The sequence below is a fragment of the Lygodium microphyllum genome, chromosome 27 (assembly GCF_053477565.2).
Source record: "Lygodium microphyllum isolate KBCC chromosome 27, Lygodium_microphyllum_v1.1.10, whole genome shotgun sequence".
Classification (NCBI taxonomy): Eukaryota; Viridiplantae; Streptophyta; class Polypodiopsida; order Schizaeales; family Lygodiaceae; genus Lygodium; species Lygodium microphyllum.
Genome location: NC_141161.1, coordinates 43,063,637 through 43,351,994, shown reverse-complemented (window position 1 = coordinate 43,351,994; position 288,358 = coordinate 43,063,637). Strand labels below are relative to the sequence as shown.

Here is a 288,358-nt window from a genome sequence, read left to right as displayed (position 1 = left end):
AAAGAAAGGTTATTTCTTAATATCCCTTGAACACACATTATATATATGATTTCTTATAAGTATACCCCTAGAGAAATATTGGTTCCTTACAAGTGTCCAATGATATATCCAAAACTTATAAAGGATGTGAAGATTGATTAAGGGGCCTGCTAATTCCATATCTAGAGCATTGATATTTACAACAATGCCATCTATAGTGTAAGTGATCCCATTCTATATACATACTATTATGAAACAAGTAGATAAGTTCAAAACATTTGAGTTAGTAACTTACTAGTTAATTCCTTAATAGTGGAATTTTTTTATAGATTCTTGGGCCAACTTTGCTTACATAGAGAATGATTTCTTCAACTATGCTCTCAAGGATCTTTTACAAGTATTTGATGATCTAAGATATTAATTACTCTAGAGGTTATTGGCTAAAATTTTAAGTTTTGGTTGCCAATAGTTGCTACAGAGGACAATGAGTAAGGTGGCAACTATTGTGAACTTATTTTGGATGCATAGGATAATTGAATGTTGCACCCATCATAGGCTCCTTACTATTTATACAAGGGGTTTGGTCCCCAACATGTCACATTTAGAATAGGGATGTAAGACCCATCCTTTGATCTGGTGTTTGGAATTACAAGTGTTCTTAGGGACTAAAGGAGTCTTTCTCAACACTTTATCATTGAGTCTATGTTGTTTTGATATGTTTCATTAGGATTTTTGTTTCTTATGTGAGGAGGTGTTTAAGAGTTCTGACATAGTTTTTTAGATATCAAGTATCTCTATCACTTTGACCTTATTTTGTTTAGTATTATATTTCAATGTTAGGGGCAAGGATGTTATATATTGTGACCCATGCATATGATGAAAAGATTTTAGTTGGGCTAAGTCGTCCTCCTAGGAGAAATGATTTGTTACTTTATGTTTTCTAAGGGTGTCTCTAGGTCAATCGGGAGTGCCATCCTAGGTGGCCTTGAGAGTCAATACATATTAGTCTTTCTCATGCAAGATAGCTAGTCTAGCTTTGAGTTCCTAACCAATTCATTATCATGATTAAGTTACATCATGTTGTGAGGTGCTGGTTTTGAGAAAATTACTTAGAGGACAAATTAGAATTCCCATCTGAAGGAAATACAAATCTAGGATATCCCTATTTCCTTATGAGGGCTTGGTAGACACCTAGGCTTGAGACCAAGGCCCTCTCATCGTTGGGATGAGACCTAGCTATGGGGTTCAATAAAAAGAAGAAACAAAAGAAAAATCTATATCTATCATTACAAGGTCATGATGGGTTATTGGGTGAGAGATTGGCACATAGCTACATACTTTGGTCTTCATAGGGCATGGTAGAAAATAAAATGGCCAATAAGCCATCCCCGCCAAATAGAAATTTAAATAATTAATGATACAAAAAATAAAAATCTCAATGGTAAAATAAGATGTCTTTGGTGTCTTATATTTTTGTGCGAGGGGTCCTATATGGAAAGGAGATAGGCTAGAAATTTTCCTAGCATTAGCACATCTTATGTGGGGGCAAGATGAGTTTTAGGTACCTATCTTAACAGTCTAGGATGACTCTTAGATACTTATCCTGAGGGTCTAGGATTTCCTCTAACTTAACTTAGGTTCAAAGGATGGAAAGAAGAGTTAGAGAGTGTTATCCCCTTGGATGACTCTTACTCTTGTCTCACCCAAGCTATGCTCCAAGTGTATGGGGTTGAGTGATTTATATTTTGCATTTGTAGTGGTGGTATATATTTCTTGCAATGTTTGTCTTGACAAGTTGAGTTTGAGGATTTGACTAGGTCACCCTCTCTCATTATTGCCAATGGAGTAGCTTTTAAGGAGAAAGAGAAAATTTGAAACATTTTTTTGGAATTCTAAAGTGTGTTTCAAATATTTATGACTAAAGATGAAGTGAGACCCAAGGTTGACCCATTTTACAAGGAAAATAAGCACAACTCATGGTGTAATTAAAAGCCAAGAAGTAGGATGTAGCCTTGGGGAGTCCACCTTATAGAATATGTAAGACACCACATGAGTTCAAAAGAAAGGGTATTATATTTAGTAGAACTTTCATGATTATATTTATAAAATGGTTTTTTGAATCACAGAATTTTTAAAAATCGTAAGTTTAGTAAAGTAAAAGGGGTCTTTTTATTGCCTTATAGCATCTAAAGAAAGGGTATTTCTTAATATCCTTTGAACACATGTTATATAGATGATTTCTTAAAGGTGGACTCCCCGAGGATGTAGCATAAAGCCAATGTAGTTTCGAAGGGGTTGAGTGTCCACCCATCAAGTTCACATAAAAGTTGTGCATTTGGATGATAATTTTATGTCAAAATAACCTTAATCTAGGAGGACAAGGGTTGGGAGACACCAAACTAACCCAAATCAGCCAAGAATTGAAGGGACGTGCACAATATGAATCAATAGAAGCATTAAAATGTAATTAAAACATAAAGTCATGATAAGAAAAGCATGAATTTTTTTTTGAAAAACTACACAACATGATTACACCTTTATCTTAGATCTTCTTCTCCCTACTCTTCATTATTTTGAGCAAATGAATAGATAAGTCAGGCCTATTCTCTATGCTCTATATATTGATACCAATTTCTTGTATTATTATGAAATATTTCTTTGGTTGAATTTTCAATGTCTCTCTCTCCTCTTAGATTTATTCTTTCTATGTCATTTGTATATAGGCACAAGTTTATATTCAAGTGGGAGAGAATGGGTTGAAGACAAATGCAAAATGTGTAAAGAGCCTTATAAGAGATACCTGTTAGAGCATAAGAAAGTCTAAAGGGACAACATCAGTGGTGTCTTAGCATATCAATGGTGTTCCAATGGCTGGTCATGTTTCCATGTAGTATGAAAAATGCAAAAAATTATCAAATAAAGAAAGGAACCACATAGGAAACCAATATCAAAGTGGTATAAATATGATTCCTTTGTTGTTTATTTATCATGGTTAGGTGTGTTCTTTTGCGATTCTATATAAGTCATCAACAATAGATCTGGATGCCTTAGCTTAGTATTTGAGCACTACACTTTCATATAGTTGCATACCTTAAAAGACTAAAAGAATGCCTTTGCACATATACACTAGTTTCTTTAAAGTTGGTTAAGCATCCATCATTCATGAATGCATTATGTGTTACATCTTGCATGTATCAATGCATAATGCATAATGCATAATACACTATAGAAGTCGAGTGCATGAGAGGTGTCTTGAGCCATACGATAGGTACTTGGTTTCTTATGTGGGATTTGGTAGAGGAAAAGTAGAGTTACATGTGGTACAATTTTTAAAGAATGGGACCCAATGAATATTAACCGCAATCGAAAAGAACATCCAAGTAACAGTCCATGACATTCTGTCAATGGGGGAGAGGTGCCTAGGTCTATGTAAGTTGAGGTATATAGCTTTTTGTGTGGGATGCTCCCCTAGATGGGCGTTCTAGAATAGACAATTAGAGAAGTGGATGATATAAGTGGCATGTGTATTAAAGTGTTAGAGAGTGTGTTGGCCAAATCAGTCATAGCTATAGGACCATGGGGATTGATTTTCTGAGGCCCACTAATGCACTTGAGCATGAGAGTGCCACTATATCGAGCATAATTTAGGTCCTAACAATATCAAAATTCCTTTAATAGAGTTTGAAGCCCAATAAAGATCAGTAAGATTAGTGATAATGCATGAAACTAATACCCAAACAAAATGCAAATGATAAATTTGGAGAATCAAAGAAACAAAAGGCAATGCAAACTCCTAATAAGCCATACTATGATGAGAAAGAAGAAAAGGTGGCATGACTATAGCTACTAAACATGCAGAAGTTTTGTTGTTCATAGCACAAGCACATTATATCTTTGAGAGAAATATGCTCTTTGGAAAATTGTCAATATTAGAAATCTTTCATCATGTGGGCACAGAGAGAGAGACAGAGAGAGAGAGAGAGAGAGAGAGAGAGAGAGAGAGAGAGAGAGAGAGAGAGAGAGAGAGAGTTAGGGATACTCATAAAAGGCTAGAGAGTGTGTAGAATAACATACATGGATAATTTATCTATAGGTGAGAGATAGGGTATATAATTTTAAGGCTGGTTAGTGCTTATAGTTCATGTATGACTATGATAAGATACCCATAGTTCACCTTGATGCTAAGAAACTCTATAGTGTTGAATTATAGATAGTACTCATAGTTCAACACCACAATAGTTGTCATATTATACTAGACTAAGGCATTCACGATCATGTTTATATGAGACTACACCATAATAGTTGTTACGTTATGTGGAAGGCCTATTTGCAAAACCATAATATATGGATACATTATGGGAGGGGTTTTAGTCAAAAGATCATATTCACCAAGGATCAGAGAGAGATGAAAGTAGAGAACAAGAGATAAAAGAGAAGAAAAATGATAGGTAGGACATTCAAATGAATCTTAAGAATACTAGAAATCAAGTTCTCTTAAAGAGATATCCATATATAAAACTTTTACCGAGTCTACGGAAGCCTTTATACAAGATTAAACAAAAGCTCAATGATTCAAGTTGTAAGTATTACATGTAAACTTTGTTGTATATCCAAGACAAAGAGTCCAAACAATCCAAATCTTAATAAGTTTAGATGATTTCTTAGTAGGAGAAGCCCAAGTACTTCTCCCAAGAGCATTATGTACTGATAGAATTTGTGAAGCTAAACAAAATCCTTGTATCACTACAACAAAAAGGCTCCATAGAAGCTCTTGTAAACACAATATTTGAATTGTGTTTAAAAATGTTAGGCGCGTTTATTACCGCGTCTACTAGCACATCTAAAATTTAGCATCTACAAGCGCGCTTATAGTGAAAACTACATGCGTATATAGACGCAAAAACATACACAAATATAGACGCGCCTATTGATGCGCTCCGTAAATATATAATCATATTTATAAAAAAGTAGATATATTCATATTCTGCATCTATAGAGGCGTGTAACTGCACTTCTAAAAAGACATGTGCACATGGAACTCCTTTGTCCAATCAGGAGGCTGTAGGATGGGTGCTTTGACGAGGCAGTATTTTAGAGGATTAAAGGCTTCTTTGCAATCATCAATCCGAAGAAAATCCGCATCTTTCCTTAGGAGCTTGTGCAGAGGGGCTGCCTTAGTTGCAAAATGTGCAATAAATCTTCTGTAATAGCTCACATGGCAAAGAAATCCTCTCAATTGCTTGAGGTTTGTTGGTGCTGTCAAGGCGGCAATCTTCTCAATCTTCACCGGTCTGTGGCTATCCCTTGTGGAGAGACAATGTTGTAAAGGTTGTTTTGGATTTGTCCTCTTCTGCGATTTGGACTTGGTTATATTTGCTAAATGCGTCCAAGAGGGAATAGAGCTCATGGCTTGCCACTATGTCCAACACTTGTTCTGTGAAAGGGATGGAAAAGTGATCCTTCTTCATCTTCGAGTTCAGCTTTTGAAAGTCCACGCATATTCGAAGTTTCCTGTTCTTCTTGGGTACAACCACAATGGGCGAAACCCATTCACTGTAAGCCACGGGAAAAATGAACTGGGCTTCAAGAAGCTTCAATAATTTAGCCTTTACCAGAGTTGAATAATTAGGATTCATACGCCTTTGTCTCTGCCTCACAGGTTTGGCATCAAGCTTTAGATCGATGTGGTGTTGACAAAATGAAGGGTCAACCCCTTTTAGGCCTTTGTTAAACCAAGCAAACACATCTAAGTTCTCCTTTAGTAGGTCTCGAAAAACCACTAGTTCTTCTTCTGAAAGATTGAGACCCACTTTTAGGTGACGTTTAGTACCATCAGTGTCCAGGAACATCACTTTCTTTTCACCTTCCACTTCGCAGATAAATGTCCCATGGATTGCTTCTAGATAGAGGTCTGACTCCTTCAAAGGAGTAGTGTCATCACTTGATGTTCCACTAGAACCACTGTCCTTCTAAACACATGACTCATTTGTGTTTTGGGATTGCTAGAAGGGTATCAAAGCTTTATTTGCTTCAGTGTGAGTGGTGATTTCTTCTAGACTTAGAGATTCATCTTCAAAGGATGCGTCTAGGAATGTCACATAGCATGGACCTTCTATAAGCCTTGGCTCTAATAGCTCTGGCTTCTGTTGACAAGGGATATCATTATCATTTTTTCTCTAGAATGAATGGTCAGGGCGACAGGAGCCAGTAGTCAACTTAATTTTTATACCTTTGATCCATTGCTTATGCAGATTCTGCATACTTTGTGGTCCATTAGTCAACCCAAATGGAACCATAGTTTAATGATTTTTCTCTCTTTTTCTCTCTCCTCTCTCATTTCTTTTTCTCTCTCCCTCTCCCTCTCTCATTTCCTCTCCCTCTCCCTCCCTCGCCCTCACCCTCACCCTCACCCACACCCTCTCTTTCTCTCTTTTCCTATTATGTTTAATATCTTCTCTCTTTTTCTCTCTCCTCTCATTCTCTCATTTTTTTTCTCTCTCCTCTCCCTCTCTCATTTGCTTTTGCTCTCTTCCTCTCCTTCTCTCATTTCTTCTCCCTTCCTCTCCCTCTCTCATTTCCCTATTATGTTTTCTTCGCCCCTCCTCTCCCTCTCCCTCTCCCTCTCTCATTTTCCTATTATGTTTAATGTCTCCCTCCCTCTCTGTCTCCCTCTCCCTCTCTCATTTCCTCTCCCTCCCTCTCCCTCTCCCTCCCCCACTCCTTCTTTCTCTCTCCCTCCCTCTCCCTCTCCCTCTCCTTCCCTCTTCCTTTCCCATTTCCTCCCCCTCTCCCTCTCCCTCTCCCTCTCTTTCTCTCTCTCTCTCCCTCCCTCTCCCTCTCTCATTTCCTCCCTCTCTCTCTCTCTCTTCCTCTCAGATTTCCTCTCCCTCCCTCTCCCTTTCCCATTTCCTCCGCTTCTCCCTCTCCCTCTATTTCTCTCTCTCTCCCTCCCCCTCCCTCCCTCTCCCTCTCTCATTTCCTCCCCCTACCTCTCCCATTTCCTCCCTCTCCCTCTCTTTCCCTCTCTTTCTCCCTCTCTCTCCCTCCTTCGCCCTCTCTCATTTCCTCCCTCTCCCTCTCCCTGTCCCTCTCCTTCTCTCACATTTCCTCTCCCTCTCTCAATATACACAAATTATATTAAAAAAATAAAAAAGAGAGACAATACACACTCTCTCCCTCTCGTTCTCTCATTCCATCCCCCTCCCTCTTCCATTTCCTCCCTCTCTCTCTCCCTCTCCCTCTCTTTCTCTCTCTCCCTCCCTCCCCCTCCCTCTCCGATTTCCTCCCTCTCCCTCTCCCTCTCTCAATATACACAAATTATATTTAAAAAAAGTAAAAGAGAGAGAATGCACTCTCCCTCCCTCTCCCTCTCTCATTTCCTCCCCCTCCCCCTCCCCCTCCATCTCCCTCTCCCTCTCTTTCTCTTTCTCTCCCTCCCTCTCCGTCTCTCATTTCCTCCCCCTCCTTCTCCCTCTCTTTCCCTTTCTCTCCCCCTCTCTTTCTCTTTCTCTCCCTCCCTCTCCCTCTCCCTTTCCTCCCTCTCCCTCTCCATCTCCCTCTCTCTCTCCCTCTTCCTCTCTTTCTCTCTCATTTCCTCTCCCTCTCTCAATATACAGAAATTAAACCCTAAACAAGTAAAAGAGAGAAAGAATGGACTCACCGTAAAGATTTGCAGGAGGGTTTGGCAACTACTCTTTGCAATGGTGGCTCCTCCTCTCCTTCACGAAATGACGACGGTGGCGGCGACGGTGGCAGTGATAAGCCTTCTTCCTCTCCCTCTCTCACCCTCTATGCAAAATGGTCACTCTCTCTCTCTCTTGCTCTCCCTCTCAAAAATTTTCACGAATGCGAGAAATGAAACGCGATCGGGTTTCGGCTTGCTTTTTTTCTCTGTGGGGCGTCGCTATTTGTGTCGCATTTGCGACGCAAACAACAATGCCGCTATGATGTGTCGCTATAACCGGCGTCGCTATTGCTTTGTTTCCTTGTAGTGTATGTTGCGTCTTCACCATTAAACAAAACCTCATTTTTCTTATTGAGCAGGATGCAGTACCACATCTTGAAATGGTCCCTCTAGGGCGGCGAGAGGCTGCGAAGAGTCGACGTGAGGAGGCAGACTCCTCAAGAAGAGTAGAGACTAATGACAACAATAGTAGCCCTCTTCAAATGCCCCATCAAGTTTTGGAGGAAGAGATTTTGGACAACATGGTGCACGATTTATTTTCCCATGAGGTTCAGGGGGAGGGCACCACTAGAGAGACAGATGACCCACTACACATAGCGTCGAAAACTCCATTGTACGAAGGTTGCACATACTCCATTCTACGTGCATCTCTCGAGATATTGAGCTTAAAAACCATTTATGGATGGAGTAATGCTAGCTTGAATACATTATTGAAGTATGTATCATTTGATATTAATTCATAAATGCTTCTAGACAATATTCGCGGTTTATTAACTCTGTTTGCACAATATATGCAAGTTATTGTCACAAATATTTCCAAATGGAAATAAATTACAAACTAGAAGAGAGTAAGCAAGGCGTTTCTTGACATCTCTTATAGCTCTTGATTACGTTAAAATCCGTACATGTGTCAATGATTGTATCTTGTTTCGTGGGGAACATGCATTTGCACGACAGTGTCCTATTTGTGGTGAACCAAGATACAACCAGGAGATGAAATCAATGGATGTGCCTTGTAAGGTTTTGCGACATTTTCCTATTATTCCACGTATTCAACATATTTCTAAGTGTGAATCTATTGCGAGACTCATGTCATGGCATGCTAGTCACCATTCAAGTGATAGAAAGTGGAGAATTCCTTCAGACACACCAGCTTGGCAACACATAGACAATTTATGGCCTACTTTCAAAGAAGAGCCCAGAAATTTAAGATTTGGCCTAGGATTAGATGGAATAAATCCATTTGGCATCAAAAGCACCTCATATAGTGTATGGCCAGTGGTATTGGTGAACTATAATATCCCTCCGTCCATGGTAATAAAAAAAGGACACATAATGTTGTCCCTTTTGATTTCTGGAAAACACAAAGTAAAAAACATGGACGTTTACTTAGAGCCTTTGATCGAGGAGCTAGAAATGCTATGGAGAGGTATTGAGGTGCAAGATGTAAGTGCATCGTTGTCTTTTAGAGATTTTACTTTAAAGGGTATGTTGTTGTCGACCATGCATGACTTTTTAAGCTATGGAGAGTATTCAGGTAGTTGTGTACTCTATTTTATTCATTCTTACCCTTAATCAAATATATTGCATCATTAACCCACTTGTTTCTATAGGTTTAACTATATCAGGATATCATGCATGCTCAATTTGCGGTCCCTCTCTGGTTTCTTCTAGATTGACACGCTTGAAGAAAGTTATCTATGACAATCATCATCGTTTTCTTCCTATTGACCACCCCAAATATGCACCCCCCACTAATGGAAGAACTCCACAATATCTGACCATTCAAGATTAGAAGGACACTTGGACACACGCCAATGATCATCCTCCACTCGGTATGAGTCGGTAACTAGTTTACTTATTTTGTTTGTCTTTAAAGTACACTGCGTTATGAGAACAAGAAATAATATATTGTTTGTGTCTTAGATTCTCTATATTGTTTTGTCTCCCATATTGGACTAAACTCAAGATCAATCACCTGTTGGAACCCATGCATATATTCAAGAATGTTGCCTCTACATTATGGGATCACTTAAGCGGGGCTCGTGATTTTGTCAATGTAAGGGAGGATTTACGTAGCATTGGACGTATGAGACGAGCTTGGCTACACATCGGACCTAGAGGAAAGATCGAGTTACTGCGTACACCTTGGATGTTGTGGAAGTCTCAAGAAAAGATGGTAAAGAAGTAGATACGTAGCTTTCGAACTCCCACAGGATATATGAGATGCCTCAAGGGAGCCTTCATAAAGAAAAGAAAAGATGTGTGGAGTAACTATCCGGTTTGAAGTCTCACGATTGGCACAAAATGATTCAAGTAAGGATTTTCATAGCCATAAACATATTAATTAGTGGAGTAACTATGTAGACTAATTAACAATGTATGAATATTTACATACACTTCATCCTTCCTACTAGCATATCTCATTGTGTTTCGAAAGATGTGCGTGATATCATTTACAAGATGGGTGAGCTCGCGAGGTATGTATACATTATACTTATTTTTTAGTTTACATATTACGTACATCACGTAGTAAACCTGCTTGAATTTAAGGACAAAACTAATCATCGTTCTCAATTGCATGTTGGTAAATTTGTGAGTTTAAAGGAAATCGATCCAAATATATTGCAAGAGGCTTGAAAATTGTCCATTGAGGTGGTTTGTTTGGTGGAAGAAACTTTTCCTCACTCTATTTTGACTACTCAAGTACGCTTACTCATACATCTGATTGATGAGATCGTAATTTGTGGGGTAGTTCATGCAAGGTGGATGTTTTTTCTAGAGCACTTTATGAAAATCCTAAAATATTTTGTAAGAAAAAATGCACAGCCCAAGGGAAGCATGGCTAAGGGTTGGTTAGTGCAATCATCCCTTGTACAAATCTTTGAATATCTTAGTAAAGTTGACCCCTCTTTACCACGACTATGGAAAGATGATGAAGATTTGAGGATGACCTCTATAATACCTCAAGGAAATGGAAGGAGGAAAGTGCTAATGAAAGAGAAACTTTGTAAGTTAAATGTATTTTGTGTGCTTAACAGTGAAGTAATGAGAAAATGGGTGACACTATATAAAGAAGCAAGGGCAATAAGAGTAAGCAAAAGGCAAGAATTTTGTACTAGACATGGATGTAATGTCCCATATCCAGAACATTTAAGTGTGTTTCCACGTCATATTAAGATAGATTGGCTACATGAAGAAATTGAGAAGATGGAAAAATAGGAGGCGATGGATATATCGCAAGAGCAGTGGGAATACGCATGAGGTTGCTTATCAAAGGTGAGACATACTTATAATTAAATTATCTTTAGTTATATATGATATAATAATTTTACATGTTTCATCTTTAACTAAATCATTAATATAATCTCAATAATGTACTACTAGTGCACATTGTTCAATGCTATTTGGTGTGAAGGCAAACATTTTTTAACTCAAGGTATAGATGATAAGAGAAATACCCAAGATTATGGTATCCTTGCAAACTTCCAGGATACCAATGGCACCATGGAAGGTTATTGTGACTTGATCCAAGATATTTTGAAGCTTAACTTTACGCGATTTTTTATATATGTACTAGATGTGAAGTGGTTTAAAGAAGTAGTAACAACGGGTGAGCATTGCACAATTAGACGTCATCCAAGTGGTTTTATAGTGATTGACTCTACAAAATTTCACCAAGGAAAGAATGACACATTCGTACTACCTCAACAATGCAAGCAGGTACATTAGAAGCTATTTATTTTCATATATATTACTTCTTGATACATTCTCAAAGTACAATAAATATCTAAGTTGCTTACTTTTTATTTTTTAAATGCAGATTGTGTATCACCCAATGGTAAACAATAACCGATGGTGGCCCGTTATCCCCATATCTAATCGTTCAAAACCAATATATGGCAATTCTACCAACATAGAGATAGTTGATGACAATCCAATAATCAATGATGATGCCATGATCTATGATATACATGATGCAGTGCAAGATAATCCTTGCGAGGATGTTCAAGGAAGCGCAGAAGAGGATAACAATATGGCTGCAGATGATGATGAAGAAATTAAACATAGCAATACATTTGACAGTGGGATAGACTTATTTGTTTCATTGCCTATTGGTAACATAGACCTAGAGGTAGATAGTCTAGTAAGGGCCGATCTCATTGAAGATGAGATTGATCATTCATTGTAGCATATAATTAGCTTTGAATGATTGGATGTATATTTGTAATACTCAAAAATAACTAAAATATCAATTAAGAGCCATTTACTTTTGTGATACATATAACGTTTGTTGTGTTATAGTATTAGAATTGAATGCGCACATCCAAAGAACAATGCACCAAGATGCACAAAGAAGTACAATTGGGTAAGCTATATTAGACCACAAAGAAGTAAAGTTGGTAATGTATTCTAAAAAATAGTAACTATTAAGATGTTTGATCATATTTAGGGACTTTATGAGAAATGAAAAATCTGTGCGTTTATTTTCATATCTATAAGTGCGTTCAAAAACACAGGTATATAAACGCGCTGATAAATGCGCCCGTTATTTCGTGTGTATAGTGTGTGTCTATAGGGCCTTTCTCTTATAGTGTATGTGACTCCAAATACACTTCAACCCTGTGTATTACTGGTTATTACAACAATCATAAGCTGATCCTGTGACAGCTAAACTCCAAGATAAATGCTTTTTGGATTATCTAGACATCAAACACTATCTTCTACTTTGTTCCTCAAACAATAAATTTGATATTTCCATTGGCTTCTAAAGGGGAGTAAGACCAAGGACACCTATTTAGAATTCTTCGGGATTGCTCCTTCTCGCATCTTCTCCCACTTGGAGTGTTGTTTGTTGCCTAAATACTGTGATCGTGCTTGCATGAATTCAGGAGCCCTTTTTTTTCATGAGATTTTTCAAAACTAGCTAAAAAACAACTTATTTTCTTCATGTCACCCTATTTTAGAAGTTTTCTAACCCTTTTAGGATATTTACAAGAAATAATATTCAAAATATCAAAAATCAACCAAAATTATCCAAAAATCCTATATTTTTGAACCATCCATACTATGGACACTAACACTAATGATATCTTTTTTCCACTGCCAAAATTATTATGGCTATCCCATCTAGCTCATTTAATGCATAAGTAGAATTAACAAATACTTATCTTACCACATAGGGCCCGAATCATCATTTGGAGACTGTGCACATGGTACTCCCATGGTTTTCCAAACTACTGTCATAAACCAATACCCAATCCCCATCTTGTATGGCTTTTGGCCTCAATCTATGTCTTTTCTCAAACCATTTCTTGTTCTATATCTTTGCTTCTAATTTCCTTTCCAATTGTCTAATACATGAACTCTTCGTTGTAAACGGAAAATAACCACTAGTAAATATATGCTTCATTCCATCAAGAGGCAAGTACATCCTCTAATCAACACTACTATAGCTCGCATTAATGCACTACTCAGTGAAAATCTAATTCTCTAAATTTTCTTGCATTTGGAGACAAAGGAGACTCTTAAAGTGTATTCCAGTTCCTAGAATGAGCACCTTTCTTTTCATATGCACTCTGGTAATGTAGGGTTGTCCCAAAATGACAACATATGAGGAACTATCTTGGACAAAGAAGTCTTGCTCTTCTTGTACATCACCAATTCTCCCTTTTACATTAGGACATGTAGCATAGGGCTCCCTCAAAGATTTATTTCTAGCTCTCATATGCCAACCATGATCAGTGTCCACAGGCCATGTACCATTTTTGTACAATCCACGCTTAATAATATAAATATCAAATTTGTGGTCAAGCAAAGCAATATGAGGATTTTCACACTTTGTATTTTCACTACTGATTCAGTGGTAGCCCTTGTCCAATGTATTCTTATGGAATGACTCCAAGGAATAAATCTTGGAGTCTCTTCTCCACATTGTTGAATCTGCCTTGCTCCACTATGCATATTGTTACAAGACAATGTACTTTAATTCACTTTCTTATCTTTTTCGCATGCTATCCACTATTTAGCAGCATCCTCCATTGACAAATGAGTACTTATATCATGCTCATATTCAGCTCGAATGCCCAATAAACTAGTTTCTCTTTAAGTTGCAGTAATGCACTAGTGGCATCTCTAAAAAATTAACACTTTCTCTTAACTATGTTAATCATTTTTTCATAAAATTCTTGCTTGGCAATGCCAAGCACCTCTCCTAAGGTGAATTCCACTCGATTGTTTAAAATATTTTCTTGAAGAACCTTCTTGAGATCCGTGGCTTTCTCAATATCAGATTGCAGTTTATATCCCAAATGCTTACTGCTCTTTTTGTCCTCTTGTTCTCTACCCTCTTTTTACTCTTGCTCCACGTCTTCCATAACATGCTCAGGAGATGGTTGAGATTTATAGCTTTAGGTTGATTTATACTTCTTCTCATTACTCTCTTAGATGTCCATATATTATCTTCATTTCTCTTGTATTTCTCTTTCACAAGTACATTTGTATTCTACACTTTTGCTAAATTTTCATGTACTGAATATGCATCTATGTGTGATTCCCAACCACTCAGGTCACAAATGTCTTACCATGTATGAGACATTTCACTGTTAGTAGCCTTTCTCTTTTCAGCTGTATACAAAGCATGTATCCATATTGTAGCCTTCAGACCAACCATCACTTGGCCAAACATTCTATCAAACTATAAAGTAGTAACATGTACATTTGCATAAACATTTTGAACATCCAAGTCTTCTAATAACTTCTGCATATCTCTCTGTCCAAAATTCAAAGAAAGAGACAATCTTGTTTCTTCTACTTGGATCTTGCCATCTTTCTAAAAGATGAGCTATGATGCTAAGGCCTCTTAATAAGAAACATAATCCACTACAAGGGAATGGGGCAATAGCGATGCCGACTAGCGACGCCGGATATCGGCGTCGCTATAGGCATCGCTATATGTGTCGCTATTTGCATCGCTATATGCGTCGCTATTTCGTCGCATTTGCGACGCAAATAGCGACGCCAATTGCGACACCATAGGGAAAAAAAGCGTGGCCGAAACTAGAGCGCCGTTTTCATTTTCTTTTCTTCGCCTTATGAGAGCGAGAGCGAGGGAGAGAGCGAGGGAGAGAGCCAAGGCTTTGTGAGAGAAGAGGAGGAAGAGACTTGCTACCGCCGCCGCCGCCGCCGCCACCGCCACCGCTGTTGTTCGCGAAGGAGAGGAGGAGCCCTCATTGCAAAGAGAAGCCACCCACGCTCGCCATATCTCATTGGTGATTCTCCCTCTCTCTTTCTTTTACTTGTTGAAGGTTTAATTCGTTCTCTTTTGTTTGTTTAGGAGAGAAAAATGAAAGAGAAGGAGAGGGAGAGGGAGAGAGAGGGAGAGAAAGAGAGGGAGAGGGAGAGGGAGAGGGAGAGAAAGAGAGGGAGAGTGCATTCTCTCTCTCTCTCTCCCTTTTGCTTGTTTAATGTTTAAATTACTTTCTTTTTTGCTTGTTTAGGAGTGGAAACGAGAGAGTAAGAGAGAAAGAGAGGGAGAGGGAGAGGGAGAGGGAAAGAAAGAGAAAGAGAAAGAAAGAGAAAGAGAAATAGAGGGAGAGGGAGAGGGAGGGGGAGGAAATAGGAGAGGGAGAGAAAGAGAAAGAGAGGGAGAGTGCATTCTCTCTCTCCCTTCCTCTCCCTTTTGCTTGTTTAATGTTTGAATCACTTTATTTTTTGCTTGTTTAGGAGAGGAAATGAGAGAGAAAGAGAGTGAGAGGGAGAGGAAGGGGAAGGAAATGAGAGAGGGATAGAAAGAGAAAGAGAGGGAGAGTGCATTGTATCTCTCCCTCTCCCTTTTGCTTGGAGGATGTTTAAATCACTTTATTTTTTGCTTGTTTAGGAAATGAGAGAGAAAGAGAGATAGAGAGGGAGAGGGAGAAAAAGAGAAAGAGAGGGAGAGGGAGAGGGAGGGGGAGGGGAAGGAAATGAGAGAGGGAGAGAAAGAGGGAGGGGGAGGGAGAGGGAGGGAGGGAGAGGGAGAGGGAGAGGGAGAAAGAGGGAGGGAGAGGGAGAGGGAGGGGGAGGGAGGAAATGAGAGAGGGAGAGAAAGAGAACGAGAGGGAGAGGGAGAGGGTGAGAGAAAGAGAGGAAGAGAGGGAGAGGGAGAGAAAGAGAGGGAGAGGGAGGGGAAGGAAATTTAAGATAATATATGTATTGGTAATGGTATGCAATGTGCTTTGCATACGGCCACGTACTTCATCAAAATGAACCCAAAATTATTGTTATAGAAGAAGAAACCCTTAAATTGAGTATAGGATAATTTCTCTCAGGTCTTATGACCATGAGTAGAATTGATTGAAATAAATTTTATTACCATAGTTATAAAATTTCATAGATGGCGCGCATTAATTTTAAAATGGATTACTTATACTCAAAGCCGAGATATAACAAAAAATTATCTACCAGGACAAACAAATCGTTGAGCATGATACAAGGCCGAGATATAACATTGGAAAATCTCTCGACTACTATATATAATGCAAGGTTTATGGTCAACTTGCAACTTGACATACATCTCCATAAAGCTATCCATTTAAGCCTCGTTTGCTGTAATGTAGATAAGATAGCAAACGAAGAAGGTCCTATTGTTCAAGACCGCGAGTCATATCTTAATCAGCGTGTCCCATGTCCTTGCTCTCAATGCAAGTTGGCAATTAGACGAAAACGCCGATTGTCTATAGAACACGTAGGACGATTTGGCGAGTTTCAATCTGAGATCATTGATCAGGCGATTGTAGATTTTCAGCAAACGGTAATTTGAAGTTAGCATTTTTCATGCATTGTACTCTCAAGCTAATTGAAAACCATACACAATAAGATTGGGTCTTGTTGGCAAATTTTGTATCCAGGGGGGTGATGTCTCAACCCAAGGGGGAGTGCACCCTTTGCGGCCAATTAGAAGAGTTTGTGGACGTGCGATGGATGGATTATAGGAGCCAATCGACCACTCGCAAGGCCCATCTATACCGTCAATGCCAGAGGAGACAGACAACCTTCCCGACCTACCTACAATCTTGGAGCCTGAGATGGAGGCAATGATCGATGCATTGATTCCCATGGATGTTGAGACATCTGACCCGCTTAGAGAGGAAGCATCCATACCATTATATGATGGGTGCCGAGTATCTCGGTTGAAGACATTGCTTGCACTCTTAAGCGTGCAAGCAAAATACGGTTGGAGCGATACGAGTGTGACTGAGTTATTCAGGTACCTTGCACACAAACTTCATTGTTTTTTTTTATAAACAGTATTATTGCAAACATGGATGGATTTTTCAAGGTGTTTTATGATTTTTTCAGGTTATTGAAATATCATATATTACCACTTGCAAACACCATGCCTGAGTCTCGTGATGATGCACGACATGTTTTACGGAAGCTTGGCATGGACTACAATAACATCCATGCATGTATCAACGACTGCATATTGTTTCGAGATGAATACGAGACTATGGAGACATGTCCAAAGTGTGGTGCTCATAGGTATCGACAGGACTTGCAAGGGCAGACCATCCCTTAAAAAGTCCTCAGACACTTTCCGCTCATCCCCCGCATAAACCACATGTTTCGCACGTCTGCCATGGCAAGCTTGACAATGTGGCATGTGCAGAATAGGTCCATGGATGGAGTGCAACGAATATCAGCAGATTCACGCGCATGGAGCCACATTGACTCTACCTTCCCAGGCTTTGCGCGAGAGCCAAGGAATCTTCGGCTCAGTCTCGCCATGGATGGTGTGAACCCATTCGGTCTGCACTCGACTTCTTACAGTGTGTGGCCTATAGTGCTTGTCAACTACAACATTCCTCCATGGCTTTCTACGAAGAAAGGACATCTCATCCTTAGCTTGCTCGTCCCGGGCCGCTACAAAGTAAAAAATATGGACGTGTATCTTCGTCCATTAGTTGATGAGCTTAAGATTTTGTGGGAGGAGGGGGTCACGGTGCAAGATATGAGCAGACGCGATGGTCAACGGTCAACCAACATTCGAGCCATTCTCATGTGGACGATGCATGACTTTCCAGGATTGGGAGAGTGCTCAGGTGAGAAGACCTTTGTTCTTGCCGGTAATATCTATATTTTATTTCATTCAATCAAGTATTCACTAGGTCGTGGATCGCCTTGCAGGTCTCATTACCTCAGGTTATCATGCATGTCCATTGTGTGGGCCACAGTTAGACTCCTGAAGGTCACGAACCATGAAGAAGATGGTATATCAAGGACACGCCGCTTTCTTGCCGGAGGATCATGAACTCAGGGAAGGTTTTCTTGGACGACCTCCAACACGTATGAACGCTGCAAGCTGGTACGAGCTGAAAATGGTAAACCCGGAATCACATCCAAATGGAATGCGACAATTCTCAGTTTTCTACGAGTTGCCATATTGGACCCACTTACAGGTCAACCACTTGTTGGATCCCATGCATATTTTCAAAAATGTGGGCAGCTTGCTATGGGACCACATCATAGGAAAGAGAGACACTATAGGGTCACGAATGGATTTAAAGGAGGTAGGTAAGATGGAGGCGCTTTGGCCGCAGTAGAGTGCTGAAGGGGGAGTGCAGCTTCCTCGCGCTCCCTGGGTTTTGTCTACCAAAGAAGAGCGCATTGTGAAGCAAGTAATCAAGTCTATCCGCAATCCGAGGGGTATGATGCGTTCTCTCAGGTCCGCATTTTCTAAAGATGACCAAATGTCTAGGCTAAAATCCCATGATTGGCATAAGATATGTCAGGTTTGTGAACAGAATAGATTTTAATTAGTGTGGACATTTTGAAATTTGAAAAGTGACCATTATTCTTAATGCTTTCTCATTTGTGGCAGTTTGTCCTACCGATCGCGATCGTGGGATGCCTAACTCCAGAAATTCGTGGGGCCATTTACAAGCTGTCGACTTTGGTGCAATGGATCTCACAGAAAGAGATTAAGACGTCCTCTATTGAATCCGCAAGGCGGGGAGCAGTTGAGACGGTCTGTCTCTTTGAGAAATACTTGCCCACTAGCATGCTTACGATACAAGTTCACCTTCTTGTGCATCTTGTGGATGAAGTGGAGATTGCTGGACCTATCCATACGCGATGGATGTTCTTCCTGGAGCACTTCATGAAAACCCTGAAAGGCTTTGTGTGACAACGAGCTCGTCCGGAAGGTAGCATGGCAGAAGGTTGGTTGGTGTCAGAGGCGTTAGTGCATATCTCACAATGGCTACCAACGGTGGAATCAGACAATGAAATGCTATGGACGCTGAAGGACGATGACAGGCTGACTGGAGATGTGGTGGCTGGAAATGGGGTAGAAAAAAGAATGGATGCCTCAATGGAAGAGAAGGTGAATCGCTTTTGTATGTTGCAGGCATGAATTTCCACATGTTTTGCTCTATGGGCGAATTTCAGAGTATTGCGAGTTTCTTCATTACTGCTGGAAGCTGGAGTCACAGTGCATATGAGCGATACGTGACCGTGCCCACTCAATGAGGACTGCAGCAACCTAGTCAATTTAGAATCCCTGTAAGGTATATGTGTGGCTTTTCCATCTGTTAGCTTAGAAATAACAGTTCCCAACGTCAACAAGCTTTTGTTGATGTAAGAACCCTCTTTGTGTCTCAGGTCTGTAGTTTCTGTTTTTGAAGCTTTCAGACCCCGTTAGATCAATAAGATTCAATTGGGAAAGAGTCACTTCTTCATCACTATAATTATCACCTCTCGGGCTGCTTTCAACTGTCAATGTAAAAATTGTATGGCTGGGCTACTCAGAAGGTTGAAATTGTTTGATCCCACATGGCGATGTTCTTCTCCCGTAGCAATCAAAGAGAGACAATGAGCAGGAGAGAGAACAACTTCCTCCTTGATTCCCTCAACATATGTTCCCTGTGCATCTTCGCGCACTCTGAGATTTTGACCTGCTTTCGTTTTTCGTCATTCAGTCCGCCATCTTCTGGATTATCTCCGTCCTAGCGATGCCTTCCTCTGCACGGTGATGCCTGATTACCTTCGGTTTCCTCTTCAGAGCCTTTCGTTCTCTTCGTCAACTTCCACCTTATTTTCCTCTGTAACTGTCGGTCTTCTCTTCTCTCGCTACTACTCCTCTCCCACAGCAGCGTCCATGTCCTCCATCATTAGCTTTAAATCTAGCAATAGCTCCTTCTTCTTCGTCGCCTCCGAGATCCTCTTTAGAGCTCCCCTCGATTTTCCAAGATATCCGTCATACTCCCCACACTGCTACCTTTAATCGATCCCTCTCATTCCTTCAAGTCAAAGCATACTCCTGAAACGAGTCGCCCTGTTGAGCCGCAAAGTACCGTATCTCCCTTCTATTCCAGTAGCAGTCTCCTTTCGAGCTCCCCTCTATTCAACCGCAGAGTACCATCGCTTTTCCATCTGTTTCGTCTCTCCAATGTTGGGATTTGAAAGCTAATTTTGCTTATGTCTCAGACCCACTGATCTGTCTTCTGCTCTGCAGCCGTGGAGTCTCCGCTCGCAATCCAGAGTACCTTCAACCATCCCTCTATTCCTCTCTCTCTGGCCCATTCTTTGATGATGTATCTTGTCACAGCTTCCTCCGTCGAAGCACAAATTCAGCTTCCCACTTCATCTTCCTCATGATAGGGTAGCACTCGCGATCCATGGTAGTAAGCAGCATAGAAAAAGGGAAAGAAAAAAAACATAAGGGCACAGATTCTTAATCAACTTCCTCACCACTGTAATTTCTCTGTTATGACCCATGATCTGAGTAGTGGAAAACGAGCAAATCACCAGGCCAGCAACCTTGAACGAGGCATACATCAATAATTGCATGTAATCGCACACCCCTTCATAACGGTCTGACCAGTGCTATCTTCATTTTCATCCTCAACGATCATGCCCTGTCCTTCCTGCGTTTCTTCCGCCTTAGTCTATTTTTCTCCTCGTCCAGCACAGAGTACCGTCTATTTCCCTCCCTTCCGATTAAAAAAAAAGCTCCTCCTTTTTACCCTAGAAAAGCCTCTTTTTCCTTCCTTTTCGTTCCACACCAAATTAGAGTCCCTCAGATTTGGCCTCATATTTAGCAGGTTCCCAGTATGCAACCTTTGAATAAGTCTGGTCTCATATTTAGCACAGCACCAATCAACAGACCACCTGCACTTCTCCCATGGATACATAACTTGTCCTTAGCAACAAAATTGTGTGTCAATAGGTGTTCTACTGAGGCAATAAAGTGAGTAAACGTGTTCTTCTTTTTCAATAGCTTTCCCTCTTCATACCATTTTCTTCCTATCTCTCCCCCTCCGCGTATGTGTGCAACAGCATATACAAATCCTCTATCAACCAGCGCTAATCTATTTGATCGAAATTCTGGCTCAATTGGATACTCATATGATCCATATCCATACAACAGCATGGGATCTGTATCATCTAGTTTCACAAGATCCTTCATGTAGAGAATAGAAATCGGTAGTTTTGTTCTATCAACTGCCGTTGCCCATTCACGAGTTGTCACATATTTCGTACATGTCCACAAGCATGTCACCAACAACAGAGTCTCTTTCTAGGCCCCTTAGGATGATCTCAGCATGTATCTCTTGGCCCATTGGGAATGCTTCTATGCTGCCACAGGCTTTCAAACGAACCCTTGGTCACAATCAAAGTGGTCCATGAGATTGCATCTCGAGTCACCAATCTACCAAAACTCCTCGTTCTTCTCCGTCTTCATCATAGAATGAAAGAGCAAACATAACAACTAAGTATGTACAAAGTATCAAATCACACACACGACTTTTGGGTGGTTTCACACCTCGAATGCGCAGCAATACGACAACGCGTTTTCTACAGTTCGAGCTCGACATCACTACTCATGTCTATCTATCACTTCATGAAGACAATGAGGCAAGGAAATAAGAGTAAAAAGAGGATAGGAGGAAAGAAGAGCCAAAGAGTAAAGAACAAGAGCCAAACAGCAAGGAAGAGAACAAGATTGAAGCAACTTACCAAGGAAAGGGAGAATGAGGACAAGGAGCTTGCAACCTAGCCGCCGCCACCCGTTGAAACAAGCAAAGAAGGTGAGTTCTTCTTCTCTCTCTCAATCTTGTTTGGTTTCTATATTTGTTTGTCTCTCTCTTCTCTCTCTTCACATGCTGGATCTTGTCATCTATGGAGGTTTTTTAGCTTTCATTTTTAAGCAAGTTTGAGAAGAAATGGTGCAACTGTGCACGTCTGTCAGCGCCTCCAGATGATAGTATAGATGCGGCTATAGACGTGGAAATAGATGCGCTGACAGATGCCCACAGAGACGCCCTGACAGACACTCACAGAGACGCAGGTATAGCCGCTATATGTAACATGTTTTATCTGCACATGGTAATATGATTTTTCTTGTGTAGATGTGGAATCCTGGATCCTCCAACACCCCATTCAAAAAGGAGTAATTTATGGGGGAGATGACAAATTATCTTGGTCGCCCTCCCACTGCAGATGAGGTTTTCAGTGTGATGTCTGGGACACCTATCACATCTTTGCCTACACAGGGATCAGCTGAGGTACATGGATTGGCCGAAGCACGTGCATCTGCAGAAGCACGTGTATCGAGTGAGGTAGAGGGTAGTGCACGTCGAGGGAGGAGGGAGAGTGGTGCGGGAGGACGAGGAGGTCGAGGTCTTTGTGGGGGTTGCCTAGGTGGTGGCTCTCGATCACCCTCACTGGAAAATGAGAGAGGTGAGCCTCCACAAGTATACTACTCTATCACTGATGTTGGTGGTATCTTGCATGACTTTGAGGGGAGGGAAGTGATAGCCTACTTGAGGAGTGTCGTGCATGCCATATACAAAGATTGCATGATTCCCTTCAAGCACCAAAAAAATAGTTTGTGGCAAGAGGTGCTGCAGGCAGTACATAAAAGGTACCCTAATCCAGAGATTTCACGATTCTCAGATGATTGGAGACGGTCAAAGGTGAGAGACGCGCTTCATAACAAGAGGTCTCACCTTATGACGCACGCCAAGGAGTCATTGCGGAGACAAGAGCAGGGGTGACCTGGATATGGCCAACCACCCAATTGCCACCGCAAGGAGTGGAAAGGGGCCAAGAAGAGAGCAACAGAGAAAATGACAAGTCGCCAGCATGTAGAGGCACGACGTATTTAGATGGAAACCGTGGGATCGTCGCATTATGGATCGGGTGGCAGGGAGTCATGGGAGGCTGAGTTTGTAAGTATTATCTGATTTTTTAAAAAATTAAATTTTGTAATTTGTTTCACTTCATTATGTAGTGTGTTTTTATATGTTGTATGTTCAAATTGTTTTGTAGTATCATATCATTGGTAGGATGCCTACTCCTAAAGAGGTAGGCTATCATTGAGGTCATAACCGGGCGTCCACTTGGCAACATTTCTACGATGAGAGACTCATCACAGAGGAGCAATATAATCGTGCCATGAGGATTCCACCACCAGAAGAGGTATGTTTTATTTTTTACATGAAAAGTATAGATAGCTCTAATTTATTATTTGTAATGGTATTTATATACCTTAATCCTTTGTGTAGGCGAACCCTGATGTAGTTGAGGATTGCGAAGGGGTACTAGCAATAGCAGTAGTGGCAATGGCAGCGGCACAGGCAGCAGTGGTGGTAGCGATGATGATGTCTCTTCTGAGGAGATATAGAGGAGCCCCATGCATGCATGCCTCCCCTTCGCTTGTAATTTTCATTTTTGATATGTATTACTTTCAGCTAGTGCTTGCGACCATGACGTCACAAGCACTAGAACTCATAATGTAAAAACGTTTTATCTATATATATGAAATTTCGTGTGCTACATACATTGTTTTCTTTTCAGTATCCAATCTTCGAAATAATCTTTCTCTGTTATCCCTAAGCATACAATTTGATGTTGATGGAAAAAAAAAACCAGAGAGCATGTGGCTTTGCAAGCCACATGTTTTCTTGTTTTTTTTTCATACCTCTGTTTTGCGCGTCTATCAGCGCATCTAAATTGCAGGATAAATGCGTGTCTACTTTCGTCAAAAACTTTCAGAGTAAACGCGGTTTTAGACGCGTAGATACATGCTTGTATAGACGCACAATATGAATATGTTCACTAGTTTAAAAATATGATTATATATTTACGTAGCGCATTTATACGCATGTCTATAGGCACGTCTAAGTGTGCGTGTAACTCTGATCATAAGCGTGCTTTTAGACATGATTTTGTAGACGCGCAAATAGACGCGTTAATAAACACGCCTGATATTTTTTTTCATAATTCAAATATTGCGTCTACAAGCACGTCTATGAACCCTTTTTGTTGTAGTGTTGAATCAATTGGATGGGATTCCACGTCGCTATGAACCTGATGGATAAGTTTGAGAGAGTGTCTCTTCAGCTAATTTCATAATATTCGAATTAGTTTACCGATTCATTAGCAAATTATGCTTATGAAGAATACCTCTTTTTCAATTGTGGTCCTTGTTTAGATATCTCCATTGATGATGAGATAGGACCTAGTCGATTAATTATGGAGACTTTTATCAAAACACAGTTTATATATGGCAAGAAATGGTTAGTATGGGTAATGCAAAGAGTAGTCGAAACCCATTTACCATTGTTATATTAGAACCACACGATGGTCAAACGATATTTTATGCATACACCTCTTGCTATATATGCAGGACTTATGGGTCATAATATGATGCATCTAGTTTAGGGCTAGGAACCCTATTTTCTCCTTGGAATAGAGTGTCTTGTTGTATGTTAGTACCACTCCAAGGAGGGATATGTATATGGCTTTTTACTTTAGACCAAGAGAGTTGATTGCTTTGGATGTGTGTTATATTTCGTTAGGTCAAGAGAGCCATTTTTGCTAAATGGTATATCTCATTAGGCCAAGAGGGCCATGTATCTATTTGGTGTGGATACGTTTAATGGTCTTTTGTCTTAGTGATTATGCTAGACAGGTTTAATGGTTTAATGGTTTAATTTACACGCACACTACAATAGTATGACTAGGAAATAAAATATTTGTTATTGTGAGTATTGAGGCTTGCTGATGCCAGGATAGGCATATTCCACGATGGATTCCGTGAGACCACGGTGCATTCCGTTAGTTTTTATTCCACGGTGGATTCTGTGAGGTTTTGCGGTGGATTCTGTAAAAAATTATTTATTTGTTGAGGCTCATACACAAGGTGGATTTCTTGTGCGAGAAGTTGATGGGGACGCCTGTCCTTTTTGGGCGTCAAATTAATTTAATGTGCACATGGGTGATTCCGCAAAATACATATTTCAATTAAATGACATTTATGAGTTTAGAGTGCACTCATATTAAATTAAAGTTAGGACAGAGTTCCAACCTATTTATTTATTTTGTGGCTGAAGGCTGCTAGGTAATCACTTTTGTCGGATTAATTTTATTATTTTCTAACAATTGTGAATGATTCAGTTGATGTGTAGAGCAGGCGGCAGTGGCATTGGGAAGCACTGGGCGATAGTGTGTATTCAAATTATCTAGAAGAAATTATCATTTTTTATGGGCGCGTCTTATTATTAAAGGCATGGTGCTAATATTTATTTAGGCGCACTTATTTATTGAAGCGCTTGACAAATATTTATTATTCTATATATGCACGGATGCACGGTTTAAATATTCCATTATTGGACATTGTGTCCAACTTTTCGACCACCCTACACACCACTTGTGTCATGCTTAATGAATAAAAATAAAATTATGGTACTTGTATTCATGTTATATTAAAGGCTACTACTTACACTCATGATATTCATATTAGAGAGAGAGAGCATTGGATTATCATCCAATGCAAAACAACAAATTTCAAAGAATCAAATTACAACATGAAAATTTTCAATGAACAATAACTATCAAGAAGAAAAAAGACATGCTAAAAACATATCAAGAAATATAGTAATATTATTTCTTAGATTTTATGTGCTGACAAAAAATATGTAATAATATTATTTCTTAGATTTTATGTCCTAACAAAAAATGTCGTCCAAAGTGAACACTATGGAGTATGACCTACTTGAAAAGTTGCGAGTGACACTTTACTAAACTTGGTTTTCATGTTTCCGTACCGAAGTGGCCATCCAATGGCTTGTAGTGTATTTATCACCTCGGATAGGAAATCAATATAATGTCGGCTAAGCAAGTTTCTTCCCAATGATAATAAAAGATCGTGAAATAAGGCGGGCGCGACCGACCGAACTGCCCAATGGACAAAATAGCAGGTACAAGTAGTTCATGATACAGAATCCAGATCATCGTGGAATAGCAGGTACAAGTAGTTCATGATACAGAATCCAGATCATCGTGGGAGAACTATGTAATATTCCCGGCGTGGAACAGATGAGCTGATCACGTATACGCTTATTACTTCTGGCCTCTTTATACCATGGCGCCCGCTCACGTGCTGTCACTTCCATTGCTGTCCGTCATATTGCTTGTATACTTGAGCTACGGCGCCGAAGCGCACAGGTACGTGGTAGGAGGCGCGGAGGGGTGGCACGCGGACGCAGACTACCACAGATGGGCTGAGAACCGCGTGTTCAGGGTCGGCGACAGCTTGTGTAAGTAGTATATGAAAGACTCAATCCTCACGCCCTCTAATGTGTCTGTATTACGACCGCAATTAACTAATATGCTACCGGAATATATACTGCTTCTGCTGCTTGCGTTTGGGTTGTATTGCTGTCATCTATGCAGCCTTCAGGTATACAGAAGGGACGCACAATGTAGTGGAGCTACGCAACGCAGCGGACTACGCGTCCTGTGACGCAAAAGGCGGCGTGACGTCGTTCAGGCACAAGTCCAGGCCGGGTGACACCGTGGTGCCCCTGTGGACAGCTGGTCGGCACTGGTTCATTTCCGGGGTTCCAGGCGACTGCACCAAGCTGGGCATGAAGCTCACCATCGATGTTCTTCCGGGCGATGCTGCTCCTGCACCACATCGCCATCATCATCACCGTGATCATCGGCATGAAGCTGACGAGGCTCACCATCGTCAACATGGGGCTCATGAGACCCACCATGAAAAACATGCGGCCCCCGAAGCGGAATCTCCGGCGGCGCCCGAATATCCAGCTCACCATCGCCGCCGTGACCATAATGATCACCATAATGCTTCCACCCACGATGATCGTGATCATGATCATCATCACCACCATCGTCAACCAAGCACGGCTCCTCAATCTTCCAAAGGAGGCCACCACCACCATGCCCACTCTCCTGCTGCATCCAACCCCGATCGCCATCGCCAACATCAACACCATGATGCGCCATCCCAGTACTACGGCCAGCACCAGGAACAACATGGGACCCCCGAAGCTGAATCTCCGGCTCACCATCATCATCATGGAGTTCATCGTGAGGCCTACCATCAACATGCGGCACCTAAATATCCAGCTCACCATCGCCAGAATGACCATGATGATCACCATGATGCTACCACTTACAATGATCGTGATCCTGATGATCATAACCACCATCGTCAAACGAGCCCTGCTCCTCGATCTTCCGAGGGAGGCCACCGCCGCCATGAACATCACTATGCCCACGCTCCTGCTGCATCCAACCCCGATCACCATCGCCAACGCTAACACCATGATACGCCATCCCACAATGGCTAGGACCGTCTCATCCAGGCTCTGCCTTTCTCCCGACCCACCCATCATGATCATGAATGATCACACTCCTCGTGTGCCGCCTTTGTGGCAGCTAGTATGGTCTCACGTCAGTGTTGTCTCTTGGCGCCGGTGAAGGCTCATCCCATTCTAAAGTTTGGCACTCGCTTCTATGCGTGACCAGAGTTTCGATTCTAGCACGACATGGTGTTTCCCTCTTCAATTCATCCATCTTAATCCTACGAAATCGATACATGGTTCGTGTACAAATAGGGAAATGAGTGAAATGTTCTTGTTGTGTAACCTCCATCAATATTGGACATTTTCTTTTGGTTATATACGTACTAGTATTCATAGCATCCAATGTACGACCTTGATTTGCATATCTTCTAAATATAACCATAATATACTTCTAGGTTTTCTGCATCTAACCATGAGCTTCCTCTTGCACTGCTTGTAGTAGGGAAAGTAGGCTTAGTTGCACATCACACATCAATTGATTGATAGTGTCTTTCCTCGACATTCTTATCTCTACTCCTACTTCTTGATAAAAGGATCATTATTCTCACAAAACCCACCACTCAACGATGTGTTGTCCATACATATGGTGTATAATACATTCATGTATATGCTAGAATGTGACAAGGTTTGGCCTTCCATGAAATGAGGGTCATGGACCTGGGTCCCTATTTTACAAAGCTTTTATTAGTATAGATATTATAGTGAGAGTAGAAAATTACTGAAGGATTGTTAAACTTTTGTATTACTCTAGATAGTTAATGTCATATTAATCATTAATGTTAGTGTTCATAGTATGGATGGTTCAAATATATAAGATTTTTAGATAATTTCAGTCTAATGTCTAGAAAACTTCTAGAATAGGATGACATGCTGAAAGAAAGTCATTTTTCAATCAGTTTGGTTAAATCTCATGAAAAAAGAAAGGCTCCTAAATTCGTGCGGTGCGTGGTCGCAGTTTCCAATTAGCAAACAATACTTAGGAGGGGAGGAGATGGGAAAAAGAGTGATATGGGAGTATTGTAAATAAGTATCATGAACCATTAGATTTACCATCTAAAGCACTACAGTAGAAGATAGTGTTTGGTACACATTTTTGGGTATAAGAGGGAGCTTTACGAGATCTAATGATTCGTGATTACTTCCACATAATAGTAGACATTATCTAAATAATTGTAACGTGTCCACTAGAATCATCTAGGACACGTCTTAGCAGTCCATCGGAAAGGATGTCTAGAAAGCTCTGCCCGGCGCTCCCATGGAATGTTACGCGATTTGCGATCTAGGTCTTCCCGCGTCTGCCATGTAGCGGAAGTATCCTGGCCGTTCCCACTTAGGATCGACCGGAATTAGGGTTATCTTGATTGGTCATTATCTAACAGCAACTAGCGTCGGACCCAAGCATACTACTTTACACAGAAACGCCAGATCCGAAGCAGATTTACGCTGCACTTGGTTCAAGGAGAATGGGAAACGAGGGGGATGCAAAGCTCAACCTCTCTGCCATAAGACATAGTCCCATTCCGTTCCCCTAAAACAACGTAAATTGGTTAAGACGTAACGCTAGGTCATCGCTCTTGTTATTCGTTTTGATGATCATTTCGCTATTCTTTGAGATTTTTGAGAAAAGTTCCCGGCTAACTGGAACCACCCAACTGTAGGACGGACCCATGGTCCATCCTCCGCACTTTCCTCAGTTTGTTTTAGTTATGTAATTATCTAACACATTAATTTGACATATAACAATCAGCTTCTTTAATTAATCCTGTTAAGCACTGGTTCCTTCACGTAATCTTATCACGTGACATAGAAAAAACAATATCAAACAAATTCTTTATTATCATTTCATCATTTTATCTTCGAAATACAAGGAGTTCCGCCAGTAGGCTTGTTCATAATCCGCCTGAAAGCTATCCAGTAATCCACAGGGATCACTATTCCAAGCTTCTGCATGTAAACTAGTATGCGGGTCTCGAGATCCAATCCCGAGTCACATTAGCCTCTTGTGCAGGACCTGGAAGGCGAGGGATTTACGGCCAGAGCTCCCCCTGGCACCCAAGCGTCCTCCTGGTCCAAGTAGAGCTCAACGGAGAGACCTCTCGCGGCGGGTTCGATCCACGTTCCCAGTGCGGTCAACACCCCCTTGGTTAGGGTCAGGCAGGTAGTCGGGGGTAACTGAAGCTGCCTCTCCCTTCAGGCCTTCAACCTGAAGCATTAGATATCTTTTCATCCTTTAGTTCCTTGAGCAAACGATGCAAACAGTGCTTTCTAAACTGTTACAAGCACAATCAATTCCAGTGGTCGTTTATTTGGCCAATTTCTAAGGAGTGAATCTTTCTCTCGGAATGCATCCAGCACTCCATCCAGGATCAATTGCGACTTGGCAAGATCCCCAAGGGTTTGTTTTTTAACCCTATATCCTTGGGTTAGGGCCGTACCCTACTAACCCAACTTAATCAATACCTTAAGTTCTATTAGCAGTAAATATGTTATTCCAATTTACTAATTGGTCTTTTGCTTCCAAGCAAATATCTAATCCTTGTATCTTGGTTACTTTACCCAAGAAAGGTACTATATCACGACGAATATTTCTCCTCTTGCAAGATAACTGGCGTAAGAATCTGCCAATCTCATTCCGAGGAATTGGCCATCTCCTTTTGATCAAATCACAGGATCATGCGACTCTGCAACCTATTACGCGAGTGTCGCATCAAAATCATGGGACTTTTTTACCCATCGAATGGTGTTGTCTAATCACGAAATCATGATTAGATAGGAAATAGGGTTAGGGTAACTTCATAACAATCCATTCCTGATTGCACTAGGTTGATATTGTCGGTCCTAAAGGTCCAAATCCAAATCGCGTTTCATTCTTTTAGCAAGGGATCCTTAGAGTAAAAACCCTAAATCGTTTCTCGCAAGTGTGTCCTATTGTCCCTACATTCCGTGAATGAGGGCAAGTCTATAGGATATAAGAGTTTCAGCTTTGGCAATAAGAGCGATTAGGTCATGTCCTCAACGTGCTAAATCCGAGTTAGCACTTGGGATATGTTGCATCGATTTAACCATTCCTAACAAGTCCCTCACGGTTTTTGGTGTTTAGGTTAAACCAATTTACTTGTCTATTCTTGAAGATATTTACGATACCATTTTCGTAACCACATGATTCATTGTCTACGTTTGAGTAGATTTACAAACCCTACTTTTCTTACATAATATCAAAGCGTATGTTGGGTTATGGCATAATTCCTATTGCTTCTTTTTTTAACATGCAATCAAGATTCATGTTGCTAAGCTAAAGGGTTTTATGTGAACCATGCAACCTTTTTCTAACTTCTTTTCTAAATGAGATATTCGTAGGCTGAATAAGCATTACACAACCTTTCGTAACTATTTACATAGTTGATTGAGTTTTAAGCCAATTGACTAGGTTTTTATTTACTTCACGCAGCTTAAGAACCATTTTCCATGCCTTGCAAATTCCTATGGATGATTAGCAACCTTCTTTTAATGAATCATTTCGAAGGAAAGATGCCTAATAATGCGACATGCAATTTATTCTTTCCATGCAAAATTGAAGTGTACTATCATTATTTCGTCTTGTAAAAATGGGCATTAGTTAATCTAAGTTCGTTACTTTGCAATGTATAAAAACCACTTGCTAGGAATGCATAGAGATCTTATGCTCTTCTTTTTCTTTCATTTAATACAAATGACCGATTCTTTGATCAAAGTTATTTCCTTTAATTTAGCCAAGGTATTTCAATCCAAAAAGTGCATCCTAAATTCCGTAAATGAATCATGCACAATTGAAATATTACGACGTAAGCAAAATTAGGAAGAAAACCTGGACTTGTGGTGAAATGTCCACATGGATGTTAGGAGATGATCCTCCTGTGGTTGCGCCTTGTGCCTTCTTAGGAGCCACCTTTTTGCCTTGGATGTAGATTTTATGATGTTGGCCGTCTCCTTCGCACACGAAAACTCCCGTTGTGATTCGGCTTCCTTGACCGATTGCACCGTCTTTCAGAATCGGCCTTTAGAAGGCTTTATAGGCTTCCTCCTCCAAAATGGTTTTTAAAGGCTTGTGTGGGAAGGGTTTTTTAAAAGAAAACACGGGGTTAAAACCTTATGGATATGTTATGAAAAAGGTGCTTAAAAACCTGGGGATAATAAAACCCGCTTGATAAGGCCTATGAAAGCCCAAGGAAGGGAGTTATAAATGGGCTTTGTGAACTGCAAAAAGGGGGAAAAGGGGCTTAAAGATTGCTTAGGAAGGGCTTAAGAAAAACCACGGAAGGGGGGTTTAAACGGACCACGGGAAAGGAACTTAAATGGACCACAGGGAATGGGTTTGTGAAATGCTAAAGGAAGGTTTTTGAAAAACCCGGCTATTGTGTCTAAGGGGGAAAAAAATGCTTAAAACCCGGGGTTAAAACGAACTTAAAAGGGGAATTTTAATAGAAAAGGAGATTGGGTGAAATTTTTAATGAGAAAGGGGACTTGGATGGGAATTTCAAGGGAATGGGTGCTTAAATCCCAGGGGGTATAAAACCCACTTAGAGAAGGCTTTGAGAAAAAACCCATAGGAAGGGGGCTTCCTATGAAGCCCTTAGAAGCTTCTCAAGAAGCTTTTAAGAACTTCTGGAGAGGTCGTGCAAAAAAAAACCCACGTGGAAGAAAAATGAAGGCAGGAGTTGGCGCAGACTCCACGACTCCTCCTCACGACTATTCCTTACGACTCCTCCTTCCGGAGCAGCTGGCGAACTCATGGCAGCAGCGGCGTCGACTTCCGGTGGTGGCTGAGGCTGCAGGCGGCATAGCTTTACTCCCTCCCTCATACGGCAGCATCACGACCCTTAACTCTCCTCCTTTCTGTCAGACTTCACCCTCTCTCTCGGCCAGCAGAGTGGCGCGGCTCTCGACGATAGCTTCGACCTTCTAAATCTCTCTCTTCCTAGGCCTGGCAGCGTCCTGCCTCTCATCCAGCCCCTCCCTTCTCCCTGAAATAACCATGGTTTTTATAGGTAGAGGGAGAGGTACCTCCCTCCCTCCACGTGGCCTGATGCATGAGCATCAAGCCTTCCATGAGCTCCAGCATGGTGCACAGTCATCGTGCCTCCCCTCCCTCTCCTCCAGCACAACCGTCGGCTGGGGAAGGGAGGGGATAATTTTAAAAAAAATTGCTATTATCTAACTTAAGAGGAGATTCATATGCGGGAAGATTACAATAATTCAACAATCATTTATCTTGTAGTTTAGCCATCAAACATTCAGCTTATAACTCTTGTAATAACTAGAAATAACATGGCTGAAGAAGTATATTTGGAGTCCTATATAAGGATTTTGTTTATCTTCTGATGTTCTATCAATACAACACAGTGCTCCGGAGAGAAGTACTTGGGCTTCTCCTATTAAGAAATCATCTAAATGTATTGACATTTGGATTTCTTGGACTCTTTGTCTTGTATGTACAATAGAGTTTACATGTAATACATGTAGAGTCTAAATGGTTGAGTTTTTTCTTTATCTTGTGTAAGGGTTATGGTAGACTTGGCTGAAGGTTTTATAGTTGATTCATGATGTATGTATATGTCTTGAAGAGAACTTGATTTTCAACATTCTTGATCATTTGAATCTCCTACCTATTCTTTTTATTCTCTTTTATCTCCTAGTATCTACTTTCTTCTCTCTTTAATCCTCGGTGGATACGACCTTTCCGATAAAATCCCTTTGACATTGGTGAAGCCCATGTAAAAGGTTGTGGGAAGGGAAGGCATGATGGGAGAACATTCAAGCAAAGCTTATACTAATTTTTGCAGCAATTAGTGTAGAATATGAACATGCTTACGTAGATTAAAAAACAAGAACTAGTGATGTAGACTTTTACTCAAACAAAAATTATTGTGATGAATGCTTTGTAGGCAATAGAGTGTGAGATGAAGTTGTTTAATGATACATACATACATACATATATATATATATATATATATATATATATATATATATATATATATATATATGCTCAAAAGTTGGAGTTCTTTGGGGTGGCTTGACTTCCATGGAGCTAGTATTTTATACGAGTCACTATACATGAATTGAAAGCCTAAGTTAATTCTACATGCAGGATACTGATTGGGTAGCCTTCAAGAAGACACTCCGAGAATAATTGTACATTGAAGATTCTAGTTTGATTACCCGCAAGACTTTCCAAGAGTAGATTCTAAAATCTAGTAAGGGTCTTGTGTCTACGGAGTTATTGAAAGATTTTGAAAGTCGATTTGAGTACTTAGATCTTGCAGAAAAACATGCTCTTGTAAGTAAAAAATTTAAATTATTTTTAGAGCTTCAAGAGAAGCTTGATGATTTGTTGGAGGCTCTAACTATGTAAACATGGCTTAAACTAAAGGGGAGGCATGTTAAGGATAGTGTTATTGCACTAGTGAAAAAGCATAGAAGAAGAGAAAGATTGCATGTATCTAGCTTGTTGATTGTTACAGGCAAAATAATTGATGTATCTAGTAAGCCACCTACTTCTGTGGCTAACCTTATGGTTGTACTTGATATTTTTACTATTAAGAAAGATATATTAGATGATTTGGTTAAAGGCATGTGAAATCTTCAATTGAAGGTTGCAAAATTAGATGAGAAATGACAAGAGGAAAGGGGTCAAGTATCACTCCCTAAACGAGAAAAAATATGTATATGAAGTGATAGTTTATAGCATAAAAGGAAGGATCACTACAAGATATAGACCTTATAGCGACGTTTAAAGTGACGAAAATACAAACAACAAAATTTGCCCCCATCATCGCAAAAAGCGTCGTTATTGACGACGCCATAGAATCGTCGCTATATGCGTCGCTATATGCGACGCATATAGCGACGGTTACAGAGAATTTGCGACACTGATAGCGACGCGTGCAGTAAATTTGCGACGCAAATAGCGACGGTAACAGAGAAAAAAAAAATTTGTGGCAGATATGAGTTTGCAGAGGCATTTGCTGGACGTGCCATCTATTCTTTGGGTGATTTGTATTCAGGATATGATCAGTTTCAGCTGGCTTTGGAAAGCAGGGACATAACCACCATGAGAACTCCTATTGGGCTTGTCATGATGTGTTCCTTGCCTTAAGGTGCCACTAATTCTGTTGCGCATATGATGAATGCTATGCAGAAGGTTCTTCGTGATTATATACCACAGCTTACTGTGCCTTTCTTGGATGATGTGCCCATTAAGGGGTGTGCAGAAGAAGAGAAGAATGAGGGCCTAAATGAGCAGGGATGCAGATACTTTGTGGTTGATCATATTTCAGCATGTGAGAAGATTTTGGCCAGGTTAGAAGAAGTGAACTTGACACTTTCAGGGCAAAAATATGTTTTTGGAGTGAATGAGGTTGTCATTGTTGGACATATGTGTGGATATTATGGCAGAAAACCCTCACCTGATAAGGTGAATGCTATAGGCAAGATTGCGGAGTATTGTTCTACCACTTCAGAGGTATGGAGATTCATTGGAGTTTGTGTGTTTTATATGATTTGGATACCTCATTTTGCACACATAGCAGATTATTTGTATCAGCTGCTTCGAAAGGGGCAAAAATTCTATTGGGATGAGAGCCACACTAGAGCCATGCAGAAATTGAAGAAGTTATTGCAGAATGCTTCTACTCTCAGGAAAGCGGATTATAATTGTGAAAGGCCTATTGTATTGACAGTTGACACTAGTCCAATTGGCATAGGTTGGGCTGTGGGTCAAGATGATGCAGATGGAAATATGTATGCTATTCGGTTTGGGGCGAAAGTCCTAAACGAGAGACAGAGGAGATATCCGCAAATCAAGAGGGAGCTACTGGGGATTGTCACAGCTCTCAAATGCGACAAGGAGTACTTTAGTGGAGCTTCAGTTATAGTAGAGACAGATTGCTTGCCATTGATTGGTATGATTACGAGTTGCTCTACTCTGGATATAGCTATGTTGAGATGGATTGCATACATCAAGTCATTAAATCCAGAATTTAAACACATAGCAGGGAAGGATAATCCAGTGGCAGATATGTTGTCTAGAGCCAGATATGATGATGAGGAGACTCTACTTGCAGAAGAGGATGATGCAGAAATTTCAGCCACTATGGTTGATCATGTTTGTCATGTCTATGATATTGTGGCTTTCATAGAAGAACTCTATGTTGGAGATTGGTTGCAGATTGGCAGGTACCTTAGTACACTAAGCAAAAGAGATGAATGGACAGATGAAGAGTTTAACAAGATCAGAAGGAAAGCCTATGGTTATTTTCTCAAGGACAGATTTCTTTGGAAGCATCCGAAGAAAAGAGGCGGATTACCTTTGTGGGTTGTCTGCGATAGAAAGACACAGTTACAGGTGATGAGCGAGTTTCATGAGATTCCTTGGGCTGGTCATAGAGGAGTGTGGGCTACTTATGAGAAAATCAAGGAGAAATATTGGTGGAAAGGCATGTATAGAGATGTTTCTCACTTTGTTGAGACTTGCAGAGACTGCCAGATGTATTCAATAGTGCGTCATCGAGATGAGCTTCATCCGATCTATCCGCTATGCATTCATTATAAGTGGGTAGTTGATTTGGTTACCATGCCTATGGGTCTATGGCAGATGAGATACATTGTTTTGGCTAGAGAGGATCTTACCAATCATGTTGAGGGCAGATCTTTGAGAACGAAGACCACTAGTGTAGTGTGTAAGTTCTTATTGGAGGAAATTTTCTACAGGTATGGTTGTGTGGGTAAGATCATTGCGGATCGTGGTGAATTGGATGTAGATGAAGCTAGGGAATTTTTCTCTCAGCTAGGAATCAAGTTGGCTCTAACCACAGCATATAATCCAAAGGGAAATGGGAAAAGTGAAAGAGGGCATCCGCCGATAGTGAAAGAATTAGCCAAAACATGCAGAGGACGGATTGGAGAATGGCCGAGACTTCTACCATTTGCTTTATGGGCTGATCGTACGACTCATTGTGTTACCACAGGATATATGCCTGCAGAATTGACGTATGGTCAGAAATCTGTTATGCCGATTGAGACTTGTGCTTTGACTTGGTCAGTTTTACCTTGGCAAGAGGATTTGACGAGAGAGGAGCTCTTAGCTCTTCGGATTCGATAGTTGGAGAGGAGACCAAAGGATATTCAGCTAGCGATTGACAGGTTGAAGGTTACTAGACTAAGGAATAAGGACCAGTTTGACAGCAGGCATCGCTTGCGGCCTAGAGCAATAGAAGAGGGAGATTGGGTATTGGTCTTCGATAACAGCCTTGAAAATCAGCATACTGCACTTCGGAAGATGGTGAAAATATGGTTTGGCCCATATATAGTCAGACATGTCTTTGATAATGCAACATATGAGCTGACAGAATTGGATGGGACAGTGCTTAGAGTGCCTATTGCTGGAAAAAGAATCAAGATTTTCAAGAAAAGAGATGATGAGGAATATGCATTGGAAGAATTTTCAAGAGAAGAGCAACGAGAAGAAAATCCAATGGAAGAAACAGATGATATGACACCGGAAATGCATAATGAAGAGATTGATCTGTTTGTGGATCTTGATGATAACGATCATGGGTAGTTGGCCCATCCGGAGGATGCGCAGGATTAGAGGGGGTGGATGTCGTATTGCTGTGCATTCGAGGTGTGAAACCACCCAAAAGTCGTGTGTGTGATTTGATACTTTGTACATACTTAGTTGTTATGTTTGCTCTTTCATTCTATGATGAAGACAGAGAAGAACGAGGAGTTTTGGTAGATTGGTGACTCGAGATGCAATCTCATGGACCACTTTGATTGTGACCAAGGGTTCGTTTGAAAGCCTGTGGCAGCATAGGAGCATTCCCAATGGGCCAAGAGATACATGCTGAGATCATCCTAAGGGGCCTAGAAAGAGACTCTGTTGTTGGTGACATGCTTGTGGACATGCACGAAATATGTGACAACTCGTGAATGGGCAACGGTAGTTGATAGAACAAAACTACCGATTTCTATTCTCTACAGGAAGGATCTTGTGAAACTAGATGGTACAGATCCCATGCTGTTGTATGGATATGGATCCTATGAGTATCCAATTGAGCCAGAATTTCAATCAAACAGATTAGCGCTGGTTGGTAGAGGATTTGTATATGCTATTGCACACATACGCGGAGGGGGAGAGATGGGAAGAAAATGGTATGAAGACGGAAAGCTATTGAAAAAGAAGAACACGTTTACTAACTTTATTGCCTCAGTAGGACACCTATTGGCACACAATTTTGGTGCTAAGGACAAGTTATGTATCCATGGGAGAAGTGCAGGTGGTCTGTTGATTGGTGCTGTGCTAAATATGAGACCAGACTTATTCAAAGGTTGCATACTGGGAACCTGCTAAATATGAGGCCAAATCTGAGGGACGCTAATTTGGTGTGGAACGAAAAGGAAGGAAAAAGAGGCTTTTCTAGGGTAAAAAGGAGGAGCTTTTTTTTTAATCGGAAGGGAGGGAAATAGACGGTACTCTGCACTGGACAAGGAGAAAAATAGACTAAGGCGGAAGAAACGCAGGAAGGACAGGGCATGATCGTTGAGGATGAAAATGAAGATAGCACTGGTCAGACCGTTGTGAAGGGATGTGCGATTACATGCAATTATTGATGCATGCCTCGTTCAAGGTTGCTGGCCTGGTGATTTGCTCGTTTTCCACTACTCAGATCATGGGTCATAATAGAGAAATTACAGTGGTGAGGAAGTTGATTAAGAATCTGTGCCCTTACGTTTTTTTTCTTTCCCTTTTTCTATGTTGCTTACTACCATGGATCACGAGTGCTACCCTATCATGAGGAAGATGAAGGGGGAAGCTGAATTTGTGCTTCGACGGAGGAAGCTGTGACAAGATACATCATCAAAGAACGGGCCAGAGAGAGAGGAACAGAGGGATGGTTGAAGGTACTCTGGATTGCGAGCGGAGACTCCACGACTGCAGAGTAGAAGACAGATCAGTGGGTCTGAGACATAAGCAAAATTAGCTCTCAAGTCCCAACATTGAAGAGACGAAACAGATGGAAAAGCGATGGTACTCTGTGGTTGAACAGAGGGGAGCTCGAAAGGAGACTGCTACTGGAACAGAAGGGAGATACGGTACTCTGCGGCTCAACAGGGCGACTCGTTTCAGGAGTATGCTTCGACTTGAAGGAATGAGAGGGATCGATTAAAGGTAGCAGTGTGGGGAGTATGACGGATATCTTGGAAAATTGAGGGGAGCTCTGAAGAGGATCTCGGAGGCAACGAAGAAGAAGGAGCTATTGCTAGCTTTAAAGCTAATGATGGAGGACATGGACGCTGCTGCGGGAGAGGAGTAGTAGCAAGAGAAGAGAAGACCGACAGTTACAGAGGAAGATAAGGTGGAAGTTGATGAAGAGAACGAAAGGCTCTGAAGAGGAAACCGAAGGTAATCAGGCATCACCGTGCAGAGGAAGGCATCGCTAGGACGGAGATAATCCAGAAGATGGCGGACTGAATGACGAAAAACGAAAGCAGGTCAAAATCTCAGAGTGCGCGAAGATGCACAGGGAACATATGTTGAGGGAATCAAGGAGGAAGTTGTTCTCTCTCCTGCTCATTGTCTCTCTTTGAGAGCTACGGGAGAAGAACATCGCCATGTGGGATCAAAAAATTTCAACCTTCTGAGTAGCCGCAGCCATACAATTTTTACATTGACAGCTGAAAGCAGCCCGAGAGGTGATAATTATAGTGATGAAGAAGTGACTCTTTCCCAATTGAATCTTATTGATCTAACGGGGTCTGAAAGCTTCAAAAACAGAAACTACAGACCTGAGACACAAAGAGGGTTCTTACATCAACAAAAGCTTGTTGACGTTGGGAACTGTTATTTCTAAGCTAACAGATGGAAAAGCCACACATATACCATACAGGGATTCTAAATTGACTAGGTTGCTGCAGTCCTCATTGAGTGGGCACAGTCGCGTATCGCTCATATGCACTGTGATTCCAGCTTCTAGCAGTAATGAAGAAACTCACAATACTCTGAAATTCACCCATAGAGCAAAACATGTGGAAATTCATGCCTCTCAAAACAAGATAATTGATGAAAAGTCACTGATAAAGAAATACCAGAAAGAAATCCTAAACCTGAAGCATGAATTGGAACAACTAAAGAGAGGAATTGTTGACAATCCATACCTTATTGGGAACCAGGAAGGATCTGCAGGATACCAAAAATTTGCTGAGGATCTTTGAAGTATTATGCTCGATGCTACACAGATCTATATATTCTTTATACCAGAATGACAATGTTTTTGACAACAGGGTGTTCGCAGGACATTGGAGTCATAACATAACAGCATATTCTTGAATTCTTATCATCACCCATAAGTCTAAAACTTATCAAGGGAAAATTGCAAAGGCTAGAACAACGATGGAAGATAAAGAGTTAATGGATTTTCTATTTTCTTTCCTGGATTCGGGGAGGATGAACTGAATGAACCGATTTCTTCATCTTGAACCTTGTTTTGTTATTAACAGAAATTAAACAGAGACTTGGCATCATTTTCTCATCTTGCTTACTTGCTTGATGGATCTTCTATTCTGAAATTTATGAAGGACTTCTGAAGTTGCGACATTGCTTTCGAAACCCTTCAACAGCGTAAAAAACCCAGGAAAGCACAGGTTTGAAAATAAAGCCACAACTTTTTTTAAATTTTTCTATACTTGCGTGGCGCATCTGTCAGCGCGTGTAATGGCGCATGTATATGCACAGATAATTCCTGTTACACGCGCTTACAGATGCGCAGGAACAATTTAAGGAATCAATACATGCATTTAGGGAATCAATTGACCTATGTGGTGACATATATAACAAAGCTTGAGGATAAGAGATAACACATTGGCAAGTCAATTGGCACATATATATGTAGTGACTTACTAGACCATCCCACTTACAATTGCATATTATCCCACTTACGTATCAATAGGTGGATAAAGCACAAATGGTTTTTAGCTAGAGAAAGATAATGCAATGAAGATGTACACGAAAGAGATAGAGAAAGGCATATTCTCCATCAATCAATCAAAGATATATACATAAAGTGACTTGATATAGTAATTAAAGTATCGTCATTTTTAGGATGCTCCATTGACTTCTGCAAGTTCCTATAACCTTGAAGTAGAATATAGCCAACCACACTGTCCATGGAAGGAAAACTTGGCCTCATCAAATTAACCAAGTTAATTTACTTATACATTTCATAGATAAGAGATTTGTAGTTGGCTTGTTGGTATTAGTCACCAACAAGTGGATACACTGGCTAAAGATGATGAAAAGAGGACATGTGCACATTGGTTACATGTGGTCCACCTTATCTAAAATTATATGTGAGCTATAAGTGCACCTTGACATGATTGGAATAGCTTGCATATGCACAAGCCAACTGATTTACATCAATCTACTCATGCTATGAATTGGCATGCATGGCTAGGTTAAGTGCACAACATTAAATGAGACATGTGAGTGTATTGATCAGTTCTCTCCCTCTCTCTCTCTCTATATATATATATATATATTGCAAATGCACAAGTCAACCTTTGATTTATATATACATCCAATCATCGTGCCCTATCCAATCACATTTGTATAGGGCATGATTGGATGTATATAGGGCATGAAATCACATATATGTAATTAGCTTTGAATGATTGGATGTATATTTGTAATACTCAGAAAGAAGTAAAATTGGTAATGTATATCATGTCCTATGCATGTATATGCCCTATACATGTATATCATGTCGTATATACATGTATATCATGTCTGTATGATCCTATACATGTATATCATGTCCTAGCGTATGATCCAGGTGTAATTATGTTGTGTATACATCCAATCATGCCCTATTCAAAAAAATACTAGCTGTTAAGAGGTTTGGTCATATTCAGGTAACCTCTTGCTTCCATGATATGTTTTAAACTACTCAGAATCTTGGGAAATTTAAAGAAAAGATAGGATTCTTTGCCACCCAAGCCTACCCTGCTTACTCTATTGTTGCCTGAGAGATTGTTGCAGGGGCTTCCCCCAATTATGAGGTCAATCTTTCCCACTGCATCCACAATCTCAGCCAACTTATCATCAGTAAGATCTCTAACATCATCCTCCATTTGAAATCGGCCTGTTTGTAAGGTTTTGTTCCACTAGCTGGCTATTATGTTTTTACATTTATCATTGATCTCCACAATAACAACAGCCTTCAAAATTATACCCAATTTGTGCAATGCCACTTCTTTCCCACCAAGGCTCGAGAATAAGGACAGAACTGTTAAACCTTGCGGATATAATTCTTTCAGTAGTGAAAGACTGTACGCAATAGTATTGACCTGAAATGAGTTTCCCAATGCATCATACCGATCTGAAAGGGTAGAGCAGCCTCAAGTGTGGTCACGATCATATCCAAGCACCAGCTCAATGTCATGGGGTTCAAGTGGGCCTGGGCTAACCCAAACCAAGTTCCATATTTTTCATTCCACGACAATCTCATGTTGAAGATAAGAAGGTATCTTGCTAGCGTTCTTTGTGGGAAGAAAATATTTTTCTGATCAATCCACATATAGTGCCAGAGGCACCCCGTGTGTTTATGCAATTCAGCTTCTCTCTCGGATCCCATGGGGGCCAATACTTCTTTGTTTTCTGAAGCGCCTCAAAGATTGTCATGGGAGCAAGGGGAAGGATCAACCTTCTTCCATCTACTGGAAGGTTATAAACATAACCACCTCAGCCTAAAGCATGCTGAAAAATATCTAGAGTCTGTGAACTCTGGATCTCTGCCATTAAAATGCCGTTTGATGGTCTCCCACTTTGAATTGGGAACGTTCTCAACATTTTCAAAATAGAAAAAGGGAGGGCCTTCCATCAAACTATTCAATGGTCTTGGCTTGCCTTTAAAAAAGCCAGGAATTCCAAACCCCATGCCCTTTTTGAACTTGAAGGGTGGGATAGAACCTAGATGTGGACGTGATGGTTTTCCATTCATAGATTGAGTCTCGAGCCATAAAACACTCGAGTCTTCACTGGCACTTTTATCCAAGTCTAGAGTAGGAGTAATGCTAATCTTTGTTTTAAGGCCCAAGTAAGTGTGCCATAGCTTAAGGGCTCTTTCATCGATCGAGTATATTTTGCTACAAACACCTCGTGAGGGTCCAGCATGTCTAGTTATTTGAACACCTCGTGAGGGTCTAGCATGTCTAGTTTGATCTTTTATCTTTTACGACTAGTGCACATTATTCAATGCACTTTGATGTGAGGGTAAACATCTTCGAACTCAACCTATAGATGAAAAGATAAATATTCAAGATTGTGGTGTCCTTGCTCACTTCGAGGATGCCAATGGTACTTCGAGTAATTATTAACTCTATTTTTTTAATTCAATGATTCAATATATGTGTATTCTTAATTCTATGGTTTTTATCATGCACACACGTGCATGCTCAAGAATCAATTTCAGGTGGTTAAATAATTATTAAATTTGGTTTTTTAATTATGTGAATTGCAATTTTAGGTGGTTAAATAATTGTGCATCTGTTGGCGCGTCTATATTAGCGTCTATTTGCGAGGATATATAGACACACAATTCGCGTCTATTTACACGCACTTATAGACGCTATGATAGACGCGCCCGACTTTGTGCATCTAATATGCACGTCTATGCCTCGTTTCTGTTGTAGTGCAAAACCAACTAGAAATTCCCTTTTACTAGTAACTTGCAAATACCACCTTTCTTCACAATGTTCATCCCCATGATCAAGGCTTTATATTCCACCATATTATTAGTGAATCCTACCCCAAGGTAGGTAGCTAATTTCATCATGATTCTACATTAGGGGTCTCTAATGAGTACCCCAATACTCCCTTTCTTATTGGGACCCCTAAATGCTCCATAAAAAAAGAATGTATATGTTTATAAAGGGTTCATGCATCTGGCCATCGTTGGCTCCTTTATTTTTTGGAAAAATGAAAAAGTTGTAGATCGATGAGCTAGACTTTGTAGATAGATTTCGATGCCAAGAATGCAATGCAAGTGTTAGTTCATCAATCAGAGGTTGTTTGACCCCCATTTAATCCTCACAAGGTTTGGCATTCTAAGCAGTTATGTGATCTAGGAGCTAGAAAGTGTAGGATGAATGCTAGATTGATAGATTTTGATACTAAAGAAGCCAACTGTCATCGAGTTAGAGCACAATTCCGAGGCCATTTGCACCCTCAACAGAGATGAAACCACTTTCATACAATATGAAAACCAAAAATTCTAACTAGATATTTTAGTACTTAAAGATTAATGAATTAGTTAAGGGCTAAAATCCCAAAATTCACATGATGTGGGGGAGGGGGGTGTCATTCTATTTGGCACCCCATTTTTTGATTAAAAATTTGAATTTTACGCCTATTTGTGTCAGAGGGAGAGGCAAGAAGGGGTTGAGATGCTAATTTTCCATGCCTTCCATCTCTTCAAATGGATCAAAAAATGGCTAACTAAATGAAAATTTCAGTTTCTAGTATTTCTCTCTCCTCTCTCCTCTTTATTGTGTGTTTCTATAGTTGATTCTATGAGAGAAGCGGGTGGGCTGAGATGTGAGATTTTGATCATGGGATGATGTTGGAGCGTGGATCCAGGTTGAAAGGAGCGTCTCCAATCATAAGATGTGTATAATATAAAGAACTGTTCTATGAGTAAGTCATAAATTTACTTGTTTTATGATAAATTCCATTGGTAAATGATTGAAAATGGTTTTATTTGGTTGTTAATGTTGTGATCTATAAAAAATGTTAAGGAAATCAATAAAAAATGAGTTATCTAACAATTTCTTTATAAACATGCAAAACCCGTAACATTGTAGTTTTAAGGAAGATCATGAGTTTTTGGATTTTTGTTCTAGATATCGTGTTTGCATGGGATGGAATGACACCAATCAAGGTACGAATTCCCTTTGAGGAGTGTGGGAAGGGTTATCCATTGGATTACAACTCATACAAATACAAAGTTCTATAGTAGAGGTTAGGGTAGTATATCCCTTAGACACTCCATGCTACCATGAGGCCATGTGGGGTGGTTTGGGTGAGTAGTAGAGGCCCGGCTAGTGCCATAGATCCAGTGTCGAGCCCGTTTTAGGTTGTGACAGTGCCGTTGAACACCTAAATTTTGTACTCGTGATCTTGATTATCGTATTGGGACTACAAATCTTGGTACAGTAGGACTACACTTCCCACCACAGGGATAAATTTGGAAACTTAGTAACAAAACATAAGCATGTATGTTACTACTTGAGACTCCCTTCCATTAACACAACTTCCAATACAAGTAAGTATTGAAAAATCAAGTAAATGACATGTACACTACTTGTCTAGTTTGTCCGCACATTCTGACATGTCCATGGCTATTCATTTTCACACACTATGAGTAGGCCACCTCCTAGTTTGGAACACAAAGTGTGAACAGATATTTATTTAAAAATACAAACCACATCTGGAAAAGCTTAGGGGGTTGAGGATATGTATATCCTCTACATCCTCCCCTGTACCAAGTGGCAAAGGTACCATTAAACACCTAAAAATTTTACTTGCAATCTCAATTATCACATGGGGACTACAAATCTTCGTAGTAGGACTGCACTTTTTGCCACAAGGACAAATTTAAAAACTAAGTAATAAAACACGTGGCAAGAAGATGAGTTACCACTTGAGACTCCCATCCATTAACACAACTTTCACTATAAGGAAGCATTGAAAAGTAAAGCAAATGACATTTACACTACTTGTCTAGTTTGTCTTCACATGATGAGATGTTCATGATTATGCATTTTCACGCATTATGATTAGTCCACCTCCTGGTTTGGAACACAAAGAGTAACCAAACCGCTATTTAAAAATTCAAAGCACATCTACTAAAGATTGGGGGGGGGGGTTCACTATATGTATATCCGTATCTATGAATTTATAAATATCCTTATCTATGAAATTTTCCTGAAAAAAACATAACACTTTTCTATTCAATTTGTACATAACCCCTTTATATAAATACAATTTTCCATGTAAAAATGTATTTAAATGGTATTTTAAAATTACATTGTTTTGAATTCATATGCTGCACACATATATTCATGGGTGACCTCTACAAGTGACAAAGACATGCTTTGACTTTTAAAATCTTGTTAATTGGGACACCTAGGCACAAAATGGCTCATAACTTTTGCTCTGTAACTCAAATCGCCAAGATTTTTGATGGAAAGTTGTAGCTCCAATTCCAAACTACAATTTGCTAGAGGATATTGTAGTTAGACACTAAATATTTTTGCCCCAAAAAATCTCTCCACAGTTTGCAATTTTCCATTTCTACATGTAGTCTACTATAGACATCAAACTTTCAAACTTGATAAAGGGATCCTCGTTAGAAATGTGAATATCCATTTAGTAGGCTTTCTATATTTTAGAACCCGTCTAATTAACATTGTATTTTCAAATATCAAAACACCCCAAAATTGCTAGCCATATTAACAATTTTCTCTATGACTTCTATATACACTACTTACAACATCCGTATTTACATGATTCTACAAATGTATTTCATCAAATGGAATCCATTGATTCTACTTTTACGTAGTGTTGTCATGAGATTTATTGCCCAAGGTTTAAACATAAAATTTTTAACCTCTACAAATATTGCTTAGTCACTTGTAATTTAGACAAACTACAAGAGACTTGCCTAGTGCAATAAAACATGAAGTCTAAACCACTAGCATATAGCATAGTGAAGCAAAGATGGGGGCTCTCTACCTTAAAATACAATAAATTTATCATAAGTCCTTGACAAGATGAATAAATATTGTTACTTACTTTTAATTCTCTTCACAACACTTACATGAACTCACTACAAGTTCTGTAAGTCATGGGACATTTTATAACATGGTCATGAGCAGTTGATTTGGAAGGATCCCTTGAATTACATTTCCCAAGAGCTAATGATGTGGCTATGTACATATGATCTTCAAAGTTTTTAAGACTATTCACAAGCCAAGTCAAGGGAGTCGGAGTTACCTAGGTTAACCAATCATAAGACATTATATATGACTTGTAGCATTGCCTATGTGACTAAAATAGTCAAGGGAAATATAAAAAAAGGCAGCTTGAATTGCACCGCATTTTTTGGGCAAAACTCAAAGAGGCAACACGCACCATGGAAGGAGAAGGGAAAGTGGTGTCTAAAGCTTCCACATAAAGGGGCTAATGAAGCCATCCATCTACGACTAGTTGCAGTCCACTTGACATGTAAGTGCTCCTTCTTCTATGCTTTTAGGAAAATAGAAGGCCATTCTTGGCTGAGTTAATAGGGAAAATTTGTGAATATAAAGGGCAGCAACCCATACAAGGGAGAGCTCGATTATGAGTCTGAAGAAACGTCTAGACCTAGCTTGTGTATGCTGAATTAGACCTCCCATGTCAAGAGATACATCAAATCTACTCTCTTGAGTCTTCCAAGTGCTGAGTACGAACTATTATTGGACTTCCTATCCTGAACTTTGTTGGGCTGAAATTCTTCTTCTTGCTCCATTGATTGTCTTGACCCAAAGAGCTCACCCTCGCTCTTGGAAAGCTTATTGCAAGCTCTTAATGGAGGGGTGTGTCAAGAATACTTCTAGATTTGTCTTAACAAGAAATGTGGGCTGAGCTGAAAGGTCCAAAAGTGTTATTTAATGGGCTAAATTTCTATTCTTCAAGGTCTCTCTTGTTTAGTTCATGAGGTACTTGTATTTATGAAGAACACTGACCTATGCACTTAACTCTTAATGTGAACTCTCTTCTCCATCAAGAAGAGATCTTGCAGATCATAAAGGCTCTGGTCTGGACTCTTATATGCAGTCCATTACTTTCTTTATGGGCTGAATCTCTATTCTTCAAGGCATCTCTTGTATGGATCAAGAGGTACCTGCATTTGTGTAGAAGAAAAGAAGGGCAATTTCTTACATAACTACAACTTGATGAAGTCTCTCCTCCCTACCAAGAAGAGCTCAGTAGATATTAAAAATCTGATTTTAAAACTCTCATATTCAACCCACTACAATCTTTGAGCTGATTCTTGATATTCCAAGTTTTACTCTTATGATTTATGATGAGAATATGCTCTACATACTCTTGTAAATGCTGCATCTAAACACTCTTGCTTTGGAAGGACATTGAAGATACTCTTTGGTAGTTTATTTGCAACATCATGGTTTATTCATGGCTGCCCATAATAGGGAATTAATGAGCTGAAGATTACTTTTAACCACTTCCTTTATTTTGGTAGATCTTGAATTGTTCTTGATTCATTCTAAACGAGGATATTCATGGGCTGAATTTTGTAAACATAGAATCTACCTCAACTCTAAACATTACAAGTACAATAGTATCTTGCTTCCTTTCATTCAAGAGAGGGTTTAAAGTAGTCTTTCATAGAATTCTTGCCATAGTTTTGGATTAAATAGCTGAAGCTTTTATGCAGCTACTTAATTCAAGCTACATTGATCTAAGTCATGGAACTCATGAACTTTTCATGTAAACCCAACTATGGTGATTTATTCATAAACTGAAATAGGCAATCTTATTCTTGATCCTCTATCTTCATTATTAGTTGAAAAGAGAAGGGACTTAAAGATCTTCTTCATGCCTAGGCTGACATAGGCAGCTATACTCATTGGCAAGGAAGGACAAGACTCTTCTTGTATCAATTGAAGTTATACTCCTGATTACAATTCATTCTTCTATGATCAAATTTGATGTATCAATCTGGGTTTTTCCAAGATAAAGTCAAAATAAATGGTGAGTTGAAAGTTGTGAAGCTCCTCTCGAACCTAAAAACAATTACCACCTATCTCTTGAAGACACATCTCCATCTATCTTGTCCAGATCTCTTGCAAAACCCCTGTGGTGACCTTCTACCTCACGCGCTGCGATAGCGTCTCATCGAGATCCTACAACATACAAGTATCAATTTTAAACTTTTAGTTGATCATAAAGGGTTCTTTCTAGTTGACTCAAAATTTAGTTTAGAAAATAAAAGCATCAACAACTCTTGCTATGACATCAACTATATAAATATCTAGTGTAGGTATTTTGATAATTTTATTTGTTTCAACTTCATTGATAAACTAATCAAATTGCTCAAAATTTTTATAAATATCAATCTAAATTCAAACAAAAAGAATTTGGCCATTCAACACATACAAATCCTCAAGAATAACATCCTGACTTGGAACATATGGAAATGCCAACTAGATATGCAAATTCGCAACCACGTGATCCTTTAGCAAAGAAACTTCATCAAGAGCATTAATAGCTTTCCCAAAATAATGAGAAACTTGCAAACCCATCACATTCCTAACTTGAGAAACTTCTTATTATAGTAGTGATTTCTCTCCTTGAAGTTAGTTGATGGTAGATAAAGCTTTAGTTGTTGCAATTTCTATTGTGTTCCTTAGAATCATCAACAAAACAAAGAAAACATCCACCATAACCTCTATTTTGGCATAAATATGATCTGTCAATTTACCATCAATACATACATTATCATTTTGAACACATAACTCATATTCTTGATTCTCAAACTAATTAACTTCTTTGATGATTGCTTCTTGTTGGTTTTATTATTGATTAAATTTGATTGGAGAATGATTATCGTAATTTGCAAGAGATAAAAATATAGTGAATACTATCAACTTATGTATGCGACTATCTAATTGTTGCTCCATTCTCCCATTGGCAAGCAATATTATTGATGTTAGGATACTTGAGAATCCTTAGCTGCTTTGGCTTTTTTCCTCTTCCATTCCCTTTGCCTCAATCTTTGGGAAGACCATGGGTGGAAGGAACCATTCATCATCATCACTTGAACTCAAATCTAAATTTGAATCCAAAACACTATAATACTTATCCTTGAACTTTTCACTTACACTAAGAAATCTCCAAATGTGCTTAATACTTGAGCAACCTTTGACTCTCTTGCCTTCACACTTATCATGCCATTTAGAAACTTCCTAAAACCCTAAAAAAGATCCAACTTTTTCCATGTTTATCCATATTTGAGTTTCAATATTTATTTACAATTAAAGAGAACTTCTTACATGGATACCATTGAGATCCTTGCATAAATTAAACATATAAAAATTCAAGCAAGATTTTGCTTTTTCATAAGGCTCATAAATATAAGGGAAATGTTTTGAAGTGTGTACATGCTCAAAACAAACATTACAAACCTTCTTCTTCTTTCAATAATCAAGAAATTGCTTCACACATGTCTGATGCATTGTTTCTGTGAGAACTATTTGAAATACAAGGTGTTGTCTAAACTATTTATATGATAAAGGGGCCAATAGAGTGTCATCTAACAATCCTCCATTATGACCTTTTTTACCGAGCGAGCTACATGAATGCTTTTGAATAGTCCAACCATATATATCATATGGATCTCGAAAGAAAAATTTGGGATATTTTGAAGTTAATAGTTTTAGTTATAAGTAAAGGGTTCATAAAAGAATGACAATGAGGAGGTAAGAGAGTGATATTCAAGTGTTTTAAGATCTTATAAGATTTAAAAAATAAAAAATGTTACATGGTTCAATTGTTTAACTCACATTAAACTTATGTCTAATATGAAAAAAACCATCGAGATTATGAAGATCATAATGTTGTGTGACTAAAAAAGCTCCATATTTCTTACAAAGTTGTCACTCATCGGTTGCAGTCTGTTTTGTTTTGGGGGTGTGTCACTTTACTACCACATTTACCTTATGACAGGGTGCCGTCTATAGTGTGTTATGTCAATATTTCTACTTTGAATAATTTGTCTTATCAGATTACTAGCCTAAATCATCTATCCAATAGGATCACTAGTCTAAAATTGTTTTGAAAGGCTAATTGTTTGTCTATACAGGAGACTGCCTATTCATAGGGGTGCTACAGGTCTGTTTATATAAGGTTATTGAATATAGATCTAAAACCCTAAATTGCAAGTATATTTGTAAGAATAATCGTCACAATCTAGGGTTTTCTAGCACCATTGAAGATCTAGAGAAAAGAATGATTGTTTGCAAAAATCCTCTTTGTTGATAGTGTGATAGTTGCCATAATTATTTGCATTTCTTGCCCAAAAGAGAAAATGCTATACATGATCTAGAAAATGTCATTAATATTAGAATTTTCTAGAAAAAAACATTCAATATAATCGTGTACTTTTGTAGTATAACAATAACCATTTGCATATTCGTGTGAATCTGCTCAAGGCAAATAGATCAAGGTGTAATTCCCAAGTGTATCTCGCCCTGCTACTCAAATATATAGGACAATGAATATCAAAACACTTAACGTAAACATGATTCCTAAACATTATGCAAGGCAAAGAAAGAGTAGGAAAAATATTGCACTGAAAATAAAGCAAATAGGGCTAATCGATAATCGAGTATGGGCAAAGTTATGAAAATGCTCCTAGAATAATTGTGAATGCTTCTTTCCTAGATGGGATCATCATATCCAAGTCCCAACCCTACACGTAATAGAGAAAGGCATTACGAATCCCAATAGGGTGATTTGGATTCTCGGATTTTGGAATAGGAGGTATCCACAAATAGAAGACATAAGTTATAAATATCACCATTTCATCTTAAGTTTTTCTTATACTTATACTTATGATTGATTTACACTTTAACATTGTGGGTTGAAATCCCACTTTCCATGAGATGGCTTAAAAGCATAATCGTAACAAGCTCGATTACATGAACATACTTATATGAGAAGGGCATCATGACGATGCAACTATGGTGAAAACTTATGGTTAGTGTTAAGTTGTTGCTTTTAATATTTGAAATGTAATACTTTAGTCACTTCTAAGTATACAATTCAACATCTATAGAGACAACAACACAATGAAGCAAAATGAGAGGAAGATATACAAATAAGAATTGATGAAAACCACAACAAGGAAGATGATGAAAAGGACAATGAGCAAGGGGGAGATTTTGATGACACCTTCTCTCATGAGATGTGATCCATGTACATAGTGTAGTACATAGGTAGTTGGATACTAGCAATCATTCTAGGTGGCTTCAAATTGATATAAAGAAATTTGTTCTCATTTTACATCATCATTCAATATTTTGTTATATTAAATTGCATTATTATCTATTTTAAAAAATTAAATGTGGCTTTAGTTTGTATATAAGATTCCCAATAATCACATAAGAAAGGGTACCACAAAACGAGGGAGCTACTAGTTGTAGACCTATGTATAACCAATATCTTCTTTTTAAAAAATCTATACTATATGTGTTTATTACATCATGAAAATAAATGTGAAAATTACATATATTCCATTTAAAAAATCGTGTAAATTTCCAATAAATTTTGTACACATTGCATGTTTAGATATGTGTTCATAGTTGTGCTTATTTTTTGGTAAATACATGTTATTTTGACATGGGTCTCCTATCATGTTTTTAATCATGATATTAAATGTGGACATAGGATTTTTTCCCTAGTTTAGTAAATGCTTCAATATGGTTTTCTACAACCCTTCAAATCAACAATTGCATAGGTGGAAGATTTGATCTTTTAAATCCCAAATTTGGCCCATCCTGAATGCAAGTTCAAACATTGGGTCATACTTAAAACCCTTTGTCTTTGAGCTCTTTTCAATCACCACACCAACATCTAATAAGCATAGTCTTGTATGGTTCATGTCTATGTTTCCGCTACTTTTGCATATATTCCATCTATTCTATATGAGAATTTATAATCTTCTAGGTGAAGGACATTTTCCTCTTGAAATCATTAAAATTATTGTGATCCAAAGCTAATATTTGCATCTTTAAAACTCAATCATGCATGCACTTTACACTTAGCAGTGTGTATCCAAAAATTTTAGGATGTTGAAATGCACATTAAAGACTCCCAAAAATTAATGTTTATTTATCAAGTAAATGAGAAGATGCGTCACATGATTTTCTTTAGCATGATGTTGAAGGGTAACATATTTGAGTGGTACTATCACCTTGTGGCAAATTTAATTATGATTGTGCATGAGTTTTGAACTCCTTTTTATAGGGAATTTCCCGCAAAATGGGCTAGTAGTATGATGTGTGTCCTTAATGAGATAAGTTGTCATGCACTTGTGGAAAACACAAAAAAACATCTAGCTATGTGGCAATCATGTAATTTTGCACCATCATTATGCTTTGTGTGGCATGGAGCCTACTACAACTATATACAATACAATGAGCTACATGTGCATAAAGCTAAAATAACTTCAAATTGCACATACATTTTTGCATATGCACACAGGAATATCTAACACTCAAATAGGAATTTCATGCTGAGTAGGTAAGGAAGAAGGTGAGAAGCAAGGATGTAGGGGCCTCAACAATTAAAGCAAGGATATTTGTCATGGTCTACATCGTGTAACCAATTTTTTCTTAAGAGAATTTTGAGCTTGAGATGGGGAAAGAGGAGAGATAACATTTTTCTTCAATCAAGAGGTAAGAATCAGAGTAAATGGACTATCTTTAATTAAAAATTTAACTTGCATATTTCATAGGGCATGTGTACTTAAATATGTTAGACACACATTTTCAATGTATTCATGATTTTATACAATACATTAGGTGTTTAACATGCATAACAGCATTTCCAAAATTTGAGCATACTTTTATCTTCAAAGCATTTTTCTAGTAGAGGCACTACATATCTCAAATAAATGCTAAAAATTATTTGAATACCTAAAAAAACAAATGGTTTCCTTAATGTTGCTAGCATAGGTTCACAAGATGCTCGTGAAACATGCAAGTAAGATTAGAAGGAAATCCTTACTTCCACACCTAGGAGCAGTAATTTCACAATAAGTAAAAAAGCTACACATTTTATCAAAGCATCTAAAGTTTGCAAGCATTGCAATGACTTATTTTTTCTAAGGTAGGAAGGTTATTTTTGATTCTATTTACAATTTCTAGTATGTTTTTGAAGGAAGGCCCATATTCTTAGGGGTTAAATGGTTAAATCATGGGTGTAGGAGAACACACCTTAGCTTTATTTTTTAAAAATTAAAGAAGAGGGGAAAATAAAAGGATACATTTCTATCAATGAAAAAAGAAAGGGCCACAAATTAAGAACAACGAGAGAAGCTTCAACTCTAACTCAAGTACAAACCTTGAGATCACTTGAGCATTGTAACCTTCAAAGATCAAGTGAGCCTCTATAAAAAGAGGACAAATGATGAACATGGAGGAGGAGGAAAGAAATTATACAAAAAAAAGATAGTTTTAGTGTGCTTCTCTATTAGCTAAAATCATGATCTTCAAGAAATATAAGCTTGGAGCCTTACTTATCATGAGTTGAAGTAGAAAGATTGAGGAAGAGCAATGTGGCTTTCACAAGGTGATAGTGTGTATTTCACCAATATCTAATGTGATTTTTGAGAAAGTAGGTAGGACAAAATGTGGGCTAGGTAGGCACCATGCTTTCCCTTTGTCATTCTCATCTTTGTTCTTATCTTGAAACCAATTAACATTTTAAATGTTTTAATTTGCACGTAAGTATGATATCTTACTTTTATCTAGTAAGGACTTGAAGGCATCATTTTCTCTATATCTACTAAGCAAGCAAGGTGTTGAAGTACCTCTACAAGGAAATTGAAGATTTCTTTCTTTCAAGTTCTTGGTGTAGCCTTTCAAGACTAACCAAATTTTTCTTACCATTGAAAAATTCTCACATGATCAAAGTATCTACTATGTTAATTAGAGTGGAAGAATTCATTGCTTGTCAGTACTAGTGGCATTGCCTCTTGTACTAATGCACAAATTAAAGTTTTATGGGTTCTACAGTTGTGGAGAAGGTTCTTTGTTTAGGTTTTGTTTTACAAGTCTTGAAAACATGGTATTGCTATTTGTAATGTATAAGTGGGAGAGAAGAAGAGTTTCCTTGTTGAAACAAAAATGATGAAAAGATTACTCCATTCAATTTGATTATGTTGTGTCCTTCTTTCTTGTCAAGAATTGAAGAAAGATAATATATTTTTCAAAGTGGAAGTCATATGCAAGCCTTGTGTTTACGTTATTTTTTGGTCTTTTGTTCCTTGTGTGCTTGATGTCTTCTTAGTGGGTATTTTGAAGTTCAAGAAGTTACAACATTGAAATTCGTCACAAGAATTGTCTTTCTTAGCTACATGGGTATGGAAATGAGAATTCAGTTTTGAAGCTATACTACTACAAATGACTTTTAGGGTTTCTATATCAGAATTAATGTTCCTCCTTACATGTTTTTTGCTCCGTTGAAAGGCTTGTAAAGAGAAAATGAATAAGTTTACACCTCTTTTAAGGTTTGATTTTCATACACATATTGGTTTCTTGAGCTTTGTTATGGAAATTTTATTTAATAAGAATTCATTGCATGAATAGGGCATTGCTCTAATTGAAAGTAATTTGAAGAATGTTATCATGATCTAAAAACATTCAAACTATGTTTCTCTTGAGTACTAAGCTATGGAAGACAATTTTTTAAAAGTATACTTTGAATCAATACCCTAAGCTTTTAGAGGTAGCTTTTCTCACAAGACATTTGAGTGTTGATTAACTTATTTAAATTTGATGTTGGTAATAATTTCACTCCATCATTAATGCTTGACTCTCATAGCGATCCTTTCTCCTCTTTTGTCAAGTTGGAGGTTGGTTTTTCCCTTTCATCTCTCACATACGAGCAATACTTTGAATCAATGCCCTAAGCCTTTACAGGTAGCTTTTCTCACAAGAAATTTGAGTGTTGAGTAACTTATTTAAATCTAATGTTGGTGATAATTTGACTCTACCACTAGTATTTCATTGTACCAATGATCCTTTCTCCTCTTCTATTAAGTTGGAGGTGGGTTTTTCCCTTTCATCTCTCACATACAAGCGAGAATTTAATAGAATTGGGATCGCATGTGCTAAAAGGACTCATAAAATATTCAATTGTTTAGATATTGAATCAATGATTTAGGTGGCTTATGCAGAAAGAGGACAAACCTTCTCAATCCTTGGAGTAATATCCACCAATAAGGTGTTGAAATATTATAATTCATTATAAGTATTGTTGAGGTGTTGAGGCAATGATTCAAGTGGCGTATTTGGAAAGAGGCCAAAGCTTCTCAATCCTTGGAGAAATACCAAATATAGTGTTGAGATGTTAAATCGGCTACAATTATTACCTAACAACTCCATGGACAAATGCAAGGGCTCACAATTATATACTCTTGAGATGACTAATGTATCTAGTCAATATCAATGCCATCCACAAGTAAGAGATAAGTGTTTATAGGGAGTTAGCAAGATGTACATACCACTACCCCTTTCCAAGTTGTGAAACCTAATGTGGGGGTAGCTACTAAGGTAGCTAAGTATAAGTCTTTAGCATCAAGCCTTAGGAAGAAGTCAAGGTTATCATACACACAACACTAACATGATCATAGAAAAATATCTTAAAATTAAAATATATGTGAACTAAAGCATTATCAAAACTTGATGGGAGCTAGAAAGCTTGGGGAGGGAGGCCCCTTAAGATTTAGTTTTATGAGTTGTGTGGAGGGTAACACCTGCTACACAACTATCATGTGAAATGTCATATATATCTCACGGGAGGGGGTAGGGGGGGTGGGAGGGAAAGGGAGCCACTCATAAATATATAAGCATATAATGTTTGTTCAAAAGAAGATATTTTTAAAATACTAGTTTTACACATTTTTTACATACAGAAGGGTCCCATAAAAGGGTCATTTGTTGATTGAATAGAAAAGGGGTATGTTTTAGTTTGAGAAAATTTAGAGATAAGAGCATTTTAAAATAGACCTTAAATGCAGGTGACATAAAGGGTCTGTATATGGTCAACCCCCTTAGATATATATATGGGAAGTTAGGATATATGGAAAATACCTACTAGAGTAAGATAAGTTCAATTTCAGGAAGGGGGTGAACAACTTGGCTAGTAAATCATTGTAATAATCATGGAAATTGTTGAGCAGATGGCCCTAACTAGATTTAGCAAAGGGGAAAATCCATCCTTATGGAGATACCGAGTGATATGAGTTTAATTGAGACACTTTGTAAGTTGTCATTAGTGTGTCAAAAAGTGACAGAATACTTTAACTTGACTCTAGTTAGAGTAAAGCTAACCCTACATGAAGGAAGAACATAAGTCTAATCCTAGCACAAGCAAGACTAACCCTAAGAATATTGCCATTGACAAGAAAGATACTAATGCAAAAAATTAGGTAGATGCTCTTATACATAATGATTAGCGCTAGAGGAGCCTCATTCTAGAAACAAGTGCAAAATGAAACCAAAAGTGGATATTAAGACTCTTATGAGGCAGCCAAAGGAATGAATGTATGAAAGAGAAAATGATGTGCTCTACATGAGCTTAGATTGTAAGCATTATTGCATCAGAAAGTAGGAAATAACTTAATGAAACAAGATTTACATGCCATGAATTGAGAAAGGAGAGTTAGTATCATACTATAATGTGCCAGTGAACTTCTATGTTGAAAATAAGAACCCAAGTAGGTCATGTTAGACAAAGTAGTATACGAAGGGGAAAATTGTGTATATCCCTTTTAATAGATACATAAGGGATAGAATTTAAGAGTAAAATCAATATTAATAAGCTCAAGATCTACTATATTAAGGGGACTGATGTAAATCTTACCCAGGGGATACACCTTACAGAACATGTAAGATACCATGCAAGTTGAAAATAAACGATATTCTATCTAGTAAAATTTGCATGATTATATTTATAGAAGGGCTTTTTTAATTACAATTTGAAAAAAAATCCATAAGTTTAGTAAAGTAAAAGGGGTCATTTTATGGAACTTATAGCATGTAAAGAAAGGGTATTTCTTAATATCCCTTGAACACACATTATATATATGATTTCTTATAAGTATACCCCTGGAGAAATATTGGTTCCTTACAAGTGTCCAATGATATATCCAAAACTTATAAAGGATGTGAAGATTGATGAAGGGGCCTGCTAATTCCATATCTAGAGCATTGATATTTACAACAATGCCATCTATAGTGTAAGTGATCCCATTCTATATACATACTATTGAAACAAGTAGATAAGTTCAAAACATTTGAGTTAGTAACTTACTAGTTAATTCCCTAATAGTGGAATTTTTTTATAGATTCTTGGGCCAACTTTGCTTACATAGAGAATGATTTCTTCAACTATGCTCTCAAGGATCTTTTACAATATTTGATGATCTAAGATATTAATTACTCTAGAGGTTATTGGCTAAAATTTTAAGTTTTGGTTTCCAATAGTTGCTATGGAGGACAATGAGTAAGGTGGCAACTATTGTGAACTTATTTTGGATGCATAGGATAATTGAATGTTGCACCCATCACAGGCTCCTTACTATTTATACAAGGGGTTTGGTCCCCAACATGTCACATTTAGAATAGGGATGTAAGACCCATCCTTTGATCTGGTGTTTGGAATTACAAGTGTTCTTAGGGACTAAAGGAGTCTTTCTCAACACTTTATCATTGAGTCTATGTTGTTTTGATATGTTTCATTAGGATTTTTGTTTCTTATGTGAGGAGGTGTTTAAGAGTTCTAACATAGTTTTTTAGATATCAAGTATCTCTATCACTTTGACCTTATTTTGTTTAGTATTATATTTCAATGTTAGGGGCAAGGACGTTATATATTGTGACCCATGCATATGATGAAAAGATTTTAGTTGGGCTAAGTCGTCCTCCTAGGAGAAATGATTTGTTACTTTCCGTTTTCTAAGGGTGTCTCTAGGTCAATCAGGAGTGCCATCCTAGGTGGCCTTGAGAGACAATACATATTAGTCTTTCTCATGCAAGATAGCTAGTCTAGCTTTGAGTTCCTAACCAATTCATTATCATGATTAAGTTACATTGTGTTGTGAGGTGTTGGTTTTGAGAAAATTACCTAGAGGACAAATTAGAATTCCCATCTGAAGGAAATACAAATCTAGGATATCCCTATTTCCTTATGAGGGCTTGGTAGATACCTAGGCTTGAGACCAAGGCCCTCTCATCGTTGGGATGAGACCTAGCTATGGGGTTCAATAAAAAGAAGAAACAAAAGAAAAATCTATATCTATCATTACAAGGTCATGGTGGGTTATTGGGTGAGAGATTGGCACATAGCTACATACTTTGGTCTTCATAGGGCATGGTAGAAAATAAAATGGCCAATAAGCCATCCCCGCCACATAGAAATTTAAATAATTAATAATACAAAAAATAAAAATCTCAATGGTAAAATAAGATGTATTTGGTGTCTTATATTTTTGTGCCAGGGGTCCTATATGGAAAGGAGATAGGCTAGAAATTTTCCTAGCATTAGCACATCTTATGTGGGGGTAAGATGAGTTTTAGGTACCTATCTTAATAGTCTAGGATGACTCTTAGATACTTATCCTGAGGGTCTAGGATGTCCTCTAACTTAACTTAGGTTCAACTGATGGAAAGAAGAGTAAGAGAGTGTTATCCCCTTGGATGACTCTTACTCTTGTCTCACCCAAGCTATGCTCCAAGTGTATGGGGTTGAGTGATTTATATTTTGCATTTGTAGTGGTGGTATATATTTCTTGCAATGTTTGTCTTGACAAGTTGAGTTTGAGGATTTGATTAGGTCACCCTCCCTCATTATTGCCAATGGAGTAGCTTTTAAGGAGAAAGAGAAAATTTGAAACATTTTTTTGGAATTCTAAAGTGTTTTTCAAATATTTATGACTAAAGATGAAGTGAGACCCAAGGTTGACCCATTTTACAAGGAAACTAAGCACAACTCATGGTGTAATTAAAAGCCAAGAAGTAGGATGTAGCCTTGGGGAGTCCACCTTATAGAATATGTAAGATACCACATGAGTTCAAAAGAAAGGGTATTATATTTAGTAGAACTTTCATGATTATATTTATAAAATGGTTTTTTGAATCACAAAATTTTTAAAAACCATAAGTTTAGTAAAGTAAAAGGGGTCTTTTTATTGCCTTATAGCATCTAAAGAAAGGGTATTTCTTAATATCCTTTGAACACATGTTATATAGATGATTTCTTATAGGTGGACTCCCCGAGGATGTAGCATAAAGCCAATGTAGTTTCGAAGGGGTCGAGTGTCCACCCATCAAGTTCACATAAAAGTTGTGCATTTGGATGATAATTTTATGTCAAAATAACCTTAATCTAGGAGGACAAGGGTTGGGAGACACAAACTAACCCAAATCAGCCAAGAATTGAAGGGACATGCACAATATGAATCAATAGAAGCATTAAAATGTAATTGAAACATAATGTCGTGATAACAAAAGCATGAAGAAAATTTTGAAAAACTACACAACATGGTTACACCTTTATCTTGGAATTTCTTCTCCCTACTCTTCATTATTTTGAGCAAATGAATAGATAAGTCAGGCCTATTCTCTATGCTCTATATATTGATACCAATTTCTTGTATTATTATAAAATATTTCTTTGGTTGAATATCAATGTCTCTCTCTCCTCTTAGATTTATTCTTTCTATGTCATTTGTCTATAGGCACGAGTTTATATTCAAGCGGGAGAGAATGGGTTGAAGACAAATGCAAAATGTGTAAAGAGCCTTAAAAGAGATACCTGTTAGAGCATAAGAAAGTCTAGAGGGACGACATCAGTGGTGATTTAGCATATCAATGGTGTTCCAATGGCTGGTCATGTTTCCATGTAGTATGAAAAATGCAAAATATTATCAAATAAAGAAAGGAACCACATAGGAAACCAATATCAAAGTGGTATAAATATGATTCCTTGTTTATTTATCATGGTTAGGTGTGTTTTTTTGCGATTCTATATAAGTCATCAACAATAGATCTGGATGCCTCAGCTTAGTATTTGAGCACTACACTTTCATATAGTTTCATACCTTAAAAGATTAAAAGAATGCCTTTGCACATATACACTAGTTTCTTTAAATTTGGTTAAGCATCCATCATTCATGAATGCATTATGTGTTACATCTTGCATGTATCAATGCATAATGCATATTACACTATAGAAGTTGAGTGCATGAGAGGTGTCTTGAGCCATATGATAGGTACTTGGTTTCTTATGTGGGATTTGGTAGAGGAAAAGTAGAGCTATATGTGGTACAATTTTTAAAGAATGGGACCCAATGAATATTAACCGCAATCGAAAAGAACATCCAAGCAATAGTCCATGACATTCTGTCAATGGGGGAGAGGTGCCTAGGTCTATGTAAGTTGAGGTATATACCTTTTTGTGTGGGATGCTCCCCTAGATGGGTGTTCTAGAATAGACAATTAGAGAAGTGGATGATATAAGTGGGATGTGTATTAAAGTGTTAGAGAGTGTGTTGGCCAAATCAGTCATAGCTATAGGACCATGGGGATTGATTTTCTGAGGCCCACTAATGCACTTGAGCATGAGAGTGCCACTATATCGAGCATAATTTAGGTCCTAACAATATCAAAATTCCTTTAATAGAGTTTGAAGCCCAATAAAGATCAGTAAGATTAGTGATAATGCATGAAACTAATACCCAAACAAAATGCAAATGATAAATTTGGAGAATCAAAGAAACAAAAGGCAATGCAAACTCCTAATAAGCCATACTATGATGAGAAAGAAGAAAAGGTGGCATGACTATAGCTACTAAACATGCAGAAGTTTTGTTGTTGATAGCACAAGCACATTATATCTTTGAGAGAAATATGCACTTTGGAAAATTGTCAATATTAGAAATCTTTCATCATGTGGGCACACACACACACACAAAGAGAGAGAGAGAGAGAGATTTGGGATACTCATAAAAGGCTAGAGAGTGTGTAGAATAACATACATGGATAATTTATATATACGTGAGAGATAGGGTATATAATTTTAAGGCTGGTTAGTGCTTATAGTTCATGTATGACTATGGTAAGATACCCATAGTTCACCTTGATTCTAAGAAACTCTACAGTGTTGAATTATAGATAGTACTTATAGTTCAACACCACAATAGTTGTCATATTATACTAGACTAAGGCATTCATGATCATGTTTACATGAGACTACACCATAATAGTTGTCAAGTTATGTGGAAGGCCTATTTGCAAAACCATAATATATGGATACATTATGGGAGGAGTTTTAGTCAAAAGGTCATATTCACCAAGGATCAGAGAGAGATGAAAGTAGAGAAAAGGAGATAAAAGAGAAGAAAAATGATAGGTAGGACATTCAAATGAATCTTAACAATGCTAGAAATCAAGTTCTCATAAAGACATATCCATACATAAAACTTTTACTGAGTCTACCGAAGCCTTTACACAAGATTAAACAAAAGCTCAATGATGTAAACTTTGTTGTATATCCAAGACAAAGAGTCCAAACAATCCAAATCTTAATAAGTTTAGATGATTTCTTAGTAGGAGAAGCCTAAGTACTTCTCCCAAGAGCATTATGTACTGATAGAATTTGTGAAGGTAAACAAAATCCTTGTATCACTACAACAAAAAGGCTCCATAGATGCTCTTGTAAACGCAATATTTGAATTGTGTTTAAAAATATCAGGCGCGTTTATTACCGCGTCTACTAGTGCATCTAAAATTTAGCGTCTACAAGCGCGCTTATAGTGAAAACTACATGCGTATGTAGACACAAATATAGACGTGCCTATTGACTCGCTTCGTAAATATATAATCATATTTATAAAAAAGTAGATATATTCATATTTTGCATCTATAGAGGCATGCAACTGCGCTTCTAAAAAGACGTGTACTCTGCAATTTTTTTACGATTATAGATGCACATTTTTCCTACAATTTAGACGGGCAGATAGACACACAAAACAGAGTATGAAAAAAAAAAACCAGACACTACAACAGAAACGAGGCATAGACGTGCATGTTAGACGCGCAAAGTCGGGCACGTCTATCATAGCATCTATCACTGCGTGTAAACGTGCGTGTAAATAGACACGGATTGTGCGTCTATATATCCGCACAAATAGACGCTAATATAGACGCGCAGCAGACACACAATTATTTAACCACCTAAAATTACAATTCACATAACTAAAAAACCAAATTTAATAATTATTTAACCACTTGAATTTGATTCTTGAGCATGCATGTGTGCGCATGATAAAAACCATAGAATTAAGAAATATACACATTGAATTAAAAAAATAGAGTTAATGATTACTCGAAGTACCATTGGCATCCTCGAAGTGAGTAAGGACACCACAATCTTGGGTATTTATCTTTTCATCTTTACGTTGAGTTCGAATATGTTTACCCTCACACCAAAGTGCATTGAATAATGTGCACTAGTCATAAAAGATAAAAGATCAAACTAGACATGCTGGACCCTCACGAGGTGTTCAAATAACTAGACATGCTGGACCCTCACGAGGTGTTCAAATAACTAGACATGCTGGACCCTCACGAGGTGTTTGTAGCAAAATATACTAGGTAGATGAAAGAGCCCTTAAGCTATGGTACACATACTTGGGCCTTAAAACAAAGATCAGCATTACTCCTACTCTAGACTTGGATAAAAGTGCCAGTGAAGACTTGAGTGTTTTATGGCTCGAGACTCAATCTATGAATGGAAAAACATCACGTCCACATCTAGGTTCTATCCCACCCTTCAAGTTCAAAAAGGGCATGGGGTTTGGAATTCCTGGCTTTTTTAAAAGGCAAGCCAAAACCATTGAATAGTTTGATGGAAGGCCCTCCCTTTTTCTATTTTGAAAATGTTGAGAACGTTTCCAATTCAGAGTGGGAGACCATCAAACGGCATTTTAATGGCATAGATTCAGAGTTCACAGACTCTAGATATTTTTCAGCATGCTTTAGGTTGAGGTGGTTATGTTTATAACCTTCCAGTAGATGGAAGAAGGTTGATCCTTCCCCCTACTCCCATGACAATCTTTGAGGTGCTTCAGAAAACAAAGAAGTATTGGCCCCCATGGGATCCGAGAGAGAAGCTGAATTGCATAAACGCACGGGGTGCCCCTAGCACTATATGTGGATTGATCAAAAAACTATTTTCTTCCCACAAAGAAAGCTAGAAAGATACCTTCTTATCTTCAACATGAGATTGTCTTGGCATGCAAAATATGGAACTTGGTTTGGGTCTGCCCAGGCCCACTTGAACCCCATGAGATTGAGCTGGTGCTTGGATATGATCGTGACCACACTTGAGGCTGCTCTACCCTTTCAGATCGGTATGATGCATTGGGAAACTCATTTCAGATCAATACTATTGCGTACAGTCTTTCACCACTGAAAGAATTATATCCGCAAGGTTTAACAGTTCTGTCCTTATTCTCGAGCCTTGGTGGGAAAGAAGTGGCATTGCACAAATTGGGTATAATTTGTAAGGCTATTGTTATTGTGGAGATCAATGATAAATGTAAAAACATAATAGCCAGGTAGTGGAACAAAACCTTCCCCACAGGCCGATTTCAAATGGAGGATGATGTTAGAGATCTTATTGATGATAAGTTGGCTGAGATTGTGGATGCAGTGGGAAAGATTGTGGATGCCAATTCATAGCATGAGTAGATTGATGTAAATCAGTTGGCTTGTGCATATGCAAGCTATTCCAATCATGTCAAGGTGCACTTATAGCTCACATATCTTTGATTGATTGATGGATAATATGCCTTTCTCTATCTCTTTCGTGTACACCTTCATTGCATTATCTTTCTCTTTCTAAAAACCATTCGTGCTTTATCCACCTATTGATACGTAAGTGGGATAATATGCAATTGTAAGTGGGATGGTCTAGTAATTCACTACATATATATATGCCAATTGACTTGCCAACGTGTTATCTCTTATCCTCAAGCTTTGTTATATATGTCACCACATAGGTCAATTGATTTCCTAAATGCATGCATTGATTGGATAGGGCATGCCCTATACAAATGTGATTGGATAGGGCTTGATGATTGGATGTATATATAAATCAAAGGTTGACTTGTGTATTTGCAATATGTCACCACATAGGTCAATTGATTCCCTAATTATGCATGCATTGATTCCTTAAATTGTTCCTGCGCGTCTGTAAGCACGTGTAACAAGAATTATCTGTGCATATACACACGCCATTACACGCGCTGGCAGACGCACCACACAAGTATAGAAAATTTTTAAAAAAGTTGTGGCTTTCTTTTCAAACCTGTGCTTTCCTGCATTTTTGCGCGTTTTCTACAGTTCGAGCTCGACATCACTACTCCTGTCTATCTATCACTTCATGAAGACAAAGAGGTAAGGAAACAAGAGTAAAAAGAGGACAGGAGGAAAGAAGAGCCAAATAGTAAAGAACAAGAGCCAAACAACAAGGAAGAGAACAAGATTGAAGCAACTTACCAAGGGAAGGGAGAAGAAGGACAAGGAGCTTGCAACCTAGCCGCCGTCACCCGTTGGAACAAGCAAAGAAGGTGAGTTATTCTTCTCTCTCTCAATCTTGTTTGGTTTCTCTGTTTGTTTGTCTCTCTCTTCACATGCTGGATCTTGTCATCTATGGAGGTTTTTTAGCTTTGTTTTTTAAGCAAGTTTAAGAAGAAATGATACGACTGTGTGCGTCTGTCAACATGTCCAGATGACAGTGTAGACACGGAAATAGACGTGCTGACAGACACCCACAGAGACGCCATGACAGATGCAAACAGAGACGCAGGTATAGACACGCACAGAGATATAGGTATAGACGTTGTATGTAATATGTTTTATCTGCACAGGGTAATATGATTTTTCTTGTGTAGATGTAGAATCCTGGATCCTCCAGCACCCCATTCAACAAGGAGCAATTCATGGGGGAGATGACCAATTATCTTGGTCGCCCTCCCACTGCAGATGAGGTTTTCAGTGTGATGTTTGGGACACCTATCACATCTTTGCCTACACAGGGATTAGCTGAGGTACATGGATCGGCCGAAGCACGTGCATCTGGAGAAGCACATGTATTGAGTGAGGCAGAGGGTAGTGCACATCAAGGGAGGAGGGAGAGTGGTGCGGGAGGACGAGGAGGTTGAGGGCTTTGTGGGGGTTTCCTAGGTGGTGGCTCTCAATCACCCTCACCGAAAAATGAGAGAGGTGAGCCTCCACAAATGTACTACTCTATCATTGATGTTGTTGGTATCTTGCATGACTTTGAGGGAAGGAAAGTGATAGCCTACTTGAGGAGTGTCGTGTATGCCACATACAAAGATTGTATGATTCCCTTCAAGCACCAGAAAAATGGTTTCTGGCAAGAGGTGCTGCGGACAGTACATAAAAGGTACCCTAATCCTGAGAATTCACGATTCTCAGATGATTGGGGAGGGTCAAAGGTGAGAGACGCGCTTCATAACAAGAGGTCTCACCTTATGACACGTGCCAAGGAGTCATTGCGGAGATAAGAGCAAGGGCGCCCTGGATATGGCTAACCACCCAATTGCCACTGCAAGGAGTGGAAAGAGGCCAAGAAGAGAGCAGCGGAGAAAATGACAAGTCGCCATCATGCAAAGGCACGACATATCCAGATGGCAACCATGGGATCGTCGCATTATAGATCGGGTGGCAGGGAGTCATGGGAGGCTGAGTTTGTAAGTATTATTTGATTTCTTTTTTTAAATTAAATTTTGTAATTTGTTTCACTTCATTATGTAGTGTGTTTTAATACGTTGTATGTTCAAATTCTTTTGTAGTATCATATCGTTGGTAGGATGCCTACTCCTAGAGAGGTAGGCTACCATCGAGGTCATAACCAGGCGTCCACTTGGCAGCATTTCTACGAGGAGGGACTCATCACGGAGGAGCAATATAATCGCACCATGAGGATTCCACCACCAGAAGAGGTATGTTTTATTTTTTACATGAAAAGTATAGATAACTCTAATTTATTGTTTGTAATGGTATTTATATACCTTAATCCTTTATGTAGGTGAACCCTGATGCAGTTGAGGATAGCGAAGGGGGGATTAGCAGTAGCGGTGGCGACAACGTTAGTGGCACAGGCAGCAGTGGTGGTAGCGATGACGATACCTCTGCTGAGGAGATATAGAGGAGCCCCATGAATGCATGCCTCCCGTTGGCTTGTAATTTTTATTTTTGATATGTATTACTTTCAGCTAGTGCTTGCGACCATGACGTCACAAGCACTAGAACTCATAATGTAAAAACGTTTCATCTATATATATGAAATTTCGTGTGCTACATACATTGTTTTGTTTTCAGTATCCAATCTTCGAAATAATCTTTCTCTATTATCCCTAAGCATAAAATTTGATGTTGATGGGGGGGAAAAAACCAGAGAGCATGTGGCTTTGCAGGCCACATGCTCTTTGGTTTGTTTTTCATACCTCTGTTTTGCGCATCTATCAGCGCGTCTAAATTGCAGGATAAATGCATATCTATTCTCGTCAAAAACTTTCAGAGTAAACGCGGTTTTAGACACGTAGATACACGCTTGTATAGATGCACAATATGAATATATCCACTTTTTTAAAAATATGATTATATATTTACGTAGCGCATTTATACGCACGTCTAAAAGCGCATCTAAATGTGCATGTAATGCTGATCATAAGCACGCTTTTAGATGCGATTTTGTAGACGCGTTAATAAACGCGCTCGACATTTTTTTTCACAATTCAAATATTGCGCCTACAAGCGCATCTATGAACCCTTTTTGTTGTAGTGAAAGAGCATGTGGCTTTGCAAGCCACATGCTCTCTGGTTTTTTTCCCCCATCAAATTATATGCTTAGGAAAAACAGAGAAAGATTATTATACTGAAAGCAAAAGAATGTGGAGAGCCAAAGTCCATATATTGGTAATAACACATAATGAGCGTACTGTGGTGAAACATTTGTGCATATTTCGAAGATTTTTGTACTAAAAACAAAACAATGTAGAACACGAAATTTCATATATAAAGATGAAACGTTTTTACATGATCAGTTCTTATGTTTATGACCTCAAGCATGGTCATGGTCGCAAGCACTAGCTGAAAGTAATATATATCAAAAATGAAAACTACAAGGCCAAGGGGAGACATGCATGCACGGGGCCCCTCTACATCTCCTCAAAAGAGGCATCATCATCGCTACCACCACTGCTACCGGTGCCACTGCCGATGCCGCTGCCGCCACCATTACTGCTAGTCCCCCTTCGCTATCCTTGACTGCATTAAGATTCACCTACACAAAGGATTAAGGTATATAAAATACCATTACAAATAATAAACTAGAGTTACCTATACTTTTCATGTAAAAAATAAAGCATACCTCTTATGGCTGTGAAATCCTCATGGCATGATTGTATTGCTCCTCTGTGATCAGTCTCTCCTTATAGAAATGCTACCAAGTGGATGCCCAGTTATGACCTCGATGGTAGCCTACCTCTCTAGGAGAAGGCATCCTACCAATGATATGATACTACAAAACAATTTTAACATACAACGTATTAGAACACACTATATAATGAATTGAAACAAATTACAAAATTTAATTTAAAAAAAGAAATCAAATAATACTTACAAACCCAGCCTCCCATGACTCCCTGCCACCCAATCCATAATTCGACAATCCCATGGTTGCCATCTGGATACGTCGCGCCTCTGCATATGCTCGCGACTTGTCCTTTTCTCTGCTGCTCTCTTCTTGGCCTCTTTCCACTCCCTGCGGTGGCAATTGGGTGGTTGGCCATATCCAAGGCACCCCTGCTCTTGTCTCCGCAATGACTCCTTAGTGTACGTCATAAGGTTATACCTCTTGTTATGAAGCGCGTCTCTCACCTTTGACCCTCCCCAATCATCTGAGAATCGTGAATTCTCAGGATTAGGGTACCTTTTATGTACTGTCCGCAGCACCTCTTGCCAGAAACCATTTTTCTGGTGCTTGAAGGGAATCATACAATCTTTGTATGTGGCATACACGACACTCCTCAAGTAGGCTATCACTTCCCTCCTCTGAGGGTTATGCAAGATACCACCAACATCTGTAGCAAAGTAATACATTTGTGGAGGCTCACCTCTCTCATTTCCTGGTGAGGATGATCGAGACCCACCTCCTAGGCAACCCCCACAAAGCCCTCGACCTCTTCATCCTTCTGCACGACTCTCCCTCCTCCCTCAATGGGCACTACCCTCTACCTCACTCGATGCACGTGCTTTAGCAAATGCACGTGCTTCGGCTAATCCATGTACTTCAGTCGATCCTTGTGCATCAGCTGATCTGTGTGTATAAAAAGTACGTGGCGTATCTGTTAGTAGAGGTGTACCAAGGTTTGCTATGCCAATGTTTGGTGTTTGTGCCACAGTGCTAGGCAAAGATGTGATAGGTGTCCCAGACACGACACTAAAGACCTCCTCTTAGTGGGAGGCCGACCAAGATAATTGGTCATCTCCCCCATGAATTGCTCCTTATTCGGAAAACCTCCAAAAAAACTACCAACACCTCTAGAAAACTCCGATAACGTGATGTTCATGCGTTCCAAGTCATGATCAAAGCTGGAAGATCCAGGATTCCACATCTACACAAACAAAAATCCATTATTACGCGCTTCACCTGCGTCTATACCTGCGTCTATACCAGCATCTGTTAGCGCATCTATATACCACTACAACAGAAACGAGGCATAGATGCGCATGTTAGACATGCAAAGTCGGGCGCGTCTATCATTGCGTCTATATGTGTGTGTAAATAGATGTGAATTTTGCATCTATATATCCGCGTAAATAGACGCCAATATAGACGCGCCTCCAGACGCGCAATTATTTAACTACCTGAAATTGGAGTTAATATAATAAAAAAACCAGAGTTAATAATAATTTAACCACCTGAAATTGATTCTTGAGTATCCAGGTCGTGCTTGAGTTGTTTCCATGCATTGTAGTGCCATCCACTGAATCTCATCCAAACATTCCAAATGTAGTAGGCGGTGCTTGAGGTACTCATCATCTCCGAGGTGCTCTTTAACTGCCACTCGCAAAGAGGGAAACTCCAGCTCAATAGGAAAGATGGCTTCTATGCCATACACCAAGTGGAAAGGAGTTTGTCCTATAGCTGCCTTATAAGAGGTTATGTATGCCCAGAGAGCCTCTATAAGTCAATCATCCTAATCGAGGCAATGTGTGGCAATCGTCCTTATCAGGATCGAGTAGAGGATTGATTGGTGACTTCGACTTGGCCATTGGCTCCAAGATAATAAGGAGTGGACTTGCAATGGCAGATCTTATACAGATCTGTCAACTCTTCCATGATCTTGTTAAGAAAACGAGTATCTCTGTCACTTACCAGCTTGAGGGGATTGCAAAAACGGATGATAATATTCTCATACATGAACAGGGCTTCACTGTTACCATCATCTCACTTTAGAGCTTTAGCTTCACACAACTTTCTGACATAATCCCTACATACTAGGATGTATCTGTTCTGCTTCCGTCAGGTAGGCGGATCAATGGGATCCACGAAATCGATCCCCCACTTCTTGAAAGTCTTTAGGGGAAGAATAGGTTGCAGTGGCATGGAACTGGTCTTGGTGGGTCCACCACATGGCTTGTCATGACAAGCCTTAAGAATAATCCTGATCTTGTCTCCTGCAACACATCTTCGCAATACTTCATCTTTGCCTTTCTTATACAATGTACAACCTAGCAAGGTGTAGGGGGTTGATTCCAACAGAAGCTTCTTCTCACGGCTCGAAAGGCCACGGGGATACTGTTGAGTTGCCAAGAGGTTGGCTATGTCTGCGTACCATGGAGTAACTGTGTCAACTAGAAACAAGGAGGCATCAGGAAGGTTTGGATCATCCTGTTCCTCTTCTGCAGTTTGAGGGATGTGTAACAGATGATCGGCTAGGACATGGGAATGACCAAGCTTAGTGACCACTTTAAAATCGAACTCCTAGAGCAGGAGCAACCATCTCATCAGTCGTCCTTTGACATATGCTTTGTTCATCAGGAAGGATAGGGCTTCATGGTCCACGTAGAACTTGAAAAGCATTGACAGTAGATAGTGTCTAAACTTCTCTAGTGCAAACACCATTGCTAAGCACTCAAGCTCTGTCATTGTATAGTTTCGCTCTCGGTCAGTTACTTTTCGACTTGCATAATAGATTGGTTGATCTAATTTAGAGGGGCCCTTTTGACATAAGAGAGCACCTAGCCCTTCAACTAATGCATCTTTGTGCACATGGAACTCCTTTGTCCAATCAGGAGGCTGTAGGATGGGTGCTTTGATGAGGCAGTGTTTTAGAGTATTAAAGGCTTCTTTGCAATCATCAATCCAAAGGAAATCCGCATCTTTCCTTAGGAGCTTGTGGAGAGGGGCTGTCTTAGTTGCAAAATGTGCAATAAATCTTCTGTAATAGCCCACATGGCAAAGAAATCCTCTCAATTGCTTGAGGTTTGTTGGTGCTGTCAAGGCGGCAATCTTCTCAATATTCACCGGTCTGTGGCTATCCCTTGTGGAAAGACAATGTTGTAAAGGTTGTTTTGGATTTGTCATCTTCTGTGATTTGGACTTGGTTATATTTGCTGAATGCATCCAAGAGGAAATAGAACTCATGGCTTGCCACTATGTCCAACACTTGGTCTGTGAAAGGGATGGGAAAGTGATCCTTCTTCATCTTCGAGTTCAGCTTTCGAAAGTCCACGTATATTCGAAGTTTCCCGTTCTTCTTGGGTACAACCACAATGGGCGAAACCTGTTCACTGTTAGCCACGGGATAAATGAACTAGGCTTCAAGAAGCTTCAATAATTCATCCTTTACCAGAGTTGAATAATTAGGATTCATATGCCTTTGTCTCTGCCTCACAGGTTTGGCATCAAGCTTTAGATCGATGTGGTATTAACAAACTATAGGGTCAACCCCTTTTAGGCCTTTGTTAAACCAAGCAAACATGTCTAAGTTCTTCTTTAGTAGGTCTAAAAAAAACACTAGTTCTTCTTCTGGAAGATTGAGACCCACTTTTAGGTGATGTTTAGTACAATCAGTATCCAGGAATATCACTTTCCTTTCACCTTCCACTTCGCGGATAAATGTCCCATGGATTGCTTCTAGATAGAGGTCTGACTCCTTCAAAGGAGTAGTATCATCGTCTGATGTTCCACTAAAACCACTGTCCTTCTAAACACATGACTCATTTGTGTGTTGGGATTGCTAGAAGGGTATCAAAGCTTTATTTGCTTCAGTGTGAGTGGTGATTTCTTCTAGACTTAGGAATTCATCTTCAAAGGATGCGTCTAGGAATGTCACATAGCATGGACCTTCTATAAGCCGTGGCTCTAATGGCTCTGGCTTCTGTTGACAAGGGATATCATTATCATTTTTTCTCCAGAATGAATGGTCAGTACGACAGGAGCCAGTAGTCAACTTAATTTTTATCCCTTTGATCCATTGCTTATGCAGATTTTGCATACTTTGTGGTCCATTGGTCAATCCAAATGGAACCATAGTTTAATGGTTTTTCTCTCTTTTTCTCTCTCCTCTCTCATTTCTTTTTCTCTCTCCCTCTCCCTCTCTCATTTTCTCTCCCTCCCTCGCCCTCGCCCTCACCCTCACCCACACCCTCTCTTTCTCTCTTGTCCTATTATGTTTAACATCTTCTCTCTTTTTCTCTCTCCTCTCATTCTCTCATTTTTTTCTCTCTCCTCTCCCTCTCTCATTTCCTTTTTCTCTCTTCCTCTCCTTCTCTCATTTCTTCTCCCTCCCTCTCCCTCTCCCTCTCTCATTTCCCTATTATGTTTTCTTCGCCCCCCTCTCCCTCTCTCTCTCCCTCTCTCATTTTCCTATTATGCTTAATGTCTCCCTCCCTCTCTCTCTCCCTCTCCCTCTCTCATTTCCTCTCCCTCCCTCTCCCTCTCCCTCTCCCTCCCCCACTCTTTCTCTCTCTCTCCCTCCCTCTCCCTCTCCCTCGCCCTCTCCCTCCCTCTTCCTTTCCCATTTCCTCCCCCTCTCCCTCTCCCTCTCTTTCTCTCTCTCTCTCCCTCCCTCTCCCTCCCTCATTTCCTCTCCCCCCCTCCCATTCCCATTTCCTCCGCCTCTCCCTCTCCCTCTATTTCTCTCTCTCTCCCTCCCTCCCCCTCCCTCTCCCTATCTTACCCTCTCTTTCTCTCTCTCTCCCTCCTTCTCCCTCTCTCATTTCCTCCCTCTCCCTCTCCCTCTCCCTCTCCCTCTCCTTCTCTCTCATTTCCTCTCCCTCTCTCAATATACACAAATTATATTAAAAAAATAAAAAAGAGAGAGAATATACTCTCCTCCCTCTCGTTCTCTCATTTCATCCCCCTCCCTCTTCCATTTCCTTCCTCTCTCTCTCCCTCTCCCTCTCTTTCTCTCTCTCCCTCCCTCCCCCTCCCTCTCCCATTTCCTCCCTCTCCATCTCCCTCTCCCTCTCTTTCTCTTTCACTTCCTCTCCCTCTCTCAATATACACAAATTATATTTAAAAAATTTAAAAGAGAGAGAGAATGCACTCTCCCTCCCTCTCCCTCTCTCTCCCCTCTCATTTCCTCTCCCTCCCTCTCCCTCTCTCATTTCCTCCCCCTCCCCCTCCCTCTCCCTCTCCCTCTCTTTCTCTTTCTCTCCCTCCCTCTCCCTCTCTCATTTACTCCCCCTCCCTCTCCCTCTCTTTCCCTTTCTCTCACCCTCACTTTCTCTTTCTCTCCCTCCCTCTTCCTCTTTCATTTGCTCTCCCTCTCTCAATATACACAAATTAAACCCTAAACAAGTAAAAGAGAGAAAGAATGGACTCACTGTAAAGATTTGCAGGAGGGCTTGGTGGCTACTCTTCACGATGGTGGCTCCTCCTCTCCCTCACGAAACGACGGTGGCGGCGGCGGCAGCGGCAGTGATAAGCCTTCTTCCTCTCACTCTCTCTCATCCTCTATGCTAAACGGTCTCTCTCTCTCTCGCTCTCCCTCTCGAAAATTTTCACGAATGCGCAAAATTAAATGCGCTCGGGTTTCGGCCCCCCGCTTTTTTTCTTTGTGGGGCGTCGCTATTTGTGTCGCATTTCCGATGCAAACAGCAATGCCACTATTATGTGTCGCTAACTGGCATTGCTATTGCTTTGTTTCCTTGTAGTGTATGTTACGTCTTCACCATTAAACAAAACCTCCTTTTTCTTATTGAGCAGGATGCAGTACCACATCGTGAAATGGTCCCTCTAGGGCGTCGAGAGACTGCGAAGCGTCGACGTGAGGAGGCAGAGTCCTCAAGAAGAGTAGAGACTAATGATGACAATAGCAGCTCTCTTCAAATGTCCCATCAAGTTTTGGAGGAAGAGATTTTGGACAACATGGTGCACGATTTATTTTCCCATGAGGTTTGGGAGAAGGGCACCACTAGAGAGACAGATGACCCACTACACATAGCGTCAAAAACTCCATTGTACGAAGGTTGCACATACTTCATACTACGTGCATCTCTCGAGATATTGAACTTAAAAACCATTTATGGATGGAGTGATGCTAGATTGAATACATTATTGAAGTATGTATCATTTGATATTAATTCATAAATGCTACTAGACAATATCCGCGGTTTGTTAACTCTGTTTGCACAATATATGCAAGTTATTGTCACAAATGCTTTCAAATGGAAATAAATTACCAACTAGAAGGGAGCAAGCAAGGCATTTTCTGACATCTCTTGGAGGTCTCGATTACATTAAAATCCATACATGTGTCAATGATTGTATCTTGTTTCGTGGGGAACATGCATCTGCGCGACAGTGTCCTATTTGTGGTGAACCAAGATACAACCAAGAGATGAAATCAATGGATGTGCCTCGTAAGGTTTTGGGACATTTTCCTATTATTCCATGTATTCAACATATTTCTAAGTGTGAATCTATTGCGAGGCTCATGTCATGGCATGCTAGTCACCATTCAAGTGATGGAAAGTGGAGAATTCCTTCAGAGACACCAGCTTGACAACACATAGACAATTTATGGCCTACTTTCAAAGAAGAGCCCAGAAATTTAAGATTTGGTCTAGGATTAGATAGAATAAATCCATTTGGCATCAAAAGCACCTCATATAGTGTATGGCCAGAGGTATTGGTGAACTATAATATCCCTCCGTCCATGGTAATAAAAAAAGGACATGTAATGTTGTCCCTTTTGATTCTTGGAAAACACAAAGTAAAAAGCATGGACGTTTACTTAGAGCCTTTGATCAGGAGCTAAAAATGGTATGGAGAGGTATTGAGGTGCAAGATGTGAGTGCATCATTATCCTCTAAAGATTTCACCTTAAAGGATATGTTGTTGTCGACCATGCATGACTTTTCAAGCTATGGAGAGTATTCAGGTAGTTGCGTACTCTATTTTATTCATTCTTACCCTTAATCAAATATATGTCATCATTAACCCACTTGTTTCTATAGGTTTAACTACATCAGGATATCATGCATGTCCAATTTGCGGTTCCTCTCTGGTTTCTTCTAGATTGACACGCTTGAAGAAAGTTATCTATGACAATCATCATCGTTTTCTTCCTATTGACCACTCCAAATATGCACCCCCCACTAATGGAAGAACTCCACAATCTTTGACCATTCAAGATTGGAAGGACACTTGGACACACGCCAATGATCATCCTCCCCTCGGTATGAGTCGATAACTAGTTTACTTATTTTGTTTGTCTTTAAAATACACTCCATTATGAGAACGAGAAATAATATATTGTTTGTGCCTTGGAATCTCTATATTGTTTTGTCTCCCATATTGGACTAAACTCAAGATCAATCACCAGTTGGACCCCATGCATATATTCAAGAATGTTGCCTCTACATTACGGGATCACTTAATCAGGGCTCGTGATTCTGTCAATGTAAGAGAGGATTTACGTAGCATTGGACGTATGAGACGAGCTTGGCTATGCATCGGATCTAGAGGAAAGATCGAGTTACTGCGTGCACCTTGGATGTTGTGGAAGTCCGAAGAAAAGATGGTGAAGCAGTAGATATGTAGGTTTCGAACTCCCACAGGATATATGAGATACCTCAAGGGAGCCTTCATAAAGAAAAGAAAAGAGGTGTGGAGTAACTATCCAGTTTGAAGTCTCACGATTGGCACAAAATGATTCAGGTAAGGATTTTCATAGCCATAAACATATTAATTAGTGGAGTAACTATATAGACTAATTAACAATATATGAATATTTACATACAGTTCATCCTTCCTACTAGCATATCTTATTTTGTTTCGAAATATGTGCCTGATATCATTTACAAGATGGGTGAGCTCGCGAGGTATGTATACATTATATTTAATTTTTAGTTTACATATTACATATATCACGTAGTAAACCCGCTTGAATTTAAGGACAAAACTAATCATCGTTCTCAATTGCATGTTGGTAGATTTGTGAGTTTGAAGGAAATCAATCCAAATACGTTGCAAGAGGCTCGAGTATTGTCCATTGAGGTGGTTTGTTTGGTGAAAGAAACTTTTCCTCACTCTATTTTGACCACTCAAGTACGCTTACTTGTGCATCTGATTGATGAGATCGTAATTTGTGGGGTAGTTTATGTTACAACTATATATATCATCTCTCACTTGACTTGGGTCTCACCTATATATACTAACTCTACATCAATATAAATCATTCTTTGGGAGCATGTCTTGTGTATCTCTCTCCTACTCTCTCTCTCTCTCAACATGGTATCAGAGCTATGGATGCGTAGCAACAACAAGGAAGATAAGTTGTTTCATTGTTTATACTTGATTGAATTCTTTGCACAAGTGATGATTTGATACATGAACTTGTTCAAATTAGAAGTATTCTTTATTTAAAACTGTATTTCTAATTACCATTCGTTATCCCCAATTACAGTTTATTAATCACTCGTCTTCGTTAATGATGTTGATTACGACAAGCAAACATCTTGCTATTTTTAGCGATGTTTTATTATCGTTCACGTTCTTTGCTCGACCGAAATAGCACTTTTCTTATATGCGTCATCTCGTCTTGCACGTTACGCCTCTCTATTTCGGGCTTTCTTTTTAGTCACTCAATACTTTTCGTCGTTCTTACATGCATATCCCTATTTTGATTGTCATGCGTCTCAACTACGCTCATCTTGATCATGGTTTGCAAATTCTACGATCTCATCTTATTTGTTTTCTCTCGACATACAGGCGTGGCCAATTGCGTAATTGTTAACGGATATTCGTCTGGCCAACATTCAGTTCCCTTATTCCAAGGACAAGGCTTTCCTGGGTGGAAAGCAAAGATGATGCTAATTCTTGAAGGTGACGAATTATTTGATATTGTTTTGGGCGACGTGTCTTGCCCACTTCAACCTATTGATGTGATGAATAACAATTTTGTGATTACTGATGGTCCATTATTTGAAGAATGGAAAATTGATCATACTGATTGGATTCGTCGTGACAAAGCGGCTCGTCGTTATATATTGTCTGCACTTCATGACTCACTTATGTTGGATGTCTTTCATCTGAAAACCTCTCATGCTCTTTGGGATGTCTCATCTGAAAGCTGCAACTTGCCAAGCCAAAATCCCAGTAGGTCCACCATAGCAACATAGTGCTTCACAGTAGGAATAATCCCATACACCCCAGTCATGGACTCAAATAGATGAATTTCTTTGTCAACAAGTCCAACACGACTATAAGCAGAAAAAACTGAGAGAAATACCAATCCATCTGTAGCAATACTTATGAGAGTATTAGAAACAAATTCATGTGAAGCAAATTCCTTTGTTTCAGCATCATCATGTAGTGCCCATGCTATCTGGAACAGCCATATGGAGCCTGTAATGGAAACCTATGCCACCATCTGCAACTCGGATGGAAAAGATTGACATTCCACTCACATCTTCTCCAACTATTATAGCATTAGGATAAAGGGCATGAATCATGTCATTGGCAAGCATCCAATAATTGATTGCATCCATATCAGTTGCTAGCCCAAAATACTGTCATATCCCCCATATCAACATAGCCAAGGATAAGGGAACTCCAAGAATACTCATTGCGTTGTGGCATGCAGTTAAACGTGTGCTGAACATCAAGCAAGCTCCCACATTTGGCATACATATCGACCAATGTACTTCGATTTGCATCTCTTGGAAATAGTTTAGTACTTCCTCACAAAGCCCATAATCGGCATATCTTGAAATAAGTGTAGCCCATGAGATTACATCTCGAGTTACCAATCTATCAAAAACTCCCTGTTTTTCTACAAGCATGTCACATTTAGCATACATGTCAACCAGAGCATTGTTGATTAATTCCTCTTGCTCCAAACCCTCTTCACTATATTTCCCGCATGGAATGAAAGAGCAAACATAACGGCTAAGTATGTACAAAGTATCAAATCACACACACAACTTTTGGGTGGTTTTCACACCTCGAATGCGCAGCAATACGACATCCACCCCCTCTAATCCTGCGCATCCTCTGGATGGGCCAACTACCCATGATTGTTATCATCAAGATCCACAAACAGATCAATCTCTTCATTATGCATTTCCGGTATATCAACAAAATTATCTGTCATATCATCTGTCTCTTCCATTGGAGTTTCTTCTCGTTGCTCTTCTCTTGAAAATTCTTCCAATGCATAATCTTCATCATCTCTTTTCTTGAAAATCTTAATTCTTTTTCCAGCAATAGGCACTCTAAGTATTGTCCCATCCAATTCTGTAATTTCATATGTTGCATTATCAAAAACATGTCTGACTATGTAAGGCCCAAACCATCTTTTCACCATCTTCCGAAGTGCAGTATGCTAATTTTCAAGGCTGCTATCAAAGACCAATACCCAATCTCCCTCTTCTATTGCTCTAGGCCGCAAGCGATGCCTGCTGTCAAACCTATCCTTATTTCTTAGTCTAGCAACCTTCAACATGTCAATAGCTAGCTGAATATCCTCTGGTCTCCTCTCCAACTGTCGAGTCCGAAGAGCTAAGAGCTCCTCTCTCGTCAAATCCTCCTGCCAAGGTAAAACTGACCAAGTCAAAGCACAAGTCCCAGTCGGCATAACAGGTTTCTGACCATACATCAACTCTGTCGGCATATATCCTATGGTAACACTATGAGTCGTACGATCAGCCCACAAAGCAAATGGTAGAAGTCTCGGACATTCTCCAATCCGTCCTCTGCATGCTTTGGCTAATGCTTTCACTATCGGTGGATGCCCTCTTTCACTCTTTCCATTTCCCTCTGGATTATATGCTGTAGTTAGAGCCAACTTGATTCCTAGCTGAGAGAACAGTAATTCTGCACTCCAATGGTTGAATATCCTCAGCCCTCTGCTCTATGGACTGCATAGGAACAGCCCTAAACTTTGAATGATGCTGAAATATTTCAACAGTAAACTCTGTTGGCTGAACGTTTTCAGCCCTCTGTATCTCTGAAAGCTGATCATAACCAGCTGCAAACTTTGTTTGCTGAATTTCTTCAGCACTCAACACTTTTTGCTGAACCACCTCAGCCTCTGACTCAATCTGTGACACAAAATCTGCAATTTCATGAAACATATCCAGGGATTGCACTAATACATTACTGTGACAATTCTGCATATCAGTTTTCAGCATATCTTCCATCTCTTCCATCGTATCTAAACAAATCATACTGTCATACATCCCATCTATGTGCTCATCATCCTCCAAAATTCCTGTATTTTTAAAAATTTTCTCCTTCCTGCATATATACTGCCTGGCAGCTCTAGGCAACCTAGAAATCTTCTGATAGCTCATCAAATTGTTTGCTGAAATCCCAACAAAACTGGAGGAGAAAACACTGCTGCCAGGAGGCGAGAACTCCAATCTCCTCTGCTCTGTACCACCGTCGTCTCGCGAAACGGCAGTACCTAATGAAAACCCGAATCCCTCACAGTGGGCAAAGGTGCATCTCTGAGAGTATCCCTATTTCTAACATGGTTCACACACACAGTCATAAACTGAACTCCTCTCATACCATCTTTACTACGAATCCATGCATAAGCAGATCCATCATCCATTACCTTTGTTTCCATGCGCATCTCTGTGATGAATGGCTGTCCAAGAATTATAGGATAAGAACATGAATCCTGCACAAAGAAATGGAAATCCTCCTCTACATCACCAATAGAAACCCTGACACTGGGACAGGCAGCATACAAATCACCTGCAGTATTATTGGCGGCTCTCATACGCCACCCATGCTCTACATCCATAGGCCATCTGTTACTCTCATAAACTCCACAAACTATGAGATTAATCTCTGAACCATGATCCACCAATGCAACATAAGGCACCTGTTTCTCTCCAATCTTTACCATCGTCTCTATAGTTGCCCTAGCCCAATGGCTCCGCGAAAAGTGACTACGCGGTATCAAGACATGCTCATCAATTTCAGCATAATGCATAGGCTCAACCCTCTTCTCTACCTGCGGAAAAACAAAAGCATTATCAATCATAACCTCATCCTCATCCTCATCCAACTCCCCAATCAAAACTCCCTGTGTATCAGTGGTAGGCAATGCATGTCTTTTCCTCTTCAAGACCTCCTGAAACTGATCTTGAAACTCTCTTTTTGAGATGCCCTAGTGAAAGTCACCTCACTACCAAGTATCTTGTCATTAAAGATTTTCTTCATGTCCGTAGATGTCTCAATATCGGACATCAATCTAAACCATGGCTACTTTCTCTCTCTAGGCTCTTGCCTCTTTTCTCTCTTTTGAACATCTTCCATCTGTCGATCTGGCCCTGGTCTTGAAGACGGTCTTGCAGTAGGTGGAGTACCCCCTCTAGTCTTTTTAACTGCATTTGGATTTTCTTCATCCCTCTTACGCTTCTCCTCAACAAGTACATGTCCTCCATGAGACTTAGCCAAATAAGCATAAATAGAGCACCTGTCAACAGGCGAATCCCAACCTGTCTCTGATCTGATGCTAGAGCCTGCACTAGTCAAAACAGTTTGCTAAATTTTCCCCTTGTTTGCAGTCTCCATAGCATAAGTCCATAGTGCTGACTGAGTCTCTGATCCCTTCTCACAATCTGGACTCCATATGCAAAAGCATCATCTCTAGCTGTCACATAAGAAGTACGCACAGCCATATCATCCACTAACTTCTTCATTCCACCTTTACCAAAGTTGGTGGCAAGTGGAGCTCTTGTTTCACTCAACCAAATCTTACCATCTTGTCCCCAATATACCAAATTCTTCCTCCTCACATCCTTAAAAGATTCACAATCCCTGCAATGCTGATGGTCCGTACTATCACACCAAATATATCTCCGATCTCTCCTAGGTGCACTAGGAGAACTCCTAGGTGTAGTAGGAGCACTAGAAGAAGTAGTAGGCGCAGTCGAAGCAAACTGCTATTTCAACTTTCCCACCAACTCCGCTTTAACTGACTCCAATGTCATCTGTTATGCCTTTGATTATGTCATCAAGAGAGGTAAGCACCGATGGAGTGGATGGTTTTGGAGTAGAAGGTGTAGACATCGGTCGTCAAATTCGAGACTGCATCCTAGGCATCCTACCAATCCGTTTTAAGACCCATAGGCTTCGTGCGATCCTCAAGAAGCTCACCCAACTCTTCCTGAAGAGCAGGATCTGCAGCTTGCAAGAAAAGCTTAACTTTTTCAACATCCAATGCTCTTTGTTCAATGGCATCAAGCTGACTATACCTTTCTTCAAATTCTCAAATCAACTCTGAAGCAGCTAGATCTTTGTTTGGCATATAGACCCACTCTCGGAATGACCGCCGAGTAGCCATACCAAAGTCCTCAAGGAAATATTCTTCTTTCAAGGCCTTCTTAAAATCTTGCCAATGTGTATTTTGAATAAAAAGATTAGTCACTTTTGCCCTCAAAGCGGGTGTGACAAGACGAAGGAAGTACTTACTCATAAGTCCAGTTGGAACACCAAAAAACCCCATCTTGATCTCATATGTCTTCAAATATGCTCAAACATTACAGCTATCAAATAGCTTCTCCTCATTCTCAACTACTTCAATAGCCTTAGTCGCGCTGTTTGCATTCTCCTGCTCCAATAGAGTTGCCTTTGCTGAGACAACTGCTGTTGATGCAATTGTTGCTGCTGCTGCATATACAATTGTGTCTGTTGATTTTGGAGCTGCATATACATGGACATATTCTGCAAAATTTGCTTTAGATCCTCTGTTGAAGTACTTGACGCAGCAGTCATTGATGGAGCTGAAGTAGAGGATGCAGCTGGAATTGTAGAAGAGGCTGAAATAGAGGATGAAGTATCTCCCATCCTACAATTTCTGCGACGCTTTCACGTCGGGTTCACCAAAGATGTCGAAGGGTTTCGAAAGCAATGTCGCGACTTCAGAAGTCCTTGATAAATTTCAGGATAGAAGATCAAGCAAGTGAATGATGTTGATCAGTTGGAAAGATAAAAAATGTTCATGATCATATATAATTCTTTGTATTGAATGAACCAGTAATCCTTCAAAAACATAGAAGAGTTCTGCATATATATCATGTGTTTGCTGTAAATTCACTGTTTTTTCATTCAGAATTCTATGCAGAAATTTTGTATCAAGTAACCATGAAATACTTCTGCCAGTTCTTAAGGATCAAAATTTGACACTATAGGACTCTCTAGCTTTTATCAAGCTGTAAAAGCTATTATCCGATCAGTGATTGCACTCCAACAAAGTGGACATTCTTTACATGTTGCAGCACAGGGTTTGTATAAACAGAAATGTCTATGTACTTCTTCACAGTTTGAATAGGTTTCACTTCCATGAATTTAGCAAGTGTGGTTATGAGTATGGAGAAGTCAATACACCAAAACATTGGAGTTGCTGAATCCCCTAGTCTCCAACTCTGATGCAGTCTTTTCTGTCCAACGAGATGCCGCAATATTTATGCGGGAAACCAGGCTCATCTCAGCTTCATCAACTTGAGGAGGTGTATCAAATAAGTGGCCCAGAAGAGGTTCATCCTGTGTATATGGACTTTTCAATTGTGTCTCTGCTTCTTTTTTGTCTTTATCTGCACTGCTGTCAGAATAATATGTGTGCTTTGGTGACGGAGGAGATGGGGTAAAAGAGCGTCTTGATTCATATGCCTTCTGCGATGCTGCTGCCTTTGAAGGCGGCAAATGGAGTGCCCTTGCAGCTGAAACATTTGCACCAGAAAAAGGAGGTGTAGAGCTTCGACCAGTGGAGCTTATAGGCGACGTTCTCCGTGCAACATTTGAGGGAGGTATACTGTGTTTGGGAGTGGCACTGCGTGATACGGGCAGAGATTGATTGGTTAATTAATCTTCGTTCATAGTTCAGATCTCCAAGACATCAGATTGATTGTCATCGACTCCAGCCCAGCACCAATACCTATTTCATAATACCCTGCTTTGATAGAAGCCACAACATCGGCCGCAACTTGCAAACCTGAAGAACATTGCCTGTTTACAGTTCTAATTGGAACAGTTTCTGGGAAATCCACATAAAAAGCAGCCATGCGGCACTGATTAGCACGCTGTGAGCTTGGAGGGAGAACACTATCAACAACAATTTCACCAATATCTGCTGGATTTGTACCCGTCCTTTCGACAACAAACGTATCTTTAAAACCTCCACGTTTTGCTTTACAGATCGGAGTGCGATAAGCTGCAACGATCACTATATCATCACTATAACCAGGTTTCCTTTCGTAAGCAGCTTCAGCTCCCTCATTACATCAAGAGTCATGCTTTCTACTTCAGCAAGCCGAGCATTCAACATAAAGACCAATTCAGCACCTGTTCATGATTAGCTCCTCCTCGTCGACAAAGCAATGCTTGCCCTCTTATTGACGACTTCCAGTTCATTTTCTGATACGTGCAGCTCTGTCGCAAACACTATTAGTGCTTTTCAACGAATCCTAAAAATTATGGTGTCTTCAAATGAAGCCTCACTGGGTCAAATTCATGAAAACAGAACTCCTCCCAAACCCGGAAGTAGAAGACCCCTCTGTTCCTCTGTATCACGCCCTCCTCCATCGTGCACTCTCCTCCTTTTTCTTTTCCCAGTATCATGCTTCCTATAATAAACTGAAGGAAAGCCCTCAAATCCTTATGCTGAGTAAACTCCGACGAAGCATCAATGTTCTGGAAAAGTTTCGCTAGTGAATGAAAATACACTACAAACTGTATGATTGTTCCCTCCGATCCTTCTTCTTTGTCTTCACAATCAAGTTCTTTTCAAAATTTAAGATCTCCATCAGTCTGCATCTGCACTTGAGGAACTTAACTATCCTCTGCATCCGAGCTTTTTTCCCCTTTTCGTCAGCTCACTACTCAGAAAAAAACCTTCCCCCAAAGCGCGCGCTCCCAAATTCCCGTAAAGCTCTCTAGTTTGTCTTTTTCCGTTGCTGAGATTCCCACAATAGGCGTCCGAAAAGCTGCAACTTGCCAAGCCTAGCCGTCCGAAAAGCTGCAACTTGCCAAGCCTAGCCGTCCGAAAAGCTGCAACTTGCCAAGCCAAAATCCCAATAGGTCCACCATAGCAACATAGTGCTTCACAGTAGGAATAATGCCATACACCCTAGTCATGGACTCAAATAGTTGAATTCCTTTGTCAACAAGGCTAGCACGACTACAAGCAGAAAAAACTGAGAGAAATGCCAATCCATCTGTAGCAATACTTATGAGAGTATTAGAAACAAATTCATGTGAAGCAAATTCCTTTGTTTCAGCATCATCATGTAGTGCCCGTGCTATCTGGAACAGCCATATGGAGCCTGTAATGGAAACCTATGCCACCATCTGCAACTCGGATGGAAAAGATTGACATTCCACTCACATCTTCTCCAACTGTTATAGCATTAGGATAAAGGGCATGAATCATGTCATTGGCAAGCATTCAATAATTGATTGCATCCATATCAATTGCTAGCCCAAAATACTGTCATATCCCCCATATCAACATAGCCAAGGATAAGGGAACTCCAAGAATACTCATTGCGTTGTGGCATGCAATTAAACGTGTGCTGAACATCAAGCAAGCTCCCACATTTGGCATACATATCGACCAATGTACTTCGATTTGCATCTCTTGGAAATAGTTTAGTACTTCCTCACAAAGCCCATAATCGGCATATCTTGAAATAAGTGTAGCCCATGAGATTGCATCTCGAGTTACCAATCTATCAAAAACTCCATGTTCTTCTACAAGCATGTCACATTTAGCATACATGTCAACCAGAGCATTGTTGATTAATTCCTCTTGGTCCAAACCCTCTTCACTATATTTCCCGCATAGAATGAAAGAGCAAACATAACGACTAAGTATGTACAAAGTATCAAATCACACACACAACTTTTGGGTGGTTTTCACACCTCGAATGCGCAACAATACGACGGCGCACTCTGCCAACACTCCCATTCTTTCAAGCTCTACCAAGGGTACATCTACAACACGCAATGAAGAATCAGCCATTCATCAGCCTTTTGCTAATCTTGTTGGTTGTCTTCAATTTATTGGTTTAAACACAAGACCAGATATTTTATTTGCAGCTAATTTTTTGGGACAGTATCTTTCTTCCCCTTCCACTATTCATTGGAGTGCTGCAAAACGTATTCTTAAGTACCTCAAGGGTACTAAGGAATTTGGTCTTATTTATCGTCGTCGAGAGGATTCTTCTTTATCTTCTTCAACTTCTCTTCACCTTATTGGATATACAGACGTTGATTGGGCAAGTTTACACTTATCCATGCGATCTACAAGTGGGAATTGTTTCTTTGTAAATGGATGTTTGGTTTCTTGGTCCAACAAGAAACAACGATGTGTTGCGGTTTCTATAACTGATGCCAAATCATCATCTAGTACATCTCTTCGATGCGATAACCAAAGTGCTATTAGTCTTACCAAAGACTATATACAACATAGTAAATCAAAGCATATTGCTATTCATTATCATTATGTTCGACATGAAGTCGAGAAAGGTTCCATTATGGTGGAGCATTGTAACAGTGATCAAATGGTTGCAGACATCTTCACAAAAGATCTTAGTAAAGCTCACTTTAGCTCATTAAGACATGCACTTGGTATTGTTCCAAGTTCTTGTCTCACTCATTGAGGCATGTATCATTGTATTTAAGAAAACTTTATAGTAAATCATTTTTGTATCGTAGGTATGTGTAGGGGCTCGGATTTTTCCCTTGTTCTCCCCAAGGGTTTTTTCACTCGCAGCCAGAGACCTTTGTTTGAGTGGGGATGTTACAACTATATATATCATCTCTCACTTGACTTGGGTCTCACCTATATATACTAACTCTACATCAATATGAATCATTATTTGGGAGCATGTCTTGTGTATCTCTCTCGTACTCTCTCTCTCTCTCAACAGTTCATGCAAGGTGGATGTTTTTTCTAGAGCGCTTTATGAAAACCCTAAAATATTTTGTAAGGAAAAATGCACGGCCCGAGGGAAGCATGGCTGAGGGTTGGCTAGTGCAATCATCCCTTGTACAAATCTTTGAATATCTTACTAAAGTGGACCCCTCTTTACCACGACTATGGAAAAATGATGAAGATTTGAGGATGACCTCTATAATACCTCAAGGAAAAGGAAGGAGGAAAGTGCTAATGAAAGAGAAACTTCGTAAGTTAAATGTATTTTGTGTGCTTAACAATGAAGTAATGAGAAAATTGGTGACACTATATAAAGAAGCAAGGGCAATAAGAGTAAGCAAAAGGCAAGCATTTTGTACTAGACATGGATGTAATGTCCCATATCCAGAACATTTAAGTGCGCTTCCACGTCATATTGAGATATATTGGCTACATGAAGAAATTGAGAAGATGGAAAAAGAGGAGGCGATGGATATATCGCAAGAGGAGTGGGAATACGCACGAGGTTGCTTATCAAAGGTGAGACATACTTATAATTAAATTATTTTTAGTTATATATGATATAATAATTTTACATGTTTCATCTTTAACTAAATCATTAATATAATCTCAACAATGTACTACTAGTACACATTGTTCAATGCTATTTGGTGTGAAGGCAAACATTTTTTAACTCAACGTATAGATGATAAGAGAAATACCCACGATTATGGTATCCTTGCAAACTTCCAGGATACCAATGGCACCATGGAAGGTTATTGTGGCTTGATCCAAGATATTTTGAAGCTTAACTTTAGGCGATTTTTTATATATGTACTAGATGTGAAGTGGTTTAAAGAAGTAGTAACAACGGGTGAGCATTGCACAATTAGACGTCATCCAAGTGGTTTTATAGTGATTGACTCTACAAAATTTCACCAAGGCAAGAATGACACATTCGTACTACCTCAACAATGCGAGTAGGTACATTAGAAGCTATTTATTTTCATATATATTACTTCTTGATACATTCTCAAAGTACAATAAATATCTAAGTTCCTTACTTTTTGTTTTTTAAATGCAGATTGTGTATCGCCCAATGGTAAACAATAACCGATGGTGGCACGTTATCCCCATATCTAATCGTTCAAAACCAATATATGGCAATGCTACCAACATAGAGATAGTTGATAGAGATAGTTGATGACAATCCAACAATCAATGATGATGCCATGATCAATGATATACATGATGCAGTGCAAGATAATCCCCGCGAGGATGTTCAAGGAAGCGCAGAAGAGGATAACAATATGGCTGCAGATGATGATGAAGAAATTAAGCATAGCAATACATCTGACAGTGGGATAGACTTATTTGTTTCATTGCCTATTCGTAACATAGACCTAGAGGTAGATAGTCTAGCAAGGGCCAATCTCATTGAAGATGAGATTGAACATTCATTGTAGCATATAATTAGCTTTGAATGATTGGATGTATATTTGTAATACTCAAAAACAACTAAAATATCAATTAAGAGCCATTTACTTTTGTGATACATATAACGTTTGTTGTGTTATAGTATTAGAATTGAATGCGCACATCCAAAGAACAATGCACCAAGATGCATAAAGAAGTACAATTGGGTAAGCTATATTAGACCACAAAGAAGAAAATTTGAAAATGTATTCTAAAAAATAGTAACTATTAAGATGTTTGATCATATTTAGGGACTTTATGAGAACTGAAAAATCTGTGCGTTTATTTTTACATCTATAAGCGCGTTCAAAAGCGCGGGTATATAGACCCGTTGATAAATGCCCCCGCTATTTATTGTGTATAGTGTGTGTTCATAGGGCCTTTCTCTTATAGTGTATGCGACTCCAAATACACTTCAACCCTGTGTATTACTGGTTATTACAACAATCATAAGCTGATCCTTTGACAGCTAAACTCCAAGACAGATGCTTTTTGGATTATCTAGACATCAAACACTATCTTCTACTTTGTAACGTGTCCACTAGAATCATCCAGGACACGTCTTGGCAGTCCATCGGAAAGGATGTCTAGAAAACTCCGCCCGGCACTCCCATGGAATGTTACGGGTTTTGCAATCTAGGTCTTCCCGTGTCTGCCACGTAGCGGAAGTATCCTCGCCATTCCCACTTAGGATCAACCTGAATTTGGGTTTTCCTGTTTGGTCATTAGCTAGCAGCAACTAGCGTCAGACCCGAGCGAACTACTTTACGCAGAAACGCCAGGTCCGAAGCGGATTCACACTGCACTTGATTCAAAGAGAATGGGAAACGAGAGGGATACAAGGCTCAACCTCTCTGCCATAAGGCATAGTCCCATTCCGTTCCCCTAAAACAACGTAAATTTGGGTAAGATGTAACTCTAGGTCATCGTTCTCGTTGATCATCCCGCTGTTCCTCGAGATTTTTTAGAAAAGTTCCCGGCTAACCGGGACCACCCAGCGGTAGGACGGACCCATGGTCCATCCTCCGCACTTTCCTCGGTTTGTTTTAGTTATGTAATTATCTAACACATTAATTTGACATATAACAAACAGCTTCTTTAATTAACCCTGTTAAGCACTGGTTCCTTCACGTAATCTTATCACGTGACATAGAAAAACAATATCAAACAACTTCTTTATTATCATTTCGTCATTTTATTTTTGAAATACAAGGAGTTCCGCCCGTAGGCTTGTCCATAATCCGTCCGACGGCTTATCCAGTAATCTGCTAGGGATCACTATTCCAAGCTTCTGTCCGTTGACTAGTATGCGGGCCTTGAGATCCAATCCTGAGTCACGTTAGCCTCTTGTGCAGGACCCGGAAGGCGAGGGATTTACGGCCAGAGCCCCCCCTGGCACCCAAGCGTCCTCCTGCTCCAAGTAGAGCTCAACGAAAAGACCTCTCGCGGCGGGTTCGGTCCACGTTCCCGGCGCGGTCAACAACCCCCTTGGTTAGGGTCAGGCAGGCAGTTGGGGGTAACTGAAGCTGCCTCTCCCTTCAGGCCTTCAACCTGAAGCATTTAGATATCTTTTCATCCTTTAGTTCCTTGAACAAACAAAGCAAACAGTGCTTTCTAAACTATTACAAGCACAATCAATTTCCAGTGGTCGTTTATTTGGCCAACTGTTAAGGAGTGAATCCTTCTCTCCGAATGCATCCAGCATTCGATCTGGAATCAATTGCGATTTGGCAAGAACCTCAATGGTTTGTTCGTTCACCCTTTTTGTCCTTGAGTTAGGGCCATACCTTGTTAACCCAACTTAACCAATACCTTAGGTTTTATTAATAGTAAATCCTGGCGGCCATGTCGCTTTAATTTATTGATTAATCATTTGCGTCCAAGCAAATACCTAACTTCCCTTAACTTGGCAAATTTTCCCAATGAGGGTGATGTAACAGGATGACTACTCATCCCCTTGCAAGTTAAACTTGCGCAAGAACCTGCCAACCTCATTCCAAGGAATGGCAAAACTTTCTTGTGATCAAACCACAAGGCTATGCGACGTTGCAACTTGTTGCAGAAGTGTCGCCTCCATTCCAAGAGATCATTTCACCCATTGAATGGTGTTTTCTGGTCAAAGAATTATGATTAGACTCGAAGTAGGGTTTAGGGTGTCTTCTTACTCACCCCAATCCTAATTGCACTAGACTGACAACGTTCGGTCCTAGGGATTCCAACTCAATCCAAGTTCTAGCACTAGGTCGAATGATCCTTAGGGTAGAAACCCTAGATCATTATTTGCGTGCGCGTCCCATTGGCTCAACTTTCCGGGAAGGTGGGTAGGACCTTTGGGTTTGAGGACTTCGACTTGGCGTCCAAGTACGATACTTGGCTACATCTCTAATGTGCCAAGCCCTAGCTAGTACTTGAGGTTTTTATTGAATCGGCTAGTTATGCCTATACGAAACCCTAACAGTCATGATACCACAAATGACTTGGGTAAATTGACCTACTTGTCTTATGACAAGGACAATTCTTTCCTAGAGATGATATACTTGATCTAAAGTAGAAAAATAGTTGCAAAATGTTACAATACATGTAAACAGGTAATTCATTATTTCTACGCACCATGAGATCCGCATTGGCCCTATCCCTTTTTGCTAAGGTCAAAAGGCATGATAATTTGAAGAATAACTTACATAGGGCCTACTAGGATTTACATCAAGGAATAACACCTACAACCTTGTGTCTAAGTATTTGCATTTCATGCTGTTATAAGCCATGCAATCATTCCTAAATGCTACATGATGAAATGAAATTTGCGAAAGTATAAGTGCGACCCTTAGATACAACAACATCGTGAATGAAGTTTATGCAATACTAAGGCAAGTGTCGATTTAATCTAATTGCAAGCATCTTTTCCCATGCAACTTATATAAGATCGGAGTTCTTTTTCATGCCGTGCAAAAGAATTTAACAATTTCCTCATGCGAATCCTAACGAAGGGAGTTATTACAAAAATACTCCTTTCCTTCATGACCAATGCACTTAACAATTTCCTCATTAAACCTAGGCAATATGTGGCTTTCCTTTGAAAATGCACGACAAGGCAATTTACTGTTAAGGTCGTAAGATGGATGGACGATTAGCGTTTATATTGAAAATACCAATTTTTCCCAATTGCATTTAATTAGGTTAGGTGAATTTGAACATGCACGGTTGCTTCTTAATCCATGGAGTTGTCATGCTTAATGCATTACTTTAGTATGAAATCACATTAGTAAAAACCTGGGTCTGTGGGCTCGGGGAGATGTCCACGTGAATGCTAGGAGAAGAACCTCCCGCAGGCGCGCCTTGCGACTTCTTGGGAGCCATCGTTAGCGTACTTACGGACTTCCGATTTGCCTTTACCCTTACGCGATCGATGAGTCTTCTCCAACCGTTGCGAGCAGCTTCAAGATCTTTCCCCCTTTTCCCTCGTGTGCCGGAGAATCCTTCCAAAGCGCGGATCCTTGAGAGTACCGGCTTGCGGGTTTTGGGCTTATGGAAGGCCCGGTTTTAAAACCGAAAAGCCCACGTAGGACCAAGGCTTATGGCCTTATCCTTAGAAGCTTCTTAAAGAAGCTTCTAAGAAGCTTCAGGAGGTCAGCACGACGTCGTGGGAGGCCCAATGAAAGGCGTCGAGGATTTGATGGCGATGGCGAGGATGGGTGGCGGCCTGGTGGTCTCCAGCAAGGCGGCGGCGACCTTCTTCTCTCCCAGCGTCGACAGCACTCCACCCTCCAACACGGCGATGGCAGCAGCCGTCTGTCCTTTCCTCCCCCTCTTCAACACCTTAGCGGGTGTTTATATAGGCATGGGGGGGGAGAGAAGGGCTCCACCACGTGGCCCCTTGCATGGGTTCCCCCCTCCCCATGCAGCCCACGACTCCACCACGTCCCATCCCCCCACACTCCCTCTCCTCCAGCCGTGCATCGGCTGGGGAAAAGGGATAAAAAATAAAAATAATTTGCCTTGATAATATTCAATTTGCCCCTCCCAAGAGGGTGTTTACATGTGATTTGCGGGTTTGAACTCTCGGGTTTGCCTTGCCAATGCGGAGGTCCCGATTTCTCGCGTGCAGGTCATAGGTTACACTGCCGACAATTTCAATATGAGAGATAACCTTTGCACATGGTTTACGCAGTGTGCGGGAAGTCAATATTCACGGGTGGGAATGTTACATTCTCTCCCCCTTAGAAGAATCGAGATGTCCTCATCTCGAGATAAACTGGGGATATTGAAGATTGAGAGAGCTTTCATCCATCCAGGTAGCATCCTCTTCGGGATAATCTTTCCACTGGACGAGGCATTCTTTCAAGGTTCTAGATCTTAACTGTCTCTCCCTGACATCTAAAATCTTTTCCGGTCTTAGTTCAAGGACTCCTTGACTAGGCATTACAATTTGTTGGTCATCAAGTACATGATTAGGGTTGGGTATATATTTTTTTAAGAGACTAATATGGAATACATTGTGAACTTTTAGGTTATCCGGAAGTTGCAATTTATAAGCATTGGGTCCCAGGCATTTGAGGATTTTATACGGCCCACAATACCTTGGACTTAGCTTCTTGCATTCTCCTAGAGATAGAGAACTCCTTTTAGGGCGTACACGAATGAAGACCATGTCTCCTTCTCCGAAGACCCTCTCTTGGCGTTTCAAATCCGCATATGCCTTTTGTCTATCTTTGGTTGCTTGTATGTCTTGTCTTATTGACCTTATTTGGTCATCCATGTCTTCCAGCATTTGTCTTGAAGCTTCAACTCTTAGGGTTGGATCAGAAAAGTTTAGGGGACTTCGACAATCATGACCATACAATGCCTGGAAAGGGGTCATTTGAATGCTTTGCTGGTAAGAAGCATTGTAGGAAAATTCTACTAACGGCAAGTACTGAATCCACCTCTTCGGCTCTCGACAGCAGTATGCCCTAAGCATATCCTCAATGATTTGATTTACTCGCTCTGTTTGTCCATCCGTTTGGGGATGGTAGGCAGTGCTAAAACAGAGTTGAGTTCCAATAGCTTCAAAGATAGCTCTCCAGAAGTGTGAAGTGAAGAGAGAGTCTCGATCGCTAATGATCCTTCTAGGTAACCCATGTAGCTTGAATATATCCTTGATAAACACTCTTGCAATGTCGGAGGCTTTATAGTTTGTCTTTACTGGAATCAGGTGTGCAACCTTAGTAAGCATGTCAACTACAACCATAATGGAGTTGTATCCTCCTTGGACTTGGGGTAAGCCCACCACAAAATCCATACTGATGAATTCCCATTTCATTTAGGGAATGTTAAGTGGTTGCAATTTTCCTGGCATCATGACATGTTCAGCCTTGATACGTTGGCAAGACAAACATTCAGTGACATATTTGAGAACATCACCTTTGAGCCTCTCCCAATGGTAGCTCTTCCTAACTGCATTAAGAGTTTTTGCATAGCCAGGATGTCCTGCGAAAGGGGAATCATGAGCTTCCCATAATATCTTCTGCTTAAGTGACTGGCTTGTTGGTATACACAGTCTTGTTCTGTAGTAGATAAGTCCATTATCAATGGAAAATTCATGATACTTAGCTTGTGACTTCAGACTCTGCTCCTTGGTAGATATTTCTTTTATCATGGTTTGGTAGGCCAAATCATGGCATGCTTCCTCTCTAGCTAGTTCGAGTATAGGGTTGCTTGGCATAGATACCTTTGTAGCCAGAGATCTGGCCGTTGATGGATTCTGCAAGATTAGGGAATTTAGGAATGCCTTGCGACTGAGTGCATCGGCAACTACATTCTCTTTCCCTGGTCGATACTTGATTTCAAAATCATACTCCTCCAATACTTCAATCCATCGACGTTGCCTCATGTTGAGCTCGTTCTGGGTAAAAATCCATTTGAGACTCTTATGATCGGTTACTAGAGTAAACTTGTTACCCAACAGGTAGTGTCTCCAAAGCTTTAGAGCATGGATGACAGCTAATAACTCCAGATCATGCGTGGCATAATTCTTTTCATGACTCTTCAATTTCCTTGAAGAATATGCTACTGGATGACCTTCCTGCATAAGTACACACCCCAAGGCAAGAATGCTGGCATTAGTTACTACCTCGAACTCCTTATTGAGGTCAGGAAGTTTTAGAATAGGTGCTGATACCAAACATTGCTTCAATTGGTCGAAGCTATTTTGTTCGGGAGTTGACCATGTAATAGAAGTCTGCTTCTTTAGTAAGTCGGTAAGAGGTGCTGCAATCAAAGCATAGTTTTTGATAAAGACCCTATACCATCCTGTCAAGCCAAGAAAACTACGTATTTCTTTGACGGATACTGGTATTGGCCATTCAAGCACATCTCTGACTTTGGCTGGGTCTACTGATATTCCTTCTGATGATACTATGAATCCTAGATATTCAATCTGACGTTTGAAGAATGCACACTTCTTCATTTTTGCATACAGCTTATGAGACCTCATTGTCTCAAGGACAATCCGAAGTTGAGGTTCATGATCTTCTTCCTGTTTAGAATAAACTAAAGTGTCATCGAAGAAGACAAGCACGAAATCATCAAGATATGGTCTAAAAATATCCTGCATTAATCTATTGAAGGTGGCAGGTGCATTTGTAAGCCCGAATGACATAACCAAGAACTCAAAGTGCCCATATCTTGTATTGAAGGTCGTTTTTGGAATATCTTCATCCTTGATCCTTATTTGATAGTAACCTGACCTGAGATCAATTTTGGAGAAGATCTTTGCACCTTGAAGGCGATCAAGAAGCTCATCTATTCTAGGAATAGGATACTTATTCTTGACTGTTGATTGATTCAACCCACGGTAATCAATACATAGTCGAAATGTCCCATCTTTCTTTTTCTGGAATAGTACTGGAGCTCCCCATGGTGAGTTTCTAGGCCGGATGTAACCCTGATCTAACAGTTGCTTGAGTTGTTCCTTCAACTCAATAGCTTCCGGTATGGACATTCTATAAGGTCTCTTTGCAATTGGCGCAGCTCCAGGGATTATCCTTATTTCATGATCAACTTCTCTTGGAGGTGGAAGTTCAGTTAATTCCTCAGGGAATACGTCAGCGTATTCGTTTAGCCAAGAGGGTCCCTCATGAGACTCTTGCCTTTGATCTAATTTGTTGAGTTTAATCAGGTAAACAGGTAATCCTTTTCTAACCCCTTTTATGATCCGCGATACTTTGGCTAACTGGATTCTTGGCACTCCCGCCTCACCTTGAGTTGTAACAAACTCTCTTTCAGAGTTTCGAAAGGAAACTTGACCCTTTCCACAGTGGATGTGAGCGTCATTAGGCTTAAGCCAATCCATCCCGAGTAGACACTCATGGATACCTAAATTCATGACTCTGAATTTGACTGAGGTTTTCTTTCCTCCCAGAAGGAACTCTTCCATAGCAGTTTGCCTCGTACAAGTTACCTCACGGCCGTTTGCCAATTCCACAAGTAGGGTTGGTGCTTCTACTGTGGCTATTCCTAATCTTTTAGCACACGCTGGTGAGATAAAGGAATGTGTACTGTCACAATCAATCAAGGTTTTGAAGCCTTTACCTTGATAGTCCGACGGTGTTTGAATCACCGAGAACTGGCGATTCGGCCCCTTCTTGTGTAAAGCGGCATGGACTGTCGCTCTTTCGAATTCTGCTTCCATAGTCGGATCTTCCTCTTCTTCTGCTTCACATCTTTGCCTATTGGTAATGCAGGCAGTTCTTCCTCTTCCACGGGTGGCGGCTCCTTGACCGCGGCCTGCACCTTGACGATGTCCCTCGCTGAGCTTGGGACATTGCCTTTTGAAGTGACCGAGTTCGTTGCAGTGGAAACATCAGAGGTTTCGGCCATTACTGTGGGTAGGAACAAAGTTGTTGACGTTATTTGTCCTTGCTTTCTTCCTTTGTCCTTGATTGAGACCTTGAACTCTCTTCACTTGGGGTCTGAATGCTCCTCTGTTCGGGTCACTATAAGACCAATTCTTAATACCCCTTGGTCTAGCTTGCACTTCCTGAATTATAGGTGCCGCTCGAATGAGTGCATCCTGAAGATCTGCTGGTCGCATAGATTCGAGACGGGTATTTACAGGTGGATTTAAGCCCGCGCAAAATTTGGACACCTGCTGCGTCGTGTCCATTTGTGGCGCATACTTTAAGAGTGAGACAAATTTAGAGTAGTATGCGTCAAGGGTGAGTCCTAACTGTTTTAGCTCATAGAACTCATTCATTTTCTGTGTACGATATGCAGGTGGCAAATATCTCCCCTGCACGGCTTGCTTTAACTTCTCCCAGGTAACGGACCCCTCTGAAGTCCCTTGATCCCTGCACCATTGTTTCCACCATAGTCTAGCTTCACCGGTGAGTTTTAATTTGGCGAGCATGGCCTGATTGGTAGGTGCAGTACCAGCTGCTTCGAAGTAATCCTCCATAGATTCAATCCAAATTTCAACGTCAGACTGGACGATTCTGCCTCTCCCGTCAAACTCGGGTGGCTTTATCTGCTTGAGGAGGAACTTCTTCTCCTGGATCACAGCAGTACTTGATGTAGGGGGCGAATTTGGAACCTGTACCTGGGGTTGTGCCTGGGTAAAAGTTTTCTTAACGTTATTGTATGATAATTGACATTAGCTTATCTTTAGTTCAGCTATCTCGAAAATCATGAAGCTACTTAACTTTTTGTAACAACCCTGATGCACAATCGGATATTGATAAAAGAAGTCCTTATTTATATTTACATGGGCATAGCCTTATACAACATCTCGTGTGATGATAATCCAATCATTACATTTAGTTTGGGGAGAACAACGTTGTATTGCATTTGTCTACAGGAACTGTGTAATAGTAGGGTTTTGGGTCATGGATCTTTAGGAATCGATAATTCATTGGAAGTTCAGGATATCCTTTCCGCTGGAATCCATACTTCCCATGGCGGCCCAACACCTTAATCCTGTCGGCTGGGATTACACGGGTTACTTCCTCATATACATATGAGTTCAATTCAACCCTCCGACCTTGAATATGCAAAGTCGAATTTACGTGAGCTTCCACAAAAATGAACAGCTTCACGACTTTTAAGTCTTCCAACCACTTGATCCTCTTTAGGTTGGTTTGTAGATAAGCGAACCGGTGGGCAGCTATGTAGTAGATTCCTGAAGACCCAGTCCAACTTCGTTCTATATATAAAGGTGATGGATTATAAATCTGCTCCAAGATGTTCATCATTTCAACTCTCTACCTATAATGCGGAGAATGCATTGCAGTCATAAACATGATTCGGAACACCAAAAACTTGTTCCACGCTTCATAGTTCTGCAAGACAGTATTGAAGATGAGGAAATGTTTGGACAGCAACAATTTCTTTACTTCATTTTATTGAGATCTTACAAAACCACTTCCGTTGTTGGTCGGCTCTGATACCAACTGTAACGTGTCCACTAGAATCATCCAGGACACGTCTTGGCAGTCCATCGGAAAGGATGTCTAGAAAACTCCGCCCACCACTCCCATGGAATGTTACGGGTTTTGCAATCTAGGTCTTCCCGTGTCTGCCACGTAGCGGAAGTATCCTGGCCGTTCCCACTTAGGATCGACCTGAATTTGGGTTTTCTTGTTTGGTCATTAGCTAGCAGCAACTAGCGTCAGACCCGAGCGAACTACTTTACGCAGAAACGCCAGGTCCAAAGCGGATTCACGCTGCACTTGGTTCAAAGAGAATGGAAAACGAGAGGGATGCAAGGCTCAACCTCTCTGCCATAAGGCATAGTCCCATTCCGTTCCCCTAAAACAACGCAAATTTGCGTAATATGTAACTCTAGGTCATTGTTCTCGTTGATCATCCCGCTGTTCCTCGAGATTTTTGAGAAAAGTTCCCGGCTAACCGGGACCACCCAGCCGTAGGACGGACCCATGGTCCATCCTCCGCACTTTCCTCGGTTTGTTTTAGTTATGTAATTATCTAACACATTAATTTGACATATAACAAACAGCTTCTTTAATTAACCCTGTTAAGCACTGGTTCCTTCACGTAATCTTATCACGTGACATAGAAAAACAATATCAAACAACTTCTTTATTATCATTTCGTCATTTTATTTTTGAAATACAAGGAGTTCCGCCCGTAGGCTTGTCCATAATCCGCCCAAAGGCTTATCCAGTAATCTGCTAGGGATCACTATTCCAAGCTTCTGCCCGTTGACTAGTATGTGGGCCTCGAGATCCAATCCCGAGTCACGTTAGCCTCTTGTGCAGGACCCGGAAGGCGAGGGATTTACGGCCAGAGCCCCCCCTGGCACCCAAGCGTCCTCCTGCTCCAAGTAGAGCTCAACGGAAAGACCTCTTGTGGTGGGTTCAGTCCACGTTCCCGGCGTGGTCAACAACCCCCTTGGTTAGGGTCAGGCAGGCAGTCGGGGGTAACTGAAGCTGCCTCTCCCTTCAGGCCTTCAACCTGAAGCATTTAGATATATTTTCATCCTTTAGTTCCTTGAACAAACAAAGCAAACAGTGCTTTCTAAACTATTACAAGCACAATCAATTTCCAGTGGTCGTTTATTTGGCCAACTGTTAAGGAGTGAATCCTTCTCTCCGAATGCATCCAGCATTCGATCTGGGATCAATTGCGATTTGGCAAGAACCTCAAGGGTTTGTTCGTTCACCCTTTTTGTCCTTGAGTTAGGGCCATACCTTGTTAACCCAACTTAACCAATACCTTAGGTTTTATTAATAGTAAATCCTAGCGGCCATGTCGCTTTAATTTATTGATTAATCATTTGCGTCCAAGCAAATACCTAACTTCCCTTAACTTGGCAAATTTTCCCAATGAGGGTGATGTAACAGGATGACTACTCATCCCCTTGCAAGTTAAACTTGCCCAAGAACCTGCCAACCTCATTCCAAGGAATGGCAAAACTTTCTTGTGATCAAACCACAAGGCTATGCGACGTTGCAACTTGTTGCACAAGTGTCGATTTAATCTAATTGCAAGCATCTTTTCCCATGCAACTTTTATAAGATCGGAGTTCTTTTTCATGCCGTGCAAAAGAATTTAACAATTTCCTCATGCGAATCCTAACGAAGGGAGTTATTACAAAAATACTCATTTCCTTCATGACCAATGCACTTAACAATTTCCTCATTAAACCTAGGCAATATGTGGCTTTCCTTTGAAAATGCACGACAAGGCAATTTACTGTTAAGGTCGTAAGATGGATGGACGATTAGCGTTTATATTGAAAATACCAATTTTTCCCAATTGCATTTAACTTAGGTTAGGTGAATTTGAACATGCACGGTTGCTTCTTAATCCATGGAGTTGTCATGCTTAATGCATTACTTTAGTATGAAATCACATTAGTAAAAACCTGGGTCTGTGGGCTCGGGGAGATGTCCACGTGAATGCTAGGAGAAGAACCTCCCGCAGGCGCGCCTTGCGACTTCTTGGGAGCCATCGTTAGCGTACTTACGGACTTCCGATTTGCCTTTACCCTTACGCGATCGATGACTCTTCTCCAACCGTTGCGAGCAGCTTCAAGATCTTTCCCCCTTTTCCCTCGTACGTCGGAGAATCCTTCCAAAGCGCGGATCCTTGAGAGTACCGGCTTGCGGGTTTTGGGCTTATGGAAGGCACGGTTTTAAAACCGAAAAGCCCGCGTAGGACCAAGGCTTATGGCCTTATCCTTAGAAGCTTCTTAAAGAAGCTTCTAAGAAGCTTCAGGAGGTCAGCACGACGTCGTGGGAGGCCCAATGAAAGGCGTCGAGGATTTGATGGCATTGGGGAGGATGGGCGGCGGCCTGGTGGTCTCCAGCAAGGCGGCGGCGACCTTCTTCTCTCCCAGCGTCGACAGCACTCCACCCTCCAACACGGCGATGGCAGCAGCCGTCTGTCCTTTCCTCCCCCTCTTCAACACCTTAGCGGGTGTTTATATAGGCATGGGGGGGAGAGAAGGGCTCCACCACGTGGCCCCCTGCATGGGTTCCCCCCTCCCCATGCAGCCCACGACTCCACCACGTCCCATTCCCCCACACTCCCTCTCCTCCAGCCGTGCATCGGCTGGGGAAAAGGGATAAAAAATAAAAAAAATTTGCCTTGATAATATTCAATTTGCCCCTCCCAAGAGGGTGTTTACATGTGATTTGCGGGTTTGAACTCTCAGGTTTGCCTTGCCAATGCGGAGGTCCCGATTTCTCGCGTGCAGGTCACAGGTTACAGTGCCGGCAATTTCAATATGAGAGATAACCTTTGCACAAGGTTTACGCAGTGTGCGGGAAGTCAATATTCACGGGTGGGAATGTTACATACTTTGTTCCTCAAACAAAAAATTTGATATTTCCATTGGCTTCAAAAGGGGAGTCAAACCAAGGACACCTATTTAGAATTCTTCAGGATTGCTCCTTCTCGCATCTTCTCCCATTTGGAGTATTGTTTGTTGCCTAAAGACTGTGATCGTGCTTGCATGAATTCAGGAGCCCTTTTTTTCATGAGATTTTCCAAAACTAGCTAAAAAACAATTTATTTTCTTCATGTCACCCTATTTTAGAAGTTTTCTAAACCTTTTAGGATATTTACAAGAAATAATATTCAAAATATCAAACATCAACCAAAATTATCCAAAAATCCTATATTTTTGAACCATCCATACTATGGACACTAACACTAATGATATCTTTTTTCCACTACCAAAATTATTACGGCTATCCCATCTAGCTCATTTAATGCATAAGTAGAATTAACAAATACATATCTAACCACATAGGGCCCGAACCATCATTTGGAGACTGTACACATGGTACTCCCATGGTTTTCCAAACTAGTGTCATAACCCAATACCCAATCCCCATCTTGTATGGCTTTTGGCCTCAATCTATGTATTTTCTCAAACCATTTCTTATTCTATATCTTTGCTTCTAACTTCCTTTCCAATTGTCTAATACATGAACTCTTTGTTGTAAACGGAGAATAACCAGTAGTAAATATACGCTTCATTCCATCAAGAGGCAAGTACATCCTCTAATAAGCACTACTATAGCTCGCATTAATGCACTACTCAGTGAAAATCTAATTCTCTAAATTTTTTTGCATTTGGAGACAAAGGAGACTCTTAAAGTGTATTCCAGTTCCTAAAATGAGCACCTTTCTTTTCATATGCACTCTGGTAATGTAGGGTTGTCCCAAAATGACAACATATGAGGAACTATCTTGGACAAAGAAGTCTTGCTCTTCTTGTGGTGAATTCCACTCGATTGTTTAAAATATTTTCTTGAAGAACCTTCTTGAGATCCATGGCTTTCTCAATATCAGATTGCAGTTTATATCCCAAATGCTTGCTGTTGTTTTTGTCCTCTTGTTTGCTACCCTGTTTTTACTCTTGCCCCACGTCTTCCATAACATGCTCAGGAGATGGTTGAGATTTATAGCTTTAGGTTGATTTATACTTCTTCTCATTACTCTCTTAGATGTCCATATATTATCTTCATTTCTCTTGTATTTCTCTTTCACAAGTACATTTGTATTCTACACTTTTGCTAAATATTCATGTACTGAATATGCATCTATGGGTGATTCCCAACCATTCAGGTCACGAATGTCTTGCCATGTATGAGACATTTCACTGTTAGTAGCCTTTCTCTTTTCAGCTGCATGCAAAGCATGTGCAGCCTTCAGACCAACCATCACTTGGCCAAACATTCTATCAAACTATAGACCAAAAGTAGTAACATGTACATTTGCATAAACATTTTGAACATCCAAGTCTTCTAATAACTTTTGCATATCTCTCTATCCAAAATTCAAAGAAAGAGACAATCTTGTTTCTTCTACTTGGATCTTGCCATCTTTCTAAAAGATGAGCTATGATGCTAAGGCCTCTTGATATGAAACATAATCCTTCCTTTTATGCTATAAACTATCACTTCATATACATATTTTTTCTCGTTTAGGGAGTGATACTTGACCCCTTTCCTCTTGTCATTTCTCATCTAATTTTGCAACCTTTAATTGAAGATTTCACATGCCTTTAACCAAATCATCTAATACATCTTTCTTAATAGTGGAAATATCAAGTACAACCATAAGGTTAGCCACAGAAGTAGGAGACTTACTAGATACATTAATTATTTTGCCTATAACAATCAGCAAGCTAGATACATGCAATCTTTCTCTTTTTCTATGCTTTTTCACTAGTGCAATAACACCATTCACTGCTTTTAGTTTAAGCCATGTCTACATAGTTAGAGTCTCCAACAAATCATCAAGCTTCTCTTGAAGCTCTAAAAATAATTTAAAGTTTTGACTTACAAGAGCATGTTTTTCTGCAAGATCTAAGTACTCAAATCGACTTTCAAAATCTTTCAATAACTCCGTAGACACAAGACCCTTACTAGATTTTAGAATCTACTCTTGGAAAGTCTTGTGGGTAATCAAACTGGAATCTTCAATGTACAATTCTTCTCAGAGTGTCTTCTTGAAGGCTACCCAATCAGTATCCTGCATGTAGAATTAACTTAGGCTTTCAATTCATGTATAGTGACTCGTATAAAATACTAGCTCCATGGAAGTCAAGCCACCCCAAAGAACTCCAACTTTTGAGCATATATATATATATATATGTATGTATGTATCATTAAACAACTTCATCTCACACTCTATTGCCTACAAAGCATTCATCACAATAATTTTTGTTTGAGTAAAATTCTACATCACTAGTTCTTGTTTTTTAATCTACGTAAGCATGTTCATATTCTACACTAATTGCTGCAAAAATTAGTATAAGCTTTGCTTGAATGTTCTCCCATCATGCCTTCCTATTCCACAACCTTTTACATGGGCTTCACCAATGTCAAAGGGATTTTATCGGAAAGGTCGTATCCACCGAGGATTAAAGAGAGAAGAAAGTAGATACTAGGAGATAAAAGAGAATAAAAAGAATAGGCAGGAGATTCAAATGATCAAGAATGCTGAAAATCAAGTTCTCTTCAAGATATATACATACATCATGAATCAACTATAAAATGTTCAGCCAAGTCTACCATAACCCTTACACAAGATAAAGAAAAACCTCAATCATTTAGACTCTACATGTATTACATGTAAACTCTGTTGTACATACAAGACAAAGAGTCCAAGAAATCCAAATGTCAATACATTTAGATGATTTCTTGATAGGAGAAGCCCCAGTACTTCTCTCCGGTGCACTGTGTTGTATTGATAGAACATCAGAAGATAAACAAAATCCTTATATAGAACTCCAAATATACTTCTTTAGCCATGTTATTTCTAGTTATTACAAGAGTTATAAGCTAATTTTTTGATGGCTAAACTCACAGATAAATGATTGTTGAATTATTTAGATAATGCCTACTATTATGTGGAAGCAATCTCGAATCATTAGATCTCCTAAAGCTCCCTCTTATACCCAAAAATGTGTACCAAACACTATCTTCTACTCTAGTGCTTTAGATGGTAAATCTAATGGTTCATGACACTTATTTACAATACTCCCATATCACTTTTTTCCCATTTCCTCCCCTCCTAAGTATTGTTTGCTAGTTGGAAACTGCGAGCACGCACCGCACGAATTTAGGAGCCTTTCTTTTTTCATGAGATTTAACAAAACTGATTGAAAAATGACTTTCTTTCTGCATGCTCGGGGGGTGCACCATTAGAAAACTATAGGTACCATGTGCGTTCAAGAGGTATTTAAAAAACCCCTCAACTAAAATATCTCCCCTAATAAAACAACCCCTATTTACTTATGCACTAAATGGTTTTTTTCTAAAATTGAATAAGAAACCCCCTCCTGTTAATTTAATCCTGTTAAAATTTGTAAAAAAATCTAATTAAAAACACCCTCCTGTTGAACTCACGTTATACACTTACATATTTATGGGTGAACCCCCCGAGTCTGCATGTCATCCTATTCTAGAAGTTTTCTACACATTTTTAAGATATTTACAAGAAATAATATCCAAAATAGACTGAAATTATCTAAAAATCTTATATATTTGAACCATCCATACTATGAACACTTACATTAATGATTAATATGACATTAACTATCTAGAGTAATACAAAAGTTTAACAATCCTTCAGTAATTTTCTACTCTCACTATAATATCTATACTAATAAAAGCTTTGTAAAATAGGGATCCAAGTCCATGACCCTCATTTCATGGAAGGCCAAACCTTGTCACATTCTAGCATATACATGACATCGTTGAGTGGTGGGTTTTGTGAGAATAATGATCCTTTTATCAAGTAGGAGTAGAGATAAGAATGTCAAGGAAATACACTATCAATCAATTGATGTGTGATGTGCAACTAAGCCTACTTTCCCTACTACAAGCAGTGCAAGAGGAAGCTCATGGTTAGATGCAGAAAACCTAGAAGTATATTATGGTTATATTTAGAAGATATGCAAATCAAGGTCGTACATTGGATGCTATGAATACTAGTACGTATATAACCAAAAAGAAAATGTCCAATATCGATGGAGGTTACACAACAAGAACATTTCACTCATTTCCCTATTTGTACACGAATCATGTATCGATTTCGTAGAATTAAGATGGATACATTGAAGAGGGAAACACCATGTCGTGCTAGAATCGAAACTCTGGTCACGCATAGAAGCGAGTTCCAAACTTTAGAATGGGATGAGCCTTCACCGGCGCCAAGAGACAACACTGACGTGAGACCATACTAGCTGCCACATAGGCGGCCCACGAGGAGTGTGATCATTCATGATCATGATGGGTGGGTCGGGAGAAAGGCAGAGCCTGGATGAGACGGTGCTAGCCATTGTGGGATGGCGTATCATGGTGTTAGCGTTGGCGATGGTGATCGGGGTTGGATGCAGCAGGAGCGTGGGCATAGTGATGTTCATGGCGGCGGTGGCCTCCCTCGGAAGATCGAGGAGCAGGGCTCGTTTGACGATGGTGGTTATGATCATCATGATCACGATCATTGTAAGTGGTAGCATCATGGTGATCATCATGGTCATTCTGGCGATGGTGAGCTGGATATTTAGGTGCCGCATGTTGATGGTAGACCTTACGATGAGCTCCATGATCATGATGGTGAGCCGGAGATTCAGCTTCGGGGGTCGCATGTTGTTCCTGGTGCTGGCCGTAGTACTGGGATGGCGCATCATGGTGTTGCTGTTGGCGATGGCGATCGGGGTTGGATGCAGCAGGAGAGTGGGCATGGTGGTGGTGGCCTCCTTTGGAAGATTGAGGAGCCGTGCTTGGTTGACGATGGTGGTGATGATGATCATGATCACGATCATCGTGGGTGGAAGCATTATGGTGATCATTATGGTCACGGCGGCGATGGTGAGCTGGATATTTGGGCGCCGCCGGAGATTCCGCTTCGGGGGCCACATGTTTTTCATGGTGGGCCTCATGAGCCCCATGTTGACGATGGTGAGCCTCGTCAGCTTCATGCCGATGGTCACGGTGATGATGATGGCGATGTGGTGCAGGAGCAGCATCGCCCGGAAGAACATCGATGGTGAGCTTCATGCCCAGCTTGGTGCAGTCGCCTGGAACCCCAGAAATGAACCAGTGCCGACCAGCTGTCCGCAGGGGCACCACGGTGTCACCCGGCCTGGACTTGTGCCTGAACGACGTCACTGTGACGCGTAATCCGCTGCGTTCCGTAGCTCCACTACGTTGTGCGTCCCTTCTGCATACCTGAAGGCTGCATAGATGACAGCAATACAACCCAAACGCAAGCAGCAGAAGCAGTATATATTCCGGTAGCATATTAGTTAATTGCGGTCGTAATACAGACACATTAGAGGGCGTGAGGATTGAGTCTTTCATATACTACTTACACAAGCTGTCGCGGACCCTGAACACGCGGTGCTCAGCCCATCTGTGGTAGTCTACGTCCGCGTGCCACCCCTCCTCGCCTCCTACCACGTACCTGTGCGCATCGGCGCCGTAGCTCAAGTATACAAGCAATATGACGGACAGCAATGGAAGTGACAGCACGTGAGCGGGCGCCATGGTATAAGGAGGCCAGAAGTAATAAGCGTATAAGTGATCAGCTCATCTGTTCCACGCCGGGAATAGTTCTCGCACGATGATCTGGATTCTATATCATGAACTACTTGTACCTGCTATTTTGTCCATTGGGCAGTTCGGTCGGTCCCGCCCGCCTTATTTCACGATCTTTTATTATCCTTGGAAGGAAACTTGCGTAGCCGACATTATATTGATTTCCTATCCGAGGTGGTAAATACACTACAAGCCATTGGATGGCCACTTCGCTACGGAAACATGAAAACCAAGTTTAGTAAAGTGTCACTCGCGATTTTTCAAGTAGGTCATACTCCATAGTGTTCACTTTGGATGAAATTTTTTGTTAGGACATAAAATCTAAGAAATAATATTATTATATATTTTTTGTCAAGCACATAAAATCTAAGAAATAATATTACTATATTTCTTGATATGTTTTTAGTATGTCCTTTTTCATCTTGATAGTTATTGTTCATTGAAAATTTTCATGTTGTAATTTGATTCTTTGAAATTTGTTGTTTTGCATTGGATGATAATCCAATGCTCTCTCTCTCTAACATGAATATCGGGAGTGTAAGTACTAGCCTTTAATATAACATGAATACAAGTACCACAGTTTTATTTTTATTCATTAAGCATGACACAAGTGGTGTGTAGGGTGGCCGAAAAGTTGGGTTGTGCCCAAACACAATGTCCAATAATGGAATATTTAAACCGTGCATCCATGCGTATACAAAATAATAAATATTTGTCAAGCGCTTCAATAAATAAGTACGCCTAAATAAATATTAGCACCATGCCTTTAATAATAAGACACGCGCCCATCAGAAATGATAATTTCTTCTAGATAATTTGAATACACACTATCGCCCAGTGCTTCCCAACGCCACTGCCGCCTGCTCTACACATCAACTGAATCATTCGCAATTGTTAGAAAATAATAAAATTAAACCGACAAAAGTGATTACCTAGCAGTCTTCGACCACAAAATAAATAAATAGGTTGGAACTCTGTCCTAACTTTAATTTAATATGAGTGCACTCTAAACTCATAAATGTCCCTTAATTGAAATATGTATTTTGCGGAATCACCCACCATGGAATCACCCATGTGCACATTAAATTAATTTGACGCCCAAAAAGGACAGGCGTCCCCGTCAACTTCTCGCACAAGAAATCCACCTTGTGTATGAGCCTCGGTAAATAAATAAATTTTTACAGAATCCACCGCAAAACCTCACAGAATCCACTGTGGAATAAAAACTCACGGAATGCACTGTGGTCTCACAGAATCCATCATGGAATATGCCTATCCTGGCATCAACAAGCCTCAATACTCACAATAACAAATATTTTATTTCCTAGTCATACTATTGTAGTGTGCGTGTAAATTAAACCATTAAATCTGTCTAGCATACCACTAAGATAAAAGACCAGTAAATGTATCCACACCAAATAGATACATGGCCCTCTTGGCCTAATAAGATATACCATTTAGCAAAAATGGCCCTCTTGACCTAACGAAATATAACACACATCCAAAGCAATAAACTCTCTTGTTCTAAAGTAAAAAGCCATATACATATCCCTCCTTGGAGAGGTACTAACATACAACAAGACACTCTATTCCAAGGAGAAAATAGAGTTCCTAGCCCTAAATTAGATGCATCATATTATGACCCATAAGTCCTGCATATATAGCAAGAGGTGTATGCATAAAATATTGTTTGACCATCCTGTGGTTCTAATATAACAATGGTAAATGGGTCTCGCGCTACTCTTTGCATTAACCATACTAACCATTTCTTGCCATATATAAACTTTGTTTTGATAAAAGTCTCCATAATCGACTAGGTCCTATCTCATCATCAATGGAGATATCTAAACAAGGACCACAATTGAAAAAGAGGTATTCTTCATAAGCATAATTTGCTAATGAATCGGTAAACTAATTCGAATATTATGAAATTAGCTGAAGAGACACTCTCTCAAACTTATCCATCAGGTTCATAGCGACATGGAATCCCATCCAATTGATTCAAAACCAACTAGAAATTCCCTTTTACTATTAACTCGCGAATACCATCTTTCTTAACAATGTTCATCCCCATGATAAAGGCTTTATATTCCACCATATTATTAGTGAATCCTACCCCAAGGTAGGTAGCTAATTTCATCATGATTCTACATTAGGGGTCTCTAATGAGTACCCCAATACTCCCTTTCTTATTGGGACCCCTAAATGCTCCATTAAAAAAGAATCTATATGTTCATAAAGGGTTCATGTATCCGGCCATCGTTGGCTCCTTTATTTTTTGGGAAAATGAAAAAGTTGTAGATCGATGAGCTAGACTTTGTAGATAGATTTCGATGCCAAGAATGCAATACAAGTGTTAGTTCATCAATCGGAGGTCGTCTGACCCCCATTTAATCCTCACAAGGTTTGGCATTCTAAGCAGTTATGTGATCTAGGAGCTAGAAAGTGTAGGATGAATGCTAGATTGATAGATTTTGATACTAAAGAAGCCAACTGTCATTGAGTTAGAGCACAATTTCGAGGCCGTTTGCACCCTCAACGGAGATGAAACCACTTTCATGCAGTATGAAAACCAAAAATTCTAACTAGATTTTTTAGTACTTAAAGATTAATGAATTAGTTAAGGGCTAAAATCCAAAAATTCACATGATGTGTGGGAGGGGGGTGTCATTCTATTTGGCACCCCATTTTTTGATTAAAATTTTAGATTTTACACCTATTTGTGTCAGAGGGAGAGGCAAGAACGGGTTGAGATGCTGATTTTCCATGCCTTCCATCTCTTCAAATGGATCAAAAAATGGCTAAGTAAATCAAAATTTCAGTTTCTAGTCTTTCTCTCTCATTTCTCCTCTTTATTGTGTGTTTCCATAGTTGCTTCTATGAGAGAAGCGGGTGGGCTGAGATGCGAGATTTTGATCGTGGGATGATGTTGGAGCGTGGATCTAGGTTGAAAGGAGCGTCTCCAATCATAAGATGTGTATAATATAAAGAACTGTTCTATGAGTAAGTCATAAATTTACTTGTTTTATGATAAATTCCATTGGTAAATGATTGAAAATGGTTGTATTTGGTTGTTAATGTTGTGATCTATAAAAAATGTTGAGGAAATCAATAAAAAATGAGTTATCTAACAATTTCTTTATAAACATGCAAAACCCATAACATTGTAGTTTTAAGGAAGATCATGAGTTTTTGGATTTTTGTTCTAGATATCATGTTTGCATGGGATGGAATGACACCAATCAATGTACGAAATCCCTCTGAGGAGTGTGGGAAGGGTTATCCATTGGATTACAACTCATACAAATACAAAGTTCTATAGTAGAGGTTAGGGTAGTATATCCCTTAGACACTCCATGCTACCATGAGGCCATGTGGGGTGGTTTGGGTGAGTAGTAGAGGCCCGGGTAGTGCAATAGATCCAGTGTCGAGCCCATTTTAGGTTGTGACAGTGCTATTGAACACCTAAATTTTGTACTCGTGATCTTGATTATCGTATTGGGACTACAAATCTTGGCACAGTAGGACTACACTTCCCACCACAGGGATAAATTTGGAAACTTAGTAACAAAACATAAGCATGTATGTTACTACTTGAGACTCCCTTCCATTAACACAACTTCCAATACAAGTAAGTATTGAAAAATCAAGTAAATTACATTTACACTACTTGTCTAGTTTGTCGGCACATTGTGACATGTCCATGGCTATTCATTTTCACACACTATGAGTAGGCCACCTCCTAGTTTGGAACACAAAGTGTGAACATATATTTATTTAAAAATACAAACCACATCTGGAAAAGCTTAGGGGGTTGAGGATATGTATATCCTCTACATTCTCCCCTGTACCAAGTGGCAAAGGTACCATTAAACACCTAAAAATTTTACTTGCAATCTCAATTATCGCATGGGGACTACAAATCTTCATAGTAGGACTGCACTTTTTGCCACAAGGACAAATTTAAAAACTAAGTAATAAAACACATGGTAAGAAGATGAGTTACCACTTGAGACTCCCATCCATTAACACAACTTTCACTATAAGGAAGCATTGAAAAGTAAAGCAAATGACATTTACACTACTTGTCTAGTTTGTCTTCACATGATGAGATGTTCATGATTGTGCATTTTCACGCACTATGATTAGTCCACCTCCTGGTTTGGAACACAAAGAGTAACCAAACCGTTATTTAAAAATTCAAAGCACATCTACTAAAGATTGGGGGGGGGGGGGGTTTCACTATATGTATATCCATATCTATGAATTTATAAATATCCTTATCTATGAATTTTTCCTTAAAAAAACATAACACTTTCTATTCAATTTGTACATAACCCCTTTATATAAACACAATTTTCTATGTAAAAATGTATTTAAATTGTATTTTAAAATTACATTGTTTTGAATTCATGTGCTGCACACGTATATTCATGGGTGACCTCTACAAGTGACAAAGACATGCTTTGACTTTTAAAATCTTGTTAATTGGGACAGCTAGGCACAAAATGGCTCATAACTTTTGCTCTGTAACGCAAATCGCCAAGATTTTTGAAGGAAAGTTGTAGTTCCAATTCCAAACTACAATTTGCTAGAAGAAATAGTAGTTAGACACTAAATATTTTTGCCCCAAAAAATCTCTCCACAGTTTGCAATTTTCCATTTCTACATGTAGTCTACTATAGACATCAAACTTTCAAACTTGATAAAGGGATCCTCGTTAGAAATGTGAATATCCATTTAGTAGGCTTTCTATATTTTAGAACCCGTCTAATTAACATTGTATTTTCAAATATCAAAGCACTCCAAAATTGCTAACCATATTAACAATTTTCTCTATGACTTCTATATACACTACTTACAATATCCGTATTTACATGATTCTACAAATGTTTTTCATCAAATGGAATCCATTGATTCTACTTTTATGTAGCCTTGTCATGAGATTTTTCGCCCAAGGTTTAAACATAAAATTTTTAACCTCTACATATATTGCTTAGTCACTTGTAATTTAGACAAACTACAAGAGACTTGCCTAGTGCAATAAAACATGAAGTCTAAACCACCAGCATATAGCATAGTGAAGCAAAGATGGGGGCTCTCTACCTTAAAATACAATAAATTTATCATAAGTCCTTGACAAGATGAATAAATATGGTTACTTACTTTTAATTCTCTTCACAACACTTACATGAACTCGCTACAAGTTCTGTAAGTCATGGGACATTTTATAACATGGTCATGAGCAGTTGATTTGGAAGGATCCCTTGAATTGCATTTCCCAAGAGCTAATGATGTGGCTGTGTACATATGATCTTCAAAGTTTTTAAGACTATTCACAAGCCAAGTCAAGAGAGTCGGAGTTACCTAGGTTAACCAAGCATAAGACATTATATATGACTTGTAGCATTGCCTATGTGACTAAAATAGTCAAGGGAAATATAAAAAAAGGCAGCTTGAATTGTACCGCATTTTTTGGGAAAAACTCAAAGAGGCAACAGGCACCATGGAAGGAGAAGGGAAAGTGGTGTCTAAAGCTTCCACATAAAGGGGCTAATCAAGCCATCCATCTACAACTAGTTGCAGTCCACTTGACATGTAAGTGCTCCTTCTTCTATGCTTTTAGGAAAATAGAAGACCATTCTTGGCTTAGTTAATAAGGCAAATTTGTGAATATAAAGGGCAGGAACCCATACAAGGGAGAGCTCCATTATGAGTCTGAAGAAAGGTCTAGACCTAGCTTGTGTACGCTGAATTAGACCTCCCATGTCAAGAGATACATCAAATCTACTCTCTTGAGTCTTCCAAGTGCTGAGTATGAACTATTATTGGACTTCCTATCCTGAACTTTGTTAGGCTGAAATTCTTCTTCTTGCTCCATTGATTATCTTGACCCAAAGGGCTCACCCTTGCTCTTGGAAAGCTTATTGCAAGCTCTTAATGGAGGGGTGTGTCAAGAATACTTCTAGATTTGTCTTAACAAGAAATGTGGGCTGAACTGAAAGGTCCAAAAATGTTATTTAATGGGATAAATTTCTATTCTTCAAGGTCTCTCTTGTTTAGTTCATGAGGTACTTGTATTTATGAAGAACACTGACCTATGCACTACAACAAAAAGGCCTCATAGACGCACATTTAGATGCGATTTTTGAATATAGAGAAAATCTTACGGGTGCGTCTATCCACTCGTCTATTTGGGCGTCTACCATTTCGCGTCTATAATCGCATGTATCAACGAATTTACATGCAAAAATAGACGCACAATAGAGGCACATATACACGCGCATATAGACACACTGGTAGATGCGTTTTTACAAGCACTGGTAGACGCGAACAGAAAACAAAAAATGTTCTTTTTTAAAAAAGATATTTAATTTCTTTTTTAAATTTGAATTATGAAGCATGTGTATAAGTGCGTGTAGTCAGCACTATAGACGCACGTATAAACGCGAATTATCTGCAATTTAGACGTGCGGATAGATGCACAAAACAGAACTGAAAAAAAAAAACCAGAAAGCAACCACATGCTCTCTGGTTTTTTTTTTCCCCCTCCCATACATCAGATTATGCGTTTGGGAAAAAGACAATGTATTTTACGGGCACGAGAATTGAAAATAAAATTCCATGTATTCATTATATATCAAAAGCATTTACATGGGAAGTTTAAGTGCTTGCGACCTAAAGCGTGGCTGCAAGCAGTAGGCTCAAAGATGGATCATACATATACAAGAAAAGAAGGCCTCATGAGGAGGTATGGTGCTCCTCTACGAATCTGAAGAGGAAACATCTTTGCTAGTACCACCATGGCTACTAGCGTCGCTATCCCCCTCCTCGCTATGCTCCACATCCGGGTTCGCCTATACACACAAAAGATTAGGGTTACTTACATAGACAAGGTGGAGAAAAAGTTATAATTAGCTATACTTTTAATAGGAAAGTAAGAAAAACATACCTCCTCTGACTATCGAATCCTGATGGCCTGGTTGTATTGGTCCTCAGTGATGAGACCCTCCTCATAGAAGTGAAGCCATGTGGCTGCGCAGTTATGGCCTCGATGGTAACCTACCTCTCTAGGAGTAGGTATCCTACCAACGATGGTAGTCTGCAAAACATTTAGATATATACAAACAATTATGAGTCACAATATATTAGAATTAAATATATAAAGAATTGAAAGAAATATAAATTTTAAAAAACTAGAAATCAAAATATACTTACAAACTCTGCCTTCCACGACTCTCTGCCGCCCGATCCGTAATGCGACGATCCCATGGTTTCCATTTGGATCCGTCGCGCCTCTGCGTGCTGGCGACTCTTCACTTTCTCTGTTGCTTTTTTCTTGGCTTTCTTCCACTCTATGCGGTGGCACATAGGTGGTTGGCTATAGGCTCCACGCCCCTCCTCTTGCCTCCACACACTACAACAAAAAGGCTCCATAGATGCGCTTGTAGACGCAATATTTGAATTGTGAAAAAAAAATTCAGATGTGTTTATTAATGCGTCTATTTTTGCGTCTACAAAATCGCATCTAAAAGCGCGCTTATAGTCAGAAGTAGACGCACACTTAAACGCGCCTATAGATGCGCGTATAAACGCGCTACGTAAATATATAATCATATTTATAAAAAAGTGGATATATTCATATTGTGCGTCTATACACGCCTGTATCTACGCATCTAAAACCGCGTTTACTCTGAAAGTTTTTGACGAGAATAGACACACATTTATCCTGCAATTTAGACGCGCTGATAGACGCGCAAAACAGAGGTATGAAAAAAAAACCAGAGAGCATGTGGCTTTGCAAGCCACATGCTCTCTGGTTTTTTTTTCCCCCCATCAACATCAAATTGTATACTTAGGGAAAACAGAGAAATATTATTTCGAAGATTGGATACTGAAAACAAAACAATGTATGTAGCACACAAAATTTCATATATATAGATAAAACGTTTTTACATTATGAGTTCTAGTGCTTATGACGTCATGATCGCAAGCACTAGCTGAAAGTAATACATATCAAAAATGAAAATTACAAGCCAAGGGGAGGCATGCATGCATGGGGCTCCTCTATATCTCCTCAGAAGAGGCATCATCATCGCTACCACCACCGGTGCCTGTGCCGCTGCCGTTGTCGCCACCGCTATTGCTAGTCCCCCCTTCGCTATCCTCAACTGCATCAGGATTCGCCTACACAAAGGATTAAAGTATATAAATACCATTACAAACAATAAATCATATTGATCTATACTTTTCATGTAAAAAATAAAACATACCTCTTCTGGTGGTGGAATCCTCATGGTGCGATTATATTGCTTCTCCGTGATGAGTCCCTCCTTGTAGAAATGCTGCCAACTGGACGCCCAGTTATGACCTCGATGGTAGCCTATCTCTCTAGGAGTAGGCATCCTACAAGGATATGGAACTACAAAACAATTTGAACATACAACTAAAACACACTACATAATGAAGTGAAACAAATTACAAAATTTAATTTTTTTAAAAAATCAAATAATACTTACAAACTTAGCCTCCCATGACTCCCTGCCACCCAATCCATAATGCGACGATCCCATGGTTGCCATCTGGATATATCGCACCTCTGCATGCTAGCGACTTGTCATTTTCTCCGTTGCTCTCTTCTTGGCCTCTTTCCACTCCTTGCGGTGGCAATAAGGTGGTTGGCCATATCCATGGCACCTCTGCTATTGTCTCCGCAATGAACCCTTGGCGTGCATCATAAGGTGAGACCTCTTGTTATGAAGCGCATCTCTCACCTTTGACCGTCCCCAATCATCTGAGAATCGTAAATTCTCGGGATTAGGGTACCTTTTATGTACTGCCCGCAGCACCTCTTGCCACAAACCATTTTTTTGGTGCTTGAAGGGAATCATGCAATCTTTATATGTGGCATGCACGACACTCCTCAAGTAAGCTATCACTTCCCTCCCCTCGAATTCATGCAAGATACCACCAACATCAGTGATAGAGTAGTACATTTGTGGAGGCTCACCGCTCTCATTTTTCGGTGAGGGTGATTGAGAGCTACCAACCAGACAACCCCCACAAAGCCCTCGACCTCCTCATCCTCCCGCACCACTCTCCCTCCTCCCTCGATGTGCACTACCCTCTACCTCACTCGATACACGTGCCTCTACAGATGTATGTGCTTCCGCCGATGCATGTACCTCAGCTGATCCCTGTGTAGGCAAAGATGTGATAGGTGTCCTAGACATCACACTGAAAACCTCATCTGCAGTGGGAGAGCGACCAAGATAATTGGTCATCTCCCCCATGAATTGCTTCTTGTTGAATGGGGTGCTGAAGGATCCAGGATTCCACATCTACACAAGAAAAATCATATTACCCTGTGTAGATAAAACATATTACATACAGTGTCTATACCTACATCTCTGTGGGCGTCTATACCTGCGTCTCTGTGAGCGTCTGCCAGCGCGTGTATCCTCACGTGTACACTGCAAAGCACATGCGTCCGCACACGCATCCCCAGAGAAACGTTTTCTGCGTCTATATCTGCGTCTACACTGAGATGTAGACATGCTTGGTCGACTGATTTTAGCAGATGACCGCTATTATTGATTTACAAAATGCAATACATAATGGAATCACAAATCCTAAGTACACAGACAGAGCAGAGAGAGGAAGATAGAAAGAAAGAGAGAGAGAGAGAGAGAGAGAGAGACCCACCTTGGGTGTTTGGTGTGGCGGGTGGTGGCGCTTCTTCCTTCTCCTTCTTCCTCTCCTTGGTAAGTTACCCTCCCTTGATGCTTACTTCCTTACTTGCTGCTTCTTCTTGTTCTCCTCTCTCTTGTTCTCTCTTTTTTCCTCTCCTTAGCTTTCCTTTTTCCCTTCTTGTGTGTTTGAAATGAAAGAAGAGGTGATTCATGAGGAGGTGAGGCATGAAAAGACTAGGTGAGGCATGAAGAGACTGCATGTTGGCTAAACTCAAGCTTCAGAACCGCAAAAAATGTAGGAAAGGAAAGGCGTAGTTTGAAAAGAAATGATTTAAGTATGATTTGAATTTTGACGTGTGCGTCTATTTTTGCGTGTATAAGCACGTCTATTTGCGCGGATATATAGATGCAAAAGTCGCATCTATTTACACGCACGTTTAGACGTGCCTATAGACGCTGTGATAGACGCACCCGAATTTGCGCGTCTAATATACGCGTCTATGCCTCGTTTCTGTTGTAGTGGCAGTGAGTCCCTGGCCCGTATCATGAGGTGGGATCTTTTGTTGTGAAGCATATCCCTCACTTTTGTGCATCCCCAATCATCCGAGAATTGCTGACCCTCAGGATTTGGATATCTCCTATGGACTACCGTCAACACCTCCTACCACAAGCCGCTTTTTTTATTTTTAAAGGCAATGAAACAATCTTTATACGTCGCATGCATGACGCTCCTCATGTACGCCACTACATCCCTTCCTTTATCATCATGAAAGATGCCAGCAGCATCTATAACTCTATAGTATTGACGTACAACCTCCTTTACGTGATCTACTGGTGAGGGTGATCGCTCGCCACCTCCTAGGCAACCCCCACACAACCCTCGTCCTCCCCCTCGACTCTCCATTCTCCCTCTCTATCGACTACCCTCCGCCTCACTCGACACACGAGCTTCTGCAGTTGCATGTGCTTTTGCAGATGCTTGTGCTTCAGCCGATGCACGTGGAGCACATGGAATACGTGCATATGGAGTACCTGCATGTGGAGTACCTGCATGTGAAGTTTGGGAAGTAGTGCCAGACAAAGGCGTCAGAGGCGTCCCAGACATGACACTGAACACCTCGTCTGCTGTGGGAGAGCGGCCAAGGTGTCTGGCCATCTCTCCCATGAAGCCTTCCCTACTAGGAAAACCTCCAAAAAATGCATTAACCCCCCTGCCAAAGGAGGCCAATGTATCATTCATGCGATCCAAATCCAGGTCATTGCTAGATGAACCAGGATACGACATCTGCAAAAACAACACAGGAAAAAGATAAATTTATTTGCATACAAAAAATCATATATTACCTACATTTTCAAAGAGCTTTCTTTAGACATTGAGCACAAAACTTAAGTGCTAATGCTTCTCATAAACAAGAAAACTGATAAACACAAACATGGGATTAGTCACATTCATCATTGCAAAAATATATTGTTTACTATCAGAACTAGGAGACTTGGCGCGTGTATCCCCGCGTCTAAGTTGCAAATTAGACGCGCCCTCAAACGTGCTTCAAAGTCAACCTTCTGTCCAATGCGTATATCTTTGCATCTAAGATGCAGCAGAGACGCGCTGTCAGACGCACATTCCAGGTCAATGCGCGTGTATAATCACGTGTAGACTGTACGTCAACCTTCTGTCCACCGCGTGTATCACGCATGTTTACTGCAGAGCACACGCGCCAGCACACGCGCTCTAAGACGCGCCCTCAGATGCTATGAGAGGAAACATTTTTCGCATCTATATCTGCGTCTACACTAAAATGTAGACGCGCTATCAGACGCGCTCTAAGATGCGCCCTCAGATTCTATGAGAGGAAACATTTTTCGCGTCTATATTTGCGTCTACATTGAAATGTAGACGTGCTATTAGACGCGCTCGGTCAGCTGATTTTAGCCCGATGACCGCCATTGATGATTTACAAAACACAATACATAATGGAATCACAAATCCTAAATACACAAACAGAGTAGAGAGAGGAAGAGAGAAACAAAGAGAGAGAGAGAGAGAGAGACTCACCTTGGGTGTTTGGTGTGGCGGGTGGTAGCACTTTTTCCTTCTCCTTCTTCCTCTCCTTGGTAAGTTACCCTCCCTTGATGCTTGCTTGCTTGTTTGCTACTTCTTCTTGTTCTCCTCTCTCTTGTTCTCTCTTTCTTCCTCTCCTTGGCTTTCCTTTTTCCCTTCTTGTGTATTTGAAATGAAAGAAGAGGTGAGTCATGAGGAGGTGAGGCATGAAGAGACTGCATGTCGGCTAAACTTAAGCTTCAGAACCGCAAAAAACGCAAGGAAGGAAAGGTGCAGTTTGAAAAGAAATGATTTAAGTATGGTTTGAATTTTGACGTGTGCATCTATTTTTATGTGTATATGTGCGTCTATTGTTCAGATAGATACGAGGATAGATACGAAGATAGACGTGGAAATAGACGTTAATATAGATGCGAGGATAGACACGAATATAGATGCACATTTAGGCTTTATCATAATTTTTTATTTTTAAGATAAGTTTTAATAGTGAATTCTTATCATAAGTTTTAATGTATTTATGATGATTTTTGTGTATTTGAAATTAAGATCTTATGTAAACATATGAATGACAAATATTTTAATTTAATGTTGTCATGAATTATTAGGTTTAATTATGTCGTCGTCATCACCTAGTGCGGTGCATCATCTACTCCATTGTATGAAGGTTGTATATACTCCGTTCTTCGTGTGTCCCTCGAGATACTTAACTTGAAAACAATTTATGGATGGAGTAATGTCAGTTTGGATGCGTTATTGAAGTAGGTATCAATTTAGTTCTATTTTGAAATCAGACAGAAATATATGACATTGGTGGTTTTTTAACTCACTTTTGAAAATATATGTAGGTTATTATCACAAATTCTTCCAAAAGGAAACAAATTGCCAACTAAGAGAGAGCAAGAAAGACATTACTTGACATCTCTGGGAGACCTCGATTATGTCAAGATCCATGCATGTGTCAATGATTGTGTCTTTTTTTGTGGGATTCATGAGTTCGCACGAGAGTGTCCTGTTTGTGGCGAATCAAGATACGAAGTGGAGATGAAGTCAATGGATGTGCCTCGTAAGGTTTTGCGACATTTTTCGATTTTTCCATGTATAAAACTTATGTTCAAGTGTAAGTCTATTGGAAAGCTCATGTCATGGTATACTAGTCATCATTCAAGTGATGGAAAATGGAGGATCCCTGCAGACACACCGACATGGCAACATATAGATCATTTGTGGCCTGTTTTCAAAGAAGAGCCAAGAAATTTGAGATTTGGTTTAGGTATGGATGGAACCAATCCATTTGGCATCAAAAGCACATCATAGAGTGTATGGCCAGTGGTACTGGTGAACTATAATATTCCTCCATCCATGGCAATTTATAAGGGACATGTAATGTTGTCCCTTCTGATTCCTAGAAAGCACAAGATAAAAAACATGGACATTTACTTAGATCCTTTGATTGAAGAGTTAGAAATGTTATGGAAAGATATTAAGGTGCAAAATACAAGTGCATTTGCATCTTCTAGAGATTTCACATTGAAGGCCATGTTGTTGTGGACCATGCACGACTTTCCAGGATACGAAGAGTGTTCAGGTACATGTATATAACTCTATATTTGAAATTCAAGACTTGAATCAATTGCATTTTATTAATTCACTTGTTTTTTCAGGTTTAACCACGTCAAGATATCATGCATGTCCTATTTGCAGTCCCTCTCTAGTTTCCTCTAGGCCGGCACATTTTAAGAAGGTTATCTACGACAATCATCATCGATTTCTTCCTATTGACCATCCCAAATATGTTCTCCCTACTAATGGAATGACTCCACAATCTCTAACCATTCGAGATTGGAAGGAGAGATGGATTAATGCCGATAGCCACCCTCCACTCGGCATGAGTCAGTAAGAAGTGCATTTCTCTTGATTGACTTCAAAGTATTTAGCATGATGAATTGTTTACATAATATATTGTTTGGTTGTTAGGTTCTCTATATTTTTTTGTCTTCCGTACTGGACTGAACTCAAGATCAATCACTTGATGGACCCCATGCACATATTCAATAATGTTGTATCTACATTATGGGATCACTTGATAGGGGCTCATGATTCAGTTAATGTAAGTGAGGATTTACGTAACATTGGTTGCATGAGATGAGCCTGGCCACGCATTGGACCCAGAGGAAATATTAAGCTACCCCATGCACCTTGGACGTTGTCAAAGAACGAGGAAAAAATAGTGAAGGAACAAATATATAGCTTTTGAACACCCAGAGGATGTATGAGATGTCTCAAGGGAGCCTTCATAAAGAAAAAGAAAAGAGGTGTGGAGCAACTATCTGGTTTTAAGTCCCACGATTGGCACAAAATGATTCAAGTAAGGGTATCTCTAACCATGAATATAGTAATTAGTGGAGTAACTATGTGTAAACTTTGGGGTATGATGACTTTTTCCTCAACTAATCATTTGATCTATGAATATTGTTTACATTCAGTTCGTACTTCCTACTAGCATATCCCATTGTGTATCCAAAGATGTACGTGATATCATTTACAAGATGGAAGAGCTTGTGAGGTGTGTATACATTGTATTTTTTCATTACGTATCTTTGAATTTCTACACAAAAATAAACAAGCACATCATACATCTTGAGAGATATGTGAGCTCGAAGGAAATTGATCCAAACACATTACAAGATGCTCGAGTATTATCTGTTGAGGTGGTTTATTTGGTGGAGAAAATTTTTCTCGATCCATTTTAACTACTTAATTACATTTACTCGTATATTTGATTGATGAGATCGCACTTTGTGGGACACTTCATGTAAGGTGGATGTTTTTTCTTGAGCGCTTCATGAAAACCTTGAAAGATTTTGTGAGACAAAATGCACGGCCTGAGGGATGCATGGCTGAGGGTTGGTTAGTGCAATCATCCCTTGTTTATATCTCTGAATATCTTGCTGAAGTGGATCCCTCTCAACCACGACTATGGAAAGATGATGAAGACTTGAGGATGACCTCTATAGTACCTTAAGGAAATGGAATGAGTAAAGTGCTAACAAAAGAAAAACTTCGTAAGTTAAATAGTTTTTGTGTGCTCAATAGTGATGTAATGAGCAAATGGGTGACACTATATCATGAAGCAAGGGCAAAAAGAAAAAGCGAAAGATAAGAATTTCGTACTAGATATGGACGTAATGTCTCATTTTCAGATCATCTAAATGCGCTCCCACGTCATATTGATATAGATTGGTTACATGAGAAAATGGAGAGAATGGAAAAAGAGAAGGAAAATAATATATCTCAAGACGAGTGGGAATACACACGAGGTTGCTTATAAAAGGTGAGACATACTATCAATTAATTTGTTTCTATAAGTTTTATTTTATATAAATAATTGACATGTTTGATCTTTTATCTTTTACTACTAGTGCACATTTTTCAATGCACTTTGGTGTGAGGGTAAACATCTTCAAACTCAACGTATAGGTGAAACGAGAAATACCCAAGATTGTGGTATCCTTGCTCACTTCGAGGATGCCAATGGTACCATGGAATGTTATTGTAGCTTGATCCAAGATAATCTGAAGCTTGACTTCAGACGATTCTTTATATATGTATTGGATGTGAAGTGGTTTAAGGAAGCGGTAACAAATGGTGAGCATTGCACAATCAGAGGTCATCCAAGTGGTTTTGTAAGCATTGACTCTACAAAATTTCACCAAAACAAGAATGACACATTAATACTACCTCAACAATGCGAGCAGGTATATATGCAAAAGCTAAATTTTTTATATGTATACATGTGATACATATATACAATATAATAAGTACTTAAGTTTTTTGCTTTTGTTTTTCAAATACAGGTTGTGTATCATCCAATGGTAAACAATAACCGATGGTGGTATGTCATCCCTATATCTAATCATTCAAAACTAATATATGGTAATATTACCGACATGGAGATAGCAGATGACAATCCAACAATTAATGATGATGTGCATGATGACACCATAATGGATGATATGCGTGATATAGTACAAGATGAACCTCGCGAGGATGTTCAAGGAAACGCAGAAGAAGACAATAATGTGATTATTGATGATATTGATGAAGTTATTGAGCAATATAGCAACACATCTGATAGTGGGATAGACTTATTTGTTTCGTTACCTCTTGGTAACATAGACCTAGAAGTAGATAGTTTAGCAAGGACTGATCTCATTGAAGATGAGATGGATCATTCACTCTAACATACTTAATTTGCTTATTGATTCAATGTGTATTCGTAATTCTATGGTTTTTATCATATGCACACGTGCATACTCAAGAATCAATAGTCAAGTTTACAGGTAAATTGAATTTTCCATAATAAAAAGGAAATATTTTTTATCATCTTCAAGTACGTAGAGAATTTACGAGATACATATTGCAATGATTGCTACTAATTGTAAGGTTTCTGTCGCTTGCCGCTAATTACTTATATCAGGCTTGTCAACTAGAGGAACTGCCATTCATTAGAGAGCAATGAAAAAGTAATTATTAACTCTATTTTTTTAATTCAATGATTCAATGTGTATTCTTAATTCTATGGTCTTTATCATGCGCATACGTGCATGCTCAAGAATCAATTTCACGTGGTTAAATAATTATTAACTTTGGTTTTTTAATTATGTGAATTGCAATTTTAGGTGGTTAAATAATTGTGCATCTGCTGGCACATCTATATTAGTGTCTATTTGCGCGGATATATAGATGCAAAATTCGTGTCAATTTACACGCACGTTTACACGCACTTATAGACGCTATGATAGACGCACCCGACTTTGCGCGTCTAACATGCGCGTCTATGCCTCGTTTCTGTTGTAGTGATGCACTTAACTCTTAATGTGAACTCTCTTCTCCATCAAGAAGCGATCTTGCGGATCATAAAGGCTCTAGTCTGGACTCTTATATGCAGTCCATTACTTTCTTTATGGGCTGAATCTCTATTCTTCAAGGCATCTCTTGTATGGATCAAGAGGTACCTACATTTGTGTAGAAGAAAAGAATGACAATTTCTTACATAACTATAGCTTGATGAAGTCTCTCCTCCCTACCAAGAAGAGCTCAGTAGATATGAAAAATCTGATTTTAAAACTCTCATATTCAACCCACTACAATCTTTGAGCTGATTCTTGATATTCCAAGTTTTACTCTTATGATTTATGATGAGAATATGCTCTACATACTCTTGTAAATGCCGCATCTAAACACTCTTGCTTTGGAAGGACATTGAAGATACTCTTTGGTAGTTTATTTGTAACATCATGGTTTATTCATGGCTGCCCATAATAGGGAATTAATGAGCTGAAGCTTACTTGTTAACCACTTCCTTTATTTTGGTAGATCATGAATTGTTCTTGATTCATTCTAAACCAGGATATTCATGGGCTGAATTTTATAAACACAGAATCTACCTCAACTCCAAACATTACAAGTACAATAGTATCTTGCTTCCTTTCATTCAAGAGAGGGTTTAAAGCAATCTTTCATAGAATTCTTGCCATAGTTTGGGATTAAATAGCTGAAGCTTTTATGCAGCTACTTAATTCAAGCTACATTGATCTAAGTCATGGAACTCATGAACTTTTCATATAAACCCAACTACAGTGATTTATTCATAAACTGAAATAGGAAATCTTATTCTTGATCCTCTATCTTCATTATTAGTTGAAAAGAGAAGGGACTTAAACATCTTCTTCATGCCTAGGTTGACATAGGCAGCTATACTCATTGGCAAGGAAGGAGAAGACTCTTCTTGTATCAATTGAAGTTATACTCCTGATTACAATTCATTCTTCTATGATCAAATCAGATGTATCAATCTGGGTTTTTCCAAGATAATGTCAAAATAAATGGTGAGTTGAAAGTTGTGAAGCTCCTCTTGAACCTAAAAACAATTACCACCTATCTCTTGAAGACACATCTCCATCTATCTTGTCCAGATCTCTTGCAAAACCCCTGTGGTGACCTTCAACCTCACGCGCTGCGATAGCGTCTCATTGAGATCCTACAACGTACAAGTATCATTTTTAAACTTTTAGTTGATCATAAAGGGTTATTTCTAGTTGACTCGAAATTTAATTTAGAAAATAAAATCATCAACAACTCTTGCTATGACATCAACTGCATAAATATCTAGTGTAGGTATTTTGATAATTTTATTTGTTTCAACTTCATTGATAAACTAATCAAATTGCTCAAAATTTTTATAAATATAAATCTAAATTCAAACAAAAAGAATTTGGCCATTCAACACATACAAAACCTCAAGAATAACATCCTGACTTGGAACATATGGAAATGCCAACTAGATATGCAAATTCGCAACCACATGATCCTTTAGCAAAGAAACTTCATCAAGAGCATTAATAGATTTCCCAAAATAATGAGAAACTTGCAAACCCATCAAATTCCTAACTTGAGAAACTTCTTATTATAGTAATGATTTCTCTCCTTGAGAAACGACCGCCATTGATGATTTACAAAATGCAATACATAATGGAATCAGAAATCCTAATACACAGATAGAGCAGAGAGCGACAGAGAGAGACACACAGAGAGAGAGAGAGAGAGAGAGAGAGAGAGAGAGAGAGAGAGAGAGAAAGAGAGAGACTCACCTTGGGTGTTTGGTGTGGCGGGTGGTGGCACTTCTTCCGTCTCCTTCCTCCTCTCCTTGGTAAGTTACCCTCCCTTGATGCTTGCTTGCTTGCTTGCTGCTTCTTCTTATTCTCCTCTCTCTTGTCCTCTCTTTCTTCCTCTCCTTGGCTTTTCTTTTTATCTTCTTGTGTGTTTGAAATGAAAGAAGAGGTGAGTCATGCGGAGGTGAGGCATGAAGAGACTGCATGTCATCTAAACTCAAGCTTCCGAACCACAAAAAACGCAGGAAAGGAAAGGCGCAGTTTGAAAAGAAATGATTTAAGTATGGTTTGAATATTGACGTGTGCATCTATTTTGGCGTGTATATGCGCGTCTATTGTTCATGTAAACGCGAGTATAGACGCGAACATAGACGCGCAAATAGATGCTAATATAGACGCATACGTAAATGCGAATATAGACTCGCATTTAGGCTTTATCATAATTTTTTATTTTTAAGATAAGTTTTGATAGTGAATTCTTATCATAAGTTTTAATGTACTTATGATGAGTTTTGTGTATTTAAAATTGAGATCTTAGAATAATTAATACGCTAGCTTGAAGTTTTTATGTAAACATATGAATGACAAATATTTTGATGTTATCATGAATTAGGTTTAATCATATTGTCGTCATCATCTAGTGCGGTGCATGCTGATGAGTCAACGAGCACATCCTCAAGTGAGGATGAAACATTACGTCTTCATAATCGAGATACATGGCTACGATGAAAAATTAAATGCATGTGTGATCGTTGTTAAGGGTGTATTTTTTGAGCACGTCGAATTGCAATGTTACACCTCAGTTTGTATGGAGAATGGGACAGAGAAAAATCACCGTTATTCTTCTTTTTTTTACCACTAAGATTGCTAGTCTATGTTACTCAATATATATCAACCTACATGAAACTCTCTTTTGTGGTTGAGCAGGATGCGGTGCCACATCCTCAAACGCTCCCTCCCGGGCGTCGAGAGGCTGCAAAACATTGTAGAGTCTTCAAGAAGAGTAGAGACTCACGACCATGATAGTAGCCCTCATGAAATGCTCCATCAAGTCGTAGAGGATGAGATTTTGGACAACATGGTACACCATCTATTTTCACAACCGGTTCAGGGAGAAGGTCACTCTACGAAGCCAGATGATCCACTATATGTAGCATCATCTACTCGGTTGTATGAAGGTTGTACGTACTCCGTTTTTCATGCGTCCCTCAAGATACTTAACTTGCAAACAATTTATGGATGGAGTAATGTCAGTTTGGATGCGTTATTGAAGTAGGTATCAATTCAGTTTGGCTTATGAATCATAATATTAATTGTTTTATTTTGAAATCACACAGAAATATATGTTGGTGGTTTTTTAACTCACTTTTAAAAATATATGTAGGTTATTATCACAAATGCTTCCAAAAGGAAATAAATTGCCAACTAAGAGAGAGCAAGCAAGACATTACTTGACATCACTGGGAGGCCTCGATTATGTCAAGATCCATGCATGTGTCAATGATTGTGTCTTATTTCATGGGATTCATGAGTTCGCACGAGAGTGTCCTGTTTGTGGCGAATCAAGATATGAAGTGGAGATGAAGTCAATGGATGTGCCTCGTAAGGTTTTGCGACATTTTTCGATTGTTCCACATATAAAACTTATGTTCAAGTGTAAGTTTATTGGAAAGCTCATGTCATGACATGCTAGTCATCATTCAAGTGATGGAAAATGGAGGATCCCTACAGACATACTGGCATGGCAACATATAGATAACTTGTGGCCCGTTTTCAAAGAAGAGCCAAGAAATTTGAGATTTGGTTTAGGTATGGATGGAATCAATCCATTTGGCATCAAAAGCACATCATAGAGTGTATGGCCAGTGGTATTGGTGAACTATAATATTTCTCCATCCATGGCAATTAAAAAGGGACATGTAATGTTGTCCCTTCTGATTCCTAGAAAGCACAAGGTAAAAAACATGGACATTTACCTAGAGCCTTTGATTGAAGAGTTAGAAATATTATGGGAAGGTATTGAGGTACAAGAAACAAGTGCATCTGCATCCTTTAGAGATTTCACATTGAAGGCCATGTTGTTGTCGACCATGCATGACTTTCCAGGATACGGAGAGTGTTCAGGTACATGTATATAACTCTATATTTGAAATTCAAGACTTGAATCAATTACATTTTATCAATTCACTTGTTTGTTCAGGTTTAACCACATCAGGATATCATTCATGTCCTATTTGCGGTGTCGTATTGCTGCGCATTCGAGGTGTGAAAACCACCCAAAAGTTGTGCATGAGATTTGTTACTTTGTACATACTTTGACGTAGACGTTGTGCTTTGCTTTGCTTGAACATTTTGCTTTCAGTTGGTTCATGTTCAATTTTAGAGAAGAGACAAGCGCTGTTTGGGATTGAATCTGATATTTGGTATAAACAAATTAGAAGGAGAATGGGTTCTAGATCTGCAATGAGTATGGTTTTTCCGAGCTTCACAAGTTGTTTACTTATGCTAAAGATGCAAATGGTATTGACAAGGGAGTTTAAGAAGACCAGTGAATTTTCAGATGAACATGAGGCTCATGTATTGCCCTTGAGCATGGAACCACTGCTTGCCAAAATCCATTAGCACTATTTCTCGTGTACTCAGCTGAGCGGACTTTACAAATCAGAAAAGTTTGTAAACTCTTAAAGCTAACATTTGGCATGCATTTAATATGCTTACACACACAGACTTCTGTTCTGCATCAAATTGAAGGGTTAAGCTCATGTGATGCTGAAATTGTGATTGCAACACCTGAACGACTAGATTTGAAGGCAGTTTCGATTTCAAATGTCTCTTTCATGGTCATGGGATGTTTTCTTCCGAGTGGAAACACTTTCAATTGAGGTTCTTTGGCATTACAGGCCGTGGCTACTTTGGGGCTACTTTTCCTTGGTGCTTTTCTGGTTCTGGGAGGGAAGCTAATTTGAGGAGAAAAAAAAAGGGGAAAAGAAAACACGAAAGAAGGAGGCTAAAGAGGGGATTTTCAAAAGCTAAAGAGGGAGGGAAAAGAAAAAAAGGGAGAGTCCGAAAAAAGGAGACGAGGACTGAAACAGAGGAAGAAAAGGGACGGTACTCTGCGGCTGAAAGGGGGGATGATGGTGGTGTTTCATGGATGAGGGTACAATCCAATTGAGCCGGCTTGTTTTTTTTACTGTTATCTTCTCTGAATCGAATCGTCGAGAAGGAGTTTTACAGGTCACACCTTTGTTTTACATCGATGGGTTTACCTTTTCTGCGCTTCCTTCGTCTGAATGAGGCGCTGTAGATCAGCTCCCTGCCATCCTGCCTTGCTTTAGAATGGCTTCTCCAGCTTTTGTGACATCTTTGGTGATTGAGGAGGAGGGGATTACTATGAAATAGAGGAACGAGGAGGAAACAGGGGAGGCGAGAGTGCGGGATGGACAGGAAGACCTGGAATACACACACATACATTTTTGTTTTGGGGACTTCCACCTCTATGGATGCGACGACAGAGCAGGATCAAACGTCGTTGCTATGATGAAGTTGAAGATGAGAGCCGAAGTTGACGACAATTGACAAGAGTTGCAGAAGACGACGGAGGAGGAGTGTTACAGCTGCTCACGTGGTCCTAAAAACAAGGATGCTATTGTGATAGAGACGTCGAAGGTGAAAAAGGACGAAGAGAAACGAGAATGGACGGGGGGGGAAAGAAGATGGTACTCTGAGGCTGGACAGGGGAGTATTACGCTGGGAAATGGGGAATAAGAAGATGATACATATGGTACTCTGGGGAGAGATGGTGGGGAAGAAGACCGACAGCAGTTGAAGAAGACGAAGTCACGGAAGGTGACAAGAGGCGGCAAAGGGACGAAGCATCGACGCATAGACACTCCTGCGGCTATGAAAGAGGAGACCTTGGAGAGAGAAGTTTACATCCATAGCATGCCATGAAGCACGTCGTTCATTATCGACACCAATTTCTTCATAAGGACAGCTATGTTCATTATTCATGATAGCTCAAAGGCTGTGGATGACCAGGATAGCGACAGCCCTTCTATCTCACCAGTTCTGGTTTCGCATGCCAATCAAACCTCAAAATACACTGAAATAGGTGGCGCTTAGTGAACGATGGTACTAGACTCAGAGAATCATGGAGGCTGCGGCACATAGTCGATTGAGGAATGCTGAGCAGTGTAGACAGAAATTAGCATGATGATTAGAGAGAAACAAAGTTCCCTGCAACAGACTAGAAGTGTATCTACTTTTATCACTCTAGCAGCCAAGGCTCTCTGTCGTTACAACAAGTGAGCGTTGTGTCTGTACTATCTCTGCATAGGCAGAGAGAAAATGGAGAGAGGGGAGACAAAGAAGGGAGATGGTTCCCTACAACCAGTCCGCGGAGACGGGAGCAATCAATAAACAGTCCTGGAAACTTCCAGAGCAACCCTGTCATCGTGCACAGGAGAAGAGGCTATGAACGTGTTTGGGCTGGAGATGGCCAACACCTGTAGTCTGAGGGTCTGCATATTCGTTTTAGACATGTGGACATGAACGACATATCCCTTGATCATCAACTGAAAACAAACAGCATTTACTGTTATGATTTTCTCTGTGCTACTTGAAGCATATTCATGGAACTGTTATTCTATTCTCTACAACCAGCAGTAGCAGAATCTACTCATACAATTTTTGACAGAGGACTGGAGTTGCAGAAAATAGAACCAGCACAAATTTCTACACCTCTTTCTAGAATCTAAAGACATAAAAATTTTCTCTTGTGAATGACATCATGACAAGAGAAAATGAGAGATTTTGATTGATGATTATTGCTCAGAAACAGTCCAGACTTTCTATCAAGTGTTCTCTGTATCTTTTCTTTAAGCTCATCAAGAGTGCCATTGAAGAATTAATATAAAAAACAATACTTTGAGACTTCAGTTCTTGTATAAATAGAGGCTACTGATTTCAGTCACATTAAAAGATGATTCTTAAAAGGATCTGAATGTATTGAAACAAACAAATGCTACACATGGATAATATATTTATCTGAACTTGTCTGCAAGGTTGTAAATGTCATACTTGATTAATCTTTTATCCTAAAATTTATCAAGGACTTCTGAAGTTGCGACATTACTTTCAAAACCCTTCGACAGTGGTCCCTCTCTAGTTTCCTCTAGGCCGACACGTTTAAAGAAGATTATCTACGACAATCATCATCGATTTCTTCCTATTGACCATCCCAAATATGTTCTCCCTACTAATGGAATGACTCCACAATCTCTAACCATTCGAAATTGAAAGGAGAGATTAATTAATGCCGACAGCCACCCTCCACTCGGCATGAGTCGGTAAGAAGTACATTTCTCTCGATTGACTTTAAAGTATTTAGCATGATGAATTGTTTACATAATATATTGTTTGTTTGTTAGGTTCTCTATATTTTTTCTTCTTCTGTACTGGACTGAACTCAAGATCAATCAACTGTTGGACCCCATGCACATATTCAAAAATGTTGTATCTACATTATGGGATCACTTGATAGGGGCTCATGATTCAGTCAATGTAAGGGAGGATTTACGTAACATTGGTCGCATGAGACGAGCCTGGCCATGCATTGGACCCAGAGGAAATATTGAGCTACCCCATGCACCTTGGATGTTATCAAAGAACAAGGAAAAAATAGTGAAGGAACAAATATGTAGCTTTTGAACACCCACATGATGTATGAGATGTCTCAAGGGAGCCTTCATAAAGAAAAAGAAAAGAGGTGTGGAGCAACTATTTGGTTTGAAGTCCAAAGATTGGCACAAAATGATTCAAGTAAGGGTATCTCTAACCATGAATATAGTAATTAGTGGAGTAACTATGTATAAACTTTGGGGTATGATGACTTTTTCCTCAACTAATCATTTGATCTATGAATATTGTTTACATTCAGTTCATACTTCCTACTAGCATATTCGATTGTGTATTCAAAGATGTACGTGATATCATTTAAAAGATGGAAGAGCTTGTGAGGTGTGTATACATTGTATTTTTTCATTATATATATTTAAATTTCTACACAAAAATAAACAAGCACATCATACATCTTGAGAGATATGTGAGCTCGAAGGAAATTGATCCAAACACATTACAAGATGCTCGAGTATTATCTGTTGAGGTGGTTTATTTGGTGGAGAAAATTTTTCTCGATCCATTTTAACTACTTAATTACATTTACTCGTATATTTGATTGATGAGATCGCACTTTGTGGGGCACTTCATGTAAGGTGGATGTTTTTTCTTGAGCGCTTCATGAAAACCTTGAAAGATTTTGTGAGACAAAATGCACGGCCTGAGGGATGCATGGCTGAGGGTTGGTTAGTGCAATCATCCCTTGTTTATATCTCTGAATATCTTGCTGAAGTGGATCCCTCTCAACCACGACTATGGAAAGATGATGAAGACTTGAGGATGACCTCTATAGTACCTCAAGGAAATAGAATGAGTAAAGTGCTAACAAAAGAAGAACTTTGTAAGTTAAATAGTTTTTGTGTGCTCAATAGTGATGTAATGAGCAAATGGGTGACACTATATCATGAAGCAAGGGCAAGAAGAAAAAGCGAAAGACAATAATTTCGCACTAGATATGGATGTAATGTCTCATTTCTAGATCATCTAAATGCGCTCCCATGTCATATTGATATAGATTGGTTACATGAGAAAATGGAGAGAATGGAAAAAGAGGAGGAAATTAATATATCTCAAGAAGAGTGGGAATACGCACGAGGTTGCTTATCAAAGGTGAGACATACTATCAATTAATTTGTTTCTATAAGTTTTATTTTATATAAATAATTGACATGTTTGATCTTTTATCTTTTACTACTAGTGCACATTCTTCAATGCACTTTGGTGTGAGGGTAAACATGTTCGAACTCAACGTATAGATGAAAAGAGAAATACCCAAGATTGTGGTATCCTTGCTCACTTCGAGGATGCCAATGGTACCATGGAAGGTTATTGTGGCTTGATCCAAGATATTCTGAAGCTTGACTTCAGACGATTCTTTATATATGTACTGGATGTGAAGTGGTTCAAAGAAGTGGTAACAAATGGTGAGCATTGCACAATCGAACATCATCCAAGTGGTTTTGTAATCATTGACTCTATAAAATTTCACCAAAACAAGAATGACACATTAGTACTACCTCAACAATGCGAGCTGGTATATATGCAAAAGCTAAATTTTTAATATGTATACATGTGATACATATACACAATATAATAAGTATTTAAGTTTCTTGCTTTTGTTTTTCAAATACAGGTTGTGTATCATCCAATGGTAAACAATAACCGATGGTGGTATGTCATCCCTATATCTAATCGTTCAAAACCAATATATGGTAATATTACCGACATGGAGATAGCAGATGACAATCCAACATTAATGATGATGTGTATGATGACACCATAATGGATGATATGCGAGTTATTGAGCAATATAGCAATACATCTGATAGTGGGATAGACTTAGTTGTTTCGTTACCTCTTAGTAACATAGACCTAGAAGTAGATAGTTTAGCAAGGGCTGATCTCATTGAAGATGCAATGGATCATTCACTGTAACATACTTAATTTGCTTAATGATTCAATGTATATTCTTAATTCTATGGTTTTAATCATGCACACACGTGCATACTCAATAATCAATAGTCAAATTTAAAGCTAGATTGAATTTTCCATAATAAAAAGGAAGTATTTTTTATCATCTTCAAGTAGAGAAATTACGAGATACATATTGAAATGCTTGCTACTAATTGTATGATAAGGTTTCTGTCGCTTTCCGCTAATTACTTATATCAGGCTTGTCAACTGGAGGAACTGTCATTCATTAGAGAGCAATGAAAAAATAATTATTAACTCTATTTTTTTAATTCAATGATTTAATGTGTATTCTTAATTCTATGGTTTTTATCATGCGCACACGTGCATGCTCAAGAATCAATTACAGGTGGTTAAATAATTATTAACTTTGGTTTTTTAATTATATCGATTCCAATTTTAGGTGGTTAAATAATTGTGCGTCTGGTGACGCGTCTATATTGGTGTCTATTTGCGCGGATATATAGACGCAAAATTCGCATCTATTTACACGCTCTTTTACACGCACATATAGACGCAATGATAGAGGCGCCGACTTTGCGCGTCTAACATGCGCGTCTATGCCTCGTTTCTGTTGTAGTGTAATAATTATTTTTGCACTGCTCTCTAATGGATGGAAGTTCTTCCAGTTGACAAGCCTGATATAAGTAATTAGCGGCAAGCGATAGAAACCTTATTATACAATTAGTAGCAAGCATTGCAATATGTATTTCGTAATTTCTCTACTTGAAGATGATAAAAAATACTTTCTTTTTATTATGAAAAATCCAATTTAGCTTTAAACTTGACTATTGATTCTCGAGTATACACGTGTGCGCATGATTAAAACCATAGAATTAAGAATACACATTGAATCATTAAGCAAATTAAGTATGTTACAATGAATGATCAATCTCATCTTCAATGAGATCAGCCCTTGCTAAACTATCTACTTCTGGGTCTATGTTACCAAGAGGTAACGAAACCAATAAGTCTATCCCACTATCAGATGTGTTGCTATATTGCTCAATAACTTCATCAATATCATCGACAATCATATTATTGTCTTCTTCTACGTTTCCTTGAATATCCTCGTGAGGTTCATCTTATACTATATCACGCATATCATCCAGTATGGTGTCATCATATACATCATCATTAATTATTGGATTGTCATATGTTATCTCGATGTCGGTAATATTACCATATATTGATTTTGAACGATTAGATATAGGGATGACATACCACCATCGGTTAGTGTTTACCATTGGTGATACACAACCTATATTTGAAAAACAAGCAAGAAACTTAAATACTTATTATATTGTGTATATGTATCACATGTATACATATTAAAAAATTAGCTTTTGCATATATACCTACTCGCATTGTTGAGGTAGTACTAATGTGTCATTCTTGTTTTGGTGAAATTTCGTAGAGTCAATGATTACAAAACCACTTGGATGACGCCTGATTGTGCAATGCTCACCATTTATTACCACTTCTTTAAACCACTTCACATCCAGCACATATATAAAGAATCGTCTGAAGTCAAGCTTCACAATATCTTGGATCAAGCCACAATAACCTTCCATGGTACCATTGGCATCCTTGAAGTGAGCAAGGACACCACAATCTTCTGTATTTCTCTTTTCATCTATACGTTTAGTTCAAAGTTGTTTACCCTCACACCAAATAGCATTGAATAATGTGCACTAGTAGTAAAAGATAAAAGATCAAACATGTCAATTATTTATATAAAATATAACTTATAGAAACACATTAATTGATAGTATGTCTCACCTTTGATAAGCAACCTCATGCGTATTCCCACTCTTCTTGAGATATATTAATTTCCTCCTCTTTTTTCATTCTCTCCATTTCCTCATGTAACCAATCTATATCAATATGACATGGGAGCGCATTTAGATGATTTGAAAATGAGACATTACGTCCATATCTAGTGCGAAATGCTTGTCTTTTGCTTTTTCTTCTTGCCCTTGCTTCATTATATAGTGTCACCCATTTGCTCATTATATCACTATTGAGCACACAAAAACTATTTAACTTACGAAATTATTTTTTTGTTAGCACTTTACTCATTCCTTTTCCTTGAGGTATTATAGAGTTATCCTCAAGTCTTCATCATCTTTCCATAGTCGTGGTTGAGAGGAGTCCACTTCAACAAGATATTCAGAGATATAAACAAGGGATGATTGCACTAACCAACCCTCAGCCATGCTTCCCTCAGGCCGTGCTTTTTGCCTCACAAAATCTTTCAAGGTTTGCATGAAGCGCTTAAGAAAAAACATCCACCTTGCATGAACATGCTCGAAAAATACACCCTCGACAACGATCACACATGCATTTAATTTTTCGTTGTAGCTATGTATCTCAATTATGAAGACGTAATGTTTCATCCTCACTTGAGGATGTGCTCGTTGACTCATCAGCATGCACCGCACTAGGTGATGATGACGACATGATTAAACCTAATTCATGACAACATTAAAATATTTATCATTCATATGTTTACATAAAAACTTCAAGCTAACATATTAATTATTCTAAGATCTCAATTTTAAGTACACAAAACTCATCATAAATACATTAAAACTTATGATAAGAATTCACTATCAAAACTTATCTTAAAAACAAAAAATTATGCTAAAACCTAAATGCGTGTCTATATATGCGTTTACGTACGCATCTAAATTACTGTCTATTTGCATATCTAAGTTCGCGTCTATACGCGCGTTTACATAAACTTAGACACGGATATACACGCCAAAATAGATGCACACGTCAAAATTCAAAACATACTTAAATCATTTCTTTTCAAACTGCGCCTTTCCTTTCCTTCGTTTTTTGCGGTTCTGAAGCTCGAGTTTAGCCGACATGCAATCTCTTCATGCCTCATCTCCTCATGACTTACCTCTTCTTTCATTTCAAACATACAAGAAGGAAAAAAGGAAAGCCAAGGAGAGGAGAAAAGAGAGAACAAGAGAGAGGAGAACAAGAGGAAGAAGAAGTAGTAAGCAAGCAAGAAAGCATCAAGGGAGAGTAACTTACCAAGGAGATGAAGAAGGAGAAGGAAGAAGCACCACCACTTGCCACACCAAACACCCAAGGTGAGTCCTCTCTCTCTCTCTCTCTCTCTCTCTCTCTCTCTCTCTCTCTCTCTCTGTATATTAGGATTTGTGATTTCATTATGTATTGCATTTTGTAAATCATGAATGGTGGTCGTTGGACTAAAATCACCCAATTGAGCGCGTCTGCCAGCGCATCTACATTTCAGTGTAGACTTAGGGATAGACACGAAGAAATATTTTCTCTCATTGCGTCTGAGGCCGCATCTCAGAGTGCGTGTATTCTGCGTCGAATATGCAAGAATACACACGCTCTGCACAGAGGCTTTGACTACAGAGTCGAGGCACAGAGGCGTGTGTACTCTGCAGTCTACACGCGATGATACACGCGCGCTAGAAGCATTGATCTAGAAACTGCATCTAACAGCGCGTCTATACTGCATCTCAAATACGGATATAGACACGCTCTGGGACAGAGGGTTGACTTTAGGGACGTGTCTGAGAGCGCATCTATCCCGCAATTTAGACGCGGTTATACACGTGTCAGCACTAGCTCTGATAAAAAATAATTTTCATTGCCTAAACAATCTATTTTTGCAATGATGAATATGACAAATCCCATGTTTGTGTTTATTAGTTTTCTTGTTTATGAGAAGCATTAGCACTTAAGTTTTATGCTCAATGTCTAAAGAAAGCTAGATTATTAGTACTTTCAAGTGCCATGAGCATCCATGTATTTTTTCTATGTGTGAGCATCAAAAGCCTTCTCTTACATAATGATTCTAGGCTCACTGAATGATTTTTCATAATTAATGTTGAATTGGATCAAGGATTATGGCTCTTTAAAAATGTTTAGGTGTGGATGAAGGTAATATATGATTTTTGTATGCAAACAAATTTGTCTTTTTCTTGTGTTTTTTTTGCAGATGTCGCATCCTGGTTCATCTAGCAATGACCCGGATTTGGATCGCATGAATGATACATTGGCCGTGTTCGGCTGTAATATTCCCACTCATGAAAATTGACTTCCCGCACACTGCGTAAACCTCGTGCAAAGGTTATCTGTCATATTGGAATTGCCGACAGTGTAATCTGTGACCTGCACGTGAGAAATCGGGACCTCTGCATTGGCAAAGCAAACCCGAGGGTTCAAACCCACAAATCGCACGTAAACACCCTCTTGGGAGGGGCAAATTGAATATTATCAAGGCAATTTTTTTTTATTTTTATCACTTTTCCCCAGCCGATGCACGACTGGAGGAGAGGGAGTGTGGGGGGATGGGCTTGGTGGAGTCGTGGGCTGCATGGGGAGGGGGGAACCCATGCAGGGGGCCACGTGGTGGAGCTCTTCTCTCCCCCCCTTGTCCTATATATACACCCGCTAAGGTGTTGAAGAGGGGAGAGGGAGGACAGACGGCTGCTGCCATCGCCGTGTTGGAGGGCAGAGGCTGGGTGGAGAGAGGAAGGGGAGTTGCTGTCGACGCTGGGAGAGAAGAAGGCCGCCGCTGTACTCGTTGCCGTGCTGTGGGAAGGAGGCCGCCGCCTTACTGGAGACCACCAGGCCGCCGCCCATCCCCGCCATCGTCATCAAGTCCTTTCCCTTGTCTTCGACGCCTTTTCCTTCCCAATCATTGGGCCTCCCACGACGTCATTGCTGATCTTCAGAAGCTTCCTGGAAGCTTCTAAGGATAAGCCCATAAGCTTGGTCCTACGCGCCCTTTCCGGTTTTAAAACCGGGTTTGTAAAGCTCCAAATCCCACAAGCTTGCTCGTAAAACCTCAAATTCCCGCATGCCCTCGCAAAGCTTCATTCTCGCAAGTTCCCGTAAAACCCAAATCCCATAAGTTTTTTTTTTTCACAAGGCCTTCCATAAGCCCAAAACCCGCAAGCCCGGTACTCTCAAGGATCCGCACTTTGGAAGGGATCTCTGGCGTACGAGGGAAAAGGGGAAAGATCTTGAAGCTGCTCACAACGGTTGGAGAAGACTCACCGATCGCGTAAGGGTAAAGGCAAATCGGAAGTCCGTAAGCACGCTAACGATGGCTCCCAAGAAGTCGCAAGGCGCGCCTGCGGGAGGTTCTTCTCCTAGCATTCACGTGGACATCTCCCCGAGCCCACAGATCCAGGTTTTTACTATTGTGATTTCATACTAAAGTAATGCATTAAGCATGACAACTCCATGGATTAGGAAGCACCCGTGCATGTTCAAATTCACCTAGCCTAGTTAAATGCAATTGGGAAAAATTGGTATTTTCAATATAAACGCTAATTGTCCATCCATCTTACGACCTTAATAGTAAATTGCCTTATCGTGCATTTTCAAAGGAAAGCCACATATTGCCTAGGGTTAAAGAGGAAGTTGTTAAGTGCATTGGTTATGAATGAAAGGAGTATTTTTGCAATAACTCCCTTCGTTATGATTCGCATGAGGGAATTGTTAACTTCTGTTGCACGGCATGAAAAAGAACCCCGATCTTATAAGTTGCGTGGGAAAAGATGCTTGGAAATGGATTAAATCGACACTTGCCTTAGTATTGCATGAACTTCATTCACGATGTTGTTGTATCTAAGGGTCACATTTATACTTTCGCAAATTTCATTTCATCAAGTTGCATTTAGGAATGATTGCATGGCTTATAAAAGCATGAAATGCAAATACTTAGACAAATGGTTGTAGGCGTTATTCCTTGATGTAAATCCTAGTAGGCCCTATGTAAGTTATTCTTCAAATTATCATGCCTTTTGACTTTAGCAAAATGGGATAGGGCTATTGGGGATCTTATGGTGCGTAGAAGTAATGAATTACATGTTTACATGTATTGTAACATTTTGCAACTATTTTTCTACTTTAGATCAAGTTTATCATCTCTAGGAAAGAATTGTCCTTGTCATAAGACAAGTAGGTCAATTTACCCAAGTCATTTGTGGTATCATGACTGTTAGGGTTTCGTATAGGCATAACTAGCCGATTCAATAAAAACCTCAAGTACTAGCTAGGGCTTGGCACGTTAGAAATGCAGCCAAGTATCGTACTTGGACGCCAAGTCGAAGTCCTCAAACCCAAAGGTCCTACCCACCTTCCCGGAATGTTGAGTCAATTGGACGCTCATGCAAATAAGGATCTAGGGTTTCTACCCTAAGGATCATTCGACCTAATGCTAGAACTTGGATTGAGTTGGAATCCCTAGGACCGAACGTTGTCGGCCTAGTGCAATTGGGATTGGGTTGAGTAAGAAGACACCCTAAACCCTACTTCTAGTCTAATCATAATTCCTTGACCAGAAAACACCATTCAATGGGTGAAATGATCCCTTGGAATAGAGGCGACACTTGTGCAACAAGTTGCAACGTCGCATAGCCTTGTGGTTTGATCACAAGAAAGTTTTGCCATTCCTTGGAATGAGGTTGGTAGGTTCTTGCGCAAGTTTAACTTGCAAGAGGATGAGTAGTCATCCTGTTACATCACCCTTATTGGGAAAATTTGCCAAGTTAAGGGAAGTTAGGTATTTGCTTGGAAGAAAATGATCAATCAATAAATTAAAGCGACATGGCCGCCAGGGTTTACTGTTAATAAAACCTAAGGTATTGGTTAAGTTGGGTTAACAGGGTATGACCCTAACCCAAGGACAAAAGGGTGAACAAATAAATCCTTGGGGGATCTTGCCAAGTCGAAATTAATCCCAAATCGAATGCTGGATGCATTCGGAGAGAAGGATTCACTCCTTAATAGTTGGCCAAATAAACGACCACTGAAATTGATTGTGCTTGTAATAGTTTAGAAAGCATTGTTTGCATTGTTTGCTCAAGGAACTAAAGGATGAAAAGATATCTAAATGCTTCAGGTTGAAGGCCTGAAGGGAGAGGCAGCTTCAGTTACCCCCGACTGCCTGCCTGACCCTAACCAAGGGGGTTGTTGACCGCGCCGGGAACGTGGACCGAACCTGCCGCGAGAGGTCTTTCCATTGAGCTCTACTTGGAGCAGGAGGACGCTTGGGTGCCAGGGGGGGCTCTGGCCGTAAATCCCTCGCCTTCCGGGTCCTGCACAAGAGGCTAACGTGACTCGGGATTGGATCTCGAGGCCCGCATACTAGTCTACGGGCAGAAGCTTGGAATAGTGATCCCTAGCGGATTACTGGATAAGCCTTCGGGCGGATTATGGACTAGCGTACGGGCGGAACTCCTTGTATTTCAAAGATAAAATGATGAAATGATAATAAAGAAGTTGTTTGATATTGTTTTTCTATGTCAGGTGATAAGATTACGTGAAGGAACCAGTGCTTAACAGGGTTAATTAAAGAAGCTGTTTGTTATATGTCAAATTAATGTGTTAGATAGTTACATAACTAAAACAAACCGAGGAAAGTGCGGAGGATGGACCATGGGTCCGTCCTACGGATGGGTGGTCCCGGTTAGCCGGGAATTTTTCTCAAAAATCTCGAAGAACAGCGGGATGATCATCATCATCAAAACGAATAACGAGAACGATGACCTAGAGTTACATCTTACCCAATTTACTTTGTTTTAGGGGAACGGAATGGGACTATGCCTTATGGCTGAGAGGTTGAGTTTTGCATCCCTCTTGTTTCCCATTCTCCTTGAACTAAGTGCAGCGTGAATCTGCTTCGGACCTGGCATTTCTGCATAAAGTAGTTCGCTTGGGTCTGACGCTAGTTGCTGTTAGCTAATGACCAAACAGGAAAACCCAAATTCCGATCGATCCTAAGTGGGAACGGCCAGGATACTTCCGCTACGTGGCAGACACGGGAAGACCTAGATTGCAAAACCCGTAACATTCCATGGGAGTGCCGGGCGGAGTTTTCTAGACATCCTTTCCGATGGACTGCTAAGACGTGTCCTGGATGATTCTAGTGGACACGTTACAGTTGGTATCAGAGCCGACCAACAACGGAATTGTTTTTATGAGATCTCAATAAAATGAAGTAAAGAAATTGTTGCTGTCCAAACATTTCCTCATCTTCAATACTGTCTTGCAGAACTATGAAGCGTGGAACAAGTTTTTGGTGTTCCGGATCATGTTTATGACTGCAATGCATTCTCCGCATTATAGGCAGAGAGTTGAAATGATGAACATCCTGGAGCAGATTTATAATCCATCACCTTTATATATAGAACGAAGATGGACTGGGTCTTCAGGAATCTACTACATAGCTGCCCACCGGTTCGCTTATCTACAAACCAACCTAAAGAGGATCAAGTGGTTGGAAGACTTGAAAGTCGTGAAGCTGTTCATTTTTGTGGAAGCTCACGTAAATTCGACTTTGCATATTCAAGGTCGGAGGGTTGAATTGAACTCATATGTATATGAGGAAGTAACCCGTGTAATCCCAGCCGACAGGATTAAGGTGTTGGGCCGCCATGAGAAGTATGGATTCCAGCGGAAAGGATATCCTGAACTTCCAATGAATTATCGATTCCTAAAGATTCATGACCCAAAACCCTACTATTACACAGTTCCTGTAGACAAATGCAATACAACGTTGTTCTCCCCAATCTAAATGTAATGATTGGATTATCATCACACGAGATGTTGTATAAGGCTATGCCCATGTAAATATAAATAAGGACTTCTTTTATCAATATCTGACTGTGCATCAGGGTTGTTAAAAAAAGTTAAGTAGCTTCATGATTTACGAGATAGCTGAACTAAAGATAAGCTAATGTCAATTATCATACAATAACGTTAAGAAAACTTTTACCCAGGCACAACCCCAGGTACAGGTTCCAAATTCGCCCCCTACATCAAGTACTGCTGTGATCCAGGAGAAGAAGTTCCTCCTCAAACAGATAAAGCCACCCGAGTTTGACGGGAGAGGCAGATTCGTCCAGTCTGATGCTGAAATTTGGATTGAATCTATGGAGGATTACTTTGAAGCAGCTGGTACTGCACCTACCAATCAGGCCATGCTCGCCAAATTAAAACTCACCGGTGAAGCTAGACTATGGTGGAAACAATGGTGCAGGGATCAAGGGACTTCAGAGGGGTCCGTTACCTGGGAGAAGTTAAAGCAAGCCGTGCAGGGGAGATATTTGCCACTTGCATATCGTACACTAAAAATGAATGAGTTCTATGAGCTAAAACAGCTAGGACTCACCCTTGACGCATACTACTCGAAATTTGTCTCACTCTTAAAGTATGCGCCACAAATGGACACGACGCAGCAGGTGTCCAAATTTTGTGCGGGCTTAAATCCACCTGTAAATACCCGTCTCGAATCTATGCAACCATCAGATCTTCAGGATGCACTCATTCGAGCGGCACCTATAATTCAAGAAGTGCAAGCTAAACCAAGGGGTATTAAGAATTGGTCTTATAGCGACCCGAACAGAGGAGCATTCAGACCCCAAGTGAAGAGAGTTCAAGGTCACAATCAGGGACAAAGGAAGAAAGCAAGGACAAATAACATCAACAACTTTGTTCCTACTCACAGTAATGGCCGAAACCTCCGATGTTTCCATTGCAATGAACTCGGTCACTTCAAAAGGCAATGTCCCAAGCTCAGCGAGGGACATCGTCAAGGTGCATGCCGCGGTCAAGGAGCTGCCACCTGTGGAAGAGGAAGAACTGTCTGCATTACCAATAGGCAAAGATGTGAAGCATAAGAAGAGGAAGATCCGACTATGGAAGTGGAATTCGAAAGAGCGACAGTCCATGCCGCTTTACACAAGAAGGGGCCGAATCGCCAGTTCTCGGTGATTCAAACACCGTCGGACTATCAAGGTAAAGGCTTCAAAACCTTGATTGATTGTGGCAGTACACATTCCTTTATCTCACCAGCGTGTGCTAAAAGATTAGGAATAGCCACAATAGAAGCACCTACCCTACTTGTAGAATTGGCAAACGGTCGTGAGGTAACTTGTACCAGGCAAACTGCTAAGGAAGAGTTCTTTCTGGGAGGAAAGAAAACCTCAGTCAAATTCAGAGTCATGAATTTAGGTATCCATGAGTGTCTACTCAGGATGGATTGGCTTAAGCCTAATGACGCCCACATCCACTGTGGAAAGGGTCAAGTTTCCTTTCAAAACTCTGAAAGAGAGTTTGTTTCAACTCAAGGTGAGGCAGGAGTGCCAAGAATCCAGTTAGCCAAAGTATCGCGGATCATAAAAGGGGTTAGAAAAGGATTACCTGTTTACTTGATCAAACTCAACAAGCTAGATCAAAAGCAAGAGTCTCATGAGGGACCCTCTTGGCTAAAGGAATACGCTGACGTATTCCCTGAGGAATTGACTGAACTTCCACCTCCAAGAGAAGTTGATCATGAAATAAGGCTAATGCCTGGAGTTGCGCCAATTGCAAAGAGACCTTATAGAATGTCCATACCAGAAGCTATTGAGTTGAAGGAACAACTCAAGCAACTATTAGATCAGGGTTACATCCGGCCTAGCAACTCACCATGGGGAGCTCCAGTACTATTCCAGAAAAAGAAAGATGGGACACTTCGACTATGTATTGATTACCGTGGGTTGAATCAATCAACACTCAAGAACAAGTATCCTATTCCTAGAATAGATGAGCTTCTTGATCGCCTTCAAGGTGCAAAGATCTTCTCCAAAATTGATCTCAGGTCAGGTTACTATCGAATAAGGATCAAGGATGAAGATATTCCAAAAACGGCCTTCAATACAAGATATGGGCACTTTGAGTTCTTGGTTATGTCATTCGGGCTTACAAATGCACCTGCCACCTTCAATAGATTAATGCCGGATATTTTTAGACCATATCTTGATGATTTCGTGCTTGTCTTCTTCGATGACACTTTAGTTTATTCTAAACAGGAAGAAGATCATGAACCTCAACTTCGGATTGTCCTTGAGACAATGAGGTCTCATAAGCTGTATGCAAAAATGAAGAAGTATGCATTCTTCAAGCGTCAGATTGAATATCTAGGATTCATAGTATCATCAGAGTGAATATCAGTAGACCCAGCCAAAGTCAGAGATGTGCTTGAATGGCCAATACCAGTATCCGTCAAAGAAATACGTAGTTTTCTTGGCTTGACAGGATGGTATAGGGTCTTTATCAAAAACTATGCTTTGATTGCAGCACCTCTTACCGACTTACTAAAGAAGCAGACTTCTATTACATGGTCAACTCCCGAACAAAATAGCTTCGACCAATTGAAGCAATGTTTGGTATCAGCACCTATTCTAAAACTTCGTGACCTCAATAAGGAGTTCGAGGTAGTAACTGATGCCAGCATTCTTGCCTTGGGGTGTGTACTTATGCAGGAAGGTCATCCAGTAGCATATTCTTCAAGGAAATTGAAGAGTCATGAAAAGAAATATGCCACGCATGATCTGGAATTATTAGCTGTCATCCATGCTCTAAAGCTTTGGAGACACTACTTGTTGGGTAACAAGTTTACTCTAGTAACCGATCATAAGAGTCTCAAATGGATTTTTACCCAGAACGAGCTCAACATGAGGCAACGCCGATGGATTGAAGTATTGGAGGAGTATGATTTTGAAATCAAGTACCGACCAGGGAAAGAGAATGTAGTTGCCGATGCACTCAGTCGCAAGGCATTTCTAAATTCCCTAATCTTGCAGAATCCATCAACGGCCAGATCTCTGGCTACAAAGGTATCTATGCCAAGCAACCCTATACTCGAACTAGCTAGAGAGGAAGCATGCCATGATTTGGCCTACCAAACCATGATAAAAGAAATATCTACCAAGGAGCATAATCTGAAGTCACAAGCTAAGTATCAAGAATTTTCCATTGATAATGGACTTGTCTACTACAGAACAAGGCTGTGTATACCAACAAGCCAGTCACTTAAGCAGAAGATATTATGGGAAGCTCATGATTCCCCTTTCGCAGGACATCCTGGCTATGCAAAAACTCTTAATGCAGTTAGGAAGAGCTAGAGCGCGCGAGGTAGCTGCACGCGACCATCAGCACTCGACTGTGGCCAAAGCGCCTCCATCTTACCTAACTCCTTCAAATCCATTCGTGCCCCTATAGTGTCTCTCTTTCCTATGATGTGGTCCCATAGCAAGCTTCTCACATTCTTAAAAATATGCATGGGATCCAATAAGTGATTGACCTGTAAGTGGATCCAATATGGCAACTCGTAGAAAACTAAGAACCATTTTCAACTTGTACCAGCTTGCGGCATTCATACGTGTTGGAGGTCATCTAAGAAAACCTTTCCTAAGTTTATGATCCTCTGGCAAGAATGCGGCGTGTCCTTGATATACCATCTTCTTCATGGTTCGTGACCTTTGGGAGTCCAACTATGGCCTGCACAATCTTAAGCTCATCGCCTAATGGACGAAGATACACGTTCATATTTTTGACTTTGTAGCAGCTAGGGATGAGTAAGCTAAGGATGAGATGTCCTTTCTTCGTAGAAAGCCATGGAGGGATATTGTAGTTAACAAGGACTATAGGCCACACACTGTAAGAAGTTAAGCGCAGACCAAATGGGTTCACGCCATCGCGCCTGCTCATATCTTGTATGGTAACCCCCTCCTCCCACAAAATCTTAAGCTCATCGACTAATGGACGAAGATACACGTCCATATTTTTGACTTTGTAGTGGCCAGGGATGAGTAAGCTAAGGATGAGATGTCATTTCTTCGTAGAAAGCCATGGAGGGATATTGTAGTTGACAAGGACTATAGCCCACACACTGTAAGAAGTTGAGCGCAGACTGAATGGATTCAGGCCATCCATTGCAAGACCAAGCCGAAGATTCCTTGGCTCTCGGGCAAAGCCTGGGAACGTAGAGTCAATGTGGCTCCATGCGCGTGAATCCACTGATATTAGTTGAACTCCATTCGTGGACCTATTCTGCGCGTGCCACGTTGTCAAGCTCGCCATGCCGGACGTACGAAATATGTGGTTTATGCGGGGGATAAGCAAAAAGTGTCTGAGAACTTTTTGAGGGATGGTTTGCCCTTATAAGTCTTGTCGATACCTGTGAGCACCACACTTTGGACATGTCTCAATAGTATCGTATTCTCCTCGAAAGAGTATGCAATCGTTGATACATGCATGGATGTTGTTGTAGTCCATGCCAAGCTTTCATAAAACATGACGTGCATCATCACGAGACTCAGGCATGGTATTTACAAGTAGTAATATATGATATTTCAATAGCCTGAAAAAAATTATAAACACCTTTAAGAAGCACAAATATTTTTAATAATTGTGTCGAATAGAAAATCAACGAAGCGTATGTACAAGGTACCTGAACAACTCAGTCACACTCGCATCGCTCCACCCGTATTTTGCTTGCACACTTAAGAGTGCAAGTAGTGTCTTCAGGCGAGATACTCGGCACCCATCATATAATGATATGGATGCTTCCTCTCTAAGCAGATTAGAAGTCTCGACATCCATGGGAATCAATGCATCGATCATTCCCTCCATCTCAGACTCCAAGATTGTAGGTAGGTCTGAAAGGTTGCATGTCTCCTCTGGCATTGATGATATAGATTGGCCTTGCAAGTGGTGGATTGGCTCATGCACTCCATCCATCGCACGCCCACGAACTCTTCTAATTGGCCACAAAGGGTGCACTCTTCCTTGGGATAAGACATCACCTCCCTAGATAGAAAATTTACCAACCATACCCAATCTTATTGTATATGATATTCAATTAGCTTGTGAGTACAATGTATGATCGATATTAACTTTTCTTACCGTTTGCTGAAAATCCGCAAGCGCTTAATCAATGATCTCAGATTGAAACTCGCCAAAGCATCATACGTGTTCTATAAACAATAGATATTTTTGTCTAATTGCGAGCTTGCATTGAGAGCAAGGACATGGGACACTCTGATTAAGATACGTCTCGCGAACTTGAACAATAGGACCTTCATCATTTTCCATTTTGTCTATGTTACAACAAACAATTTGTTTTTGTTATCATTCTTTTTTTCTTAAATTGTTATCGTCTCCTTCCATCTCTCTCTTTTTTTTTTCTTTCTTAAATTGTTATCCTCTCCTTCCATCTCTCTCTCTTTTTCTACGTTACAACTACGACTATGACCACGACCACGACCATGACCATGACCACAACCACAATCACGATGACCATGACAACGACTACAACCACGACTACGACTACGACCACGACCACGACCATGACCATGACCATGACCACAACCACGACCACAATGACCATGACAATGACTACAACCATGACTACGACTACGACCACGACCACGACGACTACGACCATGACCATGACCACGGCTATGACTACAATGACGATGATGATGACCACCACCACCACTACCACCACCACGACTACGACTATGAACACGACCACGACTATGACTATGACCACGGCCACGACCATGACCACAACTATGACTACGATGACCACAACCATGACCTATGACCATGACCACGACTATGATGACCACGACCATGACTACGACCATGACCATGACCACGACCATAACCACGATCACGACCACGATCACGACCACGACCATGACCATGACCATGACTACGACCACGACATGACCACGACTATGACTATGACGACCACGACCACAACTACGATCATGACTACGACTATGACCACGACCATGACCACGACGACCATGACTATGTGTAGGTTGCACTCACTAAGAATAGGATTGGCGATTCACCTCATCCTCTCTCCATCATCAATAGAATTCTCCTTTACCATTTACAACTCACCCATCTTCTCTCCACACTATTGCACACTAAAATCTCTATGAGGGCATGATCTCTTGCTTGATCTCTTGCTTGATGGTTGCATATATACTACTACTACTCATAGAATAAACCTTAAAATAGTTATTATGCTGAATATATGCTTGTTAGAGCAGAAATTTGTTCCTAAGACGATTCTAAGGAAGAAAGAGGGTTAATGGTAAAAGAGTATCATTCCTTGTAAGTGATTTTATATTATATTTATTAATTAAAATTGATAGTTGAAGATGAGTTTTCTAAGAGATCTTATGGTGATGTTGTTTTAGTTTTGCAAAGCATATGAATGATGCTATTGTATTTGTCTTTTAAAGAAGAGATTGATTTTTATGGAATATCCAAAGTTATTTTCAGGATTACGTTATGAAAAATGAATGTTTTTCATACTGACAAGCTGATTGCCTTCATTGTATATTTGCGTTGTGGAGGCTAGGACAAGCCCCATGTATGAGAGGTCTCTTTGCAAGAAGAACATTATGCTAGGAGGCACAAGTACGCTAGGGCTCTCTATCCATATATCCCTTAGGTTTGTTGAGGATCGGTCTAACCCCTATGAGCCTAGGATGAGCTTATTGTAAGGTCCTATTTACTTTTCTCTCTTTCTCTCCCTCTCTCATTTCCTCTCCCTCCCTCACCCTGACCCTCTCTTTCTCTCTTTCCCTATTAGGTTTAATGATTTTTTTCTATTTTTCTCTCTCCTCTCCATCTCTCATTTCCCTTTCTCTCTTTCTCTCCCTCTCTCATTTCCTCTCCCTCTCTCACCCTCACCCTCTCTTTCTCTCTTTCTCTATTAGGTTTAATGATTTTTTTCTTTTTTTCTCTCTACTCTCCCTTTCTCTTTCTTTCCCTCTCTCATTTCCTCTCCCTCCCTCACCCTGACCCTCTCTTTCTCTCATTCCCTATTAGGTTTAATGATTTTTCTCTCTTTTTCTCTCTCCTCTCTCTCTCTCATTTCTTTTTCGCTCTCCTCTTCCTCTCTCATTTTTTTCTCTCTCCTCTCCCTCTCTCAATTTCCTTTTTCTCTTTCTCTCCCTCTCTCATTTCCTCTCCCTCCCTTACCTGACCCTCTCTTTCTCTCTTTTTCCATTAGATTTAATGATTTTTCTCTCTTTTTCTCTCTCATCTCCCTCTCTCATTTCCTTTTCTCTCTTCCTCTCCCTCTCTCATTTCCTCTCCCTCCCTCACCCACATCCTCTCTTTTTCTCTTTTCCTATCATGTTTAACATTTTCTTTCTTTTTCTCTCTCCTCTCATTCTCTCTTTTTTCTCTCTCCTCTCTCTCTCTCATTTCCTTTTGCTCTCTTCCTCTTCTTCTCTCATTTCTTCTCCCTCTCTCATTTCCCTATTATGTTTTCTTCGCCCCCCCTCTCCCTCTCCCTCTCCCTCTCTCTTTTCCTCTCCCTCTCTCATTTTCCTATTATGTTTAATGTCTCCCTCCCTCTCTCTCTCCCTCTCCCTCCCCCTCTCTTTCTCTCTCCCTCCCTCTCCCTCTCCCTCTTTCTCTCTCATTTCCTCTCTCTCTCTCTCAATATACACAAATTATATTTCAAAAAAGTAAAAGAGATAGAGAATGCACTCTCCCTCCCTCTCCCTCTCTCATTTCCTTCCCCTCCCTCTCCCTCTCCCTCTCTTTCTCTTTCTCTCCCTCCCTCTCCCTCTCCCTCTCTTTCTCTTTCTCTCCCTCCCTCTCCCTCTCTCATTTCCTCCCCCTCCCTCTCCCTCTCTTTCTCTTTCTCTCCCTTCCTCTTCCTCTCCCTTTCCTCCCCCTCCTCTCCCTCTCCCTGTCTTTCTCTCTCATTTCCTCTCTCTCTCTCAATATACACAAATTAAACCCTACACAAGTAAAAGAGAGAGAGATTGGACTCATCGTAGAGATTTGTAGGAGGGTTTGGCAGCTACTGTTCGCGACGGCAGCTCCTCCTCTCCTTCGCGAATGACGGTGGCAGCGTTGACAAGCCTTCCTCCTCTCCCTCTCTCACTCTCTGTGCAAAACAGTCGCTCTCTCTCTCGCTCTCCCTCTCGAAAAGTTTCACGAATGCGCGAAATGAAACGCGCTCGGGTTTTGACCCACTTTTTTTTCTCTATTGGACGTCGCTATTTGCGTCACATTTGCGATGCTAATAGCGACGCAAATAGCAATAGCGCTATTCTGCGTCGCTAACCGGTGTCGCTATTGCTTTGTTTCCTTGTAGTGTATGTTGCGTCTTCACCATTGTTATTGAGCAGGATGCAGTACCATATCCTGAAATGGTCCCTCCAGGACGTCGAGAGGCTGCGAAGCGTCGACATGAGGAGGCAGAGTCCTCAAGAAGAGTAGAGACTAATGACGACAATAGCAGCCCTCTTCAAATACCCCATCAAGTTTTGGAGGAATAGATTTTGGACAACATGGTGCACGATTTATTTTCCCATGAGGTTCTTAGAGAGACAGATGACCCACTACACATAGCATCGAAAACTCCATTGTACAAAGGTTGCACATCCTCTGTTCTACGTGTATCTTTTGAGATATTGAACTTAAAAACCATTTATGGATGGAGTAATGCTAGCTTGAATACATTATTGAAGTATGTATCATTTGATATTAATTCATAAATGCTTCTAGACAATATTCGCGGTTTGTTAACTCTGTTTGCACAATATATGCAAGTTATTGTCACAAATGCTTCCAAATGGAAATAAATTACAAACTAGAAGAGAGCAAGCAAGGCGTTTCTTGACATCTCTTAGAGGTCTCGATTACGTTAAAATTCGTACATGTGTCAATGATTGCATCTTATTTCGTGGGGATCATGCATTTACACTACAGTGTCATATTTGTGGTGAACCAAGATACAACCAGGAGATGAAATCAATGGATGTGCCTCATCAGGTTTTGCGATATTTTTCTATTATTCCACGTATTCAACTTATGTTTAAGTGTGAGTCTATTGCGAGACTCATGTCATGGCATGCTAGTCACCATTCAAGTGATGGAAAGTGGACAATTCCTTCAGACACACCAGCTTGACAACACGTAGACAATTTGTGGTCTACTTTCAAAGAAGAGCCCAAAAATTTAAGATTTGGTCTAGGATTAGATGGAATAAATCCATTTGGCATCAAAAGCACCTCATATAGTGTATGGCTAGTGGTATTGGTGAACTAATAATATCCCTCGGTCCATGGCAATAAAAAAAGGACACGTAATGTTGTCTCTTTTGATTCTTGAAAAACACAAAGTAAAAAACATGGACGTTTACTTAGAGCCTTTGATCGAGGAACTAGAAATGCTATGGAGAGATATTGAGATGCAAGATGTGAGTGCATCATTGTCCTCTAGAGATTTCACTTCAAAGGGTATGTTGTTGTGGACCATCCATGAGTTTTCAAGCTATGGAGAGTGTTGAGGTAGTTGCGTACTCTATTTTATTCATTCTTACCCTTAATCAAATATATATCATCATTAATCCACTTGTTTCTACAGGTTTAACTACATCAGGATATCATGCATGTCCAATTTGCGATCCCTCTCTGGTTTCTTCTAGGCTGACACGCTTGAAGAAGGTTATCTATGACAATCATCATTGTTTTCTTTCTATTGACCACCCCAAATATGCACCCCCCACTAATGGAAGAACTCCACAATCTCTGACCGTTCAAGATTGGAAGGACACTTAGACACACGCCAATGATCATCCTCCACTCGGCATGAGTCAGTAACTAGTTTACTTATTTATTTTGTCTTTAAAGTACACTCCATTATAAGAACGAGAAATAATATATTGTTTGTGCCTTAAATTCTCTACATTTTTTTGTCTCCCATATTGGACTAAAATCAAGATCAATCACCTGTTGGACCCCATGCATATATTCAAGAATGTTGCCTCTACATTATGGGATTACTTAATCGGGGCTCGTGATTCTGTCAATGTAAGGGAGGATTTACGTAGCATTGGACGTATGAGACGAGCTTGACCACGCATCGGACCTAGAGGAAAGATCGAGCTACCGCGTGCACCTTGGATGTTGTCGAAGTCTGAAGAAAAGATGGTGAAGCAATAGATATGTAGCTTTCGAACTCCCACATGATATATGAGATACCTCAAGGGAGCCTCCATAAAGAAAAGAAAAGAGGTATGGAGCAACTATCCGGTTTGAAGTCTCATGATTGGTACAAAATAATTTAGGTAAGGATTTTCATAGCCATAAACATATTAATTAGTGGAGTAACTATGTAGACTAATTAACAATGTATGAATATTTACGTATAGTTCATCCTTCCTACTAGCATATCCCATTGTGTTTCGAAAGATGTGTGTGATATCATTTACAAGATGGGTGAGCTCGCGAGGTATGTATACATTATACTTATTTTTTAGTTTACATATTGTGTACATTACATAGTAAACTCACTTGAATTTACAGACAAAACTAATCATCATTCTCAATTGCATGTTGGTAGATTTGTGAGTTTGAAGGAAATCGATCCAAATACGTTGCAAGAGGCTCGAGTATTGTCCATTGAGGTGGTTTGTTTGGTGGAAGGAACTTTTTCTCGCTCCATTTTGACTACTCAAGTACACTTACTCATACATCTGATTGATGAGATCGCAATTTGTGGGGTAGTTCATGCAAGGTGGATGTTTTTTCTAGAGCGCTTTATGAAAACCCCAAAATATTTTGTAAGGAAAAATGCACGGCCCAAGGGAAGCATGGCTGAGGGTTGGTTAGTGCAATCATCCCTTGTACAAATCTCTGAATATCTTACTAAAGTGGATCCCTCTTTACCACGACTATGGAAAGATGATGGAGATTTGAGGATGGCCTCTATAATACCTCAAGGAAAAGGAAGGAGCAAAGTGCTAATACTTTACCACGACTATGGAAAGATGATGAAGATTTTAGGATGACCTCTATAATACCTCAAGGAAAAGGAAGGAGTAAAGTGCTAATGAAAGAGGAACTTCGTAAGTTCAATGTATTTTGTGTGCTTAACAGTGAAGTAATGAGCAAATGGGTGACACTATATAAAGAAGCAAGGGCAAGAAGAGTAAGCGAAAGGCAAGCATTTCGTACTAGACATGGATGTAATGTCTCATATCCAGAACATTTAAGTGAGCTTCCACGTCATATTGATATAGATTGGCTACATGAAGAAATTGAGAAGACGGAAAAAGAGGAGGCAATGGATATATCGCAAGAGGAGTGGGAATACGCACGAGGTTGCTTATCAAAGGTGAGACATACTTATAATTAAATTATCTTTAGTTATATATGATATAATAATTTTACATGTTTCATCTTTAACAAAATCATTAATATGATCTCAACAATGTACTACTAGTGCACATTGTTCAATGCTATTTGGTGTGAAGGCAAACATTTTCGAACTCAATGTATAGATGATAAGAGAAATACCTAGGATTGTGGTATCCTTACAAACTTCCAGGATACCAATGGCACCATGGAAGATTATTGTGGCTTGATCCAGGATATTTTGAAGCTTAACTTTAGGCGATTTCTTATATATGTACTAGATATAAAGTGGCTTAAAGAAGTAGTAACTTTGGGTGGCATTGCATAATTAGACGTCATCCAAGTGGTTTTGTAGTGATTGACTCTACAAAATTTCACCAAGGCAAGAATGACACATTCGTACTACCTCAACAATGTGAGCGGGTACATTTTAAGCTATTTATTTTCATATATATTACTTCTTAATACATTCTCAAAATACAATAAATATCTAAGTTTCTTACTCTTTGTTTTTTAAATGTAGATTGTGTATCACCCAATGGTAAATGATAACCGATGGTGGCATGTTATCCCCATATCTAATCGTTCAAAACCAATATATGGCAATGCTACCAACATAGAGATAGTTGACGACAATCCAACAATCAATGATGATGTACATGATGATGCCATGATCGATGATACATGATGCAGTGCAAGATGATCCCCGCGAGGATATTCAAGGATGCGCAGAAGAGGATAACAATATGACTGCAGATGATGATGAAGAAATTGAGCATAGCAATACATTTGACAGTGGGATAGACTTATTTGTTTCATTGCCTATTGGTAACATAGACCTAGAGGTAGATAGTCTAGCAAGGGCCGATCTCATTGAAGATGAGATTGATCATTCATTGTAGCATATAATTAGCTTTGAATGATTGGATGTATATTTGTAATACTCAGAAACAACTAAAATATCAATTAAGAGCCATTTACTTTTGTGATACATATAACGCTTGTTGTGTTATAGTATTAGAATTGAATGCGTACATCCAAAGAACAATGCACCAAGATGCACAAAGAAGTGCAATTGGGTAAGCTATATTAGACCACAAAGAAGTAAAGTTGGTAATGTATTCTAAAAAATACTAGCTATTAAGATGTTTAATCATATTTACAGACTTTATGAGAAATGAAAAATCTGTGCGTTTATTTTTGCATCTATAAGCACGTTAAAAAACGCGGGTATATAAACGTGTTTTTCATGTCTATGTACTAGCGCTAATAGATGAGCTGATAAACGCGCCCGCTATTTCGTGTGTATAGTGTGCACCTATAGGGCCTTTCTCTTGTAGTGTATGCGACTCCAAATACACTTCAACCTTGTGTGTTACTGGTTATTACAACAATCATAAGATGATCCTTTGACAACTAAACTCCAAGACAAATGCTTTTTAGATTATCTAGACATCAAACACTATCTTCTACTTTGTTCCTCAAACAGTAAATTTGATATTTCCATTGGCTTCAAAAGGGGAGTCAAACCAAGGACACCTATTTAGAATTCTTCGGGTTGCTCCTTCTCACATCTTCTCCCATTTGGAGTATTGTTTGTTGCCTAAAGACTGTGATCGTGCTTGCATGAATTCCGGAGGCCTTTTTTTTCATGAGATTTCCCAAAACTAGCTAAAAACAACTTATTTTCTTCATGTCATCCTATTTTAGAAGTTTTCTAAAGCTTTAAGGATATTTACAAGAAATAATATTCAAAAGATAAAAAATCAACCAAATTTATCCAAAAATTCTATATTTTTGAACCATCCATACTATGGACACTAACACTAATGATATCTTTTTTCCACTACCAAAATTCTTATGGCTATCCCATCTAGCTCATTTAATGCATAAGTAAAATTAACAAATACTTGTCTTACCACATAGCGCCCGAACCATCATTTGGAGACTGTACACATGGTACTCCCATGGTTTTCCAAACTAGTGTCATAAATCAATATCTAATCCCCATCTTGTATGGCTTTTGGCCTCAATCTATGTCTTTTCTCAAACCATTTCTTATTCTATATCTTTGCTTCTAACTTCCTTTCCAATTGTCTAGTACATGAACTCTTTGTTGTAAACGGAGAATAACCAGTAGTAAATATATGCTTCATTCCATCAAGAGGCAAGTACATCCTCTAATCAGCACTACTATAGCTTGCATTAATGCACTACTCAGTGAAAATCTAATTCTCTAAATTTTCTTGCATTTGGAGAAAAAGGAGACTCTTAAAGTGTATTCCAGTTCCTAGAATGAGCACCTTTCTTTTCATATGCACTCTGGTAATGTAGGGTTGTCCCAAAATGACAACATATGAGGAACTATCTTGGACAAAGAAGTCTTGCTCTTCTTGTATATCACCAATCCTCCCTTTTACATTAGGACATGAAGCGTAGGGCTCCCTCAAAGATTTATTTCTAGCTCTCATATGCCAACCATGATCAGTGTCCATAGGCCATGTACCATTTTTGTACAATCCATGCTCAATAATATAAATATCAGATTTGTGGTCAAGCAAAGCAATACAAGGATTTTCACACTTTGTATTTTCACTACTGATTCAGTGGTAGCCCTTGCCCAATGTTTTCTTATGGAATGACTCCGAGGAATAAATCTTGGAGTCTCTTCTCCACATTGTTGAATCTGCCTTGCTCCACTATGCATATTGTTACAAGACAATGTACTTTAATTCACTTTCTTATCTTTTTCGCATGCTATCCACTGATTAGCAACATCCTCCATTGACAAATGAGTACTTATATCATGCTCATTTTTAGCCCGAATGCCCAATAAACTAGTTTCTCTTTAAGTTGCAGTAATGCACTAGTGGTATCTCTAAAAAATTAACACTTTCTCTTAATTATGTTAATCATTTTTTCATAAAATTCTTTCTAGGCGACACCAAGCACCTCTCCTAAGGTGAATTCCACTCGATTGTTTTAAATATTTTCTTGAAGAACCTTCTTGAGATCTGTGGCTTTCTCAATATCAGATTGTAGTTTATATCCCAAATGCTTGCTGGTCTTTTTGTCCTCTTGTTTGCTATCCTGTTTTTACTCTTGCCCCATGTCTTCCATAACATGCTTAGGAGATGGCTGAGATTTGTAGCTTTAGGTTGATTTATACTTCTTCCCTTTACTCTCTTAGATGTCCATATATTATCTTCATTTCTCTTGTATTTCTCTTTCACAAGTACATTTATATTCTACACTTTTGCTAAATATTCATGTACTGAATATGCATCTATGGGTGATTCCCAACCACTTAGGTCACGAATGTCTTGCCATGTATGAGACATTTCACTATTAATAGCCTTTCTCTTTTCAGCTGCATGCAAAGCATGTGTCCATATTGTAGCCTTCAGACCAACCATCACTTGGCCAAACATTCTATCAAACTATAGACCAAAAGTAGTAGCATGTACATCTGCATAAACATTTCGAACATCCAAGTCTTCTAATAACTTTTGCATATCTCTCTGTCCAAAATTCAAAGAAAGAGACAATCTTGTTTCTTCTACTTGGATCTTGCCATCTTTCTAAAAGATGAGCTATGATGCCAAGGCCTCTTGATAAGAAACATAATCCTTCCTTTTATGCTATAAACTATCACTTTATATTTATATCTTCCCTCATTCAGGGAGTGATACTTGACCCCTTTCCTCTTGTCATTTCTCATCTAATTTTGCAACCTTCAATTGAAGATCTCGAATGCCTTTAACCAAATCATCTAATACATCTTCCTTAATAGTGGAAATATCAAGTACAACCATAAGGTTAGCCACAGAAGTAGCTGGCTTACTAGATGCATCAACTATTTTGCCTGTAACAATCAGCAAGCTAGATACATGCAATCTTTCTCTTCTTCTATGCTTTTTCACTAGTGCAATAACACTATCCTTAACATACCTCCCCTTTAGTTTAAGCCATGTCTACATAGTTAGAGCCTCCAACAAGTCATCAAGCTTCTCTTGAAGCTCTAAAAATAATTTAAAGTTTTGACTTACAAGAGCATGTTTTTCTGCAAGATCTAAGTACTCAAATCGACTTTCAAAATCTTTTAATAACTCCGTATAGACACAAGACTCTTACTAGATTTTAGAATCTACTCCTGGAAAGTCTTGCGGGTAATCAAACTGGAATCTTCAATGCAGTACAATTCTTCTCGGAGTGTCTTCTTGAAGGCTACCAAATCAGTATCCTGCATGTACAATTAACTTAGACTTTCAATTCATGTATAGTGACTTGTATAAAATACTAGCTCCATGGAAGTCAACCCACCCCAAAGAACTCCAACTTTTGAGCATAGATATGCATATATATATATATATACATATCTGTATCATTAAACAACTTCATCTCACACTCTATTGCTTGCAAAGCATTCATCGCAATAATTTTTGTTTGAGTAAAACTCTACATCACTAGTTCTTGTTTTTTAATCTACGTAAGCATGTTCATATTCTACACTAACAGCTTCAAAAATTAGTATAAGCTTTGCTTGAATGTTCTCCCATCATGGCTTCCCTTCCCACAACCTTTTACATGGGGTTCACCAATATCAAAGGGATTTTATCGGAAAGGTCGTATCCACTGAGGATTAAAGAGAGAAGAAAGTAGATACTAGGAGATAAAAGAGAATTAAAAGAATAGGTAGCAGATTCAAATGATCAAGAATGCTGAAAATCAAGTTCTCTTCAAGACATATACATACATCATGAATCAACTATAAAACCTTCGGCCAAGTCTACCATAACCCTTACACAAGATAAAGAAAAACCTCAACCATTTAGACTCTACATGTATTACATGTAAACTCTGTTGTACATACAAGACAAAGAGTCCAGGAAATCCAAATGTCAATACATTTAGATGATTTCTTGATAGGAGAAGCCCAAGTACTTCTCTCCGAAGCACTGTGTTGTATTGATAGAACATCAGAAGATAAACAAAATCCTTATATACGACTCCAAATATACTTCTTCAGCCATGTTATCTCTAGTTATTACAAGAGTTATAAGTTGATTGTTTGATGGCTAAACTCCAAGATAAATGGTTGTTGAATTATTTAGATAACGTCTACTATTATGTGGAAGCAACCTCGAATCATTAGATCTCCTAGAGCTCCCTCTTATACCCAAAAATGTGTACCAAACACTATCTTCTACTCTAGTGCTTTAGATCGTAAATCTAATTGTTCATGACACTTATTTACAATACTCCCATATCACTCTTTCTCCCATCTCCTCCCCTCCTGAGTATTGTTTGCTAATTGGAAACTGCGATCACGCACCGCACGAATTTAGGAGCCTTTCTTTTTTCATGAGATTTAACAAAACTGATTGAAAAATAACTTTCTTTCTGCATGTCATCCTATTCTAGAAGTTTTCTACACATTTTTAAGATATTTACAAGAAATAATATCCAAAATAGACTGAAATTATCTAAAAATCTTATATATTTGAACCATCCATACTATGAACACTAACATTAATGATTAATATGACATTAACTATCTAGAGTAATACAAAAGTTTAGCAATCCTTCAGTAATTTTCTACTCTCACTGTAATATCTATACTAATAAAAGCTTTGTAAAATAGGGATCCAGGTCCATGACCCTCATTTCATGGAAGGCCAAACCTTGTCACATTCTAGCATATACATGAATGTATTATACACCATATGTATGGACAACACATCGTTGAGTGGTGGGTTTTGTGAGAATAATGATCCTTTTATCAAGAAGTAGGAGTAGAGATAAGTATGTTGAGGAAAGACACTATCAATCAATTGATGTGTGATGTGCAACTAAGCCTACTTTCCCTACTACAAGCAGTGCAAGAGGAAGCTCATGGTTAGATGTAGAAAACCTAGAAGTATATTATGGTTATATTTAGAAGATATGCAAATCAAGGTCGTACATTGGATGCTATGAATACTAGTACGTATATAACCAAAAAGAAAATGTCCAATATTGATGGAGGTTACACAACAAGAACATTTCACTCATTTCCCTATTTGTACACGAATCATGTATCGATAGAAAACCAAAAAAGGGCCAACTGTATGAGCTTCGTAGAATTAAGATGGAAACACCATGTCGTGCTAGAATCGAGACTCTGGTCACGCATAGAAGCAAGTGCCAAACTTTAGAATGGGATGAGCCTTCACCGGCGCCAAGAGACAACACTGACGTGAGACCATACTAGCTGCCACATAGGCGGCCCACGAGGAGTGTGATCATTCATGATCATGATGGGTGGGTCGGGAGAAGGCAGAGCCTGGATGAGACGGTGCTAGCCATTGTGGGATGGCATATCATGGTGTTAGCGTTGGCGATGGTGATCGGGGTTGGATGCAGCAGGAGCGTGGGCATAGTGATGTTCATGGCGGCGGTGGCCTCCCTCGGAAGATCGAGGAGCAGGGCTCGTTTGACGATGGTGGTTATGATCATCATGATCACGATCATTGTAAGTGGTAGCATCATGGTGATCATCATGGTCATTCTGGCGATGGTGAGCTGGATATTTAGGTGCCGCATGTTGATGGTAGGCGTCACGATGAGCTCCATGATGATGATGGTGAGCCGGAGATTCAGCCTCGGGGGTCGCATGTTGTTCATGGTGCTGGCCGTAGTACTGGGATGGCGCGTCATGGTGTTGGCGATGGCGATGGCGATCGGGGTTAGATGCAGCAGGAGAGTGGGCATGGTGTTGGTGGCCTCCTTTGGAAGATTGAGGAGCCGTGCTTGCTTGACGATGGTGGTGATGATGATCATGATCACGATCATCGTGGGTGGAAGCATTATGGTGATCATTATGGTCACGGCGGCGATGGTGAGCTGGATATTCGAGCGCCGCCGGAGATTCCGCTCCGGGGGCCGCATGTTTTTCTTGGTGGGTCTCATGAGCCCCATGTTGACGATGGTGAGCCTCGTCAGCATCATGCCGATGGTCACGGTGATGATGATGGCGATGTGGTGCAGGAGCAGCATCGCCCGGAAGAACATCGATGGTGAGCTTCATGCCCAGCTTGGTGCAGTCGCCTGGAACCCCGGAAATGAACCAGTGCCGACCAGCTGTCCGCAGGGGCACCACGGTGTCACCCGGCCTGGACTTGTGCCTGAACGACGTCACGCCGCCTTTTGCGTCACAGGACGCGTAGTCCGCTGCGTTGCGTAGCTCCACTACGTTGTGCGTCCCTTCTGCATACCTGAAGGCTGCATAGATGACAGCAATACAACCCAAACGCAAGCAGCAGAAGCAGTATATATTCCGGTAGCATATTAGTTAATTGCGGTCGTAATGCAGACACATTAGAGGGCGTGAGGATTGAGTCTTTCATATACTACTTACACAAGCTGTCGCCGACCCTGAATACGCGGTGCTCAGCCCATCTGTGGTAGTCTACGTCCGCTTGCCACCCCTCCGCGCCTCCTACCACGTACCTGTGCGCATCGGCGCCGTAGCTCAAGTATACAAGCAATATGACGGACAGCAATGGAAGTGACAGCACCTGAGCGGGCGCCATGGTAATATGGTATAAGGAGGCCAGAAAGTAATAAGCGTATAAGTGATCAGCTCATCTGTTCCACGCCGGGAATATTACATAGTTCCCCCACGATGATCTGGATTCTGTATCATGAACTACTTGTACCAGCTATTTTGTCCATTGGGCAGTTCGGTCGGTCCCGCCCGCCTTATTTCACGATCTTTTATTATCCTTGAGAAGAAACTTACTTAGCCGACATTATATTGATTTCCTATCCAATACACTACAAGCCATTGGATGGCCACTTCGCTACGGAAACATGAAAACCAAGTTTAGTAAAGTGTCACTCGCAACTTTTCAAGTAGGTCATACTCCATAGTGTTCACTTTGGACGACATATTTTGTTAGGACATAAAATCTAAGAAATAATATTATTACATATTTTTTGTCAGCACATAAAATCTAAGAAATAATATTACTATATTTCTTGATATGTTTTTAGCATGTCTTTTTTCATATTGATAGTTATTGTCCATTGAAAATTTTTATGTTGTAATTTGATTCTTTGAAATTTGTTGTTTTGCATTGGATGATAATCCAATGCTCTCTCTCTCTAACATGAATATCGGGAGTGTAAGTACTAGCCTTTAATATAACATGAATACAAGTACCACAGTTTTATTTTTATTCATTAAGCATGATACAAGTGGTGTGTAGGGTGGCCGAAAAGTCGGGTTGTGCCCAAATACAATGTTCAATAATGGAATATTTAAACTGTGCATCCATGTGTATACAAAATAATAAATATTTTTCAAGCGTCAATAAATAAGTGCGGCTAAATAAATATTAGCACCATGCCTTTAATAATAAGACGCGCGCCCATCAAAAATGATAATTTCTTCTAGATAATTTGAATACACACTATCGCCCAGTGCTTCCCAACGCCACTGTCGCCTGCTCTACACATCAACTGAATCATTCACAATTGTTAGAAAATAATAAAATTAAACTGACAAAAGTGATTACCTAGCAGTCTTCAGCCACAAAATAAATAAATAGGTTGGAACTATGTCCTAACTTTAATTTAATATGAGTGCACTCTAAACTCATAAATGTCCCTTAATTGAAATATGTATTTTGTGGAATCACCCACCATGGAATCACCCATGTGCACATTAAATTAATTTGACGCCCAAAAAGAACAGACGTCCCCGTCAACTTCTCGCACAAGAAATCCACCTTGTGTATGAGCCTCGGCAAATAAATAATTTTTTACAAAATCCACCGCAAAACCTCACAGAATCCACCGTGGAATAAAAACTCACGGAATGCACCGTGGTCTCACGGAATCCATCATGGAATATGCCTATCCTGGCATCAGCAAGCCTCAATACTCACAATAACAAATATTTTATTTCCTAGTCATACTATTGTAGTATGCATGTAAATTAAACCATTAAACATGTCTAGCATACCACTAAGACAAAAGACCATTAAACGTTGTCGTATTGCTGCACATCCGAGGTGTGAAATCCACCCAAAAGTTGTATGTGTGGGAGTTGATATTTTGTACATACTTAGTTGTTATGTTTGCATCTTTATTCTGCGTGGTAATATAGTAAAGAGGGGCTAGAAAAAGATCTTTTTTGTTGGTAGTGCATTGGTTGGTATGTATGCCATGTGTGGTTTATTTGTGGAAGCACAGAAAGTATTTGACATAATCTCGTGGAATGCTGCATTATCTTGGCTTGAAGGTGACAAGGGATTTTGTTTGCTTGTATTGTGATGATCAAGGAAAAGAATTCCAAAGTTTGGAGGCAATTTGAAAGCATATGATATGTCATTGTAAGCTATGATATGATGAAGAGGACTTGTATGCTTCTCTAAGGGCCGTTTTTCTTTGTGCCATTTTATGTTTTTGGGGAAGGGAAAATGACGGATGCTATTTGGAAAGGGAAGATTATTTTTGAAAAGGGCTTTTTGGGGGGAAAGGAGCTTAATGGAGAAGGAGAGAAAAAAAAGCAGGGGAATGAGAAGAAATCAAGGGACCTCGACAAAAAGGGAAGAAAAGGAAGGATTTTGGGGGGCGAATCAGAGGACTGAACAGGGGATCTACGAAAGAGAAGGAGGGGGGAAGGGCAAGAATTCAACAATGGTGCACTCAAGCATGTTGATCTTCATGCCGAAGACGGTAAGGGGAAGCTGCTAAAGAGGATGAAGTAGAAGACAAGGACGAATTACGACAATGGCACAGGACATGAAGGTGACGAATGCGATAGGACAAAGCATCAGATGACATCGCAGTTGAAGGAGAAGTCGAGCGCAGGAACGACTGGAATTGCTGAAGAGGCGAAGGAAGCTGAGATGAACGTGAGACGGGAATACAAAACGGGACATGTGAAGATCAAAACAAACACTGAATTCTGGTTCACACTAGATGACGAAAGAGAAGCCGACAACGATCGTTAGACTTGTAGAAGACGAAGTTGAAGACAAAAGCCGAAGACGATCAACGCTCTTCTGAAGTCAAAAGAGATCACCTGTAGAAGACAAGTGAAGGGGAGGAGCGAAATCAACGACAGCATCACAAGGAAGGATGTGGCAATGAAGCGGAACAAGAAAGGGCGAAGGCTGAAGACGCAAGCTTGTTGAGGATGTGCACAATGATATCGAACCAGAAAAAAAAACGACAGAACGAGCCTATCAGAGGCCTTTGACACCTCTTTTGCAATCATTGCAAGCATGACTGTGAAGGACAATATCTCTGGATTGTCTGTCAACCGCACTGGGTGATAAGCTTATGAGAGTGTGCAAATGATGTTGAACTGAAGAAGACGGCCAGAAGGAGTATTAGGATAAAGAAGGAGTATTGTAAGATTTGGTTGACTGAAACAGGAGCTCCGCTTGCTACAAACTTTGGGAAAGGCCGAATGAAGAAGTTAGTGGATGACATGGCTGCGCGTACTTCTTATGTGGTAGCTAGAGGAGATGCTTCTGCATATGGAGTCCAGATTGAGAAAGGATCAGAGAATCAATCAGCATTATGGACTTATGCTATGGAGATAGCAAACAAGGGAAAAATTCAGCAAACTGTTTTGACTAGTGCAGGCTCTAGCATCAGATGTGAGACATGTTGGGATTCGCCTGTTGACATGTACACTATTTATGCCTACTTGGCTAAGTCTCAACGAGCTGATATACTTGTTGAGGAGAAGCGTAAGAGGGATAAAGAAAATCCAAGTGCAGCTAAAGAGACTAGAGGGGGTGAGTTTGTTACTCCACCTACTGCAGGACCATCTTTGAGACCAGGTCCAGAACGACAGATGGAAGATGCTCAAAAGAGAGAAAAGAGGCAAGAGCGTAGAGAGAGAAAGCAACCAGGGTTTAGATTGATGTCCGATATTGAGACATCTACAGACATGAAGAAAATCTTTAATGACAAGATACTTGGCAGTGAGGTGACTTTTACTATTTCTGAGGTTTTGGGCATCTCGAAAAGAGAGTTTCAAGATCAGTTTCAAGAGGTCCTGAAGAGAAAAAGACATGCATTGCCTACTACTAATACACAAGGAGTTTTGGTTGGGGAGTTGGATGAGGATGAGGATGAGGTTATGGTTGAGAATGCTTCTGTTTTTCCACAGATAGAGAAGAGGGTTCAGCCTATGCATTATGTTGAAACTGATGAGCCTGTCTTGATACCGCGTAGTCACATTTTGTGGTGTCATTGGGCTAGGGCAACTACAGAAACGATGGTAAAAATTGGAGAGAAACAGGTGCCTTATGTTGCTTTGGTGGATCATGGTTCAGAGATTAATCTCATAGTTCATGGAGTTTATGAAAGTAACAGATGGCCTATGGATGTAGAGCATGGATGGCGTATGAGAGCCGCTAACAACACTGCAGGTGATTTGTATGATGCATGTCCCAGTGTCAGGGTTTCTATTGGAGATGTAGAGGAGGATTTCCATTTCTTTGTGCAAGATTCATGCTCTTATCCCATAATTCTTGGACAGCCATTCATCACAGAGATGCGCATGAAAACAAAGGTAATGGATGATGGATCTGCTTATGTACAGATTCGCAGCAAAGATGGTATGAGAGTAGTTTAGTTTATGACTGTGTGTGAACCATGCTAGAAACAGGGATACTCTTAGAGATGCACCTTTGTCCACTATGAGGGATTCGGGTTTTCATTAGGTACCGCTGTTTCGTGAGACGACAGTGGTACAGAGCACAGGAGATTGGAGTTCTCGCCTCCTAGTAGCAGTGTTTTCTCCTCTGGTTTTGTTGGGATTTTAGCAAACAGTTCGATGAGTTATCAGAAGACTTCTAAGTTGCCTAGAGCTACCAGGCAGTACATATGCAGGAAGGAGAAAAATTTGAAAAATATAGGAATTTTAGAGGATGATGAGCATATAGATGGGATGTATGACAGTATGATTTGTGCATATACGATGACAGAGATGGAAAATATGCTGAAAATTGATATGAAGAGTTGTCACAGTAATGTATTAGTGCAATCCCTGGACATGTTTCATGAAATTGAAGATTTTGTGTCATAGATAGAGTCAGAGGCTGAGGTGACTCAGCAAAAAGTATTGAGTGCTGAAGAAATTCAGCAAATAGAGTTTCCAGCTGATTATGATCAGCTTTACAGAGATACAGAGGGCTGAAAACTTTCAGCCAACAGAGTTTACTGCTGAAATATTTCAGCATCCAGAGTTTAGGGCTGTTCCTATGCAGTCCATAGAGTAGAGGGCTGAGGATATTCAACCCCACTGAAGTGCAGAATTGATGATTTACAGCAAGATTTGAGTAATGCAGAAGAGCATAATGAAGCCAGGGTTGACACGAAATACAAGACTGTGGATAAAAAGGTGAAGCCGGTAGCTGTACCGCTTCCACCTAGTGTGATCAGTAAATAGAGAGGGCTGCCAAACAGCCAATTTTGAGGAATCCGGAGCATATAGGCCATAAATTTTCAGCAGAGACTCTTGCTGAATTGAAAATTGGAAATGGTGATTTCTTACTACCCACAGAGAAGCAATGCTTTCAGGAGATGCTTGAGCGACATGGAAGGGGGTTTGCTTTTTTCCCGCATGAGATTGGATGTGTGAATCCGGATATTGTTGCTCCTATGGTGATCTTTACTATTCCTCATATTCCATGGAACCTCCGACCTATTCCAGTGCCTAAGGCACACCTGCCAAAGTTGATTGACTTGTTGAATGAGAAAATCAGGATGGGAATCCTAGAGCCTTCATCTGCACCATACTCAAATAGGTGGTTTACGGTTCCAAAGAAGAATGGTACTCTCTGATTTATACAGGATATGCAGCCAGTAAACAAAGTTACTATCAGGAATGTTGGTATAGGTCCAGTTGTGGATGAGTTTGCAGAAGCATTTGCTGGATGTGCCATCTATTCTTTAGGTGATTTGTATTCGGGATATGATCAGTTTCAGCTGGCTTTGGAAAGCAGGGACATAACCACTATGAGAACTCCTATTGGGCTTTTCAAGATGTGTACCTTGCCTCAAGGTGCCACTAATTATGTTGCACATATGATGAATGCCATGCATAAGGTCCTTCGTGATTGCATACCTCAACTTACCATGCCTTTCTTGGATAATGTGCCCATTAAGGGGTGTGCAGAAGAAGAGAAGAATGAGAGTCTAAATGAGCAGGGATGCAAATACTTTGTGGCTGATCATATTTCAGCTTGTGAGAAGATTTTGGCCAGGTTGGAAGAAGTGAACTTGACACTATCAGGGCAAAAATCTATTTTTGGAGTAAATGAGGTTGTCATTGTTAGACATATGTGTGGATATTATGGCAAGAAACCCTCACCTGAGAAGGTGGATGCTATAGGCAAGATTTCGGAGTATTGTTCTACCACTTCAGAGGTATGGAGACTCATTGGAGCTTGTGTGTTTTATATGATTTGGATATCCCATTTTGCACACATAGCAGATTGTTTATATTAGCTGCTTCGAAAGGGGCAGAAATTCTATTGGGATGAGAGCCACACTAGAGCTATGTGGAAATTGAAGAAGTTATTGTAGATTGCTCCTACTCTCAGAAAAGAAAATTATAATTGCGGAAGGCCTATTGTATTGACAGTTGACACTAGTCCAATTGGCATAGGTTGGGCTGTGGGTCAAGATGATGCAGATGGAAACAGGTATGCTATTCGGTTTGGGGCGAAAGTCCTAAACGAGAGACAGAGGACATATCCGCAAATCAAGAGGGAGTTACTGGGGATTGTTACGGCTCTCAAATGTGACAAGGAGTACTTTATTGGAGCCTCAGTTGTGGTAGAGAGAGATTGCTTGCCATTGATAGGTATGATTACGAGTTGCTCTACTCCGGATATAGCTATGCTAAGATGGATTGCATACATCAAGTCATTAAATCCAGAATTTAAACACATAGCAGGGAAGGATAATCCAGTGGTGGAAGATATGCTGTGTAGAGCCAGATATGATGATGGAGACATCACTTGTTGCAGAAGAGGATGATGCAAAAATTTCAGCAGCTATGGTTGATCATGTTTGCCATGTCTATGATATTGTGGCTTTTATAGAAGAACTCTATGTTGGAGATTGGTTGCAGATTGGCAAGTACCTTAGTACATTAAGCAGAAGAGATAAATGGATAGATGAAGAGTTCAAGAAGATCAGAAGAAAAGCCTATGGTTATTTTCTCAAGGACGGATTTCTTTGGAAGCATCCTAAGAAAAGAGGTGGATTACCCTTGCGGGTTGTCTGCGATAGAGAGACATAGTTACAGGTGATGAGAGAGTTTCATGAGAGTCCTTGAGCTAGTCATAGAGGAGTGTGGGCTACTTATGAGAAAATCAAGGAGAAATATTGGTGGAAATGCATGTATAGAGATGTTTCTCACTTTGTAGAGACTTGCAGAGACTGCGAGATGTATTCAGTAGTGCGTCATCGAGATGAGCTTCATCCGACCTATCTGCTATGCATTCATTATAAGTGGGTAGTTGACTTGGTTACTATGCCTATGGGTCTATGGCAGATGAGGTATATTGTTTTGGCTAGAGAGGATCTTACCAATCATGTTGAGGGCAGATCTTTGAGAACGAAGACCACTAGTGCAGTGTGTAAGTTCTTATTGGAAGAAATTTTCTGCAGGTATGACTGTGTGGGTAAGATCACTGCGGATCGCAGTGAATTGGATGCAGATGAAGCTAGGGAATTTTTCTCTCAACTAGGAATCAAGTTGGCTCTAACCATAGCATATAATCCAGAGGGAAATGGGAAGAGTGAAAGAGGGCATCCGTCGATAGTGAAAGCGTTAGCTAAAGCATGCAGAGGATGGATTGGAGAATGGCCGAGAGACTTCTACCATTTGCTTTGTGGGCTGATGGTACGACTCACAGTGTTACCACAGGATATATGCCCGCAGAGTTGATGTATGGTCAGAAACCGGTTATACCGACTGAGACTTGTGCTTTGACGAGAGGGGAGCTCTTAGCTCTTCAGATTCGGCAATTGGAGAGAAGACCAGAGGATATTCAGCTAGCTATTGACAGGTTGAAGGTTGCTAGACTAAGAAATAAGGACAGGTTTGACAGCAGGCATCGCTTGCGGCCTATAGCAATAGAAGAGGGAGACTGGGTATTAGTCTTTGATAGCAGCCTTGAAAATCAGCATACTGCACTTCGGAAGATGGTGAAAAGATGGTTTGGGCCATACATAGTTAGACATGTCTTTGACAATGCAACATATGAGCTAACCGAATTGGATGGGACATTGCTTAGAGTGCCTATTGCAGGAAAAAGAATCAAGATTTTCAAGAAAAGAGATGATGAGGATTATACATTGGAAGAATTTGCAAGAGAAGAGCAATGAGAAGAAACTCCAATAGAAGAGACAGATGATATAACAGATAATCTTGTTGATATACCGGAAATGCACAATGAAGAGATTGATCTATTTGTGGATCTTGATGATAATGATCATGGGTAGTTGGCCCATCCGGAGGATGCCCATGATTAGAGGGGGTGGATGTTGTATTACTGTGCATCCGAGGTGTGAAATCCACCCAAAAGTTGTGTGTGTGGGAGTTGATATTTTGTACATACTTAGTTGTAATGTTTGCATCTTTATTCTGCGTGGTAATATAGTAAAGAGAGGCTAGAAAAAGATCTTTTTTATTGGCAGTGCATTGGTTGGTATGTATGCCATGTGTGGTTTATTTGCGGAAGCACAGAAAGTATTTGACATAATCTCGTGGAATGCTGCATTATCTTGGCTTGAAGGTGACAAGGGATTTTGTTTGCTTGTATTGTGATGATCAAGGAAAAGAATTCCAAAGTTTGGAGGCAATTTGAAAGCATATGATATGTCATTATAAGCTATGATATGATGAAGAGGACTTGTATACTTTTCTAAGGGCCGTTTTTCCTTATGCCATTTTATGTTTTTGGGGAAGGGAAAATGACAGATGCTATTTGGAAAGGGAAGACTATTTTTTAAAAGGGCTTTTTGGAGGGAAAGGAGCTTAATGGAAAAGGAGAGCAAAAAAAGCAGGGGAATGAAAAGAAATCAGGGGAGCTCGACAAAAAGGGAAGAAAAGGAAGGATTTTGGGGGGCGAATCAGAGGACTAAACAAGGGATCTATGAAAGAGAAGGAGGGGGGAAGGGCAAGAATTCAACAATGGTGCAGTCGAGCTTGCTGATCTTCATGCCGAAGACGGTAAGGGGAAGCTGCTAAAGAGGACCGAGTAGAAGACAAGGACGAATTACGACAATGGCACAGGACATGAAGGTGACGAATGTGACAGGACAAAGCATCAGATGACATCGCAGTTGAAGGAGAAGTCGAGCGCAGGAACGACTGGAATTGCTGAAGAGGCGAAGGAAGCTGAGATGAACATGAGACGGGAATACAAAACGGGACATGTGAAGATCAAAACAAAGACTGAATTCTGGTTCACAGTAGATGATGAAAGAGAAGCCGACGACGATCGTCAGACTTGTAGAAGACGAAGTTGAAGACAAAAGCCGAAGACGATCAACGCTCTTCTGAAGTCGAAAGAGATCACCTGTAGAAGACAAATGAAGGGGAGGAGTGAAGTTGACGACAGCATCACAAGGAAGGATGTGGCAATGAAGCGGAACAAGAAAGGGCGAAGGCTGAAGATGCAAGCTTGTTGAGGATGTGCACAATGATATCGAACCAGAAAAAAAACGACAGAACGAGACTATCAGAGGCCTTCGACACCTCTTTTGGAATCATTGCAAACATGACTGTGAAGGACAATATCTCTGGATTGTCTGTCAACAGCACTGGGTGATAAGCTTATGAGAGTGTGCAAATGATGTTGAACTGAAGAAGACGGCTAGAAGGAGTATTAGGATAAAGAAAATATGGAGTCAAGTTTACTGCTAACCAAAAATTTCATCTTCAAGAGATAAATAAATAGAATTTATGGCCGTGAATTACAAAAACCTTTTGTGATCCAGACATTTGAGCGTGTTGGTCTTTTATCTAGAAATACTAAAGCTGCAAAATTAACAGAAACAAGCTTTCAAATCCTGTTAATGAATACAAATTACCAACTGTGGCAAATTGTTTGTGAATACATCTCTGCTTCTGCGATTTTCAAGATAGAGAGATCAACAATGTGGAACTGATTCAGTTTCTCCTTGAACTTGGATTTCATATTATTGGGGAGAATTTATTTTTGAGACCTTGTACTTCTCAACTGTGCATGGCTTTGAATAGAAAAGAACTAACACAGTGAGGGCTGAAATGATGAACGGGTTGCCTCTTACCCATCCAACCTCCAATCCTCACTAAGAGAACTAAAGAGGGGCACCACCTAGCCAAAGGGAGGATGGGCTAGGACATCCATTTTCTCAAAGAGAATCAAGAGAACCAAGACACAAATTTACAAGAGAGAATATATGTACTAGACACCATATTGAAATATAAGAGAGAGAGATGAGAGGAGAGGGAGATAATAGGAGAAGAGGTAGAGGAAGCTTGCCATTATGCTACATGGAATGAGAAGATGAGAAGAGAGGGAGATAATAGGAGAAGAGGTAGAGGAAGCTTGCCATTATACTACATAATAAAAGAACTTACTCATAGCTTACCTCAAAGAGATGAGGATATTGTAGAGTGCTCTCATGGACTTGTCATTGTCCTTCCTCCCCCCTCCCCTTCTTCATTCTCCATGGGCTCTTTATATAGCCTTCATGAGGGATTAGATTAAGCTAATCTTCTTGATTAACATAATCCTAGATGATGTATGGCATCTTTGAAAATATGGAGCATAGTGGATGGGACAAGTCCCCACCTTGGTCATCATGCAAGAAGCCAAGGGTGGTGGTAGACAAAATAGAGAAATTGAGCTAGATTACAAGAGGTGGGTGCCCAAAGCACATTATTATAATATATTTACAAGAAGGATAGAGTGGAAAGTTGGTGTGGTGAAAGAGAGAAGAAAATTGCATGTAGCCAGCAGTCTGCGCCTTTGTAACTTCAAATCCGTGAGGAATTTGGAAAAAGTTTCTTCTGCAACTTTGTAGATCAGGTCGAAACCGATCGGCCTTCCGCGGGAATTTTCTTGAAATTCGCTTTTTCTTGGGCGTTATTGAGATTATAAAAAAGGGCTTCCAAAAGCTGCTTTGACTTTAGTATCCCATATGTATATAAATACATATAAGCATATGACAAAAGGGGTCCATGCTTGTAAGCTTTTGTGCAAGATCCAAATGACACCATGATGTGGATATTGACTTGTGTGCAAGGGTGAGGTGTCCTCTAATGATGGTGATAGATTCCAAATCTCAGTGATGCCGACGGAGCCCATGTGTAGTTGGAGGCTAGTCCTTTGAAAAAATCTATGCATTCACTCAACTCCTAGGTGTAATCTATTTTCATCTTCACTAAGATAACCATCCCTTTGACCCTTTACATTGACATGCCTTCTAAGAACTTGTTTCCCCCATTTGCTAGAGTTATCATAATCGAGAAGCAATGTAGCATACCTAGTGCTTGAAGAGTAAACCCAAAGTGATATGGTAAGCTCTTGATAGGGGCTTTGGCCAAAATTTTGTGGTAATAATCCGGGTTGTAAAAAACCCGGATCAACAGGATGATCCATTGATCCATCTATTATCACCAATATCTCTTGCTATAGAACTGATCTTCTATCTTGAAATTTGTCAAGGTCTTCTGAAGACGCGACTTTTCTTTCGAAGAAACCCTTGGACAACGTATCCACACCAAATAGATACATGGCCTTCTTGGCCTAATGAGATATACCATTTAGCAAAAATGGCCCTCTTGACCTAACAAAATATAACACACATCCAAAGCAATCAACTCTCTTGATCTAAAGTAAAAAGCCATATGCATATCCCTCCTTGGAGTGGTACTAACATACAACAAGATACTCTATTCCAAGGAGAAAATAGGGTTCCTAGCCCTAAACTAGATGCATCATATTATGACCCATAAGTCCTGCATATATAGCAAGAGGTGTATGCATAAAATATCGCTTGACCATCCTGTGATTCTAATATAACAATGGTAAATGGGTCTTGGCTACTCTTTGCATTATCCATACTAACCATTTCTTGCCATATATAAACTGTGTTTTGATAAAAGTCTCCATAATCGACTAGGTCCTATCTCATCATCAATGGAGATATCTAAACAAGGACCACAATTGAAAAAGAGGTCTTCTTCATAAGCATAATTTGCTAATGAATCGGTAAACTAATTCGAATATTATGAAATTAGCTGAGGAGACACTCTCTCAAACTTATCCATCAGGTTCATAGCGACATGGAATCCCATCCAATTGATTCAAAACCAACTAGAAATTCCCTTTTACTAGTAACTCGCGAATACCACCTTTCTTAACAATGTTCATCCCCATGATCAAGGCTTTATATTCCACCATATTATTAGTGAATCCTACCCCAAGGTAGGTAGTTGATTTCATCATGATTCTACATTAGGGGTCTCTAATGAGTGCCCCAATACTCCCTTTCTTATTGGGACCCCTAAATGCTCCATTAAAAAAGAATGTATATGTTTATAAAGGATTCATGCATCCGGCCATCGTTGGCTCCTTTATTTTTTGGGAAAATGAAAAAGTTGTAGATCAATGGGCTAGACTTTGACCCCCATTTAATCCTCACAAGGTTTGGAATTCTAAGCAGTTATGTGATCTAGGAGCTAGAAAGTGTAGGATGAATGCTAGATTGATAGATTTTGATACTAAAGAAGGCAACCGTCATTGAGTTAGATCACAATTTTGAGGCCATTTGCACCCTCAATGGAGATGAAACCACTTTCATACAGTATGAAAACCAAAAATTCTAACTAGATATTTTGGTACTTAAAGATTAATGAATTAGTTAAGGGCTAAAATTCCAAAATTCACATGATGTGGGGGAGGGGGGTGTCATTCTATTTGGCACCCCATTTTTTGACTAAAAATTTGGATTTTACGCCTGTTTGTGTCAGAGGGAGAGGCAAGAAGGGGTTGAGATGCTGATTTTCCATGCCTTCCATCTCTTCAAATGGATCAAAAAACGGCTAAGTAAATGAAAATTTCAATTTCTAGTCTTTTTCTCTCCTCTCTCCTCTTTATTGTGTGTTTCTATAGTTGATTCTATGAGAGAAGCGGGTGGGCTGAGATGCGAGATTTTGATCGAGGGATGATGTTGGAGCATGGATCCAGGTTGAAAGGAGCGTCTGCACGACTCTTGGGAAGCGTCAGTGAGTCTCCAATCATGAGATGTGTATAATATAAAGAATTGTTCTATGAGTAAGTCATAAATTTACTTGTTTTATGATAAATTCCGTTGGTAAATGATTGAAAATGGTTGTATTTGGTTGTTAATGTTGTGATCTATCAAAAATGTTAAGGAAATCAATAAAAAATGAGTTATCTAACAATTTCTTTATAAACATGCAAAACCCGTAACATTGTAGCTTTAAGGAAGATCATGAGTTTTTGGATTTTTGTTCTAGATATCGTATTTGCATGGGATGGAATGACACCAATCAATGTACGGAATCCCTCTGAGGAGTGTGGGAAGGGTTATCCATTGGATTACAACTCATACAAATACAAAGTTCTATAGTAGAGGTTAGGGTAGTATATCCCTTAGACACTCCATGCTACCATGAGGCCATGTGGGGTGGTTTGGGTGAGTAGTAGAGGCCCGGCTAGTGCCATAGATCCAGTGTCAAGCCCGTTTTAGGTCGTGATAGTGCCGTTGAACACGTAAATTTTATACTCGTGATCTTGATTATCGTATGGGGACTACAAATCTTGGCATAATAGGACTACACTTCCCACCAAAGGGATAATTTTGGAAACTTAGTAACAAAACATAAGCATGTATGTTACTACTTGAGACTCCCTTCCATTAACACAACTTCCAATACAAGTAAGTATTGAAAAATCAAGTAAATGACATTTACACTACTTGTCTAGTTTGTCCGCACATTGTGACATGTCCATGGCTATTCATTTTCACACACTATGAGTAGGCCACCTCCTAGTTTGGAACACAAAGTGTGAAAAAATATTTATTTAAAAATATAAACTACATCTGGAAAAGATTAGGGGGTTGAGGATATGTATATCCTCTACATCCTCCCATGTACCAAGTGGCAAAGGTACCATTAAACACCTAAAAATTTTACTTGCAATCTCAATTATCGCATGGGGACTACAAATCTTCATAGTAGGACTGCACTTTTTGCCACAAGGACAAATTTAAAAACTAAGTAATAAAACACGTGGCAAGAAGATGAGTTACCACTTGAGACTCCCATCCATTAACACAACTTTCACTATAAGGAAGCATTGAAAAGTAAAGCAAATGACATTTACACTACTTGTCTAGTTTGTCTTCACATGATGAGATGTTCATGATTATGCATTTTCACGCACTATGATTAGTCCACCTCCTTGTTTGGAACACAAAGTGTAACCAAACCGTTATTTAAAAATTCAAAGCACATCTACTAAAGATTAGGGGGGGGTTCACTATATGTATATCCGTATCTATGAATTTATAAATATCCTTATCTATGAATTTTTCCTGAAAAAAACATAACACTTTTCTATTCAATTTGTACATAACCCCTTTATATTACACAATTTTCTATGTAAAAATGTATTTAAATGGTATTTTAAAATTACATTGCTTTGAATTCATGTGCTGCACACATATATTCATGGGTGACCTCTACAAGTGACAAAGACATGCTTTGACTTTTAAAATCTTGTTAATTGGGACACCTAGGCACAAAATGGCTCATAACTTTTGCTTTGTAAGTCGAATCGCCAAGATTTTTGAAGGAAAGTTGTAGCTCCAATTCCAAACTACAATTTGCTAGAAGACATTGTAGTTAGACACTAAAGATTTTTGCCCAAAAAATCTCTCCACAGTTTGCAATTTTCCATTTGTACATGTAGTCTACTATAGACATCAAACTTTCAAACTTGATAAAGGGATCCTCATTAGAAATGTGAATATCCATTTAGTAGGATTTCTATATTTTAGAACCCGTCTAATTAACATTGTATTTTCAAATATCAAAACACTCCAAATTTGCTAACCATATTAATAATTTTCTCTATGACTTCTATATACACTACTTACAACATCCGTATTTACATGATTCTACAAATGTATTTCATCAAATGGAATCCATTGATTCTACTTTTAGGTAGCGTTGTCATGAGATTTTTTGCCCAAGGTTTAAACATAAAATTTTTAACCTCTACATATATTGCTTAGTCACTTGTAATTTAGACAAACTACAAGAGACTTGCCTAGTGCAATAAAACATGAAGTCTAAACCACCAGCATATAGCATAGTGAAGCAAATATGGGGGCTCTCTACCTTAAAATACAATAAATTTATCATAAGTCCTTGACAAGATGAATAAATATGGTTACTTACTTTTAATTCTCTTCACAACACTTACATGAACTCACTACAAGTTCTGTAAGTCATGGGACATTTTATAACATGGTCACGAGCAGTTGATTTGGAAGGATCCCTTGAATTGCATTTCCTAGGAGCTAATGATGTGGCTGTGTACATATGATCTTCAAATTTTTTAAGGCTATTCACAAGCCAAGTCAAGGGAGTTGGAGTTACCTAGGTTAACCAAGCATAAGACATTGTATATGACTTGTAGCATTGCCTATGTGACTAAAATAGTCAAGGGAAATATAAAAAAAGGCAGCTTGAATTGCACCGCATTTTTTGGGCAAAAATCAAAGAGGCAACTGGCACCATGGAAGGAGAAGGGAAAGTGGTGTCTAAAGCTTCCACATAAAGGGGCTGATCAAGCCATCCATCTACAACTAGTTGCAGTCCACTTGACATGTAAGTGCTCCTTCTTCTATGCTTTTAGGAAAATAGAAGGCCATTCTTGGCTGAGTTAATAGGGAAAATTTGTGAATATAAAGGGCAGCAGCCCATACAAGGGAGAGCTCGATTATGATTCTGAAGAAAGGTCTAGACCTAGCTTGTGTATGCTGAATTAGACCTCCCATGTCAAGAGATACATCAAATCTACTCTCTTGAGTCTTCCAAGTGCTGAGTACAAACTATTATTGGACTTCCTATCCTGAAATTTGTTGGGCTGAAATTCTTCTTCTTGCTCCATTGATTATCTTGGCCCAAAGGGCTCACCCTTGCTCTTGGAAAGCTTATTGCAAGCTCTTAATGGAGGGGTGTGTCAAGAATACTTCTAGATTTGTCTTAACAAGAAATGTGGGCTGAACTGAAAGGTCCAAAAATGTTATTTAATGGGCTAAATTTCTATTCTTCAAGGCAACTCTTGTTTAGTTCATGAGGTACTTGTATTTATGAAGAACACTGACCTATGCACTTAACTCTTAATGTGAACTCTCTTCTCCATCAAGAAGAGATCTTGCAGATCATAAAGGCTCTGGTCTGGACTCTTATATGTAGTCCATTACTTTATTTATGGGCTAACTCTCTATTCTTCAAGGCATCTCTTGTATGGATCAAGAGGTACCTGTATTTGTGTAGAAGAAAAGAAGGTAAATTTCTTACATAACTATAGCTTGATGAAGTCTCTCCTCCCTACCAAGAAGAGCTCAGCAGATATTAAAAATCTGATTTTAAAACTCTCATATTCAACCCACTACAATCTTTGAGCTGATTCTTGATATTCCAAGTTTTACTCTTATGATTTATGATGAGAATATGCTCTACATACTCTTGTAAATGCCGCATCTAAACACTCTTGCTTTGGAAGGACATTGAAGATACTCTTTGGTAGTTTATTTGTAACGTCATGGTTTATTCATGGCTTGTCTTGAAGCTTCAACCCTTAAGGTTGGATCAGAAAATTTTAGGGGACTTCGACAATCATGACCATACAATGCTTGGAAAGGGGTCATCTGAATGCTTTGCTGGTAAGAAGCATTGTATACAAATTCAACCAAAGGCAAGTATTGAATCCACCTCTTCGGCTCTTGACAACATTATGCCCTAAGCATATCCTCGATGACTTGATTTACTCGCTCTGTTTGGCCATCCGTTTGGGGATGGTAGGCGGTGCTAAAACAGAGTTGAGTCCCAATAGCTTCAAAGATAGCTCTCCAAAAGTGTGATGTGAAGAGAGAATCACGGTCACTAATGATTCTTCTGGGTAAACCATGTAGCTTGAATATCTCCTTGATAAACAATCTTGCAATGTTTGAGTCTTTATAGTTTGTCTTTACTGGAATAAGGTGTGCAACCTTAGTAAGCATGTCAACCACAACCATGATGGAGTTGTATCCTCCCTGGACTTGGGGTAGGCCTACAACAAAATCCATACTGATGAATTCCCATTTCATTTGGGGGATGTTAAGCGGTTGCAGTTTCCCTGGCATCATGACATGTTCGGCTTTGATACATTGGCAAGACAAACACTTGGTGACATATTTGAGAACATCACCTTTGAGCCTCTCCCAATGGTAGCTCTTCCTAACTGAATTAAGAGTCTTAGCATAGCCAGGATGCCCATAACAGGGAATTAATGAGTTGAAGCTTACTTGTTAACCACTTCCTTTATTTTGGTAGAACATGAATTGTTCTTGATTCATTCTAAACCAGGATATTCATGGGCTGAATTTTGTAAACACAGAATCTACCTCAACTCCAAACATTACAAGTACAATAGTATCTTGCTTCCTGTCATTCAAGAGAGGGTTTAAAGTAATTTTTCATAGAATTCTTGCCATAGTTTGGGATTAAATAGCTGAAGATTTTATGCAGCTACTTAATTCAAGCTACATTGATCTAAGTCATGGAACTCATGAACTTTTCATGTAAACCCAACTACAGTTACTTATTCATAAACTGAAATAGGCAATCTTATTCTTGATCCTCTATCTTCATTATTAGTTGAAAAGAGAAGGGACTTAAAGATCTTCTTCATGCCTAGGCTGACATAGGCAGCTATACTCATTGGCAAGGAAGGACAAGACTCTTCTTGTATCAATTGAAGTTATACTCCTGATTACAATTCATTCTTCTATGATCAAATCTGATGTATCTCTCGAAATAAATGGTGAGTTGAAAGTTGTGAAGCTCCTCTCGAACCTAAAAACAATTACCACCTATCTCTTGAAGACACATCTCCATCTATCTTGTCCAGATCTCTTGCAAAACCCCTGTGGTGACCTTCAACCTCACGCACTGCGATAGTGTCCTACAACATATAAGTATCATTTTTAAACTTTTAGTTGATCATAAAGGGTTCTTTCTAGTTGACTTGAAATTTAGTTTAGAAAATAAAATCATCAACAACTATTGCTATGACATCAACTAAATAAATATCTAGTGTAGGTATTTTGATAATTTTATTTGTTTCAACTTCATTGATAAACTAATCAAATTGCTCAAAATTTTTATAAGTATTAATCTAAATTCAAACAAAAAGAATTTGGCCATTCAACACATACAAATCCTCAAGAATAACATCCTGACTTGGAACATATGGAAATGCCAACTAGATATGCAAATTCGCAACCACGTGATCCTTTAGCAAAGAAACTTCATCAAGAGCATTAATAGCTTTCCCAAAATAATGAGAAACTTGCAAATCCATCACATTCCTAACTTGAGAAACTTCTTATTATAGTAATGATTTCTCTCCTTGAAGTTAGTTGATGGTAGATAAAGCTTTAGTTGTTGCAATTTCTATTGTGTTCCTCTCTTTTCCAAGTTCAAAAAATAAACATTGAATTATCTCAAGTAATGATTGATTAAGAAAACAATTCACATCTAAATCTTTAGGAAAACCACACAATCAGACTAATTCTTGCTTTTTTGACTTTTAGTAAAAACTATTCATTTTTTGTTCAAAAACATATTGTTTTGAAAACTTCTCATGTGGGTAGTCAACTTGAAATAGAACATTAGAAACTTGCTGAATTTCTTCAATTTGAATGGTGCAATCATCTGAAATAGTATCTTAAGTTCTCAAAAAATTGATATTCTAGATAAATACATCCAAAGATGATACATTTTTCACTATAAGTAGTGGTACTTCAACTACTTTAAAAACGTCTCACTTAAATCTAATATAATAATTGCATTAGGTTCCTTAGAATCATCAACAAAACAAAGAAAACATCCACCATAACCTCTATTTTGGCATAAATATGATCTATAAATTTGCCATCAATACATACATTATCATTTTGAACACATAACTCATATTCTTGATTCTCAAACTAATCAACTTCTTTGATGATTGCTTCTTGTTGGTTTTCTTATTGATTAAATTTGATTGGAGAATGATTATCCTAATTTGCAAGAGATAAAAATATAGTGAATACTATCAACTTATGTATGCGACTATCTAATTGTTGCTCCATTCTCCCATTGGCAAGCACTATTATTGATGTTAGGAAACTTGAGAATCCTTAGCTGCTTTGGCTTTTTTCCCCTTCCATTCCCTTTGCCTCAATCTTTGGGAAGTCCATGGGTGGAAGGAACCATTCATCATCATCACTTGAACTCGAATCTAAATTTGAATCCAAAACACTACAATACTTATCATTGAACTTTTCACTTACACTAAGGAATCTCCAAATGTGCTTAATACTTGAGCAACCTTTGACTCTCTTGCCTTCACAGTCATCATGCCATTTAGAAACTTCCTAAAACCCTAAAAAAGATCCAACTTTTTCCATGTTTATCCATATTTGAGTTTGAATATTTATTTACAACTAAAGAGAACTTCTTATATGGATACCATTGAAATCCTTGCATAAATTAAACATATAAAAATTCAAGCAAGATTTTCTTTCTTCATAAGGCTCATAAATATAAGGGAAATGTTTTGAGGTGTGTACATGCTCAAAACAAACATTACAAACCTTCTTCTTCTTTCCAATAATCAAGAAATTTCTTCACACGCGTCTGATGCATTGTTTCTGTGAGAACTATTTGAAATACAAGGTGTTGTCTAAACTATTTATATGATAAAGGGGCCAATAGAGTGTCGTCTAACAATCCTCCATTATGACCTTTTTTGCCGAGCGAGCTACATGAATGCTTTTGAATAGTCCAACCATATATATCATATGGATCTCGAAAGAAAAATTTGGGATATTTTGAAGTTAATAGTTTTAGTTATAAGTAAAGGGTTCATAAAAGAATGACAATGAGGAGCTAAGAGAGTGATATTCAAGTGTTTTAAGATCTTATAAGATTTAAAAAATAAGAAATGTTACATGGTTCAATTGTTTAACTCACATTAAACTTATGTCTAATATAAAAAAAACCATATCATAATCGAGATCATCAATATCATAATGTTGTGTGACTAAAAAAGCTCCATATTTCTTACAAAGTTGTCACTCAATTGGGGTGCAGTCTGTTCTGTTTTGGGGGTGTGTCACTTTATTACCACATTTACCTTATGATAGGGTGCCATCTACAGTGTGTTATGTCAAGATTTCTACTTTGAATAATTTGTCTTATCAGATTACTAGCCTAAATCATCTATCCAATAGGATCACTAGTCTAAAGTTGTTTTGAAAGGCTAGTTGTTTGTCTATATAGGAGATTGCCTATTCATAGGGGTGCTAGAGGTCTGTTTATATAAGGTTCTTGAATATAGATCATAAACCCTAAATTGCAAGTATATTTGTAAGAATAATCGTCACAATCTAGGGTTTTCTAGCACCATTGAAGATCTAGAGAAAAGAATGATTGTTTAAAGCATTTTTCTAGTAAAGGCACTACATATCTCAAATAAATGCTAAAAATTCTTTGAATACCTTAAAAAACAAATGGTTTCCTTAATGTTACTAGCATAGGTTCACAAGATGCTTGTGAAACTTGCAAGTAGGATTAGAAGGAAATCCTTACTTCCACAGCTAGGAGCAGTAATTTCACATATTACTCAGTCCTCTACTACTCATAAGAGATAAATTATAGTAGCCACTGATTACTTTACAAAGTGGTTAGAAGCACGGGCGACGAGATAGGACAATGCAAAAGAGACTGCGAGTTTCCTACTTGAGCAGATAATCTGCCATTTTAGTCTGCCAAAGGAAATAGTATCAGACTGTGGAACCCATTTTTTGAGCAAGGTAATTAAAATCTTGACTGAAGCATGGAAAATTAAGCATACTAGTGGCATTGCCTCTTGTACTAATGCACAAATTAAAGTTTTATGGGTTCTATAGTTGTGGAGAAGGTTCTTTGTTTAGGTTTTGTTTTACAAGTCTTGAAAACATGGTATTGCTATTTGTAATGTATAAGTGGGAGAGAAGAAGAGTTTCCCTATTGAAACCAAAATGATGAAAAGATTACTCCATTGAATTTGATTATGTTGTGTCCTTCTTTCTTGTCAAGAATTGAAGAAAGAGAATATATTTTTCAAAGTGGAAGTCATATGCAAGCCTCGTGTTTACATTATTTTTTGGTCTTTTGTTCCTTGTGTGCTTGATGTCTTCTTAGTGGGTATTTTGAAGTTCAAGAAGTTACAACATTGAAATTCGTCACAAGAATTGTCTTTCTTAGCTACATGGGTATGGAAAGGAGAATTCAGTTTTGAAGCTATACTACTACAAATGACTTTTAGGGTTTCTACATCAAAATTATTGTTCTTCCTTACATGTTTTTTGCTCCATTGAAAGGCTTGTAAAGAGAAAATGAATAAGTTTACACCTCTTTTAAGGTTTGATTTTCATACACATATTGGTTTCTTGAGCTTTGTTATGGAAATTTTATTTAATAATAATTCATTGCATGAATAGGGCATTGCTCTAATTGAAAGTAATTTGAAGAATCTTATCATGATCTAAAAACATTCAAACTATGTTTCTCTTGAGTACTAAGTTATGGAAGACAATTTTTTTAAAGAATAATTTGAATCAATACCCTAAGCTTTTAGAGGTAGCTTTTCTCACAAGACATTTGAGTGTTGATTAACTTATTTAAATTTGATGTTCGTGATAATTTCACTCCATCACTAATGCTTGACTCTCATAGCGATCCTTTCTCCTCTTCTGTCAAGTTGGAGGTTGGTTTTTCCCTTTCATCTCTCACATACGAGCAATACTTTGAATCAATGCCTAAGCCTTTAGAGGTAGCTTTTCTCACAAGAAATTTGAGTGTTGAGTAACTTATTTAAATCTAATGTTGGTGATAATTTGACTCTACCACTAGTATTTCACTATACCAATGATCCTTTCTCCTCTTCTATTAAGTTGGAGGTGGGTTTTTCCCTTTCATCTCTCACATACAAGCGAGAACTTAATAGAATTGGGATCCCATGTGCTAAAAGGACTCATAAAATATTCAATTCTTTAGATATTGAATCAATGATTTAGGTGGCTTATGCAGAAAGAGGACAAATCTTCTCAATCCTTGGAGTAATATCCACCAATAAAGTGTTGAAATATTATAATTCATTATAAGTATTGTTGAGGTGTTGAGGCAATGATTCAAGTGGCTTATTTGGAAAGAGGCCAAAGCTTCTCAATCCTTGGAGAAATACCAAATATAGTGTTGAGATGTTAAATCGACTACAATTATTACCTAACAGCTCCATGGACAAATGCAAGGGCTCACAATTATATACTCTTGAGATGACTAATGTATCTAGTCAATATCAATGCCATCCACAAGTAAGAGATAAGTGTTTATAGGGAGTTAGCGAGATGTACATACCACTACCCCTTTCCAGGTTGTGAAACCTAATGTGGGGGTAGCTACTAAGGTAGCTAAGTATAAGTCTTTAGCATCAAGCCTTAGGAAGAAGTCAAGGATATCATACACACAACACTAACATGATCATAGAAAAATATCTGCAAATTAAAATATATGTGAACTAAAGCATTATCAAAACTTGATGGGAGCTAGAAAGCTTGGGAGGGAGGTCCCTTAAGATTTAGTTTTATGAGTTGTGTGGAGGGTAACACCTGCTACACAACTATCATGTGAAATGTCATATATATCTCACGGGAGGGGGTAGGGGGGTTAGGTGGGAAAGGGAGCCACTCATAAATATATAAGCATATAGTGTTGGTTCAAAAGAAGATATTTTTAAAATACTAGTTTTACAAATTTTTTACAGGTTTAACTACATCAAGATATCATGCGTACTCTATTTTATTCATTCTTACCCTTAATCAAATATATATCATCATTAATTCACTTGTTTCTACAAGTTTAACTACATCAGGATATCATGCATGTCCAATTTGCGGTCCCTCTCTGGTTTCTTTTAGACTGGCACGCTTGAAGAAGGTTATCTATGACAATCATCATCGTTTTCTTCCTATTGACCACCCCAAATATGCACCCCCCACTAATGGAAGAACTCCACAATCTCTGACCGTTCAAGATCGCAAGGACACTTGGACACACGCCAATGATCATCCTCCACTCGGCATGAGTCGATAACTAGTTTACTTATTTGGTTTGTCTTTAAAGTACACTCCATTATGTGAACGAGAAATAATATATATTGTTTGTGCCTTAAATTCTCTACATTTTTTTGTCTCCCATATTGGACTAAACTCAAGATCAATCACCTGTTGGACCCCATGCATATATTCAAGAATGTTGCCTCTACATTATGGGATCACTTAATCGGGGCTCGTGATTCTGTCAATGTAAGGGAGGATCTACGTAGCATTGGACATATGAGACGAGCTTGGCCACACATCGGACCTAGAGGAAAGATCGAGTTACCGCATAGCGCCTGAACCATCATTTAGAGACTGTACACATGGTACTCCCATGGTTTTCCAAACTAGTGTCATAAATCAATACCCAATCCCCATCTTGTATGGCTTTTGGCCTCAATCTATGTCTTTTCTCAAACCATTTCTTGTTCTATATCTTTGCTTCTAGCTTCCTTTCCAATTGTCTAATACATGAACTCTTTGTTGTAAACGGAGAATAACCAGTAGTAAATATATGCTTCATTCCATCAAGAGGCAAGTACATCCTCTAATCAGCACTACTATAGCTCGCATTAATGCACTACTCAGTGAAAATCTAATTCTCTAAATTTTCTTGCATTAGGAGACAAAGAAGACTCTTAAAGTGTATTCCAGTTCCTAGAATGAGCACCTTTCTTTTCATATGCACTCTGGTAATGTAGGGTTGTCCCTAAATGACAACATATGAGGAACTATCTTGGACAAAGAAGTCTTGCTCTTCTTGTACATCACCAATCCTCCCTTTTACATTAGGACATGCAGCATAGGGCTCCCTCAAAGATTTTTTTCTAGCTCTCATATGCCAACCTTGATCAGTGTCCATAGGCCATGTACCATTTTTGTACAATCCATGCTCAATAATATAAATATCAGATTTGTGGTCAAGCAAAGCAATACAAGGATGTTTACACTTTGTATTTTCACTACTGATTCAGTGGTAGCCCTTGCCCAATGTTTTCTTATGGAATGACTCCGAGGAATAAATCTTGGAGTCTCTTCTCCACATTGTTGAATCTTCCTTGCTCCACTATGCATATTGTTACAAGACAAAGTACTTTAATTCACTTTCTTATCTTTTTCGCATGCTATCCACTGATTAGCAGCATCCTCCATTGACAAATGAGTACTCATATCATGCTCATATTTAGCCCGAATGCCCAATAAACTAGTTTCTCTTTAAGTTGCAGTAATGCACTAGTGGTATCTCTAAAAAAGTAACACTTTCTCTTAATTATGTTAATAATTTTTTCATAAAATTCTTTCTTGGCGAAGCCAAGCACCTCTCCTAAGGTGAATTCCACTCGATTGTTTTAAATATTTTCTTGAAGAACCTTCTTGAGATCCGTAGCTTTCTCAATATCAGATTGCAGTTTATATCCCAAATGCTTGCTGGTCTTTTTGTCCTCTTGTTTGCTACCCTGTTTTTACTCTTGCCCCATGTCTTCCATAACATGCTCAGGAGATGGTTGAGATTTGTAGCTTTAGGTTGACTTATACTTCTTATCATTACTCTCTTAGATGTTCATATATTATCTTTATTTCTCTTGTATTTCTCTTTCACAAGTACATTTGTATTCTACACTTTTGCTAAATATTTATGTACTGAATATGCATCTATGGGTGATTCCCAACCACTCAGGTCACGAATGTCTTGCCATGTATGAGGCATTTCACTCTTAGTAGCCTTTCTCTTTTCAGCTACATGCAAAGCATGTGTCCATATTGTAGCCTTCAGACCAACCATCACTTGGCCAAACATTCTATCAAACTATATACCAAAAGTAGTAGCATGTACATCTGCATAAACATTTCGAACATCCAAGTCTTCTAATAACTTTTGCATATCTCTCTATCCAAAATTCAAAGAAAGAGACAATCTTGTTTCTTCTACTTGGATCTTGCCATCTTTCTAAAAGATGAGCTATGATGCCAAGGCCTCTTGATAAGAAACATAATCCTTCCTTTTATGCAATAAACTATCACTTCATATTTATATTTTCCCTCATTTAGGGAGTGATACTTGACCCTTTTCCTCTTGTCATTTCTCATCTAATTTTGCAACCTTCAATTGAAGATCTCGAATGCCTTTAACCAAATAATCTAATACATCTTCCTTAATAGTGGAAATATCAAGTACAACCATAAGGTTAGCCGCAGAAGTAGCTGGCTTACTAGATGATGGAAAAAGGAACAATGGGCTAGGCAACGAGGGAAAGATTATGGAAAAGTGCAATAGGGTGTCCAAGGCAAAGTCAAGGCATTCACATGGGAAAAATACAAAAAATGAGCTCAAAAATACATACAAAGATTAATATCAGAAAATACACTCGCTAAAATGTAGGGCAAAAAGAAGAAAAAATGTGCAAATTAATGTGCTTGACAAACCTATCACGTCAAAACATGGTTTCGACCGAGATAGATTGCATTCACATGGAAAAAACCCAAAAAACAGACTCAAAAATTGATACAGGAATAACTAAGGACCGAAATGAAGGGCAGTAAAAAGGAAAAATGTTTGGAGGAAGGGGATGCACAGGTCTGTCACATCAAAACTCATTTTTGAGGGAAAGAGGGGTTCACATGCGAAAAACACAAAAAAGACACTCGAAAGCACATTTAAAAATTAATAACTAAAAATTCAGCGAGCAAAATAGGGTGGAGAAAAAAAAAAGTGGAGAAAGGTTGGTTGGACATGCTTGTCAAATTAAACTAGAATTCCAACAAAAAGAGGGCATAGTCACATGGAAAAATGTAAACAAATACGCACGAAAATGTCTCGAAAATTCACAAAAATTAATAATCGAGAAACCCTGCATCAAAATGAAGGGAAATAAAAAGAAAAAAGTCAAGGAAAAGGTGTAGGGCATGGCGGTCATATCAGATTGTTGTTCCGAAGCAAAAGGAAGCATTCACATGGAAAAACATCCAATTGACGGAAAATGGTTAAAATTTAATAACTCAAGAACTGTTGGCAAAACAGGGGTTGGTAAAAAGGAAAAATGGTCAGTTCAAAGGGACGAACAGGGTTGTAAGGTTGCATTTGGATTTTAGTGAACGTAAGGTGCATTCACATGAAAAAACTTCAAAATAAAGGATAAAGAAAAAGAGAGAAGGAACGGCCCTAGGAGTGGGGTGAAAGTGAAAGGGTGGGTGGGTAGGGGACCCCATCAAGGTAAAAGAAAGTCATGGCATAGATGCATAATCAATTTGAGGCATATGCAGGGGGTATGCATCATAGATGCGTAGGGATGCATCCCCACACTTAAAACCCTAGGGAAGGGTAAACCGAATATCAAGGATCTAGGACCACACATCAGATCAACTGTTGACATTCCCACACTTAATACTTGACCGTCACTAATAAAAAAAAGGTGTAGGGTTAGAAAAACTTGGCCCATGTTGGAGAGAATCAAGGTTGACTATTGATGTCACATACTCTGCCACAGTCAGATGCAGGAGAGACCAAGGTGTCTTTGTAGCACATACACGTCCACTAGAGTAGGGACCACATAGTAGCAATACCCAAGGAGGCACCTTTGTGGAGGGAATCACGGGAAACCGTCGATGGCAAAGAATATTGCACTTAGCTCACGGTCACTCAAATGGAATGAAAGAACATTCACTCGTCCCAGTACTGACATCACTCGAGTGAATCATGATGAAAACCCAAATCTCACACCCGGGTTAGAAATCGACAAGGGAGATGGTGCAGAGGGAGTATGCCAAGATACACAATTGATGGTGCATTAGTGCGTCCAACCCCGTCTGGCAATAGGTGCAAGCATGAAGGCTATGGAGCCGTGTTGTGCACTGTACAAAAGAGGATGATGTGTCCTATGGTGATAGTAGAGACCAATCCCGTGCATGCATAGGGAAATGAGAATGTACCTAACTCCAATTATCGTAACGTCCCTCAATCCTCACCTCTCAATAATTGATTTGGGAAACACTAGTCACACTCAACCCTCCTCTGTCTCACACTATGTTGATAGATACAGGAGGGAAACCCATTCCTAAAACCCGTTGATGTTATCCTTAGAGTCACTTGTGCAGAGATTATATGCCTTGTGCGCAATTGATGGTGCAATTGTGCCTCCCGCCCTGTGGTGGCATACGATGAGAGAAGGAAGGCCAGGGAGCCTTATTGTGCAGTGCATAGGAACATATTGTACTTTGTGCATTGAGAGGCCCAACTTGTCAGTGCAACACTCCATTCCACATCGCACCTCTCTATTAAATGTAAAGGGAAGGGACTGGTCACTCACCCCACCCTCTGTCTCACGCTCTGTTGATAAATACATAGGGCAACCCATACTCACATCCCCATCTGGTTAGGATGAAAGCTCGCATCACTCAAGGGGTTGTCGATGAAGATCGCTTCATCTATTATTGCCATCAGATGTACCCAGGGAGGCAGCCAACACATTTGGTACTTTGATTGGGTTCGAAAAGAGATCGTCTATTGAAGGGGTCAGACGAGCTGATGAAGTTGCAGAGACAACTCACCAAAGGACGTGGCTTGAAATTGTATCTGAAGAAGTTCTATTAGTGAGTCAGCTATCGTGAACCGTGGGGTGTTACCACCTTTTCCACATCCAACTTCCTGCCCAAGGGTGTTACCACCTTTTCTTGGAGCGAGACCTGCTATGACAACGAATTGATTCCTTTTCTCCCATAACACTTTGTTTAAGTTTTTTGAGTTTTTTGGTTTTTTTTCTTTTTTTTGTCTCCTACTTCCAAGGGTGTTTTAATCTTTCTCGAAGAACAAGTTGGCGTGACAGGGATCCAAGTCCTTTTCTCCCATGACCGATATATCTTTTTTTTTCCTTTAATAAAGAGAATGATAGAAATACCATGTGTTAGGACCATCCTCACCACCACTACTGGATCAGACAAGAGGAGAATAAAGTAAGGATGGGAGGTGTCTCAGAGGGGTTAGCAGAAGGATGTCGCCTCACAAAGAAGAGCGTAATGGCTACCAGTAGCACAAGGAGAAGGATAATGTGACTCCCAAAAGGGGAAGGGTGGGTCAACTGTAATTGTCAAGATCCCCAAGGAGAAAAATACTTATTCAAGTGATAGCCATTAATCAGGAAGGGATCATCAGAGGAATCCATTGTCTGGATTTGGATCTCAGCCATTCGGATTGATGGTAAGTACCTTATAAGGACCCATCCATCGTTGTTGAAGCTTTCCTAGAAACTTGCCAAAGCGGGAATCATAAGCAAAAACTAAGTCACCTTCCTTGAACTCCTTCTGCTTGATGAAGCTGTCATGATAGACCTTTCTGCCAGCTTGTGTGGCTTCCATGCACTATAGGGCCATCCTTCGGATCTCATCAAGACACTCCAAGTGCAATAGACGACGTTGCAAGGACTTGGCATCTCCCAAGCGTTCATTGATGGCCACACATAGAGAGGGTAGCTCGAGTTCAACAGGAAAGATGGCTTCTATTCCATACACCAACTGGGGGTTTGTCCTGTAGCTACCTTATGAGAGATTCTTTACACCTAGAGGGCCTTTGTAAGTCGATCATCCCAATCACATGGGTGTGCAACAATTGTCTATGTCAGGATCAAGTAGAGGATGCGATTGGTGACTTTAACTTGGCTATTGTCTCTAGGGTAATAGGGGGTGGACTTGCGATGGCAGATCTTATATAGTTTTGTCAATTCTTCCATGATTTTATTAAGAAAGTGGGTACCTCTATCACTGACAAGCTCTAGGGGACTGCCAAAATGGGTGATGATATTCTTGTCCAGGAACAAGGCCATGCTATTACCATCGTTCTGCTTCAGAGCTCTAGCTTCACACCACTTAGTGACATAATCCATACATACCAGGATGTATCTATTCTGCTTCCGTCTAGTGGGGGGATCGATTAGACCCACAAAGTAGATGCCCCACTTCTCAAATGGTTTCAAGGGAAGGATAGGTTCTAGTGGCATGGCACTGGTCTTGGTGGGTTTCCCCATCTATTGACAAGCATCACATCGCTTGTAGTAGTCATAGGCATCCTTATGGAGGGTCGGCCACCAGTATCCTGCTAACAGAGCCTTTCTGGCTATTGCTTCTCCTACAAAGTGGCCTCCACATGGCTCGTTATGGCAAGCCTTCACAATAATCCTGATCTCGTCTCCTACAGTACATCTTCTGAGCACTTCATCTTTGCCTTTCTTGTACACTGCGCCGCCTAACAGGGTGTAGGGGGCTGATTCTAACAGAAGCTTCTTCCTGTCCCGACCAGAGATGCCTGGAGGATACTGTTTGGTTGCTAGTAGGTCGGCGATGTTTGCATACCAAGGGGTTACAATGTCGACTAGAAAGAAGGACACATTTGGGAGGTCCGGATCATCTTGGTCCTCTTCTGCATTCTGTGGTCTACATGATAGATGATCCGCCCCCCAGAACATGGAAACGACCAGGTTTGATGATTACCTCAAAGTCAAACTCCTAGAATAGAAGGAGCCATCTCATCATTCTTCCCTTCACATCGGACTTGTTCATCAGGAAGGATAGGGCCTCATGATTCACATAAAATTTGAAGTGAGTTGACAGCAAGTAGTGGTGAAAGTTCTCTAAGGCAGACACCATTGTCAAACACTCCAGCTCTTTCACTGTATAGTTAAGCTCTCTATCAGTGACTTTTTGGCTTGCATAGTAGATGGACTGATCCAACTTCGAGGAGCCTTTCTGGCACAAGACTGCGCTTAAGCCTTCAATTGATGCATCAGTGTGCACATGGAACTTCTTCGTCCAATTAGGAGGTTGCAGGATAGGTGCCTCAACCAGGCATTGTTTCAGAGTGTTGAAGGCGTGATCACAATCCTCTATCCAAATGAACTCTGCATCCTTCCTTAGAAGCTTATGCAAGGGGGCTACCTTCATTGCAAAATGGGCTATGAACCTTCTGTAGTAGCCCACATGGCCTAGAAATTCTCTCAACTGTTTGAGGTTAGTTGGTGTTATCAAGATTGCAATCTTCTCAATCTTTGCAGGGTCTGTTGATATCCCTTGTGCAGGGACAATGTGGGCCAACATGACTCCAGAAGAGACTCCAAATATGCATTTGTCGAGGTTGAGGGAGATTCCATACTCCCGGCATCGATCACAACATTGCTCTAAATGTCCCCAATGTTTAAGGATCAAACTATAAACACAGAAATCATCCAAGTATACCTCAATGAAGTTGTGCAAATGATTTTGAAATGCGGCTATCATGACTTGTTGGAAGGTAGTAGGAGCATTGCAGAGCCCAAATGACATCACTCTATAGGCATAGGTCCCCCACTTTGTTGTGAAGGTTATCTTGGGCTAATCTTCTTCTGCTATCTACACTTGGTTATAACCATTGAATCCATCCAAGAGGGAGTAAAGCTCATGGCCTGCCACAGTATCCAACAGTTGGTCAGTGAAAGGGATATGGAAATGATCCTCTTCATCTTTGAATTCAACTTGCAAAAATCCACACATATTTGCGATTTGCCATTCTTCTTGGGTACGACCACAATGGGTATTTACCGCAGCAAAGAGGAGCGGAAAATGGAAAAAAAGAAAAGAAGGAAAAGGCGCCTTAACTGGCAACTAGACCTTGGGAAAAATTAAATGCACGGGCACGACCCTCAAGAAGTCTTAGAGTCGCCAAAGGAGAGTAAAAGAATAAAAGCGCACCATTAAGTGCGAAAACACTTCCGAAACCTTGTAAGAGAGCGCCATGCTCACTTTTGTGCAAATTGTATGCATTAGTGGGGGATAGGATAGACTAGAACGGTGGGAAATGAGAAATGGGCCTAGGCTAATCGCCGGCCATGTAAAAAAGGGGGATGACCGCCCATGAAAAGTAGGGCATGTATATAAAGTTGAAAAGTAAATGGGAAGCTCATTCTTATGTGTGGCCAAAGCTTCTTCTTCTTCTTCTCTTGGTTCTTGCCTTCTTGCTTGTGCTTGAGAGAGGGATTGAGAGAGTGTGAGGGAGTGAGGAAGTGATTGTGTGAGAGTGAGGGATCTTGGAGAAGAAGCTCTCCATCTTCTCTCTTCATCTTCCCCTCCTCTCTTCTCTTCTCTTGTCTTGCAGGTGGCTATGGAGGATGAAGCTGATGGGAGAGGGATTGAGCCTGCTTGAGCTTGCCTCAAGGATCGTGGAGCTACCGGTGTGCAAGAAAGATGAGGGTACTCGATCGAGCATCAAGGTAAGCTCACTACACCTATAAGATAGGCATCGCGCGTCGGCTATGTGAGAGGTAGCCATGGCCGCTCGGTTCGAAACACTTAAGCAATAAGTGGTCCATAGGTGTCGGCATAGAGCTTGAAGCTCCCCTCCATTTTGGTTCTATTGCCGGGATAGATGGAATCGAGCCTTGAGCGCCGCACGCATCAAATCGAGCATAGAAGTAGGGTTTGCAGCCTGAATCCGTGCTCGAGATAACTAGGAGATTTAGGAGGGTTTAATCCGTGAAACAAGTAAGTATTTAGATTTTTTGGAAGCATTAGATTAGGACTACCATTCTGAATTTCTGTTTTGCATGTTGGCTGCACTAGATTAAGGTTAGATTAGAGTAAGAAAAGAGAAAACAGAGGTTTTGGCCACTGCTGGAAATAGGGAAACAGGGGACCAGATTCAAGTTTCTGGGTGAAACAGGGAAAGGGAACTCGCTGTAAGGTTTTGCAGTGCTGGGAAAGGACCTTAAGAGGCTTGGGAGGCCAGGACAAACCTCATTTCTTTGGTTAGCCTTGTGTGAGAGAGAGAGAGAGAGCTTCTGGTTCACAGGAAGAGGAAACGCTACCACGATTCTAGGTGCCATCGATTCGTGTTGCTCTAGGTGAGTCTGGTGTTTTTCAATAGTGCTCTAATCAGATATGGGAAGTCTATAGTGATTGTGTGCAGAAACATTAAGAGGGATCCAAACGCGTCAGAATCACGCCCGCCACCGACGCAGTCCGACCAACACGTAGTGGTCTGATTCCCAAAATCGGACCACTCGAGTCTTGGAGTCGGACCATCCGATTCCTAGAATCGGACTGTCCAACTGAGAGAATCGGACCATCCCTATCTGCTTCCCAGAATCGGACACCCTGATCGGCATGCCACGTGGCACTCGGACTGCCCATTAGAGTCGGACCATTGTAGTCGGACCATCGTAGTTTTCTTCCGTTTAGACTCGGACCAGTCCATAATCGGAGCACTTTGAAAATAGGACCACCCTCCTGGTCCGATTCCTAGAATCGGACCACCAGGGTCGGACGAGTCCCAGAATCGGACTAACCCCGTCCGACTACTAGAGTCGGACCAGACCTGTCCGATTGCAAGAATCGGACCGTCCGACTCCTGGAGTTGGACATTCCCAGAATCGGACCATCCTGCCAGAAGGAAAAGATAAGGACCTTTTACTGGCCTTGCCACAGACCTAACCCCAGGACACAACCTTGAACACCCCCAAGGCCCAATTCGACCATTAGAACCTCAGAGACCAATCGAACTTAGGGCAGAATAGAAAACGTAGCACAGACCCGCAAAAAGACCGTAGAATAGCCGGGAACTGAGTTGAGAACTCAAATTAGGCGGGGAATGTGGGTGGAAATAAGGTGGAGTTTGCATTAAACGCTTTCTGCATCGGCACTTCACTCTTATGCCCCACTAAGTCTGCACAGCAAGAAAAGAGAAAAGCTTGTTTTCACACCAAGCACCACGAAAGCACTAAGCACAATGTGTGAATAAGGATCGCAGTTGCTTTCGAATAACAAGAAACACACCAAGATATCTAATAACATTAAGGAACCCACTAGTAGAAGAAGACCCCAAGACTTAGACAGGTGCCTGAGTGCCCTACTAGTAGTACCTGGAGAAGACACGAAGACACAGGAAGCAACAAGATAGAGGAGTGGAAGCTGCCGGAGCTGATTGGATTCATTGACAACCTCGTGGAGCTAGAAGTAGAAACAATGTTGGGATCAAGGGGTGAACAAGGGGAAGACCAATTAGACTTAGGAGAATTTCCAACCTCGGTCCAGGAACTGGTCCACGACTATGATCTACTCACTAGGATCGTGATCCAAGGCAGACCTGTAGAGGAAGTGGTAGCTAACCTGGAAGAAGAGAGAAGAGCTATTAAGAGAGCGCTGGAAGGCATAATTGCCTACAACCATGAGCAAAGGGCTAGAAGGCTGTAGCAAGATGTAGATATGTACGAGGCTAGACAAGTGCTAGACCTAGCTCGGCCGGCCAAGTCCAGACCGAATGAAGAGAGGGCAGAGGCTGGCATGACATTGAGTGAACTGGTGGCAAAGTGACTCATGGACAATACATCCGTGGAACAGAGTGCTACTGCCCTAGCCACCGTGCTACTGTCAGGATTGGGAGTCACGCAAGGGGCTAAAGGGAAGGCTAGAATCCCCATAGTAGCAAAACAACTAGCTCGATACGAACCTAGCAGTGACCCGTACAGCTTCATGGAGCATTTAGAGCAAGTATGTGAGGCGAACGGTCTTACTGACCCTACGCAACGAGCTCAAGCCTTCGGCCTATGCTTAGGCGAAAATGGGAGGACCTGGTATTCTAGTCTGGATGATGCAGAACGTACAAACTTTGCTCACCTTAAGGGCCTCTTCATCAAGAGGTTTTCAAAGGCAGGGTATTCAAATAAACTCATTGTTAGGTTGATGAATATCAATCAAAGGGAGAAGGAGGACATTAGGGATTACGTCACTCAGGTGCGCAGCCTCTACAAGAGAATCCCTGCCAATGAGCGGCCTATCGAGAGGGCAATGTCTACAATGTTCATGAATGGGATTCGGAGTGAGGAGCTCTACAAGGCTTTGGCCAGTAACTCCACCTTACAACGAGACGTGCTAGCTCGAGTCTTTGAGGAGGTGATATGCGTAGATAATCAACTCAGGGAACGTAGAATGAGGACTACCAACCGAGATAGTGCAAGCCAGAGGGACCCTGAGAGATCAACCACTTTGGGGGAAAAAGAAACTGCTAGCATGCAGGATAAGGGAAAGAGTGTAGACCACGACCAAGGGATGGCAGAGATGAGAATGGAGATTGCACGGTTACAAGAGCTCATAAGAAAGCCTGTGAGATTGCATGTACAATATGTGTACTGTGGCAGCAATCACCTCCTAGTTGAGTGCCAAGATCCTAGATCTCGGCCGTGCTCAAATTGTGGTAGATTCGGGCATGATGCAATGCATTGCAAAATGCCGAGGAGATTCCCATACACGCAGCAGCACAACCCTCCATACTTAGGTAATAGGCCACCTAATTTCTTTGGCAGGGGAGCCCAATTAGCTCTTCCAGCATCGACTGACTCAAGACCTGCCGTGCCTAGGCTGGAGATGAACCCAATTGGTATACCCAAGCCACCAAGGCCTTTTGTGACTCACCCATCTAGCGATGCTCCTGTTCACTTTGTGGAGGAGCCTAATGAGGAAGAGACATATGTCAATCTGTACATATCCTCTGATGAGGAGGGCAACCCAGTCCTGATGGACTATCGGCCAGTGCCAGTGATGGCTTTAGGAAGAGGAAGAGGCAGAGGATTTGGAGGGCCCAGCCAGGATCCAGTCACATGCTGGACTTGGGGCCACCCAGGCCACATTTCATCACGCTGCCCAGAGCGAGAACAAGCTAACAAGGACAAAGCGGATCTCCGATGTGCAGAGTGTGGAATCACACATCTGTTTACTGACTGTCCTAGGCGAAATCCATCAACCAGCTCTGCCAACATGCCATCGTTGCCTTTGGGGCTCTTTGGAGTGGAAACTTTTGGTAGTGAGGATACGCCCATCCCACTACATGCTATGACACGAGCTCAAACGAAACAAGCAGGCATCTCCTTGCCAGTGTCAAGTAGCCTTGATGCAACCTCAATGGGGAAGAAAAGCCGGAGGAGACGGAAAAAGAGAACCGATGCAAAGATAACCCTTAAAACCGAGGAAACGACTACGCTAGTAATGGGAAAGAAGGTCACAGACGCAAAGGCAGAGACCTCAGCTCCTAAGACAGCTGAGCTAGGGAGTGCCAAGGTAGGGGAATATCCCCACCCCAAATGGCAACTCGAGGCTATAGCCAAGGTCAAGGAGTGGGTCAAGGATTCCCAAAAGCACCTTGAGGATGCCGAACCTATATTGGAAGATCCTATGGACGACTTCTCCCGTGTGAGCACACCAGTATCACGCTCAAAACCACAGGCTGTGAGTATACCTGCACCACTGGGAGCGACTCAGCAGCAAGGCCAAGGGAAAACTTACCAGGGCAGACATAACACATGGCCTAGAACTGCTAGCCTCAGAGGAAGACAAGGGTCCAATAACCTCCTCACAACCTTGTTGTCCACTCCAGTAACTCTAAGCTTGGAGGATCTGCTTAGGCAAAATCATTCCTTGTGGCAGGAGTTAAAAGACTTGATCGAGGGACACACAGGACTTACAGGTGCTGATCCGCAAGATCATGATGCAGTTACACGGATCCCAAGTCTAACTCTACACTCAAATCCTAAGTCTTTGCACATCAATGCTTTTTGGGAAGGCACTGAAATGCACGAGTTTTGCTTGTCCTAGCCTTAGGAGACATGACTCGAAAAGGGATTATAGACACAGGCACCGGTGTTAGTATGCTAAACCATGCAGTCCTAGAGGCATGGGGAAACCCTCCTGTAGAGACTGCTAGATTTAATGTCATGCTAGCAAACGGAATGAGGGTAAGACCATTTGGGGTCTTAAAGAATTGGCTGGTAAAGATTGCCGGTGTGCTGTTTTCGGTAAACTTCATTGTCATGAAGGGAGTGGATTACGACATACTATTAGGCCGACCTTGGATGAGGAATGCACGTGTCATAGAGGGCTGGGGCAATGGGTTGATTTTCCTAGGGAATAGAACTAGTGCAGTGAGGGTAGAAATGGACACTTGGACGACGACACCTGTTGACCTAGCTACCATCTCGGCTATGCTAAAAGGCGATACTCAAACGACCAAACCCTATGGATCGCTCGCTAGATATATTCCTTGCCATGAGGATGAGAGGGATTGGATGCACGTTTTGGCAACCATTGACCTACCATTCTCGGATTAGGAATAACCACATCAGTAGGCTGCTAAAGCCACAACCATGCCAACTGAGGAGCCAGTTGTGCCACTTTGCATGATGGCAGGAAGCTCACTCAACCTGGGCAAACCGGACTCGTCCCACATCCCCAACAACAAATTAGAGCTTCAGGAAATAGTAGAGTATCTGACCAATAAATTGGACGGCAATTTGGCTGCTAACTTAAAACCTCTATGTGACCTTTTAGCTAAACCAGAATAGAAATGGACCAAGCTCCACGACCTGAACTTGTTATATAACTGGGCTTTAGTTACTAATGACAAGGAGATTGAAGAGGGAAGCTTAGGGGAGGATGAGCAATTAGAAGGACGAGACCCGGATGATGAGGAGTATGAGGACTGTCACTCTACGGGAGAAGAGAGTGAAGAAGAGATAGACACAATAGAGTACGGCATGGAGGGAAAAGCAATAGAACAAATCAGGACAGACTCGAGGCCTAGGAAAGAAGGGATCAGTCAGAATGAAAAAGGAGTCATGTGAATGGAGTGTGACAGATCCTGGCTAGAACACATAGGAGCCGTGGATTACGAGCAAGCCGGAGTAGCACAACCATGGGAGCTACAATCAGATACAATAATATCCTGACAGCCATCATAGATGAAGCAATAAAGGATGCAGGCATCATGGAGGAGCAAGCTGCTCATCAAAGCCCACTTCACCACGAAGGAGAGAATCAAGCGAAAGAATAATAAGTGACAAGGAAGAACAGGAGGTGCCGCCTACACGAGCGAGTAAACCCGAAGAACAAAACAAAAGTGACAAGAGACAAAATGAGAAGAAAGAGAAATTAAGTAAAGAAGAATGGGCTGACATCAAGAGGGCTCAAAGAGAGTCTAGGAGGGCTGAGGAAGAAAGAAGGAGAAAAGAGGAGGAGGAGCTTGCAACGATAAGAGAGGAGTTCAAGAAGCCAGAAGAGGACAGGAAAAGAAGGGCGGGAGAAGAAGCCGAAGAGCAGCGAGACTGAACGTTGATTTTGGTTTGTTTTTTGTGGTTTTTGTAGAAACCCCTTTTCCTTGGTGTCTCTTTTGGAGCTCCATATTTTTGGTGCGTAGTAGGGGAAAACTGCCATCAATAGGCACAAACAGAGGCTGAAAATGGAAGAAGTGGCACTGTTGAAGAGAAAGAAAACCAATGGAGAGTAAAGTTTCTGTCACTATTGAAGAATTGGAAGTTTTCCTTGACAAGGACACATCATTCTACAAAAGATTCATCCCCCAATGGAGAAAGCACAAGGCCATTCTGATGCAGTCCCTCTGTGATGGTCTATGTTCACTACCTTCTGAAGCTGCCAAAACTTGCATCACAGTAGCAAAGTTCCTTTCACAAAACTGATGAGTAAAATAGAGAGAATGACAATCCATGGAAGATTTGGTATTCATTGAGAAGTTTCCAAAAATCATCAAGTGGGAGATCATGAGAAGAAGCTTCAAGAGTCATGGTCAGTCGAGGTTCATGAAAACAAGAAAGAGAGAAGTTGGAATTTGTTCATATATGCTCAACATCAGGACATGTGGGATGTCTGATGCACAAAAAACCTTGTGTTTGTTCAATTAGCAATCCACTAGAAGTTGATAAACCATCAGAAGCTGGCATTATTATGATGATGGCACAACAACGATTCTCAGAAGAATGAGTTTTTATATCTTTAAAACAGAAGATCTTCCCTTCTGTAGTGGTTTGAAGGCTGAATTTAGAGACGTAGAAAAGAAGTAGAAGAGATGTTGGCTAGAGAGTCCTCCACAAATTGAAGCCCCCTTTGATTCTATTCTGTTGAGTACAGATCAAGTGGTTGGAGCCAAAATCCCCTGACGAATGACGCAATCAAGAGACAAGCACTAGAACGAGTCCAGAGGTACATGAGAAGAGAGAAGGCAAAAATAAAGGCCAAGAATGAGCTTGCAGTAGAAGCGTCCTTTGATGCCCTAAAAGCACTCTTTATAGAAGTCCCTATGGCGACTCAAGGTCCCCTTCCTAGTTAGATTCATCCTAGAAATATTGATGACATGCCAGCAAATGTAGTTCCATTTCCAATTTTTAAGGGAGAGTACAATGAAGATCCTGATCTTCATGTAACAGAGTTTATGGTAGCATGTGTGGCTAACAATGCCAGAACCCCCGAGCATTGCTTAGCAATATTCCCTGCCACTTTCAAGGGCACAGCATTTCAGTGGTATGAAAGACAAGTAGTAGGAACATTTGACACATGGGACAACTTGAAGTTGGCATTCCTCGATAAATTCTGGCGTGAAGGTTTTGAAGAGCGGATGCAAGAGGAGTTCATGAACCTAAATCAATCCTCTAAAGAAAGAGTAGAAGCTTATTTCTCACAAATGGAATCCATCCTAAAGAGATGGACCAATCATCATTTGGATGAAGACATCTAGAAAGGAGTATTCCTTAGAGGCCTATAACTAGAAGTTCGTGGAATTGAGAAGACCATTCAATTTGCAAGCTGTAGTGGAAGGTGTTAGACTGTACGATGAAGTAGAGGCAAGATTGTCAATGACCCCAAGAAAAGGAGTTCTACCTCAAAAATCTGCTACCAATGTGGCAAGAGGTGAAATCTTGAAGGAATACTTATCTAATTCAGGTGCAAATATAAAGAAGGAACTCATGGATGTCTTGACAGAGCAGTTGCAGACTCTGAAGGTAAACACTGCCAGTGTGTCTAATTCCACAGGAGTGGCGCGAGACACCCTCAGATCCAATACATATTGTGGAAAATTCCATCAACCAAGACATTTATCCACTAAATCTACCCACAAACCTACTATCCCATGAGCTTTCTATTCATATTGCTTAAGGAAGAACCATATGGAAGATATCTGCTCTCTAAAAGAGATGCATGACAGATAGAAGAGAGATGAAGATGCAAGGTTCAATGTATTGGAGTCAAAGATGACAACCCAAGTTATCGGGCCAAAGCCCATGGAGTTTGGATCTAATTTTGGACCGAGGAGGTTTCTATCCTAGAGCTACAGAGAAAGACAGTCTGGTGGTGGCCAGAGATCAGAAGTTGAATGCTATAGATGCGGAGAAAAGGGGCACATTTTGCCAAATTGTCCAAACCCTAGAAGGTCAATGGACTATAAACCTCTCTATAGCATATGTAAAGGAGAATGCCACATTGCAAAGAACTATCCCAGTCCAGCCCCTGTCAAGGCCAATGCCACTGATAGCCAACAGAAGGCACATGAGCCTGCCTCTAATCTGGTGGAGTTAGAAGTTGTTGCTATTATGCGTGCCAAGAAGAAGGAACCACTTGTCCAAAAAGAGAACAATCCTCCTACCAAGACTGTGAAGTTCATCCTGCCAATAGAAGGGTAGACCAGTACAGAACAAAACCCTATAGTATAGAGCACTACAGTGCCATAGAAGGTAGCAGAGACAGTTTCAAAAATAGAACCAAAGGTCCAAGAGATAGACGATACCGAAATACCTCGAAAAACAAAAGAAGTGTCGATGTTGCCATCGCTAGAAGAAACAGGAAAGATGAAAATGGGTGTAGCCCCATTTCCAAGCAAGCTGGAGAAGCTCATGGATCCCATCAAAGAATATGACTTGATAAAAGACTTAGACACTTTTAAACTAAATTTAGCATTCCAAAAGTTGCTAATGATGTCTCCCAGCTACCCAAAGAATTTTAAAAGCATCTTGACTTGAAGATGTGGATTAAAGATTGCTCCTTCAACAACAACCAAGATCAATAAGGCTCCAGAGCCTGTAAAGGAAGTGGATGTAGCCAACGCCTTCCTAGATCGTGGAAACCCAGAGATTGGCATATGGTTTGAAGGGTGCTTTATTGCAGATCCATTGATTGATGGAGGCTCATCAGTGAACATAATGACGGATGTGACAATGAATGATCTAGGATTGCAAGGAATGCAACCTACACAATGGCTTATCAGATTGGCAGACCGGAGCAGAATCAAATAGTTGGGCATTCTCCCATACGTGAAGACAACCCTGGCAGGAAGAGACTATTGGTTGACATATCTGGTGGTGAAACCAAATTCTTATGAGACCTCATACCCTCTGCTGTTGGGGAGATCATGGCTTTTTGAAGCAAGAGTGAGGACGGATTGGTTCAAAAAGGAACCCTGACCCTAGCAAAGGACCCAACAAAGTGGCGCTAAAGTTGTATGGGTTGCAAAAAGGCAATGGATCCACATCCATTGAAGACATAACCAACTCCTCTAGTGAAGTAATAGATAGTACATCAGGAGATGAAGAGGCCATCAAACAGATCTTTCCCAAGAAAACACAGGCACATTCCCTAACAGTGGGCACTATAAGCCAACTCGCTCAAGATGCAAAGTCCTTGTCAATAGGTGAATACTTTCTTCCTGAACTAGGAATGATAGTGAGATAGAGTCCTGGACGTACTGCTCTCCTTGCTACATGGCCAAAGTAGAGCTAGAGAAAGAGGCATAAGATGAAACCAAGAATATTTTCTTCTCTTACAGAGCTCCTACAGAGATAGAGTCCAAAGAGGACGAAGATGATACTGAGGATGACAATTATGAAAGTGAACTAGAAGAATCTATCCCACTTGAAGAGGATACATATGAGGAGGTCGTCCCAGAAGCACCAGAAGAAGAAGATCTCATACTGTGGGATAGAATGGTGATGGTACCATTTGGTCTAGTAAATGGATCCTCTCATATGCAAAATATTTATAAGAAATGGATTAAAAAGAATAAGCCATCTTTCAGCAATGGCTCTTGCTGCCCTCACCCATCCTTTCCAAGAAACGATGATAATGATGCACCTTGCCAATAATCACTAATCCAACAGCCCCAACAGACATCAGAGGGTCCCAGTTATGTGACATTCTTGGATGCATCATCAGAAGATGAGTCCTTGAGCCAAGAGATTACTAATTTTGAAACCAAACCCAAAACAGCCCTAATCCCATTTCAACATTCCAAGGAGCAATCCAAAGAAGAAGTCAGTTCTAGTGGAACATTAGATGAGGATACCACTCCCTTGAAGGAGTCAGAGGATATGTATTTAGAAGTATTGTGTGGGACCTTCATCCGTAAAGTAGAATGTGAAAGACAATTGACTTTTGTGGATGAAGATGGCTCTGAACACCACCTAAAGGTGGGTAGCAGCTTGTAGAAGAGGAACTATCAATTCTGCATAACTTATTGAAAGAGAACTTAGACGTGTTTGCATGGTCTTATAAAGATCTAAAGGGGATTGATCCCACAATATGTCATCATCACATTGATCTAGAGCCTAATCCCAAGCCTGCATGGCAATGATAGAGGCGAATAAACCCAAACTACTCTACCTTGGTAAAAGCACAGCTGTTGAAGCCAAGTTCATATATCCAATGGCCAACAGTGAATGGGTTTCACCCATTGGAGGGGAGCTTCAAGCTCTACCCCGAGACCTACGGACCACTTATTGCTTAAGTGTTTCGAACCGAGTGGCCATGGCTACCTCTCACATAGCTGATGCATGATGCCTACCTTATGGGTGTAGTGAGCTTACCTTAATGCTCGATCGAGTACCCTCCTCTTGCTTGCACACCGGTAGCTCCACGATCCTTGAGGCAAGCTCAAGCAACCTCAATCCCTCTCCCATGAGCTTCATCCTCCATAGCTATGCGCAAGACAAGAGAAGAGAAGAGAGGAGGGGAAGATGAAGAGAGAAGATGGAGAGCTTCTTCTCCAAGATCCCTCACTCTCACACAATCACTTCCTCACTCCCTCACACTCTCTCAATCCCTCTCTCAAGCACAAGCAAGAAGGCAAGAACCAAGAGAAGAAGAAGAAGAAGCTTTGGCCACACACAAGAATGAGCTTCCCATTCACTTTTCAACTTTATATACATGCCCTACTTTTCATGGGCGGTCATCCCCCTTTTTTACATGGCCGGCCATTAGCCTAGACCCATTTCTCATCTCCCACCATTCTAGTCTATCCTATCCCCCATTAATGCATACAATTTGCATAGGAGTGAGCTTGGTGCTCTCTTACAAGGTTTCGAAAGTGTTTTCACAATTAATGGTGCGCTTTTATTCTTTTACTCTCCTTGGGCAACTCTAAGACTTCTTGAGGGTTGTGCCCGTGCATTTAATTTTTCCCAGGGTCTAGTTGCCAGTTAAGGCGCCTTTTCCTTCTTTTCTTTTTTTCCATTTCCCACTCCTCTGTGCTGCAGTAAACATTACCCCCCTCCTAGCCAAGTGCCAGTCCCATGGCACGGTGGTGGGAGGTAGTGGGATAGATGATGCTGTCGTGAGGTGGACCGGGTGAGTAGATGACGCTGATGCTTGTGAATGAGAAGTGATGGGGTTTGATGACAATGACCAGGAGAGATTCTGGCATGCTTTAGGTTCCATGAAGATCCTAGGCATCTTTCACACTGTTGTGGCGCCCCGTTAGGTAGCCGGTTGTCCTTTGAGTATCTGAAACGCTTGAAGCAATAAGCAATCCCTTAGGAGGATGGTATTGGAGGGATTTATTTTGGAAAACCCCCCCTAAATGCTGTTTGCCTTGAAAATCCGTGGCTGTGGTTGGAGATCCTTGTCTTTGAGTAGAAGGTCTTTAGTTTTGAGTTGAAGGTCTTCAGGCTTGTGGAATCAATAAGCGATCCGTAGATCTTGAGGCGTTGAGCAGGGATCGTTGGACGATGAGGTTCCAAGATCTATGCCAATGGCAGATCCATCACTGGGGTTTTCTTTTGCTTGATTTGGTTCAGTCATGGCAGCCATCAGGAGATGGATATTTAGCGACATAAAGTGTGTGGAGCCCTTTAGACCTTTGCAGTGAAGCTTCAAAGTTGTGGGAAGGGAGTCATGTCTGACTGATGGAAAAATTCCTTGTCATTGGAGGATGTAATGGACGATCTTCTTCAGCCAAGTAGCCAGTTCTGGAAACACGAACATAACCTGCAAGAAAGGTTATACACTTCCTAGGGGGTGTATCTGTCTCACTGTATAGTGCATGGTGCCCGTGCCAGTGGAACTGGGAAATGGGTTTAACTGTGGGCAAGCCCTTGGTAATGTCCCACTCTTGAGGACCCAATTCGTGCGTCGTTGGAGGTATGGTGCAAAACTTAGGGTGACCGGTCTAAAAGTCCTGCCCTTGATGTGCCCTAAGTGTGAAGTGGGGGAGGGGCTAGAGAAAACTCTAGATGCAGTGAGTGTGGTGCACAATAACACTGAAGGAAGACTGTAAGCACATGTGAAGTGTCCCCGCTCCTTGTCAACCTGTTTAGTAGTAAATTCATCTTTTAGCTTTGCTGTTTTTGCTCGTCTTTTTTTTTTTTGAAGAATGAGAGACAGAGTACATTTGGCAAGGTATATGACACCTATTTAGTCAGGGACAGTTGCAGACATTGTGATAAGAATGCGCGACTTTGTAGGTATTCTTTAATATAGGCTTTAGCTCTCAAAGGAGTGGTGGACAAGAAGGGGTGATTACACCTTGCAAAGCGGGTGTCACTCATATTTTCTAAGAGCTCTAGACAGAAGGAAGGGAGGAGAGTAGCCCGCATCATCAACCTAGTCATAGCTCTACTATCTATTCCTAGGTTAATATCAAAGAAGAGTGGGGGTAGATGGGCTTCCTCTGCTGCAGGTTTCTGGAGTAGCAGGAATTTGATAAGTCGGAGGTAATTACAAGTGGTCAAAAATGCTGGATCAGGGAAGGAAGAAAAGTCTACAAGGAAACGGTTTATAGAGGGAAGTATATCCTCTACCCTAAATACTAAGCACTCCTCAGGGCTTCCAGCATTTACATTATATATTTTTGGGAAGTCATAATTCCCATGTAAATCTCTATCATAGTCCACTCCATGCCTACGGGGGTAGGGCATGTATATGGGATCATTGCGCTCTTTGGGGAGTGAACTACAAAATGCGGTCCATGCATCAAAATTGGTGTCCCAAATCCGCCTTCGCCATTTCGGCTATGCCTCGTAGCCTTGGACAGTTTTGGGAACCAGGTTGACCTTATCTTTCCAGTACTCCTTTGGCTCTTGTCACCACCTAGTCATTATCATGCTCCTTTCTTCCATCCATCTATTTGCAAGTTTGTTAGATAGATCTTTGATCTTGGCTACGACTCCTAGAGGCAGGGCCCAGTCCAGAGAGCATGGGAAAGCAAACAAAAGCTCGAACGGCCTATATCCTCATCAAAAACCAACATAAACCCTTCAAACATACTCAAACCATTCCAAACACTTCAAAACATCTTCAAAATTATAAAATCAATCACCAAAATTAACCATTCAGCAACAAAAACAACAAAAAATCAGCTCAAAAAACAAATCATTTCCACACTCAATAAATGTGTATGACTTATGATAGATAATAATATAGATATGCTAATTTTGGGAAGAATGCATGATGCTTACTCCCATACAAGTCCAAATTGTGACATCCTCACTTGAGATGTCATCCTTAGTGGCACGATTTAGTAGTCTATTGAGATTATTTTCTAGATAACACCACTCAATACTCTTTTGAATGACATGAGATTTGCTAACTAGACTCTCTCAAGCCCACTTCATAATGAATGTCTTGGCTATTCCCACGAGAATTGGCTTGAATTTTTGGTTTCTACGTAAACTAAGGTCTCCTATTTGGGTTAACTAGCATCCGTCTTTGAGCAATAGCTTGTGCTAGATTATCGACTCATATCACACTAGGTTCAAGGTGAGTGAGAAATGAGGGAGAGTATGAGTACATCGACCCCTTTGCCTTGGTAAGGCAAAGCCTTACTTTGTCTCTCGTTCAAGGAGAGTGAGAAATGAGGGAGAGTATGAGTACATCGACCCCTTTGCCTTGGTAAGGCAAAGCCTTACTTTGTCTCCCTAAAACAATACAGAGTCAAAGTTCTAATTGATTTTAATCAATATTTTCTACACTCTAATACATGGAATTTAAAAAGAAACTCTTGGCTTACCGAGACCACCCTACCTTAGGGTGGATTCATCTCAGTACTCACGCCCTTTTGCTCCCCTCAATTGGTCAGTTTAGTTGTCTACTTACCTACCACATTTATGATGTACACATAAAATCAACTTTCTTAATTAATCCCTTTGATCATAATGTTTGTTCACATAATTTAATCACAATACACAAAAAATACAAATAATCCATTGGAAAAAATAGCTTCTTGATTTAATAGAGATTCTTATACAAGTGTTCACCTTTCATCCATATGGAAGAACTTCGTGAAGGCCTTTATTTTTCCAAGATCTTTGCCCCTAACTAATATTGGGGGCTTAGGAAATCTATCTTGAGTTGCGTAGGGGTTTGAAAAATTCCTACAAGTCTAAGAGTTTATCGACCAAAGCCCTTTGGCATCCTCAACTCTTCCTATCCAAGGATCCCCCTATGAAGCAACCTCTTGCCATTGGAGTCGATTTGAGAGAGGTGGCAGCTAATCCCCCCCTTGGAAAAGGGACCCCCAATTAGCCTTGGGGGAGGTCCAATACACTTTTCTTTTTATCATATTGCAAACTTAGTACATTAGGATTTTGATTCAATTCAATCAACATCCTAAGTGCATCAAGGTAAACTTGTATGCATTGTTATAAGCATAAGCAATTCTTCCTCAAGTAATATTTCTACACAAATAGAGAGGCTGATGCCAGGAGGCATATTCCACGGTGGATTCTGTAAAATTTTATTATACCGAGGCTCATACACAAAGTGGATTCTTTGTGCGAAAAGTCGATGGGGACATCTATCCTTTTTGGGAGTTTTGTTAATTTAATGTGTAAGTGGGTGATTCCATAGCGGGTGATTCCGTAAAATACATATTTAAATTAATAAACTTTTATGAGTTTAGAGTGCGCACTCGTAATAAATTAAGGTTAGGATTGATTTCTAACCAAATTATTTTTGTAGCTAAAGACTGCTCGGTGTTCACTTTTGTCGGTTTAATTGTATTATTTTTCTAACAATTGTGAATGCTTCAGTTGATGTGTAGAGCAAGTAGCGGTGGCAGTGGGAAGCATTGGAGGATAGCGTGTATTCAAATTATCATCAATTTTTGATGGCCGCATATCTTAGACATGACGCCTATATTTTGTCGTGCTGTCAAGCATTTTTTTGAAAAGTGAAAACCCGTAGTAAAATTGTAGTTAGGTTTGATTTTTGCTAGTTTAGTTGTTGTGTGACAGTTTGTTTTGTTGTTTTGTAATTCGATTTATTGTGTTTGTCTAGCTTAGGATTTGTTTCTGTCATTTTGTTTGGTTTGTTGAGTGTGAAACTTGATAGCCTTGGTCGAGCTTGGTATTTTTTTGAACAGGATAAAGTTGGAGTTTGCTATTAGCTACCGAATATTGAGGAGCTAGATATGTATTCTTGTTGAGACTCTTGCACATCACAAGGATTAAGGGTTCACGAGCACTTCACGTTGCACTTATTGATGCACTGCACTCGGGGGTCATCTCCTATCCTTATCAAATATTTCCATGCCATGGTTTGGGATTAAGCACATTTTGCACCATCATTGAGCACTAGCATGGCATGAGGTCCGCTGCAACTATATACAGTAAATCTTAGATGCACGCGCACATGAGAGAGCACCTGTCATTGAGCATGCACGTTTCTCGCACGCACCATTTGAGATGTTCATCACAAAGATAGGAATCTCTAGTTGAGAGGGTAAGGTGGTTGGGAGAGTTCGAGGGTCGTGAAGGACGCCATCAATTGTGAGAAGTGTTGTTCATATTTGGTCAGCATCTTGAGGACCACCATTTTCTAGAGTGATGTGAAATTATGGGCGGGTGGAGTGGAGTATATCATATCTTCTTATGAGAGTTGAGAGGTGAGGATAAGAAATTTTAAATTAATAAGAAATTTTGTTTGCATTTTACAGGATGCACGATTACATCTAGATAGGCTAGGCACGATTCTTCAATGCATACATTTTTTTTGTGTATAGCATGGATTGATTAATTGCATATCATAGATCAATTGCATTATTTTATCAAATCATGTATGGTTGAGCACAAAGTTCCTTCCAAATCATATTTCTACTACGGCACATTGCATGAAATAAAATTCCAAGAATGGTTTCACTCCTAGCATTCAGAAAGATGCAGTTGCTCAGATTGAAGCAGGAATTTTGGACACGGGTAAAATCATTACCCTCTCAGAGATTCAAAGGGACCAGCTCACTAGGATAGCTCTAGAGAATTGTTCTATCACTTTGGAGGGCGACTCAAAGCCTAAGCTCAATCAATCTCTCGTTGATAAGACTTACAGAACAAGAGCAACTATCCACATATGTGAGGAAGCCTGGATGGAGATCCATGCAAAAGCTGTCACAATTTTGTGTTCTTTTTGCTGGATAGAGTTATTCTAGTAGTGTTGTCTTTGATGAAAAGGATGATGATCTAAATTATGCATAGCAAGAAGAGAGGCAAGACAAACAAGAATACCAATTGAAGACTGTGCAAAGGTTTAAGATCATGTTTTGTGATCCTCATGCGAGCTGTACAAGGATTGTTCTGCGCAACAATGCATGCCAGGGTCTGCTTCGAGTTCGTGGAAGACCAGCTGTAGCCTATGATCAACAGGGTCTTGTATTTGCTGTAGCCATGGAGAGAGGAGCCATTAAGTTTTCTAATGCTAGGTCATATGAGAAGGGACCATTTGACATGTTCCCCATTGGTGGTGACACTGTAGAAGTGTCGAGAATGAAGTTTAGTAATGATAGAAAAATGATGCACTTATCGACTACAAGCAGCCATGTTTATGTGTTGGATGCATACAGTGGCAAAAAGATGGGCATGATTAATTCAATGGATTTCCTCCGCACAAAGGATTTGTTAGTGGTGGCTAGTGATGATGAATCCATCTGTCTATATGATACAGCAAATGTAACGCTTGTAAAAATGGTTCTCTATGCATCTAAGAAGGACTGTGATGATTCTCTGCAGTATCTTTCACTGTATAACAATCGCTTCCTCTGGTATTTTAAGGGCCATCAAGACCACGTGATTCTCTTGTCGGAAACATTTTATGGTTGAGCTTAGAAATTAAGAAAATCGCCCCACCTTGGACTGATACATGCACTGCCATAGGACGAAGTTCGAGATCATGGACCAATGGAGGTCTTATTTTGCAAAAATCAGGAGCAAACATATGGACTTTCATTAAAAAGTCCTGATCCTTGTGGCCACATATTTCCCTATTAATTTCAAGCAGAAACGGAGTGAGATAGCAGAAATCCTGTTTGCAAGAAGGCTGCTGAAGTTGCATTCAGGCAATATCAGTGCTACTGTGCTGAGTGGATCAGTGGTGACAGACGTGACTGATCTCAGGGAAGAAAGAGAGGTGCTTCTTCCGCTATCCGCCGCCATGTCTTCTCCCAGCAAGCGCCGCGAGATGGATGTCATGAAACTAATGATGAGCAACTACAAAGTGGAGGACGCAGACGCACTAAAAGCGAGAGGTTTCTTGATCGTTGCTTCTTCCGGGCCAAGAATCTGTATCCCTCTAACAAGAAACAATGGAAAACATCTGAATCGAAGAGGATCAAATAAAATAAAAGAATGAAGGAGGAGAAAGATTTTACGTAATCTCTCTTTGGCACCAACAGACAATAGCTCCGAGAGAGAGAGAGAGAGAGAGCGAGAGAGAGCGAGAGCGAATGAGTGCAGCTGTGTCTCCATTACAACAGGTGCACCAAAGAAAGAGAAAGGATTCCTGCCTCAAAGAAACCCTAGACCACACAGCAGACAGTTCCTGATCAGTATAGAGTATCACGGAAAACCTGCTGCATTCTTCTCAGAGAGGCAGATCGAAAATATGGACAAGAACTAATAAAGATCAAAGTTAAGAAAACCTTAGCAATGCACATAATTTCGGGAGAGATGACTCGGTCTTCTGGAAAGCAGGAATATACTGAACGTTAGAGAAAGCACCGTCGGAGACATGACGAGCTCTCTGCCTGATTCTGGAATTTGCATAGATAAGTATTTGTGAATGGCCATGGACGTTAGAAATTGAGACAAAGAGAAAGGGGGAAAAGGTAGCAAAGTTGTTTCGACAGAAGCCATAGTGGAGGACACCTTGTCTGTCAGAGTTTCAGTTTCCAAAGAAATGAACCATCTCACGAGTCAAAAAAACACGTCAAGAAAAGCATGGAGTTTTTAATAGCTTTTAAGGCTATTTTATAAAGCTTAAACTTTTGAAGTTTTAAAAATAGTGTGCCTTAGCGTGTTAACATTTCACCTTGTAAAAATCCTAAGGCTTTTTTGGAAAAGCAAACACTTCTTCAACGTAAGGGAGGATGAAAAAACTATAAAAGGAGAGGAGAGTGGAGAGTTAGGGGCCCCCTTTCCTTGTATCTTCTTGTCATCTTGTGAGAGATGTGAGAGGAGGGTCGCATGGGAGAGATCTTTGGACATGCTATTGTGGAAAAGAAAGAAGTTAGACTTTGTGGTGCCAAGCTTCAGATCTAGTCTATTAAGGTATGAGAATATAATTTATTTGGTTGTTGTCAAAATTTTGGATATTTTCTTTGTGAGTTGTCTTGTGTGGTTGTGAGTTTCGTAGAATATTTAAATTTTCCACGTTGAGTTGTGCATTCGACAAGGTCAAATACTTTAACCAGCACTCCTTTACATCTTGTTATCGGGTTGTGAGTGAGGCTAGTTCTCGATCACCGCTCGCGTAACATCTCTTTTTTGGTGCCCCCACTGAGGAGTGCCAAAATTTTGACTTTGTTCGAGATTTGTGGATTGTTTGCTTGTTTTTAATCATTTTTAAATGGCTAGTTCTTTTCCTGAATTTTATGGTAAAAAAGAGAGGATCCTCAGCGATTCCTCGAGAAATTAGAGCTTGGATGTATTATCCAGCAATTAAATGACTCAGCATTGAAACTTCAAATTCTGAAATTTCAATTGTTAGATGAAGGTCGTAACTGGTTTGAAGATTATGAAAAGACCCTTAGACTAAGAAATCCTCCTGTTCCTATGGAATATGAAGTAACTGAACAAGCGTTTCTTGACCGTTTTAAAGAAAGTGAGACTTCACATGACCTTTAGAGAAAAATAGAAACATGCCAAAAGAGAGAAGACCAGACCATAGAATTTTTTGCCATAGAGTACGCTAGACTTTGGGATCGTTGGAATGTATATTTAGGCCCAGGAGAGAGAGCCGCGAAAATGTTAAAAATTAAAAATTTCATTGAAAAATTACAAGGAGATGTGAGGACAAAATTGGAAATTAAAGAACCTAGCACTTTTGATGAAGTTGTAATGATTGTTATAGAAAGAGAGAGAAAAATTGAGAAAATTAAAAAAAGAGAGTCATTTAGAACACCTATAGAAAATAGAGACCAAACTTGGCAAAGGAAGGAACAGAATTATCAAGTTTTAGCTAGACAAAATACTCAACTAGCACCAGAAGTTGAAGATCAATTATCTGGACAAATGCAAAACATGAGGCTAGGAGCATTGAGAGGTCAACCCTTAGGAAGAGGTAATGGAGGACTAATAGGACAACCAAATCAAGAAAATTTGAGAGGGGGAAGAGGAGGAAATGGTAGAGGATATTTTTGTAGACCAATGGTAACTTGTTAATAATGTGGAGAGATAGGTCATATAAGTACAAACTGTCCATATCCACCTAGGACAAGGGGGGATATGTATCCTTTACCTCAAAATTTTCCGAACAGACAGAATGATTTCGGGATAGAAATAAAAAATGATTCTACTTCTCAAGAATCTAAGTTAAAGGAGGAAGAGAAAGCCATAAATTGTATTCTTTTAGAAAATCAAAAAAAAAGAAGAAAACAAAACTATTCATGTTATGCCTACAATTAAAAGAAGAAGAGATGCCAAGAGAGATGAACCTGAAACTAGTAAGGCTGGTGAGGAAAGAGGGAGAAAAACAAAGAGAGGAGAAAAGAAAGAGAGAAAATAAGAAAATAGAACGAGAGCACCTAGAAAACATTATCATACTACTGATATTCCTTTGGGAGAAGGAGAAAGTGACTATGATCTGAAGAAAGATATGATGGGTAGAAAAGCTGATATATCTTTTGCTCAGTTGATGGAGTTGTGCCCTAGTATGAGAGGACAATGGAAGAAATTAGAAAATCCGAAAGGGAGAGAAAGAAAAAAAGGTACTGTAAGAGTTTTAAGTGTAGAGGAGTTACCGGATATTTGTCCTGTAGTAGACGCTTGGTACAAAAACCGAAATATAGGAGAGGCATATATAGATGGAGGAGCACAAGTCAGTGTGATCACCCAAGCATGTGTAGAATAGTTTGGACTTCGAATAGTGGCAGGATCTGGTTTTAGAATTAGGCTTGCAAATCATGCTAAAGTGAAATGCATAGGAATAATTCAAAATCTTGAGATCAAGGTAGTTCAGAAAGTGATTCAAATCCTGAAATTTCATCTATAATAATTGAAAAAAATAATTAAAAAAGGAAGGAAATATCTCTAGGAAACAGAATAAGGTCAATAACTCATATAGAACCATCAATAGTTACAAGGGTATCAAGAAACAAAAAAAGTCCTAATTTAAATCTTCCTTCTAAAGAAAAAGGACTCTTGTTCCTGTTAAAAGATGAAGAATCAACTTCAGAAGAAGAATATTCAAAAAAAGTCCAAAACATAAATGTTAAAACCAAAGGAAATAAAAAAATGGGTTTTTTAAAGATGATGAAGAAGGAAAATTAGAGGAATTTGAAAAATTAATGGAATCACCATAAGTTTCAACAGAAAAAAGAGAAATTCTGGAAAAAATGTTAAATCAAGATTTGACGGATGGAGAAAGAAAACAATATCATTCACTTATAAATAAATATCCCAATCTTTTCGCAACTTGATACTTAGAAATCAGAGGAATGAAAGGGGAAGGGCTAAAAATAGAACTGAAAGAAGATGCCAAGCCAGTATGTCAAAAGTTAAAACCCCTAACTTCAGAACAAAGATCAGTTCTGAAAGAATAAGTAGATAAATTGTTGCAGGCCGGGTTTATTTATCTTGTAGAATATTTGGAATGGGTAAGCACAATAGTTGTAGCATCAAAGAAAACGGGAGGTTGGAAAATTTGTGTTAATTATAAGCCTCTAAATGCCGTCACAAAAAGGGATCATTATCCATTGCCATTTGTAGAAGAAATCTTAGATTGAGTCGCAGGTTTTGAAAGGTATAGTGTTTGTGATGGATATTCTGGATATTTTCAATTACCCATTGCTCCAGAAGATCAAAAGAAAACGACTTTCATAAAACCATGGGGTTGTTTTTGCTATAGATTTTTACCTTTTGGACTTAGTAATGGGCCAACCTGGTATCAAGGGAGGATAAATAGAGTACTAGCACCTTACCTAGGAAAGTTTGTTAGAGACTTCATTGATGATATCTGTGTTCATAGTACAAGATTAGAACATTGTGAAAAACTTGGGAAAGGATTTGAAAAATTGGATAGTTACGGTTGTCAACTAAATCCAAAAAAATGTAAAATAGCTCAACCAAAAGTGAAACTTCTTGGTCATGTAGTTTCAGAAAATGGAATAGAACCTGATCTGAAAAAGTAGAAGCCCTACTAACCTTAGTATCACCTATAGATACCAAAGAACTTATGACATTCATTCATAAGGTAAAATATCTATCAAGATTCATTCCTTTGGCATCTCAGTTACTCTATCCATTACATATGGTAGCCAAGAAGGATCCTTTAGAGTGGACTAAAGAGGTTGAAGAAGTGTTTCAACAAGTGAAGGAAATTGTGAGTCATGCATCATCAGTTCAAGCACCTGATTGGGAAAAGGAGTTTTTTGTGAATCCTTCAGTTGGGGAAGATGCTATTGGAGCAATTCTAATGCAACAAGGAAGGAATTCTAGATATATGAGACTTTATTTTGCAAGTCGAGTGAAGTTGCAAAAAGAAAAAACATATACAGAAATAGAGCTGGTAATGTTAAGTGTAATATTTGCTTATAGAAAGTTTAGGAGATATTTACTACGAAAATCCTTTACTATTTTAACAAGCTATACACTATTACCACAGTTGGTGAATAACTCAAACTTATCAAGAAGAGTAATGAAATGGATAGTTGAACTAGAAGAATTTCAATATAAATTCCAGGTTGAGGATTCAACTAGGGCTACAATAGCAGACATTTTAACCTATAGAGGAAGTTCTTTTTTACTTAAAGGAAAAGTTGGAGAAAAAGAAGAAGAAAAACCAGAAATAGAAAACTCGTTTTTGATGTATTTTGATGGATCATATCGTAAGGCACACCAAGCATCTTCAGGAGGAATAGTAGTTTATGATCCTCAAGGAAATTTAATAAAAAAAGAAATAGTTAAACTTGAGGCAACAAGTAATAATGAAGCTGAGTATGCAACCTTACAAGCAGCCATTATGCTTTGTCGAAGAATGGGAATTCGAAGGTTGAGAATTAGAGGTGATGCTTTACTATTAGTAAAGCAAATACTCGGAGTTTGGCAGATAAAAAATCCCAAATTGAAGAGGTTGTGTAATAGAATTCGAAGAGATCTAAAACAGTTTGAAGCATGGAGTTTGAAACATATCTCCAAGGAAGAAAATCAAGAAGCTCACAATGCAGCCCAATTAGCAATTTGTCAAGTGTTTGTAATGAAAGCACATCTTCCTCTCTATAGGGGAAGAGAAGCTCTTGACTTGGAAGAAGAATTTTTGTTAACAGGAAAAATACCTTCAAGTATTCAAACAAAACAAAAAGTATGGGTTTTTAAGAAGAGCTGGAAGATATAAAATGGTGAACGATGTTCCTTATGCAAAAGGAGTGGATTTAATTTTAAGAAGAGTACCCTGGAAAGAAGAAATATATCACATTTTAGAAACAAATCATGAGGGGGCTTGTGGGAGACATTATTCTTATAAAATAAATTTACAAAAGATTTTAATTGAAGGATATATGTGGCCAAGCATTCAAAAAGATGTTAATCATTGGTGCAAATCCTGTCATGAATGTCAAAGAATGAGTAAGAGGATATTGAAACCTAAAACAAGAAAAACAATTCTTGCATATGACATTTTTTTTAAATGGGAAATTGATGCGATTGGTCCATTACCCCATACTTCACGAGGAAAAATATATATTTTGACAGCCGTTGATTATCTTTCTCAATGGGCAGAAGCTAAGGCTGTAAAAAACATCAAAGCCATAAATGTGGGAAAATTTATTTATGAAGATATATGCTGTAAATTTGGAACACCTTTAGAGATTGTCAGATAGAGGACCAGGTTTTAAGGGAGAATTAATAGACTATCTTTGTGAGAAAATGAAAATAACAAAAAGATTTGCTTCACCATACTATCCTCAATGTAATGGTCTCAATAAGCGATTTAACGGGGAGTTAATAAGAATGCTGTCTAAAATGACAAAAGATTGTTCACAAACATGGGATATTGAATTGCCAAGTGCATTGTGGGCTTATCGTTTAGCAAGAAAAGAAAGTACATGCTATTCTCCTTTTAAACTAGTCTATGGAAAGGAAGCCTTATTACCTATAGAGGTAGAAATACTGGCTTTAAGGATGATTGAAAAGTTGACTGAAGGAGAGGAGAAAAATTATTTCACAGAAAGGTTGATACAATTACAAGAAGCACAATTAAACAAACAAGAAGTGTGTGATCAATATGAAAAAAGTCAAGAAATTTTTTTACAAGAGATTAATAAAAAAAATAAAATATAAAAATATAAAAAATGAGATTTAGTTTTGAGATACAATAGTAAATTGGATCATACTTTTAAAAAGAAATTCCAAACAAAATGGGAAGGACCATTTAGGGTTTCTGAAGTTTTTAAAAACGGAACTTATGCATTAGAAAATTTGGATGGGAAAGCACATAAGCAGAGGATAAATGGATATAGATTAAAGAAATACATATCAAGGTTAATGACAATACAAATAGAGGAGTGGCCAGAACAACAATTTCAACAAAAGAATGAGGAAACTGAATGGATGATAGATGTTGCATCATTATATGAAAGTAACAACTGCACATGAATGTTTGCAGACTAGGGGGAGGGCTAAATATATCAAGCATTTTTTTGAAAACTGAAAACCCCTAGTCAAATTGTAGTTAGGTTTGATTTTTGCTAGTTTAGTTGTTGTGTGACAGTTTGTTTTGTTGTTTTGTAATTCGATTTATTGTGTTTGTCTAGCTTAGGATTTGTTTCTGTCATTTTTTTTGGTTTGTTGAGTAAGAAACTTGATAGCCTTGGTCGAGCTTGGTATTTTTTTGAACAGGATAAAGTTGGAGTTTGCTATTAGCTACCGAATATTGAGGAGCTAGATATGTATTCTTGTTGAGATTCTTGCACATCACAAGGATTAAGGGTTCACGAGCACTTCACGTTGCACTTATTGATGCACTGCACTCGGGGGTCATCTCCTGTCCTTATCAAATATTTCCATGCCATGGGTTGGGATTAAGCACATTTTGCACCATCATTGAGCACTAGCATGGCATGAGGTCCGCTGCAACTATATACAGTAAATCTTAGATGCACGCGCACATGAGAGAGCACCTGTCATTGAGCACGCACATTTCTCGCACGCACCATTTGGGATGTTCATCACAAATTTAGGAACCTCTGGTTGAGAGGGTAAGGTGGTTGGGAGAGTTCGAGGGTCGTGAAGGACGCCATCAATTGTGAGAAGGGTTGTTCATATCTGGTCAACATCTTGAGGACCACCATTTTCTAGAGTGATGTGAGATTATGGGTGGGTGGAGCGGAGTATATCATATCTTCTTATGAGAGTTGAGAGGTGAGGATAAGAAATTTTAAATTAATAAGAAATTTTGTTTGCATTTTGCATGACGCACGATCACATCTAGATAGGCTAGGCACGATTCTTCAATGCATACATTATTTTTGTGTGTAGCATGGATTGATTAATTGCATATCATAGATCAATTGCATTTTTTTATCAAATCATGTATGGTTGAGCACAAAGTTCCTTCTAAATCATATTTCTGCTAGGGCTCATTGCATAAAATAAAATTCCAAGAATGGTTTCGCTCCTAGCATTCAGAAAGATGCAGCTGCTCAGATTGAAGCAGGAAAATTGGGCAAGGGTAAAATCATTACCTTCTCAGAGATTCAAAGGGACCGGCTCACTAGGATAGCTCTAGAGAATTGTTCTGTCACTTTGGAGGGCGAATCAAAGCCTAAGCTCAATCAATCTCTCGTTGATAAGACTTATAGAACAAGAGCAACTATCCACATCTATGAGGAAGTCTGGATGGAGATCCATGCAAAAGCTGTCACAATGTTGTGTTCTTTTTGCTGGATGGAGTTATTCCTAGTAGTGCTGTCTTTGATGAAAAGGATGATGATCTAAATTATGCATAGCAAGAAGAGAGGCAAGACAAACAAGAATACCAATTGAAGACTGTGCAAAGGTTTAAGATCATGTTTTGTGATCCTCGTGCGAGCTGTACAAGGATTGTTCTGTGGAACAATGCATGCCAGGGTCTGCTTCGAGTTCGTGGAAGACCAACTGTAGCCTATGATCAGCAGGTTCTTGTATTTGTTGTAGCCATGGAGAGAGGAGCCATTAAGTTTTCTAATGCTAGGTCATATGAGAAGGGACCATTTGACATGTTCCTCATTGGTGGTGACACTGTAGAAGTGTCGAGAATGAAGTTTAGTAATGATAGAAAAATGATGCGCTTATTGACTACAAGCAGCCATGTTTATGTGTTGGATGCATATAGTGGCAAAAAGATGGGCATGATTAATTCAATGGATTTCCACCGCACAAATAATTTGTTAGTGGTGGCTAGTGATGATGAATCCATCTATCCATATGATACAGCAAATGTAACACTTGTAAAATTGGTTCTCTATGCATCTAAGAAGGTCTAGGATGATTCTCTGCGGTATCTTTCACTGTATAACAATAGCTTCCTCTGGTATTTTAAGGGCCATCAAGACCACATGATTCTCTTGTCAGAAACATTTTATGGTTGAGCTTAGAAATTAAGAAAATCGCCCCACCTTGGACTGATACATGCACTGCCATATGACGAAGTTTGAGATCATGGACCAATAGAGGTCTTATTTTGCAAAAATCAGGAGCAAACATATGGACTCTCATTAAAAAGTCCTGATCCTTGTGGCCACATATTTCCCTATTAATTTCAAGGAGAAACGAAGTGAGATAGCAGAAATCCTGTTTGCAAGAAGGCTGCTGAAGTTGCATTCATGCAATATCGGTGCTATGTGCTGAGTGGATCAGTGGTGACAAACGTGACTAATCTCAGGGAAGAAAGAGAGGCACTTCTTCCACTGTCCCCCACCATGTCTTCTCCCAGCAAGCGCCACGAGATGGACGTCATGAAACTAATGACGAGCGACTACAAAGTGGAGGACGCAAACGCACCGAGAGCGAGAGGTTTCTTGATCGTTGCTTCTTCCGGGCCAAGAATCTGTATCCCTCTAACAAGAAAAAATGGAAAACAACCGAATCGAAGACGATCAAATAAAATAAAAGAATGAAGGAGGAGAAAGATTTTACGTAATCTCTCTTTGGCACCAACAGACAATAGCTCCTAGAGAGAGAGAGAGAGAGAGAGAGAGAGAGAGAGAGAGAGAGAGAGAGAGAGCGAGCGAACGAGTGCAGCTGTGTCTCCATTACAACAGGTGCACCAAAGAAAGAGAAAGGATTCCTGCCTCAAAGAAACCCTAGACCACACAGCAGACAGTTCCTGATCAGTATAGAGTATCAGGGCAAACTTGATGCATTCTTCTCAGAGAGGCGGATCGAAAACATGGACAGGAACTAATAAAGATCAAAGTTAAGAAAACTTTAGCAGTGCACATAATTTCGGGAGAGATGACTCGGTCTTCTGGAAAGCAAGATCATGAACGTTAGAGAAAGCACCGTCGGAGACATGACGAGCTCTCTGCGTGATTCTGGAATTTGCATAGATAAGTATTTGTGAATGGCCATGGACGTTAGAAATTGAGACAAAGAGAAAGGGGGAAAAGGTAGCAAAGTTGTTTTGACAAAAGCCGTAGTGGAGGACACCTTGTCTATCAGAGTTTCAGTTTCCAAAGAAATGAACCATCTCACGAGTTAAAAAAATGTGTCAAGAAAAGCATGGAGTTTTTAATAGCTTTTATGGCTATTTTATAAAGCTTAAACTTTTGAAGTTTAAAAAATAGTGTGCCTTAGCGTGTTAACGTTTCACCTTGTAAAAAGCCTAAGGCTTTTTTGGAAAAGCAAACACTTCTTCAATGTAAGGGAGGATGAAAAAACTATAAAAGGAGAGGAGAGTGGAGAGTTAGGGGCCCCCTTCCCTTGTATCTTCTTGTCATCTTGTGAGAGATGTGAGAGGAGGGTCGCATGGGAGAGATCTTTGGACGTGCTATTGTGGAAAAGGAAGAAGTTAGACTTTGTGGTGCCAAGCTTCAGATCGAGGCTATTAAGGTATGAGAATATAATTTATTTGGTGGTTGTCAAAATTTTGGATATTTTCTTTGTGAGTTGTCTTGTGTGGTTGTGAGTTTCGTAGAATATTTAAATTTTCCAAGTTGAGTTGTGCATTCGACAAGTTCAAATACTTTAATCAACACTCCTTTACATCTTGTTATCGAGTTGTGAGTGAGGCTAGTTCTCGATCACCGCTCGCGTAACAAGGCTTATTTATTAAAGCGCTTGATATTATTTATGATTTTTGTATGCGCATGGGCGCACGATTTAAATATTTGTATTGGACATTGTATTTGGGTACCGCTTGACTTCTTGGGCGCCCAATAGCTTTAATTCTTTAATGGCACAAAAGCAAACACAAAAGCTATAGCGTGCTATTTTGTAAATTGGGCTATTTCTTGAGCTTGAATATAAATAATATATAAAATACATGCTTTGTGGAGCAGGCATGGGGGGAGATTGCACCCAATTGGTCTCTCGTTCATGTTGTGCAAGCTTTCTCCATTGGTTTTTGTGCAAAAAGTAGAGTTCTTTTGTTCTTGGGGACCTTCTGACGCTCACTACGCGCGCGCACGGCGACCGATTTGTGCACCAGATGCAACCATAATAAGATCTTAACTTAGTGGTATTTCTTTTCAACTTGATCCTCTTCCCAGCTTCTTGGATTTCTCCTAATTTTCATTTAGATTTTTTTTCCTAAGTCCCCTTTTCAAGATCTAAATTTCGATTGGTTTTCCTTCATTGGATCTTTTCTTGGTTATCATTAGTCTTTGTTTGCAGTCTTTCTTGTAACCCTTGTTCAAGGTTGGTCTCCTGACCTTATTATGAGTCTTGACTATTTTTCTAGACTTTTATAGGTTGAAAAATAGGGGAAAAATAGTTAGTCCTAATCGTGGAACTGACTTTGAACCTTTGAATCACAACTCTTCCTTGGAAAGTACGTGAGTCAATAAGGTGAGTATTTTTCTTAGGAATTTTAGATTTTTCTATTTTTCTCAAAGGAGAATCATATCCTCCTTTTGGTTATCTCATGACATAGAACTCGTATTTCACTGTCATGTTTTGGCAAAGTGAATTGGTTGGAATATCCTAGGCCCTTTAAAAAATTATAACTTCCATGCCAAAAGGAGGGTGTACGTAATTTTGCACCATCAGTATGCTTTGCACGTCATGGAGCATACTGCAACTATATACAATACAATTAGATACATGTGCATAAAGATAAACTAGCTTCAAATTTCACATACATTTTTGCACATGCACACATGAATATCTAACACTGAAATAGGAATTCCATGCTAAGTAGGCATAGGAATAAGGTGAGAACCAAGGATGTGGAGGTATCAACAATTACAAGCAAGGATTTTTGCCATGGTCTACATCACATAACCAACTTTTTCTTAAGAGAATTTTGAGCTTGAGATGGGGGGGAACAAGAGAAATAACCTTCTTCTTTAATCAGGAGGCAAGAATCAAAGTAAATGGACCACCTTTAATAAAAAATTTAGCTTGCATATTGCATAGGGCATGTGTACTTAAGTAGGTTAGACACACATTTTCAATGTATTCATGAATTTATACACACATTAGGTCTTTAACGTGCATAACATTATTTCCAAAATTTATGTTACAAGAAAAAACATGAATGTTTGAGCATACTTTTATTTTCAAAGCATTTTTTCTAGTAGAGGCACCACATATTGCCTCATGAGGGCTTGGTAGATACCTAGGCCTGAGATCAAGGCCCTCTTGTCCTTGGGATGAGACCTAGCTATTGGGCTAAATAAAAAGAAGAAAGAAAAGAAAAATCTATATCTATCCTTACAAGGTCATGGTAGGTTATTAGGTGAGAGATTGGTTGAGAGCTAGATACTTTGGTCTCCTTAGGGCATGGTAGAAGATACTTAGAAGAGATACCTATTAGAGTGTAAGAAAGTCTAGAGGGATTGCATCAGTGGCATTTTAGCATCTCAATGGTGTTCCAATGGCTGCTTGTGTTCCCATGTAATATGAAAATGCAAAAAATTATCAAATAAGCACATAATCAATCAATTTCTTGACATTGTTTCAAAATATATGGATCTTGAGTATTTAAATGGGCTAAATTATGTTTTTCTTGCCAGTTTGCATGTATGAATCTATTTTTATGCTGGAAAATATTGACTTTTCTCATTTAAAATACATCAAATTTGAGAAAAATGCATTAAAAATCACTCAAAATGTATGAATTGAAATGATAATTTATTAAAAATTAGTACAAGAATGGTCAAATAATTCTTCATCATAAAATCACTTCATTTGATTTAAAAATATCAATTTGTGATGGGTAGGTAGCACATAATTATGTGTGTGTGTGATGATTAGGTAGCACGATGATTGCCTTGGTAACAAAGAAAGGAACCACATAAACAAACCAATATCAAAATGATATAAATACGATTCCTTTGTTATTTATTTATCATGGTTAGGTGTGTTCTTTTGTGATTCTATATAAGTCATGGACAATAGATCTTGATGCCTCAGCTTAGTATTTGAACACTACACTTTCATATAGTTGCATACCTTAAAAGGATTAAAGAATGCATTCACACATTTACACTAGTTTCTTTAAAGTTGGTTGATCATCCTTCATTCATGAATGCATTATGTGTTACATCTTGCATGTATCAATGCATAATGCATATTTTACTATAGAAGTCGAGTGTATGAGAGGTGACTTGAGCCATAAGATAGGTATTCGATTTCTTATGTGGAATTTGGTAGAGGAAAAGAGGAATTATATGTTGTAAAATTTCTAAATAATGCAACCCGATGAATAGTAACCCTAAGCAAAAAGAACATCCAAGTAAGAGGCCATGACATTAAGTCAATGGGGGGGAGGTGCCTAGATCTATGTAAGGTGTGGTATATACAACCTTTTTGTGTGGGATGCCCCCTAGATGGGAGTTCGGCCTGAATAGACAATTAGAGAAGTGGATGATATAAGTGCCATGTGTATTAGTGTTAGAGAGTGTGTCTAGTGTGTTGGCCAAATCAGTCATAGCTATAGGTCCATACTGATTGATTCACTTGAGTGTGTGAGAGCCACTATCTAGCACATTTTAGGTCCTTACAATATCAAAATTCCTTGAATAGAGTTTGAAGCCCAATAAAGATCACTAATATTAGTGATAATGCATAAAAATAATACAAAAAAAATGCAAATGATAAATTTGGAGAATCAGAGAAATAAGAGGCAATCCAATCTCCTAAAAAGCCATACTACCATGAGAAATAAGAAAAGGTGGCATGATTGTAGCCATTAAACATGTAGAAGTTTTGTTGTTGATAGCACAAGCACATCATATCTTTGAGAGAAATATGCCCTTTGGAAAATTGTCAATATTAGAAATCTTTCATCATGTGGGCACACACACACACACACACACAGAGAGAGAGAGAGAGAGAGAGAGAGAGAGAGAGAGAGAGAGAGAGAGAGAGAGAGAGAGAGAGAGAGAGAGAGAGAGAGAGAGAGAGAGAGAGAGAGAGAGAGAGAGAGAGAGAGAGAGAGAGAGAGAGAGAGAGAGAGAGAGAGAGAGAAGGGGGGGAGGTTAGAGATACTCATAATAAGCTAGAGAGTGTGTAGAATAACATACATAGATAATTTATATATAGGTGAGAGCTAGGGTATATAATTTTAAGGTTGGTTAGAGTTATAGTTCATGTATGACTATGGTAAGATACCCGTAGCTCACCTTGATGCTAAGAAACTCTACAGTGTTGAATTGTGGATTAGTACTCATAGTTCAACACCACAATAGTTGTGATATTATACTAGACTAAGGCATTCATGATCATATTTATATGAGACTACACCATAATAGTTGTCATGTTATGTGGAAGGCCTATTCATGAACCCATAATATATGGATATGTTATTGGAGGGTTTTTAGTCAAAAGGTCATATCTACCAAGGATGAGAGAGAGAAGAAAGTATAGAATAGAAGATAAAAGAGAAGACAAAGGATAGGCATGAGATTCAAATGAATCTCAAAAATGCTGGAAATCAAGTTCTCTTCAAGACATATCCATACATTATGAATCAATCATACAAACTTCTGCCAAGTCTACCAAAGCCTTTACACAAGATCAAAACAAAGCTCAATGATTCAGATTGCATGTATTACATGTAAAATTTGTTATACATCCAATACAAAGAGTCCAAACAACCCAAATGTCAATAAGTTTAGATGTTTTCTTGGTAGAAGAAGCCCAATACTTCTCCTTGGAGCATTATGTATTGATAGAACTTGAGCAGGTAAACAAAATCCTTGTATGCGACTCCAAATACACCTCAACCCTGTGTATTCCTAGTTATTACAATAGTCATAAACTAATCATTTGATAGCTAAACTCCAAGAAAAATGGTTCTTAGATTATCTAGACAATGTCTACTACTAGTTGGAAGCAATCTCCAAGCATTAGATCTTCTGGAGCTCCCTCTTATACCCAAAATCATGCTGAAACATTACCTTCTACTTTCCTGCTCAAACAAAAAAATTGATAATTCCATTAGCTTCAAAAGCCTTTACACAAGATCATGCGGGCACCTATTTAGAATTCTCTCGAATTTCTCCTTCTCCCTTCTCCTCCCGTCTCTAGAGTGTTTTTTGGTATTGAAAAACTGTGATCGTGCATCGCGTGAATTTGACGCCTTTTTTTTCATAAGATTTTCCAAAACTAGCTAAAAACAACTTACTTTCTTTATGTCACCCTATTATAGAAGTTTTCTACACTTTTTAAGACATTTACAAAAGTTAATATCCATAATATAAAAATAAGCTGAAATTATCCAGAAGTCCTATATTTTTGAACCATTCATACTAATATGGACACTAACACTAATGACTAATATGATATTGATCTCTAGATTAATATGAAAGTCAGATGATGATGTAATCATGGGTCTTTCACACTATGTTGTGTAGCACCATGACATCCACCTCCTCTAAACTTGCACATCCTTTGGTATGTGCCATAGTCCTAGTTGTCACAAGATTCAGATTCCTCAGCCTCTACAACCATATCCTTTGCTTCTTCATCTTTCATATCTTCTTGGCTATTAGCCCTTATATCATGGCCACTATTTTCATCCTGTTTTGGCAACTCTTAGGTAGTAGATTCCCATATCTTGAATAATTTGATTCCTTTTTCTACTACCAAAATTCTTATGGCTATTCCATCGAGCTCATTTAATGCATAAGTAACATTTTCAAACATCTCTCTTATCATGTAGGATCGAAACCATCATTTGGAGACTTTGCACATGGCACTATTCTAGTTTTCCAATTTACTGTCATAAATCAACGCCCAATCCCCATCTTGTATGGGTTTTGGCCTCAATCTATGTCTTTTATCAAACTATTTCTTGTTATGTATCCTTGTTGCCCTTAACTTTCCAATTGCTACCTCTATGACTTATGATTTCCTTTCCAATTGTTTAATACATGAAATGTTTGCTATAAACTGAGAATAACTAGTAGTAAATATATACTTCATTCCATCAAGAGGCAAGTACATCCTCTAGTTAGCACTACTGTAGCTCCACATTAATGCAATGCTCAATGAAAATATAGTTCTTTGAATTTTCTTGCATTGGAGGCAAAGTAGACTCTCAAAGTGTATTCCGATTCCTAGGATGATTAATACAAATGGTAAGAAATTGGGATGCTTTCCTCCCATCCTTGCTTCTAATCTTGCATAAGTAAAACCATTATCGAGCACCTTTGTTTCCATATGCGCTCTTGTAATATAGAGCTATCTCAAAATTACATGAACATATGAGGAACTATCTTAGACAAAGAAGTCTTGCTCTTCTTGTACATCACCAATCGTCACTTTTATATTAGGACATAAAGCACAAGGCTCCCTCAAATATTTATTTGTAGCTCTCATATGCCAACCATGATCCGTGTCTTTAGACCATACACCATTTTCATACAATCCATACTCAATGACATTAATCTCAAACCCATGGTCAAACAAAGCAATACAAGGAGTTTCATGCTCCCTATTTTTACTAGCAATTTTTTATGTAATGACTCTGAGGAATAAATCTTGGAGTCTCTTCTCTACATTGTTGTATCTCCTTACTCCACCATGCATATTGTCTTGACCACTAATGGTAACTCTTAGTGATTAAAAATCTAGTGTACACATAAATGTCATATCCAGTGTCCCATAAATCCAATCATCCTTGGGATGCCTTGGCTAAAAAAACACAACCTAGTAATTTATTGGGTTAAGTAAAAGATTACACGTCATGAAAATGTCAACAAAAGTCGGTGTATCTAGGAGTAAAATCCTTTATGCATGCAACAAGTTAGGAATCGACGTACATGGTATATCATATACTAGCTCAAGAATCTAGTAAGGATGAGTTAGCCAAGCCAGTATCAAGAATTCTAAAATGTCTTTGAAAAAAGATGCGAATCTCTTGCATGAACACATACCATATGATTGTGCTATAGAACTCCATGAGGGGGACTTGACCACCTTTTGGACTCATTTACAGGCTATCCCCTAATGAACTAGCTAAACTACACAAGAATATGGATGAGAACTTAGCCAAGGGGTTCATTACGTACTCAAAGTCTCATGTTGGAGTCTAAATTGTGTTCATGAAGAAAAAAGATGGGTCACTTCAAATGTGTATGTATTTTCGAGGACTCAACAAGACAATAGTCAAGAATTGATACCCTTTGCCATTGATACTAGAGTTTTTGGAATGCATTGGAAAAGGCAAGATCTTCACAAAGACCTATGAGGGGCTTATAATCTTGTATGGATTTGAGAAGGAGATGAATGGAAGAAAACCTTCCATAGAAGGTATGGTCACTTTGAGTATATTGTTATGACATTTAGTCTCACCAATACTCTTGCAGTGTTTCAATATATAATGAATGATGTCTTGTGGGAGCATCTAGATGATTTTGTAGTTATATACTTGGATGATATCTTGGTATTCTCAAAATATTCAAAGGAGCATGAGCACCATGTAAAATTAGTTTTGAAAAAGCTCAGAGAAAAAGGGCATCTATGGAAGATTTAGCATTCATTGAGAAGTTTTCAAACATCATCAAGTGGGAGATCGTGAAGAAGATTCGGTAGTGGTGGTCAGTGGAGGTTCACGAAAATAAGAAAGAAAAGAGTTGGAATTTGTTCATGGATGCTCAATAGTAGGATACGTGGAACGCATGGTGCATTGATAATCTCCTATTTGTTCAATTAACAACCCACTAGAAGTTGGTGACAGAGTGTTCTTCACAATATACACTATTGAAATCCTTAGAAGTTAGGATTACTATGATGATCGCACCACAATGATCCTCAAAAGAATGAGTTTTGATACCTTCAAAATGGAATATCATCCCCTCTGTAGTGGACTCAAAGCTGAATTCAAAGACGTTGAAAAGAAGGAAGTAGAGGAGATGTTGGCAAGAGAGTTCTCTAGAGAGTGAAGCCCCCCCATATGATTTGGTTCTGTGGAGTACAGACAAACTGGGTGGAGCTAACTCCCTGATGAAGGACACAATCAAGAGGCAAGAACTAGAATGAGTCCAGAGATATGTGAGAAGAGAGAAGGAAAAAATCAAAGTCGAGAATGAGCTAGCTGTAGAAGCCTCCTTTGACACCCTACCAACACTCTTTATAGAAGTTCCCATGGTGACTCAATGTCCCCTTCCTAGTCAAATCCATCCTGGAAATATTGATGACAAGCCAGTAAATGTAGTCCCGTTGCCCATCTTTAAGGGAGAATACAATGAAGACCCCGATCTTCATGTAATAGAGTTCATGGTAGTCTGTGCGCACAGTATGATGAGGCTCCCTGGCCTTTCTTTTTGCACCTATGCCCAATGGGTTGGGACGCACTGTTTCATCATCCACCGTGCACACTTGCATACCCCTCTGAATCATCCCCCTTGTTGATTTCTCAACCGGGTGTGAGATATGGATTTCAATTATTATTTTTCGAGTGATGTGAGTCATGGGACGAGCAATCGATCTACCATTCCAACATGAGTGATGGTCGAGAGCGATTGATGTATACTTCGCCACCGACAATGCAACCAACTTTTCATCAATAAAGCTATGTCCCTGGGTGCTAGTACATGGTCCCTTCCATGAGGAGTATGATGTGGCGAGTCATGGTACCTCCTGCTGACAACTACAACTATGCACGCATTCACAACGGTTCAGCTCAACCATATGCAAATTGGCAATTTTTTCAAACCCTAGCCCTTTTGATTGCAAGATTAGGTCATGTTTTAAGTGTTGGGATATACGAGTATGGGTTATGATCAAGTGTTAGGCCTCTGTCATGTAGTCAATCCAATCTATTAAGGTCTTAAGTATGGGGAAGCATCCCTGCGCGTTTGCTTTGCATATCTTCATGGTCACATTCCTATCAGCCAATTTAAGCATACCCAGTCTTGGTCTTGCCCTAATGGGGTCCCTTACCCACCCATCGGTCCTCTTTTCAACTCATCTTGAGGTTGCTCCTTGTCCACACTTGAGGTCGTTTCTTGTCCGTGTGGCATTATCCTTTATTTTGTCGTGTTTCCATGGGCTCTTCGTTCACCAAAATTACAATCTGACCTTACAACCTTGTTTGTCCCTTCGAATTGGCTAGTTTTCCTTTATACAACCCTCAGTTCCAAGCCATGGATCATGAGTTATTAGTTTTTAATGAAATTTTTACCAATTTCACGTGTTGCCACACGAACATGCCCTTTTCACTTAGGAACCGCATTTGATGATCCCTCGCCAACCTATACCTTTCCCTTAACATTTTTCAATTTTACTACCCATCATTTGGATGTATGGTTTGTCAGTATTAAAATTTTCATAATTTTGGGTATTCTCGTGTATGTTGTTGACTCTTTTTCCATTTGCACATGTCTTAATTACTCGGAATTCAATTCTAATTTGATAGCCATGTCTGGCTTACTCCCCTACATAATTTTCCTTTCTTCTCCATCTTGTTCTAGCCCACGAATTTTATTTTATTAAATTTTTAGGTGTTTTCTTGTTCATTTTTCCTTTTTTTCCCATGTGAATGCTCCCTAGTACCATCAAAACTACGGTTTGACCTGATAGCCCTATCTCACAAGTTTGCTCTAATATTTTTTCTTTTTGTTGCCCTCCAATCAGATACACAGATTTTCTCGTATTAATTTTTGACATTGTTTTTGTTGGCATTTTTACCATTTTCTCCATGCGAACGTGCCCTCCTGCCCCTGCACCCACGTTCTACCTTACCCATCCTATCCATCACTTTCTTGTGGAAATTTTTAAATTTTTATTCTGCTTTATTTAGACCTCCATATTTTTTGCATTAATTTTTATTTTTTTTAAGAGTGCGTTTTGTCTGTTTTTCCCATGTGAATGGGGCTTCTCCCTATCGGAACTGTGTTTTTCCCTGGGCATCCCGTTCCATTAATATGCCCTCCTCTCGTCCTGCGACGTATTTTTCCTTTTTGTTGTTTGTCCATCCGATGCTTGCTTTACTTGTTATTAATTTTTCTGTAATTTGCGTTTTAACATTTCCCGTGTTTCTGCGAGAACGCCCGCATTTTCACACTCTTCCATGTGTTGCCACGTTCGGGACGTTGTCCTTCCCCTATATGTCCACCCCGTCCGTCATGTCAACTCTACCATCGCAAATTTTTTTACCCCCACCCACGCATGTGCACGGGACAAGGGGGTCCTTATGATTTGTTTAAACACAAAAATTAAACCAAACAAATACCCAATACAACCCCCCCAAGGTTCCCCCCAATGGGCCCCCCCTAGGTTTCCCCTCGCTATTGACCCCCCTCTTACGTTGGTCCCCACAATGGACCCCTCCCCCTAAGGTGCCCACTCCCCTGCCCTCCCACGTGGCCTTCCCCCCTTCCCGTGAACCCCCACCCCTATTCCCTCCCACAGGAACCACCGGTACTCTCAGCGCCACCGCGCGCCGGATTGTTTGCTGCTGCCGTCGGATTGCTGGTAGCCTGTCTGCCCTCTCGCGCCTTGGCCGCTTCCCGCCTGCCTCGACCGCCTCCCGTCTCCTGCCTCCCGACTGCCTCCCCCCGCGCCTACTGTCTCCCAACTGCCAGCTGCGCTTTGGCTGCCTCCCACGCCTGCGCGCGCCGCCTTTGGTGACGCCGCCTGATCGCTTCGTGAACGCGCTGCTCGTCGCCCACAGGCGGTCGCGGCGGCTGGAGCTCGTCCTTGTCGCCTCATCTCACAGACGCCCACGCTACCTCCTCTTCCCCCTGCCCACGTGCTCCATCAACCCTCAGCCCACCCTGTGACCCCCGCACCCCCCCAGAGCATCATCCACCCCGCCTCAACCTAGTGACCCCATCCAAAAGGCCCCTTCCCCGCCCATTCAGAGGTGCCCCACCCTTTTATTTTCTCATTTAAAAAAAAAAACTCCGCATTCCCTTTCTTTTTATTTTTTTTAAAAGAAAAATGATTTTTAAAAAACAAACTTACCTGTAAATCTTTCCACAACATAAGTATTTAAACCCCCCACACACACACACACACATAATAAAACAAAAAAATAAACAACATAAGCACACATACACAAATTTAATACCTTTCTATTTACAAAAAAAAAACACACACACACAACCACAAAAAACCCCCAACCCACAAACCACCACAAAAAAAAAAAGACAGAGCAAAACCAAACATAAACACAACACATTGCACCCCACCCCACCCCCTTTTTCTTTAAAAAAAAAACACACCATAAACAAAACCACAACAAATCAACAAACCACTAACACAAACACACAACTTTCACATTCTCTCCTTTTTTTTTTTTGGCAAGCCCTCCTCTCATCTCTTTGCACGTGCCCACTCATTTTTTTCGTGTCTTTCGTGTGTATTGCCTTGAAAAGGTATTGTTCACGTGCGGGGTTTTGGGCCTAGTTGCGCGTATTCATGATTTTGATCGTTCATGCGAGAGGATGAGTGTGTGGTTTTTTCCAAGGGGTGATGCACTAGCTGTTGTTCACACGCATCTAACATGTTAACCCTTTTCGAGTATATTTATTTGAATTTTTTTAATCTTTCAAAATTGCAAAACACTAAGAAACACATTCAAAATTACAAAAACCCATAAAAATCATTTAAAAATATGAAAAAAAATTGAAATTTATATTGAAATAATTTTACATTTTCTAATAAGTTTCAATTTTTTTCTCAGTTGAGAATACCAATAGAAAATTAGAAAACAATTAACAACCTTTCATTTTATGAAAATTAATTGGATTATTAAAATATTTATATTTTTGGATTATTAAAATATTTTTAGGATATCTAAATTAATTAGAAATCAATTAATTGAATAATAAACCCTTGTTAAACGTGCAAATTCTTGAAAATTTATTTTTTAACTCTGAAAAATAGATACAAAAATTTTACAAAATTTTAAAAAATCACCTAGATTTTTTTTCTTAGCTTTCAATCTACATTGCTTAATGAATAAAAGAGAAAAATATTAATCACATATCTATATCAAAACTGATTAAGAAGAAAAATTAAAAAAAAGCAAAAGCAAAGACCCTAAATTGATTAACCTAAAAACGAAAGCAAACTGAAAGACAACCAGAAGCTTTCACATACTTATTAAGAAAAAAAACCAAAAGTAAATGCAACTTAAAACACATACACACAAATCTATGAAAAAAAACCAACACATTGAAAAAGAGAACACAAACGAAACACAAGCTCAACACATAAATACCCAAGTACTAAACCCTTTGTGTCCCCATTCTTTTTTAATTTAGTATTTGGTTTTTCGTAACTTCCAAGAGGCCGACTGCTATTTAGTCATCTTGTTGGTTGCATATGTGATGCCAGGAGGTATATTTCACGGTGGATTCCTGTTGGGGGTAAAGGCGCCTCCGCCGTGCCGCCCCGTGTATTACTACACTGACAGTACCCGCCACTGCACACTGCAGGTGGCGGACGCCCGTCACGTCACTTTATTCTTTATTCTTTTAGTGACAGTTTGAATAAAGGAAGGCCCGGTCACACATTGTGACTGTTGGAGTTCCCATTTCTTGTCTCTCTCTTTCTTGCTCTTGCTCTCCCGCCATAGCTCGCGTGCAAGCTTCGATCCTTCTCACCTTTCAACTGGTATCAGAGCTTGGCATTCTCTTGCTCGAGCTCGACTCGGTGCTTCCCGACCTTCGCATCGACTCACTTCACGCATTGGGTCTCCATCCCGGCAGCCATAGCCGACCTCTTGAGCTCCCGATTCTCCCCGGCTTCCCGAGCTCCATCCTGGCCTTCTTGAGCTTCATCAGGGCCTTGCCCTTGAGGTATTGCTTCAGCATTTGCAGGCATTTGAGTGTATTCTCAGATTGAAACAGGGCAGGAACAAAGGGCAGCCACTCTTCTTGAGCTCCATAGCTCATATCTTCCCTCCCCTTTGCATTGGGCCTTCATGGCTTGGTATGTGCCTACCTTGGGCCATCATTGAGCCCCCCATTACCCCCTTTTTAGCCCATGTGGAGCAGCAGCAAGTTCAGCACCAACAGGGCAGATTGCATCATTTTTTCCAGGCTGTGAGCACTCATCTACTTCAGCTCCACACTTGGCCATTGCTTCTTGCTCTCTACCTTGATCAAGAGGGCTATAGACTTCATGTTTGATGTCATTAAAGCTTTGGGCATTGGTCTTGATCTTTTGGGGCTGATTTCTTCAGATTTGGGACTGTCATAAACTGTCATAACAGGCTGAAAACAGGGCAGCACCATTGGCATTAGCATTTGTTGCTTATACTCCATTCCGGTTGTGCTATTTGATGCCCGTATGCGGTCTACATGATGCCTAATGCCTTGGGAATGTATGCACATGATTATGCCATGATTTTGGCTTGAAATATTGGCTGATTTGGGACTGTTATTTACTGTTATACAGTGCTGGAAACAGGGCAGCCACACTTGGCATTGGCATTTAATGCTTATACTCTACTCCGGTTACCTTGTTTGATGCCTGTATGCGGTCTACTTCCTACCCGGATGTATGCATTTGGTTTGACCATGATTTTGGCTTGAATTTGGGGCTGAAATCTACTGTTTAGAACAGTAAATACATGCTGGAATAACAGTGGGCTGAAGGTACTTTACATGCTTTGGCACTTACCTACCGATACCGGATGTATGCTTTGAGCTTTGGCATGATATCTCTGACATTTGGGGACGACTTGGAGCATATGTATGAGATTATGGGATGCTTTTGAGCTTCGCATTAGCTCCGTCTTCACTGGCATTTGGACCGACTCGGCATGCTCGTGGACCGCCTATGCCTCATGTCTCTGCTTGACAGTTAGGCTTTTGCATTACATGCTTTGGTTCGTGACATATGCTATTTGGTTCGTGTATGCCATACCGACATTTGGAGCTTGGATTTGGATGTATTTGAGCATTCCCGGCTTACTTGATCACTGATCTTGGTTGCTATTTGGATGTCATTGAGTTAACCGAGAGCTTATTTGGGCTTATGTATTGCTTCATGGTTAATATGACCGGTGCTTCATGTATGTCATGCTCTCTCGGATGCGCTTGATGCATTGACATGGTCACTTATCACTGGTGCTTTCTCTTGGGTTGTTTGAGCTTCTGAGCTCGCTTTGTATGCCTTTTGTGCCAGTGGGAGCATTTTACATGCTTTCTTGACCTTTGACAGTTGCATGCTATTGGAGCACTTACATGTATTTGGAGCAGTTTATGTCTTGAGCAGCTACATACACATTGAGACTTTGGGATCATACTCCGATCTTTATGGATATGCATTGATGTACTCTTGGTTCACAGGATGCTTATGAGCTGAGTCTCATATTTGGATCTTTCTCTTTGAGCACATACCTATTTGTGTCAGGTTTTGGCAGTTAAAGGAACACTTTGCCTAGAGTGTCTGGTGGTGTGCCTTTCACTGGCAGATGTTATTTTGACATGCTTGGTGTTGAGCTCATGTTCTTTTCACTGTCATTGGCCTTGCTTATGTCCATTTCATGCCGGCTTTGGACCTAGCATTGTTTGCTTGACATTGGATCCTATTTTGGGACAGTTTGCTCTCTAGACTGCATACCTGCAATTTATTACAGCAAGCAGTTATTGGTGGACTGAGGTGTACTTTTCATGCTGAAATATCCTGATTTGGTGTACCGCACCTAGTACTAAGTGGGCAGCCACTTTTGGCACACTTTGCTCGCCCTTTGGACCCCGTTTTGGTCATTTTTGGGCAGTTTCTGCAGTAAAACAGCAAGCAGTTTTGGACTGTTTGGGCATTTCCAGCCTGCATAATGGCGTCATCTTCGCATGATAGTGCCATCTTTAACATTACAAAGTTGGATGGTACCAACTACTCTTACTGGAAGAGTCAAATATGGCAGGTTTTGGTGCAGAAATCTCAGATTAAGCCACTTCGGTTGAGTGGGGAGCAGCCTGAAACTATGGACAATGACGACTGGCTTGAACTTGATGAGCTATGCAAGTCCACGATTGTATTGTCTCTCACTGAACAGGTACATTATAATGTATTTGAGGAAGCACAGAGTGCATGGGATCTATGGAATAAGATCAAGAATCTTTATGATAAGAAAAGTCCGGTGAGTCAGATGTACTGGTTGAGCAGCTTATGGATCTGCGCATGAAGGATAATGCGACTATGTCTGCTCACTTGAGCCAGTTCCATGCTATACTGAAGAACCTGACTTCGCAGGATATCACCTTTGGAGAGGAAGTAACTCCTCTTTTCTTGCTTGGAACTGTGAATGAGTCATGGGATGTATTCCGCACTGCCCTTTGTGCCTCTAGTGCTACTCTAAAATTGACAGATGTTGAGAGTGCTCTTCTTCAGGAAGAGGTGAATCGCAAAAACTTGGATGCCTCTCGTGGTAGTCATGCTTTGACAGTTAGAGGCAGGAATGACAGGTATGACCGTGGTAATGGCCGAGGCCGTGACTCGCAGAAGGGTCGGTCTAAATCTCGTGGTGGCAAGTCGCGTAGTAAGTCGCGTGGACGCAATGCAAATGTCACTTGTCATCATTGTGGGAAAAAGGGCCATATTAGACCACAGTGTCATGAGTTGCGCAATGAGAAGCGCAAGGATAAGGGGAAAGATAAAGTGCAGGAGAAGTCCTCTGATCGCAGCATAGTACCTGCGAAGTCCAACGTCAAGATTGAGGAAATTAATGTCACGCAGACTGAAGAGTCCGATGGTGGTGATGAGTTTATACTTGCAGCTAGTTCTTCTGATGCTTCACACTTGACTGAGACACCTAGTATGTATGCACAGTGCTGGTTATTGGATTCAGGTGCGTCCTTCCATGTGACGCCTTACCGTGAGTGGTTTCACTCTTACCGTACTGTGTCTGGATCAGTCAGACTTGGAGATGACAGGTCTCTTGATATTGTGGGCTGTGGAGATATTCAGTTGCAGTTTTCCACTGGCAGTTCCTTTTTGCTCAGGGATGTACGTCATGTACCTGCGCTTACGCGTAGTCTTATGTCTGCAGGACAGTTGGATGATGCAGGATTTCATGTCTGTTTTGGGGATTCTGCCTGGAAGATTACCAAAGGCAGACTTGTGCTTGCTAGAGGCGCCAAGGCTGGCAGCCTCTATCCTCTTGTTGTATCTGGGTCTTCTGTAGACCATGTTTTGGCAGTGGGCTCTATCCCACATGTATCACTTTGGCATGCCCGTTTGGGGTATATGTCTTTGAAAGGAATGAAAATGTTATCTGGTTTGCAGTATCTTCCGCCTTTGGATTATGCATGTTTTGACTCGTGTGATCATTGTCTTTATGGTAAGCAGAATAGGTCTACGCATAAGAAATCGGATAGGCCACGCATGAGTGAGCCCTTGGCATTGGTGCATTCCGATGTTTGTGGGCCTATGCCTTGCATGTCTATGGGTGGCGCGAAGTACTTCGTTACCTTCATTGATGATTTTTCTAGGAAAGTGTGGGCTTATCCCATAAAGCAGAAGTCCGATGTCCTGGCAATTTTTCAGAGATGGCTTGCTCTTGTTGAGAACCAGACTGGGTATAGGCTGAAATGCCTTAGGACAGATAATGGGGGAGAATATGTCTCGCATGCTTTTGAGCAGTTTTGTGATGACAGGGGTATTAAGCATCAGTTGACCGCCCCTTACACCCCACCCCAGAATGGTTTGGCTGAGCGCATGAACAGGACTATTCAGGAGCGTGTGCGTTCTATGCTTAGCCATGCAGGCCTACCCCCGAGTTTTTGGGCTGAGGCAGTTAGTACGTCAGTGCATGTCATAAACCGATCGCCTTCCAGTGGATTGGATTTCCAGGTTGCAGAGGAAGTTTGGGTTGGTAAGCCACCCTCTTATGCGCATCTTCGTGTCTTTGGATGTGAGGCATTCTGCCATGTGCCCAAGGACAAGAGGAGTAAATTGGATCCAAAGAGCATTAAATGCATATTCCTTGGCTATGGTGAGTCAGGAGAGATGGGCTATCGCCTATGGGATCCGCAGGCACGGAAAATAGTACGCAGCCATGATGTCGTCTTCCATGAAGACAAGATGCACAGGCAGCCTGAGAAGGTGGTTGAGATCCGCAGAGTGATCTTTCAGGAGGAGCCTAAAGCTCCAGCACAGCCAGTAGTACAGCCTGCAGCAGTTCCTCCACAGGGCCAGGATGTTGGACAGGTAGTTAGACAGGCAACAGAGCCTGCGGTGAGACGGTCTGCTAGAGATAGACGTCCACCTGACAGATTTCAGCCCTCTATGCATTATGTTTTGGTTACAGATGCAGGAGAGCCTTTCACTTATGATGAGGCTATGCGCAGGGGTGATAGTCACTCCTGGGAGAGGGCTATGCAGTCTGAGATAGACTCCCTGCATAAGAATGAGACTTGGGATTTGGTTGCCTTGCCTAAGGGCAAGAAGGCTTTGCCATGCAAGTGGGTGTACAAGCTGAAAAGTACCCCTGGACACCCCAAGCCGGCATACAAGGCTAGATTGGTAGCAAAGGGTTTTAAGCAGGAACATGGTGTGGACTTTGATGAGGTCTTATCTCCTGTGGTTAAGATGACCACCCTGCGCTTAGTCTTGGCTTTGGTTGCACAGCTTGACTTAGATCTATATCAGATGGATGTCAAGACGGCTTTTCTACATGGGGACTTGCATGATGAGATCTATATGGATCAGCCTAAGGGCTTTGCAGAACCTGGTAGGGAGCACCTAGTGTGCAAGTTGAAGAAGAGCTTGTATGGCTTGAAGCAGGCACCTAGGGAATGGTATCATAAGTTTGATGCCTTTATGCAGTCACAGGGCTACAGCAGGAGTGCTATGGATCCGTGTCTTTACACGAAGAAAGCCCGTGATGGCAGTTTGCTTATCTTGGTACTCTATGTTGATGATATGCTGATAGTAGGGAAAGCTCATGATGAGCTAGATGCTCTTAAATCTCAGCTAAAGAAGAGCTTTGAGATGAAGGATTTGGGATTGGCCTCACATATACTTGGGATGCACATTAAGCGCGATAGGCATCAGGGACTTTTGTATCTCTCACAGCGGGAGTACATTCATAAAGTCCTTGAGCGCTTCCGCATGCAGGACGTAAAGCCTATTGGCTGTCCATTACCTTCTTATGTGAAGGTATCACAGGCCGATTGTCCGCAGACAGATGAGCAGAGGGCCGAGATGGCCAAGATCCCTTATGCATCAGCCGTGGGCAGTTTGATGTATGCCATGATAGCCACTCGTCCAAATATTGCACATGCAGTTGGTGTTGTGGCACGCTATATGGCTACACCTGGCAGCAGACATTGGGATGCCGTGAAGGGTATCATGAGGTACCTGAAGGGCACAGCAGATATGTGTATTTGCTATGGCAGCCAGGATACAGGGGTCGTGGGGTACACTGACTCCGATTATGCAGGACATGCAGATAGTAGGAAGTCCACTTCTGGCTATGTATTCACCTATGCTGGAGGGGCTATCTCTTGGATGTCCAGGGTTCAGAAGTGTACGGCTTTGTCTACCACTGAGGCCGAGTATGTTGCAGCCACTGAGGCTTGCAAGGAGGCCATATAGTTAGGCCGTCTAGTTGCTGACCTTGGGATTGATGCTACACCTACACTGCATTCGGATTCTATGAGTGCCATTCAGTTGGCTAAGAATCCGGTCTTCCATGCGAAGACGAAACACATTGAGGTGAGGTATCACTTCATACGTGGTGTCGTGGAGGACAGGTCTGTTGACCTTGTCAAGATCTCCACTAACGAGAATCCTGCAGATTTGCTCACGAAGAGCCTCACTACTGAGCGCTTTTCCTTCCTCAAGAGGTTGATGGGCGTTGGATGAGATGTCACCTTTCCTCACCTATGTACATTTGTACTGTCTTTTCTTTTTCTTCTCTCTCACTAGGGCAGATTCGCCTTTAAGTGGGAGGTTGTTGGGGGTAAAGGCGCCTCCGCCGTGCCGCCCCGTGTATTACTACACTAACAGTACCCGCCACTGCACACTGCAGGTGGCGGGCGCCCGTCACGTCACTTTATTCTTTATTCTTTTAGTGACAGTTTGAATAAAGGAAGGCCCGGTCACACATTGTGACTGTTGGAGTTCCCATTTCTTGTCTCTCTCTTTCTTGCTCTTGCTCTCCCGCCATAGCTCGTGTGCAAGCTTCGATCCTTCTCACCTTTCAATTCCGTGAGGTTTTACGGTGGATTTCGTAAACTTTGATGACCGGGGCTCATACACAAAGTGGATTCTTTGTGCGAGAAGTTGATGGGGACGCCTATCCTTTTCGGGTGTTTCATTAATTTAGTGTGTACATGGGTGATTCCATAGCAGGTGATTCTGCAAAATGCATATTAAATTAATAAACGTTTATGAGTTTAGAGTGCGCACTCGTAATAAATTAAGGTTAGGATTGATTTCTAACCAGTTGATTTTTTAAGACTGCTAGGTATTCACTTTTGTCGGTTTAATTGTATTATTTTACTAACGATTGTGAATGATTCAGTTGATGTGTAGAGATAGCAGCAGTGACGGAGGAAAGCATTGGATGATAGCAAGTATTCGAATTATCATTTATATTTTGATGGGCGCATACCTTAGGCATGGCACCTATATTTTGTCGCGCGTAGTTATTGAGGCGTTGGATATTTGTTTATTATTTTGTATGCGCATGGGCGCACAATTATGTTATTTGTACTTGGACATTGTATTGGGTACGCCTGACTCTTTGGGCACCGCCCATTAGCTTTATTTCTATTTTATGCTAAAGCAAACTCAAAAGCCAAAAGCTTGCTATTTTGTAATTTGGGCTATTATTTGAGCTTGAAGATGATTAATACATAAAATATATGCTTTGTGGAGCGCTCATACAAGGCATGGGGGGAGATTGCACCCAATTGGTCCCTTGTTCATGTCGTGCATGCTTTTTACCTTGAGTTTTGTGCAAAAAGTAGAGTTCTTTTGTTCTTTGGGACCTTCGGTATTCACTACGCGAGTGTACAGCATCCGATCTGCGCACCAGTGGTATCAAAGCGAAGCTGAGATCGAGAGCTTCCAATCGCTACCCATCTTGTGCGAAGGCGAAGCTCTTGGAACAATCGAGCTCTACGGTCAATCTCGTCGCAAACGGTCAATACGAGTGGATTCGTGGAGATCAAGAACCTCTGTTTCCATCCTCAGATCGCGAAGGACCGGCCTACAGCAGCGGAGGACCACTCCTACATCCTCTCATACAAGTCGTGGAGTTACAGAGATAAGTCTCAATTTCCATAGACTTAAAAGCTTAAAAACTAAAGCTTACAAAGCTTAAAGAAGCTTTAAGCTTCAAAAAAATTTCAATTCGGCGCCTCAGAATATGTCAGCGGAATTTTCGGCGGCTGAAAAAATGCCCCACCCTAAAATGTGCCATTTTGATCAGGTTAAGCTATAAGCTTAATCACTTAAGCCACAAGTCACACAAAAGCTCCCAAGTTCTACAAGTATTCCAAGTCTAAATTATGCAAGTCTGCTAAATCAACCAAGTTCTGCAAGTCTTGGTACCCTGCAAGTCACATAAGTCTGCAACTCTGCAAGTCAGACATGTCACCTGAAGTCAAAACTGACTTCAGTTCAAAACTCATAGAAGGGTTGTTCCTGCGCAGAAACTCCGAACTGCAAAGTTGTTCATTGGAAGGTACTCTTCGCATACGCAAGTTTGCTGAATCCCTTTCAGCACACGCAGAAGATTAACATGCAGATTTTTCAAAGATTACAAATCCCGCAATAGCCAAAGACGAAGATTGTGAAAGCCATACACAAAAATATATAAGCCTTGTACACCCAATCTTGAGCTACGCTCATCCCACTAATTGGATTTTGAGAATGTGAAGTCTTTTGAGTTTTGCAGGATGACGTAATCACATATGGATGATTTAATGGCTGAAGGCGATCTACCTGAACCTACGATGGAGCAAAAGCTGGACTTAATTATGATGCAGTTGGATGAAGAACGACGAGCTAGGCAAGCATTGCAAGTTCAATTGGCTAATTTACAAAGATCGACTACCGACAAAGAAGAACCTCAATCTGAAGACCTTATTCGACGTACCATCGACGCGACTCTCGAAGCTCAATCCATCCGCAAAGAAACAAAGATAAGTAAAAGAAATTTCAAATTCCGTACTTTCAATGGCACTCAAGAGGGAAAAACTGTTCTTGCATTCATCAGTCAGTTTGATGACTACTTTCATGGGGAAACATATGCAAAAAAAGGTAAAATCTATTGTGTCACTAATCATTTAGTGGATAGAGCATCTCTTTGGTGGATCGTGGTTCGTAAGAGTATAGATTGTCCCACTACCTGGGAGAATTTCAAGAAGAAGTTTATGTAGAATTTCCTTCCTCCACAATTCCATGAAAAAGCCATAAAGCAATGGGACCTTCTTCAGCAACGAGATCATCAGCCTATTCCTCAGTACACCGAACGTTTTTGGAATGCATTACTCCAGTTACGCATGCTTGAAGACGTACCTAAAGCGACCACAAGCGCAAGTATATGTCTAGACTACTTGGGCATTACTACGCTGAAGTTAATATGTTCAAGCCTGCAACTCTTGAAGACGCAATTTCATTAGCTCATGACACTGAAGACAAGCTGCGAGGAAGAGACAAGCGTCCACAGCAATTCCAAGCCAATGGTAACTATGGATCTAAGCAATTCAACTCAAATTTTAGAAGATTTAATCAAGGTCGTTTTCCTTCATCATCTTTCCGTAAATCTTGGGCAAAACCACTTGCTTTACCATCCAATACCAACCAAAACCCTAAGCCCATTCCACAGCCAAATCCTAATATCGCTAGACTTCCTGCCATTGCAAACAATGTAACCAAAGCCAAACCTATAGTGTGTTATAAATGCCACCAACCTGGACATCTAGCAGCAAATTGCCATTCGAAGAAGCCACCTATCCATATCAATTTTCTTGGAGCAATGGAAGATGACGAACATGAAGAAATGCTTGATTTCACGGAAGATGAAGACGACATTACTACTCCTTCGGATACTTTACCAGGTATGCCAACTCCACATTCTTTATTGACAATGAAATGTTTAGTGCATGGAAAGGAAAAGATTATTTTGCAAGATGATGGTAGTACTCATGATTTTATTTCTGCAAAGTTAGTGAAAGAATTGAAGTTACAAACTGTTCCTACGCATTATCGCATTAAAGCAGCATTCTTAGGCACTAGGTATAATGGAACACATGAAGTGAATGATTTAGAAATTTAAATTGGTGAATACACTGAAAGAAGAAATTTTCTAGTTGTACCATTACAGTCCAGTGATATTATTTTAGGTATGCCTTGGCGTCATCAGTATAACCTTGATATAGATTATTCCACACATTCGATTAATATTCAATTTCAAGGAAAACATATTACATTGTATGGTATACATGCATCTAATGCTTTTCCACTGCTTTCTCATACTCAAGCTAAACATGCATTACACAAAAGTAGTAAATCTTATCTCATTTGGGTGAATGAACTGCAAGTTAAAGAAAACCATATGCACCCTAGGCATAAAGAATTTCTTGCACATTTTAAAGACTGTTTTGTAGAAGATCTACCACCTGGTTTACCTCCTTCACGTCCAGAAGACCATAAAATAGATTTGATTCTTGGTACACAACCACCTTGTAAAGCACCATACAGGCATAACCAGATAGAGCAAACACATGAAGTGACATGGACTCGTAAATATGTACATAAATAAACAATGAGTTTTGTGACCATGTATAGAATTCACACGTCATAATAGATAATCACCATGCACCAAACCTCTCGTCTCTGTGCCACATAGGCTCAAGGGCTCTCTCCTTGGTTTGAGTTACCTAAGCAAATCTATAAATAATAAATAGTAAAGATAAACTCATATCAATATGTGTATGTACTATGTTTTAATAACATATTTAAATTGTATACATTTATATAAATATGTCTATAACCATATGTCAATATGTAAACCTGATCAGGTTCTTTTTCTCTAGAGGAAGCTTCAAAAATTGGAGGGTGGCATCTGCTAAAGATTGAGGAGAGAGTAGCCTGAATTGGATCAAGGAACCATGGCTTGCTATAGATGTTGTTTCTTGTACAGCATGGAAGCATACAAAATTTGGAATCAGACTAGCTGGCTTTGCAAAATCGTGCATATGATATTAACCCAGGAGATACTGCCACAGATTGTAACAATCAAGGTGGTTGCTGTTTGTCGACTGGTCTAAAGAATCGGGAAAGATGGTGAGAAGATGGCAGATTAATACTATGGCACGAGGGCCTCAACCTTAGTCACACCAAGATTTTGAACATTGATGCTACCTTGCACCTAGTTGTGTTGACACAACAAAGAAGTATTGAAGTCATCATCACCTCCATGGATATTCCTTGCGCCAACTCTTTTTCTTCTCACTTGGCAAGTTGTTACCATGTGCTTTGTCCTTTATGGGATGCTATCCATGATTCCCCTTGTAACTAACCTCTTGACATACCATCATTGAGAGAATCATTGTGTCAAGCCATAGAAGCAAAATCATCAGATTGCAAGTGTAATCCCAATCCTAAACTCTTATGCTATGAGTGCTAACTCCACTTTACCTTCCCTTGTCCATGAGTCTTTTGCACATGTTCCTCAACCAAACCTTTAATCAATGAGCTTGCTTCCACATACATCTTGTTCTAGCTTCTTCTTCCTTGATTGAATTGAGTACTCTTCATCATCCTTTGCTCCCATCTCGCAAAATGGTCCGTGTGTGTGATGATGAGCGACTTTCGCGAACTCTCATGGGTATTCCATGCGACATTGCCAGGATCCTGGGCCATTAGAGTGTCAATTATTGTCTAGATGGCTATACAATAATAGGAGGCTCCTCCTAAAATATCATCCTCCATAGCTCAATGACTTGCTCGGATTGCTTATGTATTTGCAATTTATAAAAAATAACATTATGACTGTGGATGACATTCTCAGCTTGCAGATCCCATAGGCGATTGCTCATCTCATTTGCATCCCCATAACCAAGAAATATGCATTTCACAAACTGAGAACCCATCTTATTGCACTTGTCCTTGGGAACATGGTAGAAAGTCGCATAATTGAAGATACAAAAATGAGCACATGATGGAGGTTTTCAAACCATACCTTCTCTACAACTTGATATTCAAGAGCCATGCATGGGAGCTAATTAGTCAAATGTATAAAAATAGTAATCACCTCAATCTAAAAGTGTTGTGGTAAGCCTTCTTGGCTAACCATACTACAAACTTGCTATTGAATTGTCCTATTCATGCACTCAAGTATGCCATTTTGGGATGGGGCGAATGCGATGGTCAACTGATGCTTAATACCCCTCTCATCACAAAATTTCTTAAAGGATTTAGATACATACTCAACCCCCATTGTCAAATCATAGGGATTGAGATTTTATACCTAGACTAGTTCTCAAAAAAAGCAAGCCAATTCTAAAAGGTAGCCAAGAGTTCTAGTTTTTACTATATGAGATATGCAGAGACCTTATGCGAGTAATCATTAATGAAAGTAGTGAAATACTTTTCACCACTAATGATTTGTAGAGCATAGGTCCAAATATGAGGATAAACAAGAGTCAAAGACTAACCCATGCACATAATGCGAGACTTTTTATGTGAGTTATGAGTTTTCCTATAATAAAGACAATGATCACAAGAATCAAAACACTTATAGTCAAGGGGCAGAACATACTGCAAATGGATAAGAATTTGCATTTGCTTTAATGATATGTACTCAAGGTTCTAGTGCCATAACTATGTATATGTTATGATAGCCATTATCAAAACATGATCTATAGACCCAAATACAAGTAAGGGATAAAGAGTGTTAGACTTGGTATCTCATGTCAAGATAAGGTTCCCCACAGATACGTTTTCATGAAGAATCACCAAAACACATAACAAAACCTGCATCATTCAATTGTCAACTCGAAAGCAAGCTTTTGGTCAAAGCTAAAGCATGGCAGAGATCATGCAAAGTAAACATATTACCTGAAGAAAACTACAACTAGACATCTCCAATACCAACAATATATAAGGCCCCCCATTCTAAGAGATCCTATTATGTTTTGATAAGAGTGAAACCATTCTTGATGAGGGATGACATGGAATGAAGCCTTTAAATCAATAAGCAATACTAAGTATAAGTAGGGGAGGCATCATTTAATTTCAAAGCATTAAGAGAAGAGGTTGCAAGTATGTAGTCATCATCAAAATTAGTCTCCATGACATTAATCTCTTTAATCTTGATACGAGACTTGCTAGGGAAAATACTGTGATCATCATTATTTTTCTACACCTTATCCTTTTCCTTTTCTTCAGGCTTGTGATCATGTATTTTATGGCAATGTTGCCGATTATGACCCTGCTTCACATAATAGTGACAAGTCAATTCAAACTTATGGTCATGCGACTTACTACAAGACTAAAAATGAGACTTTTGAGAGTCTCTTCCATAGTGATAATTACTACTTCTACCATTATTATCTTTGATTGTCAAAGCATGAGTGGTGTGAGAAGCATTGATATCATTTCTATTAACCTCTTCATTTTTAAGAGGGCACCATGTAATTTCATCCCATTAACTAGTATATATCTAAACATAGTAGTACAGAATGTGTCCCATAACTCAGATAAAGTAACTAGCAAGAACAAGGGAGAAAAATTGTCCTTAAATTCAATTCTCTATGAAGACAAGTGGCTGAAACTAGAATGAAGTTCATTTAAGTGGTCGGATATAAAAGTCCCCTCATTTACATGTAGGTCCATAAATTATTTTAGCCAATGCACTTGAGATAGAAAGCTCTGCTTATCATAGATATTGCAAATCTTGTCCCATAACTTCCATGCAATCTACTCATTAGAAACAATATTATTATAGACTTGCTTAGAGAGTGAGAAAATGATTTTAGATTTACATAACTCATCTAGTTTAGCTTAGTCCTCTGCATTAAAGTGCTCGAGCTTTACACCCTCATATTTCAATGGCTTAATCTTCAAATTCTACACTAGAACCTACTAGATTTGTGCTTTTTAATAGCTATAATTTGTGCCATCCAACTTCTTAATGTAAAAAATAACACTTTAATTTGGCCTACTAGCGATAATGCTAGAGATGCAAGCACAATCCAAGATAAATAGGCTATTGTAAATGACAATAAATCTATCCCAAAATCATAGCCAAATCAAGGGCTAAGCAAGAGAAACTACTAACATGGCGAGCTTTGCATAAAATCTAATTAGGTAAATATCAAATTCAAGTGACTGCCCTAAGATAGAATGCACAAAATTGAAATGATAGGTTGCTATAATAAACTACTGTAGTATGCTAATAAGTAACTGGAAGCAACCAAGAAAGAAAGACTAGGAACTATCATCACTAAAAGCTATCACAATTGCAGTGTGTTAATAAACATACATGTAGTAAACATAGACATCATGCACATAGAAGATCTCAGGGTAATGAGAAGAGAACTACCAAATGTATAATCCATTGAGAAAAGCATAATATATAACCTCCTAGCATGTAAATATCACTAGCAAGACACTGACAAATACAAGTGCTAGGTCTAAATTAAGTGATTGAATCAGCCCACTATAGGATAACTACAACCAAAACATATCAAGAGAGCATATATGTGGAGTAAGTGTCTCATGGTCTTGATGAAAGTAAGCTCAAGCTTAATTGCATAAATCCAAAGGTATAATATATACTATCCAAAGTAGGAAAGGTAACTCCCATTGGAACAAAATAAAATGCCAAATGAGCAATGCAAGCTCAAAATAGCAAGTGCATGATATCCAAGTATCTAAGATACAATAGCATGTAAATATCACTAGCAAGACATTGACAAATACAAGTTCAAGGTCTAAAGTAAGTGATTGAATCAGCCCATTATAGGATAACTACAACCAAAATATATCAAGGGACATATAAATGGAGTAAGTTTCTCGTGGTCTCGATGAAAGTAAGCTCAAGCTTAGTTGCATATATCCAAAGGTCTAATATATACTATCCAGAGTAGGAGAGGAAACTCCCATTGGAACAAAATAAAATGCCAAATGAGCAATGCAAGCTCAAAACATCAAGTGCATGATATCCAAGTATCTAAGATACATGAAGCATAAGCCAAGAGTATAAAATCGAATAGATTCTTTAAGCTCCCTACTACCCAAGCCACTAAAGTAACCAAGGCATGTAACCATAGTCAAGATAAATGTAATGGAATTCAAATCTCAGCTCAAAAGCATGGCATAGTATATCACGAGATATACATAACAATCAAAGTAACACTATATCAATGGAGTATCCTATACAATATCAATGAACATTAGGTATGAGCTCTACAAAGACATGGCTTAAAACAGAGTGGAGGCATGTTAAGGAAGCTATTATTGCATTGGTGAAAAAACATAGAAGGATAGAAAATTTTCATGTATCTAGCTTGCCCACTATTACAGGCAAAATAGTTTATGTATCTAATAAGCCACCCACTTCTATGGCTAACCCTATGGTTACACCTATTGTTCCCACTGTTAGGGAAGATGTACTAGATGAATTGGTTATTGTCAAACAAACTTAAAGCTGCTGATAATATTTCCAATATGCGTGCTACTATTTTTGCTAAAGTCAAAGACATGATTGCTAAAGCCCCAAAATCATACACTATACAAGCTAACAAGAAAAGAAAACCTATGAGTTTCAAAGTTGATGATTATGTTTGATTACGCATTGAAAAGAGAAGATTACAAAGTGTTGAGAAATATCATGTTGTTAAGTTAGCCCCTAGATTTTATGGACCTTTCAAGATCATTCACAAAATATATGACAATGCATTTAAATTAGAATTACCCCAACACTGGAAAATCCACAATACTTTTCATATCCGTTTTTTATGACCTTTCATAGGCTAATTACATGTTCACCCTGTCTATGAAAACCCTCCTTTGATAGAAGAAGAAACTAAAATCCTTGAACTTGAAACTATTCTAGACACTAACTTTATGATCACTAGAACTGGTTGTAGATATTCTAGATATTTGGTTAAGTTTAAAAATCCTCCTATTGAAGAGACCAATGGATGCACGCTTGTGACCTAAGTGCTTACCCCTCACTGCTCACTCCACATTGAGCTAATAGAAATTGAGGATAATTGCTATCCCACCCCGGGAGTATGACGCTAGGAGGCATATTCCACTGTGGATTCTGTGAGACCAAGGTGGATTCCGTCAGTTTTTATTCCATGGTGGATTCTGTAAAACTATATTAATTTGGCGGGGCTCATGCATAAGGTGGATTCCTTGTGTAAGAAATTAATGTGGACACCTGTCCTTTTCGGGCATCATGTTAATTTAATATGCACGTGGGTGACTCCACAGTGAGTGATTCCACAAAATACATATTTAAATTAATGGACAATTATGAGTTTAGAGTGCACTCGTATTAAATTAAGATTAGGACAAAGTTTCAACCTATTTATTTTTTTTGTAGCTGAAGACTGCTAACTATTCACTTTTATCGAGTTAATTTTATTATTTTCTAACAATTGTGAATGTTTCAAGCAATGTGTAGAGCAAGCGACAGTGGCGTTGGGAAGCACTGGGCGATAGTGTGTATTCAAATTACCTAAAAGAAATTATCATTTTTAATGGGCGCGTGCCTTATCATTTAAGGCATGGCACTAATATTTATTTAGGCATGCTTATTTATTGAAGCACTTGACAACTATTTATTATTTTGTGTGCGCATGGATGCACGGTTTAAATATTTTATTATTGTACATTTTATTTGGGCACATCCTGACTATTGGGCTGTCCAATTGCTTTTTTTTAAATTTGGACAAAAGCAAACACAAAAGCTAAATCATGCTTATTGTAAAATTTGGGCTATTTTTGAGCTTTGAAATGAATAAATTTATAAATACATGCCTTGTGAAGCGCTCACACAAGGCATGGGGGGAGATTGTACCCAATTGGTCTTTTTACCTCATGTCATGTAAGTCTATCTTCTTGATTTTTGATCTTAAAGTAGAGTTCTTTGTTCTTGTGGACCTTCCGGCGCTTGCTACGTATGCATCCAGCATCCGATTTGCGCACCAAGTACGACAATTGAAAATGATATTTTTCCAAGCAAAATAGTCTTTGCATAGATTGCATGTAATAACCTAGTAGCTATAAATCCGTTCAGTCAAGTTGCAGGTGGGAATAGGGGCTTACTAAAGCTTCAAAACCAGTTTGAGAGTACCATGGTATAAACACTTGCTATGGAAGAGATTGATAATTGAAACTTTAAGCCTTAGATTAAACTTAATAACTTTAAGTTTTTAAAAAGCTTAATGAATTTAATGAATTAGGCGTAGGACGAGGGCAAATTTTTATTAGAATCGACGGCGACAAGTTCATGCCCAATTACATTTGAGACATTAGAGTTGAAGCTCTCTTTAAGCTTAAACAATGAGCTTAGCATTGCATTAATCATGAATTGCTCTCTCTATCAGAAAAAACAACTTGAAAAAGGAGCTTCTCGAGAGGTCCTCTGCCTACTGTGAGAGGTCCATCATGATCAAAGGATACAACATGGGGTTCTTCACCACCAGGAACATCTTTGTGTTGTCAGTTCATCGCGAGACAGCCTATAGAGCCCATTCATTACAGGAGCTTTGCCTTCGCACGAGATGGTAAGTGATTGGAAGCTTTTGATATCTCAGCTTCACTTTGATACCACTGGTGCAGAGATCGAATGTTGTATGCATGCATAATGAATGCCGGAAGGTCCCCAAGAACAAAGAGTTCTACAATCCCTCATAATTTCAAGTATAAAGCAAAAGGGGTTTTACATGACATGAGACAAAAAACCAATTGGGTGCATTCTATCCCCATGCCTTGTGTGAGCGCTTCACAAGGCATGTATTTATAGATTTATTTATCTTCAAGCCCAAAAATACCCCACTTTACAAATAGCATGCTTTTGCTTTTGCGTATGCATTTGCTCAATTATAGAGTAAGGCATTTGGGCATCCAAAAGTCAAGCTATGCCCAAATACAAATATCAAATAATGAAACATTTAACTGAGTGCCTTTGCACATACAAGGTAATAAATAATCTATGAGCACTTTAATAAATAAGCATGCTTAATTAAATATTGGTTCCATGCCTTTAGTGATAAGGTGCAGGCCCATAAAAAATAGTCCACCGTGAAATATGCCTCCTGGCATCAAGAGTGGTTGATGTTATTCATGATAATTACTTTTTGAGCATGACAATGATGATTATAGATAAGTTACCTCCCAATAGAACAAGTATGCTATGGTTTCTTTTATCATAAATTATTTGGATTCTTTTATCATAAATTATGCTATGGTTTCTTTTATCATAAATTATTTGGATTCTTTGTTTGTAAGATGATTTTTTAAAGTTACTCAAATTTTCACATTTTCAAGAAAGTATAAGAAATCAACAATGTTGTTTTCTTACTAGAAAATGAGAAAGCAAGAATTTGAATGTCAATATAGCAATTGAGATTACTGGGGTTGAAAGTTGACACAAAGTACTAATATTGGATAAATTTCAACTAGATAGGCAATGGATTTTTGTGTAAAACAAATTTGGAAAATGAGGGAATGGTTCAACACACAATTGAGGAGAAAGGACCTTGATAAGGGATATTAGTCATGAGATAGTACTAAGGGAAGTTACTATGTGTATATCCTCTACATCACGTGTCCTTATCTATGAATTTTTCAAAAATAAAACATAACCTTATTCTATTCAATTTGTAAATAACCCCTTTATATTACACCCTTCTATATGTAAAAAATATTTTTAAAAAAGGTATTTAAAAAATACCATATTTTGAACCCACGTGATGCACAGATGTATTCATGAGTAACTTATTTGAGAGATAGGATAGTAAATTAGATTTTATTTTCTAAACTAAAATTCGAGTCAACTAGAAAGAACCCTTTATATCAGGTAAAAGTTTGAAAATGATACTTGTATGTTGCAGGATCTAGACAATATGGTACATAAAAGTAGATTCAATGGATTCCATTTGAAGAAATACATATGCAGAATAATGCAAATACGGATTTTGTAAGTAGTGTATATACAAGTCATAGAGCAAATTGTTATGGTTAGCAATTTTGGATAGTTTTAATATTCTACAATCTCGTGTTAATTAGAGGGGTTTTAAAATATAGAAAGGCTACTCAACTGATATTTTCATTTCTAACAAGGATCCCCATCAAGTTTGGTAGCTAACCAAGCAATTTTAGGGAAGATATGTGCTTTGGAAATTTGATGTATGTAGTAGACTACATGTAGAAATGGAGAATCGCAAGTTGTGGAGAGATTTTTTGGGGCTGAAATATTTGGAGTTTGATGCTAATGTCTTCTAACAAATTGTAGTTTGGAACTAGAGCTACAACTATCCTTCAAAAAGCTTGGCAATTTGAGTTACCAAGTAAAATTTATGAGCCATTTTGTGCCTAGGTGTCCTAATTGACAAGATTTTGAAAGTCAAAGCATGGCTTTGTCATAGATGTCACTCATGAATATATGTGTGCAACATGTGAATTCAAGATAACATATTTTGAAAGACCATTTTTATATATTTTTATACACAAAAGGGTTTAATATAAAGAGATTATTTATAAATTGAATAGAGAAGGGTTAAGTTTTATTCAATGAAATTTCATATTTATAAATAGGCCTTGTGAATGCAGGTGATGTAGAGGATATACATATAGTGATCCCCCTTGATCTTTGTCAGATGTGCTTTCAATTTTTAAATAAAGGTTTGTTCACACTATGTTCCAAACTAAGAGGTGGACTAATCATAGTGTGTGAAAATGCATAATCTTGAACACGTCATCACGTGTAGACAAATTGGACAAGTATTGTAAATATCATTTTCTTGACTTTTCAATGCTTACCTGTAGAGTGAAAGTTGTGTTGATGGAGATGGGATTCTCAAGTGGTAACTTGCATTCTTGCCACGTATTTTTTTAGTCAACTTTTAAATTTGTCATTGTTGCAAGAAGTGCAATCCTACTACCAAGATTTGCAGTCCCCCAATGCGATAATTGAGATTTGGAGTGAAATTTTTAGGTGTTTAATGGAATGTTTGCCGCTTGGTATAGGGGAGGATATAGAGGATATACATATACTAAACCCCCTAATCTTCTTTATCAGATGTGGTTTATATTTTTAAATAAATATTTTTTCACATTTTTGTTCCAAACTAAGAGGTTGCCTACTCATACACTACAAGATACTGGCGTCATATTAATGTTCAAAGCAATGCAAATGTTCATTAAAAAATTTGCCCATGTAGTCGCTAAAAGCATCGGCATAAGTGTCTCTACAAAATCGTTGCATAAACCGTCGCTATTTACATCACTATTTGAGTCGTTTTTGTGATGCAAATAATGACGATTTGCGATGTAAATTGCAACGGCAATAGCGATGCGTGAAAATAAATTAGTGATGCTAATAGCGACAGTTACATAGAAAACAAAAATTTTGGTAGGGAAGATATAGCCTCATGTGTTGTGTAATATTCTACAAATGAATTACATGTTGGTTATGCAATGGTCCTCAAGACGAGCGCAAAATGTACTTGAACCTACAAAAGTAATACATAGAATATGTACAAGATTGCTTATGAAAACTCATGACATTACATGGAACCATGGAGAGAGAGAGAGCCAAAACTAACATGAAATTATATGTGTAATTATCGCAAGATGCAATTTTAATTATACAAAGGATGATAATTACCTCTAAGGAATAGTACATGGAAGATGCCTGTATAGATCATAGGACCAAAAAGGAAGAGGGTCTGTGCTCCATGAATCGAAGCATGAGTTGTAGATCCTTGCCATAAGAATGCTCATACCGCCATAAAGGAGCATCGAACAGACTCTACAAAATGAACAAGTGTACATCAGTCCAATACTTAATGTATTTTTTAAAAAAAGTGACTATGGACAAGAAAGATGAGTGACTAACTAGGGCAACCACATGAATGGAGTCTATTGATCAATGTATTGAGACCGTGTCTCTCTGCATATCGAGTTTCCAAGCCGGTGGGATTGCGGTTTGTGATGGAGTGCTACAAAGAAAATAGAATATAACTGTTAGAAACATGATTGTTAGTACAAGTGATATTGCAAATAAGAAAGGGAGAATAACAAAATTAAAAATTTAAAAGTCCTCTAGATAAGTCTTATGGTGGCCACTTTCCAGACGGTGCATGACCCCTGCCTTCAATCATTCCCTCTCACTGTCTCCCATTGATGTCACCAATGTCCCAGAGAATCTATAGCCTCCTCCCTGAGTCTTCGCCAATCATTTGTGTCTAGCCACTTAGGCTTTGAGGTGCCACTGATAAGTGCCTTGCATGCGTTTGATCGTCTATGTGACATATATGCACACATACACTCCATCGTCGGCCTAGTGGAAAACCTCTCTACCACGATAGGTATCGAAAAATCCTCATGTAAGGATGCCACTATATAGTCCTTACTCCCCTTGGGTATATTCTTTTAATGGTCCACGTTGTTGTGCCTAAAAGCTTGTTGGCACAACTCTCTCATGTAAGACATCACCCTCCTCCCCTCATCATTCAATATCACATCACCAGTGCTCTAATCTACGAGGTATCCATACCCCTTTGGGATACGTCTAAGGTGTGTCCTCTCCTACTTATGTTTGCGCTCTTGGGAATAACCAAGAGACCCTTGTGTAGATCTGGTGTACCCACGAGGGTAGTATTTTTCGGAGTAGCACTCATAGGGATGCCACCTATGCGGATGGCTAAGCAAAAGCTAGAGTCACTTGAGTTGATGTCCCCACAGGTGTGACAAATCTTGGAGGTGACATATATCCATCAAAATGACGAGATGAAGACACTAGATCGGTGCCTCCACAAGACCCACCTAAACCACCCTCTCTAGAACCTATACGAAAGCGAGGAGTAGCATCCCGATATGGAGCCTACTATAGGCTCACAACATCCACATCTCCATAGCACCCCTAGAACCAGTTCCTTTGTCCAAGCCCAATCTAGAGTATCAACCTCATCTACTGGTGGAAACTAAAGCATCAGAGCGTGTCAAAGTAGATCTCATAGAACGGCTCAATGGTGTCCGAGACAGCTCCTAGTCTACTACATTTCTGAATCAAGCCATCTGATATCTGGAGACATACCTATGTCGTCGCTCATCCCTCGACTCATCTTGCTCTCCAAATATCGTCAAAGGTAACGTGCATAGACAGAAAATGATTTTACCATAATCAAAATAAAAATTTAAGTAAAGTACGATAATATAACTTTAAAAAAAATGATGCTACATAAAATCCATATTCTAAAGTATCTTGAAAATCAATTCATCAACAATTGGAGTAGGCAAATGCAGAACGTATGACCTAGCCTATGGTCCCGTAGATAGGTTACCATAGAAGAATAAGTCCACTTTGTTCTGAAAGAATTCCTAGCCTCCTGTCATTCTGTCATCGTTACCTGTGTCTGCCTCCTCCGTTACCACTTTAAACCACTGTACATCAAATACAATCATTAAAAGCTATGGTAATCATCTGACATAACACTTTGCAAGTTCCTAAAATACTCATTCTCATCTATAATAATGTTTGGATCTGTGGCACGCCGTTGGCTTTGTTTCTCAAACCTTGCCATGACACCACAATCCATTGTGGAGCGCATTTTGTTGATGCCTTCAATGTGGAAATATCACCCATGCCACCACGTCGCATTATAGATTATGTATTATACATTGAAAATTTAGATTAGTTATTGCATATAAATTCTAGATACGATAGCTTATAAAACATGCGTTTACCTTCTTCAAACTACATCCCCGTAAGAAATCCCACTCCTCATTAGTAGTTAGAGACCTCCACTCCTTTGCAATAAGCTCTGATTAAAGCTCCATGTAACCATGACATAGAGATAAATCACGAGATCTCCTCCATGCCCTTAGATATCAATCAATCGACGGCGCATACCGTGCCAAAATTTTGATCTCTCTTCTTTCCTAGCCTACTTGTATCTAGCGATCCACGTCTCCATGGGTGCACGATGCAACATACAAAAATGATCCACTTTCTCCTCCATTGTAGCATCCATCCTTTTTTCTACCCCATTTCCAACCACCATATCTCTGGTCAATCTATCATTGTCCTTTAGTGACCATAGCATACTATTGTCTAAATCCACCATTGGTAGCCACTGTGAAATATGCACTAACACCTCCGACACCAGCCAAGCTTCAGCCATGCTATCTTCTAGCCAAGCTCAATGTCGCACAAAGCCTTTTAGGGTTTTCATGAAGCACACCAAGAAGTACATTTGTCACGTATGGATAGGCTCCATAATCTCCACTTCATCTACATGATACACCAGGAAGTGAGTTTTTATCATGAGTATGGTAGTGGGTAAACACTTCTTCTCAAAGAGACAAATGGCTCCACCATTCCCCACCTTGCGTATTCAATAGAGGATGACTTGATCTCCTTCTGTGAGATCCATTACACTAAATGTGACAACCTGTAAATCGCCTTGTGTATTTTTGGAGTGAGTCATTCTCCAATCGCAATCGGTAGTACAAACTGCTACAAACACCGAGACTAGACACTAAATAGAAAAATACACAGGCTACTTAGAATTGAGAGGCCAATACAAACCTAACATATCTTATGCTAAGTGGATCCAATATGGCAACTCATAGAAAATCGAGAATTGCCACATTCCATTTGGATGTGACTCCGTGTACACCATTTTTAACTCGTACCAATTTTGGGCATTCATTCGAGCTAGATATCATCCAAGAGAACCTTTTCTCATTTCATGATCCTCTACCAAGAAAGCAGTGTGTCCTTGATATACAATCTTCTTTAATACCGTTGTCGAAGGGTTTGTGAAAGCAATGTCGCGACCACAGAGGACTTTGAATAATTTCAGGATAGAACGTCAATATTAGTAAAGCTCTGTTGTGACAACATGAACTTTTAATTTAGGCAGTTAATTATTGTCTAAGTTCAAATCCACAGTTGTTGAAGATCTGTCTTTTCTCACAGCAAGATTGCTCTGGCCTGGACATGCAATGAAAGCTCTATCTCTCTGTTTACTACAAGTCAGATTGTCAAACTCTATAGTGCTTTTACTGTAGTCTTTGATCTCTTCCCATTCATAGTTATTACTATGTCTTAAGCACCTTCATCAGTGCTAAGTTCAGAACTTTGAAAGCCCATGTACTGCAACCAGCATCAGCCCAATCATAGCAGCATAAGCAGAGAAAAAGGGTATGTGACCAGGCTGAATGCAACTTCAGCTTTCAGAAAGAGCAAGTAGTTCATGTGGAAATGACTTCCCTGTGCTTGTAACGAGGACAGTTATTGAAGCGCAATCTGCTGCCATGCTCCATCACTCCATGATTGATTGTATATGTCTGATGACCAGAACAGGCTCGATTAATCCACTTGTTACTGATGGATAAGCTTGATGCATTGGCTCAACGAATTTCTGTCAATGTCCCACTGAATAAATGTTAATGTAAACTTTCTATACTCAGATTATTCGATTGTTCTCTGTCTCTCTGTCTTTGTTAAAGAGAGAAAAGTGGTTTGTCACATTACTATAGATTGACATGCTGGAAATGATGGCGGGTTGGTACATTAGTGCGTTGTTCAGAGTATGTAATTGTAGTTGTCCATGGTTGCATTCATAGCACTTCAGGCAGCGTTCGCGTGAACCAGGATGGCTTTAGCAGCTCTCTGTCGATGGTGCTGAGGATACGCACGTAGTAATTTGAACCTGTCGTGTTTTCTTTGGCAAGACGGAACACATCTCTGACCATTCAAGGACCCTCACCCAAATACTTCTGGACAAATTCCGATCCAACTACACGAATGAAAGCAGCAGTTGTATGGTGAGCAACAGCCTTAGCAAGCATGATTTTCCCTGTCCCTGGTTCTTATTTCTTCCTCACTTAGCTTCATTTCGGCCTCCTGCTGTTGTCTTTTCTTTTCTGACTCATCTTCTTCGCTTTTTCTTTCTTAGAGCTTCCTTTATCACACTTTCTACATCCCTATCGTCTACAATCTTGCACCGGATCTGGCCTTGTCTGACTTGTGCTCCAGTGAGTTGAGAAGGTAAGTTCCCTCTACATCTTCCATACTACAGTGCCGACAAGGGATGGGAAAGAAGGAAGTAAAAGAATTGATGCAAAGGCGACCTGAATATTCAATAGAATTCTACTTCGTTTGTTGCATCTCTTCTTGAAACACTAGAGCTCTCTGATCTCTTAATTATGAGTGACACAGGGAAAAATTAGATTGTCGATAGCTATGGCAGCTTATCCACTGGAGGTGAAGCAAGCACAGTTCTTCTTCGTCAGAGGGCACACCACAGTTCTCGTAGCTCCCCTTCCAATCCCCTGTTTCTCCTATTTTCTTCTGTAATTCTTCATCTGACCCAAGCGTTCCTTTTTCTCTCTCTTGCGCAAGGCTCCAGCACTCAGTTCGGATTTCGAGCTTTCTCCAGCTTTTCGTCGTTTTCTCCCCTCCTTCCCAGATTAGCGTAATTCCTCTTCTTTTTCTGTCACATACGCCTCTTTTTTCCCTCCCTCTTTAGCTCTTTAAAAAAAATCCCTCCTTTGCCCACGATAGCTCACATGACATTATTTTTGGTTCAAATTCAAATTATCTGTTCCAGAGCTTGCATAAGTTTTAGCTTATACAAAAGCTCTTGACTATACTGCATATCTCCAACAATTGTAGTTTGAAAATCACCTATTCTTCACATTCAAGGATCAGCGTTAAACCACAACTCATCAGTTCTTTACCTTCAATGGTCCGCAACTCATCTGTTCTTCAAATTCAATGATGAGCCTTGGCTTCTTTCTTCTCCTCCGAGGCGTGTGTAGTCACATGTGCATGCACCTGTGTGTGCCCATGGCCATGGCCACCGTGCTCCCATGGATGCCGCAAACCTAGGAGGACAGGGCCATCCTCTTTCGCTCTGTAGGAAACCCAAAACCACATGATGGAGCACATGATCTGACCAGTTCGAACCTGCCATCGCTTCGGGGAATGGAAATGCAAGCCTCCGGAATGGAACTCGCTGTGCCCTGCCACAACATGTCTTGCCACAGATGGATCAGCCTCAGTCATTGAGCTCAAACCGTGAATCCATCCTACAGTCAATGGCTCCCCTCTGCTGAGTCTACGAGCAATAGTGCTGATGGATTTTGGCATGCAATAGTTCCAGACCTTTTTGCAGCAACATGTATCAACATAGGCTGAAAGCATCTCATCATGTTCACCACTTTGCCTCTAACTCCTCCTCACTATACTCATGTGCAGAAAATAAATGTAAACATAACAACTAAGTATATACAAAGTATCAAATCACACACACAATTTTTGGGTGGTTTTCACACCTCGAATGCGCAGCAATACGACATCCACCCCCTCTAATCCTGCGCATCCTCCGGATGGGCCAACTACCCATGATCGTTATCATCAAGATCCACAAACAGATCAATCTCTTCATTATGCATTTCCGGTAGATCAACAAGATTATCTGTCATATCATATGTCTCTTCCATTGGAGTTTCTTGTTGTTGCTCTTCTCTTGAAAATTCTTCCAATGCATAATCCTCATCATCTCTTTTCTTGAAAATCTTGATTCTTTTTCCAGCAATAGGCACTCTAAGCACTGTCCCATCCAATTCAGTCAGCTCATATGTTGCATTATCAAAGACATGTCTGACTATATACGGCCCAAACCAACCATCTTTTCACCATCTTCCGAAGTGCAGTATGCTGATTTTCAAGGCTGCTATCAAAGACCAATACCCAATCTCCCTCTTCTATTGCTCTAGGCCGCAAGCGATGCCTGTTATCAAACCTGTCCTTGTTCCTTAGTCTAGCAACTTTCAACCTGTCAATAGCTAGCCGAATATCCTCAGGTCTCCTCTCCAACTGTCGAATCCGAAGAGTTTAGAGCTCCTCTCTCGTCAAATCCTCCTGCCAAGGTAAAACTGACCAAGTCAAAGCACAAGTCTCAATTGGCATAACAGGTTTCTGACCATACATCAACTCTGCAGGCATATATCCTGTGGTAACACTATGAGTCATACGATCAGCCCACAAAGCAAATGGTAGAAGTCTCGGCCATTCTCCAATCCGTCCTCTGCATGCTTTGGCTAATGCTTTCACTATCGGCGGATGCCCTCTTTCACTCTTTCCGTTTCCCTCTGGATTGTATGCTGTGGTTAGAGCCAACTTGATTCCTAGCTGAGAGAAAAACTCCCTAGCTTCATTTGCATCCAATTCACCACGATCCGCAGTGATCTTACCCACACAACCATACCTGCAGAAAATTTCCTCCAATAAGAACTTACACACTGCACTAGTGGTCTTCGTTCTCAAAGATCTGCCCTCAACATGATTAGTAAGATCCTCTCTAGCCAAAACAATGTACCTCATCTGCCATAGACCCATAGGCATGGTAACCAAATCAACTACCCACTTATAATGAATGCATAGCGGATAGGTCGGATGAAGCTCATCTCGATGACGCACTACTGAATACATCTGGCAGTCTCTGCAAGTCTCAACAAAGTGAGAAACATCTCTATACATGCCTTTCCACCAATATTTCTCCTTGATTTTCTCATAAGTAGCCCATACTCCTCTATGACCAGCCCAAGGACTCTCATGAAACTCCCTCATCACCTGTAACTGTGTCTCTCTATCGCAGACAACCCGCAAAGGTAATCCGCCTCTTTTCTTCGGATGCTTCCAAAGAAATCCGTCCTTGAGAAAATAACCATAAGCTTTCCTTCTGATCTTCTTGAACTCTTCATCTGTCCATTCATCTCTTTTCCTTAGTGTACTAAGGTACGTGCCAATCTGCAACCAATCTCCAACATAGAGTTCTTCTGTGAAAGCCACAATATCATAGACATGACAAACATGATCAACCATAGTGGCTGAAATTTCTGCATCATCCTCTTCTGCAAGTAGAGTCTCCTCATCATCATATCTGGCTCTAGACAACATATCTGCCACTGGATTATCCTTCCCTACTATGTGTTTAAATTCCGGATTTAATGACTTGATGTATGCAATCCATCTCAACATAGCTATATCCAGAGTAGAGCAACTCGTGATCATACCAATCAATGGCAAGCAATTTGTCTCTACCACAACTGAAGCTCCAATAAAGTACTCCTTGTCACATTTGAGAGCCGTGACAATCCCCAATAACTCCCTCTTGATTTGCGGATATCTCCTCTGTCTCTCGTTTAGGACTTTCGCCCCAAACCGAATAGCATACCTATTTCCATCTGCATCATCTTGACCCACAGCCCAACCTATGCCAATTGGACTAGTGTCCACTGTCAATACAATAGGCCTATCACAATTATAATCCGCTTTCCTGAGAGTAGGAGCATTCTGCAATAACTTCTTCAATTTCCGCATGGCTCTAGTGTGGCTCTCATCCTAATAGAATTTCTGCCCCTTTCGAAGTAGCTGATACAAACAATCTGCTATGTGTGCAAAATGAGGTATCCAAATCATATAAAACACACAAGCTCCAATGAACCTCCGTACCTCTGAAGTGGTAGAACAATACTCCGTAATCTTTCCTATAGCATCCACCTTATCAGGTGAGGGTTTCCTGCCATAATATCCACACATATGTCCAACAATGACAATCTCATTCACTCCAAAAATAGATTTTTGCCCTGATAGTGTCAAGTTCACTTCTTCTAACCTGGCCAAAATCTTCTCACAAGCTGAAATATGATCAGCCACAAAGTATCTGCATCCCTGCTCATTTAGACTCTCATTCTTCTCTTTTTCTGCACACCCCTTAATGGGCACATCATCCAAGAAAGGCATAGTAAGCTGAGGTATGTAATCATGAAGGACCTTATGCATGGCATTCATCATATGCGCAACAGAATTAGTGGCACCTTGAGGCAAGGTACACATCCTGACAAGCCCAATAGGAGTTCTCATGGTGGTTATGTCCCTGCTTTCCAAAGCCAGCTGAAACTGATCATATCCTGAATACAAATCACCCAAAGAATAGATGGCACGTCTAGCAAATGCCTCTGCAAACTCATCCACAACTAGACCTATACCAACATTCCTGATAGTAACTCTGTTCACTGGCTGCATGTCCTGAATAAATCGAAGAGTACCATTCTTCTTTGGAATTGTAAACCACCTGTTTGAGTATGGTGCAGATGAAGGATCAAGGATTCCCATCCTGATTTTCTCATTCAATAAATCAATCAGCTTTGGCAAGTGTGCTTTAGGCACTGGAATAGGTCGGAGATTCCATGGAATATGAGGAATAGTAAAAATGACCATAGGAGCAACAATATCAGGATTCACACATCCAATCTCATGTGGCAAAAAAGCAAATCCCCTTCCATGACGCTCAAGCATCTCCTGAAAGCATTGCTTCTCCATGGATAACAAGAAATCACAATTTCCAATTTTCAATTCAGCAAGTGTCTCTGCTGAAAATTTATGACCAATATGCTCCGGATTCCTTAAAATTTGCTGTTTAGTAGCCCTCTCTATTTGCTGATCACTGTCAGGTGGAAGCGGTACAGCAACCGGCTTCACCTTCTTATCCACAGTTTTGTATTTCGTGTCAACCATGGCTTCATTATGCTCTTCTGCATTACATAAACCTTGCTGTAAATCAACAATTCTGCACTCCAATGGCTGAATATTCTCAGCCCTCTGCTCTATGGACTGCATAGGAACAGCCCCAAACTCTGAATGCTGAAATATTTCAGCAGTAAACTCTGTTGGCTGAAAATTTTCAGCCCTCTGTCTCTTTGAAAGCTGATCATAACCAGCTGAAAACTCTGTTTGCTGAATTTCTTCAGCACTCAACACTTTTTGCTGAGTTACCTCAGCCTCTGACTCAATCTGTGACATAAAATCTGCAATTTCATGAAACATGTCTAGGGACTGCACTAATACATTACCATGACAATTCAGCATATCAGTTTTCAGCATATCTCCCATCTCTGTCATCGTATCTGCACAAATCACACTGTCATACATCCCATCTATGTGCTCATCATCCTCCAAAATTCCTGCATTTTTCAAAATTTTCTCCTTCCTGCATATATACTGCCTGGCAGCTCTAGGCAACCTAGAAGTCTTCTGATAGCTCATCGAACTGTTTGATGTAATCCCAACATAACCGGAGGAGAAAACACTGCTGCTGCCAGGAGGCGAGAACTCCAATCTCCTCTCCTCTGTACCACCGTCGTCTCGCAAAACGGCGGTACCTAATGAAAACCCGAATCCCTCACAGTGGGTAAGGGTGCATCTCTGAGAGTATCCCTGTTTCTAACATGGTTCACACATACAGTCATAAACTGAACTGCTCTCATACCATCTTTACTGCGAATCTGTGCATAAGCAGATCCATCATCCATGACCTTTGTTTCCATGCACATCTCTGTAATGAATGGCTATCCAAGAATTATGGGATAAGAGCATGAATCCTGCACAAAGAAATGGAAATCCTCCTCTACATCTCCAATAGAAACCCTGACACTGGGACATGCAGCATACAAATCACCTGTAGTGTTGTTGGCGGCTCTCATACGCCACCCATGCTCTACATCCATAGGCCATCTGTTACTTTCATAAACTCCACGAACTATGAGATTAATCTCTAAACCATGATCCATCAAAGCAACATAAGGCACCTGTTTCTCTCCAATTTTTACCATCGTTTCTGTAGTTGCCCTAGCCCAATGACTCCGCGAAAAGTGACTACGCGGTATCAAAACAGGCTCATCAATTTCAGCATAATGCATAGGCTGAACCCTCTTCTCTACCTGCGGCAAAACAGAAGCATTATCAACCATAACCTCATCATCATCCTCATCCAACTCTCCAATCAAAACTCCCTGTGTATCAATGGTAGCCAATGCATGTCTTTTCCTCTTCAGGACCTCCTGAAACTGATCCTGAAACTCTCTTTTTGAGATGCCCAAAATCTCAGAAATAGTGAAAGTCACCTCATTGCCAAGTATCTTATCATTAAAGATTTTCTTCATGTCTGTAGATGTCTCAATATCGGACATCAATCTGAATCCTGGCTGCTTTCTCTCTCTAGGCTCTTGCCTCTTTTCTCTCTTTTGAGCATCCTCCATCTGTCGATCTGGCCCTGGTCTTGAAGACGGTCCTGCAGTAGGTGGAGTAACAAACTCACCCCCTCTAGTATTCTTAGCTGCACTTGGATTTTCTTCATCCCTCTTACGCTTCTCCTCAACAAATACATCTGCACCATGAGATTTAGCCAAATAAGCATAAATAGAATACCTGTCAACAGGCGAGTCCCAACCTGTGTCTGATCTGATGCTAGAGCCTGCACTAGTCAAAACAGTTTGCTGAATTTTCCCCTTGTTTGCAGTCTCCATAGCATAAGCCATAGCGCGGACTGAGTCTCAGATCCCTTCTCAATCTGTACTCCATATGTAGAAGCATCACCTCTAGCTGTCACATAAGAAGTACGCGCAGCCATGTCCTCCACTAACTTCTTCATTCCACCTTTACCAAAGTTGGTAGCAAGTGGAGCTCCTGTCTCAGTCAACCAAATCTTACCATCTTGCCCCCAATATACCAAATTCTGCCTCCTTGCATCCTGGAAAGAGTCACAATCCCTGCAATGCTGATGCTCCGTACTATCACACCAAATACATCTCCGATCTCTCCTAGGTGCACTAGGAGCACTCCTAGGTGCAGTAGGAGCACTAGAAGAAGTAGTAGGCACAGTTGAAGCGAACTGCTCCTTCAACTTTCCCACTAACTCCCCTTTGACTGACTCAAGTGTCAAATCTGTGATGCCTTTGATTATGTCATCAAGAGAGGTAGGCACCGATGGAGCAGATGGTTTTGGAGAAGAAGGTGTAGGCATCGGTCGTGGAACAGGAAGAATAGGTGGAGTGGAAACAGTAGGCACTGGCATAGGCCAAGAAACTGGCTGAGGAGGAGAAGAAATAACAGGGATAGAAGTAGGCATAGGAGCTGATGATGGTGTAGGTGTCATGGAACCATTCTGTAGGCGAGTCTTCCATATCCTCCTCTTGGTCAAAGTCGAGACTGCATCCTGAGCATTCTGCCAATCAGTTTTAAGACCCATAGGCTTCGTGCGATCTTCAAGAAGCTCACCCAATTCTTCTTGAAGAGCAGGATCTGCAGCTTGCAAGAAAAGCTCAACTTTTTCAACATCCAATGCTCTTTGTTCAATGGCATCAAGCTGACTATACTTCTCTTCGAATTCTCGAATCAACTCCGAAGCAGCGAGACCTTTGTTTGGCATGTAGACCCACTCTCGGAATGACCGCCGAGTAGCCATACCAAAGTCCTCAAGGAAGTATTCTTCTTTCAAGGCCTTCTTAAAATCTTGCCAATGTGTATTTTGAATAAAAAGATCAGTCACTTTTGTCCTCAAAGCAGGTGTGACAAGACGAAGGAAGTACTTACTCATAAGTCCAACAGGAACTCCAAAAAACCCCATCTTGATCTCATATGTCTTCAAATATGCTGAAACATTATGCCCGTCAAATAGCTTCTTCTCACTCTCAACTGCTTCAATAGCCTTAGTCGCGCTGTTTACATTCTCCTGCTCCGAATAGAGTTGCCTTTGCTGAGACAACTGTTGTTGATGCAATTGTTGTTGCTGCTACATATACATTTGTGTTTGCTAATTTTGGAGCTGCATATACATGGACATATTCTGCAAAATCTGTTTTAGATCCTCCGTTGAAGTACTTGACGCAGCAGTCATTGATGGAGCTGAAGTAGATGCAGCTGGAGTTGTAGAAGAAGCTGAAATAGAGGCTGAAGTATCTCCCATCCTGAAATTTCTGCGACGCTTTCACGTCAGGTTCACCAAAGATGTCGAAGGGTTTGTGAAAGCAATGTCGCGACCACAGAGGACTTTGAATAATTTCAGGATAGAAGGTCAATATTAGTAAAGCTCTGTTGTGACAACATGAACTTTTAATTCAGGTAGTTAATTATTGTCTAAGTTCAAATCCACAGTTGTTGAAGATCCGTCTTTTCTCACAGCAAGATTGCTCTGGCCTGGACATGCAATGAAAGCTCTATCTCTCTGTTTACTACAAGTCAGATTGTCAAACTCTATAGTGCTTTTACTGTAGTCTTTGATCTCTTCCCATTCATAGTTATTACTATGTCTTAAGCACCTTCATCAGTGCTAGGTTCAGAACTTTGAAAGCCCATGTACTGCAACCAGCAGCAGCCCAATCATAGCAGCATAAGCAGAGAAAAAGGGTATGTGACCAGGCTGAATGCAACTTCAGCTTTCAGAAAGAGTAAGTAGTTCATGTGGAAATGATTTCCCTGTGCTTGTAACGAGGACAGTTATTGAAGCGCAATCTGCTGCCATGCTCCATCACTCCATGATTGATTGTATATGTCTGATGACCAGAACAGGCTCGATTAATCCACTTGTTACTGATGGATATGCTTGATGCATTGGCTCAACGAATTTCTGTCAATGTCCCACTGAATAAATGTTAATGTAAACTTTCTATACTCAGATTATTCGATTGTTCTCTGTCTCTCTGTCTTTGTTAAAGAGAGAAAAGTGGTTTGTCACATTACTATAGATTGACATGCTGGAAATGATGGCGGGTTGGTACATTAGTGCGCTGTTCAGAGTGTGTAATTGTAGTTGTCCATGGTTGCATTCATAGCGCTTCAGGCAGCGTTCGTGTGAACCAAGATGGCTTTAGTAGCTCTCTGTCGATGGTGCTGAGGATACGCACGTAGTAATTTGAACCTGTCGTGTTTTCTTTGGCAAGACGGAACACATCTCTGACCATTCGAGGACCCTCACCCAAATACTTCTGGACAAATTCCGATCCAACTACACGAATGAAAGCAGCAGTTGTATGGTGAGCAACAGCCTTAGCAAGCATGATTTTCCCTGTCCGTGGTTCTTACTTCTTCCTCACTTAGCTTCATTTCGGCCTCCTGCTATCGTATTTTCTTTTCTGACTCATCTTCTTCGCTTTTTCTTTCTTAGAGCTTCCTTTATCACACTTTCTACATCCCTATCGTCTACAATCTTGCACCGGATCTGGCCTTGTCTGACTTGTGCTCCAGTGAGTTGAGAAGGAAAGTTCCCTCTACATCTTCCATACTACAGTGCCGACAAGTGATGGGAAAGAAGGAAGTAAAAGAATTGATGCAAAGGCGACCTGAATATTCAATAGAATTCTACTCCGTTTGTTGCATCTCTTCTTGAAACACTAGAGCTCTCTGATCTCTTAATTACGAGTGACACAGGGAAAAATTAGATTGTCGATAGCTATGGCAGCTTATCCACTGGAGGTGAAGCAAGCACAATTCTTCTTCGTCAGAGGGCACACCACAGTTCTCATAGCTCCCCTTCCAATCCCCTGTTTCTCCTATTTTCTTCTGTAATTCTTCATCTGACACAAGCGTTCCTTTTTCTCTCTCTTGCGCAAGGCTCCAGCACTCAGTCCGGATTTTGAGCTTTCTCCAGCTTTTCGTCGTTTTCTCCCCTCCTTCCCAGATTAGCGTAATTCCTCTTCTTTTTCTGTCACATACGCCTCTTTTTTCCCTCCCTCTTTAGCTCTTTAAAAAAAATCCCTCCTTTGCCCACGATAGCTCACATGACATTATTTTTGGTTCAAATTCAAATTATCTGTTCCAGAGCTTGCATAAGTTTTAGCTTATACAAAAGCTCTTGACTACACTGCATATCTCCAACAATTGTAGTTTGAAAATCACCTATTCTTCACATTCAAGGATCAGCGCTAAACCACAACTCATCAGTTCTTCACCTTCAATGGTCCGCAACTCATCTGTTCTTCAAATTCAATGATGAGCCTTGGCTTCTTTCTTCTCCTTCGAGGCGTGTGTAGTCACATGTGCATGCACCTGTGTGTGCCCATGGCCATGGCCACCGTGCTCCCATGGATGCCGCAAACCCAGGAGGACAGGGCCATCCTCTTTCGCTCTGTAGGAAACCCAAAACCACATGATGGAGCACATGATCTGACTAGTTCGAACCTGCCATCGCTTCGAGGAATGGAAATGCAAGCCTCCGGAATGGAACTCGCTGTGCCCTGCCACAACATGTCTTGCCACAGATGGAGCAGCCTCAGTCATTGAGCTCAAACCGTGAATCCGTCCTACAGTCAATGGCTCCCCTCTGCTGAGTCTACGAGCAATAGTGCTGATGGATTTTGGCAAGCAATAGTTCCAGACCTTTTTGCAGCAACATGTATCAACATAGGCTGAAAGCATCTCATCATGTTCACCACTTCGCCTCTAACTCCTTCTCACTATACTCATGTGCAGAAAATAAATGTAAACACAACAACTAAGTATATACAAAGTATCAAATCACAGACACAATTTTTGGGTGGTTTTCACACCTCGAATGCGCAGCAATACGACACCGTATTGGGGAATATGGGAATTCCCATAAGTTTGGGACACTTAGTCAAATTGTTGGATTTGTCATAACTTGAACAGTACAACTCCAAATGGAGCACTCTATAGCTGAGTAGATTGCATTTTTCAAGCACTTTCCAATGATAGGTCACGTCATATGGTTTTGAGAAACTTATATGCATGTTATCCGGGTGCCACCTTTTTACTTATCAAAAAATGAGAATTGGGAGATTTCCAAACTTACTAATATTATGTTCTTCATGGTTCGTGAGCTTTGGGAGTCTAATTGTGGCCCACCATACACAATGGACATGCATGATAACTTGAGGTAACTAGACCTATCCCAACACTTCTGTTTAGTCAACATAAACTTGAATGAATTATGTTAGATATCACCAACGAGAATGGAAGCCTACTTACTCGAGCACTCCCCAAGTCCCGAAAATTCATGCATGGCTCACATGAGAATGGCTCATATATTGGTGGACCATCGACCATCGTGCTTGCTCACATCTTCCACAACAACCCCCTCCTTTCACAAAATTGTAAGCTTATAATTAACTAATGGATAGAGATAGATATCCATATTCTTAACTTGTAGTGCCCAAGAATGAGCAAGCTAAGGATCAGGTGTCCTTTCTTCATAGAAAGCCATGGTAGGATGTTGTAGAGTTAACAAGGACTACATGCCATACACTATAAGAAGTTGAGCAGAGACCAAATGGGTTCACGCCATCTATAGTAAGACCAAGCCGAAGATTCCTTGGCTCTGGTGCGAATCCTAAAAAGGTAGAGAAAATGTGGCTCCATTGACATGAATGTGGTGATATTCGTTGGACTCCATCTATGGATCTATTCTACACATGCCACATTGTCAAGCTCGCCATGCTCGACATACAAAACATGTGATGTATATGTGATATAAGTGAAAAGTGTCTAAAAACTTTCTAAGAATACTAAAGCCACGATCTCTCTTGCTCTCTCTTTCGCTCTCTCTCGAAACTGTTTGCCGCAAAATGCTGCGCTTGAATTTTCGGTGCTTTTTTTTCTCAGAACAACATCACTAGCTAATAGCATCGCTATTTGCAATGCTGTTAGCGACGCCAGTGTTCTCTGTCGAAAATGACCATCACTATTTGCCTATTTCATTGTAGTGATAGTGTGTGAAAATGCATTGCCACGGACATGTCCCCGCATGCGGAAAAACTAGAAAACTAGTGTAAATGTCAATTACTTGACTTTTTTATCCTTACCCTTGTAGTGAAAGTTGTGTTAATAGATGGGTGTCTCAAGTGGTAACTTACATGCTTGCTACATGTTTTGTTACTTGGTTTTTAAATTTATCTCTATGGTGGGAAGTGTAGTCCTATTGTGCCAAGATTTGCAATCCCAATGCGATAATCGAGATCGTGAATAAAATTATTTGGCATTTAATGGCAATGTCAAGACCTAAAACATGCACGACACTAGATCTATGGTAAACCATCCCACACAACCTCATGGGAGCGTTCAAGGGATATACTACCCTAACCTCTAATGTAGAACTTCGTAGTTGTATGACTTGTAATCCAATGGATAACCCTTTCTACACTCCTCAAAGAGAGTCCTTGTACATATCGGTGTTATACACCACGTAAGCACATATAAAGGGAGCACCCCTCAACTGATTGTGGTGGTCCCACTACGACTCTCCTACACCTCGGGGGGATTGGCCCCAAGATGCGCCACTCATATATAGAACACATTTGATACCTTCTTCACTCTTTCAATTAGTCATTTCAGGAGATGTAGTATATTCCTCATTGAATATCTCCCAAAGGAAAAGAACCACTAATCCTATAGCTTAGGGTACCTCACTTCCTCAACATAAGTCATTGTTTCATGAAAATAATTGTTGTGCATGCAAGATAGTACCATGTTTTGCATGCAATGAAATTGTGTATGCTTCATAGTGCTCGAACATTTTTTCCATCAACAATCCACATTGTGAAGCTTTAAAAATATTTCTTTTCATATATTTACTCTAAACAAGATTGCTATGTTGCATAATGTGAGCACCGAGCATGCTCATGTCAATTAGACTCTCTTAACTTTAAAAATCCATGTGTCCTATATGTCATGCATCAGAAAAAAATTAGAATTCAACATATTATTAGACCTTAACACCCCCCTTCTCCCTACCGCTTAAGGTTGTGCATTTGCTAGATTTAGAAAGCATTTTTATGTATTTTATATATATTAAAATTAGATTTTATGCGCTAGAAAATTATAAAAAATTACAAATGTGTTTGTGGATGTATGGCGGGTCTATGGAATGAGTTTTAGCCTCAGCTTAGCCCCATTTTCATGTTATAGTCTGTGATTTATTGCTTTTGGAACAAGAATATGACATGAAAACATTCTCTACACCTACACCACAAGCATAATACTAAATGGTAGGGAGGGGAGGGGTCATAAGTACTCAATATAGGCTAAAGGTTGATTTTTTAATAATTCACTTTATACATAGGACACCTTTGTTTTGAATGTTAAAGGATTCAGTAGCACCAGTATACTCGGTGTTGTTCCTTATGCGACGAAGCAAATGTGTTAGTATGAAAAGTATGAAGGAAACTATTTGTGCACTACCACAATGTTGTTTTGAATAAATAAAATGGTTGAGCATGGCAGAACATCCACTCTTGCGTTGCATTCATTACATGGTATTGGAAATGTATATCATGGATACACACTACCTCATTTTATGAACATTGACCCACGTTGAGGGTGAGGAATCCCAAGGTGTAGGGTTAGTGATTTGTTTCCTTTGGGGGACTTATTCAGTTAGGATTCAAAATATCTCCTAGAATGATCAATGATAGGAGAAAATTATATATCATAAGTGTTATATGTTTGAATGCCGCATCTTGGGGCCAATTCCCAAGGTATAGGAGAGCCGAAGTGGGCTGCAGTAGTCAGTCAAGGGATGCTCCCTGTGTATGTGTGATGAGGTGCTAAGCACCACTATGTTTGGGTACTCCCTATGAGGAGTTGGGAAAAGATTTGTTGGACTATAAATGGTACAAATGCATGTATAAGCTAGATCTGTGTGAGAAGCCTCCGAGGATGCTCCTGGCCACGAGGCCGTGGAGTGTTTTGATTGAACATAGAGGCCTCGACTAGAGCCCTAGAGCCAATGTTGGGCCCGTTTTTGGCCGCGACATTAATGGACTATTGTAATTCAATGGAAATTCATGTCAATTAAGTAATAGATGATTTATTGATAATGTTGTGAGTGCTATCACTACCTATCATGTATTTGGGCTCCTAAAATATATCAATGCATCTAGAGAGATAGAACAAAGTAGAATGACATTGAAAGAATTAATTCCACTACCATGAAAGGATACATGTTCACTTAGATCAAAAGAAAATTCATCCAAAGGATCATAAGAATCCTCTTGAACAAAATCCTCATCATAGTCTCCATTTTTAGTATGTATCATAACATTTGGATCTTCGATATCTTTTTCCAAATCCTTTATAGTAATCATGTTGTAGTTGTTTTCCTTGACATTGTTGTAGACTCATTTTGAAGCATGATCAACTAAATATTTCTTCTCACACTTAAAGCATAACCTTTACTTCTTGTGCTTCTTAAAAAGGTCCACGAGGGTGAATTTTTGTGCACCTTGAGCTACAAATTTCTTTAATATGTTTTGAACTTTGTATTTTTTACCTTATAGTTATTTGTTGTTCTAAAATTGCTTGGATGCATTAACACTACAAGATATAGGCCTTATACCAACATTAAAAGCAATGAAAATGTTCATAAACAAATTTGCCCCCATCGTTGCAAAAAGTGTTGTTATTGGCGATGCCATAGAATAGTCGGTATCAGTGTCATTATCAACATCGCTATTTGCGTTGGTATCAATGTCACATGATACCAATGCAAATAATGGTACTGATAATGACGCTTTGCGATGCTAATAGCCACGCGTGCAGTAAATTTGCGATGCTAATAGCGACGGTAATATGAAAAAATAGTTTCAATAATGTGTACAATGCTCGTGTAAATAAAGACAAAGTGTACTTAAATAATAACACTGATACATGAAATAAATACATGATTGCATGATGAAAGTGATCGGTACAATCATGGCAAGACGCTACTACTACATAGAAAATGTCTATACAGATCAGGTGACCAAAAAAGAAGGATATATGAGCTCTAGGGATCCAAGGGCGAGCTATAGATCCTCGCCATGTGAAACCTCGTCCCGCCGCAAAGGAGCATCGAATGGACTCTACAAAAAAAGAAACAACTACACATCAGTCCATTATACAATAATGCATTCTAATTAGACATGGTAACTATGGACTAGAAAGATGAGTGAGTTATGGGGCCACCGTGTCCATACAATTGGTCGATCAATGTAGTGAGATCATGCCTCTTTGCATATCGAGTCTCAAGGACGGTGGGATTGCAATTTGTAATGGAGTATTGCAAAGAAAAAAAAAGACAAGTGTTAGAAACTATTAGCTATATATAGTCTATCTATATATGGCGTCGTCTATATATATGTTAGCTATATATAGTCTGTCTATATATAGCATCGTCTATATATAGCGCCCCAGGTCCCCTCTATATATTCCTATCATGTGTGCTCAGTTGACACATTTCTGGGGTTCCACTTTCGGTGTCTCGTGTCGCTCTTCACTTCTCTTCCTCCATTCCTCGTCTCCCTCCACTACAAGACATAGACCTTATACCGACATTTAAAGCGACGAAAATACAAACAACAAAATTTGCCCCCGTCGTCGCAAAAAGCGTCGTTATTGACGACACCATAGAAACGTCGCTATTGGCGTCGCATATAGCGACGCAACCAGTAGATTTGCGACGCACATAGCGAGGCCAATAGCGACGCGAGCGGTAAATTTGCGACATAAATAGCGACGGTAACAGAGGGAAAAAAAGTTTTTGTGGCAGGGCAGCAAGCTGCCCTGCCACATATAGCACTATGTGCTGTATGAGAGCCATACAAAATAGTTTATGCACTACTACATACAAAGCGGTTGCAAACAAAAAGAATGTATACTGAAATCATAAAACTGATACATGAAATAAATGCATGATCGCATAAAATGCGATTGGTACAATCATGAAAGGATATCACTAATACATAGAAAATGTCTACATAGATCAGGCGACTAAAAACTAAAGGTGTGTGAGCTCCAAGGATCCAAGGGCGAGCTATAAATCCTCGTCCCCCAAAAGCTCGTCCCGCCGCAAAGGAGCATCGAACGGATTCTTCAGAAAAAGAAACAACATATCAATCCACCATACAATAATGCATTCAAATATCTCATGGTAACTACGGACAAGAAAGATGAGTGACTTACAAGGCCGCCGCGTCTATACAATCGTCGATCAATGCATTGAGACCGTGCTTCTCTGCATATCGAGTCTCAAGGCCTTGCGGATTGCAATTTGTAATGGAGTGCTACAAAGAAAATAAAATGCTAACTGTTAGAAACATGATTGTCAGTACAAAGAATATTTCAAAAAAATAAACAAGCAAAACAAAAGAGAAACTTACAAAGTCCTCCAAATATGTCCTATGGCCGCCACTCTCAAGATGATGGACCACTCCGGCCTCGAGTCGTGCCCTCGCCGCCTCTCGTTGCTGACTCCAATGTCCTGGCGAATCTGTAGCCTCCTCCCTCAGTCGATGCCAGTCATCTGCATCTAACCACTCGGGCTTTGCAGTCCCACTCTTGATTGCCTTGCGTGCGTCGGATCATCTATGTGACATGTATGCACGCATGCAATCCATCATCCAGCCCGTAGAGAATCTATCTACTGCGGCTGGCACCGGAAACTCCTTGTGCAAGGATGCTACTATATAGTCCTTGCTCCCCTCCGGTATGTTCTTCCAATGATCCAGGACGTTGTGCCGAAAAACTTGTTGGCACAACTCTCTCATGTGAGCCATCACCCTTCTCCCCTCATCATTCATGATGATGGTTCCTGACCTACTATCAACCAGGTATCCATAACCCCTACGAGTTTGCCTAAGATGGGTCCTCTCCCATCTCCGTCCATGCTCCTGGGCATATCCAGGAGATCCCTCTATATCCGGTGTATTGACGGGGGTAACCTCTCTCGGAGTGGCACTCAAAGGGATGCCACCAAAGGGGGTGCCACCAAAAGGGGTGCCACCTGTTGATGGCTACGCAAAAGCTGAAGTAACTGGAGTAGACCTCCCCACAGGTGTGACAAATCCTGGAGGTGACGCACCTCCAGCTGAATGATGAGACGGAGATACCACATCCGTGTCTCCACAGCAGCACCCCCTGATCCCGATGCAGTCCCTCCCTCTGGCCCAAGTCATGAGCGTCGAGATCGTTTGCTCGAAGCTGAAGCATTTGATTGTGCTGAAGCAGATCTAGCAGAGCGCCCTGACGAAGAACGAGACAGCTCCTGGTCTGCCATCTCTCTGAATCTCACGAGCTGGTCTGGAGACATGCGTGCCATCATGTCCTGAAACTGCTCGTCGCTCATCCCTCGACTCATCCTGAAAATGTCACTTGCACAGATAAAAATGGTGTTAGAATAATCAATTTAAACTATACAAAGCACAGTAATATAAATCATTTTTGAAAAATCTCTCTTAAAATGCATATCTTATGTATCTTTATGGAAGATCTAAACAACGAATTGAGTAATACAATTCTCCAAGAATGAAGTATTCTATGGTCCCATGTTAATCTCCTGACACAACTCTGCATACACTGAAAGGTTGATAGACATGTCACCACAAAAGAACGAGTCTGCCTCGTTCTCAAAAAATTCTTGGACTACTGTATTTCCATCATTGTTAGCCGATGCGGGCTCCAAGCTTGCGGTGGCCTCCACCCCTTGTAATATCGACCCCTCTATTTGCATATTATCTTCATCTATGACCGGAACATTGCTTTGATCATATACTCTCGCACTTCGAGGAGTTGAAGGTATAACATACCACCATCGAGGTTGTCGGGGGTTTGGATAGAAGATTACCTGTTTACAAACACGTACAAAGCAAGTTCAAACCATTGTGACATAAACCATGTCATATTACAATTAGCAAGCAAATGACTCTATGCACATGTTCACAATGGGCCGGCAACACAAAGGTGTCGCGCAAATCCGTCCATTTTTTTTCAGAATCTATTTCGAGAAATCCAGATGGACCTCGTCGAACTGTTGCTCCAGCTCCTCCAAGTACCACTTTGAACCACTGCACATCAAATAGTATCATGGAGAAGCTACGGTAATCCACCGTAATAATACTTTGCAAGTTCCCAAAATACTCCATCTCATCAACAACCGTGTTCAGATTTGTTGCTCGTCGCCGGCTCTCTTGCTCAAACCTTGCCATGACACCACAGTCCATTGTGGAGCACATTTTGTCAATACGCTCCACGTGAAAATGCCGTACCGCGACCACGCTGCACTATATATTTTGTATTGTACATTGAAACACTCAAATTAGATGTCGCATATAAAATTTAGATACGACATATTCTAAACCCCTCATCACCTTTGGACTACATCCCCTCGAGAACTCCCACTCCTCCATTAAGACCTCTGTCCCTTTGTTGGATGCTGCGGTCAAGGCTCCATGCAACCATTGTGTTGATATAAATCGCGGCATCTCCTCCATGCCTTCGGGATATCGAATCGGTCGATGACGCATACTGCGTCGGAATTCAGCTCGCGCTTCCTCTCGATCTTGCCTTGCAATCTGGTACTTGGCGAGCCACGTCTCCATGGAGGCATGGTGCAACATACAAAAGCGATTCACCTTCTCTTCCATTGAGGCATCCATTCTTTTTTCTACCCCATTTCCAACCACCACATCTCCAGTCAGTCTATCATCGTCCTTCAGTGTCCATAGCATTTCATTGTCTTGTTCCACCGTTGGTAGCCATTGTGAGATATGCACTAATGCCTCTGACACCAACCAACCTTCCGCCATGCTACCTTCTCGACAAGCTCGTTGTCGCACAAAGCCTTTCAGGGTTTTTATGAAGCGCTCCAGGAAGAACATCCATCTCGTATGGACAGGTCCAGCAATCTCCACTTTGTCCACAAGATGCACAAGAAGGTAAACTTGTATCGTAAGCATGCTAGTGGGCAAGTATTTCTCAAAGAGACAGACTATCTCCACTGCTCCCCGCCTCGCGGATTCAATAGAGGACGTCTTAATCTCTTTCTGTGAGATCCATTACACCAAAGTTGACAACTTATAAATGGCCCTGTGAATTTCTGGAGTAAGGCATCTTGCGATCGCGATCGGTAGGACAAACTGCCACAAATGAGAAAGCATTATGAATAATGGCCACTTTTCAAATTGCAAAATGCCCACGCTAATTACAATCCATTCTGTTCACAAACCTGACATATCTTATGCCAATCATGGGATTTTAGCCCCGACAATTGATCATCTTTAGAAAATGCGGACCTGAGAGAACGCATCATACCCGTCGGAGTGCGGATAGACTTGATTACTTGCTTCACAATGCGCTCTTCTTTGGTGGACAAAACCCAAGGAGTGCGAGGAAGCTGCACTCCCCCTTCAGCACTTGACTGCGGCCAAAGCGCCTCCATTTTACCTACCTCCTTCAAATCCATTCGTGACCCTATAGTGTCTCTCTGTCCTGTGATGTGGTCCCATAGCAAGATGCCCACATTCTTGAAAATATGCATGGGATCCAACAAGTGGTTGACCTATAAGTGGGTCCAATATGGCAACTCGTAGAAAACTGAGAACCGTCGCATTCCATTTGGATGTGATTCTGGGTTTACCATTTTCAGCTTGTACCAGCTTGCAGCGTTCATACGTGTTGAAGGTCGTCCAAGAAAATCTTCCCTGAGTTCATGATCCTCCGGCAAGAAAGCGACGTGTCCTTGATATACCATCTTCTTCATGGTTCATGACCTTCGGGAGTCTAACTGTGGCCCACAATGGACATGCATGATAACCTGAGGTAACCAGACCTGTAAGGCGAGCTACGACCTAGTGAATACTTGATTGAATGAAATAAAATATAGATATTACCAGTGAGAACGGAGATCTGCTCACCTGAGCACTCTCCCAATCCCGAAAAGTCATGCATCGTCCACATGAGAATGGCTCGAATGTTGACTAACCACCGACCATCGCGCTTGCTCATATCTTGCACAGTGACCCCCTCCTCCCACAAAATCTTAAGCTCATCGACTAATGGACGAAAATACACGTCCATATTTTTTACTTTGTAGTGGCTCGGGACGAGCAAGCTAAGGATGAGATGTCCTTTCTTCGTAGAAAGCCATGGAGGGATGTTGCAATTGACAAGCACTATAGGCCACACACTGTAAGAAGTCGAGCGCAGACCGAATGGGTTCACACCATCCATGGCGAGACCGAGCAGAAGATTCCTTGGCTCTCGCGCAAAGCCTCGGAAGGTAGAGTCAATGTGGCTCCATGCGCGCGAATCCGCTGATATTCGTTGAACTCCATCCGTGGACCTATTCTACACATGCCCCGTTGTCAAGCTTGCCATGCCAGACGTGCGAAACATGTGGTTTATGCAGGGGATGAGCAGAAAGTGTGAGAGAACTTTTTGAGGGATGGTTTGCCCTTGCAATTCCTGTCGATACCTGTGAGCACCACACTTTGGACATGTCTCCATAGTCTCGTATTCATCTTGAGATAGTATGCAGTCGTTGATACATGCATGGATGTTATTGTAGTCCATGCCAAGCTTTCATAAAACATGCCGTGCATCATCGCGAGACTGAGGCATGGTATTTGCAGGTGGTAATACATGGTATTTCTACAGGTCGGTGAAAAGTTACTGTAGAAATTGCATTGTACGCTTGTGCGTAGAGACGTTGGGAGTTACAGAATCATCCTTGTTGCATGTTGATGCAAAATCGTCACTAGGAAGTGACTATGTGGTCAAATACCACTTTCGTCAGTTTTGCATATTTGCCCTTGTGAGGCTGAAGCTGTGTTCTTTGCAGTGACAGAATTTTTTGCAGTGTTCTGTAATGGCGTCTGATTCTCTTTCACAGATTGTCACTGAAAAGCTTGACAATAACAACTTCCAAGCATGGAAGTTCAGAATGACGAATTTCCTTATGGGAAAAGGATATTGGTAATTCATTGCAGGAAATGAAGAAGAACCAGTTCTTCCTGATGTTACCAATCAATAGCAAATGCAGGCATTTAAAGCATGGCATGAGAGAGCCAGGAAATTTATGTACTAGCTGTCTATCAGCATTTTCGACTCTATGATTGTGCATATTCAAGATGCAAGTACGCCAAAGGAGGCATGGGATACTTTGTCCAAAATGTATAGCACAAATACGCAAGCCAAGAAAATGTAGCTCAAGCAAGAGTTGCACAATGTGCAAAGAGAAAGTATGAGCATCAATGACTACCACATGAAGGTAAAGAAGATTGCAGATGCACTTGCTTCCATTAGGTCGCCAGTGGAAGATGATGATTTAGTTTCTGTGACCTTGAATGGTCTACGAAAGGATTATGCACAATTTCGAACATCCATTTCCGTCCGTGAAAGATTTCTTGATTTTGAGGAGTTGATTGCTCTTCTAATTTCTGAGGAGCAGAGAAGTGGTGGTGCATCTTCTTCAGGAGGAACTTCAAAAGAAGCTGTATTCTACTCAAATGCTGGAAGAGGTAGAGGAGGCCGATCTGGAGGCCGTGGTAGAAATCAGAATATGCAGCAAACTCAAGAAAACCAGTCCTATGGAGAAGAACATGGTAACTCTAGAGGCAGGGGGAGCCAAAGAGGTCGTGGTGGATGGCAAAGAGGTCAAAATGCAAACAACAATGTTGAATGCTACTACTGTGGTAAAATGGGTCATATGGCTAAAGACTACTATAAAAAGCAGAATGACATCATGAATGGAAAATTGCAACAAGGAAATTATATATCTTCTAGTAGACAAGGTGATGACAGAAATGAGCATTTGTTTATGGTGCAGCACATGACCAATTCTGTGACAAGTGCAGAAGAAAGCAACAATGTGTGGTATGTTGACTCAGGTGTATCAAACCACATGACAGGTCATGCAGAATGGATGTATGATGTAAGGAAAATGGAAAAATTAGGATTTGTGGAGACTGGTGATGATACTGCACATCCTATTGTGTAGATTGGAAAAATTCATTTGTCTATGCAGGATGGGAAAAAGAAATACCTGTCGAATGTATTTCATGTCTCGAATATCACCAAGAACCTAGTTTCTGTTGGTTAAATGGTTAAGCAGGGCTTGCAGGTCAGATTTAATTCTCATGGATGCTTTGTTGAGAATATGAAAAATAAAGGTCACTTGATAGCAAAAGGAAAGAAGAAGGGCAAAATGTTTACGTTGGATGCAGATATGCCTGAATTGAGTGCAGCAATGTTTGCACATGGGACCGTTGTAGTTGCAGATATTGATATCTAGCATAAACGCATTGGTCATGTTAATGTACAGTGACTCAAGTATGTGAAGTCCACATTGCAGTATGGACTACTTTATGAGACTGGGGTTCAGATACAGTTGTATGGATACACTGATGCTGATTGGGCTGGTAGTATTTCTGATAGACGATCTACCAGTGGATATGTGTTATCTTTTGGGAGTGTTGCAGTCACTTGGAGCAGCAAGAAACAGCCTACAGTTGCCTTGTCGAGCACAGAGGTTGAGTACAAGGGCGCAGCAATGGCTGCATGTGAGGTAGCTTGGTTGCATAAGCTACTTTATGATATGCATCAGTCTCTACAGATGGGCCAGTTGTCATTTATTGTGACAACATGAGTAGTATACACTTGGCAAATAACAGTCTATCATGCTAGAACAAAGCACATTGAGGTGCATTATCACTATGTGCGGGAGAGGGTTTTACTAGGTCTTATTGATCTAGTTTATGTCAGCATAGAGGATCATGTAGCTGACATATTCACGAAGGCATTGGGTGCAAAGAAGCTACGCAAGCTCAAAGACCTGCTTGGTGTACAGGAATTGGGATTGAGCTTAAGGGGGAGTGTTGAGATATCGAGCTCCACTCGTGATATGCCAGGGTGACCATTGTGCATTTATGTCACCGACTTGTTAGTTTTGCAGATGCGGTTGGTACACCGCCCATGAATAATAGCTAGATGACAGTGATCCTTATCTAGTCTAGTTCATGGCTCAGTTAGTATGCCACCTTCGTTAGTTGAGTTTGGTTTGAGACCCATATATAGGGTTCTTCTATTTCTATGTACTTGAGTTCTTTTTGGCTTACACAACTAAGAAGAGGAAAACTGTTTTCAGCCTCCACCTTTGTGTATATTCCCCCATTGTGCAAGCAAGAAAGCTACAAGTGAGACTCCTTCCTTCTCTCCCACAATCTTGACAATTGTGCTATTTTTTTTTAGCTTGAATATGAATATTATATAAAATACATGCTTGGTGGAGCATCACACAAGACATGGGGGGGAGATTGCACCCAATTAGTCTCTTGTTCATGTCGTGCAAGCTTTCCTCATTGTTTTTTGTGCAAAAAGTAGAGTTCTTTTGTTCTTGGGGACCTTATGACGCTCACTACGCGCATATACAACGTCCGATCTGTGAACCAGTGGTATCAGAGCGAGGAAACTGAGATTAAGAGCTTCCAATCGCTTACCATCTCGCGTGAAGGCAGAGCTCGTGGAACGATCGAGCTCCACAATTAGTCTCGTGGCAAACAGTCGATACCAACGTGTTCCTAGCAGTCAAGAACTGCCTGCTATACACTCAGATCACGAGGGATTGGCCTCTGCAGGCGGAGGACCACACGGGAAGATCCTTCAAGAAGTCGTTGGTTCTTTCTTCTGAGATAAGAAATTCTCCTCCATAGCTTTCAAAGCTTTAAGGATAGGCTATAAGGCTTTAAAAAGAAGCTTATTAAAAGCTTCACAATCCGTTTTTATCCGTCTGCGGCGGCAGCACGAACTGCCCGTCGTCGAATTGGGCGAGGACATACTCAGATCCTCAAAATCCAAGCTAAGTCATAAAAGCTTTAAGCTCCAAGTTCTCCAAGTTACTCCAAGTCACTAAGTCCTATAAGTCATCTTCAACAACTACTATAGTGGCAGTTCGTATTCAGCAACACACGAGGCAGACTATACGTAGTCTACATGCAAAATTATTTTCTTGGACGACGATTGTGACATCAAATTTCGCAATCATAAAGGAGAAATATTACAAAAGCCAAACTTTAAAAAAATATACAAGCCTTATAAACCCGCCTTTGAGCGACGCTCATCCCGCTAACAAGGTTTTGAGTGTGTGAGATCTTTTGGAATTTTGCAGGATGACTAATCAAAACATGGACGATCTTATGGCTAAAGGTGATCTACCCGAATCAACAATGGAGCAAAAGTTGGATTTGATTATGATGCAACTTCAAGAGGAACGAAGAGCACGACAAGCTTTGCAAGTTCAATTGGCCAATCTGCAACGATCTACCACCGACCAAGATGGATCACAACCTAAAGATCTTATACGACGTACCATCGATGTAACACTTGAAGCCCAATCTATTCGGAAAGAAACAAAGATAAGTAAAAGAAACTTCAAATTTCGTACTTTCAATGGATCATGCGATGGAAAGACTGTTCTTGCTTTTATCAGTCTATTTGATGATTATTTCCATGAAGAAACATAAGCTGAGAAAGACAAAATTAAATGTGTCACTAACCATTTAGTTTACCAAGCATCCTTATGGTGGACTGTGGTCCGCAAAAGCATTGATTGTCCCACTACTTGGGAGGCTTTCCAAAATAAATTTTTGCAAAATTTCCTTCCTCCCCAATTCCACGAAAAAGCAATCAAGCAATGGGATCTTCTACAACAAAGGGATCGCGAACCTATTTCACAATATACTGAATGCTTTTGGAATGCTCTATTGCAACTACAAATGCTCGAAGATGTACTTGAAGCAACTCATAAATGCAAGTTTATGTCTGGCCTACTTGGACATTTTTATGTGGAAGTCAATATGTTCAAGACAACAACCCTTGAAGATGCAATTTCCTTGGCCCATGATACTGAAGACAAAATTCGCGGACGAGACAAGCGACCACAACAATTCCCAACTAATGGTAACTTTGGTTCCAAACAATTTAATTCGAATTTTCAAAGATTCAATCAAAGTCATTTTCTTCCATCTTGATTCTATAAATCTTGGACACGAACACCTGCCTTGCCATCAAACACAAATCCAAATCCTAAGCCATCTCTACAGTCAAATCCCAACATTCCTAAACTTCCTGCCATTACCAATAATGTATCCAAAGCAAAACCCATAGTTTGTTACAAATGTCATCAACCTGGACATCTAGTAGCCAATTGTCAATCTAAAAAGCCATTCGTCCATATCAACTATCTGGGGGCAATAGAAGATGAAGAACGTTGTCGTGATGCTGCGCATCTGAGCCGTGAACACCTCCATTTTTGTTGTGCATTTGTGTTAATTTCTGCGTGTGATTCATTGTTTGTGTGGTGCATTTTAATAAACTACATTCAATGTATGTATATATTCCCTTAACTGTATTGCATATTCGATGCTTGTAATAGGAAGGAAAACCTATCCTATCCTTTGTAGACCGTCCTGTTCGTGGGAGCATCCGAGACTTGGGGCAAGCTTACAATGAGTCCTTCACTGAACCAGATGGTAATCAGGACTCTAGTGATAAGGTCCCTGATTTTGTTGAGACTATGATATACTGTCCAAACGAGGCCGTTCGTATGGTTGATCACTATGCGTCAAAGGAGGAATTTACGAATGGAAAGATAGGAAGCTAAAGATAGAGGAAAAATATTCGTATGGCAAAAAGAAGGGGAAAAGGAGGATTTGAATGGCTAAAAGGGGGGGAAAAAGTTCAGAAAATCCAGGACCTCTCCGTGCTCGAAATGGGAGAGCTATTTTTGAAATGGCGGTTGTTATTCTTGGAAAAGGAGGGCATGTTGAAGACGGGAAGACAGGATCGATCAGAGGAGTTTTTTTTTGGTATGCTTGGAGTGGGGATGAGCTGCACTCTTTGGGCACAAACATATTGTTCGGACTTGCGCTTTTTCTGAGATGGGGAAGCCTATGCTGAGAAATGGAGAGACAGGAGATTGGATTGGGACATTTGAAGGTCATAAAGGTGCTGTTTGGGGTGCCTGCTGAGATTCTCCAGCACTGCGTGTAGCCACAGCATCTGCAGATTTTAGCTCGAATCGAGTTGGGGATTGTTTCCGCTCTTCATGACGACGATAGGGAAGGTCATGTGATCCAATGTCGAGCCAATCGCCTTCGCTCAAGACGAGCGGAATTGTGAGTGTAGAAGACAAAAAGACAACTACCTGTGTCTGAGAGAGGGCGATGACGATGAAGGACTTCTGAAGGTGATGATATTGCTACAGAGAAAGGAAGGAGTCGATGGCATAGACGAGCAGAGGAAAAGACAGAGGAAGGGAACAAGGAAGCCAACCGTGGATTCGATTCTATCGGGAGAGTTACGCATGGCCAACAGTTATTGCTTGTTTTCAAATTGGGGCTGAAGATGAGGGTCACTGGAAGCCCCTCGACGATGACCAGGCATGGCTGCACTCGGTGGAAGATCGAATGTGGAACCTGGTGGCTAGTAAGCTGGCATTCGATGACCAAACGCGCACTAAAATTGACAGAGAGGTTACGGGCAGCGAAGTGAGGAGGAGCCTTTCTGACATGCAACCCAAGATCGCTTGAAGACGACAGAACAAGCTGAAGTCTGATGCGGCCAAAGACGAGCTCGTGTTCAAGCTTCTGAGCATGGACTTGAAACTCAATGGAGTTGAGCAGAAACCAGGGTTGCTTAATGTTGTTCCCCATTCTAGAGTTTCTCCTATTTCTGTAAACAGCACCGAGAAGAGATTCAAATCCCTGCCATCCTCCGAAACGCTGCCTCGCAATGAAACACTCGGTGGCTATATCTTTGTTTGCAACAATGATACCATGCAATAGGATTTGAAAAGGCAGTTTTTTGGCTTACCACAGAGATATCGCGATTCAGTCTAGCTTTGGAGGTTCAAATATTGATCCTACTGCTTGGGAGGATAAAAAATGCAAAGGAGAATCGAGATTTCCAGCACAGGTGTGGTTTCGAGTCAGGAAAATTTGCAAACCCTTGGAGTAAGACTTTCTCAGGCCAGTGTTGTATCACTATGATGGGCCAAAATTCCGTTTGCAGCTCTCAGTCCCTGAGTCTTTGGAGTTGCTGGATTTGTTCACGGAGGGTGGCTCTGCATAGGGACTGGAAATGTGATATGCTAGCCAAGTGTTAACATGCCAAAGCTGTACTTGAAACAAAGCTAGTAGTCCTGGTTACAAATACAGGCTGATACTGTGGTGCTGAACAACAGGCATATGAAAAAGGCTCTTTCTCAGCAAGCTAAGATGATGTCCTAATGAGAAGTTACAATTCCCATTCTCACTGTTCTTCAATTCCTATGTGTGAAGTTACAGTGGACAGAACTACAATTGGTGGAGTTTTGAGGGTCTTAACACATAGCATATGATTACAGGGCAGATTCATACATAGAAGCATATGTACATGTGATATGCATCGTTTGGATAGACATGCAGTTGAGTCATAGACAGCCAGAATTATGAGCAGTGGGAGCAGGGAGTGGATAGCAGCATGGCCACAGCACAAAGCTTGAAAGACCCGCAGAGTAGCAACATGTCTGTGGCTTAAGTGAAGTGCCTGCCTATATTCTCTCAGAAATGAATACTCCACCTTTTTATGAAGATAATTTAATACCCTGCTTTGGCTTTGGAGAAACAATCAGATTGTTCCTCATTTGTGCTTGACTGAGCATACTTCTTTTGATGCCTACTAGACTCCTACTTTGTATGGAATCCTGAAAACTAGTTCATACACTTATTGAAAAATAGAGGACAGATTGTCATACTTTGACATTTATTTTGACTCTTCTCTTGCTATAAAGTGAACTTTGGGATCAAATATTGAGATTTTCTTGTTAGCCTCTTTCCTTGTTGTCCCTTGAACCCCGTGTTCTGCAGCCCTTGCGTGAACTCTACGACATTTCTGGTGAACCCGACGTGAAGTGCTGCGTCATCAGCAAGATGGGAGACTCGCAAGAAGAGATGACAGATGATAATGTTATGAAGAACCTGTTTCAGTCATTTACCATGTATATGCAGCAGCAAGTTCATGCAAAACGAGACAGTGATGCTATGGATGCCTTGAAAGCTGTCCAACAGGAGATGAAGCAGTTTAATGGCCAGCAAGTGTCAACTTACCTGCATTTGTATGAAGAAAAGATGAAGTTTTTTGGGGTTTCTCAAGATGTTTGGAGCCGCTACTTCTTGCGGATCGTGGTGCGCGCTCTTGAAGGTCGAATTGCAGAAATTCAAGAGGCACATGCAGGTTGGGCTGAATTTAAAAAGGCATTAAAAGATGAATATTTCCTGGAGGATACAGGTCTTATGAATCGCAGGAATTTTTTAGCATGGGTTTCTATGCCTAATAAGGGACTTTCTGTTACCGCTCTTCTGCGAGAGTTTGAAAGCCGTTATGATCAGTTGGATGGGACTGAACAGCAAGCTTTGGAGATGCAGAAAGTGGAGTTATTTTTGCAAGCTGCAGATGTTGATTTGCAGGAAAAGTTGGATGATCTTTTGGAAGATCAAGCTACTGATTCAGGTTTAAAGACTGAGTGGAGACATGTCATTGATGCTGTGAATGCTCTTGTCAAGAAGCAGCGTAGGAGAGTCAGATTGCATCGTAATACAGGATTAGTTCCTGAAAAATCCTTGGAGACTTCTTCTTCTACCCCTGCTGCTTCTTTGCCTAAGCCTACTCCTCCTGTTGTAAATCCACCAGTTCCTGCTGCTCCAGTGCCCTTATCTGTAGATGATGTTAATAAAGGCTTGGCGGATTTGACGATTGAAGCAGTCAAAGCTGAAGTTGGTAAGTTAAAGGAGCAACTCATGTCAGTACCTGTTGTAGCACCTGCTCCAGTGACTGCTTTTCCAGCTGGTCAAAGAAAAGGGCGACGATGTATTTGGTGTGATAGTACAGAGCACCAACACTGCAGAGATTGTGATGCTTTCCAAGAAGCACGTAGGAAGAATGTAGTGTTCTGGGGACAAGATGGAAAGATATGGCTGACAGAGACTGGCGCTCCTCTTGACACGAACTTTGGTAAGGGAGGTATGAAGAAGCTTGTTGATGATATGGCTGCACGATCAGCTTATGTGAGTGTTAGAGGAGATGCTTCAGCTTTTGGAGTCCAGCTTGAGCAGAAATCTGATGGAGACTCTGCTTTATGGTCTTCTGCCTTGGAGATAGCGAGAAGAGGGAAAGTTCAAACTTCTACTATGACTTGTGTGGGCTCTAGCATCCGAGGAGAAACAGGATGGGATTCTCCTGTTGACAGGTATTCTATTTTTGCTTATATTGCTAAAACGCAGGGTTTAGATGCCATGGTTGAGGAAAAGAGAAGAAGAGATGAGGAGGGTCCTAGCTCCTCCAAAAAGACTAGAGGGGGTGACTTTGTTACACCACCTGTTACAGCTCCACCTATGTCAAATTCTCCAACTCAAACAGGTTCCGATCAACCAATGGGAGACAAGCAGAAGGAAAAGAAGCAACCAAGAAAAGAGCCAGGATTCAAGCTCTTGTCAGACCTTGATATGCAAACGGATATGAGTAAGATTTTTCATGAAAGAATTTTGAATAGTGAAGTCACTTTTACTGTTGGAGAGGCTCTTGGGATTGCTAGAAGAGAAATACAGGATCAGATGCAGGATCTTTTGCGGAGGAAACGGCATGCGATGGAAGGACCTGCTTTACAGGGATTGTGGCATGGAGCTCTTGGGAAAGAGCGTGATGATGTAGTGATGGTTGAGAATGCTTCTGTTAATCCGCAATTGGAGAAAATAGTGCAGCCTATGCAGTATGAAGATGATGAGTCCCCTATTCTCATTCCTCGCAGCCATTTTTCACGAAGTCATTGGGCTAGAGCAACCACTGAGACAGTGGTAAGGATTGGAGAGAAACAAATTCCCTTGATTGCTTTAGTTGATCATGGTTCTGAGATTAATCTTATTGCTCGAGGTGTTTATGAGAGTGGCAAGTGGCCTATGGATGCAGAGCATGGCTGGCGCATGAGAGCCGCCAATAATACTTCTGGTGATATGTATGCTGCTTGTCCGAGTATCAGAATTTCTATTGGTAATGTTGAAGAGGATTATCATTGCTTTGTTCAGGATTCATGCTCTTATCCGATTATTCTTGGACAACCTTTCATTACAGAAGCAAGAATGGAAACAAAAGTGATGGATGATGGATCAGCTTATGCGCGGATACGCAGTAAAGATGGTATGCGAGCTGTTCAGTTTATGACTGTTGGGGTAAATCATCCGAGAAACAGAGACTCCTTGCGTGAGGCACCACTACCTGCGAAGGAGTTGGATTTTCATTAGGTACCGCTGTCTTGCGAGACGCCAGTGGTACGGAGCGGAGAAAAGAGGAGATCTCGCCTCCTGGCAGCCAGTCTTTCTCCAATAACTTTGTTGGATTTACTTCAGATAGTTCGGTAAGTTATCAGAAAATTTCAGATTTGCCTAGAGCTGCCAGGCAGTACATTGGTCGTAAGGAGAAAGAGTTGAAGAATGCAGGTATTTTGCAAGCAGAAGAGCATGTGGATGGATTGTATGAAGGGATGTCTTATGCAGATACATTGTTTGAGATGAGTGCAATGCTGAAAACTGATGTATGTAAGGGTTCAAAGATCATATCTGTGCAAACCTTGGATATGTTTCAGGAAATTTCTGGTTTTATGCTGCAAACAGAGTTAGAGGCTGAGAAAACTCAGCAAACTGAATTTATGGCTGATCTTGATCAGCTAATTGAATTGCAGAGGGCTGAATTCATTCAGCCAACAGAGTTGAATGCAGAAAAATTTCTGCATACAGAGTTTCAGGATGCGTCTATGCAGTCCATTGAGCCGAGGGCTGAATTCATTCAGCCAACAGAGTTGAATGCAGAAAAATTTCTGCATACAGAGTTTCAGGCTGCACCCATGCAGTCCATAGAGCTAAAGGCTGAAAATTTTCAGCCAACAGAGTTGAAAGTTGCTAAAAATTTGCAGAAATTGCAGCAAAGGAAAGAATGCTTGAATGATGCCAAGGTTGACACGAAGTATAAAACAGTTGATAAGAAGGTTAAGCCGGTTGCAGGCCCGCTTCCTTCTCATAGTGATGAGCAGATTGAAAAAGCTATGAAGCAGCCTATGTTGAGGGATCCTGCGAATATTGGACATAAGTTTACAGCTGAAACTCTTGCAGAATTGAAGATTGGAAATGAAGATTTTTTGCTTCCAGTGGAAAAAGAATGTTTTAGAGAGATGCTTGGACGTCATGGTAAGGCATTTGCTTTCTTTCCACATGAAATTGGCTGCATTAGTCCCGAATTGGTAGCACCTATGGTTATCTTCACTGTTCCTCATGTACCATGGAATATACGTCCTATACCTGTGCCTAAAGCACACTTGCCAAAGCTGATAGAGTTGCTGAATGAGAAGATTAAAATGGGGATTCTGGAGCCCTCTTCTGCACCCTATTCTAACAGGTGGTTTACTGTACCAAAGAAGAATGGTACTTTGAGATTCATTCAGGATATGCAGCCCGTGAACAAAGTGACAATCAGGAATGTGGGTACAGGTCCAGTTGTGGATGAATTTGCTGAGGCTTTTGCAGGACGAGCCATCTATTCACTAGGTGACTTGTATTCAGGTTATGATCAGTTTCAGCTTGCCTTGGAAAGCAGGGATATTACTACTATGCGGACACCTATTGGTCTTGTGAGGATGTGTACCTTGCCATAAGGTGCTACAAACTCAGTTGCTCATATGATGAATGCTATGCATATAGTTCTTCGAGACTATATTCCGCAGTATACCATGCCATTTCTAGATGATGTGCCTATTAAGGGTTGTGCAGAAGAAGAAAAGAATGAAAGTCTTGATTTGCGTGGATGTAGACAGTTTGTGGCTGATCACTTGAATGCTTGTGAGCAAATATTGACACGATTAGAGGAGGTAAATTTGACACTTTCAGGGCTGAAATCTGTCTTTGCTGTTAATGAAGTCATCATAGTTGGGCATATGGTTGGATATTATGGCAGAAAGCCTTCTCCTGCAAAGGTGGATGCCATAAACAGGATTGCAGAGTATTGCTCGACTACTTCAGAGGTGCGGAGATTTGTGGGAGCTTGTGTATTTTACATGATTTGGATTCCTCATTTTGCTCATATTGCAGATGTTCTCTATCAGCTGCTTCGAAAGGGGCAGAAATTTCATTGGGATGATGAAGATGATGGCAAAACAGGTTTACTAGAATCAGAAGTTGGACTTGACCTGTTTGTGGACTTGAATGATCCTGGATAGTTGGCACATCCGGAGGATGCGCAGGTTTAGAGGGGGTGGATGTCGTGATGCTGCGCATCTGAGCCGTGAACACCTCCATTTTTGTTGTGCATTTGTGTTAATTTCTGCGTGTGATTCATTGTTTGTGTGGTGCATTTTAATAAACTACATTCAATGTATGTATATATTCCCTTAACTGTATTGCATATTCGATGCTTGTAATAGGAAGGAAAACCTATCCTATCCTTTGTAGACCGTCCTGTTCGTGGGAGCATCCGAGACTTGGGGCAAGCTTACAATGAGTCCTTCACTGAACCAGATGGTAATCAGGACTCTAGTGATAAGGTCCCTGATTTTGTTGAGACTATGATATACTGTCCAAACGAGGCCGTTCGTATGGTTGATCACTATGCGTCAAAGGAGGAATTTACGAATGGAAAGATAGGAAGCTAAAGATAGAGGAAAAATATTCGTATGGCAAAAAGAAGGGGAAAAGGAGGATTTGAATGGCTAAAAGGGGGGGAAAAAGTTCAGAAAATCCAGGACCTCTCCGTGCTCGAAATGGGAGAGCTATTTTTGAAATGGCGGTTGTTATTCTTGGAAAAGGAGGGCATGTTGAAGACGGGAAGACAGGATCGATCAGAGGAGTTTTTTTTTGGTATGCTTGGAGTGGGGATGAGCTGCACTCTTTGGGCACAAACATATTGTTCGGACTTGCGCTTTTTCTGAGATGGGGAAGCCTATGCTGAGGAATGGAGAGACAGGAGATTGGATTGGGACATTTGAAGGTCATAAAGGTGCTGTTTGGGGTGCCTGCTGAGATTCTCCAGCACTGCGTGCAGCCACCGCATCTGCAGATTTTAGCTCGAATCGAGTTGGGGATTGTTTCCGCTCTTCATGACGAGGATAGGGAAGGTCGTGTGATCCAATGTCGAGCCAATCGCCTTCGCTCAAGACGAGCGGAATTGTGAGTGTAGAAGACAAAAAGACAACTACCTGTGTCTAAGAGAGGGCGATGACGATGAAGGACTTCTGAAGGTGATGATATTGCTACAGAGAAAGGAAGGAGTCGATGGCATAGAGGAGCAGAGGAAAAGACAGAGGAAGGGAACAAGGAAGCCAACCGTGGATTCGATTCTATCAGGAGAGTTACGCATGGCCAACAGTTATTGCTTGTTTTCAATTTGGGGCTGAAGATGAGGGTCATTGGAAGCCCCTCGACGATGACCAGGCATGGCTGCACTCGGTGGAAGATCAAATGTGGAACCTGGTGGCTAGTAAGCTGGCATTCGATGACCAAACACGCACTAAAATTGACAGAGAGGTTACGGGCAGCGAAGTGAGGAGGAGCCTTTCTGACATGCAACCCAAGATCGCTTGAAGACGACAGAACAAGCTGAAGTCTGATGCGGCCAAAGACGAGCTCGTGTTCAAGCTTCTGAGCATGGACTTGAAACTCAATGGAGTTGAGCAGAAACCAGGGTTGCTTAATGTTGTTCCCCATTCTAGCGTTTCTCCTATTTCTGTAAACAGCACCGAGAAGAGATTCAAATCCCTGCCATCCTCTGAAACGCTGCCTCGCAATGAAACACTCGGTGGCTATATCTTTGTTTGCAACAATGATACCATGCAATAGGATTTGAAAAGGCAGTTTTTTGGCTTACCACAGAGATATCGCGATTCAGTCTAGCTTTGGAGGTTCAAATATTGATCCTACTGCTTGGGAGGATAAAAAATGCAAAGGAGAATCGAGATTTCCAGCACAGGTGTGGTTTCGAGTCAGGAAAATTTGCAAACCCTTGGAGTAAGACTTTCTCAGGCCAGTGTTGTATCACTATGATGGGCCAAAATTCCGTTTGCAGCTCTCAGTCCCTGAGTCTTTGGAGTTGTTGGATTTGTTCACGGAGGGTGGCTCTGCATAGGGACTGGAAATGTGATATGCTAGCCAAGTGTTAACATGCCAAAGCTGTACTTGAAACAAAGCTAGTAGTCCTGGTTACAAATACAGGCTGATACTGTGGTGCTAAACAACAGGCATATGAAAAAGGCTCTTTCTCAGCAAGCTAAGATGATGTCCTAATGAGAAGTTACAATTCCCATTCTCACTGTTCTTCAACTCCTATGTGTGAAGTTACAGTGGACAGAGCTACAATTGGTGGAGTTTTGAGGGTCTTAACACATAGCATATGATTACAGGGCAGATTCATACATAGAAGCATATGTACATGTGATATGCATCGTTTGGATAGACATGCAGTTGAGTCATAGACAGCCAGAATTATGAGCAGTGGGAGCAGGGAGTGGATAGCAGCATGGCCACAGCACAAAGCTTGAAAGACCAGCAGAGTAGCAA

At 40.2% G+C, this 288,358-nt stretch overlaps 2 pseudogenes; both read left to right on the top strand.

Annotated features, from left to right (window-relative positions):
- Positions 1-279,667: 279,667 nt before the first annotated feature.
- Positions 279,668-280,950, top strand: LOC148012259 (uncharacterized; annotated as a pseudogene).
- Positions 280,951-286,757: 5,807 nt separating this feature from the next.
- On the top strand, positions 286,758-287,927 carry LOC148012258 (uncharacterized; annotated as a pseudogene).
- The last annotated feature ends 431 nt before the right edge of the window (positions 287,928-288,358 follow it).